This window comes from Globicephala melas, chromosome 2 (genome assembly GCF_963455315.2).
Source record: "Globicephala melas chromosome 2, mGloMel1.2, whole genome shotgun sequence".
Classification (NCBI taxonomy): Eukaryota; Metazoa; Chordata; class Mammalia; order Artiodactyla; family Delphinidae; genus Globicephala; species Globicephala melas.
The window spans coordinates 84003258-84235006 of NC_083315.2; the positions used below are offsets into that span (position 1 = coordinate 84003258).

Consider the following 231749-nt stretch of genomic DNA (forward strand, 5'->3'; position numbering starts at 1 on the left):
TTTGATTTCCTCTTTGATTTCTTCAGTGATCTCTTGTTTATTTAGTAATGTATTATTTAGCCTCCATGTGTTTGTGTTTTTTACAGTTTTTTCCCTGTAATTCATTTCTAATCATAGCGTTGTGGTCAGAAAAGATGCTTGATATGATTTCAGTTTTCTTAAATTTACTGAGGCTTGATTTGTGACCCAAGGTGTGGCCTATCCTGGAGAATGTTCTATGCACACTTGAGAAGGAAGTGTAATCTGCTGGTTTTGGATGGAATGTCTTATAAATATCAATTAAATCTATCTGGTCTGTTGTGTCATTTAAAGCTTCTGTTTCCTTATTTATTTTCATTTTGGATGATCTGGTCCATTGGTGTAAGTGAGGTGTTAAAGTCCCTCACTATTACTGTGTTACTGTAGATTTCCTCTTTTATAGCTGTTAGCAGTTGCCTTTTGTACTGAGGTGCTCCTATGTTGGGTGCATGTATGTTTATAATTGTTATATCTTCTTCTTGGATTGATCCCTTGATCATTATGTAGAGTCCTTCGTTGTATCTTGTAACGTTCTTTATTTTAATGTGTATTTTATCTGATATGAGTATAGCTACTCCAGCTTTCTTTTGATTCTCATTTGCATGGAATACCTTTTTCCATCCCCTCACTTTCAGTCTGTTTGTGTCCCTAGGTCTGAAGTGGGTCTCTTGTAGACAGCATATAGATGGGTCTTGTTTTTGTATCCATTCAGCAAGCCTGTGTCTTTTGGTTGGAGTATTTAATCCATTCATGTTTAAGGTAATTTTCGATATGTATGTTACTATGACCATTTTCTGAATTGTTTTGGGTTTGTTTTTGTAGGTCCTTTTCTTCTCTTGTGTTTCCCGCTTACAGAAGTTCCTTTAGCATTTGCTGTAGAGCTGGTTTGGTGGTGCTGAATTCTGTTAGCTTTTGCTTGTCTGTAAAGCTTTTGATTTCTCCATCGAATCTGAATGATATCCTTGCCGGGTAGAGTAATCTTGGTTGTACGTTCTTCCCTTTCATCACTTTAAGTATATCATGCCACTCCCTTGTGGCTTGTAGAGTTTCTGGTGAGACATCAGATGGTAACCTCATGGAGTTCCCTTGTATGTTATTTGTCGTTTTTCCCTTTCTGCTTTCAATAATTTTTCTTTGTCTTTAATTTTTGCCAATTTGATTATTATGTGTCTCGGCATGTTTCTTCTTGGGTTTATCCTGTATAGGACTGCGCTTCCTGGACTTGGGTGGCTGTTTCCTTTCCCATGTTAGGGAAGTTTTCGACTATAATCTCTTCAAAGATTTTCTCGGGTCCTTTCTTCTCCTTCTGGGACCCCTGTAATGCGAATGTTGTTGACTTTAATGTTGTTCCTGAGGTCTCTTAGGCTTTCTTCATTTCTTTTCTTTCTTTTTTCTTTATTCTGTTCTGCAGCAGTGAATTCCACCATTCTGTCTTCCAGGTCACTTATCCATTCTTCTGCCTCAGTTATTCTGGTATTGATTCCTTCTAGTATAGTTTTCATTTCAGTTATTGTATTGTTCATCTCTGTTTATTTGTTCTTTAATTCTTCTAGGTCTTTGTTAAACATTTCTTGCATCTTCTCGATCTTTGCCTCCATTCTTTTTCCGAGGTCCTGGATCATCTTCATTATCATTATTCTGAATTCTCTTTCTGGAAGGTTGCTGATCTCCACTTCATTTAGTTGTTTTTCTGGGGTTTTATCTTGTTCTTTCATCTGGTACATAGCCCTCTGCCTTTTCATCTTGTCTATCTTTATGTGAATGTGGTTTTTGTTCCACAGGCTGCAAGATTTTAGTTCTTCTTGCTTTTGCTCTCTCCCCTCTGGTGGATGAGCGGCAGATAGGCTTTTATCTATGCTTTTAAGCCCCGTGCCGTATTAACTTTCAAGCGTAATGACCAATGATGATTTCTGTACCAGTTCCTAGTCACTTTTCTGAAACAGATTTACTCCATTAACTTTTTTTGTTAATTGTAGAAAGTAACAGTTTACCTGAAAACCACATTTCTCATTCCAAAGAAGTGTTGTTTTTAGATTACTCAAGTTCATTATTACTCCATGGTCTGAAAGTGTCATTTACTTTAATCTCTTTAACATTTCTTGTCAGTCTCATCCTACTTAGAACAGAGCTCCACCTCTTTACCAAATATTACTTCATAAAATATCTTCTGCAGATGTTCTCTAATAATGTGCCTTCCTTGGTCTGGTGGTATATGTGAGCCACTATTATTTTAAAAGTAATGCACGTTGATTGTATTGGAACATATGGAAACAATTTTAAATGTAAAGAAAAATATAGAATTACCCTCCTTTTTGACCTTTAAGTTGAACTATGTTGCTTTCATAGTTACCATGTGTCTTTATACCCCATTAGACTGTACAATTCACAGAGGAAAGGACCCTTAAGATTTTTTGCTCCTGTAGCACCCACCACCTTGTATACCACATGGCCTTGTGACAGACATTTTGTAAAAATAATTGAGTTTTTAAGTGTTTTTCCACAATATCAAACTTTCTCTTGAAGATAGATCAAAATGATACCATCTTGTGTATTTATGTAGACAAGGCAGAAGCACCCAGTGCAGACCCAGCTGTTTATCACAAGAGAGATGAAATAATTATTTGCAGGAAGGGGCGCATCTATGGGCAGGGAGGGATTTTTGAGTACTCCTTGTTTACCACATCTGTTCTGATTGTTTCCTAGCTAGATTTCACACAAGGCATCTGTATTTGAGGAACCCAGTTCCTCAGATCTGTCACAGTTAAACACCTAGTTAAATACTCAGTAATTTTATATTGGAATAAAACTACTCACCCACTATGTGTGTCTCTCAAAACTAGATCGTCTGTGTTACCAACAAAGAGTTGTCTTATTTTTGTATTTCCCTTGGATCCTTGCTGGATTTTGTAGCATACAATATAGGTAATCAATAAGTACGTATTGAAGAAGTACCACAGAAGATTTCCAATATTAGATGATCTGTGAGCTTTTTCTTAGGAGAAATCCCAAGGTAAGGTTCTGATCCTCTCTGGAATATGTTTTCCTCTTTCTAGGCCTTTTGGAAATTCCTCAAAGCAGAGTTTCTTCCTGGGTTTCTTGATTCTACCTTAGTGGGCATGAGAGGGGTGGGAAAGGGTATGGTTATTCTTCAGAAAAGCGACATGCGCCAGTTTACAGTAAACAGTACTTTTCATCAGGGTACTTTCTTTCATGCACTGTCCCACCCCACATTTAGCTCTCACCCTTGTTTTTTCATTGGAATTTGTTTGGAGTCCTGCCTTATGGAACTACATGTTTTAGTATATGTTTCTAAAATACAGGAACTGTAGTTATCTTCACATCTAAAAAACTTAAGTTACTTAATATCAGATAATATAGTCATTCTCAAAAAATATTTTTTATAATTTGCTTGAATCAGGACCCAGATAAGATTCATGTTTTGCAGTTGCTTGATTTGTCTTTAAATTTTCTTTTAATATATAGGTTTCTCCTCCCACCTTTTTTCTTCCAGTTTATTTTTTGAAGAACCAGCTCATTCATTCTAAAAAGTTTCCCACATAAAAGGTTTTGCTGATTATTTCCTTAGTTGTCATTTTATGTTTATGTTTCCTGTATATGCCATAAACTAGTTGTTATGTTTAGCGGCTTGGTCAAATTCAAGATTGATGTTTTGAGAAGGATGCTTCGTTGGTGGTGGTGTGTACTTCCACTAGGAGACACAGGTCTTGTCTTTTTGGTGGTCATTGCTTAGATGTATTAATTAGGTCAGTGGTTCTCAAAGTGGACCATAGACCCTGAGAGTCCCCAGGACACTTTCACGGGGCGTACAAGGTCAAAACTCCTCATAACTCTAAGTTATTATTTACCTTTTTCAATGTGTTGAAAGTTTTATTGATGTAGCAAAATTATTGATGGGTAAAGCTGCTGGACCTTAGCATGAATCAAGACAGTAGCACCAAACTGTACTATTGTTCATTATAGTCTTCACTTTCATGCCACAGTTTTTCTTAAAAAGTTCATTTCAATTTTTAATTAATCTTGACCTTGAAAACATGTCTTTAATAGTCTGTGGAACAAAATGAAAAATATGCATAAAGCACTTTTGCTACATAATGAAGTGTGATGATTGTTTCAAAGGAAAGGCAATTATGCAATTGTGTGAGTTACAAACTGAACTAGTCACTTTTTTCATTGAACATGTCTGCTTGGAAGAATGGCTGGCAGACAAACCAGGGTTCTTCTGACTTGAGTATTTGGCAGAAAACTAACAGTACTTGTTACTGCTAAAATTTGAACTTTCAAGAGAAAGCTGGAATTTTAGAAAACTTGCCTCTTAACACTGTAGCATGACAGCTTCCCAATACTTTTCCAATATAATCAGTGCTGATTTAACAACAGTTGTTTCTGATAGTTTATATGAAATGTGTCAACATTCGGACGATCTGCAAAACAACCAATGTTCTCCAGATGCTCTGTGCATGGATTACAAAATGGTCCGTGAGTGAAGAGTGAAACTCTAGCAGGGTAGAAGAAGTTTACAGGGGTTTCAGATTCTACACTGCAGCTGACCTTTAAGAAACCTCCATTTGTCAAATTTTGGTATTGTCTCAAATAAGAATGTCCACAACTATCTAAAAAGCCTGCTAAAATACTCCTTCCCAAACAAAGCTAGACAAATCAAGACAGTGTGTTATGCCTTATAGATTAATAAAATAGAATTAAGAGTCCAGAAATTTGTGGTTAATTTTGCACCACAGCTAGAGAGAAAACCCACACGCCGCAACTAGAGAGGAGCCCAAGCAGACAGTGCACTGTAACGGAAAGATCCCGCATGCCTCAACAAAGATCCTGTGGGCCTCAACTAAGACCCAATGCAGCCAAAAAAAAAAAAAGATTGAAAACCTAAATGTCAGAGCCTAAATCATGAAACTCTTAGAAGAAAATGTAGGTGTAAATTTTTGTGACATTGGATTAGGTGATAGTTTCTTAGATACGGCACCAACAGCAAAGGCAACAAAAGAAAAAATAGACAAATTGAACTTTGTCAAAATTTTTAAGTTTTGTGCTTCAAAGTACACCATCAGCAGTGAAAAGACAACTCTCAGCATGGGAGAAAAATTTTGCAAGTAATATATCTGATAAAGGACTTGTGTAAAGAACTTACATCAATAAAAAGACAGCTCATGACAAAGCAGTTTTAATCTTTGGTGTATGTTTATACTCAAGAGAAATGAAAATGTCTACACAAAACCTTGTACACAGATGTTGATAGCAGCGTTATTGATAACAGCCAAAAAGTGGAAACAACACAAATGTCCTTTGGATGAATGGATTAATAAAATACGATTTATCCAAAAGTTGAATATTGTCTGGCTATAAAAGGAAGTATTGATATAGCCTACAACATCCCATGGGCCTTTCAATTCTGTAGTAACTGTGTATACACCACAGTGCAAAATGAAGCTGGATAGACTCGGATTCTTATTCTTGCTCTGCCACTTATTCCATGACTGACCAACTTATTGAGCAAGCCTATTTGACAATATTTGTCTCATATTGTGAAGGTGCAGTGAGTTAAGTACTCAGCAAATAAAAGTACTCAAATAATAGGTCTCTTCATGCTACCTTTTGTTCTCTTGGAAGTTCTAATAGGGAGAGGAGGGTATGATGAATAGAGAACATTCTGAGAGTGATTTTTCTCTTTATAAAGGAACTTATTATCTTGTAGCTTCTTTTGTTAGTATAGTTAAAATATCAGCACATGCTTAAGAGACATGTATATGTGTATAATGTGCTCAAAGTGTATGTCTTTTCCATCATCATCTCAACAATTGAAGGCACTTTTATGTTATCCTTTAAGACTTTAAGAGTGAGATTAGGAGAAAAAAAAAAGGATGCAAAACGTTGCCGTAAGTACAAAGGTAAAACTAAAACATCAAGAGAATTCAAGTCAAGTAACCATACAAGTGTAAGTGTACGAAATTCAAAATAATGGAGAATTTGTGGGAAGAGTTGAAAGCACAGAGAATAAATCTAAGTGGTCAATAGACTGTGAGTTATCTGAAGGTAGAGACTTGTATTTTATTCACTGCTAAACACCGAGCACAGAGACTGGTACAAAGTAGAGTCACAATAAATATCTTCTAGATTAATAAATGAAATATAATAACTAATAGGCATTCCAGATTAAAAGACCTAGAAGAGAGGAAATAAGTGAAAAGACCTACTTAATGCCACATTTTGGTCACTCTGCAAATGAGCAAAAAAGTAAGTATACAGGGCTTCCCTGATGGCACAGTGGTTGAGAATCCACCTGCCAAGGAAGGGGACACGGGTTCGATCCCTGGTCTGGGAAGATCCCACATGCCACGGAGCAACTAAGCCTGTGCGCCACAACTACCAAGCTTGTGCTCTAGAACCCGTGAGCCACAACTACTGAGCCCGTGTACTGCAACTACTGAATCCCACGTGCCTAGAGCCCATGCTCTGCAGCAAGAGAAGCCACCGCAATGAGAAGCCTATGCACCACAGCAAAGAGCAGCCCCAGCTCGCCACAACTAGAGAAAGCCCGTGTGCAGCAATGAAGACCCAACACAGCCAAAAATAATTTTTTTTAAAAAAGGTAAGTATACAAAGGAGAGAAAAATCATTGACATAAGAATTTTCACCTGTCCTATAGTATCTAGGAGACAAGAAAGCAATATTGTTAAGTGAAAAGGGGGAGCTTGAACCCAGCTATTTAATGGCTTTCTCAGAAAGTTCACAATTTTCTTGGAAAATATTAAGGATAAACTCAAGCAAAAAGAAAAAATCTAATTCTTGCTTCAGCAGCACATATACTAGAATTGGAATGATACAGAGATTAGCATGGCCCCTGCACAAGGATTACACACAAATTTGTGAAGTGTTCCATATTTTTCCCCTCAGACCCCGGCCATGCCCTCAACCATAGCAGAGATTGCCATTGCTCCTAGAAGAAGCCCAGCTCCCTCAGGGCTCCTGCTCCAGCCCCTTGGGCCCCGGACTCGCCCCCCTGATGGCAGCAACCACCACTGAACCAGGAGAAGCTCTAGCTTGCAACTGACTCTAGCCCTTCCAACCCCAGCCCTACTTCCCACCAAGGAGGCAGCTGCCGATGCACCCCAGGAGAAGACATGGCCCCTGTTCACTTCATGTCCTGCTCTCCCACTAAAGCCACTGGCCACACACAGACTGCATAGGGATGTTCCCATACACCATGAAGACTGGGATAGGTAACTTTCACCTAATTTCATAGAGGCAGAAAATCAAACAAAATGAGAAGACAGGAATATGTTCCAAACAAAAGAGCAAAATAAAACCTCAAGGGGGGAAGAACCCTAATAAAATGAAGGTAAGTAATTTACCTGATAAAGAGTATAAAGAAATGGTCATAAAGATGCTCATTGAACTCAGGAGAAAAATGGAGGAACTCAGAGCTTCAACAAAGAACATATAAGAAACATATAAGAAAGAACCAAACAATAACTGAAATGAAAACTATACACTGGAACGAATTAATAGCAAATTAGGTGATACAGAAAAACGTACAAGTGACCTGGAAGTTAGAATAATGGAAATCACCCAATCAGAACAGCCAAAAAAAAGAAAAAATTTTTTTTTAATGATAGTTAAAGCGACTTCTAGGACAACATAAAGTGTACTAAGGTTCACATTATAGGGATCCCATAAGGAGGAGTGAGAGCGAGAAAGGGGCAGAAAATGTATTTGTTGAAATTATGGCTAAAAACTTCCCTAACCCAAAGAGAGAAACAGATGCCCAGGTCCAGTAAGCACAGAAAGTCCCAAGCAAGATGAACCCAAAGAGAGACCAAGACATACCATAATTAAAACATCAGAAATTATAGAGAATTTTAAAGGCAGCAAGAGAAAACAAAGAGGTACATCCAGGGCATCCCCCATAAGGCTATCTGCTGATTTTTCAGCAGAAACTTTGCAGGCCAGAAGGGAGTGGCATGATATATTTAAAGTGGTGAAAGGAAATAACCTATAACCTCAGATACTCTACCCAGCAAGGTTATCATTCAGAATTGAAGAAGAGATAGTATGCCTGACAACAAAAACAAAGAGTTCATCACCACTAAACTGGCCTTAAAAGAAATGTTAAAGGGTCTTCTTTATAAAGTGAAAAGGAAAAAGCTATAACAAGAAATAAAATACATGAAATGGAAAATCTCAGTGGCAAATGCAAATAACAGTAAAGGCAGTGGATCAACCACTGAAATAAGCTAACATGAAGATTAAGAGACAAAATTGTAAAATCAGCTGTAACTACAATAAACAGTAAAGGGATAGACATAAAGATGTAAAATATGACATCAAAAACATAAAACATGGTGGAGGAGTGAAAAATGGAGATCTTTTTAAAATGTATTGAGCTGAAATGACTATCAGTTTAAAACAAGTTGATATAAGTCGATATATATGAACCTCATGGTAACCACAAATCAAAAACCAAAAATATATATGCAAAAATTAGAGAGGAACCCAAACATAACACTAAATAAAATCATTAAACAACAAAGAAGTGACTAAGAGAAGAGAACAGAAAAGAACTACAAAAACAACCAGAAAACAGGTAACAAAATGGCAATATGTACCTACCTATCAATAATCACTTTAAATGTAAGTGGACTAAATGCTCCAAAAGACATAGGGTGGCTGATTGGATTTAAAAAAACCAAACAAGACCCATCTGTATGCTGCCTACAAGAAGCTCACTTCAGAGCTGAAAACAGACTGAAAATGAAGGGATGGAAGATGTTCCATGCAAATGGAAACGAATAAAGCTGGGGTAGCAGTACTCATCAGATAAGGTGGACTTTAAAACAAAGTCTATAATAAAAGACAAAGAAGGGCATTATATAATGATAAAGTGGTCAATCCAAAAGAGGCTATAAATTCGTAAATGTGCGCCTATCTGAACTTAATATAGGAGCTTCTAAATACATAAAGCAAATATTAACTGACATAAAGAGAGAAATTGACAGTAATACAATAATAGTAGAGGACTTTACCACCTGACTTGCATCAGTGGATAGATCATCCAGAAAAAAAGTCAATAAGGAAACATTGGCCTTAAATGACATGTTAGAACAAAAAAGCAGAATACACATTCTTTTCAAGTACACATGGAACTTTCTCCAGAGTAGATCACATGCTAGGCCATAAAACAATTAACAAATTTAAGAAGACTGAAATTATGTTAAGCTTCTTTTTGACCACAACAGGATAAAACTAGAAATCAATTACAAGAAGAGGATTGGAAAAACAAACATATGGAGACCTAACAACTTGCTACTAAGAAAAACCCCAATGGGTCAATGAAGAAATTGAAGAGGAAAACAGAAAATATCTTGAGACAAATGAAAACAAAAACACAAATTTTGAAAATCTATGGGAAGCAGCAAAAGCAGTTCTAAGAGGGAAGTTTATAGCAATACAGGCCTAACTCAAGAAATAAGCAGAATCGATAAACCTTTAGTCAGACTCATTAAGAAAAATGAGAGAGGGCCCAAATAAACAAAATTAGAAATGAAAGAGAAGTTACAATCAATATCACAGATAAGATATACAATCATAAGAGAATACTTCAAATAGTTGTACGACAACAGACATTTGCAGGACAGACCCATGTTTTTTGGGTTCTTCCCATGACAAAGTATGAGTGGCCTCTGTAGGCATTACTGGCCTCTGTCGGAACACTTGCAATCTACCCACGTGTGTTAGAATTATTTTCCCACACGTCTTTGCAGCCTGTTCCCACTGAAAGTCCGCTAAGACTTGCCTACAATTGCTGACAGCCTCATCCCACCCCAACACTTGTACACTCACTCTCAGGCTAAAAAGCCATATTGCTTAGTTTCTGGTGCAGTTTTAGTGAACTTAAAGCCATCTGAGAAAAGAGACCAAAAAAAAAAAAAAAAAAAAGTAAACCATCAAAATCAGAAGCAGAAAATAACAGGGAGAGCCTGATTCCTTTCTTCCTCTCTTCCTTCGTTCTTTCACACTTTAGTCTAAAAGCCATAGTTGAGACCAGTCTAGTTAGGTCTCATATTGTTGCAGGGCAGCAGTGACTTGATGTGGGGTGTCAGAGAAGCAGGGTAAGGATGGTGTCTGTGTGTAGTGTAATAGGGTGGGGATCAGGGGTGGCAGCAACAGGAGATAATTTACATGCATAGGGGTTGATCAAATAAGGAAACATATTGAGAGTAATGGGGGGCTGTGACACTGTAATAGTGTGAGTATACCTAGCTCCCAGATCTTCTAAATACTGTTCTCCTCTAACAGGAACCAGGGCTCTTTGAGAAATGGCTGACTTCAGGACTGGGACAGGGACAAGACAAGGTAAGTCTGGAAGACCTTGCTGTACCAAAAAGTGCCCAAAGAATGATGGGGACATGTCAAATGGGTACAGAAAACATCTTGAAGGGCCTTCTGCTGGCTAATCTTGAGACGATTTATACATCAGAAATAAATGATAATAACAGATTCTAATCCAGTGAATAAAACAGAAATTCATGAGTCCACCATGATTAATTTTTTAAAAAAAACAAATGAGGAAAAGATAAAACTTCTCTTTATAGTAGAGGATCAGCTAATGAATGTAATTGGAATAACAGCATTAGGAAATCACCACTTGGCAACCACCATAGTGATAATTAATCCAGCTAAGCAACATTGATTAATGTGTGAAAGTTTGATGAAGAATGGACCATTTACACTGTCTCTAAGTCCTCCCCACAAAATACTGATTACAAAAAGGAAAAGTAACTACATTGGAGAAATCTGGAAGGCCCCACTTTATCTGAGTGATTGGAGTTAACATTGCCAGTGCTGGGACAGATCAAATTGTGTTGCACCTAATATGATGCAGTAAGAACACAGCATCACTTCTGTGATATTTGTATTACAAATGCATGAAGTGAATCTGATCATGAGGAAACATCAGACAAACCCAAATTAAGGAGTATTCTTCAAAATAACTGGCCAGTAATCTTCAAAAAAGGGCCAAGTTCTTGAAAGTCAAGGAGATATATAAGAACTTTCAGGTTGAAGGATCCCAGAGAGATGTGATAACAAAATGCAATATGTGATCTCAGCTAAGCCATGCCCGGACTCCGACCTACAGAAACTGAGATAATATTGTAAATGGGTGTTGTTTTAAACCACTAAGTTTTTGGTAATTTGTTACACAGCATGGAACACTAATCCATGGGTGATCTTAGTCATGCACATAGATACAAAAATCTTGAACAAAAGATTAGCAAATAGAATCCAGCAATTCATGAAAATGATGCTATATCACAAGTAAGATAGGTTTCTCCGAGAAATAGAATATGGGTTTAATATGTGACCATCATCAATAGTTAACCATGATAACAGAATAAAGAAGATAGAATCTCATGATTACCTCAAAAGATACAGAAAAACCTGATCACATTCACAATCTATTCATGGTTACAACTCTCAAAAAAAAAAAACAACTATGCCTTTAGTAAGCATCACACTTAATGGTGAATTATACAAAGCTTTTCCTCAGTTCAGGAATGAGCTATGGATACCTACTATCCCACTTGTATTCAATGTTTTACTAGAGGTGCTAGCTAGTTCAAAAGATAAAAAATAAAAAGCATAAGAAATTGGAAAGGAAATAATCCAAAGAACCTAAATAAAAATTAGACTTAAGTAAGTTTATAAAGGTTCCTGGATACAAGATCAACATATGAATATGAATTGTATTTTTACCTCCCAGCATCAAATTAAAATGAAATTTTAGCAAGACTATATTGATTAGGAGAAACTGAAGGTCTTGGGAGAACTTCACTGACAAAAGGAGCAGGATGATAGGATTCACATCCTCCAGAATCACCACTGTGGTGACTTCAAGAAACTCCTCTGTAAATAGGCTGCAAAGATCAAATAGCTGCAAGAGTTAGCACCTCTAGTTGCCAGGATCCCTTATCCTGGTGTCAAAAAGTGATTATTCTTAATGTCTTTGTGTAGCCTGAGTATAAATATATAAATTTAAATGTATATGTATAAGCATTTGGACACACTATAGGCAAACTCTTAAGCACCTTGCTTTTTGACTTACCAGTACTGTACCTTGGAGATAAATCCAAATTACAAATATGTCTACTACATTCTCATTTTTTAAACTTTTTAGTTTGAGATTATTTCAAACTTACAGAAGGATTTCAGGAAGAGGATAAAGAACTCCAATATACCCTCACTCGGATTTGCCAATTGCAGTCATTTGGGCTGCATCTGCTTCATATTTGCTTTATCACTCCTTCTTCCCTCCTTTCCTCATGTGTGTCTGTGTCTGTGTGTGTTTTCCTGATCCATTTGAAAGCAGGTTGCATAAATCATGCCCCTTTATCCCTAAATCCTTCAGTGTGTATTTCTTAAAAACGACATTATCTTTAATAAACAGAATACAGTTTTATAAAATTCAGATATAAAACTATTCTTATATAATCCATATTCAGATTTCATCAGTTGTCCCAATAATGTCCTTTTATACTATTTTTTTTCCTGACCAAGGATCCCACCCAGGACTGAGTATTTGTCTTGTTTCTCTAGTTTCTTTTTAATCTGAAATAATTCTCAGCCTTTTTTCTTTCCTGACATTGACAATTTTGAAGAGTTTTTTCCTTTTGTTACCTCATTCATTTTACTAGATGGAGAGCTGAGAAAAGATGAATTGGCCCTAATGGCTCTTTCTTTACCTACTCTCTACAGATTCTAAGTTAGCTCAGAGGAAGAACATGTTGGTATTAGCTCCGGAACTCCAGAGGCTCCCCCTTTCTAACAAGGCCACTTCCTCGACCAGGTTGCCATCACTGCTATTGGTCACATGTATTCTCTGACCCCTTTTCATCTAGACAGAGCATTGGGTAGGGGTTCTTTGCAGGGGTTGGGGGGTCCCTCTCTATTGAAGTGCTTTCTTTTTTTTTTAACATCTTTATTGGAGTATAATTGCTTTACAATGGTGTGTTAGTTTCTGCTGTATAACAAAGTGAATCAGCTATATGTATACATATATTTCCATATCTCTTCCCTCTTGCGCCTCCGTATCCCACCCCTCTAGGTGGTCACAAAGCACTGAGCTGATCTCCGTGTGCTATGTGGCTGAAGTGCTTGCTTGCTTTTTTTTTTTTTTTTTGAAGTGCTTTCTTAAGCACAGTTCTCTGTGAAGAAAATGAGAGCTCAGGAGCTCATGTGTGCTTTGCTATTTCTCAACTTATAACTTCTTCTTTGATGAATAATTTTATTTGCCCAGTGTGGCATTAGGGGTGTGTGTGTGTGTGTGTGTGTGTGTGTGTGTGTGTGTATACCTCTTTTGCACTATAATTGATTGACTGTGAAGGGAAATACTCCAGTCTATCCCAATGCTATGCATTTTGGGAAGCAGCAAAAGCCATCTGCCTCTTTCCCCGGTGTGAGACACAGTCCCTCAAAGTCCCTGGAGTGGTGTGGTCACTGGGAAGCTGGATGAGTGCCCTAAGGGGGCAGAGTTGCCATAGTGTCCACTGATGTGGAGGCAAATCTTCTGTGTATGTGTTTGTGTGTGTGTGTGTCTGTAATATATATATACAAGAGAAACTTGGAAAGATGAAGAGAGGTTGTATGTTCAGTTAATTCTCTGAAATCTAATCTTTTAAGTTTTAAAGCAACCAAGTAACAGTATCTCAGGCAGCATTCTAGAATTTTGAAGTGTAATGTAAAGGATTGTGATGTATGGGAAATCCAAGTTGGAAGGTACCTGAAGTACAGATGAAATCAGTTTGCAGCTACTGAAAGTAGGAAGGAACATGTAAGTTGTTTATTACAAACAAGAAGAACCAAAGTAACAGGCTTGGAGAAATGAAGTTAAAAGGATTAGATGTAGCTCCTGAATAGAAGTGAAAGACCAACGTCGTTTCACTAAAATGGCTTCACAACAGCCTTTCACTGCAGATGACTTCGGTATCTACTGTGTCCTGTGAGCCTCTGTCTACTACGGTTTTCTAGATAAGTTTAGCTGGGCTGGGGTGGGGTGCGGGGAAGCCATGCTTAAAGGGGTCATGAGGTACATGCCGAATTTTGAATGGATTCCTCAGGGTTGACCCATTGGAGATCTCCCAAAGGGAAGGGATGGGAAGATGTTATTTAATATCTAGCCAATAGTTATTCCTAAAGAGTGACAGCCCAGGGCCTCCTGTGACATTGGTAAATAAAAGGGGAAATGTCCCTCCGTGTAAAAGCGAGCACTTTTCAAACTGGCAGAATTGTAAGTAGAGGTACTGACATGAGGTAGCTGTCTCCTGGAGTCCCAATTTTAGATACTACGTGGAAAGAAAACCTAAAAGGATGAAGATATTGGGCTGCCTGGTGCAGTAGCCAAATTACAAAAGGAAGCTCTGTGTGGAAAGAAGAGGACCCTCTCCTCTGTGCAGGTCTGGTTGATCCACATGGACACACAAATTCCGTAGCTACTGTTAAGGACATCCTGGATCAGTCATTTCTTTAAAGAAATTTTTTTAGGTTACCATTAACTATGTAATCTGTGCCTCGTTCCTTGCATTGTTTAATCCTCACAATCCAACAATCCTATAAGGCAGGTAACACTATTCCTGTTTTATAGATGAGAAACAGACATGAGTCCCAGATCATGTAGCTGGTAAGTGACCATCAAAATTTAAACTAAATGCTCTTTCTCTCCCCCTCTCTATGTATGTGTGTGTGTTTATATATGTATGTATTATATATACATATATAACATACACACATATGTATGTGCTCTTAATATATGTATATATTCCCTTAATATGTGTATATATTATGCTCTCAAATGTATATATGGCATATATATGTATATACACACACATATATACTCCTAACATTTGATATATAAATCCAAATAACTCTTGACAGACAGATGATGGGTAGGTAGATACATAGATAGATATCCCTTCTCTCTGTGTGCCACTGCACATGCCTTAGTATATTACCGTGGGCAAATGACGAAACCATTTATTTACACATGATATCTCATCTGTAAAACAGGATTTAAAAATAACTGTACCTACCCCATAGAATTGTTGAAAGAATTAAATGGGAAAGTTCATGTTAAGTACTTAACATAGTGTCAGGTCAATACAAGATAGCTATTGTTATTAACTACTATCTATTATTATTATTACTGGTAATAATAATTAAATTACTTGCCCAGCAAAAAAGGAAATACTTTGGTATTTAGAGAGGAAGTCAGCATTTTAGCAAAGCAATTCTAGGTCTCTGAAAGGCCAATTTTTTCTGTCCTCTTGCTTTGGTTTAAGGAAGAAACTTTATCTCTGCTTATTTGGCCGCAGGCACTGTTCAAAGAGTCCCAAACAAAGTAATGCAATTTTAGACTCCAAGTCCGAATACTTCTGTCTTTAATAGGGAATGTATTTGGTGGAAGTCTTATGAAGGACTCTTCTTTGTGTCATTAGGTTGAGATGGCCTTATTTCATTTGTACGTATTTTGTTTCCTCAAAATGCTGTCCTTTCTTTCCATGTGGCACCAACACAGCACAGAGTGCACAGATCACTATGACCCCTTTCCAGTTAATGAGGCTGATGAGAACCAGCCCCATTTCCAGGGAGTGACTGGTCTGCAGAACCTGGGCAACACATGCTACATGAATGCCATCTTACAGTGTCTCTGCAGCATCTCACCGCTGGTGGAATACTTTCTCTCTGGAAAGTACATTACCGCTCTTCAAAAGTAAGACAATTTGCCATCCCTGCAGCCGGGCCCTCACCCCTGCTCTCCAAGGTGCGGTTAGGGAAGGGACCCTCTGGAGTCCCTATGAAGGGCTAAACCAGTTAGGAGAGGCTGCAGTGCCCCAGATCCCATTTCTAGGGTGAGTAAAATGGGAAGGTCAACCAAGAAATGAATGAAGCTTTGTTTGGGGTCTGATGCCACATAATTAGCCGGAATCATTTCCCTTCCTTCTTCCAAGGGATTGCAGTGAGGTTGCCACTGCTTTTGCCTACGTGATGACAGACATGTGGCTTGGAGACTCTGACTGTGTCTCACCAGAAATATTTTGGTCAGCTTTTGGCAAACTCTACCCAGCATTTATGAAAAAGACGCAGCAAGATGCTCAGGAATTCTTGATTTATGTCCTGAATGAACTTCATGAAACTCTGAAAAAGGTAAGTAGAATTAATGGCCTTGAAATAGACCTTTAGCTCTATCAGCAACTTTCACTTTTCATTCTTTTATTTGTTCAGTCAGTATTGCCTACTCTGTGCTGAGCCCAGGTGCTGGGGTCACTATGGGGAACATTCAAGTTAGTATTTGAATGGGCCTGTATTTCCCAAACTTAGCTGTTTATCGGAATCACCTGGGGAGATTTTATGGCACAGCTTCTTAGGCCCTTTGGTGTTATTGAATTAGAATGTCTGGGTTGTCTTCTGGGAAAACTCACTTGGGATTTCCAGTAATCAGCAGGTGTGGGGACCACTGGTCTAGTTCCCTTTGCAGTAACATCTGCATTGACTATTTTTTAGAGTGAAAATTACATTTTTTTATAAAAATATATTCCTCATGAGGTATAATATATAAAATTTACAACTTAAAACAAGTGTCCTTGGTAGCTACAAACTCGAGGAAATATTAAGCTTGGTGTAAGGTGAAAGGACAGATCTGTAAACTGCAGTTTCATCTTTATACTAAATGTGCCTAACCTGAGTTCTTCACTGGATTAGGACATACATTTAATAAAACATGAAATTGCCAGTTACTAAGGAGGTTGCCTTTATTTATAAGACTTAATACCTTCAGCCTTGATCTGAGACCCACACTCTCCAAAGATATGCCCTAGATTTTATGCAGTGTCTTTGTGCTGCTGTTAGCTTACCTCATAGCCAGGAGACACTTATCATGAAAGACCACAAACTATTACTGTTAATCCCTCTCATCTGCAATCCTCAGCTCCATTTTTAATTTTTACTGAGATATTCACAGCAGCACTTTTTTTAGCCAGAGGGGAGGGTGATGGTCAGTAAAAATCACTGAGGTCCTCATCTGCAGCCAGTCTGAAATAAATAGCGTTCTGGTTCTCAAGGTTAAACTTGGAGTTAGAGGCATCAAACTACTGTCAGGTGGAAGACACGGGCAGGTGGGTGTGATGAAAGAAGCAGCCAAAGCGGAGCCTTGTGCACAGTTCCAAAGCGTAGCTGACTGTGGAGCTAAAGCACCTTCAGAATGTATATTCTGCTGAGGCTGTAGAATCACCAGTCAGGGTATGCTCCCGGAAATACTGTTCCTGAGCATCAGCTAGATTCAAATCAGGCTACAAGGCTAGTGAAATTGGGCTGCCCTTGGAGTTTAAGATTTGCTCTTTAAAAAATTCTTTTCTAACAATAAAAGAAGAGACTAAGGAACGTAACCTGAAGGGACTGGAGGAGAGATCCAATTCCTTTATCTTACCTCTAGATCAGCTTGCATGACCAGAAGCTAGTTTGCAGCTTACCCTCTGCCCAGGAAAAACTACCTGCAGGACCCTATATCACATTATCATTTACTGTCAGTTTATGGCGCCATGGATATATGTTTTACCAGGGTTAGGGTGTCCTCGTTCCTCAGGTTCACTTAAAGAGGCAAATAACTGAATTATCAGAAATCACACATATTATATGCTCTTAAGAAGATCTTATTCTGTTTATTTTCTGAATCCAAAACTAAGTGGTTTTGGGTAGCATTCTGTTAGAAAAATCAGGTCATTCTATTAAAAATATTTTGAGAACCAGTAGGTGATTTGGGGTGAATTTGTTCCTTTATTCAGTACCACCGAAGAAGATCATATGAAAAAAGATCTATTCCGAGATCCTGCAGGAAGATGATTGCCAACGAGTCCTCCATCATCACCCGGCTGTTTGAAGGGCAGCTCAATTATAGCATCATATGTTTAAAGTGTGAGAACTGTACCTACAAGAATGAAGTCTTCACCGTCCTCTCCCTCCCCATTCCATCCAAATACGAGTGCTCTCTTCAGGTAGGGATTCTTACTCCATGAGACTTCTTTTGTCTTTCTCTACCCCAACCCTGGGTTTTCCCAAGGCTGTTTCCTACATTTTCTAGTATGAGGGGAGCTACTTTATAACTTAAAAAAATTGGAAACCCGTGATGAGAACGTTTTGTAGAAAAGTGACATACAGCCAAAAGTTACTATGAATTCAGATGTATCTCTAAATGTGCTCAGTGAAAGAGCCTCACTGTAAAACTGGAAAGATGGGTGGGCTTTATTCAGTCCATTGAGATGGCTTGGCGCATATAGGGAATTTATACTTATAAAAATTTTATGGCCCTTTCTCATCCCAGAGGTCTGTAGGTACATATTAGGAAATGACTTTGACTCTTATTCTTGAGCTCTTATGTTTTGGACAAAAGCTGAGGCATCTGGGGAGAAGATAGAATGGAATAGTGCCTTAGTTTACCTCTCGAGTTTTCTTTACCATAATACCAAAAGTTAATCTGTAAGCGGAGGAGTGGTGGGAGTCGGGGGCAGGGGTGGGTGGAAGGTGGCAGTAAAAGCCAGGGAACTGTGAGGAGGGAGGGAGCAATAAGTTTCCTTGCAGGAAAACACACATTTATATTTTTCTTCTTAAATTGCTAAAAGTCTTGAAATACCAGAGTTAGAGAAAATAATCCTACTACTTATTCAGAACTGGGCTTTGTTCTCAGATCAAACTGCTAAACACTACTGAAGATGAATTCCAAAGCCTCTAAGTGAGGTGCTGGCAATCTGTGCTCGTCTTCCTCTTTAGGTTAATGGTTTGCAGAGCGGGGAGCCTGGCTGGTTGAGGATGTCTCCTGTGGGCATGAGATCTAATTCTCTCTGTTCTGCTATCTTTATTATGGGCCACCCCCACATACAGGGATACGGTCATTTTTCAGTCCCCAGATCATTTTTCTGATGAGATGAATAACTTAAAGTAGCTGCCTGACTTGGTTAGTGGAAATTGCATAGTTGGTATTATTCTGAAACAAACCAGAAATGTTAAAATGCTGATTCAGAGATTAGAAATGAGATGGACATTTGGATCTATTTCAATAACTCAGTGAGAAGGCAGCACCTCCTTTGCCAGGTGGACTATATCCAAGCTGCAGCTTGCGGCGCTGGCATCTCTTGGACTTGGAGAAAAGCACAGAGAATTACATTTCCGCAGCTCTTTCAGAGTTCTAATATAGACAGGACCCCAGGTTGAAGTGGATTCAGTTTGGTCACCAAATGCTTCTTCCCTCAACAGGACTGTCTCCAGTGTTTTTTTCAACAAGACACACTGGCCTGGGACAACCAAATTTACTGTTCCTTTTGCGAAACCAAGCAAGAAACAGCTGTGAAGGCCAATATTTCTAAAGCACCAAAAATAATTGTCTTTCACTTAAAAAGGTATGGATTTTAACATTTTGTGAGAAGATTTTTTGAACAGCTTTATGATGATATAATTCACATACCATGCAATTCACCTATTTAAGTGTACAATTCAATGGTGTTGAGTATATTACATTAATTTTTTTAAAATCTGTGGTAAAATATATGTAACAAAACTTGCCACTTTAAGTATATAATTTCACTGGCATTAATTACATTCACAATATTGTGCATCGATTTTCCAAAACTTTTTCATCACCCTCAACAGAAACTCTGGAATCATTAAGCAATAACTCCCCATTCCTCTTCCCTCCCAGCCCCTGGTAACCTCCAGTCTACTTTCTGTGTCTATAAATTTGCCTGTTCTGATGCTTCATATAAGTGTAGTCACACACCATTTGTCTTTTTTGCTGGCCTATTTCACTTAGCATGTTTCCAAGATTCATCCTTGTTGTGACGTGTACCAGAAGTTCATTCCTTTTTATAGCTGAATAATACTCTATCGTATGTATGTACATCATATTTTGTTTGTCTATTCAACTGTCGATGGACATTTGGCACTCACTTTGAGTGCTTTTAAAAAATAAATTTCCTATAAAGATGTTATAAAATAAATAAATAAATTCCCTAGCTCCACCCTTGGGGATTCTGTTCGCACAGGTCTGAGGTGGAATCTAAGAATCACTATTTAAAATTTTAACACCCCCCCCCCACCGCGCTCAGTTATTATTTTTATTTTTTTTGTTTTTGTTTTTGTGGTCCGCAGGCCTCTCACTGTTGTGGCCTCTCCCGTTGCGGAGCACAGGCTCCAAACGCGCAGGCTCAGCGGCCATGGCTCACGGGCCCAGCCGCTCCGCGGCATGTGGGATCTTCCCGGACCGGGGCACGAACCCGTGTCCCCTGCATCGGCAGGCGGACTCTCAACCACTGCGCCACCAGGGAAGCCCTATTTTTTAATTTATTTTTGGCAGCATTGGGTCTTAGTTGCTGTGTGGGCTTTCTCTAGTTGTGGGGCGTGGGTTGCGGTGTGCAGGCTTATTGTGGTGGCTTCTCTTGCTGCCGAGCACGGGCTCTAGGGCACACGGGCTTCGGTAGTTGTGGCTCGCGGGCTCTAGAGCACAGGCTCAGTAGTTGTGGAGCGTGGGCTTACTTGGTCTGCGGCATATTCCCGGGCCAGGGCTCGAACCCGTGTCCCCTGCATTGGCGGGCAGATTCTTAACCACTGCGCCACCAGGGAAGTCCCAGTTTTTATTTTTAAAAGTTACAAATCTACAGAAAATTTGAAAAGGTATATAATGAATACCCATATACCCTAGAATCTTCATTAGTTGGGGCCACTTTGCCACATTTCCTTTTGTTCTTCCTGTCTGTCTGTTTCTCCCGCCAGCCCTCCCTTCCATTTTATTAGCTGAACTGTCTAAAGTAAGATGCAAACACCATGGCATTTCATGCTTAAATACTTCAGCAGGTATCACCTGAGAATAGGACATTCTTCTACATAATCACACCATTATCATATAGCCCAAGAAATTTAACAATAATTTTATATCACCCAAGATACTGTCCATATCTAAATTCCCCCATCCCCAAAATATCTTTCATAACTTTTCTTCCAATCTAGCATCCAGTCAAGGGTCATACATTGCATTTGGCTGTCTCTTTAGTCTCTTTTAATCTAGAAGACTCCTTCCCTCTTTTTTCATATTTAAACAATTTTTTCTCATTTTGAGTTTGTTTAGATTATGTCACCCATCCTGGATTTGTCTAATTGTTTCCTCATAGTTAGATTTAGGCTAAACTTTTTTTTTTTTTAGCAAGAATTTGCCATAGCTGATGTTATGGACTTGTCATTACATTACATCAGGAGGCAGATAATAAAAGTTTGTCCCACTACTGGTAATGTTAATTTGATCACTTAGTTAAGGTGGTGACTATACGATCTCACCATTTAAAGGTATAGTAGTTTTCCCCTCTGTAACTAGTATCACTCTGGACTCGTGGATATTTTTAAACTTAATTGGTTTAATATGCATTACTATTATCATTCTCCTCCATGCTCAAATTGTTCAAAGTTGGCCAGTGGGATCCCCTTCAAGCCAGCTCCTGTGACCCCATTAGTTAATTTAAGTTTACTTACATATATAAAATGTATCCTTCTTTTATATAGTTCTATGAATTTTGACAAATGTAATGTAACCATCACTGCCAACAGAGATTCTTTCCATCACCCCAAAAAGTTTTCTCATGTTCCTTTATAATCAATTCCTTCTCCCACCCTCAGCCCCTAGAAACTTCTGATCTGATTTCCATGTTTATTGCCTTTTCCTGAATGTCGTATGTTATACCAGATATGGCCTTTTGAGTTTGGCTTCTTTCACTTAGCACAATGAGATTAACCCATGTTGTGGAATGTAGTCATGGTTCCTTCCTTTTGATTGCTGTGTAGTATACTCTTTTATGAATGTACCAAAATTGTTGATCCATTCACTAGTTGATGAACATTTGAGTTGTTTCCAGCTTGGGGCAGATATGAATACAGCTGCTATAAATTTTACGTATAGGTTTCTGTGTGGATATAAGTCTTTGTTTCTTCTGAGATGATACCTAGGCATGGGATTGCTAGGTCATATGATATGATAGTCCCTTAGTTTTTGCAAACAAGGTTTCTTGCTTTCTGGCACAAGAATATCTCAGCCTCACCCAGTAATTTCCCTTCCCCTGACCTAAACCAGCTGTTTTTCCAAAATGAACATAATTTATTCTTTAAAAAGCTCTGGGGTGATTCTGATATGAACTCAGATTTGGGAATTGCTGATCTGTATAACACATAGAGAATGTGACAAGATTTTCACAAAATTTTATCTTATTAAAGATATATTAAAACCTCCAAGTTGGAAAACAGGACACTGCGAAGACAGTGTGTGCTGAAATCAACATACGGAAAAGCTGAGTCAGCTTGGTTAGAGTGAACAGCATCAGATGGAGGGAAGACTTCTGGAAGTTATCAATGTGATTTCTACTCCCCCCGATGCTGAGCTTGGCTTTATCCCTTTCTTTTTCTCCCGCTGGATTGACTCTACCCTGTCTCACTCCCTGACTCAGGCTCTTGGCCCACTTCAGCCTCAGTTTTGGCTGTGGAGATTCAAATATACATAGATAAGAAAAAAATAATTTATGTATAAGTCTACACCAAATAATCTTTCCAAGAAATTACTTTTAACTATACTTAGAACTTGTGAAGGTATGTGGACTTCATTCATGAGTGGTTCACAAACTTACTTTCTATTTTACACATTTATTATATCTCTGCAGGTTTGACATTCTGGGTACAATGAAAAGGAAACTGAGGACAGATATTCATTACCCGCTCACTAACTTGGACCTTACTCCTTACATTTGTCCAATTTTTCGGAAACATCCTAAATATAACCTCTGTGCAGTGGTGGTGAGTAAAATACTGAAACTATTTAAAGTAACACAGGTTTAAAGAAAACTGTAGAATTATCTGTTTGAATGACTACTACTTCTATCTCTCCCTGACTTCTCCTATACTGCCCTTTTTAAAACAAAATATAGAGCCTGAAAACTCCCTGCTTTGACCTTGAACAGTAGAGCAGTGAAAGAATACATCAAAGAATACAATGTCCTCTATGCTGCCTCCCCACTGTCCCTCTACTCTATAATACTACAGAGTATTTATTTATTAGTATTTATACTAATAAATAATACTATAACAATAGTAGAGACAGGCTATTTCAGATCTAGGGACATTTGTGAGCTGTGCTCTGGGGGCAGCAGAAGTCGGTTCCAGTAGCTTTATGTTGAATAATCATGAGCCCCTCTATGGTGAAAGCCCCAAACACTAGGTACACGGTAGTCATAGACTCACTACCTGTGTGCGTCAGTCCTAAGGAAACTCTGGGGGTTCCCTTTGGCTCTAAATCAACTGTCATCATTGAGGATTCCCTGAAGGAAAGAAAGCATGGAGTATAATTCAGACCAAATCATCTAGAACTTCCCACAACATCAACCACCCCAAGCAACAGGACATTTTCTGGGTTTCTGTTCTGGATCACAGTGTTAAAGATCTGCTTCAGAACATTCAGATTTCAGTTGAACCTGGAGGTCCAGTTGTGTCCAATGTCAGATGGGCGGGGCTCCCACTGGAGCCCAGTATGATTCACCAGAGCCCTCCAGTGTACTGAAGTCTAATTTCCCTTTTGGGCTTATCACTGAATTAATATAAAATGTTGATCCCACTAGTCTTTCTCTTTAACATCTCTCAGAACCATACTTCAAACTTAAAAAAAAAATCCTTCTTTACTTTTTCCTTTTTACTTCAAACCTTCACATTCTCCTTTCTAATTTATCCTGCCCTTAAATATGATTTTCCTTCTCTCACTCGCCAATTTGGAAATCTAGAGTGACATCCTCTTCCCTATCATAATAAACTCTAATGTGAATTCCAAAATGATATGCCCCCCCATATTTTACTGTTTTAACATCTCATTATAAGTGTTTCTGCTTCAAAAAAAAATCCAAAAGCAGAATTTATAAAAAAATTACGTGGTAATTATCTACAGTTACATAAAAAGAGTCACCCAAGCTTCCTATAAATTCTTAATCCTTTTAGTGTTTAAATTATTTGTTAACTGAAGGGTAAAAATTGGTTTTGAAAGAGAAATATATCTAGAATTTGCTGCAACTTGATGATTGATCAGAAACAAGAACTAAGCATCTTAGAAACTACGATGTATGGTCATAGGGAAAGGCCAGCCATAGCTCGGTTACTCAAGGTGTCGTCCCCAGGAGACACCTGTTAGAAATAAGGAATCTCAGGCTCCACCCCACATTTACTGACTAGAAACTTGCATTTTATCAAGATCCCCATGTGATTTGAATGCATATGGAAGTTTGAGAAGTACTCAGACCAGAAGAGAAGGATTACCTCCACACCACCCTTAACAGAGATTTATCCAGCTTTTGAATAAGCCCTTAAAGAGCTTCCTGCTTTATAAGGAAGGCTCTTTATCTGCCAGATTTGTTTGATTTATTTTACAAACATATAGTGCTTGCTATGTACCAAGCACTCTCCCAAGCACTTTATGAATAATCAATCATTTAATCCTTATGTAGCCCTGTGAAGTGTAGGCACTATTATTATCCCCATCTTACAGAATGGGAAACAGGAACAGAGGTTAAATAATCTGCTCCAATCTACTGCCTACAAAGGGCAGAGCCAGGACCTGAAGCCAGGCAGGCTGGCTCCAAACAGTCCTGCTCGCACTGCCATGTTATGCTGCCTCTGACTGTTAACTTGTCTCTCTGTATGGGGCACAAATCTACCTTCGTCCTTGTAACTCCTTCCATTTGTCCTAATTCTGTCCTCTGAGGTAGTAATAGTAATATGTGCGTGGCTTTTTGGTTAACAAATGCTTGTACATATGTGTTAGTTAAACAGAACACATTCTTCTTTCTTATACATGATGACCGTTCAAATATTTGAAAATAGTGATCATACACCAACAGTGTTTACCTCCTTCAACCCGTTTCAGATGATTGGTTTCTAGAAAAACTTTTTAAAATTATGAAATATTTCAGGCACAGAAAACAGAATACAGTAAGTGTGCACACAGATGTTAAGAATAGAATATTGTAGAAAAAATCAAGCCCCTGTGTATCTTTAACAACCTCACTCCCCCCCTTCTCTGTCCTGAATTTGGAGGGAATTATACCCATGCATTCTTTCGTATGTGTCTATACTATCATACTTTTATCACACATGTGTGATATAGTGTGTTTTGCGTGTTTTATAAATCTAGTATCATTAACTGTACATATCCTTCTGTAACTTTTTTCCTCAGCATTATTTTTATGATATTAATCCATACTGATATATTAGCTTTAGTGCATACATTTACCTGCATTTACTAATTCGTTGTGTCTATTTATTTATCATTTCTCCTGTTGCTGGACAGTTAGGTTGTTTCCAGCATTCTGCTCCTACAACTTTGTATAATGCATTGTCATGTGCTAACACATGAAACTATATATACGTGTGTGTGTGTGTTCTCCCAGATCACATTTTGAAGATAACTGACCTGAATCTCTCCTTTAATCTATTAACATAAAACACTTAATTTCTTTTTTCTTTGCTAAAAATGTTTTCACATTTTTTGTATCTATTTTCACAGTCGAGAAACTAACGTAACTTTCTCATACTGTTCTTTTCTGGTTTTGTCTTGAGGATCAGCCTGTTTCTAGCCTCATAAAATAAGCTGGCCATTCTTTTCTATTCTTTGGCACAGTCTGCAGAAGATAAAAATAACTTGTTTTCTGAAAGGCTGGTAGAATTAAACAAAAAACCTATCTGGTCCTGAAATTTTTATTCTTGGTGGGTGGATTTTAAAATATTTGCTCAGTTTGCTTTAGCCAGGATGAGACTATTTCAGGAGTTTCTGTTTCTTCATTTTTGAAAAAATAAACTTTTTATTGAGATAAAACATACATATAGAAGAATGCAAGCCATGAATGTAAAACTCAATAAATTTTCGTAAAGGTAACCTGCCCATGTAACCAGAAAACTGTTCAAGTAGAATATTACCAGCACCCTAACTGCCCTTGTGCCCCCTTCTAGTCCAGGAGACCACTGGCTGCTGACAGAATAGGTTTTGCCAGCTCTTGTGCTTTATAGAAATGGAATCATACTGTGTGTACCCTTTTGTGCCTGGTTTCTTTTACTCAAAATTATGCAACATTCATTCATATTGTTGCATGTATTGTAGTTTGTTCCTTCTCATTGCTGTATAGTATTACACTGTGTGAAAATACCACAAATTGCTCTACCCAAAGATCATGAAGACACTTACCTATTCTATCTTATAAAAGCTTTCTTTTACTTTAGCATGGTTTAAAAAATTATATTGAAAACTTCCAACTTTTTACATTTTCAAATTTATTGGCAGAAAATTGCTCACATTATACTCTTGACATTTTAATATCTCTATTGAATTCTCAGTTCTCCCTTTATTGTTAATATTATCTGTGTCTAATCTGTTTTTTCTTGGTCAGTCTTGCTAAAGTTTATCTATTTTGTTATCTGAAAGAACAAGCTTGTGGTTTTGTTGATTCTTTATTCCGTTGTGTTCTATTTCATTAATTTCTGGTCTTTATTTCCCTTCTTATACTTTCTTTGAGTTTCCATCAACATGTTATTTAGAGGTGCATTTGAAAAATTCCAAACATAATTTTAGTCATCTTTTTGTTACTAATTTCTAACTTAACTGCATTCTTATCAGAAAATATGGTCCAAATGTTATCTATTCTTGGTACGTGTTGATACTCACTTTGTGTCATAGTTTTGTGTGTGCTTGAAAAGAATTTTTAAATTAGGTTCAGGGTTCCATATGTCCATTAAATATAATGCATTAATTGTGTTGTTTGAATATATACTCTTAATAAGTTTTAGTTTGCTTTAACAAGATTAATAACTGAAAGATATATGATAAAAAAAGACTGTGATTTTGCCAAAATTTTCCAGTAATTGTCATAATTTGAAGCTATGTGTGCAATTTTATATCTTTGTAGTGAATTATTCCTTTTATCATGGTAGGGGAATCTTTTATACTTAGCCATACCTTTTCACTTAAAGTCTTGTCTAGTTTGATATTGAAAAAACTATTCCAGCTTTCTTTTGGATGATATTATTTGTTCTTTTTCTGTCCTTTTCTTTCTTTTCTTTTGTTTTCTTCCAGTTTTATTGAGATATAATTGACATACAGCATTGTATAAGATGTACAGCATAATTATTTAATCATGAAATTATCACAGTAAGTTTAATGAACATCCATCATCTCATTTAAATACAAAATTAAAGAAATAGAAGAAAAGTTTTCCTTGTGATGAGAACTCCTAGGATTTATTCATAACAACTTTCATATATGACATACAACAGTGTTAATTATATTTATGTTGTACATTTCATCCCTGGTACTTATTTATCTTATAACTGGAAGTTTGTACCTTTTGACCACCTTTCTCCAATTCCTCCTTCACCCACCCCCCCGCCTCTGGTAACTACAAATCTGGTTTCTTTTTCTATGAGTTTGTTTGTTTGTTTTTCAAGTATAATTGACTTAAAACAATATGTTAGTTCTTGTCACACAACAGAGTGATTTGATAGTTCTATACATTTCAAAATGATTACAGTAATTCTAGTTATGCTATATCACTACACAAAGATATTATATAGTTATTGACTGTATTCCCCTTGTGACTCATTTGTTTGCAACTGAACAAATTTCATCCTTGTGACTCATTTGTTTGCAACTGAAAGTTTGTACCTCTTAATTTCCCTCACGTCTATTTTTCCTTCGCCTATGCCTCTCTCTTCTGGAAACTACTTGTTTGCTCTCTGTAGCTATAACTCTGTTTCTGTTTTGTTTGTTCATTTGTTTTATTTTTCATATTCCACATATAAGTGAAATTGTGTAGTATTTGCCTTTCGCGGGCTGACTTATTTCACTTAGCATACTACCCGCTAGGTCCAACCATGTTGTCACAAATGGCAAGATTTCATTCTTTTTTTTTTTTATGGCTGACTAGTATTCGATTGTGTATATATGCCACACATCTTCTCTCCATTAATCTATTGATGGGCACTTGGGTTGCTTCCATATCTTGGCTATTATAAATAATGCTGCAATGAACATAAGGGTGTATGTATTTTTTCAAATTAGTGTTTTGGTTTTCTTTGGATATATGCCCAGGAGTGGAATTGCTGGATCATATGGTAGTTCTATTTTTAATTTTTGGAGGAATTTTCATAGTGTTTTCCATAGTGGCTGCACCAACTTACATTTCCACCAACAGTGTACTAGGGTTCCCTTTTCTTCACATTCTCACCAACACTTTATTTTTTTTTAATAATAGCCATTCTAACAGGTGTGAAGTGATGTCTCATTGTGGTTTTGATGTCCATTTCTCTGATGACTAGTGATATTGAGCATTTTTTCATGTACCTGTTGGCCATCTGTGTGTCTTCCTTGGAAAAAATTTGATTCAGCTCCTCTGCCCATTTTTTATTTTATTTTATTTTTATTTATTTATTTTTTGCGGTATGCGGGCCTCTCACTGTTGTGGCCTCTCCCGTTGTGGAGCACAGGCTCCAACACGCAGGCTCAGTGGCCATGGCTCACAGGCCCAGCCACTCTGCAGCATGTGGGATCTTCCTAGACCAGGGCACGAACCCGTGTCCCTTGCATCGGCAGGCGGACTCTCAACCACTGCGCCACCAGGGAAGCCCCTGCCCATTTTTTAATAGGGTTTTTGTTTTTTGGATGTTGAGTTGTATGGGTTACTTATTATTTTGGATATTAACCCCTTATCTGATATATCATTTGCAAATATCTTCTCTCATTTAGTAGGCAGCCTTTTTGTTTTGTTGATAGCTTGCTTCACTGTCCAAAAGCTTTTTAGTTTGATGTAGTCCCATTTGTTTATTTTTGCTTTTGTTTCCCTTGCCTGAGGAGATATATGCAAAAAAAATATTACTAAGACCAATGTCAAAGAGCATACTGCCTATGTTTTCTTCTAGAAGTTTTCTGGTTTCAGAAACTTAACATCTTTAATCCATTTGAATTCATTCTTGTGCATGTTGTGAGAGAGTAATCTAGTCTGATTTTTTTGCATGTAGCTATCCACTTTTCCAACACCATTTCTCTAAGAGGCTGTCTTTTCCCCATTGTGTATTCTTGTCTCCTTGTCATAGATTAATTGACCATGTAAATGTGGGTTCATTTCTGGGCTCTCTATTCTGTTCCACTGATCCATGTGTCTGTTTTTGTGTTAATTTCTCTTTCTGATAGTTTGTTGTTAGTGTACAGAAATGCAGTAGGTTCTGTATATTAATTTTGTATCCTGCAACTTTACCGAATTCATTGATGAGTTCTAGTAGTTCTTTGATGGGATCTTAGGATTTTCTTTTTTTAATGCTATTTATTTTATTTATTAAAAAATTTTTATTGGAGTAAGTTGATTGTTGTGTTAGTTTCTGCTGTACAGCAAAGTGAATCAGTTATACATATACATATATAGACCCTTTTTTTAAGCTTCTTTGCCCATATAGGTCATTACAGAGTATTGAGTAGAGTTCCCTGTGCTATACATACAGTAGGTCCTTATTAGTTATCTATTTTATATATAGTAGTGTGTATATGTCAATCCCAAACTCCCAATTTATGCCCCTCTCCTTACCCCCCGGTAACCATAAGTTTGTTTTCTACATCTGTAATTCTATTTTTTTTGTAGATAAGTTCATTTGTACCCTTTTTTTAGTTTCCACATATAAGCGATATCATATGATATTTGTCTTTCTGTCTGACTTTACTTATTATGACAATCTCTAGGTCCATCCATGCTGCTGCAAATGGCATTATTTTATTCTTTTTTATGACTGAGTAATATTCCATTGTATATGTGTACCACATCTTTATCCATTCCTCTGTTGATGGACATTTAAGTTGCTTCCACGTCCTGGTTATTGTAAATAGTGCTGCAATGAGCAATGGGGTGCATGTGTCTTTTCAAATTATGGCTTTCTCCAGATATATGCCCAGGAATGGGATTGCTGGATCATACAGTAGCTTTATTTTTAGTTTTTAAAGGAACCTCCATACTGTTCTCCATAGTGGCTGTACCAATTAACATTCCTACCAACAGTGTATGAGGGTTCCCTTTTCTCCACATCCTCTCCACCATTTATTGTTTGTAGATATTTTGATGATGGCCATCTGACCAGTGTGAGGTGATACCTCATTGTAGTTTTGATTTCTCTAATAGTGATTTTGAGCATCTTTCTCATGTGCTTTTAGGCCATATGTATGTCTTCTTTGGAGAAATGTGTATTTAGATCTTACACCCATTTATTGTTCAGTTGTTTCTTTTTTTGATATTGAGCTGCATGAGCTGTTAGTATATTTTGGAGATTAATTCCTTGTCAGTTGCTACGTTTGCAAATATTTTCTCCCATTCTGAGGGTTGTCTTTTTGTTTTGTTTATGGTTTCCTTTGCTGTTCAAAAGATTTTAATGTTATGTAGGTCCCATTTGTTTATTTTTGTTTTTATTTGTATTACTCTAGGAGGTGTATCAAAAAAGATCTTGCTGCAATTTATGTCAAAGAGTGTTCTTCCTATGTTTTGCTCTAAGAGTTTGATGGTGTCTGATCTTACATTTAGGTCTTTAATCCATTTTGAGTTTATTTTTGTGTGTGGTGTTAAGGAGCATTCTAATTTCATTCTTTTACATGTAGCTGTCCAATTTTCCCAGCACCACTTATTGAAGAGACTGTCTTTTCTCCAGTGTACTTTGTTGCCTCCTTTGTCATAGATTAGGTAACCATAGGTGCATGGGTTTATCTCTGGACTTTCTATCCTGTTCCACTGATCCATATTTCTGTTTTTGTGTCAGTACCAACTGTTTTGATGAATGTAGCTTTGTAGTATAGTCTGAAGTCAGGGAGCCAGATTCTTCCAGCTCCATTTTTCTTTCTCAAGATTGCTTTGGCTATTCATGGTCTTTTGTGTTTCCATACAAATTGTAAAATTATTGTTCTAATTATGTGAAAAATACCATTGGTAATTTGATAGGGATTGCATGGAATCTGTAGATTGCTTTGGCTAGTATAGTCATTTTCACAATATTGATTCTTCCAATCCAAGAGTATGGTATATCTCTCCATCTGGTTGTGTCATCTTTTATTTCTTTCATCAGTATCTTATAGTTTTCTGAGTACAGGTCGTTTGCCTCCTTAGGTAGGTTTATTCCTTGGTATTTTATTCTCTTTTTTTTGGTATTTTATTCTTTTTGATGCAATGGTAAATGAGATTGTTTCTGGAATTTCTCTTTCTAATCTTTTGGTTTGCTATTATTTTGTTGAGGATTTTTACGTCTCTGTTCATCAGTGATATTGTCCTTTAATTTTTTTGTGTGTGATATCTTTGTCTGTTTTTGGTATCAGGGTGATGGTGGCCTCATAGAATGAGCTTGGGAGTGTTTCTTTTAATGTGTTAAGAGATTTCTGTGTATTAATTTTGTATCCTGTAACTTTACCAAATTCATTTATGAGCTCTAGTAGTTTTCTGGCAGCATCTTTAAGATTTGCTATGCATAGTATCATGTCATCTGCAAATAGTGACAGTTTTACTTCTTCTTTTCCAATTTGGATTCCTTTTATTTCTTTTTCTTCTCTGCTTGCCATGGCTAGGACTTCCAAGAGTATGTTGAATAATAGTGGTGAGAGTGGACATCCTTGTCTTCTTCCTGATCTTAGAGGAAATGCTTTCAATTTTTCACCATTGAGAATGATGTTTGCTGTAGGTTTGTCATATATTGCCTTTATTATATTGAGGAAGTTTCCCTCTATGCCCACTTACTGGAGAGTTTTTTTTTTTTTATCATAAATGGGTGTTGAATTTTGTTGAGCGCTTTTTCTTCATCTGTTGAGATAATCATATGGTTTTTATTATTCAATTTATTAATATGTGTATCACATTGACTGATCTGCATAAATTGAAGAATCCTTGCATCTCTGGGATAAATCCCACTTGATCATGTTGTATGATCCTCTTAATGTGTTGTTGGATTCAGTTTGCTATTATTTTGTTGAGAATTTTTGTGTCTATGTTCATCAGTGATATTGGTCTTTAATTTTCTTTTTTTTGTGTTATCTTTGTGTGGTTTTGGTACCAGGGTGATGGTGGCCTCATAGAATGAGCTTGGGAGTGTTCCTTCTTCTGCAACTTTTTGGAAGAGTTTCAGAAGGGTAGATGTTAACTGTCCTCTAAATGTTTGATAGAATTCACCTGTGAAGCCATCTAGTCCTGGACTTTTGTTTGATGGAAGATTTTTAATCACAGTTTCAATTTCAGTACTTGTCATTGGTCTGTTCATATTTTCTATTTCTTGCTGGTTCAGTCTTGAAAGGTTGTCCTTTCTAAGAATTTGTCCATTTCTCCTAGGCTGTCCATTTTATTGGTGTATAGTTGCTTGTAGTAGTCTCTTATGATCCTTTGTACTTCTTTTTTTTTTTTTTTTGGCTGTGAAAAGTCTTAGTTGTGGCACTTGGGATCTTAGTTGCTGCACGTGGGATCTTTAGTTGTGGCATGCGGGATCTTTTAGTTGTGGCATGCAGGCTCATAGCTGCACCACGAGGGCTTCTTATTTGCGGCATTCAGACATCTTAGTTGCAGCACGCGGACTCTTAGTTGTGGCATGCATGCGGGATCTAATTCCCAGACCAGGGATCAAACCCAGGCCCCCTGCATTGGGAGCATGGAGTCTTACCCACTGAACCACCAGGTAAGTCCCATGATCCTTTGTATTTCTGTGGTGTCAGTTGTAACTTCTTTTTCATTTGTGATTTTACTGATTTGGGCCCTCTCTCTTTTTTTCCTTGATGACTCTCTCTAAAGGTTTCTCCATCCATACTGCATTAGGAGGCAAAACCCAACTTCAAAAACTTATAGTCTTTGGATCCAGCATGTTACGAAACATCTCATATATGGTTGTCCTCTCCTCAGCAGTGGGAGCCATTTTCAGTAATGACATGGAGCTGAAGGTGACCCTTCTCCCCTTGTTCAATTCTCCTTGTCTAAAGAGCTCTTCTTCCTCTGGGCTTTCAAGGGTGAGTGGATTTACAAATGCCCACCCTTTGTTTTCAGAATCACGGGCCACCATTACAAATGTCACATCCAAAACGGGAAAATTCACTGTGGTGTAACTGGAACATACGCATCCTCACTTCCATGGACGTCTTCCCAACCCAACTAACATGGCCACTGAACTTGATGTCCTGTTCTGGGCGTAATTAAGCTCTTCTTACACATATCAATCCTGTCCACCAGGGCTGTAACTATTGATAAAGGAGACATCTTAGCTGAATGATTTTTGTTGTGCATGTAGCAAATAAGTACTCCTAAGCTGTCAAGATCCTCAAGAATCCTGCCAAACCTTACAGTGTTTTGAACAGTCAAATATTTCTCTTGTAATTCAGGCTGACTGCCCAAAGGTAAGAGAACTTCAATGTAACTGTCTTTCATTCTCCTTAGGTGGCAGTCCTTTCTGTGACTTAGCCAAAAAAACTATTAAGTAATTTTCTTTCCTCCATTGCTTTCACGTGATCTCTCCAGTTTGTGGATGCTCCTACTATCTCCTGCAACTTATCTGGAATTTCATGAATGTGGAAGCCTCTCTGTTTCTTGGGATTCTGAGATCCTTGAGTCAGTTCTCTGATGGGAGCAAGGAGCCCTTTACTCAGCCTACAAAGCTGCAGCACTGCCCGCCTCATCACGCTTGCCTGCCGCCACGCACATGACCACAGACCTGGGCTCTGCGTGCCGGTCGGTGGAGGGAAGTTGAGGCAATGGATGGCAGGAGAGGGAGAAGGATAGCAGGCACCAGACTGGACCTTGCTCACCAGGACCGCACCCTTGCAGTGTGGCCACGGGAGGGGGCAGGGGCAGGCTAGATTTACCAGAATCTTTACCAACCTTCTTGCAAACTAATCTCTCTTATATATTACTTTTTCATTTGTATTCAATTTTATTTATTTGTGTAGGACATATTTCAGTAGACTTTTCAACAAGGGTCTCTTATCCTGAAGTCTCCCAAGTCTTTGACTGAAAAAGTCTTTAGTTTACTTTGATTCTTGAATAATTTAACTAGAGACCAAATTCTAGATGACTTTCTTTTATCATTCTGAAACAATTTTATTATTTCTGTTTATAAGGCTGCCATGGAGTTCTACCATCATTTTATTCTTTTGTAGGTAATCTTTTTTTCTTGTTGCTTTAAAAACTTTTCTCTTTGTATTTGTTGTCTTGCAGTATTATTTTTATTTATCCTTGGTTCACTGTATTTCCTAAATTTGAAGATTCATGCCTTTCATTAATCATTTCTAGTCATTATCACTTTCAATACTGTTTTGCTCCTATATTCTCTAGAACTTCTACAAGGCATATACTGAATGTTCTCATTCAACTTTATTTATTTATTTATGTATTTATTTATGGCTGCATTGGGTCTTTGTTGCTGTGCGCAGGCTTTCTCTAGTTGCGGCGAGTGGGGGATACTCTTTGTTGCGCTGTGTAGGCTTCTCATTGTGGTGGCTTCTCTTGTTGTGGAGCACAGGCTCTAGGCATGCAGGCTTCAGTAGTTGTGCCTTGTGGGCTCTGGAGTGCAGGCTTAGTAGCTGTGGCACACGGGCTTAGTTGCTCTGCAGCATGTGGGATCTTCCCGGACCAGGGCTTGAACCCATGTCACCTGCACTGCCAGGCGGATTCTTAACCACTGTGCCACCAGGGAAGTCTCTCATTCAGCGTCTCGTTGCTACTACACTCAGGGTAATTTCCTGTTTTGTTTCTATAGTTTATTGATTCTCTCTTCAATTCTATGTACTATTTACTCACTACATTAAATTTTTAATTTCAAGTATTTATCATTTCTGAAAGTTCTTTTTAGGTTTTCAGTTTGCTTCCTTTTCTTAAATGTCTATATACTCTCTGTATAGTCTCTATTACCTAAAGTCCTTGGAGTTTTTTTTGTTCTTATTTATTTATTTATTTATTACATCTTTATTGGAGTATAATTGCTTTACAATGGTGTGTTAGTTTCTGCTTTATAACAAAGTGAATCAGTTATGCATATACGTATGTTCCCATATCTCTTCCCTCTTGCATCTCCCTCCCTCCCACCCTCCCTATCCCACCCCTCTAGGTGGTCACAAAGCACCGAGCTGATCTCCCTGTGCTATGCAGCTACTTCCCACTAGCTATCTATTTTATGTTTGGTAGTGTATATATGTCCATGCCACTCTCTCGCTTTGTCACAGCTTACCCTTCCCCCTCCCCATATCTTCAAGTACATTCTCTAGTAGGTCTGTGTCTTTATTCCTGTCTTACCCCAAGGTTCTTCATGACAATTTTTTTCTTAAATTCCATATATATGTGTTAGCATACGGTATTTGTATTTCTCTTTCTGACTTACTTCACTCTGTATGACAGACTCTAGGTCCATCCACCTCATTACAAATAGCTCAATTTCGTTTCTTTTTATGGCTGAGTAATATTTCATTGTATATATGTGCCACATCTTCTTTATCCATTCATCCGATGATGGACATGTAGGTTGTTTCCATCTCTGGGCTATTGCAAATAAAGCTGCAATGAACATTTTGGTACATGACTCTTTTTGAATTATGGTTTTCTCAGGGTATATGCCCAGTAGTGGGATTTCTGGGTCATATGGTAGTTCTATTTGTAGTTTTTTAAGGAACCTCCATACTGTTCTCCATAGTGGCTTTACCAATTCACATTCCCGCCAGCAGTGCAGGAATGTTCCCTTTTCTCCACACCTTCTCCAGCATTTATTGTTTCTAGATTTTTTGATGATGGCCATTTTGACTGCTGTGAGATGATATCTCATTGTAGTTTTGATTTGGATTTCTCTAATGATTAATCATGTTGAGCATTCTTTCATGTGTTTGTTGGCAGTCTGTATATCTTTTTTGTAGAAATATCTATTTAGAAATGTCTATTTAGAAATATCTTCTGCCCATTTTTGGATTGGTTTTTTTTTAATTATTGAGCTGCATGAGCTGCTTATAAATTTTGGAGATTAATCCTTTGTCAGTTGCTTCATTTGCAAATATTTTTTCCCATTCTGAGGGTTGTCTTTTGGTCTTGTTTATGGTTTCCTTTGCTGTGCAAAAGCTTTGAAGTTTCATTAGGTCCCTTTTGTTTATTTTTGTTTTTATTTCCATTTCTCTAGGAGGTGGGTCAAAAAGGATCTTGCTGTGATTTATGTCAGTGTTCTGCCTATGTTTTCCTCTAAGAGTTTGATGGTTTCTGGCCTTACATTTTAGGTCTTTAATCCATTTTGAGCTTATTTTTGTGTATGGTGTGAGGGAGTGATCTAATCTCATACTTTTACATGTACCTGTCCAGCTTTCCCAGCACCACTTATTGAAGAGGCTGTCCTTTCTCCACTGTACATTCCTGCCTCCTTTATCAAAGATAAGGTGACCATATGTACGTGGGTTTATCTCTGGGCTTTCTTTCCTGTTCCATTGATCTATCTTTCCGTTTTTGTGGCAGTACCATACTGTCTTGATTACTGTAGCTTTGTAGTATAGTCTGAAGTAAGGGAGCCTGATTCCTCCAGCTCCGTTTTTCGTTCTTAATATTGCTTTGGCTATTCGGGGTCTTTTGTGTTTCCATACAAATTATGAAATTTTTTGTTCTAGTTCTGTGAAAAATGCCAGTGGTAGTTTGATTCGGATTGCATTGGATCTGTAGATTGCTTTGGGTACTAGAGTCGTTTTCACAATGTTGATTCTTCCAATCCAAGAACATGGTATATCTCTCCATCTATTTGTATCATCTTTAATTTCTTTCATCAGTGTCTTATAATTTTCTGCATACAGGTCTTTTGTCTCCTTAGGTAGGCTTATTCCTAGCTATTTTATTCTTTTTGTTGCAATGGTAAATGGGAGTGTTTTCTTGATTTCACTTTCAGATTTTTCATCCTTAGTGTATAGGAATGCCAGAGATTTCTGTGCATTAATTTTGTATCCTGCTACTTTACAAAATTCATTGATTAGCTCTAGTAGTTTTCTGGTAGCATCTTTAGGATTTCCTATGTATAGTATCATGTCATCTGCAAACAGTGACAGCTTTACTTCTTCTTTTGCAATTTGGATTCCTTTTATTTCTTTTTCTTCTCTGATTGCTGTGGCTAAAACTTCCAAAACTATGTTGAATAAGAGTGGTAAGAGTGGGCAACCTTGTCTTGTTCCTGATCTTAGTGGAAATGCTTTCAGTTTTTCACCATTGAGGATTATGTTGGCTGTGGGTTTGTTATATATGGCCTTTATTATGTTGAGGAAAGTTCCCTCTATGCCTACTTTCTGCAGGGTTTTTATCATAAATGGGTGTTGAATTTTGTTGAAAGCTTTCTCTGCATCTATTGAGATGATCATATGGATTTTCTCCTTCAGTTTGTTAATATGGTGTATCACGTTGATTATGATTTGTGTATACTGAAGAATCCTTGCATTCCTGGAATAAACCACACTTGATTATGGTGTGTGATTCTTTTAATGTGCTGTTGGATTCTGTTTGCTAGTATTTTGTTGAGAATTTTTGCATCTATGTTCATCAGTGATATTGGCCTGTAGTTTTCTTTCTTTGTGACATCCTTGTCTGGTTTTGGTATCAGGGTGATGGTGGCCTCGTACAATGAGTTTGCGAGTGTTCCTCCCTCTGATATACTTTGGAAGAGTTTGAGAAGGATAGGTGTTAGCTCTTCTCTAAATGTTTGATAGAATTCACCTTTGAAGCCATCTGGTCCTGGACTTTTGTTTGTTGGAAGATTTTTAGTCACAGTTTCAATTTCAGTGCTTGTGATTGGTCTGTTCATATTTTCTATTTCTTCCTGATTCGGTCGTGGCAGGTTGTGCATTTCTAAGAATTTGTCCATTTCTTCCAGGTTGTCCATTTTATTGGCATAGAGTTGCTTGTAGTAATCTCTCATGATCCTTTGTATTTCTGCAGTGTCAGTTGTTACTTCTTTTTCATTTCTAATTCTATTGATTTGAGTCTTCTCCCTTCTCGATCAGTCTGGCTAATGGTTTATCAATTTTGTTTATCTTCTCAAAGAACCAGCTTTTAGTTTTATTGATCTTTGCTATCATTTCCTTCATTTATTTTTCATTTATTTCGGATCTGATTTTTATGATTACTTTCCTTCTGCTAACTTTGGGGTTTTTTCATTCTTCTTTCTCTAATTGCTTTAGGTGCAAGGTTAGGATGTTTATTCGAGATGTTTCCTGTTAAGATCTTAAGGTAGGATTGTATTGCTATAAACTTCCCTCTTAGAACTGCTTTTGCTGCATCCCATAGGTTTTGGGTCGTCGTGTCTCCATTGTCATTTGTTTCTAGGTATTTTTTTATTTCCTCTTTGATTTCTTCAGTGATCACTTCGTTATTAAGTAGTGTATTGTTTAGCCTCCATGTGTTTGTATTTTTTACAGAATTTTTCCTGTAATTGATATCTAGTCTCATAGCGTTGTGTTCGGAAAAGATACTTGATACAATTTCAATGTCCTTAAATTTACCAAGGCATGATTTGTGACCCAAGATATGATCTATCCTGGAGAATGTTCCATGAGCACTTGAGAAAAATGTGTATTCTGTTGTTTTTGGATGGAATGTCCTATAAATATCAATTAAGCCCATCTTGTTTAATATATCATTTAAAGCTGTGTTTCCTTATTTATTTTCATTTCGGATGATCTGTCCATTGGTGACAGTGGGGTGTTAAAGTCCCCTACTATGATGTGTTACTGTCGATTTCCCCTTTTATGGCTGTTAGTATTTGCCTTATGTATTGAGGTGCTCCTATGTTGGGTGCATAAATATTTACAATTGTTATATCTTCTTCTTGGATCGATCCCTTGATCATTATGTAGTGTCCTTCTTTGTCTCTTCTAATAGTCTTTATTTTAAAGTCTATTTGGTGTGATATGGGAATTGCTAATCCAGTTTTCTTTTGGTTTCCATTTGCATGGAATATCTTTTTCCATCCCCTTACTTTCAGTCTGTATGTGTCACTATGTCTGAAGTGGGTCTCTTGTAGACAGCATATATATGGGTCTTGTTTTTGTATCCATTCAGCCAATGTGTGTCTTTTGTTGGGAGCATTTAGTCCGTTTACATTTAAGGTAATTATCAATATGTATGTTCCTATTCCCATTTTCTTAATTGTTTTGGGCTCGTTGTTGTAGGTCTTTCCTTCTCTTGTGTTTCTTGCCTGGAGAAGTTCCTTTAGCATTTGTTGTAAAGCTGGTTTGGTGGTGCTGAACTCTCTCAGCTTTTGCTTGTCTGTAAAGGTTTTAATTTCTCCATCTAATCTGAATGAGATCCTTGCTGGGTAGAGTAATCTTGGTTGTAGGTTTTTCTCCTTCATCACTTTAAATATGTCCTGCCACTCCCTTCTGGCTTGCAGTTTCTGCTGAAAGATCAGCTGTTAACCTTATGGGGATTCCCTTGTGTGTTATTTGTTGTTTTTCCCTTGCTGCTTTTAATATGTTCTCTTCATATTTAGTTTTTGAAAGTTTGATTAATATGTGTTTTGGCATATTTCTCGTTGGATTTATCCTGTATGGGACTCTCTATGCTTCCTGGACTTGATTAACTATTTCCTTTCCCACATTAGGGAAGTTTTCAACTATAATCTCTTCAAATATTTTCTCAGTCCCTTTCTTTTTCTCTTCTTCTTCTGGAACCCCTATAATTCGAATGTTGGTGTGTTTAATGTTGTCCCAGAGGTCTCTGAGACTGTCCTCAGTTCTTTTTGTTCCTTTTTCTTTATTCTGCTCCGCAGTAGTTATTTCCACTATTTTATCTTCTAGGTCACTTATCCATTCTTCTGCCTTAGTTATTCTGCTATTGATCCCATCTAGAGTATTTTAAATTTCATTTATTGTGTTGTTCATCGTTGCTTGTTTCATCTTTAGTTCTTCTAGGTCCTTGTTAAATGTTTTTTGCATTTTGCCTGTTCTATTTCCAAGATTTTGGATAATCTTTACTATCATTATTCTGAATTCTTTTTCAGGTAGACTGCGTATTTCCTCTTCATTTGTTAGGTCTGGTGCAATTTTATCTTGCTCCTTCATCTGCTGTGTGTTTTTCTGTCTTCTCCTTTTGCTTATCTTACTGTGTTTGGGGTCTCCTTTTTGTAGGCTGCAGGTTCATAGTTCCCGTTGTTTTTGGTGTCTGTCCCCAGTGCCTAAGGTTGGTTCAGTGGGTTGTGTAGGCTTCCTGGTGGAGGGGACTAGTGCCTGTGTTCTGGTGGATGAGGCTGGATCTTGTCTTTCTAGTGGGCAGGTCCATGTCTGGTGGTGTGTTTTGGGGTGTTTGTGGACTTATGATTTTAGGCAGCCTCTCTGCTAATGGGTGGGGTTGTGTTCCTGTCTTGCTAGTTGTTTGCCATAGGGTGTCCAGCACTGTGGCTTGCTGGTCGTTGAGTGAAGCTGGGTGCTGGCGTTGAGATGGAGATCTCTGGGAGATTTTCGCTGTTTGATATTATGTGGAGCTGGGAGGTCTCTTGTGGACCAGTGTCCTGAAATTGGCTCTCCCTCCTCAGAGGCACAGCACTGACTCCTGGCTGCAGCAGCAAGAGCTTTTCATCCACACGGCTCAGAATAAAAGGGAGAAAAAGAAGCAAGCAAGCAAGAAAGAAAGGAAGGAAGGAAGGAAGGAAGAGAGAGAGAGAAAGAACGAGAAAGAGAGAGAGAGAGGGAGGGAGGAAGGAAGGAGGAAAGGAAGGAAAGAATAAAGAAGATAAAATAAAGTAAGATAAAATAAAGTTATTAAAATAAAAAATAAGTATTAAGAAAAAAAATTTTTTTAAAAGAAGAAGAAAATAAAACGGACAGATAGAACCCTAGGACAAATGGTGGAAGCAAAGCTATACAGACAAAATCTCACACAGAAGCATACACATACACACTCACAAAAAGAGGAAAAGGGGAAAAAATCATAAATCTTGCTCTCAAAGTCCACCTCCTCAATTTGGGATGATTCATTGTCTATTCATGTATTCCACAGATGCAGCGTACATCAAGTTGATTGTGGAGCTTTAATCCACTGCTTCTGAGGCTGCTGGGAGAGATTTCCCTTTCTCTTCTTTGTTCGCACAGCTCCCTGGGCTCTGCTTTGGATTTGGCCCCACATCTGCGTGTAGGTTGCCGGAGGGCGTCTGTTCTTCGCTCAGACAGGACGGGGTTAAAGGAGCCGCTGATTCAGGGTCTCCGGCTCACTCAGGCCGCGGGGGAGGGAGGGGCACGGAGTGCGGAGCGAGCCTGCGGAGGCAGAGGCCAGCATGACGTTGCACCAGCCTGAGGCGTACAGTGCGTTCTCCCGGAGAAGTTGTTCCTGGATCACGGGACCCTGTCAGTGGTGAGCTGCACAGGCTCCCTGTAAGGGGGTTGTGGATAGTTACCTGTGCTCGCACACAGGCTTCTGGTGGCGGCAGCAGCAGCCTTAGCGTCTCCTGCCTGTCTCTGGGGTCCGCGCTTTTAGCCGCGGCTCGCGCCCGTCTCTGGAGCTCCTTTAAGCAGCGCTCTTAATCCCCTCTCCTTGCGCACCAGGAAACAGAGAGGGAAGGAAAAGTCTTTTGCATCTTCGGCAGGTCCAGACTTTTCCCTGGACTCCCTCCCCGCTAGCCGTGGTGCACTAACACCCTGCAGGCTGTGTTCACGCCGCCAACCCCAGGCCTCTCTCCCTGCGCTCCCCAGGACTCTTCCTGCGCTCCAACTGAAGCCTGAGCCTCAGCTCCCAGCCCCCGCCCGCCCCGGTGGGTGAGCAGATAAGCCTCTCGGGCTGGTGAGTGCTGGTCGGCACCGATCCCCCATGCGGGTATCTCTCCACTTTGCCCTCTGCACCCCTGTTGCTGTGCTCTCCTCCGCAGCTCCGAAGCTTTCCCCCTCCGCCCCCCCCAGTTTCCGCCTGCGAAGGGGCTTCCTAGTGTGTGGAAACCTTTCCTCCTTCACAGCTCCCTCCCACTGGTGCAGGTCCCGTCCCTATCCTTTTGTCTCTGTTTATTCTTTTTTCTTTTGCCCTACCCAGGTACGTGGGGAGTTTCTTGCCTTTTGGGAGGTCTGAGGTCTTCTGCCAGTGTTCAGTAGTGTTCTGTAGGAGTTGTTCCACGTGTAGATGTATTTCTGATGTATCTGTGGGGAGGAAGGTGATCTCTGCGTCTTACTCTTCCGCCATCCTTCCCACGTCCCCTTGGAGTTTTTAATCTTGCTATTTATTGCCCTCTAACTCTTACTCATGGTGAATTGTTTCCTTGTATGCTCTGTAATACTGAATTGTGAGTTCAGCATCATTGGGTTTTTATATGTGGGTATCCTGTGTAGCCTGAATTAAGGCGCATCAATCAGAAAGTAATTCTTTTTGCCAAGCAACCCCAAAACACTTTTCATTCTTACCTTAAATTCACAGGATTCTGAGACACAGTAGTGTAAATTTGAATCCCCAACCAAAGAGAAGCCAGGTCTGTGGTAACGACTTTCCAGGAATGACTTTTATTCTTTGTACCCAAAGCCTAAGCTAAGCTAAGCACTGGAGGGTGGATTTGTTCCTCCCCCCCCAGTTTATTCTTTTATTGAGGGTGCCTCTCTTTAAGAGGTTGTGGCTATGTGTGTGGATTTCAATCCAACTCCTCACCTTGCAGGGACTTAGGACTTTACCTCCAGCCCTTGTGTGACCTTTAAAACCCAAGCACTGTGGTTCCAGGGACCAGAAACTGTCTTTGCTCTCAGGCAGTCACAGCATTAACCACACATCATGCTCATCTTTTATTTACTCTGTTCTTGGACCCTGGAGATTACTCTCACTATACAATCTTTAAAGTTAGCCATATATTTCAAAGGGTATTTACCATGTTTTATCCAGCATTCTTTTTTTTTTGGCTGGTTGAGTCTTCGTTGCTGCGCATGGGCTTTCTCTAGTTATGGTGTGCAGGGGCTACCCTTCGTTGTGGTGCATGGGCTTCTCATTGCGGTGGCTTCTCTTGTTGCTGAGTATGGGCTCTAGGTGCGTGGACTCAGTAGCTGTGGCTTCTGAGATGTAGAGTGCAGGCTCAGTAGTTGTGGTGTATGGGCTTAGTTGCTCCACGGCATGTGGGATCTTCCTGGACCAGGGCTCGAACCTGTGTCCCCTGCATTGGCAGGCAGTTTCTTAACCACTCTGCCACCAGGGAAGTCCCTATCGAGCATTCTTTACAGTTTCATAACTAAGGCTTTCAGGCTAATTGCCAAAATTACTGAGAATGGAAGTCTAGAATGATGCTTCACCCTGCCCTATTCTACTATGTCAATTTTGTTTGTTTACATTGTCATCAGAACAGAACATATTCCAGCCATAATCTGTGTAGTCACTTTAGAACATTACTTCATCATCTGGATCCACCAGATGTTTTGTTTTTCTCAAATTACATCACACTATTATGGGCACCATTTTATAAATAAGGAATTTCAAGCATATCAGCTTAAGGTCACATGGCCAAGACCAGGACCAGAGTCTGAATCTTTAAAATGTCAGCTTTGGGATATTTCTCTAAGAGTTAACAGGAGATGTGGGGAAGATGAAGGTCTAAGGGAACACTTAATAAGTACTTCCTATGTGCTAGCACTATAAGAGAGACAGTAGTTGTATAAGACAAGGTCTTATTACCCATTTTAAAAGATAGGGGAATTAAAGCTCAGAAAGGTTAAATAATTTCCTTAAGGTCATTGTGCAGTATTAGAGCTGAATTCATAGAACTGACTAGAAAAATCCATTTTCTTCCCTCTACCCCAGGGGTCAACAAACTTAAAAAGCTAGATAGTAAATATTTTAGGATTTGCAGGCCATGTATTCTATAGTCTCTCTTGTAACTATTCAACTTTACAGTTGTAGTGTGAAAGCAGCCACTTAAAAACATAAACAAGTGAGCATGGCTGTGATCCCATAAAACTTTATTTAAGGACATTGAAAAATCTGAAGTTCATATAATTTTCACACATCACAAAATATTATTCTTCTGATTTTTTTCAACCATATAAAAATATAAAATGCATTCTCAGTTCACAGGCCATATAAAAACAGGCAGCAGGCTGGCTTTGACCCATGCGCAAATGGTTTGTCAACCCCTGCTCTATGCCATACCACCTTCTGAGAAGTGAGGTTCTCCAATGCCTTTGTTTCAAACATTGCTTTACTGGGTTAGGGAAGACATGGGAAAAAGAGAATAGAACAGGTTCTTTTTTGGGCCTTGGATGACCAAGGGAGCTGTTGCTGTACAACCTCCTCAAATTGTGTGGTAGCAGTATGCAGTTGTTTTAATGTCTTGTTCCAATGTTAAATATCTTTTTTCATGTCTATCTTAGACTGTCTTCAAAATTAAACTATAAGCTCATTTAGAAAACATGACTATTATTTTAAAATTTCCTTTGATGTTTAATACTCTATGTACAGTTGGTGCTCAGTAAGTATTAACTGATAAATATTAGAAGATGCCAAATACTATCCTATTTCATTCACAGTCTATTAAATAATCGATGGACACAATATATAACCATTTCAGTGACATGAAAAATATACCAGTCGTCAGGCTATATGTATGATTTAACATAATGTATGATTTAGCTTTTAATCCAGTATAAGGGACAATTATAAAAATATTTCTTGGCCCTATCATTTGGGTTCTAATATTTAAAGTATTCAGATGTAAATACTGTGTGACATTCCTTTCTCCCCTAGAACCACTCTGGTGATCTGGATGGTGGCCACTACACTGCTTTCTGCAAAAACTCAGTGACTCACGCCTGGTATAACTTTGATGACACACGAGTCAGTGAGATTCCAGATACTTCAGTTCAAACTGCTACAGCATATCTCCTGTTCTATAGCTGCCAGCCCTTTTCTATACCTATACAAAAACGCAAGAGTTAGGAAAATGGTGTTTCCTGAAAATTGCAAAACTAGCAATTAGAACCTGGTACTTAAGTTTTGCTTTGTCATTAAAACTCTTGCAACTTACTTGCGTCACTGACATTTTTAAGTCTTTCTGGAATGTTACGCAACCTTCACAAGGTAAGTCTATAAAAAGATGGGTCCTGGCCCACTGAAAAAGGCAGCATGAAAATGATGCAATGCTAACGAATGGGGACCTTCAAAGCAATCAGATTATAAGTATTATGTTCAGGTTTCAAAGTACAGTGTTTATTAGTGTGTATTATTTTTATCATAAACTATCTCATAATAATTATATATATCCAACAAATTATTTTCCAAAGATACTTCATGGAGCTAAACCAAAATAACTTTTGTTCAAGTGGCTCTGTGAGGTTAGGAATGTGATTTGAAAATATTTAATTGTTCAGATAATTTAGGCAAGAAACTATAATCTCTCAGACTAATTGTAGAACATGAAAAGTTGTCAGTTTCACAATTCAACACCTTCCTTTCATCTTCTTCCTGAGTGTCCACTAATGGTGACATCTTTCAGAAGCACCTTTAGAATCTTGTTTTTATATTTACATATTGACTTTACCTATAACAACCAAGTCCCTGAGGTAAATGATAAATTCTAAGCTCCTCTATCCCTTTTAATACATCACTTTGTAAAGATGTGGTTTATAATGCAGTTCACTTTGCAGTCATGTCTGACTCATCTCTTTTTATCTTAATCCTAAGAATTCTACTACTCTTGATAGAATGAGTCTGGGCATTAAGTTATTTGTATTTTACTCTGACTCCCAACTCTGAGCGCATCATAAGTGCTATGTGCAGTTCAGGGTCAAGGTAAAGGATGAGTGGAATCAAGTGATGCAAAGGAATAAGTGTACTAAATTTTAAGTCATTGTAGTGGTATAAAGAGTGTATGTATAAAATCTGTAATTCTACTGTTCTATGTTTAATAATATAAAATTAAAGACAGAACACTTACAGGGTTTTAAATTATTTTTCTCATTAAGATTTTAATGTAGGTGTAAATGAAAATTCTCATTTAAAAAATTAAAGAAAAGTTTCCATTTATTTTTTTAGAATAAAGATTTAGTGCACAAATACAGCCCAAAGCCAACAGAAAAATAGCTTTGCCCTGTCATTTGCCTAAGAAAGCACTGCAATTACTCAGAATAGGCCAAAAGGAAAGAAAAAAAAAAAGCAATCCTCTGAGTTCTAGGCTTCACAAAAGGACCACATCTTATACTATGTACATCGATTTGATGTGCAAGTGTGCAATAAATATATACACATACATTCCTATCTGTTTTACATCATTCTAGAGTATTCATAGATCAAGCTGGGATTCAGAAATGTGAAAAGGCCATAACAGTAAAAAGGAAAATAAAGGATACAATGGTTTTTAGACCAGTAGAATAATTATGCTTAGCTAATTATTTTAACTTTGGAGCAAACTAAAAAAGTTGTTTTGTTTTGAAATAAATGGTACCTGTAAGGAATGCTTACTGCAATACTCGTTAAATGTGCTTGGTCAGTTGTTTGATAATAGCACTGACCTGAAGTATATGGTATAGTAACACAACTCTCACTGTCCTAGAATTCCTTTAAATGGCCAGCTATAGCTATCCAGAATCTTTAAGCATTTCAAGAATTGTGTTGCTCAGCCTGTTAAAAGATAACTAGCTTATAACCTACTTCTCCTTATGTGGCTACATCAGTTACTCGTGGTCCCAATGACGTATAAAAGAGGATATAAGCTGCTGAAGATTTCACAGAAGAAACGGAAATATCAGAAACTTCATGATCATCAAATTTAAACCACCGCTGTCTTGCTGCATTTTTACAATAGGCAGTGTAGTGGCCTCCATCCAGCCCACCATAGTGATTCTGTGCCAAACAAGACAGAAAATCAAATCAAATTGAATTATTTAAAATATGTCAATAATTTCAAAGACTTATGTTGCTCTTACTTTCCTATGAGGTAAGGAACCACTTGAAACTGGGTTTTTTAGTTTCCTTCTAAAGAAACTGTATTTAGTTTAATGAGATACTTACCGAAACAGAAAACAAGTTATATTTCCTCAAATTGTTCTTTGGACCAATAACATACTGTGACAAGTCAAGATTTTCTAATGGGAAGTCCACAGATGTCTGTAATTTTTGCTTCCATCTGCCATCATAGGAAAAACTGTAGAGCATAACATTACAGCAATTACACTGACAGACCAAAGACATCAGAATGAACCCTAATTCATTCATTAACAGTCCAGATTTTTAGACAGGACCATAAAATCCATTTCAAACACACAATCAGAATTTTAATAGTGGAGGGACCTGTTAAAGACACCTGGTTTGGGACTTCCCTGGTGGTCCAGAGGTTAAGACTCAGCGCTTCCAATGTACGGGGCGTGGGATCGATCCCTGGTTGGGGAACTAAGATCCCACATGCTGCATGGTGCAGCCAAAAAAGAAAAAAAGAAGAGAAAAAAAGAAGAAGAAAAAGATAACGTAAGTCCCCTACATACGAATCTTCAAATTGTGAACTTCCAAAGACGTGAATGTGCCCGCGTATGCCAGCTGTTGTACTGTACTACTATACTTTTCAAGGTACTATACTGTAAGATTAAAAATATTTTATTTTATTTTTTTGTGGTACGCGGGCCTCTCACTGTTGTGGCCTCTCCCGTTGCAGAGCACAGGCTCCGGACGTGCAGGCTCCGCGGCATGTGGGATCTTCCCGGACCGGGGCACGAACCCGTGTCCCCTGCATCGGCAGGCAGACTCTCAACCACTGCACCCCCAGGGAAGCCCTGTTTTATTTTTTGTGTTTGTTTTTTATGTATTATTTGTGTGAAAAGTATTATAAACCTATTACAGTAACGCCTATTACTATATAGTGGAGTTAGTTGGGTACCTAGGCTAACTTTGTTGGACTTACAAATGAATTGGACTTACAGATGCACTCTCAGAACAGAACTCGTTCGTATATAGGGGACTTGCTGTACTTGGTTTCATTTGTTTTACAAATGAAGAAACTGCCATACGCAGATATTAACACATTATTGACCAGAGACGTATTAATACGTCTTTTGTTACCCGAACGTATTGACTGTAGGCATTTCAATATTCATTTACATAACAAATCGCCAGCCGCAGGCGTTAGTTTCTGCAAAAATCCCCCATCAATAATGAGTTAAATGTCTAACCGCAGGTCAAACAGCTAGAGTGGTAGAGGTAGGGCCATACCTTGGTCCCTTAATCCGTAGACCCAGCTAAAGCTATTAGATTAGTCTTCTACAAAGGTAAAAAGTTATGAAAACCCCCATTTATAATGCTAATCACCACAAAAGTACAGAGGAATGACAGAGGAGAGCTGCTCTAGATTTAAGCTTGTACTTTTGGGGACACTAGAGCTGGTAATTGCAAGCACATAAATTAGTGACTGAAATAATGGCATTCCATTATCCTGACATATTCTGCTTCTTTAAACACCAAAATACTGGTTATTTCAGAATTATTTTTTAAAAAATGAACTCTGAACCATTTATACTTTTAGATATTCTCCAAGAGTAATACACAGCATTAAAAATCTTAACAGAACAAATGTGTAATCATTTATAGAATGTTTATACCTCCACAATCTGCAAGAAGCAGAAAAGGACAACTGATATAAGCTTTTGTTAGAAAATTTACACAAGAGGAATTTGAATATATCAATGTGGAAATTAACATAAATAACTGCCTAAGAATCTCCAATAATATAAGAGGAAACAAAAAATTAAAAAGAAATGCTTTCTTTGAAACAAAAATTAGAGCTCTCAATAAACAGATGAAACTTCCTTTTAAAGTTTTTCCAAAAAATGACTTAAAGTTGTCACTCCACAGATGGATACCATAAAGACAAAGAATCAGAGCAAAAGACCTGGCACGTGTTTTACAACTCTCTCGCCATTATTCTTCTACTGCTATAGATCCAGATCTTTTTCATTGGCTGGAAAAATATGGGCAAAAATATGTCTGCACTCTACAATGGCATCCTTAATGTTTTATCTTTAAAAATTATACTTTAAAAAAACTCATATATTTCATTTTCAGCACAGTATTTTTTATGTTTACTATATTGTTTGAATGATAAATTTTATCTAATAGTGTGTTAGTTATATTGTATAACATTATTTTTATACATTTTCACTGAATGCTTTGTAATGATTTAAAATGTTCATATTTGAAATGCAATAATTTAGTTTCACTGATTTTATTTTTAAAATTTTATATTGGATTATCATTGATTAACAATGTGTGTTAGTTTTGGGTGTACAGCAAAGTGATTCAGTTACACATATACATGTATCTATCCTTTTTCAAATTCTTTTCCCATTTAGGTTATTATAGAATATTGAGCAGAGTTCCCTGTGCTCTACAGTCGGTCCTTACTCATTATCTATTTTTTATTTTTAATTTTTTTGGCTGTGCTGCGTGGCTTGTAGGATCTTAATTCCCCGACCAGGGACTGAACCCACACCCTCAGCAGTGAAAGTGCAGAGTCCTAACCACTGGGAAACCAGGGAATTCTCTTGGTTATCCATTTTAAATATAGCAGTGTGTACATGTCAATTTCAAACTCCCAATCTATCCCTCCCCACTAGTTTCACAGATTTTTAAAAACAGAATTATATGAAAGAGTGATGCTGTCACTTTGCCCTGTTATTACAAACACTAAGGTGAACTAGAATCTCATCATTTCTGCCTAGTTTCCCTAGAGATACCCTAACCAGATGATCTTCCTTTGTTATACATCCTAAGCAGGTAGTAAAACAAAGTGTTTAGAATAAAAGACTTAGAAGTCCTTCATCTAAAAAGTACTAAACACTAAGAAAAATGTGTCCCTTTTACCGTTTCAGATGCACTAAAAGTACAGGTGGCAACTTCCAGATTTCTATCTTTTTTAGCGAATCCCGTCGAGTTCTGCAATGACTGCAGTAAAACCTGTTGTTATCTGTGAGTTTTTCTTCTTTGGAAAATAATCTAAGGCAATCCTAGAGGCAAAAACAAGTAGTAGATACTTGTTAATATTTTCAACACAGTATTCCTGAGCATCTATTCAATAAGTTACTCTGCCAGGCATGAGGAATACAACAGTAAACTATTACAAAACAGTTCCTGCCCCCACAAAGTTTATGATCTAGTGAGGGATGCAGACCCAGATGGGAGCTGACAGTGACAAAGAGTGTGGCGAGTGGTGGTGCTGCCAATGGTGGAGGGAAGAAGTCCTGCATGCCCTGAGAGCACTGAGGAACTTCTACCTGGTGGCTCGGAAGTTCTAACAGGAAGCCAACACTAAAGGGTGTCAACAAGCTCTCTAAATCACACCGCTGTTGTCTGCAAAACATATTTATTTGACATACCCATGTAGAGCAAATTCCTATAAAACTGTACCTAAATTAAAGTCAACATACAATTTTCCAAATTAACTTTTAAAACTTCTTCAATAAATACAAACTTTAAAAAAAATTATTAACTCTAAAAGAATATTTTATAGGAAAATACCTTTTAAAAAGGAAAATTTCTTTTTAAAAATGCTGGTTTTTTCCTAATCTACAGAGGCCTAATTAAAACAAAATTTTTGTTTAAGTTTTAACCTGTAAAATGTTTATGGGGCAAACAAGAGAAATAAATTACTGAATAAAGTACACCTCTATGTGCATATGAACAGAATTTTTCTTCAACAAATCATTTTCTCTCAATCCTAAACTTACCTGTAATGTACATTTACTTGTAGATGCTAGTGGTAGAGACAGATACATGAACGCCTCAAATGTCCTAGACTTTCTGTGGCAGGTGAGGCACTGTACTGTGGATTTGAATTGACCCTGAAAAAGGGCAACAATGATAGATTCATTGAGCTGCTTGTGCTTCTGCCAAGCGTGTTCTGCAGCTTTAAAGTCATCGAGATGATCATTATTTTCTTCTTTATGTCTCTTCCGATTATCAGCCTGGAAATAAAATTTAGACTCTATATTAATATCTCAAAGTCAACATTTAAATATAAAATTGAAAGAGTATATTAAATACAAACACTCTGCAGATTCAGAAACACTTCTTGTTCTTTTCAGAAAGGAATTCTAATCTCATCAAGTGCTACAAAAAAATTCTAGCCAAGAAAACCTCCTAAAATACCAAAACCCACTTTATCAAAAGGATGTAACTTGTTGCAATTGCTCAACAAATTTTTATTTAAAGAGCTGAAAAGTCTGGTTTTGAAAAGACATTCCACATATAGCTGGGAGTTAGGACTACAACTAGACAGATGTTATTTTGCTGTCCTAGTCTCATGGATGGATACATTCTATCTATCTATCTACCTACCTTCACACACATATACACATATAGACACACACAACATACATATATTCACACACATATACATATATAAGTGTGTGTATCTATTTGTGTATGTCTGTGGTTGCTGGTAAGAAAGGTGACCCCAAAGGTTCTGAAAGAGGACAGCTTGGTGCTAAAAAGAAGCCACAGTACACAGACTAAGATGCCTCAGTAATAACTTTTCACATGAATCATTTGGTCATGTGGGTCACAAACACAGCATCTCTGACAACTATTTTTACAAATTTACAACGTTTACAAACTTCTTGCAGTAATACAACCTGTTAACATTTTCATAAGTAAATACAAATTGCATATACTTCCTTTCAAATATTAGACCTATCAGTTATATTTGTTTTAAACTTCCATGCCATAGTACAGAGTCACTAGGTTTCAATAAATTAGCACCGAACAATCACCAACTATAATTTTAAATTGCTATAAAAATGAGTACAATGTTAAGCAACCCTAAGGGGCCTCTGCAACTTAGAAAAATTTCTTACTTTATTAAGATCTTCATGGAGACCATCCATTAGGAACAGAAGCAGTTCTTGTGAATCTTGCTGGCTGTATCCTGCAAACTGGTCATTGATCTTCCCAATAGTGATTTTAAAGTCTTTTGGACTGATATACCTGTACTGTCCTGTCCACAGGGCTTTCATGATTATGCCAAATTCTTCCGCCACTTCACCTTTATGCCCCAACAAATTTGACCTTTGCAAATAAAATTAAAGTTACAAAAAAGCAATACAGGAATTATAAAAAGCCAAGGTACAGTGGGTTCTTGACATCAATACTGTAATATGTGACCCTACACTACACTAAAATACTTATTCACAGGTTTATTACCAAATACCTATCTGAATCTTACTTTGATTACACCCCTCCAACTTGCTTCTTTTTGGCTGCCAGCCCTGCACGGTCTCCTATTCCTTATCAACAGGCTCCAGTTTAAGACAGTGTGGTTCCACCTTCTTGTACTGTTCCTTTCCTGTTGTCCTTTACCAATCAGAGGAGGCTTTTCTCTACACTGTTCTTTTTTTTTTTTTAAACATCTTTATTGGAGTATAATTGCTTTACAATGGTGTGTTAGTTTCTGCTGTATAACAAAGTGAATCAGCTATACGTATGCATATATCCCCCTCTTGCGTCTCCCTCCCACCCTACCTATCTCACCCCTCTAGGTGGTCACAAAGCACCGAGCTGATCTCCCTGTGCTATGCTGCTGCTTTCCACTAGCTATCTATTTACATTTGGTAGTGTATATATGTCCATGCCGCTCTCTCACTTCGTCCCAGCTTACCCTTCCCCCTCCCTGTGTCCTCAAGTCCATTCTCTGCATCTGCGTCTTTATTCCCGTCTTACCCCTAGGTTCTTCAGAACCATTTTTTTTTTTTAGATTCCATATATATGTGTTAGCATACAGTATTTGTTTTTCTCTTTCTGACTTACTTCACTCTGTATGACAGTCTCTAGGTCTATCCACCTCACTACAAATAACTCAACTTCATTTCTTTTTATGGCTGAGTAATATTCCACTGTATATATGTGCCACATCTTCTTTATCCATTCATCTGTCGATGGACACTTAGGTTGCTTCCATGTCCTGGCAATTTCTACACTGTTCTTAAGAATATTTTCCTCTTTCCTAATTTGACATCTCTGGAACTGGCTGGTAAGGAAGCGTGGTTAGATCACCCTTTTAATACTGTACTGCAAAAAGTATGATATTTCTTTACCTATTAATATCATCCTGATAACAGTTGCGGTTGAAATAATCAGCCAGATGTGGAGTATTACATAGGCACTGCAGTATTGAGTTCATGTAACAAGTATTTCCTAAATTACGAAGTCCGGTGAGAGCTGGTCCAGATCCTCCAAAAACAGGATTGAGGTTCCGAATTTGAGAAGCAGAAAGCCTTGTGATCTCAGTTTTAGGGTAGCTTGTTGGCCTAAGGAAGAAAAGTGTACAAGATACTTTAAAATGCACAGCACCTGAAATGAAGGTTCACACTACAAAGGGCAGTAAACTCCAGCATCTGTACCAGTGTATTCAGTAATCTTGCAAATAGTTATTAAGTTAGCTCATAAGGTAATGGGTCTTACAGGACATTTAGTATCTAGGTTAACACTGGTTATATTCTGTGACCCTCCCATGAAACAAACACCTTTAACCTCTTATGTGAGTCCATGGTTTTTTACAGATACCCTGAGATAGATTCTCTGGCTTCTCATGAACAGGTAGAGTCTTCTAGTAGAGAAGGTTCTTTCAAACTTCTTTAAATGATCCCAGGAAATTTAGCATTACCATATGTTGTATTCAACCAGAATGCCAAACAAGGAATCAAAAAAAAAAAAAAAGTGTATGTGTGTATATATATATATGGTACTGTGGAGTATATTATCAAGCAGGCAGAGGTTATTTGGGTACTATAACCTAAAGTCTAGAGCTGTGCTGACAAATATGGTAGTAGCCACTAGCCACAGGTGGCTATATAAATTTAAGATAAAATTTAAAATTTAGCTTTTTAGTTACATTAGCCACAATTCAAAATAGCCACTACCATACTGGACAGCACAGATACAGAACATTTCTATCAACATGTCTATTGGACAGCACTAGACTAGAGAATGCCTCCAAGACTTTTGTTACTTAGTGTATTTGATGTATATGTGGAACTTCTAGAACTGCTACAGCATTAAGAAAACTCCTAATTGATAAGTCTTTCTTTTATTATTGATCCTAAGTATATTTCCACCTCTGAAAGGAATACTGAGAACAGATTATATTTCAACCACCTTTTCTTTACACATGGCTCAGGTGTATGCACTCATGTGCTATTTCTCTGTTCAACACAGATAAAAAAATACATGAACTGCATATGCTGTAGTTTTTAAAACTGTCAAATTAACAAACTTTCATAAGAATGATAATTCAAGAAGGAATTACACCTCACCAGCTTTAATAGTGAGCCCTAAAATCTATAACTAGATTTACCAATTTTACAAAATCTCCTCCAGGTAAGTCCTACCTGGCAGGGAAGGTTCTCATGAGGAAAATATATTAACTACTTTTTGCGGAGGTGATTCTGAAGAGGCCAAAAAGACAGCCTAGTTAGAATTCCTTAGCAATTAAGAGATTATATTTAATAAATAGAAAAATCCATTTATTTTCACTTCCATCTATCCTACATCCCCCAAAAGTAATGATCAGAAGTGGTAAATAGAAGCTGATACACACTATAATGCTCATTACTTTAATACTATGTAAGTTTACTCCCACATTACTGGCTGAGTTAAAAAAAAAAAAGTTTGGAATTTAAGAGCTGCAACAAGACATACTCAATAATTCCATAAATTATGGTCCTCAAAAGGAGATTTAGGGATCACAGGAAGTTTATACAACACATCTAAGCAGTCTATGGCACACTGCCTTAAAACTTAACAAGGTGTATACTTTTATATCTACATGATTACATATGATAATCCTCTGTGATATATTTAAGTTAGCCCTTGGGAGAAAAACCAAGGACATTTAATCCATTTCTTTCTTTTTTCCTCTTTAGTAAATAAAGGCTGGGACAGCCATCCACAGAATTTTCTGACGCCCTGATGTTAATAAACTGATATGCTTAGAGTAGAAGTTTTCAAATACAGCAGATGATTCGTTTCTAGGAGTCAGGATAAACTTACTTGGTTTCCCGATTAACTGTTGGAGTTACTGCTGGTCTCCTCTTCTCTTCCTCTTGAATGGCTTGGGTTATATCTGGGGAGGAGTAGGAGCGCTTCAGCTTGGACGGTTCTCTATCCCGCTCGGCAGGAATCTGTGGCTTGGCTTTATGAGTTGGAGGGGTGGAAGGAGGTGCTGATGAAGGAGCCATTTCCGGTGGATACATATGAACAGTGTTGGTGGGCGAATGATAGTAACGAAAAGTTCCAGTGATAGGGTCAAGAAACTTACATGGGGAAAAACAAAGGTCAGAAAATGATGAACATCGAGAGAACAACAACAAAAATATCACTCAAAAGTATTTCACTGATGAATTTACTTCTGGATTAAAATTATTTGAATAAAATGGTGATAATCACTTCTATAATTAAACTTTCAAACAACTTCAGGTTTTAAAGTGATACACTGTTTCTCAATGACAAATGCCAGGATGTTCATATACTGTAGCCATCATCCCAGATTGGATACTGAAAAATCTAACCCTGCTGTAATTAGGGAAATGAGTTATGTCCTTTATAATGAAGAAACAGAATCCACTCTGCATTAGAGAAGATGCAGAATAAACAAATACATGTTTTGTTTTTTAAAAAAACAGTGACCATGTAATTTATTTCTGTGCTAATTTTGAATTTTACCTTGGCCCAGCCTGAAGGCAGTCCTGGTACGATCCTCCCCATTTCTTCACTTCGTGCTCTTGTCAAAGGCTCTCGAGACTAAAGAAAAAAAAACAAAAAAGTAAAAGATTTTTAAATTACATTTTGCCATATACAAACTTAAGCTACTTGTACCAAAGAACCAAAAAGCCTTGTGTTGCTGCCCTTAATATTTTTTAAAACAAGTTCAAAGATGAAGAACTATACATGTTTTCTTTCTTTTTTTAAATAGATCTTTATTGGAGTATAATTGCTTCACAATACTGTGTTAGTTTCTGTTGCACAACAAAGCGAATCAGCCATATGTATACATGTCCCCATATCCCCCCTCCCATTCTCCCTATCCCACCCCTCTAGGTCATCCCAAAGCACCAAGCCAATCTCCCTGTGCTATATTGCTGCTTCCCACCACCCAACTATTTTACATATTTGGTAGTGTATATATGTCGATGCTACTTTCACTTCGCCCCAGCTTCCCCCTCCCACCCCAAGTCCTCAAGTCCATTCTCTATGTCTACCTCTTTATTCCTGCCCTGCAACTAGGTTCATCAGTACCATTTTTTCTTTTTTTAGATTCCATACATATGCATTAGATTACAGTATTTGCTTTTCTCTTTCTGACTTACTTCACTCCGTATGACAGACTCTAGGTCCATCCACCTCACTACAAATAACTCGATTTCATTTCTTTTTATGGCTGAGTAATATTCCATTTATATATGTTTTTTTAAAGTCCTAAAATTATCACAGCAAGGGGAAGGAGTGTGTGTGCACAAGCCTATAATAACAGTGACTTTTAAAAGTTTCTCTAAAAAAACAAACACAGGCTTCCCTGGTGGCACAGTGGTTAAGAATCCACCTGCCAATGCAGGGGACACAGATTCGAGCCCTGGTCCGGGAAGATCCCACATGTTGCAGAGCAACTAAGCTTGTGTGCCACAACTATTGAGTCTGAGCTCTAGAGCCCGTGAGCCACAACTACTGAGTCCTTGTGCCACAACTACTGAAGCCTGCGTGCCCTAGAGCCTGTGCTCTGCAACAAGAGAAGCCACTGCAATGAGAAGCCCGCCCACCACAATGAAGAGTAGCCCCTGCTCTCTGCAACTTGAGAAAGCCTGTGCACAGCAACGAAGACCCAATGCAGCCAAAGAGAAAAAAATAAATTTATAAAAGAAGAAAAGAAAAAATAATAAATTGGACTTCATCAAAATAAACTCCCAAAACAAAAAAAAAATAGAAACACAAAGACAATTTCACTTCTAGGTGTCAACACAAAAGAAATGAAAATACATTTCCATACAAAGACACTTAGATGCAAATGTTAATAGCAGCATTATTGATAACAGCCCCAAAGCAGAAGCAATCCAATGTCCATCAAATGTGGTATATCCATACAATGGAATACTACTCAGCAACAAAAGGAATAAACTACTGATACGTGGTACAATATAGATGAATGTCAAAAAATTACGGTAGGTGAAAGAAATATACAAAAGACTATACATATATTATTTGTATGAAATGCCTAGAAGAGGCAAATCTGTGGAGACAAAGATTAGATTCATGGTGCCTGGAATGGAGAGTGACTATAGCTGGGCACAGAGATCTTTTTGGTGTGATGGAAATGTCCTAAAATTGGATTGCATTAAAACTGTTTCACAACTCTGAACTGAAATCACTGAACTGTACATTAAAAATGGATTACTTTTATAGTATTCAAATTATACGTCAAGAAAACTCTTAAATAAAAACAAAGGCAAAGACATCTTATAAAAGGCCTAAATATTTTAAAAATTGTGATGAAATATAACATTTACCATCTTGAACATTTTTAAGTGTATAGGTAAGTGGCATTAAGTATATTCACACTGTTGTGCAACCACTCTCCAGAACTCTCTTCATCTTGCAAAACTAAAACTCTGTACCCATTTAAACAACTCCGAACTTCTCCCAACCCCTAGGTCCCTGGCAACCACCACACTACTTCCTGTCTCTATGAATTTAACCATTCTATGTACCCTATATAAATGGAATCAAAGAACATTTGTCCTCTTGTGACTGGTTTATTTCACTTAGCGTAATGTCATCAAGGTTCATCCATGTCAGAATTTCTTTTTTAAAAGCTGAATAATATTCCATTATATGTACATACCACATTTTTTATAGATTCATCTATCAGTGTATACTTGAGTTACTTCCATCCTTTGGCCATTATGAATAATACCCTATGAATATGGGTGTATAAATTTCTCTTTGAGGGTCTGCTTTCAATTCTTTTGGGTATATAACCAGAAGTAGAATTGCTAGATCATACAATAAGGCCTAAGTATCTTTTAATTTCATAAAATGAATAGAACATATCATCATACTTTAAATAGGAAGATAAGGATCTATTCCCTTTAGCATATGAGTGGACCCATCATGCAAAAACAAGCAAAAAATGCTACCAAAGATAGCAAAGATACCCTCAGAGAGAAGATCTTAAGATGGAGGAGGATGATATGGTAGAGATAACCACATGGTTATAATCCATATTTTCTTTTCCTATCCAATGAACTGTTGCTTACTTTATTTCTTTCAGTGCCTTCTGTATTCTCTCTAAAAGTTCCAGTCTTTAGAATTCCACTTTCTGGTTGTCCTTTAATCTTAACAGGCTATAAAATTATTAAAATCAGAAGTGAAACAAAACTTTAACTTTTCCCCAACAAAAACCTACCTATCACTAGCTAATACAAGCAAATCCATCAGACTGCAAATGTAAAAAGAGAGGAAAAAAAATGAGGCTCTGAAAAGTTTATTTGATTTTACTGTCAAATTAGACACTTAAAATTAAAGGTGGCGGGGCCCATGTGGGATTTCCTAACTCCAAAGGTAAAGAACTAAGAAACTTTGATGAATCAGTGGTGGGGAAGAGATGTCAATCACAGTGGATTATGACACACTGATTCATAATACATGGCCAAATATAAGATGTTAGGTCATTAGTGTACACACACCATGGCCTCTTGTGAACATTATCCTTTTATTTAAATCTCTTATGATTTTGGCTACCTTGAAAGTGGTAGTGATTTAAAATCATTAACGTATTAAACAGAATGAAGCGATTATAGAATTTCATACAGAGCAATATTCAGGAGTGCAAAATTCATTTTATATCCTCTTAGAACTTCTCATAGATGCTTTAAGAAATTCACTTTAATCTTATAGATTTTAAAAATAACTACAGTAAAGTAAAAACTTAAAAGTGTGATAAACAAAATTTATTCCAGAATAAATCACACATTTTGCCTACTTTTAAAAGGATCATACAATGAATGCAATCTTAACTTTTCCTTGTGTTACATTATAGGAAACATTAAAAAACTACATGTGATCATCTCAGGGCTATTTAGACTTGTATGCATATTTGGCACCTATACTAAGTGACCCCAGAAATACGAATGCTTTAAGTTCTTAAGACTACCTGCCTCTGGATAGAAGGTGGCTTTGGAATTTAACTGCATATGTGATTCACAGGCAACTTACTTAACCTCTAAGCTTCAATTTCATCTGTAAATTGAATTCCTCATAGAGTTATCATTAGGAGGAATAAGTAAGATTATGTATCAATAGTAGAAATACCTGGCATATACTAGCTACACAATGAATAATATTTAAATGGTAAAAGCTCCTAAGTTCTGATTCTTCTATGAATAAAGTTAGAGAATTTTAGAACATGAGCTTCATTTTCCTAACTTTGGATGTTTAGAAGGCTTTTGCATGGGACCTACATCTTTGATAATTAAAGTTACTAGGTTAAGTGTTCAGTGGATAAATGTGGCACTAATATGAATTGTTAATTTTGGTATATGCATAAACTGCTGCTTGAGAAGTATAGAAATTGATGTTCAATAAAGACAGTATTTCACCTCCAATTAGAATTCATTTTCACACTACCAAAAATATATTTCCATTTATATGAAATGTAAAAAGGGGTATAGCTGTTCTTACTATTATAAAAACTTATTTGTTAGAAGATGACATCATACTATACATAGAAAATCCTGAAGATGCCACCAAAAAACTACTAGAGCTCATCAATGAATTTGGTAAAGTTGCAGTATACAAAACTCATATACAGAAATCTGTTGCATTTGTATACACTAATAATGAACTACCTGAAAGAAATTAAGAAAACAATCCCATTTACAATTGCATCAAAAAGAATAAAATAGGGACTTCCCTGGTGGTCCAGTGATAAAGAATCCACCTTCCAATGCAGGGGATGTGGGTTCGATCCCTGGTCGGGGAACTAAGATCCCACGTGCCGCAGGGCAACTAAGCCTGCGTGTCACAACTACTGAGCTCACACACCTCAACGAGAGAGCCCGCATGGCACAAACTACAGAGCCCATGTGCTCTGGAGCCCACACACCACAACTACAGAGCCCTCATGCCCTGGAGCCCACATGCCATAACTAGAGAGAAGAAGCCCACACCACAACAAAAAGCCTGCGCTGCAACGAGAGATCCCACATGCTACAACTAATACCTGATGCAGCCAAAAAAAAATTTTTTTAAATAAAGAAAATAAATAAATATTAAAAAAGAATAAAATATATAGGAATAAATCTAACTAAGGAGGTAAAAGACCTGTACTTGGAAAACTGTAAGACACTGATGAAAGATAATTGAGGATGCCCCGAACAGATGAAAAGATAATACTGTGTTCATGGATTGGAAGAATTAATATTGTTAAAATGTCCATTCTACCCAAGGCAATCTACAGATTCAATGAAATCTCTATCAAAACACCAATGGTGCTCTCTATTGTCTTCTCTGCACTGGGAGCAGCTCTCCTGCCATGGCTCTTCAGCCCCTGAAAATGTACACGTGTGCCAAGTTCATTTCCATCCCCTCCTTGATCAGGAGAACCTCTCCACTAATGAGCCGATCACTGTCTGCAGTGGTGCTGAAACAACTGGAGATGCTGACAGATGAGAGCCACAGCAGCTTGGCAACCCCGAGTCCCCTGACCACCTCACTTATTCCTAGTCGCTGCTTCCAAACCAGTGCCATTTCGAGGGACACTGACACAGCAGCCAAGTTCACTGGAGCTGGGGCTGCCACAGTAGGGGTGGCTGGCTCTGGGGCTGGAATTGGGACTGTGTTTGGGAGCCTCATCATTGGTTATGCCAGGAACCCTTCTCTGAAGCAACAGCTCTTCTCCTACACCATTCTGGGCTTTGCCTCTTGGAAGCCATGGGACTCCTTTGCCTGATGGTGGCCTTTCTCATCCTCTTCACCATGTGAAGGGGCTGTTTCTACCTCCCATAGTTCTTTCTCCCGTGTCTTGTCTGCCCTGTATGTTCCTTTTCCTGTACCACCCCAGGCAGCCTGGGGAAAGGGGTTGGCTCACGGTTTGACAGAAGGAAGACAAATAAATACTGTATTAATAAGAAAAAAGATAAAAACAAAACAAAAAAGACACCAATGGCATTTTCCACAGAACTAGAACAAATAATCTAAAATGTTTACAGAAACACAGAAGACCCCAAATAGCCAAAGCAATCTTAGGAAAGAACAGAACTGGACGAATCATGCTCCCTGACTTCAACTACAAACCTACAGTCATCAAACCAGTATGGTACTGGCACAAAAACAGCCACACAGATCAATGGGACAGAACAGAGAGGCCAGAAATGAACCCACACTTACATGGTCAAATTAATCTATGACAAGGGAGGAAGAATATACAATGGGGAAAAGATAACCTCTTCAATAAATGGTGTTGTTGATGGATCAGGTCTTTGAGATACATAAGGAAGCAAGTAATTTTTTTCCACACTTCTTTTTATTGGACGAAATAATTCAAAGTATGTATGTATTATAAAGTTCAGCATTCAAAGACCACTGACATTTTATTAATATTAAAAATAAGCCAGGAGTTCCCTGGTGGTCCAATGGTCAGGACTCCACGCTTTCACTGCAGTGGCCCTGGGTGCAATCCCTGGTCGGGGAACTAAGATCCCGAAAGCTGTGTGAAGCAGCCCCCCAAAAAACAAAACCAAAACCAAACAAACAAACAAAAAAACCAAGAGAGAAGATGTAAAACAAACAAAAGAAACCCAAAAAACAAAACAAAAATGGTGTTGGAAAAACTGGACAGCTACATGCAGAAGAATCAAACTAGACTATTCTCCTACAACATGCACAAAAATAAATTCAAGATGGATTAAAGACTTAAATGTAAGACCTGAAACCATAAAACTTCTAGAAGAAAACACAGGCAGAACACTCTTTGACATTGGTCTTAGTAATATTTTTTTGCATATGTCTCCTCAGGCAAAGGAAACAAAAGCAAAAATAAACAAATTTTGACTAGATCAAATTAAAAAGCTTTTGCACAGAGAAGGAAACTAACAACAAAATGAAAAGGCCACCTACTGAATGGGAGAAGATACTTGCAAATGATAATATCTGATAAGGGGTTAATATCCAAATTATACAAAGAACTCAGACAGCTCAACATCAAAGAAACAAAAAACCTGATTTAAAAATGGGCAGAGGATCTGAATAGACATTTTTCTGAAGAACACATACAGATGGCCAACAGGCACATGAAAAGATGCTCAACATCACCAGTCATCAGGGAAATGCAAATCAAAACCACAATGAGATATTACCTCACACCTGTCAAAATGGCTATTATCAAAAAGACCACAAATAACAAGTATTGGCGAGAACGTGGAGAAAAAGGAGCCTTACTACAACACTGTTGGTGGGAATGTAAATTGGTACAGTCGCTATGAAAAACAGTATGAAGAGTCCTTAAAATCTGAAAAATAGAACTACCATATGATCCAGCAATTCCACTCCTGGTTATTTATCCAAAGAAACCAAAACCAGTAATTAGAAAAGATATATGTACCCCTATATTCATTGCAGCATTATTTATAATAGCCAAGATATGGAAGCAACCCAGGTGCCCATTAGTCAGCCATTAAAAAAAAAAAAAGAATGAAATCTTGCCACTTGTGACAACATGGATGGACCTAGAGGGTAGTATGCTAAGTGAAATAAGTCAGCCCCAAAAAGATAAAATATTGTATGATTTCGCTTACATGTAGAAGCTAAAAAACAAATGAACAAACATAAAACAGAAACAGTTATAGATACAGAGAACAAACAGGTGGTTGCCATAGGGGAGGACAGTGTGGGGAGGAAAGAAATAGGTGAGGGAGATTAAGAGGTATAAACTTTCAGTTGCAAAATAAATTTCACAGGGATGAAATATATACAGTGTGGGGAATATAGTCAATAGCTATGTATCCTTGTATGGTGACATATCGTAACTAGACTTATTACGGTGATCATTTTGAAACGTATAGAAATACCAAATTGCTATGTTGTGTAACAGGAACTAACAGCGTTATAAATCATTTATACTTCAAAAACAAACAAACACATAGGAAAAAAGATCAGATTTGTGTTTATCGGAGGTGGGAGTAGGGGGAACTGGATGAAGGTAATTGTAAGGTACAAACTTCCAGTTATAAGGTAAGTAAGTACTGGGGATGTAATGTACGACATGACAAATATACTCAACACTGCTGTACATTACATATGAAAGATGTTAAGTAAGTAAATCCTAAGAGTTCTTATCACACAATTTTTTTTTTACTGTTTCTTTAATTTTGTATCTCTATGAGATGATGGGTATTCATTAAATTTACTGTGATAATTATTTCATGATGTATGTAAGTCAAATCATTATGCTGTACATCTTAAACTTATACAGTGCTGTATGTCATTAATATCTCAATATAACTAGAAGGAAAAAAATAAAGTAGGATTAAAAAAACCCAAAACACTTATTTAGTTTAGTGTTCAAAAGGGAAAGGCATTGTTAATTGCCACAACTACCGAGCCCATGCGCCACAACTACTGAAGCCCTTGCACCTAGAGCCCATGCTTCGCAACAAGAGAAGCCACCACAATGAGAAGCCCGAGCACTGCAACAAAGAGTAGCCCCTGCTCGCTGCAACTAGAGAAAAGCCCATGCGCAGCAACGCAGACCCAATGCAGCCAAAAATAAATAAATAAATTTAGTAAAATAAAATGAAGAACGTAGCTATTTATCTCAATTATCGAAAATATGTTGCATTTCATAGACACAAAAAGCAATTCCATTCCCAACCAATCAAATAACAGTAGGTAAGCAAATGTAGGTGGATCAGTACAAATCTATCATCTCCTAAGAAAATTACTTAAAATGCCTGCCCTGTTTATGGAATGCTACTGGTGTCATCTTTTTATATACATTTTATTATTTATTTATATACATTTTATTACACTTAGTTGGCAACTTGTACTGTTTGTTTCTGCTTACCTTGCCTGAACTGGAATCTCCTGCCACAGAGGCATGGGGCACATCTCCTGTTGACTTTTTCTGCACTTCTGGGGTTGGACACCTTTTCCCCCTATCTTCCACAGATTTCTTGGCATCAGTAGTTTCATGTTCACTTTTACTTTGTCTTTTTACTCCTGTTATTTCTCTGCCCTTCTTTGCTGAGGTTTCTTTATCTTCTTTCTTGGCCTGTTCACTTTCTTTCTTTTCCATTTGTTCTTTTGCTTTTTGTTCCTTCTCTGTGATTTCATTTTCTTCAGCTTCTTGTTTCTTCCTGTCTTTTTGTTCTTCTTCTTCTTTCCTCAGTTTCTCTTTCTGTTCCTCTTGCTGCCTTTCTCTAAGTTCTTTTTCTTGTTTGTTTTTCTCCATTAGAAGAGCAGTTTCTGCATGAATACGAGCTTTTTCTTCATCTGTTAACATGGCAGTTGGAAGGGGAAATACCGGTTTTGTGGACCGATCAGGAACAACTTTTCCATTCTGAGGAGACTGTTGCTCATGATCTGTAATTTCAGATTTTATTCTATGATCTTCAGGCAATTTGACTGCCGGTTTTTTAGTACGATCAATCTATATCAACAAAAACAGAGAAAAACATACTTTTGTCAAAATCCAGGAACATGGTAACCTCAGTTCTTGATATCAAGTTGTGATAAAAGAACCATCACTGTGTGGAGACAACATCTACCAAAACATCTACTTGTAAATTATCCAATGTCAAGATTTCTCAGAAGGCACTTGGCACTTACGTCCTCTTGATTCCACACTTTCAATACACTGATATGTTCTGTACATGAAGAGTTCACTCTAAAACATAAAACCCAGACCTGGGCATACCTAATGTTCCATTTCTACATAACCAACTGCCTACTCAATATCTTCATGTGAGTGTCTCACATATACCACAAACCTAAAACGGACAAAACAGAATTCATGATTTCGCCCCACAAACACATGGGTGTGACCACTATGCAAATAGTTGCTCAAACCAGAAAATTTATTTCTCCACACTGTTACCAGAGTAATCATTTTAAAGCACAAATCCAACCACCTACTTAAAACCTTATTTTAAATAGCCACTCACTGTACTTAGATTACATCTAAAATCCTTGCCATGCCTGTGTGGTCTCACTTCTGCCTATCTCCCCAGTCTTATCTCATACTACTTGTTACACCAGCCATACTTACCTCCCTCCACTTAATTCCTCAAAGATGCCATGCTCCTTCCCAACTCAGGTCTTTATACCAGCTATTCATCTAGATAATCCCCACCACAACATTAGATCTTGGCTTAAATATCTCTTCCTTAAACACTTCCCTGATCCCTAAGACTAGCCAAGTTCCCTGATATATGCCCTCATAATACCCTATTCTTTTCCCTCATAGTACTTACTGGGATTCTGATTAAATAACTATAATTGTCTGTTTAAAATCTTTCCTCCCTCTGAGCACATAAGCTCCAGGAGGGTAGAGATTGTGCCTGACACTTAGTAAATAAATGTTGCAGGGCAAATGAATAAAATATTCCATAACAACTTTCATAAGAGATAAGATACTAAAGACAAACTGAGTAATTATCTCAATTTAACAACATACTAACCATACAAAATTGTTAAAAGTGACCCTAACATCATTTCTTGAGAATGAAGTTTACTGAAACAAAAATGAGAATATCTGCCAGTAACAACCTGTGTAGTGTTCTTACAAAATGAACTATGTTTTTCCATTAGAAACACTACCATAGGAAGAAGGAATCATTCCTTTGCTCCTTACTTCTCTTTTTGCCTCTTCAGTAAAAATGAAACTATTCCCCGCCCCCTTTTCTAAATTTATTTGAGAATGAAGTGGAAGGACCACTATGAGAATGAGGTTAATAAAAGGTGAACAAGAACCAAAATAAATGTTTTCATCCATATTTTGGCAACAATCCATTTTCCACTCATATTAAAGGCATAGCTATGATCTTGTTACTTTCAAGTTTAAAATTCTTTTAAATGCTTTCCTTTCGCCTACAGGATAAAATTCCAAGAGATCCAAGTCTCTCCTGATGACTTCTGTCCACTTTTCCAATCTTATCTACTATCACACTCACCTGTCTCCAACTGAGAGCTGTGCCCAAGCATGTCAAAACTACTCACTGACCCCAGAACATGCTTTGTGCCTTCAGTCATACAATTTTCCACTTGTTTCTCAAATCCTATTCAATCCTTAAAACTCAGATAAAAATACTACCTCCTCCATGAAGACCCCCTGATGATACCCACTCTCAGTCAGAATTTCTCTCTTTGCTGTGTGCTCTAGTGACTATTAAAAACAGTTAGGATATTCTGCATTATGCTATGGTTGATTTTGTCCATGTCTCTCCTAAACATCAGACAGAATCCATGGATGACCCATATTTGTAAACCTTCATATTTTGTTTCATATAGGAAATCCTCAAAATGTGTTTGATAAATTGTACATATCTCGGAAAGTCACGAAGGGATTAGGGTGCAAATAACATGTTGATTAAGTTGAAAGGAAGTGCAATATCATAAGCTCTTTTTAAAATTTTTTTTTTTTTTTTGGGGCGTTACGTGGGCCTCTCACTGTTGTGGCCTCTCCCGTTGCAGAGCACAGGTTTCCGATGCGCAGGCTCAGCGGCCATGGCTCACGGGCCCAGCCGCTCCGCGGCATGTGGGATCTTCCCAGACCGGGGCACGAACCCATGTCCCCTGCATCGGCAGGCGGACTCTCAACCACTGCGCCACCAGGGAAGCCCTTTTTAAAATTTCTTAAATTTCCATTTTAAGAATAATTTATTCAAATACTATTTAGTCTTAAGATTTAATCAGAAATATTAAAAGCAGGCCATAAAAAATGAAGAAATGAACCACTTCATTTTACAACAAAAAAATGACTAATTTTCTGCTCCACAAACCAGATGTCATCCACTTCAAATGTGAAATACTATTTAAATATACCTGAGGAAAAAAAATTAAAAGTAAATGCTAAAAAATCTTGTTGGAAAACACACAGGAAAGAATCAGTTAACCTTCCTTTAAGTAAAATCTAATGAAGAGAAAGATGCTACAAGTTTTTTATTGTAACATCTTTTTTTAAAAAATAAATTTATTTATTTTATTTTTGGCTGCGTTGGGTCTTCGTTGCTGCGTGCGCGCTTTCTCTAGTTGCGGTGAGTGGGGACTACTCTTCGTTGCGGTGCGCGGGCTTCTCATTGTGATGGCTTCTCTTGTTGGGAGCACAGGCTCTCGGCACGCGGGCTTCAGTAGTTGTGGCATGCGGGCTGAGTAGTTGTGGCTCGCGGGCTCTAGAGCACAGGCTCAGCAGTTGTGGTGCACGGGCTTAGTTGCTCCGTGACATGTGGGATCTTCCTGGACCAGGGCTCGAACCCGTGTCCCCTGCACTGGCAGGCAGATTCTTAATCACTGTGCCACCAGGAAAGCCCCCTATTGTAACATCTTTTATTTAAACTCTTTTAAATAATTATTGATAAAAAATGCCTGTTATTTATGTGTCAAATTCTAAGGAAATGGAACTAAAATACTATTTCAAAACCAAAATATTGACATCACATACCTATCATCTATAAGCCAAATTATTTGGGAAAATACTATGAATTAAATTATAATAAAAAACACCTGAAAGTGTTGTTCAACTTCACTGTGCTAATACTGTCTTTCATTAGTACTGCCTGTACTAAATGGACCCAGCTGGGTTTAAAATCCTTCCAATTAGTTATTCTAATATTGCTGTGGCAGTAAGACAATTACAATGAAAATTTTTTATAGCAGAAAAGGTACCAAAACATATAGATATTTCTCAATATTTTTCTTTCTAAAATACTGAAGGCATATATATGCTAGATACATATTTCTATACTATATATTTAATATAATATTAAAATAAAGAGACAAAAGTTAAAAGAAAATCAAGAACATACCTGTGGAACATTCTTTATAATAGGCACTGGCTGAATTATGGGTGAAACATCAGATTTAGAAGCAGCAATTGGTTCAACTGGAGTTGATATATTCAGTGGTCCCACTCTCTCATCTTGATTGTTTATCAATTCTGTGTTTTCATTGACTTCTGTAGGAGGTGTCATCTGGGCAGTAGGTTTAGAAGGAACTGATTCTTCCAGTGAGGGGTAAGTAAAATCCACTAAAATCCCCAAAAGAATAAAAATATTTTTAAAAGAAAAGCAAACCCCATAAACAGTACTTCATATCTCATGCATGTTATATGTGATAGTTAAATGTAAACTAAGAGGTGACAGCCACAACAGCCTTAAAGAATTAATAAACATTAACTTCCAGGATGGGGACATCTTGTATTTTTATGCCTAAAAGCAAACTGCTATCTGACAGGACAAATGCACACACAACCAAAAACATTACCCTGAGAACATAAATAAAGTTTATTTTACCGAAGCAATTTTAAACAAAAATTTTCACATACATACATGAGACAGACACCTCTTCATTCTTGCCTCGTGGGGGTGGAGTGACTTTAGCATTTGTTGTATACTGTGGATAACAAAGGAGCCAATTTTCATAGCCTCCTTCTAAAACCAAAGGCTCATTGTGCAGGACAGTTTTACTTTCCCACTATAAAATAAGGAAATAGTATGTTTAACATGGAGGCAGCCTCTTGACAGCTAAAAACACAACAAAACTGAATATTAAAATTGCTCTTAAAAGATTCATCTTCTAAATGATTAAAAAAAAGAGAGCTGAATTCAAAATTCAGCATTAAGTGAAACAACTGGATAGATCAGGTTTTTAAAACCACACGAGTAATCCATGATCTTAGAAGAAAAATAGGAAAACAACTTAAAATACAATAAAAATCTTCTATAACCTCATCACCCAGAGATACCACTTTAACATTTTAGAGTTTATTTTTAGTTTTCTACATAGACATACTTCTTTTTAAATTTTATTTTTATAAAACAATGAAACTTATGCTGCTTTTCTCTTATATGAGCATCTGTTATTAATAAAGAACTGTCTCATCATCTGTAATGAACAAATATTGTATCTTATACAGACATACACACACACACGCCAAAACTGAATCAATCATTTGAACAATTATTATTTTTCCTATTTAATTATAAACAATGGTGAGATAAAAACTAAAGATCCTCATACATGTACATACCCAATCAACTCCATTAGGGAAAATCCGCACAAGTGGAGCTGCTAAGCCAAGGGTCATGAACATTTTAAGGCTTTTAATGTATATTGCTAATCTCTGAAATGATCTTTTAAAAATATGTTTGTGTATTCTGTACAATAATTTCCTAGGAGAACTGTTGGCTTACAAGTTTGGTAGATGCCACCAAACTGCCCTTCAAAAAGACAATACCGATTTACACATTTACCAACAGTGTATGAGAATGCCCATTATAAGTCTTTATAATTTTTATCAAACTGGTGGACATAAAGTGGGTTGTTTTATTTTATTTTATTAATTAATTTATTTATTTTGGCTGTGTTGGATCTTCATTGCTGTGTGCCGGCTCTTCTCTAGTTGCAGCGAGCGGGGGCTACTCTTCGTTGCGGTGCGCGGGCTTCTCATTGCGGTGGCTTCTCTTGTTGTGGAGCACAGGCTCTAGGTGCGTGGGATTCAGTAGTTGTGGCACGTGGGCTCAGTAGTTGTGGCTCGTGGGCTGTAGAGCACAGGCTCAGTAGTTGTGGCGCACAGGCTTAGTGGCTCCGCGGCATGTGTGATCTTCCCAGACCAGGGCTTGAACCTGTGTCCCCTACGTTGGCAGGCAGATTCTTAACCACTGTGCCTCCAGGGAAGCCCAGGTTGTTTTCATTAGTACTTATTTGTGAAGCTGAACATATTTTCATGTTTATTAACCCTTTATAGTCTATGGCTTAACTAATCTCATCTTTTGCTCATTTTTCTATAGAATTTGCTATTTTCTTGGTAAACAGTGAATGTACTCTGAATATTAAAGAAAATAGGTCTTTGTCATATTTGTTACAAATATTTTCCCTTAATTGACTTTTTACTTTATTTGTGGTGTTTTTAACACCGTCAAAAATATTAGCCTCTTGGTTCAGGATCAAGGTAATAAAAACACTTATCAGGGGCTTCCCTGGTGGTGCAGTGGTTGAGAATCTGCCTGCTAATGCAGGGGACACGGGTTCGAGCTCTGGTCTGGGAAGATCCCACATGCCGCGGAGCAACTAGGCCCACGAGCCACAAGTACTGAGCCTGCGCGTCTGGAGCCTGTGCTCCACAGCGAGAGAGGCTGCGATAGTGAGAGGCCCGCGCACCGCGATGAAGAGTGGCCCCCCACTTGCCACAACTAGAGAAAACCCTTGCACAGAAATGAAGACCCAACACAGCCAAAAATAAATAAATAAATAAATAAATTTAAAAATAAAACAAAAAAAACTTATCAATGCTTTTTCCTAGTAGTTCATTGTTTGAATCAACATATTTATACCTTTTACCCATTTGGAATCTAGTGTGGTCTAAGAAATAAGGTAGGGATCCCCTTTCTTTTACTTGCTGATTAGCCAGCTGTCCTCAAACCAGTTATTTCAATCCATCTTTTCCTCACTGATCTGTTATGTCATCTTTATCATACACTAAACTTTCAGGTAACTTTATGAAGCTGCCACTTTTTTAGGTCAAATCCCCTACACACGAACCTTCAAGTTGCGAACTTTCAAAGATATAAATGTGCATTCCATCAAAGTCAGGAATGAGTGAACTTGCATCTTGCCCTCCGTCTCCTATTGCTGACGATTCTTCTGCTCTCCCATCTCCCACCTCCTCTCCCTGCTCCAGTCAGTAACTCTTCTTGCCTGTTCACTCGATGCCAGCCCCTGTATGCCAGCTGTTGTGTTATACTACTGTACTTTTCAAGGTACTGTACTGTAAGATTAAAAATGTTTTATTTTTTTGTGTTTGTTTTTTATGTAATACTTGTGTGAAAAGTATTATAAACCTAATACAGTACAGTACTATATAGCCAATTGTATTAGTTGGGTACCTAGGCCAACTTTGTTGGACTTACAAACAAATTGGACTTACGAACACGCTCTTGGAACGGAACTCGTTCGTATGTAGGGGACTTAACTGTAGTTGAATATTGGCAATCTCACATGTTGACCTGTATCTGGGTATATTTCTAGATTCCTTACTTTGAAGCATGATTTGTTTCAAGGCTTTTAAGATTACTCTCCTGGAGGGCAATGTTCCATCAACTGACCCTCCTACCAGAAGACTGAGTTTTATACTTACCCATGCTCACCAGCATTCAGTGCTATTATTGTTTAATAATTTAACGAATTAAACCGAGTATTATTTTTTATCTTTGTTAATTTGATCATGAAAGTGGCATTTACTGTTTCAATCTGCATTTCTCTGATTACTAGTCAAGTTGACATTTTTATGTTTTTGTCACTTGCATATCTTCTTCTGTTCACGTCTATCTGTGTCCACTGCTTATTTCAACATTTTATCTTAAGTAATTTTCTTATTTATACGCAAAAGCTCTTCAGATTTCAGGTGTTCTAAATCACTGCCATATTTGTTGCAAATATTTTTTTTTGTCTTCTGCCTTCAAATCTGGTATTTTTTTGCACACCTAAGTTTTTATTTTATTAAGTCAAATCTATCAATCTCTTTTTCCTTAGTGGCTTTTTCTTTGCCTTTATGTTTCATAACAAAAAATAACACTTTTTTCCAGACAATTTATGTTTCGGAAAATTCGAATATCCTACTTTATAAAGATCAGTTTATTGTTATTGGGTGAGTCAAAACTGGTCTTTTAAATGTGAATTTTTTAAAAGTCTACAACCAAAGCATGTCGGATCTTCATGTCCTTAAGATAATCAACTAGTCGACATACCTTTCTAACAACCAGAGAAGGCTTGCAATTACAGTAAACTAACAAGGAAACTTGCTAACCTTGAAAAGTGCATCTTTCAGACTCCGCAGAGTTGTTCCAAGTTGTAAATCTTTTGCAGTACTAAACCAGTCAAGAAGTACCACATAATCCACATTCCCTCTCTTCTTCCACGTGTCTTTAGAATCATCTGGGAGGTTTGCTTCAATCCAACTAGCAGTGACTCTGAAATGTATTAACATTTGTATTGGGGCAAAAGTAGATGAGAGGTCCTAACATACTAATATAAGACACTGAGTTTTGTTCTTCAGTCTTTATCATACCATAGCAAACGTTTTTTTTGTTTGTTGTTTTTGTTTTTGGCCATGCTGCGGGGCTTATGGGATTTTAGTTCCCCGAACAGGGATCGAACCAGGGCCCTCATCAGTGACAGCTTGAAGTCCTAACCACTGGACTGCCAGGAAATTTCCCCATACCACAGCAAACATTAAGACAGCTTCCTTTCTAAGGTCAGACTGTATGTTAAGATAGTATATAGCCTAAAGTGTTTAACACCTTTACCACTGCATAATATTGGAATATATTTTAGTAATTATTAAAGACTGAAATAAATAGACTCAGTTGACCCTTTATGTAAAAAAAAAAAAGGGCCAAAAATGAAAACACAGGAAGTCATCTGAGTATGTCTCAGCCAAATATAAATAAATGGTGGTGGTGGGAGCACGTGGGTAACACTGTTTATATTTCAGTTCTCTTATACCTATAGAGATAATTAATCGTTAACCAAATAACAAAATGCTTATTAACAAACACATACAGCATTTACTATGTGCCAGGTGCTATTCTAAATGTTTTATTCTCATTGACTCTCACTAGATCCTCACTACACTCCTATAAAACAGGCATTATTATCCTCATTTTACAGATGAGGAAACAGGCCCAAAGAGGTTAAGTAACCTACCCAAGGTTACAGTTGCCAAGTGGAGCCAGAATTCAAATTCAGGCAACCTGGCTCACGTCTATGCTCTCAGCTGTTGTGCTGTGCTGCCTTCTACATCATCACCTGTGAACAATACCAACTCTACACTAAAGCATGCTGTTCACGTTCTCCTTCACTCACACAAAAGCTTAAGTTCTTACCTAAAGGCCTTCCCATGGCCCGATGCATGGCCCCTCTCTCCAGTCCTATTACTTCAACTTCCTCATCACTAGTTACTAACTTACTCCCCCTTTCTCCACTCCACCCTTGGCTCCCTTGTAATTCCTGGTTTATGCAGGTATGCACCTGCCTAATTACCTCTGCTCCTACTGTCCCCTCTGTCAGGAACCCTCTTCCCTCAGATAACTGCATCACTCATTTCCCTTATCTCAAGATTAGCCCAGGAATAACTTCTCCATGAAGCCTTCATGGATTAAAAATTTCAATGCTCACCCCAACATACACACTTGACATAACCATCTCCATAGCACTTATCAACAGCAGATACACATTTTAAGATTTATTGCCGGGGCTTCCCTGGTGGCACAGTGGCTCAGAGTCCGCCTGCCGATGCAGGGGACACGAGTTCGTGCCCCAGTCCGGGAAGATCCCACATGCCGTGGAGCGGCTGGGCCCGTGAGCCATGGCCGCTGAGCCTGTGCGTCCGGAGCCTGTGCTCCGCAACAGGAGAGGCCACAACAGTGAGAGGCCCGCGTACCGTAAAAAATAAAAAAAATACTGTTTCGTAATAAGTCTCACTTGATATGTAGAGATTAGAAGGATGCTTGGTCAACAAAGAATGAGAAAAATTGAAACATGATATTCTTAAGGACAATTTCTGACACTATGGATATACTTGCCTAAATCACTCTGTCTAAAAACTCAACATTAGTATTCTGCAGAATACTAGTTTGGGAAACAATAATATCAGTCAGTACTCCCCAAACTTCAGTCTTTCATGTAACCCCTTCACAAGCTGCTGCAACTCTGCTCTACCTTGTCTACTGTGTAACGTTTTAATTTAATTATTTAACTGAAAGTGATCCTTTACTTAAATTTGTTTTAACAGGAAAATTTATATTCCTATATACATGGAAAATAGCATCATATCCAATAAATAAAGGATAATCCTAAAAGTAAATAAAACAGATCAGTAAATTATGCTATGTTCACATAATAGATCACCATATAGCAATGAGAATCAATAAATTACAACTACACACAATAATATACATGACTCTCATAACATAAGGTTGTGTACAAGAAGCCAGACATAAAAGACTTTAGACTGTATGGTTCCGTTTATATAAACTACAAAAACAAATCTATTCTGTTGGTGGTTCCCTTGGGTGGGTGGGGATAAGTGTAGCCACTGACAGGTGGCATAAGAGAGGCTTCTGCAATGATGGTAATGTTCTGTTTCTTGGTCCAGATGCTAGGTAAATGGATGCATTCAGTTTTTGAAAACTGACTGGGCTAAATACTGAGGATACGAGTGATTTTGTGTGTATATTATGCTGTATTAAAATTTTAAAACAGACAATGAAAAACTAGTAATATAGTATTCACCATCAGCTAGCTGAAGATACTGTTGCCTACAGTGAGCTCTGAGGCCTGCTCTCTGGTAAGAAAGGGATATTATCAAATACTAAAAAGGAATGCTAGCACCAAATTGAAATTTCTTTTAACTAATTCAGAAGGACTGAAACAGAAATTAAAAGGTAATAATTTTCTTGGTATTTCATCTTTTCATATTTCTTGGCAATTCATCTTCAATCTTCAACCTAAACTCATCTTGAGTTTCACATTAGTCAAATTCTCACATTTTGGGAAACAGTTAATAAAAGTCACCAGCTTTCTGTCAGTAAAGATTAGATCATCAAAGATTAATCATAACTTTCTCTTTTCAAATCCCAGAAATATATTCATACCTACTTGATTAGACTATGCACCCTCATCGCATTTTTTTACCTTTTAAAATTTTTATTTTATTTAAAAAAAATTTCTTGTCTTTCTTTTTTTAATTTTTTGTTTTCCTTTCTAATCTCATTTTTAAATAGCATACTTACAAAGCACTTTATTCTTCAGGTCGAACATTCATAAGCCTCGGCAATATGCTAAAAACTATGCAAATTTTATTACTTAACTTTAAAAATGTATCTTTTTAACGTTGCGTAAGTTAGTACTGGAATAGACCATAGATTTTAACTAATCCAGTTCCATAAACTAAGACCTAGAGAGGTTATATAATTTTTATAACACTCATAATAGTTGAAAATAGCCCTGGGCTGGAGTTTTAGCCCTATCGCTATTATGATAGTTTTTAATATACCATATATTCATGCAAGTAACTTTAAATTATTTAATAGGTTAAAGGCCTTCTTATCAAAAAAGAAAGAAAAAGGTATTTTTTTAGTAAGTCTTACTAATGCCAGGCACTGTGTTATCTGTGTGCATAAATAAAATTTGTCATTTAAACTTCTCAAAACTTCTGAGATAGGTACTATCATTATTCCCATTTCACAGATGGAAACATGGGCTTAGAGAAGTTAGACCACTAGCTAGAAGTAATGTAGCTAATGAGAGACGGAGTTATATAGTCTAAATATAGTCTGATTTTAGAGCCTGTATTTTTTCTTAATCACTTAGCTATCCTGCTTCTTCTTCGAAAAAGTATTTGTGTAATCTTTTACCACAGATAATAGTATGGGGAATTTCAAAATAGGAAGCAATTCAAATAAAAAATAGCAGGAGAAATTAGTCAACAAACACCTGGGGAAAGAGGACACACAAGGGAGTTTCATTTCTCTTCTAGTAAGACTCCAAATGCCACAGATAAGAAAAAACAGCCAAACTGGAATGTCCTTTACAGTACCCTTCAGAAAGGGTAAGGTGTGCCACTAAGGAGTAAAGAATGAAAAGGTCCACAGGAAAAGAAAAGACTACTTTTATCACATTTAGCTTGGATGCTAAGTAGTAATATTTACTACTGTCCACAGTTTACCATTTTATCTAAATATACAGCGACCCACCCTGGACTGATGGCTTCTTCAGGAACGCTGAGAGAATTTGAAATATGGGAATCCAGATAATCCTGCATTCTTCGAGCATCCATTATAATCAAGCTGATGTTTTTATCCATCCTCATTGTGTAAAGCTCCTTTGCTGTGATTGCTCCTTGGAATCGAGAGAGACAATATAAGTGACAAGAAACACCTAGTTCCGTGTGCTATTATATCACTAAATACAGGACAAGCATAGCTTTTCCTAGAAGTGTCATATACTTGTTATTCTGTCATATTATTTATTATCTTTTAAACTAATTTTAAGTACAATTTATGTTTTTGACATTTATCAAAAAACTAGTTCAATGCTTTGTTTATAAAGACTTAAATACCAAAACTTGCTGGTGATGTTACAACTACATCTGGTGTGGGCTCTGCTGCTGTATAAAATAAATTAGTATGGGTGTCTCATGAAAATATTCTATTTTTAAAAATCAAGCTATTTGAGAAATGTCAACCAGAAGAAATACCTGTGGTTCAAAAGTTCTTGAAAGGCTCTAAATTCTTTTTTTAAAGTCTCCATGGGGTCTTATGGGGGCTATCTGAAAAACTTATAGGTTTCCTAGAATAATAAGCCAAAAGTTTGTTATCTGTGTTCCACATCTGGGGTTGGTAAACTATGGCCAGTTATTTTCACTGGAACACAGCTACACTCATTTGTTTACATATGGTCTATGGCTGCTTCCATGAAAGGACAACAGGGCCCCCCAAGCCTAAAATGTTTAATATCTAGCCCTTTAATATTTAGCCAAAATAAATATTCCCTATGTTGCTATTTTCCTCTTCCAGGTTCTACCACCTGAAGTGAAAGATTAAAAAGCACTAAAAGGAAGCTTAAATATGGAAAGAACTATTTCAGCAGTAAGCTGTACGAAGAACACAGTCACACCATCTCCTAAGCTAAAATACCCAGTTGCTAATAACCATCTTACTTCCCTTTCTAACCATCAAGATCATTCTGATAACAAAACAATCTAAAGCGGAGAACAAACCACCAAGACATGCAACACCTAAGCAGGGTGAGATACAAAGGAACATGTGGATAAAAACTAATCTTAGGGCTTCCCTGGTGGCACAGTGGTTAAGAATCCGCCTGTCAATGCAGGGGACACGGGTTCGAACCCTGGCCCGGGAAGATCCCACATACCGCGAAGCAACTAAGCCCGTGCGCCATAACTACTGAGCCTGCGCTCTAAAGCCTGCAAGCCACAACTACTGAGCCCACGTGCCACATCTACTGAAGCCCGTGTGCCTAAAGACCCTGCTCCGCAACAACAGAAGCCACCACAATGGGAAGCCCGCACGCTGCAACAAAGAGCAGCCCCTGCTCACCGCAACTAGAGAAAGCCGCACACAGCAACAAAGAACCAAAGCAGCCAAAAATAAATAAATAAAATAAATAAATGTATATATAAAAAAAAACAACTAAGAATGAATTGATAACAGCTTTTAGGAAGGTACCTTACTACACTCACAGTTTTATTTTTTAAATTGTTGTATGGAAACATTTTAAATAGATAATTTTAGTGTTACATACAATTAATGTTTAAATTAAACCTTTTCTGAGAGAGGAAAACTTAGACAATTGCCTAATAAGTCTTGTTGTTTAGGTCACGTACTTGTTACTGGAGCATCAACACCACCTACGGATAACATCCAAATTACTGGTTTAGATTTTTTTTGAGGGGAGTGAAAAAGCCTTTAAATATTTTAAGTTTTCCACTTAAAGTCATAAGTACTAACAGCTACTTATATGCAGTTTACTGTGTTGTAAGAGTGTCACATATATTAACTCAGTCAATTCTCACAATAACACTATGAAATAGATGCGATTATTATTCCCACCTTACAGATGGCGAAACTAAAGTAGAAAGGTGAAGTAATAAGCTCAAGATGACATGCAAACTCAGAGGAGCCTGTATTCAAACCTAGGAAGTCTGACTTCTGAGAGTCCATGCTCTTAACCACTATGCTAAACTATATCTTGAAAAAAAGCAATGACAAGTACCAACTGTGGTTTTCATGTTTTCAAATGCACATTACCATAAATATTCCCCATGACATGTAAATACAGAATATAATATATTTTCATATTATTGTACAGGTTAGGAAAAATGATAAAGCTCATAAACTAAACACAATGCTAAGAATCTCACTGTGTAAAATCTGAAGCTTATTCTGATTAAGAGATCTCAAAAATAGCCTAAAAGAACTCCCTCTTTCTGTGCACACTTACCTTTCTCTGTAGTCTCATTTTTTTCACTCTTTTCACCATTTATCTATTTCATAAGAAAAAAAAGTTTCAACTTTAATAGAAACACACATTTTTATAGAAAGAAAAAGTTCAACTTTAATACTTCTTTGAAACTGAAAGCCTTCTAGGAAATGAAATGTGCAGAGTACTGGCATTTTATAAAAATACAGATGAACAGTAATGGCATTAACAGATTACTCTGATAACTAAAATTAACTAGTAGCATATCACAATCATATGTCATTTTCTCCAGTGAAAGACCAAATATGATTTCAAAGCACAGATTATTAGAGAAATTTAGTATTTAACTTAACAAGAGAGCACTTCTTATAATGAAATTAAAATTCTGGTCAATCCCTTCAGTGTCCTCCATTACAGAATTAAAGGAAAATGAAGTGATACAAAGTTTTATAAATTTGCATTTCCTAACCAAGATAACATGCGATAATTCTCTAAGGTAGTAACTCATTTCATAGATGGGAAAACTAAGGACCCCACTAGAACCTACTGATCAATTTCTACATCACTAAAAGTAAAAAAGAAAAGAAGTGTATATTATGTGCCTCCTAATATGATACAGTATGCAGTACACAGTATCACCTATGAAGCATTCTGGCCAAAAAACAAAAACTGAACCTCAATCTAATTAAGCTTTTAGATTGAACTTCCAGCCTACAGGAAATATAGGAGACAGAAGAACAAGTTAAGTGACATAAGGAGGAAGTAATCAGACAAACCTACAATGTGGCTGATTTTACAGAACTGATCCAGTAATAAAAAGCCAAATGCAGGAAATGAAAAATGAGAAGGAAACTCAATCAGAGAATGCTAGAGAGACTTAAGAGAAATTGCAACCAAAAGACAATGAGTGGACCCTGTTTGGATCCTGATTCAAACATACTGACTCTGAAAAATCATTATGAGCAAGTGGGTAAAATATCTGAATAGACTGGGCTTTAGATTATATCAGGGAATTATTGTTAATTTTGTGAGGTGGGAAAATAGCACTGCGGTTATTAATAAAATGTTCCTTTTGGACTTCCCTGGTGGCACAGTGGTTAAGAATCTGCCTGCCAATGCAGGGGACACAGGTTCGAGCCCTTGTCCGGGAAGATCCCACATGCTGCGGAGCAACTAAGCCCGCGTGCCATACCTACTAAGCCTGCGCTCTAGAGCCCGCAAGCCGCAACTACTGAAGCCCGTGCACCTAGAGCCCATGCTCCGCAACAAGAGAAGCCACTGCAATGAGAAGCACGCACACCACAACGAAGAGTAGCAACTAGAGCTGCAACTAGAGAAAGCCCACACACAGCAACAAAGACCCAATGCAGCCAAAAATAAAATTTTTTAAAAAAAAAGCTTAAAAAAATGCTCCTTTCTTTGAGATGCATACTGAAATATTTAGGGGTAAAATGATATGTTGTCTGGAATTTGACTGAAGACGTGAGAGGTGCAGATAAAAAAACATGGCAAATGTTAGTTGATTACTGAAGCTGGGTGACAGGATTTAACTGTATTCTCTTTTCAACATAAAAAAGCTAAACAAGGGCTTCCCTGGTGGCGCAGTGGTTGGGAGTTCGCCTGCCGATGCAGGGGGCACGGGTTCGTGCCCCAGTCTAGGAAGATCCCACATGCCGCGGAGCAGCTAGGCCCGTGAGCCATGGCCGCTGAGCCTGCGCGTCCGGAGCCTGTGCTCCGCAACGGGAGAGGCCACAACAGTGAGAGGCCCGTGTACCGCAAAAACAAAACAAAACAAAAAAACGCGAAACAAAAAAAAAGGTAATGAAAGGTAGTTGGCCCTGCTGTTGGAAAAGCAACAAAATGAAGAATTTGCAAAGTCCCTTTCATACAGTTCTTTGGAATCTTGGTATTTTTTTATATCAGCCATTTGACCTATAAATGAACATGTCTCTAAGGCAGTACTATTAATCTTACATTATGAGCTCCTAAAATCAAAAGACCGATTTCTTCACTTCCTTCTACATAGTGCCTAGCCCAATGTCACAAGCAATTCAACTACTACTTAATGAAATCAGTGATAACCCACATACAAGTGATAGTTGAAAGCTACAAAATGCTTAAGAAAAATTAAATTGGAAAACTTTCCATGAATTTCAACAGTGCACAAGAAATTATATTTTAGAAAGAATAGTTTCTGAGGAGGTGAAGGGAAGGAGATACAGTGACAGCTAGCAGGTACAGGTTGAGTCATTAACAGTTTCTGGCAAACAAATTATGTAGCTGAAAAGACTACAAGTAGTCGCTGAACACATGGAACAAGAGGGAGAGAAAGAGGAAGGGGAAACAGGCAGAGAAAGGAGTAAAAAGCAAAGGGGAGAGAATGAGACGCCAGAAATAGAAAAAAAGTTTCACACCAAATAAATAGTGTACCAAATCTTTCCCTAATGTAAATTACATTTATTAGAAAGGAGAGACCTTAAAGATCATCTATTTCAAGATCTTAATTGGCCAAACTGAGTCCCAAAACAGTTAAGCAAGACTTGATATGGGACCAGAACTCAGATATACTGAATCACAGCCCAAATGCTCTTTCCACTGCTCCAGTCTATAGTGACTGCTAAAAACTAACAAATACACACAACATATTTCTTTAGAAGTTTCAAGAAAAACCTGGAATCAACTAAAGCTAGAATAATTAATTCAATTTCTAATAAAAACACATTAAATTTTATCCTTTTTGCCCAAAAGAATGATATAGTGGCATCTCAACTCTTCTTAAGCAAATCATCTGACAAAAAGAACCAGTCTTTTTACCTAGCAGAATAAATCTGAAATACCTTGTGGGCTTTGTCTTTGGCATCCAATACATTTTCCAAAGAACTTTTAGCTGATGTGCCACCATCCTCTCTTCCTGTTTCCTGCCTTTTCTGTTTCTGCAGCTGCTCTTTCTCCTGTCTGTCCTTTTCTTCAAGTTTTTTCCGAACTTCAGCTTCTTCATATCTAGTTGAAAAAAGAAGTCAGCATGTCTTTTATTGGCATGATGGTGGAAAGTAAAGGATTTCCAGTTGTATAAAGTTAATATCCTGCCACGAGGTATTTTATGGCTGCATTCTTTCTCCCTCCAGTTGAAATTCAACTCTGCCAGTGTTCCATTATAAATCACAACTCACAAATTTGTCCTCTGTAGATTTATTTCAAATTGCTCAAAAATCTTGAAAAGAAACTCTATGCTCTCAAGTTGAAGTTGTTCAATATTCTTTTTTGCTCTTTCTCTCCCACTAATTTCAACAATCCTAAAATCCTAAAATTAACTATAAAGCCCGATTTACTTATAAAATAGCTCAAAATACAAAAAAGTACAGACAATAAATAAGTGAAAGACCCTAAAGCCCCAAAGATAGAGGAGTAAAGAACATGATTATTGCTAGCAGTAGAATGATTAGGGAAAAATTAGGCAATCTAAGAGAGAACAGTTAATAATGGGTAACCCAAAGATTAGGAGAAATTCTATTCTACTTAGTTGATTAACTGGCTAAAGGAAAAAGAGAATAGTAATTCTAAATGACTTCATCCACCTTAACATATTCCAGCCCCAAGATTAGTAATTGTGGAAAGGACCAAGGAACACACTAGTTGAAAAAGATAATTTCTAAGTAAAGGCTATGATACATACAGGTATCTCTGCTTTTCAGACGTTTTCTTTATGCCACTTCGCTTTTACAAAAGACCTACATTAGTACTTGTTTTTACTAACCGAAAGAAATCTGAAGAGGATATTCACTTATGGAAAAAAGGTGAAAAATGAAAATAGCGTTTAGCAGTTGTTTTGCAGCCAGCTGTTAGAGAAGTAGCCACACCCTGATCAGAGAGTAGCACCGCCAAGCTCCTTCCCCAGGAATTACACAAGCATCTCAGCATCAAGCTGCCATAGCTTTGAACTGTGTCTGTGAGCATCTGTGCTTTATCTTGATTTATTTTGTGCATCTTGTAGCAAGACGTGTCCTGAGGTAGTTGCTTCTTTGCCTTACGCCATTTTGGCTTAGGTAAAGTTTCATAGGAACACTTTACTTTCAGATAGCAGGGGAAAACCTGTGTAACTATAGCAGTTAACTGATCCAAGTTTAAAAAAACTAGTGGAGTAAAAATAGTTCCCTTTTAATTTTGTTATTTAAAGAGTGACTAATGACTAAAAATTGAAACATACTGTTTTTAATTTCTAATTATTTTATAAGCCTGGTAAGTCAGTCATGACAAATACTAGAGTTAGATTTTTTTTAAAAATATGTTACTTCTGCAACCAGGCAAGTCAAAACTAACATTAAATACTTCATTCCCACAAGTCCAGTGTCCAGTAGCACATTATGACATGAAGCATATGAGAATATTACGTTTTTCTGAAGAATCCTGTCAGAAACTTAGAAAAAACTGGACCTGAGCTATAATCTAATAGACCAATGCTTATCTTAACAATGTATTAGTCTAAACATTTAAAAATTTTCAGTAAAGAACATTAATGGTAACACATGAATATAAGACTTCTTCTTAGGAATTGGGATTTATATGCATGGTCATATACAAATGGACAAATTCTAAACATAATTTTAATCTTCTAAATTTACATTCTTTTAAAGATTTCATAATAGTGTCTGTACCTGAGTTTAAGGCTTTCAGAGAGTCTCTCAGCTTCTTCAATAGCTTTTTTGATGTTTGCAGGTCCAAGTATTGAATGAAAGTAGTCCTAAAATTATAGGAAAACCATCTTACACTGTTAGTACTAGCCACTGTACATAGCACTAATGCTAAAAACACAAAATTATGGTGTTCATATAAACAAAAGTTTAGATAAAAATATTATGACTGAATGAAATATTTCTTAAAACTTTAAACCTACAAAAGTGTACAACTTATTCTCCAATTGTTTCAAAAATATTTTTTCATACTATTAGTACGTTAAAAAAAAAAAAGCCGGTAGGTAATAATTTTCTTATTTGTAAGGCACCTTTACGAAGTGTAAATACTATTCTTATTGTTTTTTAATAAGTGCCAAAAAGCAAACCATATATGTTAGAAGCAAAATATATTTTCCTACTGTAAATATGTTACTTAGTTTTTTCTTTTAGTCTCAGAAGCAGTAAAGCAAATTCTGTATTGATCCACAGCATAGAATTTGTTTTGTTTTACTTGTTTTAAACTGAGATGTTTCCTTCCACCTGTATTTTATAATACCTACCTACCTCCCAACTGGAGTCAAATCACTTTAGACATAAAACAAGTTTTACACTTGAGGAAACCCTGAGTAACTAAAAATCAAATGGTAGAAAATAAATCAATAGTATGATCTACGTTAAAACACACACATACATACACAAAAGATTTAGCACATAATTTATTAACAAGCATAATGAATTGAAAAAAATAAATCACGTCCCTAAGGGGTCACTCATTAGATCCTGCAATCAGAGATAATTCCAAATCAAGTCTGGTTTAACATGACAGTAGTGCAGTGAGACTCAGCTAACTGACTAGTGGATCTAACTTGCCGCAACTTATCACTATGACTTTGCAAATAGAGCCTACTAACACAGTTTATCACAAATGATACTGTAATCAGAAGTTATAAAAAGAAAGGCCAGGAGGCCAGAAATATCCATCTCTGGCTGTTTGAGAGGCAGTTACGAAGAGCTGATAAGATAGATCTGTTGATAACAGTTATCCTATGTCTGTCTATCTAGCCTAAAAGTAGATCATGTTTTATTTGATTTTATTCTTCTAGATTAGAGATAAAATATATAAAAGGGCCATTCATTATGTAATTTTTAATAAAAGTATATAGTTTGTTCAATATTATATCAACTAAAAATTACAGTGGAAACTGTAATCACTTCCATTATCACAATGTCCTGACTTCTGATGCAATACTTTTTTAAGAGAAAACAAAATTAGCCATTACTGTAATATTTCTCTAATAAAAACAAAATACAAAGTAAAACCAAAAAACACTATGACTTTTTTTAAAATTAATTTTTATTGGAGTATGGTTGCTTTATATAACTTGTTTTATTAATTTTTTGACATGAACTCATTTAAAAGCCTACCTTAACACTGCTGAAATGCTGAAAAAATCATGTTTGGGCATGTCTGATACAAACTCCCAGAAGACACTCCCCTAATATTAATGAGGTTTCTTGTCAATAATTACCTCTCTCGGGGCTTCCCTGGTGGCGCAGTGGTTGAGAGTCTGCCTGCTAATGCAGGGGACACGGGTTCGAGCCCTGGTCTGGGGGGATCCCGCGTGCCACGGAGCAACTGGGCCCGTGAGCCACAACTACTGAGCCTGCGCATCTGGAGCCTGTGCTCCGCAACAGGAGAGGCCACAACGGTGAGAGGCCCGCGCACCGCGATGAAGCGTGGCCCCCACTTGCCACAACTGGAGACAGCCCTCGCACAGAGACGAAGACGCAACGCAGCAAAAATAAATAAATTAAAAAAAAAAAAATTACCTCTCTCTGTGCTCTTAAAGGAACACAGTTGGAGTAAGTATAATTTTTTTCCAATTTTCAATAGTATTGACAACTGGCAGAAAAAAAAAAAGTCCAATTCTTATACAACTAAAAACATTTGCTTCTTAGGTTTACTTAGTAGAACTTTCCTACTCCTGAACACACAAATTCAAGCAATTCTCATGATTTCCCAAACAAAATGGTTCACTACTAATAATATTTAGCATTAATTATCATGATTGCCATGGATATTTAAAAATATTCTAACTGTATCTAGACTTTGCTATACTAATATTTTCAATATATTTGCCTTCTCCCCCTTTTCAAATAACCCTGAAAAAATTGTTCATAAACTAATTTTTTCAATGAGTAAACAATAATGTAATGTGTTTTCTACTAGTGAGCTTGCTAAATTATCAAGTTTTATCTAAATCTTAGTGTAAAACAAGTGAAAAATGTAAGTTTCTGAAGAAGGCTGGTCACATTACATCCTGTCACTTCCTGATTTAAAGGGTAAAACCCAGAAAATATATAGTTACTAAATTTAACACTTCACATACTTAAAATGCACTGGAGACGTTAAGCTAAATAAAATAAAACAAAAAACAGTTCTAAGACAGAAGCAGATGTGGTACCCTGGACAGAGCAAATGGAAACAGTCCCTTTACTAATATCAGGAACTGAACATCTACAGCGTATGAAGTAACAGGCTGGGTTACTTGAGCCTTTGCAGGGAGCTTCCTAACCCGAACAACTCCTGCCACTTTCAACTAGATACTCTCTTTGGAAATGCAATAGATACTCTGTGGAAATGGAAAAATTTCTTACTGATTAAAATTTACTCCCAACCTTCTCAAGTTAAAAAAAAAAAGGTAGCTACAAAACCACTCCCAATCTTGCCAAAGAAAAAAAAGTAACCAGTAAGTTAGAAAAATAAAGCAAAAATTAAATAAGTACATAAAAAATTGGCCCTACCACAACAGACAAAAAAGGAAACACCAAAACTTCCGAAGTTCTCCAAATTCGCAAATCTTTCAAAAATATTTATTTCAGTAAATACTTTTACACTTCTTTTTAAGCAGTATCTTTTTTTTTTTAATTTCTGACAGGGTTCAGATTTATGTTTTTTTTCAGATTTATGTTTTAATAAATAAAATATACATTTACAATAGTAATAAGCAGAATAATTGCCACCATTCATTCATTCACCCATTCAATATTTATAGAATACTTATAGTATGACAGGAATGATAATACAAGACTTATCTTCGATTCTTATAGCAACCCACCAAGGAGGTTCCCTTTAGAGATGAACGTACTGGGGGGCTCAGGAAAGATGAAGTAAGAGCCCAAAGTAAGAGAGCACATTCCCAACCCAGGTCTACTCTACCCCAGTCTGTGATGTTTTTGTCATGCCACCAGGGTCTTCCGGCACTGGGTTTCTCTTTATTATCTCATAAATAAGCCAAACTTTTATTTTTTTATTTTACTTTATTTTGTGGTACCTCTCCCGTTGCGGAGCACAGGCTCCAGACGCGCAGGCTCAGTAGCCATGGCTCACAGGCCCAGCCTCTCCACAGCATGTGGGATCTTCCCGGACCAGGGCACGAACCCGTGTCCCCTGCATCGGCAGGCAGACTCTCAACCACTATGCCACCAGGGAAGCCCTAAGCCAAACTTTTAGTTGTGGGTAGTCCTTCATATCCCATAGATCATGTATATAGCAGAGTAGCTTTTATTCAATTTTATGTTGGGCAGAAACAACATGACTCAAAGACTCTCTGAGTAAAATGACCACTACATCATTGTTGTTTTCTGAAACCTTCCAGTGGGTTTAGGAAAAATATCAGTGATGACAGAAAGTATTAAACACATGAACCGTATCCTGGCTCTAAGCAGTATCTTTTTAACAGATACTGTAAAAACCATCAAAGAGTGAGCAAGACAAGCCTCTGTCTCTATCTGCAGATAAGTATGTCCAAGAATGTTCCAAGGGCAGGACCAACCCAGCCATTTGTAGACAGGAAGATGAATCTCCAAATGCAAGGAGCTACCTTTCCAAAGCTAGATCTAAAACCCCATAAAGATTATCAGCATAATTTTGCTGGTGAGAAGAAACTCCAGCCATCATTTGTCACCATTAAATAAAACATTAAAGTTATCCCATAACCAACAACCGAAAGAAATTTTATTAGTCCCACTACTGTGGACAAAAAAAGGTTATTTCAAGAATAAGATAACTTTTTTTTTTTCACTTCTATAAGTCAATTTAAATGAGGCAGGAAGATCCCACATGCCGCCGAGCAACTAAACCTGTGCACCACAACTACTGAGCCTGCGCTCTAGAGCCCGTGATCCACAACTACTGAGCCCACACGCCACAACTCCTGAGCCTGCACTCTAGAGTGCATGCTCCGCAACGAGAAGCCACCACAATGAGAAGCCTGCACACTGCAATGAAGAGTAGCTCGTGCTCACCGCAACTAGAGAAAGCCCATGCACAGCAACGAAGACCCAACGCAGCCAAAAATAAATAAATAAAACAAATTAAAAAAAAATTTTAATGAGGCAAGACAATTCTGCCAAAAGTGAACTAAATAAAAATCTCAATATTAACTCAAGAATGGCTTGTCTTGGACTTCCCTGGCAGTCCAGTGGTTAAGACTCCATACACACTTCCAACGCAGTGGGCATGGGTTTGATCCCTGGTCAGGGAACTAAGATCCCACATGCCACATGCTGTGGCCAAAAAAATAAAATGACTTGTCTACCAGGAAAGAAATCTATAAGCAGTATTTTGCTATTATTCTCTAGTAGCAAGATCATTCCTAGGTAAAGGTGGAAACACCAACACAATATTCTTCCCATTTCTTTAACCCACTCTCTATTTTCTTCTTTTGTCTGTTTCTGGTGTAATAAAAATGCAACCTCTTCTCTAGCAACACTTGTCCTAGTCATCAGTTCTCTCTACCCATTTATACCTCTCCCATACTCCCTCCCTCCTCACACTTCAGCAAATTGGAAGAAAGGCACCTGGCTCAAAAGACTAAAAGCAAAAAATAATAAATAAATAGATAAAAATGAATATCTAAATTAAATAAATTAATCAACATTAATTTTGCAAACTGAGATCTTTAATATGGCTATAGTGTCAATTAAATATAAAAAGCTGTCACATAAAAACAAGTGACTAAACCTTGACCCTTGAAAAAGTACAACTATAGTCATATTTTTCTTATTGAATGCATGAGTAAACTGAATCCTTCTATTTGACCTGGCAGTGATTTATTACAACAGAAGATTAATCATGAGTCTGTATGTTGCTATAAACCTGTACCAATCCACAGCAAATTAAGTATGTGTATATAGTGTGAGTGTAACCATACATATACACATATATTGCAAATAATGAAACAAAATCTTTAGTTTGCTTTTTCTATCTGCAGAAGTTTGAACTTGCTGCTACACAATATCTAAATTTCAGTATTAGTTAAAAATTTTAGAGATCAATAGCTCCACTGTGTAAAAATAACTTAGCAAATAAAAACATAGAAGTAAAAGGTACCTGCTGTTGCTTGAAATCAGGCCTTTTTTTGATAAGATTATAAACAGTCACATATTTCATATACAGCACATAGGCCCTTTCCTCATCACGATCTAATCTGCTTTCTTCTGCGGTCTTGAAGATCTTCAGGGCACTCTGTACATAACTTAAAATTAGAGAAAAAGTAATTAAAACACTTGACATCTGGGGGAAAAAAGTCATGTATAAAGTCCACAGAGACTCAATAAAATACATTTCATAATTTAGGTTGCAGTACTTCAGAATTATACAAAGTTAGATATAAGTTTGGATGCAACATGAAAATTTCCCTTATACTACAATTAAATACTTATGTTTCATTAATAGTTGTCTGTATATCACCAAACTGTACAAAATGCATTCTAAATCCAGTTTTAAAAGATTTGCTACAATAGATAATCCTGAGGCAAATGGTCCTCCGGCACCCATATAATAGTCATACTCTATAAAGAACATAGCTGCATACTACTTGTACTGAAGTAGGGGAGCTAAAATATTTATTATTTTAATGTTAAAACAAATACTTTTCAATTCTCCTTACTCCTTTCTAACCATGATATAAAATTCTCCTCACCTAAAAACTCAAGAAACTAGGGACAGGAAAGGGGACATGAGTTCAATCTTTTAGAGTTTTCTACACAATGGCTGAACTGCACTCTGATTCACTGGCCCTGAAAAGAGAAGAGATTTAAAGTCTAAAAACATGTCATCTTAAAATTCCACTTCAGTAAAATAATTTGAGGGGTCTACGGCATTCATTTATTTTTTCTTTAAATAAATTTATTTATTTATGGCTGCAATGGGTCTTCATTGCTGCGCGTGGGCTTTTCTCTAGTTGCAGAGAGCGTGGGCTACTCTTTGTTGCAGTGTGCTGGATTCTCATTGTGGTGACTTCTCTTGTTGTGGAGCGTGGGCTCTAGGTGCGTGGACTTCAGAAGTTGTGGCATGTGGGCTCAGTAGTTGTGGCTCGCAGGCTCTAGAGCGCAGGCTCAGTAGTTGTGGTGCATGGGCTTACTTGCCCCACGGCATGTGGAATCTTTCTGGACCAGGGCTCGAACCCATGTCCTCTGCATTGGCAGGCGGATTCTTAACCACTGCGCCACTAGGGAAGTCCACTACGGCATTCATTCTAAGGACATTTTCCTGGTTTAACAGTCTTCAGAAAGCAAATTAATAAAACAGACATTTCTGCAAGAGGAATTCATTTACTTAGGACTAAAGTTTTGGCAACTAAGCTGTAGTGCCAATGCTAATACACCATATGCTTTATCAATAACTTATTTCTACAAATCAGTGCATCTTGTTTTCTATATTTTTCAAACTGTGCTCTACGATTGAGACATGGATTAGTGATGAAGTTGGTCAGGCCAAGGAACTAGATAGAACACCACACAAAGGAACAGGGCCAAACTGGTCTTTAAGACCAAAGATGGTCCTACACAAGGACAATTTCAGTCAGTGTGCATGCCCTGTTAAGCATGGCATCAAAGTTCCAGGATAGAGGTAAATCAAACCAAAGCTAGTAAGGAGATTCTCTAAGAGTTTAGGAGTGGGTACAACAGTCCTTAGGTTTTTCCAAATTTCTTTCATCATGATGCATGTATATCTCATGGGCCCATATGTAGCAGCAGGCCCAGCTGAGATGGCTGCAATGTCACTGTGGGTCCAGTGAAACAGCCAAATATCCTAAAAGGATTCTAGCATTCTCTAGAATAGTGCTACATGTTGTGGTGGTACATTTAGGCCAACATACCACTTCCTGTGGGATCAGGGTAGTCCTAGAGCTAAACCAGACATTGCTAAAACAGATTTATCTGTTTTAAGATTAGATGAAGCTCTCTGAGAAAGCTTCAAGGTGGTTTTACCCTTCTCACTATTTTCTATTTGAAAATCATTCAATGTGAGTTAAACAGCGCTACTTTCTCTATCACCCCATCAACATTACCAACTAAGCTCAAGAAGTAGGCCAATCCCTCTCTTACTCTTCCTATCCCTTCCCCACCCAAAGATCTTTTCAAAAGCCCATTTTATACTTAGTAATGTTTACGAATATTAGTTCATTCTGGGATTTTCTTTCCTGACCTTCTTTAAAGTTCTTACTACTCTCCTGTCTTCATCCTTAATGTTTTATTTCCTTCCCATCTTGTTTATTTCCTCTAGAAAATGACTCATAAAGATGTTCCTGTGCAAACACAGGTTTAAGATGCCTCTTCACAGGTTCATTTGGGATCATACATATCATTTGTTAGAGCCTCACGTTTATCTCCAGCCACAGAACACCTGTTTTCCCCGATTTCTAAAATCTGCTTACCTCAAGTGTAGGGTGTAAGGCTGGCTAGACCCACCTTTCTTTCTGAAACTCTTACTCCCAGCTCTATAATAATATAGTTATATATCTCTAAATCTTCTCCTTTGTTGGTCAAAATAAATTCAGAGGAAAAGTTCCCCTATTGTCTCCTGTCCCTCCTTAACAGAAATAAAACTATCAACAAGTTAACAATTTTAGTGATATCCCATTTTTATAGCAAAATAACTTCCAGTAAATATCAAAATAGCTGGACCTTTCCATCTCTATTGTATTTTATCTCAGGACAAATTCTGCAACTGTTATCAGGAAAGTATCATCTCTAGCCTCTACCTCAACATGTAGTCTACCCCAACATAGATAGACTACATGCCCTGAAAAATAAAAATACATAAAATAAATCATTAGGGGACTTTCCTGGTGGTGCAGCGACTCCACACTCCCAATGCAGAGGGCCTGGGTTTGATCCCTGGTTAGGGAACTAGATTCCACATGCATGCCACAACAAAGATCCCACGTACCGTGACTATGACCCAGCACAGCCAAATAAATAAATAATAAAACAAACAAACAAGACTTAAAAAAAAAAAAAAGAGGATATATAAGAATCTGCCTGCCATTGCAGGGGACATGGGTTTGATCCCTGGTCCGGGAACATGTCACAAGCCGTGGAGCAACTAAGCCCATGCGCCACAACTACTGAGCCTGCACTCTAGAGCCCGTGCGCCACAACTACTGAGCCCGCGTGCCGCAACTACTGAAGCCCGCGTGCCTAGAGCCTGTGCTCCACAACAAGTGCACCACAATGAAGGGCAGCCCCCATTCACTGCAACTAGAGAAAGCCTGTGTGCAGCAATGAAGACCCAATGCAGCCATAAACAAGTAAAATAAATTTTAAAAAATCATTAGGTTAAAACTTCATGTCAAATTGGTATAAATACTTTGCTGAATACTGCATAAAAAATACGTATCTCTTCTTTTTTAATCAAAGACTATGCTAGAACCAGATCTTATATGTGAAATACACAAGGATAAAAATGATCTTTAATTAAGAAGTACTTTTACACTGTTTTAGGAAAAGACATTAACTGTGGCTGAATGAGTTTTGTAGAATCCTTGCAGTCTTCACCTCTTAAACTTATGATGTAACATACTGTCCAGAAAACAGATAATATGCTTATTAGCAGAATATATATGTATTCTGCCAAGATAAAATTAAGAACTTCTCTAACTCATTTAATAAAATGGAAATGAACTAAAAGTTAACAGTTATCCCCCACTTTTCAAAAGTTCACTTTACACCACTTTGCTTTTACAGAACACCTAAGTACCTTTTTTACTAATCGAAAGAAATACAGAGGCGATTTTTGCTTTCATGAAAAAAGTTGTTTCCTCACTTTATGCCATTTTGGCTTACAAAAGGCTTCATAGGAACACTCTAGTTTTGAATAGTGGGGGATACCTGTATATGACTCAAATTAGCAAAGTATACACACTTCCTAGTGCTTATTTTCTCTGGTTTAACTTCTGTCTTCTTATTGAGGTCTTTTAGTGAAGAACTGAGGTAGAGTTCTTTAGGAACTGAAGCCACAGCAGGCATGATGAATAATCTTTACTTCTCCACTTTCACAATGGATGGTGTACTTCATTAAAAGTAGTTCTTTTCTGAAACAAAATGAACACAAATAATCCCATTAGTTTTCCTCATTAACAATAAAACAAGTGAGCAGTTTAAAAAACAAACAAACAAACCTCCTAAACTGTGTCCTTTGCTAACAGAGTTAATTTTCAATTATCTTGAATATTTATTTTCGGAGTTCAATATACAGGGTATCAATAAACAATCTACTTTCCCCTCCAAATTTTCATTAACGAAATGAATTAGTTTGTATCATTTTGCATTAAGTATTAGGAATCTTTCCTGTCAAAGGAACAGAATAATAAAAGCTTTTATATTTTTCTTCTGTTAAATCTGCATTAACGTATAGTTTACAAACAGAAGGAAGTTTCATTTAAAAATATTTCTTTCTCACCAGTTTACAAAAGGAAACAAGTTGGGGGGAGGGATAGCCAGGGCACATTATATGAAGCTGGGGATGTATGAACATGTTTCTGGTAGAATACACCCAAATACTTTGGTTTACTTTGAAAAGGTCTTTGATGTTTCATGACATTCTTTGTTTTCTCATCTGCTCTGGTAAATTCTGACTGGGAAGATTGAGGTAGTAAAAAAAAAAAAATGAAGAAGAAAGGCTAGGTATGTAACAATTAAGGTGTGTGTGTGTGTGTGTGTGTGTGTGTGTGTGTGTGTGTGTGTGTGTGTGTGTGTGTGTGTGTGTGTGTGTGTGTGTGTACCTATGCAGGGATGCATATAGATGGGGCAGATCAGCGGAGGACACTAAATGGGAATCTTGACAAGATCGTAAGTGTCACCAAATGAAAACTTCAGGAACCCAAGTAAATTTATACAAGGTCTTCAGTTGTAAAGAACTAATTACAATTTGAATAAAGAGCTGCATTAATACATTTAAGAGATTACAACATTTTTTGATACAGCCACTATGGAAAACAGTATGGCGGTTCCTCAGAAAACTAAAAATAGAATTACCGTATGATCCAGCAATCCCACTCCTGGGAATATACCCGGTCAAAACTATAATACAAAAAGAAACATACACCCCTATGTTCATAGTAGCACTATTCACAAGAGCCAAAACATGGAAACAACCTAAATGTCCATTGACAGATGAATGGATAAAGATGTGGTAACATATATACAACGGAATACTCAGCCATAAAAAAGAACAAAGTGATGCCATTTGCAGCAACATGAATGCAACTACAGATTATCATACTAAGTGAACTAAGTCAGAAAGAGAAAGACAAATACCATATGATATCACTTATATGTGGAATCTAAAATATGGCACAAAGGAACCTATCAACAAAACAGAAACAGACTCACAGACATAGAGAACAGACTTGTGGTTGCCAAGGGGGAGTGGGGGAGAGAGAGGGATGGACTAGGAATTTGGGGCTGGTAGATGCAAACTATTATATTTTAAATGGATAACAACAAGGTCCTAATGTATAGCACAGGGAACTATATTCAATATCCTGTGATAAACCATAATGGAAAAGAATATAAAAAAAGAATGTATGTATGCGTAAAACTGAGTCACTCTGCTGTACAGCAGAGACTGGCACAACACTGTAAATCATCTATACTTCCAATTTAAAGAAAAGAGAGATTACAACTTTTTTTCTGTCACTTATTTCCACTACCTTAATGCTCTTCATTCTATCAGTTCACTATTATTAGACGAATGGACATCAATGAACATTGAATCCTAAAATGCTGAGTAAGGTACAACTTTAGGGGCGAAAAGGCTTCTGTTCACCTATGTGAAACTCCAAAAGCACCCCAATTTGCTTTGATTCTTGTCACATTTTATATTAAATATTAATACTTTCTCATTTCTTGATTAGGTATATAATTCATCAACAATGCACCACCAAAACAGCTAAGAGCATCCATTACAGAATATGATAGGGATCCCCTGGATTTCCTCATACTTATACAGACAACAGTATTGAGTGTCTTACCTTGTAAAAAACCATTGTTACATGTTAAAGACACGAAGGATACATAAGAAGTGGTCCCTGACCTTCCAGAATAAACAGTTTAACAAGAGAACATTCCCTACTCCCCCATGCTCACCACCTCCTCAACCCCTGCTTATCCCCCTAAAGCTGAGTGAAAAAGTTGACACGTGACACCATTTGTAAGAAGTTTTAAAACAAACTAAACTGAGCAATATATTGCTTAAGGATACAAATCAGATAAATTTATAAAGGTAGGAAATGGTAAATATAAAATTCTATTTCTGGAGAGGTAGAAGATACAATAAGGGAGGCACACACAAAGAGCTTCAGCGATATGTAAGGTTTTATTTCTCAAGTTGGGTGGTATGTTCACATATGCTCAGAGATGACTGTTTTGTTTTATGTATTTATTGAAATATAACTGATGTACAACATTATATGTTGCAGGTGTACAATATAGTGATTCACAATTCACAAGTGATTCACAATTTTTAAAGGTTATATTCCATTTATTACAAAATATTGGCTATATTCCCTGTTGTACAATATATCCTTGTAGCTTATTTTACATATAATAGTTTGTACAGATGATCATTTTATTATCAGGCTTTTATAACATAAAATAATATGTAATATACTTAATGTATTTCATCAAAAAGTTTTAAAGAAAGCAATTATATAACAATGCAAATATGAATAAATTGTCTACAAATATGAAAAGAATACCCAGAGAGATGTAAAAGTTAGGAAGTTATGGTTGAAACAAGCAAACATAAAATATATATGTTTTTAAATACTCATTCAGAAAAAAACAGATCTGGAATATTTTAAGAGCCTAGTATATATAACCTCGTTGAGCACATCTTCCATACAGTGGTGTGAGTGGAAGCAAGAGTACAAGCATTAAGGAATAAAGAAATGGAAGCAGACTATAGATAACTTAAAAAAAAAATTGGCAATGAAAAAGAAAATGATGGGATAGAGTGGTGCTTCAGGAACATGATTTCTACTGAAACATAAGCAACAGTTGAGAAATAATACTTTTGACTAAGGGAAAGCACAGTAAGGCCAAGAAACTAACTTTTCAGGAAGGTGCTTAAGGAAACTTGAGTCCTTACTGATGCCACAACAGACACCATGGTGGCAGAGGGCAGGGGATGTTGGAGCTTGGACTATTAAGGAGGGCTAAAGGACAGTAAGATAATAGTAACAAGAGTTATTCCTGACTTTTCTGCCCCCACCTAGCTCAGCTAGGATCTTAAGCTTACTCAACCACAATAAGCCAACATATGCTCCCCTGATATAGGCTAGCTCCTGAAATGTAATTTCCAAAAAGCCCAATGATTTTTTACTGGCAACACTAAATGTACTAAGATAAGGATTAATGCCAGAGTTAGGCAGAGTGACCTTGTACCAGTCTGACAGTATCTGTTTTTCCTACTCTATCCTTTACCTGCATCTTAAGTATTAGTGGTCTAACCACAGGACACATATTCAAAAAGTCAGGTAGAGTCTATTTTGTTGATTCATGACAATTAGGTTTCTTGGTTGGGAAAAGAAAGCTATTTATTTGAACCCTCTAAAATGAAGGTCTAGAATATGTCTCAGTCAAATCTTTTTCTCATCATTACCTTTAAAGCTTGGATCTTTACAAGACAAAAGAATATAAAAACTATATATGCTACCTAGGCAACTTAAAATAATAAATCATTAGCTATTTCAAAGTTAAATTCCATTCAAACATTCACAGGCATCCTACTGTACAGAAGACATTGTGCTCCCAGGAACTCAAAAATTAGATGTGATCCATTTCCTCATAAAGTTTAAAAAACTAATGTGAAAGAGAAAGTTGTAAGCAGTGTTAATACAACATGTATTATATCAAACTATAAAGAGTTACAAATAATGCACAATAAGAAAAATTAACAAGATCAAGTATGACTAGAGGGATCTTGTGAGGCATCATGGAAGAGATAGCATTTCTGTGAGTCTTGGTGAGAGAAGGCTTTTGATAGAGATGAGAAAGAGTTTGAGGAAAATGTCAAAAAAGTAAAGAACATCTTTAGGAACTAGCTAGTATACAGAATCAACAAGGATTTGCTAGGCAGTAAGGCCTGAAAAATAGTCTAGGAACAGATAAATGGAAGGCTGTGAATGTCACATTAAAGCATTTACTTTGTTTTCTAAAGGTAACAGAGAACCAGAGCAGGATTCTAAGAACAGAGTTATATGATCTAAACTAACAGTACAAGGTTAGGCTTTAAAAGACTGGAGATAAGGAAGACATTAGTTACCCATAATAATGATCCTAAGGAAAGATGATGAAGGTCAGAACTAGGGCAGTAGAGATGGAATGGAGGAGGCAGACAGATACTAGAGACACTGCAAAGGTAGAATGACAGGACTCCGATTGAGTGACAACCGATCAGACACACCAATGGAAACTACAGGGATAAGATTATGATACAACAAAGTTTTAATGAGGGTTTCCAGGAAAAAGATTGTGCTTTTTTAAAGTTACTTTTTCTGTCCTTATTTGATTTTTGAGAACAGCTGAAATAAAGAACTTGCTCTGATAATGTCATGAAAGGACCACAGTTGTTTCCATTTTCCTTCATTAAATTATACGTTATGCTGTCAAATAAGATGCCTGGTGTTAAAAATACTTCCAGCATTGCCTTAATTGCTATTTTAGCCTCTACAATCACATATACTTCTGCAGAAATCAAAGCACAAGGTAAAGGGTATTTTTCCCTAATCATATGAGAAAGCAAAGAATACATATCCAACTTAAATGTATGTAAACTTTAATGTATTAAATTTTTGATAAGTCATTCTGCTGCATTTTGCCATTAAAGAAATTTCAAAAGAGACTGGCATAAAATAACTTAAGGCCAGAATGACTGAATGGATTTACAATTTCCTTATTTTGGCTGCAACAGTAAAAACAAACCCACTGATACTTATACAGGAATGTTCAATAACTACAGAACTCAAATAATTTTAAAATCTATTTGTTTAGCTCTAGAACTAAATACAACATATAACCCACTAAAACTATGTTATACTTCAAAAAGGATTGTAAGTACAAAAAATAAAATAACTAAGTAATGTAAGAAAAAGTTCTCCTAAAAAAAAAAATTTAAGATGTGTAAACCTGATAAAGATTTAAGAACAACAGCTTAATCAAACAGCAATGCTCCAAAAATGAAATACAGGCAGTGCTGAAAACGAGCTGACAATAGGGAGAAAATGGAAGGCATATATACCCCTCTCTCTCTCTCTGACATTTTTCTGATCCTTCCAAAGAAAGGAGTAGAGATTGGATGACCTGAACCACAGAGTGATGACTAAAAAGCAAAAAAGTAAAGATTGAAGTTTGTTGTCATTCAAACTGGTCCTGATATCTTAACTAGGGCCTCACACCAACCACTGCCAAGGTTGCTGGCAACACTGAAAGGAAAGCAGTTTGTCCTTGTTGGCCATCCATCATCTCATCTCACCCCATCTCTGGCCTTCAGATAGCAACAGTATTCACTACATCATCTGACTATCTTAAATTTCATATAGTCCATTCTATACTCATTCTAGTTAAAATGCCACAGACAAGTAAGTACTGATGAAATAATCTGCTTTAAAGCAATCCTAAAGTTAAGGCTCAACCCTTTTAAGAATTCATCACTGCTAAAAAAAACCTCTAGTATTTTCTGAGTATCTACTATGAGTCTAGTGACAATAGCAGTGTTTTTTTAAAATCCCTTTAGAAGGTCACAATCACCATTAAAAAAACAAAAAAAACCTGAAGAGAAAATATCAGAGCATGGCACACATAGTAAGGTTAAAACTGTTTCATGAAACTTTAGTTTTGGCTGTGTACCTGTGTAAGCACATATAGAACACTGGGTATAAATGTGAAATGTCTATAGGTTACAATTCAAAGTGTAAAACTCCTGCAGAGCAACGCTACTCAAGTGTGGTCCACAGACCAGTGCTGGTTGAGGAACTGTTGGTTACCAGCCTGTGATAAAATAAGCTTATAACAGAATGTAAACCTATTAAGCACACTAAATTTTTCATAGCAGCAAGACTTTCTTTACAAAGAAAGCAATGTACTGATTTATATTCTAGCACAAGCTGCAAGACTATAAGAGACTGGCTACTTTGAGTAACACTGCTCTAGGGAGATAGAGTATCACAGGGCTTCTGATCACAAATACCTTAGTTTATCAAGACCAAATTAATACTCATTAAATAATAAGCCAACAATTAATTCCTACACTGTACATTAATACGTGACTCCAGTCACTGGGAAGTCAAAAGGAGGGAAAAATTCACGGTAACTTGAGGCGAGGGGAGAGCTTCTTCCAGCCCAGAGTGTACTCTTTTGTACTGATCCCTCGTCCTGCAAAAACCAACTTAAGTTCCACCTCTTCCATCCTTGATGGTCCCAGTTCTTGGAGTTTCTTTCTTTTTTTAAAATATATAAATTTATTTATTTTATTTTTGGCTGCATTGGGTCTTCGTTGCTGCGCGCGGGCTTTCTCTAGTTGCGGCAAGCGGGGGCTACTCTTGGTTGCGGTACAAGGGCTTCTTATTGCGGTGGCTACTCTTGTTGCGGAGCACGGGCTCTAGGCGTGCAGGCTTCAGTAGTTGTGGCTCGCGGGCTCTAGAACACAGGCTCAGTAGTTCTGGCGCACAGGCTTAGTTGCTCCACGGCATGTGGGATCTTCCCGGACCAGGGCTCAAACCCGTGTCCCCTGCGTTGGCAGGCAGGTTCTTAACCACTGAGCCACCAGGGAAGCCGTGGAGTTTATTTCTTGATCTAAATCCTATACTATCAATATTTGTTATCTATAGCATTCCTTTAGTACAGAATTTGGATCAAATGACAATTATGACTAGGCTTTAAGATACTCATACCTCATAAGCATGCAGTTTCATGATGCTGTGATAGAGACAGAAACCGGCCCTAAGGATAGGAGTTAGCTATGAATAGAGTGAGAAAGGAGGGCATGCCAGAAGAGGAAATCAACACGAACAAAGACACAAAATGAGAAATCAGTATGGGAAGGTAATAAGAAAAATAAAGAATGCTATAGGGATTATTAGGAAATAATCAAATAAGATCAAGGGATTATACTAACATGTCTTTATAAGTCATAACTCTAACATGCTAGATCTCTAACATCTACCTTAGTAGTCCTTATAGTCAACCCTTAATAACTGTTGCCTAACAATAATAAATTCTATTAGGTAAGGAAATGGAATTACATGATGGAGGACTTTTGAAGCCACCCAAAAATGTTTATATTTAATTCAGCAGGCAATAAGAAGCCAGATCTTGAAGGGAAAATGGTATCTCTGGGCAGGTCAAAGTGGGGATATGCAAGACAGATTTGAAGGAAACAGGAACAAGGGAATGATACTTTAGAAAAGAATAACTAGCAGGCCATGGCAAAAAAGAACACAGAAAGGTAGAAATGTGCTTTGACTGAAACAGTATTTTCTCTCTTGAGTATACACACACACACATACACACACACACTTTCAACCCTGAGAAATGTGAAGAATGGTAGTGCTGTTAACAAAAATAAAAAGTTTAAAAAACTGATCAGTTTACAGCAGCATTTCTCAAATTGGGCACTACTCACATGCTGGACTGAATAATTCTTTGTTGTGGGGTTGCCCTACACATTGTAGGATGTGTAGCAGCATCCCTGGCCTCTACCCACTAGATGCCAGTAGTATCCACCCTTCTCCAGTTGTGACAACCAAAACTGTTTCCAGACATTGCCAAATGTCCCCTGGGCGGGGGGGTCAAAATTACCCCCAAATAAGAACCACTGATTTACAAAAAAATTTGAACATGTTGAGTGTATGCAAAAGGAATAACATCTAAAGAAGGATGCCTTGATAGAGATGTAAATACGTAATCAGACATCAGGTTTACAGAAAGACCAGATATTAAATCAACTATTAAGGCGTTAATGTTACTTCGATAATCCTCAGTGTTTTGGGAGACAACAAAGTATTGACATTGAAATAATATGCTATCTAGGATATAGTTTAAATAATTCTATTCTCTTCACTTTTATGTATATTTTTAAACTTTTGTAATAGTTTTAAAAACATAAACATCATTTACACTAGTAACTAAAATCAGGAGAATGAATCACTAAGGAAATGAGATCTTGTTTCTCTACAGCTGACAAGATACCTGAAGGGCTCAGAACTTGGGGGGTGGGGGTGGTTCCTAAAGGAGGAAAGAAACACAGAATGAAGGAAAACCAGGAAAGTGCAATATCATGGAAACCAAAGAAAAAGAGAAGTCCAAAGTTACAAAGTTCTTACAATGCTAAAAAGAAAAACAGAGTAAAATAACTAGCCCTAGTTCTGAAGAGTGATTAAAAACCAGCTTCAATGTGGTAAACATTTAGAATACCTACATCTGTTCAAAGTGTAGCACTGGGGGCTGTAGGGGATACAAAGAATATACCTCCTAACGGAGTTTCTACCTCTTAGGATGAAAGATGAGTACACAGTGGTAATACAAAGCAAAGTACCATATTACAGGCACTAACGTACCATGCCCAAATATTTTGGTTTTATTAAGGACCATTCCCAGAAAAAACACGAGGATAACTGTTTTACACAATAGGTGTCTATCTACCTATATAACCTTGATCCATTTCTTATCTCCTCTTCCTCTTTATCTCTTTAATTTTTTTTTTTAGCAGATGCAAAATTGATGAGCTGGGAACCCAACTGTACTTAGTAAGTACCAAAAAAAAAGCTATGGTTCTCAACCCTAGCTGTATATTAGAATCACCTACAGAACTTTAAAAAAATATTGATGCCCAGGACCCATTCCTAAATGGTTCAATCAGAATCTCTGAGTGTGAGACTTGCACATAGGTATTGCTGTAAAGCTCCTCAGGTGAATTCTAGCGTGCAATCAAGACAGGGAACCATAGGCATAAAGAATGGATATAAGCATGTTACTAGAAGCAATAAAACACTATGAAGATGACAGTTAATTTTCAGCTGAAATCAACATTTTTTTAAGGTAGAATTTTATTTTTTTAAATTTATTTATTTATTTTTAACATCTTTATTGGATTATAATTACCTTGCAATGCTAGCTAGTGCTAGTTTCTGCTGTATAACAAAGTGAATCAGTTATATGTATACATATATCCCCATATCCCCTCCCTCTTGCCCCTCCCTCTCACCCTCCCTATCCCACTCCTGTAGGTGGTCACAAAGCACTGAGCTGATCTCCCAGTGCTATGCAGCTGCTTCCCACTAGTTATCTATTTTACATGAAATCAACATCTTAAGTTATATAACGCCCAACCTACCAAAATTATGAGAAATCATTTAAATTTTTAATATTTTGTAATTAAGAAATTAAAAACCCCAGGATTCCTACACCCACAGCTTTTCAATTTGTTTTGAAATTGGTATTATAATGCATAATAATTTCATTTTACTACATTACAAAGACATCAGGTCAAATGTTATATGATATTACACGTATAATCTAAAATGATACAAATGAACTTATTTACAAAACAGAAATAGACTCACAGACACAGAAAACAAATTTATGGTTACCAAAAGGAAAGGGGGTACGGAGGGATAAATTTGGAATCTGGGGTTAACAGATACACCCTACTACATATAAAATGGATAAACAATGAGGACAACAAGGACCTATGGTATAGCACAGGGAACTATATTCTACATCTTGTAATATCCTATAATGCCAAAGAATCTGAAAAAGTATATATATATATATATGACTGAATCACTTTACTGTACTCCTGAAACATTGTAAATCAACTATACTTCAATTTAAAAAACAAGAAAGACATGCAGGTTCACATCACTGTTGGTACATTTCAGAGAATTTAGTATTATGAAAGACTAAACTGTAATGTGTTAGAAGAGGCAACGTTTAGCTATCTCAACACTAACTTTATTCACTGTACATGAGTACTGTGTTACTTGAATTAGTATGGTTATAAATGTTATTACAAATAAGTTTAACATAACAGTTCATCATTTACTAATAAATTTTATATTATAAAAGTATTATAAAAGTCTTAGTCTCATTTTCCACTTATTATCATACAACTCTGGGCAAATTCCTTAAATCCTCCACCACAACCACTGCCACTGCTCAGTTTATTATCATCTGCAAAATGGGAATAATTCATCTGCTTCTATAGAGTTTTCAAAGGTGTCAATGAAAAAATATATACAAAAAGTGCTCCGAAAATTATAACATGCCATGAAATGGCTAAAGAAATCAGAAGCGTAACTTATTCTGCATTTACTATTATATCCAAACATCAGTCAACAAAATTATGGTAGGCTAAAGATGGCCACAAGTTCTTTGGCATTCTCCTCTTCAAAAAGTCTATCATTTGGTTGGGGGAGGGCTCTGACTGCCCTAACCAATACAGAATGTTGGAAGTAACGCTGTGCCAACTTCTGGGTCCAGGCTTTTGAAAGACTTTAAGAGAAAGCTTCCACTTCCTGACCCTTCAAACACTTGTCTTGGAACTCAGCCTCCATGCTACAATCTGTCCAAGACACATGAAGAGGCTATGTTGTAGGCACTCCAGTTGAACTCCCAGCCAACATCAATTGCCATCCATGGGAATGAGCCGTCTCGGGTGTCCTGCCCAGCTGAGCTTTCAGATGACTCCAACGCTAGCTGGATATCTGACTACAAATACATGAAACCCTCACCGAGAACCAACGAGTTGAGTCCAGTCAGCCCACAGAAACATGAGATAATGAATTGTAGTTTTAAGCCACTTTGTTTTAGAGTGATCTGTTATATAGCAATAGGCAACTGGGACAATGACCAAGATTAAAACAAAAAAGACTCAATAATATCTAATTTTATAAACACTTCATATTTAATAGACACTTTTTTCCCTTTCATCTCTACAAAATAAGTACATTTTTATGTAGAAAATGTTCATAATAAAATATAATGCTAGACATTTTATGGGAAAAAAATCTGATGTACTGACTCTCTTACTTTACAAAAGCCATTTTGGTTCTTTCCCATTATGTTCATGCTAATAAACAAATGACCATAATGACTGACAAAGTTCAAGTAAATATATTAAAAATTAAATTCTAGAAAGACATCTTTAAAATATTTTTGTTTTTTCTCACGCATTGTTTTCTCAAAAACAATGCATACCTATGTGCAACTAATATAAATTTATATCATTAATGACAAGTTGTTGTTATTATAGAGTCCTTACCATCTAATTTAAAAGATGCACCTAATGTGTCACAAGAAAAGGAATACACATTTCAACATGTTAAAGACATAGCACAACCTATGGAACCTTTCTGACAGACTGGTCCAGTACTCTGGAATCACGAGAAACTATCTAAATCCATCATGAAAGACATTCAACAATGAATCTTAAACAGAATCTGCTGAAATGCAAAATCTGCTTACATAGCAAAGCCGCAGAGCAAGCCTAGAAGAGGAACACTTCCCCAACAAAAATCACCTGACATTTTTCATGGCTGCAGTAGAAAGTACATAGGATGCTTGCTGACGTAGAGAGAGTAAAATCCTTAGTTCGGCATCCCCTACAGCTGAAACCCTCAGGGCTCTTAACAAATATTAAATTCCTTAGACTCTGCAACACCTCTGTCTTCAGGTAAATATTTTGTTAGTGATTAGGGACTTGCTCCAAGGTCACAAAATGAACTGGAGGCAAGAAATAAACCGAGAAGTGTGGTCTGCAGCTTTAAGTACAAATTCAGGGTTCTGATAATTTCCGAGGTGAAATTAACCTGTCCCACAACTCTAGGAGAAAGGCCACGTTTTAGGAAAGACAAGCTTTTATTTGGGGAAGTCACAGTTTTAACTCTGATGCGCTCGCAGGTTCTTTAAACTCATACCTGGACTTCACTACAAGCAAGTTTGACTGGATCAGAGGAGGGATTGGAAAACACTCTGAGAGGTTGTATTAAGGTCTGGGAATGTAGGTCGACGGGCAGAAAATCTGAAAACGGAGGCAAGAGGAAAGACGTCAAAGTCGGTCTGAGTGTCCAAGAAGGTGGAAGAATGGTCAAGGCCACCTTCTAAGACCGGAAAAACCGGAGCCCACACGGAATTCGCTGGGCAACCCTAGGTGGGTAGCGGGAAAGACTCGCGGTAGGTCCCTTCCTCCAAAAGCCGATTCTATGTTCGGGGTGGTCCCACCCCCTCCGAGGACACGGCTTGTCTCCCGGGTGACCAGCAGCTGGTGGAAGGAAAGGGGTTCACTGAGGACGGATTCCCGACGAACAAAGGCCAGGACCCAGTCCCGCACTCACCTTGGCGCTGGGCGCGCTAAAGCCGGCCTCCTCGCCAAAGGCCCATCTCCCACCAACCCGAAGAAAAATCTCTATCCCGACGGAAGTCAGCTCAGCTCATCCCTCTTTCCCAATTTGCACTGCGTTGCGACGCGTCGCGTCTCTGACGTCACGCAGGGGCGGGGCTGCGCGGCGCGCGCGCGCGTGCCCTTGACTATTTGCTATTTCCCAGCCTCATCCTAGCCTGTGAGGGCTGCGCGGGAGGGCGAAGGAGGGCCGAGGAGGACGTTTTGGATGGACGGTCTGGGCAGTGTCCAGGCTACACTGAGCTGGGGCGAGCTTGTCCGCTTGTCCCCTGCACCCTGCATTTCTCGGGCTTAGTTCTGTCACCCTGGTGTTACTCGCATCCTGGGTCTTGCTGTGAAGGAAGCAGGGCTGCTCTTAACGCCTTAGCTAAGCCTCTTCCTCTTCAGGTTGGAGATTTAAAGGCAGACTAGAAAACGGATTTGAATCTCAAATTCTGATTAAAAGTTTAACGTTCTCCGAAGCCACGCCTCTGGTAAGAGAAGAATAGACACAGTTCTAAAGCACATTATATATACACATACACAGTTAAAAGCCCAATCTTACAGAAACAAAACGAGAGGTCTGAACTTTCTCGCGAGGTGATTCTTTGTAGGTGATTGAATGCTCCGATTATCTGTAAACATAAAGTTGCTTGGATGGAGTTGTGGGCCATGGTCACTAAGTCCCCAGGGACAGTCCAAGTGTCTCAGGGACGGAAAAGCTGGAAGGCGAGGTCTAGCAAATGCGTTAAGTGAAAGTGTGTGTCACATAGGTGTTCAGTAAACGTGTAATGAATAAATGAAAGGACCTAACCCAATAGTGTTTCACATACAGTGGTCTTTCCATTAATGGTAATTTCCTTTCCATCACAATGAAATACCTGCAAAAATACGGTAGCTCTTTATACCTATGCTATACACTATTTTCCCAAAGGATTTAAGACATATAATATGAAATATACTATACTACCTGAGACTACTAACTAGGAAGCCTTAGCAAATTTTTCATAACTAAGGGGAAAAATTGCATCCATCTTTCGAGGGTGGATCTTAAGAAAGTAAATTGGTTATTGGTTGTTTGCTTTTTTTTGTTTGTTTTTGGTCTGCTGAGCATCTTGATGAATTTGAGTATGCAAAGAAAAATCCAGAGTTTAGTTTGGGAGTAGGAACCAAACAAAGACAGAGGAAGAAAAGTTCTCTGAAGACAATCTTGGAGAGGGAGGATCCTAGGAATGTGAGGTGATAAAGAAAGATCGAAGCCCATAAGAATGAATCAACCAGTGAAAAGTCTCCTATGGTGGGATGGCAGAAAGGTTTTAATAAATAGGACTCTTTAACATTCACCTAAAGTTATTTTTGTTGCTCTAATGTAATTGCCCCAATCCCAATCCCATCCTCCCAGTAAGTGGAATTCCCCAACTTCCCTAAAGCACCAGTCAAGTTTGCTAAAACATAAGTCATTTGCGTGCATTTTTTGAAAACTAAGAAGTTCCCACATGTGGGTCGACAGGTGTGGGAGAGAAACCAGGCACAAGATGACAAGATGATTCCAAAACTGAACTGAGTTAGTGAAAGCAGGAAAAAACAAAACATTCCTGGGAAATTCACAGAAATCTGGGGACAGGCTCTGGACTTTTCAAAATTAGTGAAATAAGAGTTCTTAAGGAGCAGGGTTACCTAGATGAAACTATGCTTATTGAATGGAATTATAAACCCTAACACTTGTTCAAATTTGTACTGTAACAAACCAGGTGGCAGTATCTATGGTACCCAGGCCATCCAGCATAAGCAGTAGTCCAAAATGTATTGAACCTGATTCATCCTCCTTCCATTCAACAAGTATATGATGAATATGTATACTATGCCAGGGATTATTTTGGACTTGGGTTATACAGTCCCTCCTCAACAGAGAGCTGACTTACATTCAGATGAGCGAGAAATATGATAAGCAAATACATACACACATGAGTTTGAACAACATGAGTTTGAACTGCCCAGGTCCACTTAAATGTGAATTTTTTTCGATAGTAAATACTACAGTACTACACAATCTGACATTGATTGAATCTGTGGTTGCGGAACTGAACTGGCGGATCCGGAGGAACCTGGGATATGGATGGCCGACTCTAAGTTATACTGGAATCTTCAACTCTGCAGAGGCTTGGTGCCCCTGGTCCCTGTGTTGTTCAAAGATCAACTGTATACTATGTTAGGTGTTGTTAAGTGCTAAAAAGAAAAATAAAACAGGGTAAACGGCCAGCAAAGACAGTGGTATTTTTGGTGAAATAGGGAAGAGCTCTCTGACGAAGTGACATTTCCATAGAGCATTTAGTGAAAAGAGGGAGAGAGCCATGGATACCTGTGGGGGAAAAGCATCCAGGCAATGGGAGTAGCACAGGTGAAGGCAGTGAGGGAGGAAAAGGAGAGTGTGCTGGAGGGACAGCAAGGAGGACAGTATAGCTAGCATAAGGTGAATAAGTGGCATTGTGATAGAAGATGATCTCAAAGGGGTGGGGAGAGAATAGAGCACAGATTATATAGGCCTTGTAAGCCAATAAAACATGTTTATCCCAAAATAACACAAGAAGTGAATCACAAGTTAATATTTTATGAGAAAATTTAGCTTTCATATATATAATAAAATTTACAACATTATGTACAAATGTTCATCCCAATTATCTTTTAGCCAAAGCACAAGTGTCTTGTGGGGTTTTTTTATTAATCACTTATTCTTTTCTATTCATCTGGGTTTTATTTCCTAAAATCATAATGATCATCGCATTGGGCCAGTTGCATGGCCCATCAAACATTTTATCTCTAGGGAATGCATCACCAGAAAAGGGGTGGTAAGTCTTGGCTATTCTCCTGGATATCAACTTCAGAGTTTAGGCAGTCACCACTCTTTGCACTTCACTAAGACTCTACCAGATTGGTTTATCTTAAGTTGTAAAAAATTTGCTATATCACCACTTAAGGTGATTTGAGTTCTTTTTTTTTTTTAATGTGAAGTTATACTTCTATCTTTTTTTAAAAAAATTTATTTGGCTGCATCGGGTCTTAGTTGTGGCATGCGGGATCTTCCGTTGCAGCGCGTGGGCCCTTAGTTATGGCACTCAAGCTCTCAAGAGTGCGGGCTCAGTAGTTGCAGTGCGTGGGCTTAGTTGCCCTGCAGCATGTGGGATGTTAGTCCCCTGACCAGGGATTGAACCTGCGTCCCTTGCATTGGAAGGCAGATTCTTAAGCACTGGACCACCAGGGAAGTCCCTATACTTCTATCTAATTGGCCTAAACTTAATAAAGTTTTAGAGATATATCCTCATTCTATGATTTCAGGGTTTAATGAACAACTATACTTACTTTTTTCAACCCTTAATGATTTTACAGATTTAGGTCTTCTTTCCTTTCTCCCTTTGATTTTCTATCTAAACTGAAAAGTTTTAATCTGGTTATTATGTTCTTCAGTGGTTCCCCATTGTAATGTTATCTTCTGGATCTTCCTGCTTCCATTAGATTTTCCTTGCAGAAAGATATTTCCTTGTAATACTCAGAATACAATATTACAAATGGTGATGCACATGGTTTTATCCCAAAAAGATAAAGTTTTCAGTTTGTTGATCCTATCACAGAATTTTCACCTACTTGACTGAGGTCATCAAAGAGTTACTTAAACTTCTTAAGAATTGTCTGCAGTTTTGTCATGCTAACTCTAACTGGAAGAAAGAGAATCCCATTCAATAACCATAGGAACTGTTGAGCTATCAGTGTATTGAATTGAGATCATAGAATCAACACACATGCTTAAGCCTTTTCTACATATTTACAAAAAAAAACTTATTAAGCTTTCGATATAACGACATTTTAATGAAGCACCTAATTTAAAGAAGATACTTTTTAAGTCAAAATTCCAAAAAAGTCTTTCTGTAATTTATTCCCATTTATACAACTCTTAACTATCTAAAGTGATGTAATGTCTATGGGAACAGGAGTACGATTTTTGATGTGGTATTTACGTCTTCCAAATTATAGGTAAATATATTAAATAATACATGCCCAGTGGTTCAAACTTCAGTATTATCAAGCAATATGTGGCTTGAATAAACACAACAACAATGCAGACCCAAAACAAAAATTTACAGACTCTGGGCTAGCCCAATGCTTGGGATGCCCCAGCTGCTAGCCAACACATGGAGAGTTGTGCCTGGGCGTGGCACAACTGGAATGCACTTTGGGAAATGTTCTGGGTGAGGGATCCCAACCCCCTGCCTCATCACATACTTCTAGAGGAGTGGAGAGGGAGCAGGGATCACCCAGCCAATTTGGAAAACTAAGCTTTTCTATTGAGGTTACAATTTTATCGGTTTAAAAAACAAGGTTTTTGAGACCAATCGCCTGTGAAGTTTTCCTTATCAATTCTAGTTTCTGCCTGAGCCTTTAGAGCCACCCTGCTGAGGTAGCTTGTTGCTAGGCTGCAGAAAGAGAATGAGAGCACCCAGGTTATCCAGCAGACAGACTAGTGTATCTTTACTCAAGTGTGCATAAGAACCAACCTCTGGTTTACATTTAGTAGAAAAGGAAAAGGAACAACAAATTTGCGTTTAAAAATATCTGTGGTGATACTGATGCTGGCGGTCATGAATTCCCCCTGAAGAAATGACAAAACATTCTCTTTAATCTGAATTTACTTTTGTAATAGCTGTCTGTGAGAAATCGTATGGAAGATTTTTGAGATTTTAACTAGAGGATGAGATTCTTTATACATTACTGGGGAGTATATAAATAATCTTGTCTCTGCAATATTTTAAAATTCTAAATCCATCAGTATGTCATTCTATAATCTGCTAAGTGCAGAGGTACAATGCACAAGCCTTTTTTTTTTGCGGTATGCAGGCCTCCCACTGCTGTGGCCTCTCCTGCTGCGGAGCACAGGCTCCGGACGGACGCGCAGGCCCAGCGGCCATGGCTCACGGGCCCAGCCGCTCCGCGGTATGCGGGATCCTCCCAGACCGGGGCACGAACCCATGTCCCCTGCATCGGCAGGCGGACTCTCAACCACTGCGCCACCAGGGAAGCCCTGCCCAAGACATTTTTAATGGTCCTTTTTGTGGCTGAGATGTGTAAAAATAGGGTGCCATTCTGGTTGATGTTTCCTCCATGTCAGTTATTCTGCTAGAGTTTTATTACAAAGGTGTGAGTATATTGCATATATAGATATGTAGAAAGAGTAAGAACATGCATCCTCTCAGTGGGTCATATTAGTCTGTGAACTGGGTAAATATCTCAGTGATTATGCAGTACCTCTATAGAGAGGTGAGCATATTTCAGAATGTAATAGAGTGAGTGTCTCTGCCTGTCTTTGTATAATATATTCACAGGTAAAAATGGGATGACTGGATGAGCCTATTTACCAGTCTGTGTCTAGGAGTGTGATGATTTGGGATAAGGGAAAAATGCATAAGTAGATTTTTTTCCCCACTGCTTCATGATTGGACTGTATGGAAAAGATCAAATGATTTATACTTTTATGGATTTAAAAGTATAATTAAAGGATTATAACTAATGCCTGGTACATAATTGGCCCTCAATGAATATGCTACCTGACTGTAAAGGTGGCTGGCACCTAAGAGGAAAAATTGAGGAATGGTTCAATACCCTTTAATAGACTCCATCAGCAACCACCCCCCTTTGTTCTTTAATGGGATCAGTTAACATTTTTATCAGTATTTTGGTAAAGTGACATGTAAAAGCAACTTTAAGCCTGTCCTTCCAACAGTTCCAGTGCTCCCTCCTGTACACAAACTGTGGAACCACCAATGGCTCTCTGACTCACTGACATGTGTTGCCTTTGAAATAATCTTGCTTTCTTTCTGCAATTTGTTTTCCACAATTAATTTAGTTCTTCTATCTAGTAGTAGCAAGACAGACAGACAAGGTCATTTTTAATCCCTCCTCTGATTTATCATGGTATTTGAAATGCTACCATTAAAGATTCATTTCTTCATATGAAAATGGAGCATCTCTGAAAAAACCTTCCTTCCTAGTGTTAAACTAGTTTCCCATATCAGGCAGCCTTCTATTAAAGAGAGAATTAAACAGAGGACAGGTAAATTTTGATAGGATTTGGAAAGTGAAGATAAGAAGATGGGAGTATTGTGAGAACCAAGGTTTCATAGAAGGCTTTGGGCAGCTGAGAGGCAGCACAAAGAGATTTGAACATATGAACTCCTCCCTACCAAAGGAGAACACATGGGTGCACAACGGAAGTTACATGGGCTAAAGCTCCCCGCTTTTTTTGTTTATAAACAATTTATTCAGTTTATTGTACTTAAGTTCACAGCTAAATGCACAGAAACAAGCAAGGTATTCCTGGGTTAATACAGGATCCAGTGGGGTTACACGGCACTGAGGGTCAAGTCCAAGGAGAGAGCACTAAGGTTTCAGAGTCAGGCCAGGCCAGAGACCCTGAGCCAAGGGTGGGCGAATGTCCCGCTACGGACAGTTGCTTTCTTCTAACATCTGGGCATACTGCAAGGCATGTCTTCAACACTACATCATTTCATTGATTTCAGGGGAACAGATATTAAAGAAATGGAATGCATGTCCTCGTGCATCTCAGCTGTTGTTGCTTTGTAAGTCACATACTAGCATGTGAGCAACAATTTTATAATATTCCAGTAACAGTGGGCCACAGAGTGATAAAACCTGTATGTTTCTCCCTCAGTGCTTCCTTGCCAGTTTTTATTCCTACCTGAATTCCCACCCTCAAGCCATCTGCCTTGATATTCAATATCTCACATATATAACAGAGTTTTCTCAGGTGACAACAGCTATTTCCAAAGCAGCATCTTGAGCAGAAAAGTTTATGACATCAATAAAGTGTCTCTGGGACTTCCCTGGTGGCACAGTGGTTAAGAATCCGCCAGCCAATGCGGGGGACACGGGTTTGAGCCCTGGTCTGGGAAGATTCCACATGCTGCGGAGCAACTAAGACTGTGCGCCACCACTACTGAGCCTGCTCTCTAGAGCCAGCGAGCCACAACTACTGAGCCTGTGTGCCACAACTACTGAAGCCCGTGCGCCTAGAGCCTGTGCTCCGTAACAAGAGAAGCCACTGCAATGAGAAGACCCCGCACCGCAACGAAGAGTAGCCCCTGCTCGATGCAACTAGACAGAAGCCCGCGCGCAGCAACGAAGACCCAATTCAGCCAAAAATAAATAAATAAATTAAAAAAAAAAAGAAAGTGTCTCTAGTTAGCTATCCTCTGGGAAAAGAGTCATCCACCGCTGGCTAATGTCTAATTGAACGTATAATTTAGAAGGCAGATTTAGGAAGTGGAATATGGTTAAAAATAGGAAACAAACTCCAAAAAGCTATGTCTATGAGGGCCAGATAACAATGAATTCACGAATGGTCTCACTTGAACACTACAAAATTGTTGCTTACACAATTATTAGAAACATTAGACTCCACAGCTGATAACATGCAAACTGTAGGTTAAAAATCTTTGTCTATAGGATGAGATGGTTGGAGTCTAGCTCAAACCTTCTCTAACCCCCATGAAAAATGCTGAGTTGGAAGGGAAGTCACACCACCTACAGCATTTCAAAGGCAAGAAAGACCTGTTAGGATATAAAAGGTGCACACACAATATTACACTTTTAATTTTAAAGGGCATCTTGAGTTCTATTTATCACTTTTCTAAGTTTATGTGTCAGGAACCGACTTAAGGACATTTTACTGGGATTTAACTTTTTGGCAAAATAGAAACTTTGTTTATAGCCATGTTTCTATAAAAATGTTTAAAAGGAGTTATTTCTAATTAAAATAATATTTTTCACAAGTGATACATAACAATAACAAGAAAGTAAACATCTTCATAACTAACATAAGAGTAGAATCTCTCTTCTTTTCTTGTAGTCAAGCCACATGGCTTGCAGGATCTTTGTTCCTGGTCATTGAACCCACGCCTTCAGCTGTTAAAGCGCGGAGTCCTAACCACTGGACCGCCACGGAATTCCCAGAACCTCTTTACTAGCATCTTATTTTAAATACAGCAAAAGAGTCAGTAGAGCTTATGAACAGAAGTGGGTTCTCTTACAGGGAATCAGAAAAATAGTGAAATAAGGCAGAGCCTGTTTTTGTCACAGATCTGTTAGGCAGTAATGTTCTTTCTGGAAGGCACAAGTGGGCAATCTTTTTTTTTCCTTTTTTAAAAAATAAATAAATTTATTTATTTATTTTTGGCTGTTGGGTCTTTCTTGCTGCGTGCAGGCTTTCTCTAGTTGCAGTGAGAGGGGGGTTACTCTTCATTGCGGTGCACGGGCTTCTCATTGCAGTGGCTTCTCTTGTTGCGGAGCATGGGCTCTAGGCACGGAAGCTTCACTAGTTGTGGCACGTGGGCTCAGTGGTTGTGGCTTGCAGGCTCTAGAGCGCAGGCTCAGTAGTTGCGGCACACGGGCTTAGTTGCTCCGCGGCATGTGGGAATTTCCCAGACCAGGGCTCGAACCTGCGTCCCCTGCATTGGCAGGCGGATTCTTAACCACTGTGCCACTCAGGGAAGCCCCACAAATTGGCAGTCTTATTACCCAAAGGTTTAAAAAGTGGTTCTGAAGATAATGTCATATGAATAGGTAAACTATGAACTTCTCCAGGCCACAGCCCTCTTATTTATAAAGTGGAGACATTAATGCACTACCTGACTGAAGCTAAAAATATTTTGAAGTCCATTCCAACTCTAGGTTTTATTATTCTCCAACACTCATAGAGCCATGTCTTCCTCTGAGAGTTGTTATCTATCACCACCCATCTCTCTTTTAGTCCTAGGCTACTAGTGTTCTATATCCCATCCCCTCATGCCTCCTCAGGAACTCTGCTTTGTCAATTACCCTTTTTTTCTTATAACTTCTATCTCTGTCTCTCTCTTATTGCCCTTTCCTCTCTGAACATGAACATGTTCTTCTATCTTAAACACATACCTCCCCCCAACTTTTTCCATCTCATATCCTCCTTTACCATCACTCTCTTACCCTTTTTCCTTTCACATGCAAGATTCCTTCACGTTCTTAATAGAATGCTTAAATTCAGGGTCTCTCTTTCCTCACCTCTCTCTCAGGAGTAACTCTTCTTGCTGAGGTCACCAGGGATTTCCTAAATGCAAGATCCAGTGAAGATATTTCAGTCCTTATCTCCCTTGGCCTTTCTCTAGCATCCATTCTAACTCTCTCCTCCCTTGATTTCTGTGACTTTATGCTCTCTTGGTACCTCTCCAACTTCGTGGATAGCTCCTTCTCAGTCACCTTCAAAGATATCACTTTCTTCATCCACCCCCTCCCTAAGATGTTGATGTCTCCCATGGTCCACCCTCAGTGCTCTCCCCATCTCACACTGTTACTCTCTGCAGGAAATTTCATTCATTCATAATTTCAACTATTCCTTGGCTCTAAGTTATTCAGCCCAATACTCCTTCCAGATCTCCAGATACATAAATAAATATATAAACAGCTCACTAGTCACCTATGACTGTATGTTTCCCCATTGTGACATTTAATTTTATCTGTTAACTTGGCTAGATTACAGGTGTTTTTGTAGATGTGATTAACATTTTTTAAACCACTTTATTGAGGTATGAATGGCATACAAAACAGCACGTATTTAATGTATACAACTTGATGAATTTGGAGATAAGTATATGCCTGTGAAACTAGCACCACAATCTATGCTATAAACATACATTACCTCTAAGATGTTCTCCTTGCCTTCTTTATGATTATTAACTTTTTGCTAGTGTATGATACAGACAATTATAAGATCTACCCTCTGAGTCAAATTTTAGGTATACAACACAATATTGTTAACTACAGGCTCTATGCTGTATAATAGATCTCTAGGACTTATTCATCTTATGTAACTGAAACCTTATATCCTTTGATCAAAGGAGTACATGGTACCCTTGTGCCTTCTTGCTTCCTCCCCTAACCAGCCCCTGGCAATCACCATGAGTTTGACTATTTTAGATTCTTCATATAAGTGGTGTCATGGTTTGTCCAGATGTGACTAACATTTACACAATCAGTTGACTTAAAGTAAAGCAGATTACAATCCATAATATGGGTGGGCCTCATCCTCATCCAATCAGCTGAAGGCCTTAGATGCAAAAGACTGAGGTTTCCCAAAGAAACTAAAAGGAATTCTGCCTCTAGATTGCAACATAGAAATTCTGCCTGAGTTTCCAGCCTTCAAACTCAAAACTGCAACACCAACTCACCTGAATCTCTAGCCTGCCAGCTTGTCCTATGAATTTTGGACTTGCTAGCCTCCACAAATACATGATCCAATTCCTTAAAATCCTTTCTTCCTTCCCCCTCCCTCCCACCTTTCTTTCTTTCTTCCTTCCCCCCTCCCTCCCTCTCTCTCTCTCTCTCTCTTTCTCTATCTCCTATTGGTTCTATTTCTCTGGAGAACAGTGACTAATACACCCATCATCTATACATCATGTCTGAATCCCTTAGCACACCCACTTGAATCTTCATGATCTGACTGTCTTCAACTTATTCAGCCTCACCTGCCATTTTTATACATCCATCTTCTCCTCCTTTCATACTGACTCTTTGGTCATTCCCAGAGCTTGCCACACTTCTATACCTCTGTACCTTTGCATTCTGTTCATCTAGAAAACTTTTCACCCTTCAGAACACAGCTCAATCTTCACCTAGGCTGTGAAGGAGGCAGGCAGAACAAGCAACTATGTTCCTATTGCACCTTGTACATAATAGTTCCTTTAAGCACAGGTCACATTATTTATGGAATAATTCCTTATAAATCTTTTATTCCCTTCTTTTAAAAATCTTGTTTGAATTTCTAGCATCTAGTGTAGGGTCTGGAACATGGTAGGCAAATGGTGATCAAAAAATATTTGATTAATTGATAAGTAAAACTTCTCTACTTAAGATATTAAATGGCTGCCCATCACTTTCAAGATAAAGCCCCCTCAGTGCAGCAGCAAAGAGGCTTTGTTTGTTTGTTTTGGCCACACCTGTGGCATCCTAACCACTGGGCCACAAGGGAACTCCTCCCTCTCCAATCTTATTCCCCATCAGGTCTCCACAGCACTTGAATTTCTAGTCATGCTGTACTAGCTGCAGTTCTCTTAATAAGCTTAGCTTTCTTGCATGTACTTCTGTACCCTTTGTTCACCTGGAATATTCTCCCTCCCCTGAAACCATTTGGCAATTCCCACTGTCCTTTTAATCTTCATATCAAGTTTTCTCTCTCCTCTGGACACTACTCTCACCCCCTCCTTGCTTTTGCCTCTGAGTTCCCTTAGCATCGCATACTTATCCTACTTAGTGTGATTGTCTGCTTCTTAGTCTACCAACTGCAGCCTATAAATCACAGTCTACTCCTCCTCCTATTCTGCAGCTCCTTCCTCTCACCAGGCACTTTCTGCTTTCATGCTGCCACCCTGTCATTCCCAGCTGACCCAGCCTACCTTCCTACTCTCCACCCCCAAGGCCATTCCTCTTCATGGACCTTTTGGAATCCATACTTCCCATCAAAATGAATCTTGCTATCTCAGTCTATCAGCCAGATGATCTGATGGTCTTTGCAAAATATAATGGATGATCTTCTGAAAATCTTCAAAAACATTGCCTTTGAACCCGGATCGTTCTGTTAATAATGTCTATGTCTTACCCCAAGGTGCACATTCCCCTTATTGGGACACAGAAGTGCTCTAGATTGTCTACAGAAGTTTCATAACATTTACTAAAAATGTCTTTAAATTTCATGTGTCTCTGCCAATTCCTTCTTGTTACATAATAGTATATTGTACACTCAATGTTTCTTCTTATGCCTTTTTCTTAGGCTTTCCAGGAAATATTTTTCCTACGCAAATGGTATCAAACTGAAGAAACTAAATCTTTGGCCAATTGTAACAGAAAACCTCCAACCAAAGAAGATTGAAATCAACTAGAGTGTGCAACTTGACGTGCATAAACTGAGAATCCTTTTTCACTTTTCTTTCCTTCTTTTTTTCCTCTTTCCTCCCTTCTTTCTTCCTCCCATTTACTCAGCAAGTATAATTCGAGGTCTAGAGCAAAGATTTCCTGGATGAAATGGCAGAGCAGCATAAGGTAATATTTAAGAGAGGATAGGCTCTGGAACCAGATGGCTGTTTTTGAATCCGGGCTCTGCCAGTTAATAATTATGTGACCTTGGCCAAGTTATTTCACTGCTCTGCAACCTCAGTTATGTCATTTGTAAAATGGAGATGATAACACACCTCACAGGGTGGCTCTGGGGATTAAATTATTTAGTACCTAAGAAGTGCTCCCTCTAAATATTAGCCAACTATTAACTGTTGCTAATTCTAGATGGCTAATGGGAATTAATTAGAAGTGCAGCTGGGAGTGGGGAAAAAGAGCTTTCTAGATAGAGGAAACATTATATTTAAAGTCCCAAGGCAGGAAGGAGGTGCAGGGTGTTTGGGAGAACTGATAGGAACTGAGAGTGGCTAGAGTGGGCAGGGACCAGATCATCTGGGGCCTTGTAGACCATACATAGGATTTAGGATTTTGTTTTTATCCTAAAAGCCATGAAAAACCTCTCAAGGGTTTTTAAACAAAGGGATGGCATGATCCGATCTGCTTTTTTACAGATAACTCCTGCTATTGTGGGAGAGAATAGCTTGAAGTAGGTGAGAGGAAATGTGGGGAGATCGGGGGAGGGGAAAAACATGATGATGCCGAGGACTCTAACTTGAGCCACTGGGTGGATGATAGAGCCATTCATTAAGATGGGGAACACTAGAAGAGGATCAGGTTTAGGGAGAAAAGGGAAGGACTCACTGTTGAACAGGTGTTAGCTTGTAATAACACTTAACAGAGTATAATCTGTAAAAATACTGAATCACTGTACTGTACACCTGAAACTAATATAATATTATAAAACAACTATACTTAAAAAAATAAAAATAAAAAATTTTAATTTAGTCAGCCACGGTCCCCCATCTCCCCCCGGCCATGAACATGTGGATTTGAAGTGGCTAGGAGACCTCCAAATGGAGTTAGATATTTAGAGAAATTGGATACATGGGTCCAGAGCTTAGAGATAAAATTTGACTTGATCTCTCTTGAATTCACAGAGTCAAGGTGAAAAAGGAAATTCTCATTCAAGTTAAAGTAGACAACTTCAGTTAAGGATGGAATAGTGATCAGCAAATAAGTACATTTGGTAAGAGAGAAAAAACTTTCCTATGACTTTTGATTGAAGCACAAGGGACAACTAGACAGCTTAAAAGACCAAATTTCAAGCAAGCATTTCAGAAAGTGACAATTTAGCTTTTGATAATTGTCAAGTAAACAGCTCATCAAGTTAAGAATTATTTTATTTACTCAAAGAAAGGGGAAAAAAGGACAGAGAGTTTCTGTGTCTAGTTTTGAATACTTTTCTGCTACAGGTCAGAACTATCAACCAAGACCTATGAACCTTTTTCAAATTGAAAACTCCCACAGGCTTAGATTTTAAGTGGATATGTGAGGTAAGTATAGTGCTTTCTGGAGTCTAAAAGCTCACTATTAATCTTGCTGAAACATTCCAGGTTAAATTAGCAGAGACTTGTATTTGCTGCATAGCTTTAAAGTTAATCTTTTAGAGACTCTTCAGGTGTTAGATCAAGTCTTTCAGAGATTTTGAGACCAAAGCTCCAGTTATGACAAGATACGGGTTCATATTTTAACAAAGAGCAGGTTATATAAAGTATTATGTCCATAAGCATGTCAAAAAAGATATTTTTACTATAGGAAATATCACATGAAAAAAAAGAACAGTATAATGAATACCCAGGTGCCCATCCCCCAGCTTCAACTACTATCACTTGTCTGTTTGTAAAAAGATAAATAGTTGGGGACTTCCCTGGTGGCGCAGTCGTTGAGAATCCGCCTGCTAATGCAGGGGATGTGGGTTTGATCCCTGGCCCGGGAGAATCCCACATGCCACAAAGCAACTGAGCCCGTGTGCCACAACTACTGAGCCTGCGCTCTAGGGCCTGTGAGACACAACTATTGAGCCCACATGCCACAACTACTGAAGTCCGTGCACCTAGAGCCCATGCTCCGCAACAAGAGCAGCCACCGCACCACAAAAAAGAGTAGCCCCGGCTTGCTGCAACTAGAGAAAGCCCGTGTGCAGCAACAAAGAACCAAAGCAGCCAAAAATAAAAAAATAAAAATTAAATAAATTTTAAAAATAATTGTATTTTTTCTTTCACAGAAGTAATACTTATTCATTGATGAAAATATAGAAAATACAGATTACCCAGGAGAAGAAAATATATACTGGTCACAATCCCAGGGCTATCAATAGTCCAGTTGATGCTTCTGAACAATTCAGAAAAAGATATCCCCTTCCCTTGGCTGTAGACAGCCCCTGTGCACAAGGTGCAGGGCTAGGCGAATGGAGTAGAACCTGACCTCTGCTCTAACTCTCCTGTTAAGCTCCCTCTGGAGAGCTCAACATGCAACATGGACATGGCACACCTGCCTTCTAACCTCCTTTCTCTACAAAGGCACACATACATTTACACAATTGTGTTGTGCTATACATACTGATTTGTCATACTCCTTTTCACTTAATATTTCATGAACACTTTTCCTTGTCATTATTGAATTATTCTAATATCATTTTTAATAACTGCACAGTATTATTCAATAATCTCTTAATTATTTAACTCTACCATTGGGCACTTAGATTATTCCTATTTAACAATATTATAAAAAGCTTTATAACATTAAATGTTATTGATTTACATTGATAACATTAAATGTGATGATGATAGATATGGATTCATATTTTTACAATAAAACCCCCGAGAGTTTGTCAGTTTGACTATTGAAGGATAGTACCTAGTGTTGCTTTATTTGGGTTTCTTTGACTAGCGGTAGTGAAAAAATGTTTTTATATGTATATTAGTCTTTCTTTTTCCTGAACTTCCCACATGTATCATTTATCCTTTAGCACTTTTCTACTGGTATATTTTCTGATTTCATAAATCTATGTGGGTAAAAGTTGGATACATGTGTCACACTACCCACACATTACTATAAAAGGCAAGTATTAAGAAGCAGTGAATACCATGTTTAAAAAGATGTAAGTATTTATTTGACTTATTGGCACTGAATATTTTGAAGAAAGATGTATATGAGGTTGAACCATGTGAAATTGCCAACCCTATGTGGTAGTGGCTCTCAAACTGTGGTCTGGGGATCCCAGGAAGTTACCAATTCCATTTGGGGGGTCCACAAGGTCAAAACTATTTTCCTAAGAACACTATGACATCATTTGCACTTTCACTTTCATTCTCTTACAAATGTACAATGGAATTTTCTAAAGGCTGTATGATGTGTAATATTCTAACAAATTGAGTGTGGAAGCAGATGAGAATCCCTCTGTCTTCTATTAAGCCAGACATTGAAGAGATCTGCAAAAATGTAAAACAATGTCACTCTTCTCACTAAATTGTTTTGGTTGGAGAAAATACAGTTATTTTTCATAAAATATATTATTTATGTTAACATAATGGGTTTATTATTATTTCTAAGTGATTTAATAATTTTTTTCAGTTTTAATTTAGATTATAGTGAATGTCAATAGACATACATAAACAGAAGCTCTTTAGGGCCGTCAGTTTTTAAGAATGTAAAGGGGTCTTGAGTTAAAACGCTTGAGAACCCTGCTCTGTGGCATTTGAACATAGTTGCCTTTTATTTCAAAGACAGAGAAAGAGATGTGAAGTGCTTCCTTGACAAGTAAATGAAAATAATCATGGGAGTGATTGTTAAGGGTTTCATCCCATCCTGAGTGTCAGAGACACTTCTGTGTTCTTTAATAATTTATTTTTTCCTGGGCCTAATGGCAGTACTGTAGAAGGGCAATAATAATGAGAAAATTAGCTGATTAGAGGTAACATATTGGGACTTCCCTGGTGGCACGGTTGTTAAGAATCTGCCTGCCAATGCAGGGGACACTGGTTCAAGCCCTGATCTGGGAAGATCCCACATGCCGCGGAGCGACTAAGCCCATGCACCACAACTACTGAAGCCTGCGCTCTAGAGCCCGTGCTCTGCAACAAGAGAAGCCACAGCAATGAGAAGCTCCGTGCACTGCAGCGAAGAGTAGCCCCCGCTCACCACGACTAGAGAAAGTCCGCATGGAGCAACGAAGACCCAACGCAGCCAAAAATAAATAAATAAATAAATAAATAAATAAATAATAATAATAATGAATGATTAGCCTTTCTTCACAGTGTCGTGAGGATGAAAGCTGTGAACCAATAATTTATAAATTAAAAAAAAAGAGAGATAACATTAATATTTCCACCCCAACAACAGAATGGTAAAACACGACCATGTGTTTCTCTTCTTTCCTTTGTCCCAGCCAAAATAAAAAGACAGATTTATCTGAGGCTACATGAGTAGGAAATCTTTCTTTCCTGAATTATACTAGGAGAGAAACAATTTAAAGAGTTAAAAGGATTCACTTTGTGCTCATTTGGGCTCCCTTGGGAGCCCTGAGTCCTCAGGAATTTCAAAGTCATCACTCGTGTTTACTTAGAAATTAATTAACACAATAAGAAATGGGCAGGGCCTAAATGAGAAATCTTTAAAACTTTACATATTAGAACAAGAAAATAAATGGAAAGACACATCATGTTCCTGGATTAGAAAATGGAACATTATTAAAAATGTCACTTCTTGCAAATCACATTTTCAGTGAAATGCAATACCAATCAAAATGTTCATGCCCTCTGAACCAGTAATGCATTATTTAAAAAATCCCAGGAATCCATGATATTAAGCTTATTTTTATTCTTTAAAACTTAGTTCATGTTTCATTTTTTTTCCTCTAGTACCCAGATGTTCATATTGAAGGTATTTTTGCATAGTTAGTTGTCTCTCCGGAATGGTGAATAACTAATAAACTAGGAAGCTGCCCCAAACAAGGAACTCCTGACCTTAATATCCCTCCATTATCATTATTTTCCCTTGAACTTGGTGTTAACATCCAAAATGTTCTCCAGGAGACCAGAAGACTAGCAGGTGGCAACAAGAAACATCAAAAGCACTGAGCAAACTGAGGATGTCCATAGTTGTAGTAGTGCTGAGAGGACTTTATGGTTGTGAACTCCAAACTAAATGGATGTTATTATCCATTTGGTTATTTGATCAATTTCATTAGAGTTGTGTATTTTAAGGGAGATACTCTGTGCTCTATAACACAAAAGCACAGACCACAAAGCACAGAACTTGGGGTAATATTCTCTTGTGTGGAAACCGTTAAAGGGTTTCAAGATGTGGAGAACTGGACAGTTAAAGATTTGGAAGGTAGAAACTGAGAAACATGAATAATTTTAATAAATATTCATAGATTAAATCAGAAGGAAAATGATAAATTACAATTTTGATCTTGTCTTGATTTAAGCCTATTATGAGAACAAGGTTGACAGACTTGAGAACTCCGACTAAAAAAAAAAATCCTGAAGTATAGCAAGCACACAGAAAAGTGCACAAATTATGAATGTACATCTCAATGAATTTCACAAATTGAATGCACCTGTGTACCTATTGTCAGATCAAGAAAGATAACGTTACCCATCCCCATTAATTTCTCTTGTTCCCCCTTTCAGTTGCTCCATTGCCCCCCCGCCACATCATACACAAACACCACGGGCAACCACTATCCTCTTTTCTAACTGAATAGATTATCTTTGCTTGTTTTTGCACTCTATACAAATGGAATCATACAGCATGAACTCTTTTGCCTCTGGCTTCTTTTGCTCATCATGATGTAGTATAATTCATCCATGTTGTTGTGTGTAGTTGTGGTTCATTCATTCTCATTGTAGAGTAGTATTACACTGCATGAATACACCATATTTATTCATTCATTCTACTAGGACATTTGCATAGAATCCAGTTGTTTCTGCTGAGTAGACACCTAGGATTGGAATTGCTAGGTCACAGCGTATGCATTTGTTCAGCTTTATGAGATAAGAGCAAACTATTTTCCAAGGTGGTTGTACCAATTTACACTCTCACCAGCTGTGTATCAGTGTTCTAGTTGCTCCAAATCCTTATCCAACACTTGATATTTTGTGTTTTCATTTTAGTATTTCTGATGGCTAAAATATTTTATTGTGGTTTTAACGTATATTTCTTTGATGACTAAAGAAGTTGAGTACCTTGTAAAATGTTTATTGGTCTTTCAAATAATCTCTTTTATGAGATGCCTGTTCAATTATTTGCCTATTTTGCGATTGAACTTTTTCTTACTGATTTATAGACATTCTTTATGTATTCTGAGTGTGTGTCTATTTTATTTACATATTGAGAACATCTTTCACTGTGTCTTGGTCTTTTCTATTGTCTTATTGATGTCTTTTGATGAACAAGACTTTACAGTTGTTTAATAGTCCCAATTTATCACGTTTTTCCCCCTTTATAATTAGCGAGTTTTTGTCCTATTTAAGAAATCTTTGCCTATTCTAAGGTCATGAGCTATTCTATTATGTTTTCTTCTAGAAGCTTTATTCTTTTACTCCTGACTTTTAAAATGTCTGAGTTGGGAAAGTTGTGAAAATCAACATCTATCCAAATTGAAGAGCTTTTTTTGAGGAGCCAGTCACAGAGTATTATGATATCAAATCTGAAGTGATTGAACAAGCAGCTCTCTGCAGCAGGAATACTAGGGAAAACAATTACACAACTCCCACTCTACTACAGCGAAGTGTCTCTTACTAAGTAGGCCATGTCCAGTCAGAAATTGGTTTAATTGACAAGGGCCTGGAAAAACAAAACAGGGTGAGATTTTCCATACTGGAAAAAAATTATCTGCAAATCATCTGACATCATCTTAAGTAGAAACTGAAATTCTTCACCTCTATGCCTACAAATTAATTGTCACAGCAACAGTTCACATCCTTTCCTCCACTAATACCTCTGAAACTATGACCTTGCTCCATCATTTACCCCCTTCTCTTTCATTTTCAATTTTTGGTCTGCTCTTCATTTTCCCTTTCCACCTACAAATTAGCTCAATCTCTCCAGTTCATCATACAGTGAAAACCCTCAAGATTTGCCTCATAAACTCTTTTCCTTCACTGCCAAAGTTCACAAAAAGTTGTCACATTTGTTGTCTCTTTCTCACTTCCCATTTCTCCTTAACCACTTGTCCCATCTTGTCTATTGTTTCTACCAGTCTATTGCAGATTCTCAAAATTAGTGCATCTACTTTTCGCTTCTCCCGAGCCTTAACTCTTATGTTTCTTACTGTTAATGGTACAGCATCCTCTCAAGCACTCAGGTTGCCAATAACCATACCCCATGTCTGCAACACTTCTGCCATTTGGCCTCTCCTTTCCATTCCTCCTGCCACTTTCTACATGATTTTGTTACCTCTTACCTAGTTATTTTAATAGTCTCTTACTTGCCCTCCTTGCTCCTAGTGTGGCCTTATCCAAACTTTCCTGTACAAAACTATAAGCTCAATCTTCTTAATCCAAAGTTCTAACCTTATCCTGTCCCAGTTTGAAGACCTTTAATAGTTTTCTCCATTGTCTTTAATCCCACCACAAACTGGATCAAATTCATGCATTTCTACTCACCCATGAGAACTATTTCACTTCATGCTTTCTTCTGATTTTCCAATCTTTGTTGATGCAATTCTGGATTCTCCCCACTTCTGAATGTCTAAATTCTTCCCATTTTTCAAGATAAAAAGGCAACTTCTTAATAAATACCCTTTCCAATCTTCTCTATCTGGGAAACTCCTCTTTATCTTTCAAGACCCAGCTCAAACATCATTTCTTCCCCAGTCTCTGTACACTGAGTTAATCACTCTTGATCTCTACTTCCAAAGCACATTGAACATCCCACTTATAAAGCAGTCCCTACCACATAGTACCGCAATTATTCTTTCTGTGACTTTCTCCCTTACTAAGCTCTTAGCTCTCCCAGAACAAGTGTGATATAATTTAAATCTCGCATCCCTAGTGTCTAGCCTAATACCTTGCAGAGACACATCTATGATAAATATCTATTGAATGATTGAGTGAATCCTTTTTTTTTTTTTTTTTTTGTGGTACGCGGGCCTCTCACTGTTGTGGCCTCTCCCGTTGCGGAGCAGAGGCTCCGGACGCGCAGGCTCAGCGGCCATGGCTACGGGCCTAGCTGCTCCGCGGCATGTGGGATCTTCCTGGACCGGGGCACGAACCCGTGTCCCCTGCATCGGCAGGCGGACTCTCAACCACTGCGCCACCAGGGAAGCCCGAGTGAACCCATTTTTAAAAATTAATTAATTTTTTTGGCTGTGTTGGGTCTTCATTGTTGCGTGGGCTTTCTTCTCTAGTTGTGGAGAGCGGGAGCTACTCTTCATTGCAGTGCAGGGGTTTCTCACTGTGGTGGCTTCTCTTGTTGTGGAGCACAGGCTCTAGGCGCTCAGGCTTCAGTAGTTGTGGCTCGTGGGCTCTAGAGCGAAGCCTCAGTAGTTGTGGCGCACTGGCTTAGTTGCTCTGCGGCATGTGGCATCTTCCTGGACCAGGGATTGAACCCGTGTACCCTGCATTGGCAGGCGGATTCTTAACCACTGCGCCACCATGGAAGTCCCAGAGTGAACCCATTTTTGATCTTCTCCAGCTGTAAGTAATTTTTCCTTATTAAATCGCGATAGCATTTTTATCTGTATATCTCTTATATACTTAAAACATACATTACTTTGTAACTGTTATTTATGTAAATACCTTATATTCTCTAATAGATGGTTATCACCTAAGGGGCAGAGACTCTGCCTTGTCATATCTGAGGACCTCATGGAACCTAGTAAAAGGGATCCTTACATACCAATATCATTGACAAAACTAGGCTTGTCCTTTGATCAGGACATACTATGACACACCTCAAGAGCACAATGTTCCAAAACTAAACTGCTAGAGACAGGCCAAGGCAAGCTACTAAGAGACCTGGTTTCTGAAGACCTGGTTTCTTCAGGAACTGGTAGCACAGGTTTCTATAAATAAGGTAAATATTACTGCTTGGGAAAGCTGCTCATTTGTTTCTTCATTAATTTGTAAACTACTTTGTGGATAAGAAGTGGGATGTGTTTAGAGCAGTTGCTATATGCCAGGGATTTTCACATGCCTTATCTCTACATCACCATAACATTATGAGATGAGCATTATTATTTCTAAATTTACAAATAAGGAGATTTGAAGGCTGGTAGTATATGGGACTGTCAAGCACAAGCTCTTTCTCACTTTATCATGTAATATACTCAGAAGGTTTTTGGAGAAACCACTAGAGAAACACTTGAATCTAGGGTAGCATAACCTGCCAGGACCAAGGATCAGGCTTTTATGAAATTTTTATTGAGGAAATCCTTGAGGAACAAAAAATAAACTTGCCAAGTTTTATCTTTTTTTAAATTGTGGTATAATTGACATACAATATTATATTAGCTTCAGGTGTGCAACATGATTTGGTATTTGTATGTACTGCAAAATGATCACTAAAATAAATCTAGTTAACATCCATCACCATACATAGTTAAAGCCTATTTTTTTCTTGTGGTAAGAACTTTTAAGATTTACTCTCTTGGCAACTTTCAAAATGCAATACAGTATTAACTATAGTTGCCACCCTGTGCATTACATCCCCATTACCTATTTATAACTGCAAGTTGTTTGACTCCCCTCATCCATTTTGCTCACCCTTTACTCCTTGCCTCTGACAACCACCAATCTGTTCTCTGTATCTGAGTTTTCTTTTTAAGACTCCACATATAGGAGAGATCACATGATATTTGTCTTTCTCTAAAAAGTTTTGTTTTTGTTGAAGTGTAGTTGATTTATAGTATTAGTTACAGATCTATCAGCATAGTGATTCAATATCTTTACAGATTATATTCCATTTAAAATTATTACAAGATATTGAATATAATTCCCTGTGCTATACAATATATCCTTGTTGCCTATCTAATTTATACATAGTAGTTTGTATCTCTTTATTCCATACCCCTAATTTCCCCCTTTCTCCTCCCCTTTCCCCTTTGGCAACCATTGGTTGGTTTTCTATATTTGTGAGTCTGTTTCTGTTTTGCATATACATTCACTTGTATTATTTTTTCCAAATATAAGTGGCATAATACATTATTTGTCTTTATCTGTCTGACATTTCACTAAGTGTAATACTCTCTAGGTCCATCCACATTGCTGCAAATGTCAGAATTTCATTCTTATTTTATGGCTGAGTAATGCTCCATTGTATATATATACACCACTTTTTCTTTATCCATTCATCTGTTGAGGGACACCTAGATGTTTCCATGTCTTGGCTATTGTAAATAATGCCACAATGAACATGAGGTTACATATATCTTTTCGAGTAGGTGTTTTCACTTTCTTTGGATAAATGCCCAGAAGTGGAATTGCTGGATCATATGGTAATTCTATTTTTAATTTTTTGAGGAACTTCCATACTGTTTTCAGTAGTGGCTGCACCAATTTACATTCCCACTAATAGCGCACAATAGTTACTTTTCTCTACATCCTTGTGAACACTTATTTGTTGTCTTTTGATAGTAGCCATTTTAACAGGTGTGAGGTGATATCTCGTGGTTTTGATTTGCATATCCCTGATGATGAATGATGTTGAGCATCTTTTCATGTGCCTGCTGGCCATCTGTATGTCTTCTTTAGAAGGATGTCTATTCAGATTCTCTGCCCATTAAAAAAAATTTTTTTTTGCTATTGTGTAAGTTCTTTGTACATTTTAGATATTAACCCTTTACCAGATGATTTTCAAATATTTTCTCCCATTCAGTAGGCTGCCTTTTCCTTTTGTTGAGTTTCCTTTGCTGTACAAAAGCTTTTCAGTTTGGTGTAGTCCCATTTGCTTATTTTTGCTTTTGTTTCCCTCGTCTGAGGAGACATATCCAAAAAAATATTACTGAGAATGTTGTCGAAGAGTGTACTGCCTGTGTTTTCTTCTAGGAGTTTTATGGTTTCAGGTCTTACATTTAAGTCTTTAACCTATTTTGATTTTATTTTTGTATATGGTGTGGGAAAGTGGTCCAGTTTTCCCAAGTCCATTTATTGAAGAGGAATCTTTTCCCCATTGTATATTCTTGCTTCCTTTGACATATATTAACAAAATATGTCAATAAGTGTGGATTCATTTGGGGCTTTCTATTCTGTCCCATTAATCTATGTGTCTTGTTTTTGTGCCTGTACCATACTGTTTTGATTACTGTAGCTTTGTAGTATAGTTTGAAATCACAGCGTGTGAAACCTCCAGTTTCATTCTTCTTTCTCGAGATTACGTTGGCTATTTGCCAAGTTTTATCTTGAGCACCAGGGAATCACCTGCTTCCCAGTAGTCTTAGGGCACTTACGGTTAGCGCACTTTCCAGAAGGGACAGAGGAAAGATGGCAGTTATGGTTATGGGAAAAGGGAATGGAGGCTACAGGTTTTATAGCTGGGAATCAGAAACATTAAAATAGATTGGAAATGAAATGAAATTCAGTCTTGTGGAAACACATTGGAGGAGACACATTTGTATTTTAAGTATAGGTGTGTACGGCCCTAGAGGTTTGGTTCAGTTCAACTAACAATGATTGTGCTGGGCACTTTAACGGGCACTAGGAATACAAAGAAAGAGTTCCTGCTTTCAAGACACTGAAAGTCTGGCATAGGCAGTCTGTTGACAGAAATAGGAGACTGGGTACCAGGGGAGAGAGTCTTTTCTAAAACGTTTCTGAAAACCCAGAGTGATCCAGTCCCCAGAAGTAGGATGGAAGGGGAATCTGACTAACACAAGCAGGCTAAAGGTTTTCTCTGTTTACTTAACTCTGGGCTTGATGAGCAGTAATCTTATTCCTCTAACACCTACATATGAGCAGCAGGATGTATATCACCCGCTGCTTAGGCCCTACCCAAAAGAATTATTAAGAAAGTAAACATAAATATGGCTTCACATAAGTAGGTGAATGAATTACAGGCTTTATTGACTTTATGTTCAATGCTTAGAACAAGGATGAAAACTTCTACCTCTACTTCCAGTATCCCAATTGACAGCTATCCATAAAACCAAGCAGTGTGTCTGGAATTTTCAGTGAACACTCAATAAAATATTGAATAAATGAACAAAGTAGTTATGGGCCAAACACCATGTGCAGTGCTATAGAAAATACAGGGGAATACCTTCAAAGATGTAAACATTTATGAGAAAAAATTAAGACCCATGAAATCAGCAAATAAGGTATCAGTGAGTCAGTAAAAAGGGAGATCAGCATGGGCTAGAGTAGATAGCATTTATGAAGAAACCTAAGAGAAAAGCACTCAAGAGATCTGTATTCTAGTTCTGTAACAAATTAGCTATGCTATCTCATGAACATTTCCCTCTTATATTCTTTTTTTTCCTCACTTTTAAGATGAAGAAACTTGTAGGTGATCTCTGACGGCCTTCCCAACTGTTAATTTTTAAATTTCTATTTATAGTTGGGAAAGCATCTTTTTTTTTTTCTCTTTTAAAGGTAATACATTTAACTCACATGGTTCAAAAACAAAACAGTATCAAAAGGGGTACACTAAAAGGCCCTGCTCCCACTACTACTATATGCCCTGTCCCCATGGGCATATATCTATATCTTCTCTTTTTATTAAAAGGTAGCACACTATATATACTTTATGCACCTTACTTTTTAACTTAGTGATATATATATTTTTAGAAAATGTGCGTGCACTTTTTTTTTTAATAACGTATTTATTTTGGCTGCATTGGGTCTTCATTGCTGCCCGCGGGCTTTCTCTAGTTGCAGCGAGTGGGGGCTACTCTTTATTGCAGTGTGCAGGCTTCTAATTGCAGTGGCTTCTCTTGTTGTGGAGCACGGGCTCTAGGTGCATGGGTTTCAGTAGTTATGGCTCGCGGGCTCTAGAGCACAGGCTCAGTAATTGTGGCGCAAGGGCTTAGTTGCTCCGTGGCATGTGGGATCTTCCCAGCCCAGGGCTCGAATCCGTGTCCCCTGTATTGGCAGGTGGATTCTTAACCACTGCACCACCAGGGAAGCCCTTAATGATATATTGTTTATATTACACTTTGTGCTTTTTTTTTTTCCTCTAGCTCCCTATCGATGGACATTTGATGCTACAGACTGAATGTGTCCTCCCAAAATTCTGTTGAAACCTAATCCCCAATGTATTGGTATTTGGAGGTGGCATGTTTGGGAGGTGTTTAGGTCATAAGGGTAGATTAGTGCCCTTACTTAGGCTTTATAATCTGACTAATATCTAACAGATACTCATCTCCCTTTATCGCTCTTCTTTGCCAAAATTTTCTGCCCATTTTTGCTTTATTTTTCCCATATGAGCTTTAGAATCAGCTTGGCTAGCTCCCCTCCTCCCATTTCCTTTGTTCCCCCCAGAACCTTATTAGTATTTTTGACATGTTAAATAACATTGTTTTTATGATGTTAAATTTCTTAGCCAAGAACAAGGTAGTATGGTTTTCCATTTGTTTCTACTTCTGTGACCTTCAAGCTTGTTTTAAAGTTTTAATATAGAATTTGTATTTGTTCATGCTTGATAGATTTGGAGAGGCAAAAGATTGGAGTGAATATATTTCTTGGAGGGAGAATACAGGCATATTTCATTTTATCAAAAAGCTTGAGCTTCACTTCATTGCACTTCACAAATACTGTGTTTTTTTTTACAAATTGAAGGTTTGTGGCATCAAACAAATGCACTGGCGCTATCTCTGCAAGAGCATTTGCTCATTTCATGTTTCTGTGTCACATTCTGGTAATACTGGTAATATTTCAAACTTTCATTTTATTTGTTATGGTGATCTGTGATGTTACTACAACTCACTGCAGACACATGATGGTTAGCATTTTTTTAGCAATAAAGTATTTTTTAATACAGTGTTTTTTAATTAAGATCTTTTTTTAGACATAATACTTTGCACACTTAACAGACTACAGAACAGTGTAAACATAACTCAAAGGCACTGAGAAACCAAAAAATTCACGTGACTCACTTTATTGTGATATTCGCTTTATGGTGGTGGTCTGGAACCAAATCTGCAATATCTCCAAGGTATGCCTGTAATCTATGAGGCTGGTACAACCATTGGTAGTCTTTGGGACAGTAAAGAAACTAACTTGTAAGAAGAGAAAAAAGAAGTCAACAGTGCCTGCCATGTGCCAGGAACGATGCTAGGTGTTTTCACATCCTATCATCTTTGACTGCAGGTCTGCTCATACCCAGGGCTGGATAGGGCCTAGATACTCTGTAGGCTAATGCTCAGAGGAGTCTCAAGATGAAAGCAATATGTGAAGAAAATCACAATGGTAGTCAGGCAGGGTAGTCTGGGGGCAGGAAGGAAAGGTTAAATTCAAAGAGGGCAACAAGACTCAGTCACCTTAAGGAAAAGTGATAAAGACTCATTTAGGGTGAAGTCCTTACTTGTGGAGATACAGGTAAAAACACAAGAGATTTCTTCCCAGGAGGACAAGCAATTTGGACTAAAGAATGAAGAAAGTTTGGCTTTGCAGACATCACCATCACCCAGCCACAGTCAACCCTGCTGTGTTCTTCAACATCACTGTCCACGGTGAGCCCTTGGACCACATCTCTTTCAAGCTGTTTGCTGACAAAGTTGCAAAGACAGCAGAAAACTTTCATGCCCTGAACACTGGGGATAATGGACTTCGTTGTAAAGGTTCCTGCTTTCACAGAATTATTGTGGGTTTTATGTGCCAGGGTGGTGACTTCACAGGCTATGATGGCACTAGTGGCAAGTCCATGTGCGGGGTGAAATCTGATGATGAGAGTTTCATCCTGAAGCATATGGGTCCTAGTATCTTGTCCATGGGAAATGCTGGGGCCGACACAAACTGTTCCCAGTTTTTCACCTGCACTGCCAAGACGGAATGGTCGGATGGCAGACCTGTGGTCTTTGGCAAGGTAGAAGAGGGCATGAATATTGTGGAAGCTATGGAGTGCTTCAGTCCAGGAATGGGAGAACCACCAAGTAGCTCTTTAATGCTGACTACAGACAACTCCAATAAATTTGACTTGTGTTTTAACTTCCATACCATTCCTTCTATAGCTCAGGAGTGTACCCCACCACCTTCATCTGCTCACTCTATCCTATAATCTTTGTGCTGTCTGAAAATACTCAACATCTATTCATGTGCTGCAGCTCTTTGGGTTCTATATTTTCCTTATTCCCCTCCAAGTCTAGTTGGATTGCATAGTTAAGTTTATGATTATGAAATAAAAACTAAATGAGAAAAATGAAAAAGTTTTGAGTCTGGCCTATTTAGAAAGGTGGCACCTTGGTTAAGATAAAAAAGATGGGAAGGCGAAAAGCAAAACAAGTTTCATTTGAAGAGTTTAAGGGGAAGAGCGAAACCTAAGTACCTTCTTCTAGATCCTGTACACATGTGTGCAGATGGCAGAAAGGCAGACAAATCAGTTTTTAGTACATGTGAAAAACTAAACGTCTAAATTTAAATCAAGCTATGGGTTTCAGTGCTGTACTAAATAATACATTACTCCACCTATTGATTGCCTGCGGCCAGCGAAAGGTGGGTTAGCCAGGGGGAAAGGCGGCTCTCAGCTTTCCATCCTACTGAAAGCCTTCTCAGGAGGCTGGGCAGGGGCAGTTTTGAATTTATGCCCTTAAATAACCTGTAGATATTCTCTTACTCTAACTTGAAACTCTCAATCTCTCATTTCTTCTTAGTTTTCTAACTCTTTGGGCTCAAGCATCAAATCTTTTTTTTTTTTTTTTTAAAGAATCAAACATGCTATAGCTTCTCCAGTAATTCAGCATTCTTGCTTGGTCAACGGACAGCTCTGTGGATAAAACTGGAGTTTGTGCTCTTATTAACTCTGTCATGTTAGGTTTCTCTGGCCTAGAGATGTGGAAATTCAGGGGCAGGGAAAGTACACCATGGAGGTGAAAGTCTATCCCACATGACCCACTCTGTAGGCTAGTCAGCATGGTGTTATTTTAAGCACAGGTAAGTCTAGATTTGCCTAAGTATGGTGATTTTTATTTGGGGATGGGTGGGTGATGGAGAATAAAGGGAGTGTAAATATCTAGATTGCACATAAAGCCTTTCTTGGATTCAAGTCTTGCTTTAACCACAAGTGCTTATAAAATCTGGTATTTTCTCTCCACACACTTCAGGATGGGACTTTTGTTAAGCTGTGCCACACTATATATTAAGTATTCTTAAAGCTCCATTGTTACAACTGGCATGGAAGTAGTGGGTTGTCCCAAGTTCCCTTATATTGCAAACTTGGCATGTTCTTGGGAAGAGAAAGGAGAAAGCAATGAGTGCCTGGACAGGCTGCTCAGCGTTTCTACCTTGCACTTAGTCCATTTCCTGAGCTGTGTTGCCGTTGCTTCTGAGGGTGGAGTAGGGATATAGGCGGGAGGAGGAGAGAGGTAAGTGTGTTAGGACTGAGCACCACCATCCCCCACCAGCTTTACTGAGATATAATTGATGCATAACATTAAGTTTAAGGCTCATAACATGATGATTTGATACAGGTTTATATTGCAAAATGTCTACTGCAATAAGTTTAGTTAACACACCTATCACCTCACACTCACCATTTTTTCTTGTATTTTTTTTTTGTGGTGAGAACTTTTAAGATCTATTCTCTTAGTAAGTTTCAACTATGCAATACAGTATTAACTATAATCACTATTCTGTACATTAGATCGCCAGAACTTATCTAGCTTATAACTGAAGGCTGTACCCTTAGACCACCTTCACCCATTCCTCCTTCTTTCATCACATCCCCTCCCCTTACTCTACGCCTGGCAACCACAAATCTACTGTTTCTAAGAGTTTGGTTTTTTTAGATTTCAAATATAAGTGAGATCATACAGAATTTGTCTTTCTCTGACTTACTTCACTTAGCATAATGCCCTCAAGGTTAGTATAAAGTCCTCAAGGTTGACCTCTTAATTTATGTTCTGAAAGTGAGATGAGAGTATCAGTTCAGTATCTTGAACAGTAACTGACACAAATATATGTAATAATGGTCAAATGAATTCTTGCAGAACCATAGGTTGGTGAGTTAGGTCTAGAATTTTATCAATTCATTGCTTCATGGTTTCCTTTAGGTGCAACACACCTTTAACTCCTGCTTTGGGACCCCAGCGGAAAGGAGAGGACAAAGACCCCAGAGGACTCCAGCAGAAAGGAGAGGACAAAGACCCCAGAGGACAAAGACCCCCTAAGAGGAAAGGAGAGGACAAAGACCCCAGAAATCTTCCACATTTTCATATATGTTTGTCCATCTGCTGTGCCAAGCTTTCACTACTAAAAGGAAAACAGCATGGAGGAAAAGGTGGTCAGGTAGGTCTGAGAAGCAGCATGGTATGGTAGAAATAAAACATGAATTTTGGGAGACAGACCAAATGGGGGGAAGATTCCAATTATGCTATTTTCTACCTGTGTACTAGTTATCTAGAGTTTACATTTCCCTCATTTGTAAAATGGGGATGACACCTACCTTTGCAGAGATTAAATGAGAAAAATCTACAGGAAAGCATTTAGTAGCTGCTAAATAAATGCATGGTAAGTGAAGTCCAATTCATGTTCATGGCCAGCATTTAAATTTCCATGCTTAAGAAGACATTTAAGTTGAAGATTCTTTATATGTTAATTTCAGCAGGTAAAATTATGAGTCACTAGTTATACACAATGATAAATTACTTTAACAATTTTTTAGTACAGAAAATGTCAACATATACAGAAGTACAGAACAACACAAAGAACCCCCAAGTATCCATCATTTAGCTTCTCCAATGATCATACCCTAGACCACTATTACTTCCTTGATACTGCCAACAGTTTACACCCTGTTGCAACACCACATTCTTTTGAAACAAACCCCAGATGTCATGTCTAAAAGACTCTGGATTAAAAAACTTAATCATAATACTATTATCATAACAAAACACTAAAGTTCAATAAAAGTAATATGTTTTCTTGGTATCATCGAATATCCAATCAATCACCAGTGTGTACCACTACTTACAGCCCATCAAGTGAATGAGTTTAGGCCTGCATTTATATGCCTCTTATTCAAACTCAAGAGACAGAAGGATTCCAAATTCTAAGCCACTCCTGAGATGCAAGTTAACATTTGGGTATATTAAATAAATGGAAGGATTCCCCAATAGTCACCTGCCATGCCTAAAGAGGTAACAGTTTCCAAATTTTGCAGGAACTACACAGACAATATGTTGGTTGTAGTTAATTTGACGAAAGACGTGACACTATTAATAGTCATCACAATTTTTTTTGGATGGATCTTTATGAATCTGTGGAAAACTAAAAATACACTTAGTCAACTTCGGCTGCCATAACAAACTACCATAGAGTAGGTGGTTTAAACAACAGAAATTTATTCCTCACAGTTCTAGAGGCTGGGAAGTCCAAAACTAAGGTGCTGGCCATTTCAGTTCCTGGTAGGAAGCTCTATTCCAGGCTTGCAGATGGCCTCCTCACTGGGTCCTCACATGGCCTTTCCTCTGTGCTTCTGAGCTCCAGCTGGAAAAGATCTCTCTCATCCTCTTCTTATAAGGCCACAATCCCATTATAAGGGCCCCACTATCATGATCTAATTTAACCTCAATTACCTTACAAAGGCACCATCTCCAAATACTATCACATTAAGGGTTAGGAGTTATGAATATTTTGGGGGGAGAGGGGGAGACACAAACATTCAGTCCATAACAAGCCTACAAATTTGTAAAATGATTTAGAAGTGCCAACAAGGACCTAATGTATAGAACAGGGAACTATATTCAATATCTTATAATAACCTATAATGGAAAAGAATCTGAAAAAGAATATATATATATATATATAACTGAATCACTTTGCTGTATACCTGACACATTGTAAATCAACTATACTTCAATTTAGAAAAATGTTACAAAAACAAAAAAAGTCTGAAAAGCCAGTAAGCTAGCATACCACATTGAACTCTGTTTTTTCCTCTGTAAATTACCTTGGCTCCAAGTAACTGAGATTATCATTCCTGGAAATCTTTCTTCACACTCTAACATAAACCCCAGTGCAGGTGGACCCCACAGCCTAACAGCTCTATTTTCTCCCTCCCTGTGTCACTTCAGCACTGAAGCAAAATTAAATAAAAATCATTTTCAGCTCCTATAATATCAGGGGAATTTTCCATGAAATGAGTAACTCCCTCCCTCTTACCAGGTTGATTCTCTGTAATTCAAACAAAGGCTGAAGGATCTTTTTAGATACTGCTAAGCTTGCAAATTTGCCACACACACACAAAAAGAGTAGGTGGAGCTGTTTGTAGTCATTCTTGGCACTTTTCCAGGTTTTTGCTGGCTGCTTCCACTGCATAAGCAGCCATGTTTTTACTAGTCGTGGGTGTGTAGCTGCAGGATCTGCAGCAAATAATTTGTGTCCTGAACAAACTGTGTAAACCAAATCTCATTTCCCCCAGTTTAACCAAATGATTCTGTTACTGGTCCTGAAAATATTAGGTAGGACTTGAAATAATCTACCCTTCAAAAGTTCACAGGGAAATATCCAAAAATTTGGTAATACTCTAGTCTATCAGCAATGCTGTGGAGAAACATTTGGTACATGGAGGGCAATATGGCAGTACCTATTAAAATTAAAAATACACATACGCCCTTTTGCAGAGTAATTCCAGTCTGGGAACTGAGATGAGACATGCTTAAATATACAAGAAAAGATTTGTGTACAACGATACCCATCCAAGCACTAACTAGAATATAAAAGATTAGAAACTCACGTTCTGGACTTCCCTGGTTGCGCAGTGGTTAAGAATCCACCTGCCAATGCAGGGACATGGCTTTGATCCCTGGTCCGGGAAGATGCCACATGCCATGGAGCAACTAAGCCCATGCGCCACAACTACTGAGCCTGCGGGCCACAACTACTGAAGCCTGTGCTCCTAGAGCCCGTGCTCCACAGTAAGAGAAGTCACTGCAATGAGAAGCCCACGTAATGCAACTAGAGAAAGCCTGTATGCAGCAATGAAGACCTAACACAGCCAAAAAAAAAAAGAAAAAAGAAACTCATGTTCTTCAATTGGACAATGACTGGTTAAATAATCTGCAGGGGTAAGAAAAAAGGATGCATTTATACGGAAAAGCCCAAGATGTCTTAAGTGCAAAGTGCAGAATATTGTATACGGTATCCTCCCTTTTATATAAAAATGGGGAAAAATAACATGTAAAGGCATGAAAATAATTACACGTATAAGCATGAAGAAAAACTCTTGAAAAATACACAAGAAAGTAAGAGTAGAGGTTACCTTGGGGGTGGGAAATGTATAGATGGAAGACAGTGATGATGTTTAAAAAGTTTTTTGCACCTGTGGGTGGATTATCTATTTTAACAAATCTGGCTGGAGGCTGTAACCAACCAACAATTATTAACTGCCCACCGCCTTAAAACAGAAAGAAAGAAAATCAGGTTGCCCAAATGCAACCTTTACTCTGGGGTGTAAAATACAAGGTTGAGTGAAGTGGCTGTGCCTAACCAATTCCTGGAAATCAAAGTTCTCGGTGCTCCTAAGCGATTCTGAGATCAGTGACTATGCCAAAGAGTTTCACTTGCTTACTGGAGGTCTTCTCTAGAACTTGGAAAGAGGGAGTAGATAAAGACAGAAGACATCATGCTCCTGCAATCAAGTTAAAATTCCTCAACAGTCTGTTTTCCAAAAACGCACACATTATTCATCTGTAAATCTAAAAACACACAGTAAGAAACCGGTAATTGTATTGTGGCGGAACATTCTTCTTTTACTTTTTTTTAATGTTAAGATGCTATTCTAAGAGTAAATAGTTTTAGTAAACCTAGTAGGGAAAAGTCGTCCTCGTAGGTACAGTGGATTACTCTAAATTTTGAGGAGATATTGCTGCTTTCCAAAAGGCAAGTGTTTATCACCAGCAAAATTATCTTTCATTCTAAGTTATAATGTCCTTGGCTGGCAAAGCCATCTTGATCTTTTCCCTTAAAATTTCAGGTGACTGAAAATGCCCTGTGAACAGTGAACACTATTATATAACATTTCAGCGTTTTCCAATGTGAAGGACCCATACCATTGATGATATGCGAGATGGTTCTTGGCAGTATGCGAACAAAGCAGCAAACAACAATGAATCACGTATGAGTTATTCCCGTTTCTTTCATGCTTTGGCATGATTTAATGCACTTGGCAAAAAAGTATCTAGCTAGGCTTTAATAACTGACTTTGTTTTCATTATACTGGTTTTCACAGTTACCACCTTGACTTTTTTCTCATTGCCAGAGGTCTAGAACACGAATGTTTGTCTGGATTAACCATGCTCACAGAAGCACAACAAATATGACAGTACAGGCACTGCTTTATGCTCCAGAAACCCTTGGTCGCAAATCACAAAAATCCAATGGTCTTTTCTCAGGGCATATCTTTCCTTGACTCAAATTCTCCCCATGGACTTAGATACTTGGCTCTACAGGCATGGTGTATTGCACCATACAAGCTGGAGTCAAGCTGGTTTTAAATGCTGGTTCTTTACCTTACTGTGAGTCTACAAAGTCAGATTACCAAATGAAGCTCAACTGGCTACCCTGGAATTTGAGGGGAATAAACGAGATAACAAATAGAGAACAGCTGGCACACAGTTCAACAGGTGCTCAGTAAGTGCGGATTTCCTCTTTTTCCTTTACCTCTCTCCTTCTTTGTCCTCAGTACTGTTTTTCTATATTCTCTTCCAATGATCGTATTCACGCCCATGGCTTTAATTATTACCCTTATGTGGGTAATTTCTAATTTCTATCACCAATTCTGACACTTTTTTCAGAGTACCAAAACTTAGGTTCTAAATCTGTTTGAAAATTCCACCTTGATGTTCTGGCATGATCTTAAACTCAACATGTATAAAATAGAGTTTAAATAAAATCTTTCTCCAAATCATTTAGTTCACGCTATCACCGTAACCTCCATCACTCTGACTCAAAATATCAATCATCCTAACTCCTTCCCCCTTTCCCATCACATCTAATTGAACATCAGTAAAAATTTTATATGACATTTTAATAGCTTACGAAGTGTTATAAACAAAACAAAAATGTACGTTTTATCAAACTCCCCTGAGCCCCAGGTGGGAAAAATGATATTAAGGCAAGTTAGGAGATACGCCCAGGTCATTAGCTAGAGAGTGGTTAGTCTAGATGAAAAACCAGTTAAGTCCTGAACTTGGGACTCCTCACTCCAATTGCTGTGCTCTTTCACCATCTCATACTGCCTCAAGTTTTGCAGCATTTTTTTGCATCTGTCTCTCCTCTCCTTCACCACTGCCAACCTCAGAATTCAAGCCTGCCTTATCTTTCACATCCGTAACGCTTGGCTCAGTAGGTAATAGTTGGTAGTCTGTATCCAGCATGGGATATTTTTTCTAACTTGTTAACTTCAGCAAAAATTTTAAAACCATGAAATATATAATACATATACTGAAAAGTCATCCACCTCAAAACTGACAGCTCAATGAATCACAAAGTGAACATCTATGCAACCCCCACTCACGTCAAGAAACAGAACGCTGCTAGCACTGCAGAAGCACCCCTACATACCCTCCCAAGCATTACTCCCCCACCCAAAGCTAATCATTTCCTTTCTTTTCTTCATAGATTTTACTACCTAAACCTGTATCCCTAAATCTAGTTTGGTTTCATGTGTTTTCTTGAACTGTGAATTTTCCAAAATGGCTATACCAATATACATTCCCACCAACAGTGTACAGTTTCATTTGTTCCAATACTTGACATTTTGTTTTCCATTTTAGCCATTATTGTGGGTGTGCCACAGTATCTCATTGTGATGTCAATTTGCATTTCCCTAATGATTACAGAAGTCGAGCACCTTTACATGTTTATTGGCCATTTAGATATCCTCTTTTGTGAAGTGACTTTAAATCTTACCAATTTTTCTGTTGGGTTGTCTCTATTTTTTACTGATTTGTGGGAGTCTATAAATTCTGAATGGCAGCAAAACAGACATATTTCTATTGTAGAAATGAATGCATTTGTTGGATGCTATTAGAATACCACTAACTCCTCTTACTCTGCAGAACCCCAAATTCACTAATGACCCTCTGGGAGGTAATGCAGTCAACTTTGCGCATTCTCTCTAAACCAATGTAGAGTTATTGTGCCATGGAATCTGCTAGATACTTGGAATATAATGTCAAAAAAAGTGATTAGGGACAACAGCTTTGAAAAGAGACCTGTATTGGAATCCTGTCTCTAACATTTACCAGCTTGGTGACTTTACGCAAGTTATTTAAACTGTTTTAGCCTCAGTATCCTCTTTGGAAAAATGGGGCTAATAATACCTATTTTAAGAGTTGTTATGAGGGTTAAATGAGACAATAATATGTAACAGGTTTTGCATAGTGGCTGGCAAATAGGAACATTTAATAAGTGGTAACCATTATAAATTTGGTTATTTCCATGTAGCCTGCCATTTCGGTATAGTGGGAGAAACTGAGTAGATGTCCATTCCCCTCTTAGCCATTATAGTTCTCACTATAAAGTTAAAAAAAAAAAAAGGCACTGGGTTTAGATTAGTCTTCTGGGAACTTGGTCCTTCTGACTCCCTTCATCAGAGTGTCTCTAGAGCAGTGCTTCAAAAATAATCTGTGGTGGGCTTCCCTGGTGGCGCAGTGGTTGAGAGTCCGCCTGCCGATGCAGGGGACATGGGTTCGTGCCCCGGTCTGGGAAGATCCCACATGCCGCGGAGCGGCTGGGCCCGTGAGCCATGGCCGCTGAGCCTGCGCTCCGCAACGGGAGAGGCCATAACAGTGGGAGGCCCGTGTACCGCAAAAACAAAAACAAAAGCAAAAATAATATGTGGTGAAAGATCATAGACACTTCTATAAAATATAAAAATAAATTAACTAGAGAAGGGAAATAAAACAAAGGCATATACAAGATACAACAATACAAGCCCCCAATTTTTATTAGAACCATAAACATAAAATTAGTGTAACACTAATTGCTATAAAAGTTTCTAAATTCTTACTCTCGATTTCTGTAAATGCCTTGGACCAATAACAAAGGGTTTACAGATCGGCGGTGGCCCGTGGCCCATACTTTCGGTAGCACTGCTCTAGCGCACTGACAAAAATCAGACTTCTGAATTTGAAGGGCTGAGGTAGGTCCTAGAATGTGGAGACTCTACTGAAGGGTTAGTCTTGGACCTGAGTCATCAGTTGGTCGCCTACTGGACTTTTTCTAGCCTTAAGCACAACGCTGTGTCACTCCTTAGCTTAAAAACGACCCACTGTTCCCTCCGTCTTAAAGGGTAAGATCCCAATCCTTTAACATGGCATCAAAGGCCTTCCAGGCTGGTTCCACACAACTTTTTTGGTCTGATTTTCCACTATTCTTTATTCTAGTAGACCTGCACTGTCCAATATAGTAGCAACTAGCCACAAGTGGCCATGGAGCAGTTGAAATGTGGCTAATTTAGTAAGTAAAATTTTAATCTTAACTTTAATTTAAAATAAAAAATCTTATACATAATTCAATTACTGCAAAACTTTTGAAATATGTTTGGAATGATTCGAGTATGTGAATCTACTTTTTCAGCTGTAAATTTTATGAAATCAATTATTGTGATATGCTATAAATGTAAAAAACCACCAGATTTTGAACACTTACTTGGTAATGAGAAAAAGAATGCAAAATATTTAATACTTTTAAATACTGATCACATATGAAATGATACTATTTTGGATATATCGGGTCAAATAAGATTTTTTAAATTTCTTTTTGTTTTCTTTCACTTTTTTAATGTGGCTACTGTAAAATTACATATGTGGCTTGTGTTATATTGGAGTGTTGGCCTAGACAATCATGCCCCAAACCTAGGAATCACTCTTGATTTTTCCCTTTCCCTGTTTGATTCATTAGCAATATAGGTCGGGTCTAATCACAAAATATATCTTCAATGCACCACTTTATCTCTACTGTTACTATCCATGTTACTCCATACCTTAAAACCCTTCAGTGGCTTCTAGAGCTCTGAAACTTACCAAGGCTGCAGACTTCATCTTCTGCCATTCCTTTCTTTGCTCTCTAGACTTTAGCCACATTGCCTTTCTTGCTTTCTCACCAAAGATTTTGCCTTACTATTCCCTTTGGTCTTGAACACTGCCCTCAACTTATTCCCATTCAGGTCTTAGCTCAAAGAATACCTTCTCAGAGAGGCCACTTTTTTTTCTGGCTGTGCCACACGGCTTGCCAGATCTCAGTTCCCCAACCAGGGACTGAACCTGGGTCACAGCAGTGAAAGCCCAGAATCCTAACCATTAGGCAACCAGGAAACTCCCAGAGAGGCCATTTCTGAACAATCTTCAAAATTATGCCTGCTCTCTCTTCCCAGAGAAATGCTTCATCCAAATACCCTTTTATTCTCTTCATAAAGGATATTATGTGGTATTACCTTTCCTCTTCTTTTATAAAACTTGTTTATAGTCTGTTCCCTCCACGGAAACAGGAGCAGGAACCTTGTTGGTCTTGTTCCTGCTTAATCTGTTCTAATGTGTAGAACAGTGCCAGTGACAGTTGCTCTCGAGACAACTCACATGAAAGAATACCTAAGTGCCTACTAGACATACAATCTCAGTGAAGACATCCTCCTAAATGCTCCCTCAACACACTTGGGAGTCATCTTTGACATCTTTTCAGTCATTTCGTATCCAGTCAACCAAATCACCAAGCTCTCAACATCTTCGGTCATATTCTTCACTCCTGTTTGCCACTATCTCAGTCCAAGTCATTACTCTCTCATAGATTGCTGTTTTCTCCAAACTGTTTTCTTTGCCTCTGACTTTTGCATGACAGTGATCTGTCTAAAATACAAATCCAATCTGATTATGCTTCTACTTAAAATCTTTCAATGCCATCCTCTTAGCTCTCAAAAGCTAATTTCTGCAAATGGCATTCAAGGCCTTTATGACTAGACCTCTTCAGACACATCTTTAGGCATTCCTGAAAAAGCATTATCTTCTTTGCCCAACAATTTCTCCAGAGTTTTCCTTTTAACCTTTGCATTTGTTGCTTCACCTGTCTGGAAGGTTCTTCCCCGACTCCCTTATTAAAGCTGATTGCTTCTCCAGTCCCATTCCATGCCTCCCTGACAGGTAAGTAAGGGATTCCTCCTATAAAAAATTTCACAGCATTCAGCAGTTTACCCTCATTATACTACTGATGATGCCTACTTGTCTGCATTCTACAGCATAAGATTAATGAGGGCAAGGATTCTACAACAACCATTAGCTGAATGTTTACTCAGATAAACTCAATGTTAAAGAGAAGCATGTGACTATGGAAAGAAGCACTGAAAATATTAAATTGAAAGAAAAATAGAATACAGGCTCCTATGCCATTCACTTTGTTTCTATTTTAGGCACAACGCTTTAATAAGTTACACAAAGACTTTACAAATCTCTACATCAATAACACAAAAGGGTAAGTAGAGAAAGACTGTTTATCTGAGGCCACCCAAAATCTGTAGACAACATGTTATTTCATTTGTTTGTAAACTCTTCTAGATTAAAATCTTGGCGCTCTCTCACATATTCCCAATTCCTAAATATAGGAAGCCAAAAATTGTACGGTTAGAAGGTTGGAAAAGTCATTCCCAGGCTCATCTGTTAAAAACATTACCAGTGTGGTGGGTATTTTAGCAAAATCATCACAAGTAATTTAAACTCCTAAGACTCTTACTTTGTAAATCACCATCCACAAATAAACTTTTGCTGCTTTCTTAATAAAATACAACACAACAAAAATCTTGACATTCCAGCCACGAAAAAACAAGACTTCTACCTCTGAGGTGACAGTAATCCAAGGGAATTCGGCGAGCAGTTACGAAAGGTCTACGAAGTATAAGGCATCAAAAGAATGTTTAAGAAAAAAAAAAAAGGCGGGGGTGGCTACAGGAATATGTACGTTTTCGTCACGAACTTGACTTGCTCAGTTTAGGTGAAGTGGAGAAATAACATCCGTAGTTCCTCCCCTTGTACCTCAACAGCGACTCCTGTCCCAGTCAGCCTAGTGGAATCTAGGGCGGCTTCAAGTTAAATCCTAGCTTTTTCACTGCCCTTCCGTCTCCCAGGACTCTGCTAGATGTCTCAGCTTAACCTGAAAGGAGTCAGGATTCCCCATCTCTCAGCTTTCATGCCGAAGACATAACGTTAGCACACGCACTTCAGCCTCCCACTACTAGCCCCGCAGAAAGCGGCGGGAAGGCTAGGTGGCCGGCCTGCAGCCCCGCCGCGCACATGGCCGGCTGCAGCTCCTACCCCCGTGCCGCGCAGGCGCCGGGCGAGCCGGGACTTGCGGTCGCCGACAACGGATCATTCCGCCGCTTTCTTTGTGTGGCTCAAGTTCTAGAGATGGCATATTTTCCTCCCCTTTGTTAAAAAGAAAAACCAGGCCGTCTCGCCCCCTTCCTCCCGCCGGAATGGGATCGGGGAGTGGGTGGGAGAGGGATCTGCTGACCAGGGCAGGGGCGGAAAGGCTCAGAAGAGGGGCTGACGAGGGCCGGGTACCGGAGGGATGCTGGGAGCTTTGACTCACTCGCACACCATGTGTCCCTCCGCGCGCAGCACGGGGGACTTTTCGGTGGGGATTTTGGGCGCCGACCAGACGCGGCATTTTCGGAAAATAGCGCCTTGTGCAGCTGAAGCGCTTTGTGTTTAGCTGGGCCGCGTCAGCCCGGCCGGGTACGAGGCGCCTCGGGTCCCCGAACCACCTCCTGCTGCTCCCCGGCCGCCGCTCCCGAAGCTTTTCCAGGTCAGTGCGGGTCTGTGTAGGGCCCTGTTACCACCGGATGTGGAAGTTGATCTCTTCGCTGGTAAAAAATAATTCCACTTCCCCCGGAACCCAGATCATCCCCGCGATTTCCTGTTTATTGCATTAAGGCGCCGGGTTTCCGGGGCTCTTGGCCCCGCTTATTCCGCGGGGGTCGGCGGGGTCGGCCTGGGACCCCGCTCCGCCCGCGCCGACGGCGCGCTTTGTCCGCTCGCACCCCGCTTCTGGGAGGGGCGGGCAGACATGGTGGCGGCCGCCGCCCCCTCCTCGGCCCTGGCGAGCTGCGGCCTCCCCGCGGCTCATAGCCCGGCCGGTCCCGAGCGGCCGCCCCGGGGCGGAATGGGGTCGGGCCGGGGCTTTGGGGGCTCTGCGGGAGGCGGGCGAGGGAGGGAGGGAGACAGGCAGGCAGGCGCGGCACGGCCTTGGCGCCCGCCGCCCCGGGAGCCGCCGCTCTCTTTGTCTGGGCGGCCTGATCGCACCGCCTGGCTCGCCGGAGCGGGGAAGGGACGGCGGGGGCGGCCGGCTTCGGGTGAGCTGTGCTGCTGGGCCCGCGGGGCCGGGTGGCGCACGGGCCGCGGCGGGAGCGGCCGGCCCGGACAGGGTTAACGGGAGCGCCCGGCCGGTCCTGCGCTGGGCCGCGCCGTCGACTGCCTCAGCCTTGGGGACTCGAGTCTCTGAGGGGACGAAGCCAGCCGCTCAGGATGCTGGGGCACTTCTGTTCCTGGGACTTAGCCGCCGGGATCTGCGGGTGCAGGGCCTCGGGGAAGAAGTTGGGAATTTTGCCAGGTCATTTCTGCCTGGGCACAGTTAATCAGTGTGTATTTAGTGTGTTTCGTTGAAACTCTCCTACCGTGTTGAACCAGCGTGCCTAGCCTCGAGTGCATCGTGAAAACTGAAACCAAAGGAACGATATAGGCCTGCTTTGTGTGTGTTTTCCCACTTGAAGCCTGTTTTCAGTACACAGACTGTTGCTTTAAAGCTGATTGGACTCTGGCGAACAGACATCTGTTCAAAGGAGGGGCAGAGACCACAGTACTTCTGAAGGGGGCTTGGTAATATGGAAATATTTTAAGTGCTGTTTCTGGACACTGATTTGCTGTCTCGATTCAGGCAAGTTACTTTCTGAAGTAGTTTTTATTTGGAAAATGGTTTGATGTAGTGAGTAAATGATCCTTGTACAGTAGTTTGCCATCCCAGAATTAAAGAAGCACCATAGTTTATTATGCAGAAGTTCGTGGTCAAAAGTTCTTTTTGCAGATATTTATCTCACACATAGACCCAGCCAGCTTACTTTAAATTTCTTCTCATTGACTTGTAACCATCGACCTTGACACTTCCACTTTCAGGCTCAGATTTTGAATTTAAGGAAACTAAAGACGGCTTTATCTTTTTTCTTTTCTCTCTTTTGAAGTATTTATTTTTCCAAAAATAACAAAAGAAAAATCCATTGCATGTTCACATCAGTGACCTTTTAGGCAAGAGTGACATTGTTTTGCATTTCTGCAAGTCTTTAATGTCAGGTTTAACAGAAGATAGCTAGATTCTTAAACCTACTTCTGCGTTCAGTCTGATGTGGTGTCACACCATGTAACCACTGGAAAACACTGTATGCTCATGCCTTTTTTAAAAAACTAAAAAATGTGTCGTTTCTATCGTCTCACAAGTCAAATCAGGATGTTATTATACAAGACACACTTAAAAAATATGGATAAGAAGGTTGATTCCTGTGCTTTTTTCTTGGACTCCAACTTTTTTTCAGTTTGGGATTTAGAACATTTGAAAAAATTTTAAGTGATTAAACTTAATTTTTAATTCCACAACTTATTTTTAATGATGTACACAAGTAAACCATGAATTCCGTGTTAGATTTGCTTGTGAAAACTTGTATGTAAATGTAATTTTTGAAGATAGGACACTTTCAAAGCAATATAGGAGTGCCAGATTTAAAAGGAATCCTGCAGTGAAACCTTTGGTGAAACAGTGCTTTTGTATTGTAGTGTGTATACAAACTTAGAGTTAACTGTCTGTAACTTAGAGTTCGAATTGTCTATCTCTTTGAATCAATCTGGGTTTTCTAGGTTGAGGGGCAATTAAATTGTAGATGTGTGAAAATTTAAGGCCATACTTACTTTGGTTTAATGGTTTTGAAATGAAGCTAAATTCACTTCTAGTTGTTTTGTGAACTTTAGTCTGATTCTGTCAGTCTGTAGTTCTGTTCCATCAACAGGAAGCATCTGGTCATTCTTCATGTAATTGTTAGAAAATGCCAGGTATATTTTTGATGTTTGCTATTCAAATGAAAATAAATAGATTGGATCTTGGTTTGTCCCCCCTACCCTCAACTCTAAGATATATTTATAATGGGCCTCATTGTCCATAGAATGGACTTTTTTCTTTGGCCCTTGAGTACCTCAAGTTAGAAATAGTAACAAGTAAAGCAAACAAATCGTTAGGGATTCAGAAGTCATTGCAAGAAATTTTGACTCATGAATTAATTTTGAGGGTGCAGTGCCCTTTTGCAAGTAGCTTGAGTGTGGATGGGCTCCATCTCTTCTCTGCAATTGCTAAAAAACAAACTGAAACAAAACCTTAGCGTTCAGGGCAACTTAGTTTTCTAATGAATCATTTCTTTGGTTCCAGAGCTTTCCAACTAGTAATCATATGTTTCTACAGCGCTAACGTGTCTACCTTGGGACAACGATAATTAGTATTATACTTAACTTTTTCTGAAGATGTTTGTTCCATCATGCTCTCTAGAAGGTCAATTTATTAGTATTAGTGCCTATGTGTTACCTCATAATGTTGACAACAGTGCTCTGCACAGAGGAGATGCTTTGGTGCAGTCAACTGTCATTTCAGTCGTTGGTGGGCTAGTGCACTTTTATTTGGGCTGAGTATGTCCATAATGTAAGTGTAGAGGCTTAAGCATGAAGTGATTTCTCCACTGAAGGTAAATCCACATGCAGGGCCATTGATCTAGATTTCTAGAAATAGAAATCTAAACTCTTAGCCCGAGTTCTCTTACCTTTTAATGGGAATGATTATAAAGGTTGGCAGTTAGGGCCCAAGATGCTAATGCACAAATAGTGTGGAAAAGACTTGATCATTTTAACTGTACATTTAATAAGAATCAACACTTATAATTTTTTTAAAAGTAAATGTCATTTTGAAGTTGGTAGAACAGCATATAGAAAGAGCAAGGTGTTAGCCCCACTTTACTTTTTACTAGTTGTGTTATACCTGGGGTATTATGTCAGATTTTCAGGTAGCATATGATATATCATATTGTAAGTGGGACCTTGCATCAATCAGTTCTCAAACTTTGTATCAGAATCACCTGGAGAGCTAATTAAAAAAAACCATGAGGCCCAAGCTTAAGTAAGATAGGAACTGGGCCACTCTGTTTTTCTCACATTCCTTAGGTGACAGACAATCAGGTTTAAAAACCACTGAACTATAGAGCATAGCCAGAGAATTCTGATCATGGGGGAAATGGAAAGGAGGAAAAGTTGAAAAACTGTGATGTTTGGCCCCCAAAAAAGGAGCTCATCTAAGAAATGATAGTAGTATTTAAATATTTGGAGGTCTGTCACACAGAAAAATCAGGTTTGATTTGACTAGAAAGAAGTAGGATCAAGGGGTAGAAGTTAGAAGGAGGCAGATTTCAGCATTCTTCCAAGAAAAATTTCCTCAAAACAGTAAAAATATAATGTGTTGTTTTGGGTGGCAGGCTGTCCCCTCCCACTGACAGTGTTAAAGTTAGGGATTCAAGGGTAGAGGAAATGATGTGCTGAATGAGGATTTGGGCCAGGTTTCGTTAAGTTCCCTACAAACTGAGATTTTATGAAATCCGTCTAGGTTTGCATGTACAAAAGTGGAAGAGCAAAAGCTAATTGAAACAAGCTGGTTAGCTTAACTGGATCATAGTTTTCATTTTCTTGGATAAAGAGAAATGAGTATTAAGTGAGAGAGCTATTTGATGAAGGTTTTAAACCCAGCTGTGATTTGGCAGATTCAAAGCCTGAAAAATAGGCATACCTTCTGATGTGGAAATTCCTATTTAAATGAATTTATTTTGGGGTAGTAAAGATATGCCAATAAATTGGTAGCTGTTTACATACCAATTGCAGCATTGTTGATAATAAAAGCTGTATATTGACACATTTGACCCTCCTCCCCACATTAATAATGTAGTAGGTTATATTATCCCCCATTTTTCAGAAGAGAAAACTGAGGCATAGAGAAATTAGGTAGCTTGCCCAAGGTAGCAGAGTTAGTAATGTAGAGCATGGACTTGATTCCAAACAGTTTGACTCCCAGAGCCGGTGACTCAATGCTGTGGAATTATAAACAACTTAAATATTTCACAGTGATTGTTAGGGTACATCCCTAAAGTGGGGTACTGCCTAGCCATTAAAATGATGGTTAGAAGAATAAAAACTTGTAATTATGTCTTGGTGTATGTTAAGTGAAAAAAGTAAATTTAAAAACATGATTTTATTTTGATTAAATAACATACATTGACATCTGGAAGGAAATGTGCCAAACTGTTAAGTGGTTATTTTTGAGTGTAAATTTATAGGTGATTATTTTCTTTTTACTTATACAAATTTTCTTACTTCTACAATGAATATGTATTATTGTGTATTGCTTGTGATTAAAAAGATATTAAGGTGTTATATTTCAATAAAAAATTAAAAATATTAGCATAAGCTGAGGAGTTTGGATTTTATACTGTGCAGTTTATGCAAGTTGACTAAGAAATTGCACATAAATGAGAATTTGTAAGTGTGAAGTGTTCTGTATTTAATGAACACATGAAGTGTTTGAATCTTTACCATTCTAAAAGTAATACATTAATTGAATAGAGAAAAATACCACTGACTCCTACTACCCTACTATAATCAGTTCTATATTTTGTTAATGTTTTCTTCACCTTAAGTGTAATATTTTAAATGTTGTATTCATCCCAGCTTAGTCACTCTCTGGCTCTGTGACTTGCTTAATCTCTCTGTGCCGCACTTTCCTCCTTTGTAAAATTTGAATAATTATAATAACTACCTCATGGTGCTTGGAAGGATTAAATGAGTTACTGCATATAAAGTGATCAGAACAGTGTCTGACACGTGGTTAATAGCTCAGTAAATGTTAGCAATTATTGTAGGATCATAGTCAACTAAAACTCTGTGGTCTAATAGGTTTTGGAATTAAGAATTTTTTGGATATAGCTAAGGTAGTGTTATGTAACCTTTCAACAGTCCAGTGCAGTAGCCTTCTTCAAACAAGTTACTATTTCTGCAGCAAAATGTATGAATGTTTACACTAAATGGGGTAAATAAAGACTATAAATAGCTTCATGTCAGTTTCGGTAAGGTTTCACTGCCAAATGCATTATTTTGGGTTTCAGAGCTGTTTTTTGGTTTTGGAATTGCAGTTAAGGAACCTGTGGAATTTACTCAATTTTGAGTCCTATTTTATTTTAATATTAAAACATTTTTAATATTAAAGCATGTCTAGGAGGTCTAAGATCAAGGTACTGGCATCATTGGGCTCTGGTGAGGACCCTCTTCCGGGTTGCAGACTTTTCTCTTGTATCCTCACATGGTAGAAGGGGCAAAGGGACTTCTCTCAGGTCTTTTTATGAGAACATTAATCTCATTCGTGATCTGCCCTCAAGACTTAATCACCTTACAAAGGCCTCACTTCCAATACCATCACTTTGGGCATTAGGAGTTCAACATAAAATTGAGGGGTGGGGAGACACAAATATTCAGACCATAGCATACAGTATGGTGTGTAAGTGAATGATCTAAAAAATTTCTTACATCCTAACTGGCTCGTGTGAACTCTGATCTTTGCGATTACTCCACCTATGTTCCTTTATCTATTTTTTTTCCATAGGGACCCTCAATTTCTCTCCCTTAGCTTATTCCTGTGTGCATTATATATAGCCTGAACTTGTATCAGTCACTTTTTCATATTTTACTGGGCTCCTGTTGTCAAATTTTCCTACCCATCTATTTCCTCTGTTCTTCCTCATAGGTCACAGTGTATTTGTGGAGGAAGGTGGGTAATTATGAAAATTTTTGGCCACTATAAATTTATGCTGGACAGATCCAATGGATGCTTGCTACTTGGCAATCATTTTATTAATCTAATATTTTGCTTTTGTCTCATATATCTTCCTCTCTTTCAGAAGGTGCCATTGACTTCTACTTAATTGAAAAAGAAAATAGAATACAAGCTTGCATTTTTTTTGTTTTGTTTTCACCATGACAAATCTCTATTCTTTCACCTTATTTTGTAAACTGAATGGAAGAGGAATCTTGCTGCTATACTTAACTTTTCCTCTGATCACTTCGATGGTTATCTCCAGGGGTTTTTCCTCCTTACCTTCAAGTATATACAGACTTCCATATTTTGGGAGGAAAAAATAAACTTTGATTAACTATTGCTACTGTTCTTTCTAGCTATCTTCCTCATTTCTCTTTTTTATTTCAAAAATTTTAAGATCTTAGTTAAAATTTCTGCCCTCAGCCCTTTTACTACTTCTTCCCTAACTTACTGCAGTTTTGTAATGACATTACATGTGAATGTGACGTATTCAGACTGCTGCTTCAAAGGACATCCTTTTTTCCAATGGTATTGGCTTCATCCTGATTTTATTCAGTTAGTGTATATGTGTTACTGTTGACTTCCACCTAGGCTTCTTAACTTTCTTTCCTTGCTTTTCATGTTAGTGTGCATCCTGATTTTCTGGCTACTACGTTTATTTTTTTTCTTTTGGTTGTTGTTTCATGATCCTCTTAACCACAGTCGTTATTCTTCTCAGTACTTAGCCCTCTGCTCACCTCTCTTTGTCTCTTCTCCATGGATGTTTTATATGTTTATATGTTCATCAGTGTGTACTCTCCAGGTTTGTATCTCCAGTGGTTTACTGAATACTTCCATTGAGAGGCTCAAGGAATTTCCTTCACTTTTTGATTTATTATTACCCACTTTCCACCTACTCTGTTTTTCTTTGTTTTATCATCATACTTAAATCTTTTTTTTGCTTAATTAATTTATTTTATTTATTTTTGGCGGCATTGGGTCTTCGTTGCTGCGCATGGGCTTTCTCTAGTTGCAGCAAGCAGGGGCTACTCTTTGTTGTGGTGCACGGGCTTCTCATTGTGCTGGCTTCTCTTGTTGCGGAGCATGGGCTCCTGAGCGCAGGCTCAGTAGTTGTGATGCGCAGCCTTAGTTGCTCTGCGACATGTGGGATCTTTCCGGACCAGGGATCGAACCTGTGTCCCCTGCGTTGGCAGACGGATTCTTAACCACTGCGCCACCAGGGAAGTCCCCATGCTTAAATCTTAAAGTTGTCTGTGATACATGTTTCTCCTTTATTTTGTATATCCATCAGTCAGCATGATTCTTTAGATTTCTCTCCTGGATCTCTGTTTTTGGGATTCTGCATTGCCTGTTATTTGCCCTTTCTAACTTTAGAGTCACCTTCCTCCAATCCATCCTTCATATGGCTGCCAGAATAATTTTCCTAAAAATTTTTTTGAACCCATTGCTGCTAAACCTAAGCAGTCTGAAGAGAGAACATGTACTGTTGACCTTTGCACTCTGCATTGTGCCAAGCAAAGTGAATTGAACTTGTGCTGAATAAATGTTTGAATGGATCACCGTTTGCTCAAAACATAGAACGACTCCCAATTGTCTGCAGGATAAAGTCCAAACTCTACTTTCTGGCTTTCAGATCTTTTCATATTACAGTCTGCTTCTTCAGCCTTATTCTTTACTCCTTAACATTACCAAGGTAGTATTTCCTCTCTGTACCACACCATGCTTAGGCATAACTCTATGTGCTCTTCCTTTTCCTTTTCCTTGCTTGTCAAAACCTATTCAGCTTAACAGTGCTCTGTGCCAGGCACTGTTCTAATCTCTAGTGTTGCAGTAATGAACAACACAGAAGACAAAGTCTGTTTTCTTGAAGCTGTCATTCAGGGTGGGGGGAGAGGGCACAGTAAACACATGTCAGGTGGTAATGAGTGCAATGAAGAGTAAAACTGGATAAGGGGATAGAATGGTGGGAAGTGACTCCTATTTTAGATGGTCAGAGAAAGCTTCTCTCTTTGGGTGTCCTGAAATGAGGGAGTAAATCATGCAGTTATCCAAGTAAAGTGCTTTCTAGTCAGAGGAAACAACGTCTCCAAGATCCTAAGCTGGGAACATGTTTGGCTTGTTTGAATAGTTACTAAGACCTGTGTGGCTAGAGCAGAATAAATAAGGGGAAGTGATAGATGAGATTAGAGAGGTAGTAGGGAGCCAGATGATGCTTCAGATGGTTAAGTCTTTCACTGAAGAAGCCTTCCTGACTATATACTTTTGTTTGTTAATTTAAAGCTTCTCCAAACCCATTTAGCAACTATGGAAGTAGCTTCCAAATTATTTTTTATTGTGACCCATGGTAAGAAGTGTATTTAACATTGTTAGCATACAAATGTATTGTTGTTTGTGTATTGTGTGTATGTGTGCACATGCGTATGGCTGGAAGAAATTCATGAAACATGACTTTACTATATTTGATATGCTGATATTTTTTAAAGTGTTAGTTTTAACCCATTAAAGTTATTTCATAGTCTGCTAATGGGTTATGACCACAGTTTGAAAAACACTGATGTGTGGTACATACCCACTTAAAAAAAAAAAAAAACCAGGGCTTCCCTGGTGGCGCAGTGGTTGAGAGTCCGCCTGCCAATGCAGGGAACACGGGTTCGTGCCCCGGTCCGGGAAGATCCCACATGCCGCGGAGCGGCTGGGCCCGTGAGCCATGGCCGCTGAGCCTGCATGTCTAGAGCCTGTGCTCCGCAACGGGAGAGGCCACAACAGTGAGAGGCCCGCGTACCGCAAAAAAAAAAATGACATGAGGGCAGTTTGGTATCTATCAGAATTACAGTTGTATTTACCTTTGTCTCAGCAACCCTACTTAAGAGAATTTATCCTACAGTTATATGAAGTGAAATGATGCATCTACAAACTTATTAATTGCAGTGTTGTTTATAATAGCAATAATGTCCACCTGTAATAAACAGGCATATCCACACAATAGCATACTAAGCAGCTATACAGAAAATGAGGAAGCTCTCTATGAACTAATAGGAAAAGATCTTCAGGATGTGTTAAGTAAGAAAAGCAAGTGCAGAACAGTGTATATAGTAATGCAATCTTTTGGTAACTATAGAAATACTGGAAGGATACCCAAGAAACTAGTAAAGGTGAATAATTGTGGCTGAGAAGAAGATGGGAATAGCATAAATACTTTCATTGAGACTTTTCAATGTATACATTTCTGTGTTTTGGATTTTTGAACTGTTGAAAAAACAGAAAAGGAGAAGTGAAGTAGCCTGTGTAGGACTTGATCAACTGTATGTAGAGACATGAGAGAGAGGAAGGAGTTGAGGATAGCTCCTGGATTTCTAATTTGGGAGGTAAACGTGGTGGTAGTGTCATCAGGGATACAAGAGGAAGACTAGGTTTTGACATGTGCGTGAGAAGTTCTGGTCGTGCCAATTGACGAATGCTTACTCCTTTTCTGTTGTGTGTATGTGTGTGTGTATAATTTATGTGCTTTAGATATGGTACTAGAGGTTAAACATGAATAGTAAACAGTCATAAATAAACATTTTTTATGCTTAGATTACAGACATATTCTTTTTTTTTTGAGAACAGCTTTGTAATGATGTCATAATTTTACAGTCAAATAGGGACATTGGTGTGCACAGATACTGATAGAATGTAGATAGAAGGATGTATGTCTGACAAATACATAGCTTATATGGGAAGTAGGAATTTATTAGCATGGGTCCAAATTAATTACATCTTTTGATGCCTGAAATTCAAAGAAATAAAAATGGCTTTTGAATAACAAAGTGATCTTTAAGGTATTTGAGATTATATTATAATATTTAAAACAATATTAAAGCTGAGTTAAGGAACTTTATAGGAGATCATAAAAGTATTTTTTTTTTATATGGTACATTGGGAAGTAACTGTGTAAGACAAAGAGGTTTTAACCTTATGAAGGAAAGGAATCATGAAATGCATGGATGTTGCCTAAAACAAGCTCTTGCTGTATAATTTTGGGTTTAAACTTTATTTGAATGAGTTATAGTTCAGAATCTGATTTTAGAGGCCCTAATTTATCCATATGAGTTTTGATTTCTATCTGGCTAGAGTGAAAAAAATAAAAGGGGAGGGCTTCCCTGGTGGCGCAGTGGTTGGGAGTCCGCCTGCCGATGCAGGGGACACGGGTTTGTGCCCCGGTCCGGGAGGATCCCGCGTGCCGCGGAGCGGCTGGGCCCGTGGGCCATGGCCGCTGGGCCTGCGCGTCCGGAGCCTGTGCTCCGCAACGGGAGAGGCCACAACAGTGAGAGGCCCGCGTACCACAAAAAATAAATAAATAAAAAAAATAAAAGGGGAGCACAGATAAAGTACATACATGCCAGGACTTGCAAATGAATTAGTAGTTCTTTTCTGGGTTTATGTTAACAGGGATTTGGGTGTGGAGTAGCAACAAAAAAGAGCTGTTAAATAATTCCTGCTTGAGATTTAAAATTTTAACCATTTTATATCTGATGAAAAGATGTTGAACTGGCAATAGTTTTCTTTTAAAAATGCTTTAAAATTTACAAATAATGTTACATAGGATCATGTAACAATTGGAGATGGCCTTGTTCTTTTGTTTTTGTTTAAAAAAAAATTTTTTTTTTGGCTGCGCTGCGTGGCATGTGGGATCTTAGTTCCTCGACCAGGGATCGAACCCATGCCCCCTGTAGTGGAAGCGTGGAGTCTTAACCACTGGACAGCCAGGAAAGTCCCTGGAGATGTTCTTATTTGAGTGAGGGTGAAACTGTTTTGTAGCCTCCAACCTGTACTTACTCCTTCACCCTATGTTTTTCTCAGTACTGCAGTCCTCTGGAGCTTTTGGGAAACGCTGAATTGGGCTTGGCTACAGTTTTGGCTTGGATCAACTCATATATATCTTATATATCTTTGATATGTCCAGTTGAGTGGACGGTGATGGAAAGGATGGTGATAGCACAGTGTATAGAAATTAACTTTAATTCAAGAAGGATTTAGTTAGTGGTTCTCAGTTGGAGTGATTTCGCAATATCAAGAAACATTTTTTTGATGTCATAAAATGGGGAGGGGGTTGCTACTGGTATCTAAGGGTAGAGACCAGAGATGCTGCTAAATGTGGAGAATGCCTTGCTAGTTGAATACCCACTATGTATGTAGCACTGCTCTAAAGTAGTTATGGGTGCAAATGACACTAAAAGAAAGTTTTGTCTCTCCCCATAAGAACTTAAACCTAGCTAAAGCATCTCAAACTTAACAAGTCTGTGGCCAAACTCTTAACACATGACCCACCCTATCCCACTTTGCCATCTTTATTTCAGTAAATAATCCCACTTTTCATCAAGTTGTTCAGACTAAAAACTTAGTTATTATCTTTGACTCCTCTTTTTTGTGTGTGCATTGACATCTGATACATCAGGAAGACCTGTTAACTCTACTTTGAAATATACCTTGAATCTGGGTAATGGTGGGATAGATTACTTAAACCAGTTCTCTTTTTGGAAACAACTGAAAAGGCTGGATAAGATATATAAAGCACTACCTTAAGAGCTTTGAAGAACTGGGGAGATAGTGGAATCTGGTAAGTCAAATTCTGGAAGAAAGCCTAAACCAAGAGAGGTTAGCAGAATACCTAGAGAACTAAAGCCACTTTTGCCTTGAGTATGTTTGCTGATACCAGGAAATTTAGGTTTCTCTTTATCAGCCTTGTGGGATGAGATGGACAGAAATCAAGACTCAGAGCCTACCCACATGCGGACAGGTAAAGTCTTTTAAGAGATCCTTCCTTGTTAGGCTTGAACTCCATATGTCTACACCTGAGAGGGAAGGATGAACCAGAACTAACTCCTGATCCCCTTTCATTGCCTACCTCCCAGTCAAATATGAAGGGACTTCAGGGCAGGTTGTCTTGGTACTGAGCAGAACAGGAGAAAAAAAAGGAAACAAAACTCTCTACAAAACTGTGATCACAGCCTAGCTATGTAAGGGAAACTTAAATCACGACTTAATTTAGATTGGTCCCTGACTGGTATTATCCCTCAGGTGTTTGGCAGAAGCAAATGCAAATGTTCCTTTAAGGAATGCTCCTTCATCTTATGCCTCCCCACAATTAATTTTTGAAGGACAATGACCAGCACATAGTCAAAGATAACCAAGCATACAAGGAGACAAGGAAACATGGGCAAGAACCAGTGGAAGCAATAGCAGAAAAAGATTGTCATAGGCATCATATATTAGTATTAGAATTAGAAGATACATGACAAAGCAACCGTGATTACTGTGTTTATAGAAATAAATAACAAACTTGAAGACAGGAAACAGGAAAAAAAGGTTGCGTTGTGGATTTGAAAAAACCAAATACAACTGCTGGAAATAAAAAATAGAGTAACTGAATTAAAACTTAATGATATAATTTGCAGCAGATTACACACATCAGGAAAATTACTGAACTGGAATATAGATCAGACAGCATTATCCAGGATGTAGGTTAAAGACAAAAAGATGGAAAATATAGATGACAGGGTAAGAGATATGGAGGATAGAGTAAGAAAACCTTAATTGGAATTCCAAAAGAAGAGGAGAGAGAAAATAGGACATTTAAAGAGGTGATTGCTGATGTTTTCCAGAAACAATGAAAGATTCCAAACCAGGGTTCAAGAATCCCAATGAATCCTAATTAGGATGGAAATAATTCCACACCTAGACACAGCATAATGAAATTGCAGAAAACCAGTCCCATAAAAATCTAAAAGTAGCTGGAGGAAAAGAAGATAACCATCAAAGTAGCAAGAATTAGGCTAACAGATGACTTCTCAACAACAAAGAAATCAAAAGATAGTGAAATGATGTCTGCAATATGAAATGAAAAAAAACTCTGCCAACCTAGAATTTTATACCCAGTGAAAATATCATTGAAGAATGACAGTGAAATAAAGATATTTTAAACTAAAACAGATTGTTACCAACATTTATTAAAGATAATTTAAGGGCTTCCCTGGTGGTGCAGTGGTTGAGAGTCCGCCTGCCGATGCAGGGGACATGGGTTCGTGCCCTGGTCCAGGAGGATCCCACATGCCGCGGAGCGGCTGGGCCCGTGAGCCATGGCCACTGGGGCTGTGCGTCCGGAGCCTGTGCTCCGCACCGGGAGGGAGAGGCCACAACAGTGAGAGGCCTGCCTACTGCAAAATAAATAAATAAATAATTTAAACCAGCACCATTCAATAGAAGTTTCTGTGATGATAGGAATATTCTTTGTGCTGTTCAATATTGTAGTTATAAGTTACATAGGACTATTGAGCACTTGAAATGTGGTTATTGTGATTGAGGAACTGAATTTTTTGTTTTGTTTTGTTTTGTTTTTTGCGGTACGCGGGCCTCTCACTGTTGTGGCCTCTCCTGTTGCGGAGCACAGGCTCCGGACGCGCAGGCTCAGTGGCCATGGCCCACGGGCCCAGCTGCTCCGCGGCATGTGGGATCTTCCCAGACTGGGGCGCGAACCCGTGTCCCCTGCATTGGCAGGCGGACTCTCAACCACTGCGTCACCAGGGAAGCCCGGAACTGAATGTTTTATTAATTTAAATTTAAATGGTCACGTGCACCATATTAGTGCAGTTCTAAAGGATATACATCAGGCAGAATGAACCTCATATGGGAGGAATAAAATGTATGAAGGGCTGAAAAGTAAAGAAAGTGATGTATATTTAGAAAATGAAAATGAATATGGACTGCATAAAACAGTAAAAAATATCTAATGGATTAAAAAACAAGGCAATAGGAGAAGGGGGATAAGTGGGGTTTTAGGGTCCTTATCTAGTAGGAGGGTAAATTTAAAAAAAAAACTGTGTGGAAAACTTTAAATATATAAAAGGAAAGGAAAGAGTATAATGAACCCCACATTCATTACCTAGCTTCAACAGTGATCAGCTCATGACTAATCTGGTTTCATATATTGATATATCCCCCAATTATTCTAAAACAAATTCCAAGTATCACATCATTTAATCTGTAAATATATTGTTTTTAATCTCTAAAAAGATATAAACTTAAACTGCAGTATCATTATCAGATCCAGAAAAACAGTCAACATAATTTCTTAATATCAGTACATATTTAAGCAGTGATCACATTTCCCCAGTAATCTCCAAAATGATTTCTTTAACTTATTTTTTTAGGGCGGTTTTAGGTTCACAGCAAAATTGAGGGGAAAGTACAGAGATTTCCCATATACCATCTTTCCCCATATATGCATAACCTCCCCCATTGTCAGTATCCCCTACCAGAGTGGTACATTTGTTACAATTGGTGAACCTACATTGACACATCATGATCACCCAAAGTCCATAGTTTACATTATGATTCATTCTTGGTGTTGTACATTCTATGGGTTTGAACAAATGTATAATGAGAAGTATCCATCATTATGGTCTCATATAAGTATTTTTTCACTGCCCTAAAAAAATGACTTTTAAAAATGTACACTTAGTTTCTTCAAATTGAATCCAGAGTCCACACATGTCATTTGGTTGATGTGTTGCTTGGGTTTTCTAAACTCTATAGGCTCTTTGGGGAAGCGGGAACTAAAGATTTTGATTAACTTTAGACTTTAATGCATGGTATAATATCTAGGAAACCACTGAAAGAAGAGAGGGTATAACTTCCAAATCACTAGAGGAAATAGATAGAATGTTAAAAAAAAAATGAATCAATCCAAAAGAAGGCAAGAAAGAGAGAAAAAAAACCCAACAGGGAACAATGGAAAGCACAAAATAAGATGCTAGATTTAAACCTAGATAGATAGTACTTAAAGGTAAAATGTCTAAATGATCACACAGGTATCATCCTAGCACAAGGCACCATCAGCCCAAAATATTTTCCTAACTAGTATTACTGCCTCAATTCTTGCCACCTTCTATGTATTACCCACATAATAACAAGAGTAGTTTTTAAAAACTAGATCAACCACATCACAACACGTTTAAAATATTCCAACAGCTTCCTAGTAAACTCAATAAAATCCAGACGCTTTAGTAGTGCCTATAAGGCCCTACGTGAAGTGGCCCATTCATATCTCTGTGATTGCATATCCTGCTCTTCTTCTTCACTCTAGCTCAGGGCCCTTATACTTGCTATTGCATCTCCCTGGTTCACCAGGAACAGTCAGAACTCTTAGTTCTAAGCACCAGAAACTGCCTCTGGTTAATTTCGCAGAAAAGGAATTTATCAGAGGAAGAAACTGCTACCGCTACTGTCGTTGGAATCTGCTGCCACTCTTGCCATAATGGATTCTGTGTACTTTCTGCTTTTTTTATGCATTATCATCTAAGTTAAATTCCAGTATAGTTACTTCTCTGTTTGAGAGGAGATCATATGACTGTGCCCTAGCTGCATGGAAAGCTGGGAAAGTATATATCTAGCTTTAGTAATAGGTGGCCATTTCTGCCTTTCAAGACTCAAGAGGAGAATTCCCTAGATATATGAAGGTGTTCTGATGTTGAGCAGCTAAAAGAGTGACATATCCATCATGCTTTTCTCTGGAATCCTTCCTTGCTTTGCTTCTTCCCTTCATTTGTGTTTCTACTCAAATGTCACCTCCTCAAAGAGGCCTGTCCTTAGACTTTGTCTAAAATGGCAGTTCTCTGTCCCTAATCCAGTACTCTCCATTTTCTTACCCTGCCTTATATTTTCTTACCCTCTCTTAGATTTTATTCATAGCATTTATCACTACTACTACTACTACTTTTACTGATTGATTGGTTGATTTCCAGGCTCTCCTTGCAGACCACAAGCTCCATGAGGGTAGGGATTTGTCTGTCATTGTTCACCTTTCTGTTGGCAGATAGTGTATGCTTAGTAAACATTTGTGTAATGAATGAAAGGGAAATACATGAACTATGGCATAAATTGCTCAGAAAAAATGGAAAGGAAGGATTAGCTCATTTAAGGAAAGCTTATTGGGGAAGAGGAATTTTTGAAATGGGTTTTGGTTGGAGTCTAGGATTTGGAGAAAAGGGATGAAGCCATTCCAAACTGGGAAAATAGCATGAGGGGAGGCACTGGGTCTGGAATAAGGTGGGCATGTATGGGATGAGGAAAAACTGTTTAGATTCTGATGACTGTTGGGGGTTATTATGTGGGAGGTGGGAAAACTGGATGAGGTGAATATGTGAGGTTGAAGCAGTTGATACAGGACCTTGAATTGTAAGTTGAAGTCTTGACTTGATTGCTGGAGAGTAAACGATTGCTAGGGTTTTTTTTTTTTTTTTAATTAAAAATAAACTGGTATTTTCACATAGCTGAGTACTATGCTACTGTAAAACAGAATGACGAAAATCTCTAAGGAGATTTTCAAGGTTATATATTAAGTAGAAAAAGGCAAAGTGCAGAACAATGTATGTACTATGCTCTTTTGGTGTTAAGAGGTGTGTGGGGGGGAGGAATAAGAATATATATACTAATTTCCTTATGTCGCAAAAAGAAAAACCGAAAAGACAAACTAGAATAGAATTGTTGCCCTGTGGTGGGGTGGGTGGGAATGACATGAAGGAAACAGGGATGGAAGTGAGATTTCTGGGTTTACCTTTTTATTTAGTTTTGACTTTTGAAATGTGGAAATATTTTACATATTCAAAAATTACACTAAGTCAAAGTAGATGAAAAACAATTCCTAAAATTGAGAACTTGAACAAATGAACCAATGTATATATCAAAATAGTTATTTAAATACATGAAGAAAAACAGTATCTCAAGTGACTTTTGAGCTCAACACTAAATGGCATATATGCTAAAGACAAAAAGAACTGCAAAGAAATCTTATTCATTCATTTTATTGCTAGTTGTAATATTGGTATTTAAAATTTTTTTTTTTTTTTTTGCGGTACGCGGGCCTCTCACTGTTGTGGCCTCTCCCACTGCGGAGCACAGGCTCCGGACGCGCAGGCTCAGCGGCCATGGCTCTTCCCGGACCGGGACACGAACCCGTGTCCCCTGCATCGGCAGGCGGACTCTCAACAACTGCGCCACTAGGGAAGCCCTAAAAAAAATTTTTTTATTGGAGTATAGTTGATTTACAGTGTTGTGTTAGTTTCTGCTATACAGCAAAGTGAATCAATATATGTATACATATATCCACTCTTTTTTAGATTCTTTTCCCATATAGGTCATTACAGAGTCTTGAGAAGAGTTCCCTGTGCTATACAGTAGGTCCTTATTAGTTGTCTATTTTATATATAATAGTTTGTATGTCAGTCCCCGTCTTCCAGTTTATCCCTCCCCTGCCCCCTGCTTCCCCCCGGTAACTATAAGTTTGTTTTCTACATCTGTGACTCTATTTTTGTTTTGTAAATAAGTTCATTTGTACCCTTTTTTTAGATTCCACATATAAGCGATATCATATGATATTTGTCTTTCCCTGTCTGACTTATTTCACTTAGTATGACAATCTCTAGGTCTATCCATGTTGCTGCAAATGGCATTATTTCATTCTTTTTTAATGGCTGAGTAATATTCCACTGTGTATATGTACCACATCTTCTTTATCCATTACTCCGTTGATGGACATTTAGGTTGCTTCCATGTCCTGGCTATTATAAATAGTGCTGCAGTGAACAGTGGGGTGTATGTATCATTTCAAATTATGGTTTTCTCTGGATATATGCTCAGGAATTATTGGTATTTTTATTTTGACAGCATTTTTTATGTATTGTTAGGATAAAGCCCATAAGTTTTTATGTTTATATATTAGGAGGCAGTAGAGATACTTGTGTACAATCAAAGAAGTTAAGCAAAAAACCTAACAATGTTGAACTTGAATTATAAATATCAATATGAATTCATGATTTAAAATATTTATTTCTTAATTCTATCCAAATACATATTTCTTTCTTATCTCTGTCCATTGAAAGGACCTAGAAACAGTGTGTCCCTTTGGTAGATATGAGTACTGCTCTCACTCTAATTTTGGTCTTTAAATACTTCTACTTAGAATCCAGCACTCCTCAAAGAAATGACTGATTCCAGGACTGGGGCAGGGAGCATACATAGTGAAACTGGAACATGTTTTGCCAGAAGCAAGAAAGCTTTCAAAGATAACAAAAAGCCAACCCAGAGAAGCTCTTGTTGGCCAAAATTGGGACAGGTTGAATATCAAAAAGAATAAGGAGGGCTTCCCTGGTGGCACAGTGGTTGAGAGTCTGCCTGCCGATGCAGGGGACACGGGTTCGTGCCCCGGTCCGGGAAGATCCCACATGCCGCGGAGCGGCTAGGCCCGTGAGCCATGGCCACTGAGCCTGCGCGTCCGGAGCCTGTGCTCTGCAACGGGAGAGGCCACAACAGTGAGAGGCCTGCAAAACAAACAAAAAAACAAAAAAGAATAAGGAGAGTATTTATTGAAACAAAAACCAAAACAAAACAAATGGAAATGGCCTTTATACCTGTTCTTTACTCTGAAAATTGGTAATTAAACATTCGAACTGCCCTTTTAGTAGAAACTATATTACAAATAATGAGGAATGCCAGGTAATAAATATAGATTTAGAAATCACAATTTATTACAAGCTGTTATGCAATAATTGACTTGGACCAGGATCATTAATGGATGCTAAAACCATTAGGCAAAAGGTTCATTGGGAATTGGATATTCACATGGAACCAAAGCAACTCCACAGAGTACTGGTTGGTCTCAAAGTAAGACGATAAAACTTTGGATCAGTGGAAAGATCAGGCTAATTATTAATTGTAGCATCACTAAAAATGAACCAAAAAATGTATGCTTCCTGATGTGATTTAATATCAAGTATATAGCATCATCTGAAATATTTTTGTCTAAAATTTAAAATCTGAGTTTAGTCAAACTTTTAAGACTTTCAGTTTATAAAGAAATATGGAAGATGAAAGAAATTAAGTACTACCTTGAGGAAGCAGTTAGAAAAATCCAGAATGTGAGATACAGATGAACTAGTCATTTAATGTCACGGGGGAGAAAAACATTGGGGTAGATGGAGGAAAGGGAAATTTACCTAGAATAAAACTAATTTAGAGATGTAACAACCAACTGCAGTGTGTGTCAGCTGTAAAGTACTTTTTTTAGAAAGGAGTAGGATGAAGCAAGATGGCCAACTTTTAATTTAGAATGTGGGTGATAGGCATATGGGTATGTGTGTTTGTGTACATACACACATATATACACATATATGCATATACATATACTTTTCTATATTTGAAAATTTTTAGAATAAAAACTTTAAAAATGTTTTTCTGTTGATGGACACTTAAGTTGCTTGTAGTTTCTTTTTTTCTATTACAAATAATGTTTCTATAGACGTTCTTACACATGTTCCTCTCCTATGTATGCATATTGTAGAGTACACAAGGAAATAGGCTAGCTTCCTAGCAGTGGAATCCCTGGATCAAAGGGTAGATGCTTCTTCAACGTTACTAGATATCAATGAATTGTTCTTCAAAATGATTATACTGTTAAGAATTTTAGACAAAGGGATCATGAAACGTATGTCTTCTCTACTAGATGGTGAATTCTTTGAGGGTAGGTACTGTGTAGAGACCCATATAGAAATGTTTAAATTGAATGAAATTGTATTTTAGGGGGATTGCCTGGCAGCAGGATGGAGAAACTAGAGTTAGGTCAGCTAAGAGGCTACTGTGTTGTTTAAAGTATGAGGCAGTGAGTGTGTAAGACTAGAGGTAGTGGAGAGGAAGGGATGACTATGAGAGAAATCTTGGAGAGAAAAGATCAAAGTGTATGCATTCTTATCGTTGGGCAGGATATTGATGGTTCACTCTTGTGACTTACAACATCTATCAGTTTGTTGGTTTCACTTTATAGTAAACAGGTAAGGTATGCTTTCCTGATTAACTCAAAACCATCTAATGGTCCAGGTCTAATAGAATTCTAGCCTTATCTTCATTCTCTGCTCATAATCCTTTCAAGCCTCAGTCTCTTCCTTGGGTGAATACATGTGATTTAAAAGAGACTAGTAGTTGAATGGGGTAAAGGGACAGTGGGTTGCAAAGATGAAGAGAATTTAGTAGAATCTATGGATGCCTTCATCCCCAAATCAGTTTGTGAAGTCTTACAAGGGCAAAGGCTATATCCTCCTATAGTTTTTAGAGGGAAAGTCTATCCAGGAACATAACAGGGAAAATTCATCAGATGCAGTTTTTCTAAAAGAATGCCATATATATATTTCTTCTGGTTTTACTGAGATATAATTGCATACAGCATTGTAGAAATTTAAGGTATACAGCATAATGATTTGACTTATATACATCATGAAATGATTACCACAGTAAATTTAGTGAACATCCATCATCTTATATAGTTATAAAATCTTGTGATGAGAACTTTTAGGATTTATTCCTTTAAAAACTTAAAAACAGATTCAATGCAGTCCCTATCAAATTACCAATGGCATTTTTTACAGAACTACAACAAAAAATCTTAAAATTTATATGGAGACACAAAAGACCCCGAATAGCCAAAGCAGTCTTGAAGGAAAAAAACGGAGCTGGAGGAATCAGGCTCCCCAACTTCAGACAATACTACAAAGCAACAGTAATCAAGACAATATGGTACTGGCACAAAAACAGAAATATAGATCAATGGAACATGATAGAAAGCCCAGAGATAAACCCATGCATCTATGGTCAACTAGTCTATGACAAAGGAGGCAAGGATATACAATGGAGAAAAGACAGTTTCTTCAATAAGCGATGCTGGGAAAACTGGACAGCTACACATAAAAGAATGAAATTAGAACACTCCCTAACACCATACACAAAAATAAACTCAAAATGTATTAGAGGCCTAAATGTAAGACTGGACACTATAAAATTCTTAGAGGAAAACATAGGAAGAACACTCTTTGACATAAATCACAGCAAGATCTTTTTTGATCCACCGCCTAGAGTAATGGAAATAACAACAAAAATAAATGGGACCTAATGAAACTTGAAAGCTTTTGCAAAGCAAAGGAAACTACAAACAAGACGAAAAGACAACACTCAGAATGGGAAAAAATATTTGCAAATGAAGCAACAGACAAAGAATTAATTTCCAAAATATATAAACAGCTCATGCATCTCAATATTAAAAAAACAAACAACCCAATCCAAAAATGGGCAGAAGACCTAAGTAGACATTTCTCCAAAGAAGACGTACAGATGGCCAAGAAGCACATGAAAAGCTCCTCAACATCACTAACTATTAGAGAAATGCAAATCAAAACTATAGTGAGAGGCTTCCCTGGTGGCACAGTGGTTGAGAGTCTGCCTGCCGATGCAGGGGACACGGGTTCGTGCCCCAGTCCAGGAAGATCCCACATGCCGCGGAGCAGCTATGTCCGTGAGCCATGGCCACTGGGCCTGCGCGTCCGGAGCCTGTGCCCTGCAACGGGAGAGGCCACAACAGTGAGAGGCCCGCATACCACAAACAAACAAACAAAAAAAACTATAGTGAGGTATCACCTCACACCAGTTAGAATGGCCATCATCAGAAAATCTGCAAACAACAAATGCTGGAGAGGGTGTGGAGAAAAGGGAACCTTCTTGCACTGTTGGTGGCAATGTAAATTGGTATAGCCACTATGGAGAACAGTATGGAGGTTCCTTAAAAAACTAAAAATAGAATTACCATATGACCCAGCAATCCCACTAGTGGGCATATACCCAGAGAAAACTGTAATTCAAAAAGACACATGCACCCCAATGTTCATTGTAGTGCTATTTACAATAGCCAGGTCATGGAAGCAGCCTAAATGCCCATCGGTAGACGAATGGATAAAGAAGAAGTGGTACATATATACAGTGGAATATTACTCAGCCATAAAAAGGAATGAAATTGGGTCATTTGTTGAGATGTGGATGGATCTAGAGTCAGTCATACAGAGTGAAGTAAGTCAGAAAGAGAAAAACAAATATCGTATATTAACGCATATATGTGGAACCTAGAAAAATGGTACAGATGAACCAGTTTGCAGGGCAAAAATAGAGACACAGTTGTAGAGAACAAACATATGGACACCAAAGGGGGAAAGAAGGGGGGTGGGTGGTGGTGGTGTAATGAATTGGGAGATTGGGATTGACATGTATACACTGATCTGTATAAAATGGATAACTAATAAGAACCTGCTGTACGAAAAAATAAAATAAGATTAAAAAATTCAAAAAAACCTTTTATATTGATATATAGCAGTGTTAATTATATTAACCCATGTTAATATAGTGTTGTACATTACATTAATATTGTACAACATTAATGTCATGTTGTACATTACATCCCTAGTACTTATTTACCTTTTAACTGGAAGTGTGTACCTTCTGACTGCCTTCATCCAATTCCCCCTCCCCCCACCCCCTGCCTCTGGTAACCACAGATCTGATCTCTTTTTCTATGAGTTTTGTTTTTGAAGTATAATTGACCTACAACACTGTGGTAGTTTCTTGGTACACAACATCATGATTTGATATTTCTGTACATTAAAAATTAGCACTACAATAAGTCAAGTTATCATCTACCACCATACAAAGATATTATGTTATTATTGACTATATTCCCCACTGTCTATTTCATACCCATAACTCACTTATTTTGTAGCTAGAAGTTTGTGCATCTTAATGTCCCTTACTTATTTCTCTCATTCCCCACAGCATACCCCTGCCCCATATCTTACTTTAAAATGTTGCAACTTTTTGCAAATTCTAAGGTAGGTGCCTGTAAGAATTTTTGACTAGTGGTTCTAAAACAGCTCTGTCCAATAGAAATATAATGTGAGCCACATGTTTAATTTAAAACTTTTTATAGCCACAAAAATTTATTTAAAATAAATTTTAATAAAGTAAAATTTATTTAAAAATAAAAACAGGTGAAATTAATTTTAAAATATTTTATTTAACCCTATATATCCAAAATATTTCAACATGTAATCAGTATAAAAATTATTGAGATATTTTACGTTTGGACTAACCACATTTCAGTGCTCAGTAGCCTCATATGGCTAGTGGCTGCTGTATTGGACGGTTCAGTTCTAGGACATACTGAGTTGAAACCTTTGAACTCAGTTTGGTACGGATTTGATCCACTGTCATTGAGAGTGGCCCTGAGCTGATCTTGCTTCACTCTCCTGTTGCTGGTTATTAGATAAGTTCTGGCTTGCTGTCCAGATTACTAACTTGGCAGGTCCAAGAGTGATTCTGAGGGTCCCAGACGAAGCCATTATCCATACTTACTGATTATGTTCACAATTTTCTCCTTTGACTCAGCAAACATAGAATTGACCTCAGATTATTTTGGATCAAATCTGTCAATTTGAGTTGCTGCCAGTAAAAGGAGAATATCCAGGCAAGTCCCAGCCTCATTCAGTTATGAGGAACTTAGTTACAAGGTTGATAGGAATTCATTGAGCATTCTACTGATTCTGCTATTTTCTAGAATTTGTGAAGCTCTCAGCCTAATTTACACTTAAAAAGTCAAATGTTGTGACTTCATTGGTTATCCCAAGTATTTCTGCAGTTTCTACAGTGCCCAAACATTGTTTGTTTATTCAGTGAAAGAATACTTATTGAGCATTTACCAGGCACCATAGCCCAGGCTCAGTGACAAGTTGTAGCCAAGTAAATGGGCACATTTAATGTGGTTTGATAAATGCCATGATAGAGATAAATTTAGGATGCTAGAAGAACACACAGGAAAGATAACTGAGTTAATTTGGGGGCCATCAGGAAAGACTTCTCCAAGGAGATAAACTGAACTCTGAAAAACAAGTAGGAATAAATATGGCAAAGTGGGTATGGAGAGAAGAACACTGTTTTTGGCAGAGGGAATGTTGTGTATAGATGCCCAAAGATGAGAAAAAGAGCCTAGTGCAACATATTGTCTGGAGTATAGAATTCAGTGTGAGTGGGGGGCAACAGCAGCAGATGCCAAATGTGAAAGGCCTTGAATCTCATGGCAAAGAGTTTGACTTTATCTGAGTTAACTGAGGAGGGACATGATTTCTCTTTAAGAATGATTAAGAAGTTTGGTAACAGAGTGGAGAATAAATTAGAGGAAGGCAAGACTGAGGCATAGACACTAGTTTAGATGTGCTCTAAGAGAGAAAGGTTGGAAGCATGGGCAAGGGTTGTGGCAGAGGAGAAAATCCAGTCAACAAATATTTATTGAAGGCCCACTATGTATCAGTGGAAAGAGGTAGAGTATTTGAGATTTAGGGAGTAAAAGTGGCAGGTCTTGATGATTGTTTGGAATTGAGGGGGTTGTGGAAGGAGTCGGAGTCAAAAACAACTCCAAAGTTTCTGACCCTAGGGAACAAGCCAGTACTTGGACAATTTGAATTTTGAAGTGCCTTGGGATGTACAGGTGGAGGTGTCTATGCAGGTGAATACTTGGGTCTAGTGCTCTGGAGAGAGGCTTGGACTGAAGATAGAGTTGGAAGTCATCAGGTAACCATGGCTAAGAAAGATAAAATCTGCTAGAGGAGAGAATGTAGAGAAAGGAAAAAAGGGCTAAAAAATGAAACACTGAGGAACTGCCAGTATTTAAGGGGAAAAGAAAAGGAATCCTGTGGAAAGACACATTAGCTACCATCCTAGCCTCCAGGCATTTTGTAATTTAGATAAGACACATAAACATGAACTATTTGGTGACCAATGCAAATCAGAGTATAATTTGGTGGCGAGTTTTATTGTTTTACCTCTATGTTCAATGTGAAATAAAATTAGGTGGATAGAGATAGTGGTTAGTGTTTAGGCCAGGGAGTAGCACTGGTAGTGCCTGCATTCAGTGGGGACGTCTGGCCTATGGTTACTAGGAGGCTCAGACCAGGGGTAGAGCATAGTGACTATGAGTCTGCACTCTGGAGCCAGATTGCCTTGGTTCAGATCCCCACTAGCAGACTGACCTTGGGCAGTGTAATCTACTGTGCCTTGCTTTCCTCATCTGTAAAATCATGATGATAATAATTCCTACTATTATATTATGTGAGATTGAATGAGTTAATATGTGTAAAATGTCAGGAATTATTGTCATTTAATAATTGGTGAGTTGGTGGGTCAAATGAGAACACACAGGGTTTTGAGCAGGCTTTCACTGGTAAAGTGGGTGAAAAATGTCATGGGAGAATCCAAGAAGGGTATTTTCTCCTTGACTCCCAGCTGGGGGCAAAGAATGTCCTTTTAATAGAGGCTTTAAAGATGGTAAAGAGTTGTGTCTTGTACTTAAGTCTTGCTCTCCTGGTGTAGTAGTGAGATTTCTTCAGGTCATGATTCCTGAAGAAAGTTATTATGGAAGGAAGTTTTTTCATCAGCTTTGTGAATATGATTTCACTGGATCCTTGGCCTTAACTTGAGGAGATCTTGACCTATGATCAAGTTCTTAGGGGAGTGGGGAACCTTATGGAGAAACAGTCACTCTTGTACACTGATAGTGGGAGTGTAAATTGGTATAATCTTCTGGTAGATAATTTGACAGTGTCTGTTACAATTAAAATGTGATTTAAAAAAATCTAGCAACTAAACTTTTCATAATAATTTCTATAAAAATGCAAACACAAGTGAATGTTTTATGTATGTAGTGTTGCAGCACTATTTGTAAAAATGAAAATTTAAAATAGGATAGAATAATTAATGGACTCATACTCCGTGTATTTGTCTCCTCTGTCTATAGTGTAATAGTTTCCTATTTGCTGTAACAAATCACCACAGACTTAGTGCCTTAAAACAATGCAAATGTATTACTTTACAGTTCTGGAGGTCAGGAGACCTAAAATTAAGATTTCAGCAGTGCTGTGTTCCTTCTGGGGGCTCTAGGGGAGTATCCATTTTCTTTCTTTTTCTAGTTTGTAAACTGCCTACATTTCTTGGCTGGTGACCCCTCTCTCTGTCTTCAAGGTTAGCATCTGTAGCATCTTCAGATCTCCCTTTCTTTCATCTGTGCTTCCTTCTCTCAGGCTCTGACTTTCCTGCTTCCCTCTTAGGAAGACCGTTGTGATTACATTAGGATCACCTGGACAATCCAGGATAATCTTCCTATCTCAAGATCCTTAAGTTAATCACATCTGCAGAGTCCCTTTTGCCAAGTAAACTAACATATTCACAGATTCTGGGAATTAGGATCTAGATGTCTGGGGGTGGGGAGGCATTATTCAGCCTACCTACCACACTCCGTAATATTGTGCAGCCAGTAAAAAGGATGTTTAGGTCTGTGTATACTGACAGAGAAAGATGTCACTGATAAAAAAGGGAATCCCTGGTAAGTGAAAAAAAGCAAGCTGCGAAACAATGTAATATGTTCCCTTTTTGTGTGTGTTTTTTTGGTTTGTTTATTTAAAAAGAAATAGGCATTGTGTGTATGTGTGTTTCAACATGCCTAGAAGAGATCAGGAAGGATACACACTAAACATTTAAATAGTGGTTACTTCTCAGGAGTAAAAACACAAGGAGGTGTGGGGATGACTTTGATTTTGAACTATACATTTCTTGTATACAGTGAACACATATTATTGTAATTTTATTTTTATGAAAGTGTACATGTCCATAGTTGAAAAAGTAAAAAATACAAGGCTTATGGTAAAAAACCTGCAGTCCCTTGTGTCATCCCTTTCCATTCCAGAATGCTCTTTCCCAGAGGCATCTATCTTATGTTTTAGTTTTTTTTTTTCCTTCCCTTCATATTTCTAAATCACAAGGGTATGCTATTTCTTGAGTTTTCTATTTTAGATATCTTTGACTTCCTACTTATGAAGATGAAGTTTTAGTTCTTTTAAACCAAACAATCTCTATGCATATTTTCCTTGCCCTTTATCCTCTCAATAGAATTACACCAAAAATTTTGCTTGGATTAGTTTTCACTGTTTACTACAGCCCTAGAACTATTATTCTTTGCTAACCCCTGTCATATATGTATATATTGGGATTACAATTCCTTTCTTGTATAGTTATTTTTCCCTCTGAAAAAGAAATTGTCTAGTCTTTTTCTTTTGCTGAGATTTCTTAGACCCATGATTAACCCACCTCAAAAAAGAGAAAAGCTTCACTCTTAGGAGATTTACCAGCATGTCTTTTCCTTGGGAACCTCCTTCCTTGGAAACTCTGTCCTCTGGCTCCAGCCTGGATTTGCTTTCCAAGTCTGCAGGATGTTGGGGTCTCCCTTTACCATCATCTGTGGGGTCTTCCTCCACTCTGTTTATATTCGATCCCTTGTTTCCTGAAGCCCTTAATTCTTCTTTCTTGTTTACTCCTGGCTTTGGTGAAACATATCTTCTAGTGGTTTTCTGAAAAAAAAGTAAATGGGAGATCATTTTTTTAAGGTATATTTGAAAACGTCTTTTTATTTTTAAGGTTAAAAAGCGGGAAAAATTCCACTAGACAAAATGGGAATGGGAGAAAAATCCAAATATATTGGAGTTCATATGATGATTTTTCCCTTCAAAGGAATTACACAGGGAGAGACTAAGCTTAAGTCCGTGGAGGACATGCTATTTTACATCCCAGCAGATTCCCAATGTTTTCTACATTGAAAGGAGGTCATAATATGCATCTTATCTTTTGACCAAAACCAGTGTTCTTTGGTTTTTACTTTTCGCTTGCCTCTTTTGCAAAATGGAGTCGATAACTGTCTAGGTTAGATGCAGATTAAGACTTAACAAGATGCCAGGCACTACTTTTATTATTACTGAAGTTGTTTGCTTATGAGAATGTAAAATCTGATGCCCAAGAATATCTTCATACATATAGTTATACACATGGTTAATAATATGCTTAATTTTACTTGGAGTCCCATTTTATATCTTTTTACCATTAATGTTCTTTCAACATCTAATTTTCTACATTAAAGGCTTATATTTAATCTAATTTTGATGAAAAACTTTTTAATAAAAGTTTATTTGATAGGTAAAAGTGGATTTATTTATTTATTTAGAAAATTAATTAATTAATTTTGGGGCTGCATTGGGTCTTCATTGCTGTGCGCAGGCTTTCTCTAGTTGTGGCGAGCAGGGGCTACTCTTCAGGAAGTCCTGAGGGGGATTTATTTAGAGAGAAACACGCTCTACAGACAGAGTGTGGGCCATCTCAGAAAGCGAGAGCGGCTTTGGGAGAAACACGCTCCACAGACAGGGTGTGGGCCATCTCAGAAGGTGAGAAGGGCCTAAAAGTTTATTTTTAATTACATGAGCAATATCTGCACGTTATGGAAAACTTAAGAAATAGGGAAGACTAGAAAGAAGGAGAAAAAATCCGTAATTTTCATTATCATGGTATATTGTTTCTAGGTATTTTTCTATGGATTTTTTACGTAGTTAAGATCATGATGTATTCAAATTAGAGTCCTGATTCTTATACTGTTACATATTCTTTGTAAATAATATTTGTAGATAACTACATTATTTTGTTTAAAAGATACCTTTATCATTTGGACAGACATACTGAAATATTTACAGATAAAACGGTATGGGGACTTCCCTGGTGGCGCAGTGGTTAAGAATCCACCTGCCAGTGCAGGGATATGGGTTCAAGCCCTGGTCCGGGAAGATCCCACTTGCTGCGGAGCAACTGAGCCCATGCGCCACAACTACTAAACTTGCGCTCTAGAGCCCGCGAGCCACAACTACTGAAACCCGCACGCCTAGAGCCCGTGCTCCGCAACAAGAGAAGCCACCACAATGAGAAGCCTGTGCACCACAATGAAGAGTAGCCCCCGCTCACTGCAACTGGACAAAGCCCACGCAGGAACAAAGACCCAACAGAGCCAAAAATTTAAAAAAAAAAAAGATACGATGTTGTTACTGAGTCCAAGCTTGTACTGCTCACTGCACAACAGGGCAGTAAATTGAGAGACTAGTTGTTGGGGCAAGGAACAGTGACTTTATTCAGAAAGCCAGAAGACTGAGAAGATGGTGGACTAGTGACCCAAAGAACCATCTTACCCTAGTTAGAATTCAGGCTTCTTTTATACTAAAAGGGGAGGGGGCGTGGTTGGTTGTTGCAAACTTCTTTGTGTCGGAATCCTTTGTTCTTGCATCTGTCCACGTAGGTCAGGTCATTGATGCTCCTGTAAACCTCCAATAAGACAAATGCTATTATCTGTTCTGCAATTTTATATCTCTGTGTGAATGGAAAAGTGTTATACCTTTAAAGGTCAGAGCCTTGAGAATGGGCTATCCTGTACATTTCAGTCTATAGACAACATTCTTAACGTGTAGCAAAAGCAATAGAATACAAAGGTTAAAGTAAAAGAAACAGATCCAATATGGAGTCAGATTTGTTCTCCTCTATTACAAGGTTGTGAGTGTGGATGGGAAATGGGCTGGGCATAATCTATATTTGAGCTAGGTGGTGGCGATGTGGAGTTTCATTATACTGCTGTGTCTATTTTTATATATGCTCAAAATTGTCCATAATAAAAAGTAAAAAATATAAATAAAAGACTACAACATTCCATTATGATCTATCTTAATTTAACTATTGTTTGTAGTAGGGCATTTCAGTTTTTTCCCTATTTTAAATAACATTGCTGTTAATATATTTATATTTTAAATAGTTTTCTTATGATTTATATGAGTGGAATTACTAGGTGAAAGAGTATGAACATTTAAAAAAACTTTAGATGCAGGGCTTCCCTGGTGGCTAGGTGGTTAAGAACCCGCCAGCCAATGCAGGGGACACGGGTTCGAGCCCTGGTCCGGGAAGATCCCATGTGCTGCGGAGCAACTAAGCCTGTGTGCCACAACTACTGAGCCTGCACTCTAGAGCCCACAAGCCACAACTACTGAGCCCACGTGCCACAATTACTGAAGCCCGTGTGCCTAGAGCCTGTACTCCGCAACAAGAGAAGCCACCACAATGAGAAGCCGGCGCACCACAACGAAGACTAGCCCCCCACTTGCTGCAGCTAGAGAAAGCCCGCGTGCAGCAACGAAGACCCAATGCATTCAAACATAAATAAATAAAATAAATAAATTTTAAAAAATTATACAAAAAATAAATAAAAACTTTAGATGCATACACAGTGCTAAATTTCTTGATGCAAAACTTTAGAAGAATTTTATTGGATTTATAATTGTACTCATTGAGCATAGGGGTGATATTGCAAATTTTATTCTAACTTTTTCTTTTTTGGGGCTGCGTTGGGTCTTTGTTGCTACGCATGGGCTTTCTCTAGTTGCAGCGAGCGGGGTCTACTCTTTGTTGTGGTATGTGGGCTTCTCATTGCAGTGGCTTCTCTTGTTGCGGTGTGTGAGCTCTAGGGTGTGAGGGCTTCAGTTGTTGCAGCACGTGGGTTCAGTAGTTGTGGCACCCGGGGCCCTAGAGCATGCGAGCTTCAGTAGCTGCGGTGCATGGGCTCAGTAGTTGTGGCACGCAGGCATGGTAGTAGTGGCTCGTGGGGTCTAGAGCGCAGGCTCAGTAGTCGTGGCACATGTGCTTAGTTGCTCTGCGGCATGTCGGATCTTCCCGGACCAGGGACTGAACCCCTGTCTCCTGCGTTGGCAGGCAGATTCTTTTTTTTCTTTTTTTGTCACTCTGCCACCATTCTACATTTTGCCTCTATGGGTTTTTTTGGGTTTTTTTAACATCTTCATTGGAGTATAATTGCTTTACAGTGGTGTGTCAGTTTCTGCTTTAAAACAAAGTGAATCAGTTATACATATACATATGTTCCCATATCTCTTCCCTCTTGCGTCTCTCTCCCTGCCACCCTCCCTATCCCACCCTTCCAGGCGGCCACAAAGCACCGAGCTGATCTCCCTGTGCTATGCGGCTGCTTCCCACTAGCTATCTACCTTACGTTTGGTAGTGTATATATGTCCATGCCTCTCTCTCGCTTTGTCACAGCTCACCCTTCCCCCTCTCCATATCCTCAAGTGCGTTCTCTCGTAGGTCTGTGTCTTTATTCCTGTCTTACCCCTAGGTTCTTCATGACATTTTTTTTTCTTAAATTCCATATATATGTGTTAGCATACGGTATTTGTCTTTCTCTTTCTGACTTACTTCACTCTGTATGACAGTCTCTAGGTCTATCCACCTCATTACAAATAGCTCAATTTCGTTTCTTTTTATTCTATTTATGAGTAATATTCCATTGTATATATGTGCCACATCTTCTCTTTCCATTCATCCGATGATGCGCACTTAGGTTGTTTCCATCTCTGGGCTATTGTAAATAGAGCTGCAATGAACATTTTGGTACATGATTCTTTGTGAATTATGGTTTTCTCAGGGTATATGCCCAGTGGTGGGATTGCTAGGTCATATGGTAGTTCTAATTTTAGTTTTTTAAGGAACCTCCATGCTGTTCTCCATAGTGGCTGTACCAATTCACATTCCCACCAGCAGTGCAAGAGTGTTTCCTTTTCTCCACACCCTCTCCAGCATTTATTGTTTTTAGATTTTTTCATGATGGCCATTCTGACTGGTGTGAGATGATATTTCATTGTAGTTTTGATTTGCATTTCTCTAATGATTAGTGATGTTGAGCATTCTTTCATGTGTTTGTTGGCAGTCTGTATATCTTCTTTGGAGAAATGTCTATGTAGGTCTTCTGCCCATTTTTGGATTGGGTTGTTTGTTTTTTTGTTATTGAGCTGCATGAGCTGCTTGTAAATTTTGGAAATTAATCCTTTGTCAGTTGCTTCATTTCCAAATATTTTCTCCCATTCTGAGGGTTGTCCTTTGGTCTTGTTTATGGTTTCCTTTGCTATGCAAGAGCTTTGAAGTTTCATTAGGCCCCGTTTGTTTATTTTTGTTTTTATTTCCATTTCTCTAGGAGGTGGGTCAAAAAGGATCTTGCTGTGATTTATGTCATAAAGTGTTCTGCCTATGTTTTCCTCTAAGAGTTTGATAGTTTCTGGCCTTACATTTAGGTCTTTAATCCATTTTGAGCTTATTTTTGTGTATGGTGTTAGGGAGTGATCTAATCTCATACTTTTACATGTACCTGTCCAGTTTTCCCAGCACCACTTATTGAAGAGGCTCTCCTTTCTCCACTGTACATTCCTGCCACCTTTATCAAAGATAAGGTGACCATATGTGGGTGGGTTTATCTCTGGGCTTTCTATCCTGTTCCATTGATCTATCTTTCTGTTTTTGTGCCAGTACCATACTGTCTTGATTACTGTAGCTTTGTAGTTTAGTCTGAAGTCAGGGAGCCTGATGCCTCCAGCTCCGTTTTTCATTCTCAAGATTGCTTTGGTTATTCGGGGTCTTTTGTGTTTCCATACGAATTGTGAAATTTTTTGTTCTAGTTCTGTGAAAAATGCCAGTGGTAGTTTGATAGGGATTGCATTGAATCTGTAGATTGCTTTGGGTAGTAGAGTCATTTTCACAATGTTGATTCTTCCAATCCAAGAGCATGGTATATATCTCCATCTATATGTATCATCTTTAATTTCTTTTATCAATGTCTTATAATTTTATGCATACAGGTCTTTTGTCTCCTTAGGTAGGTTTATTCCTAGATATTTTATTCTTTCTGTTGCAATGGTAAATGGGAGTGTTTTCTTGATTTCACTTTCAGATTTTTCATCAGTAGTGTATAGGCACGCCAGAGATTTCTGTGCATTAATTTTGTATCCTGCTACTTTACCAGATTCATTGATTAGCTCCAGTAGTTTTCTGGTAGCATCTTTAGGATTCTCTATGTATAGTATCATGTCATCTGCAAACAGTGACAGCTTTACTTCTTCCTTTCCGATTTGGATTCCTTTTATTTCCTTTTCTTCTCTGACTGCTGTGGCTAAAACTTCCAAAACTATGTTGAATAAGATGGTGAGAGTGGGCAACCTTGTCTTGTTCCTGATCTTAGTGGAAATGCTTTCAGTTTTTCACCATTGAGGATTATGTTGGCTGTGTGTTTGTCATATGGCCTTTATTATGTTGAGGAAAGTTCCCTCTATGCCTACTTTCTGCAGGGTTTTTATCATAAATGGGTGTTGAATTTTGTCAAAAGCTTTCTCTGCATCTATTGAGATGATCATATGGTTTTTCTCCTTCAGTTTTTTAATATGGTTTATCACATTGATTGATTTGTGTATATTGAAGAATCTTTGCATTCCTGGAATAAACCCCACTTGATCATGGTGTTTGATCCTTTTAATGTGCTGTTGGATTCTGTTTGCTAGTATTTTCTTGAGGATTTTTGCATCTGTGTTCATCACTGATATTGGCCTGTAGTTTTCTTTCTTTGTGACATCCTTGTCTGGTTTTGGTATCAAGGTGATGGTGGCCTCGTAGAATGAATTTGGGAGTGTTCCTCCCTCTGCTAAATTTTGGAAGAGTTTGAGAAGGATAGATGTTAGCTCTTCTCTAAAAGTTTGATAGAATTCGCCTGTGAAGCCATCTGGTCCTGGTCTTTTGTTTGTTGGAAGACTTTTAATCACAGTTTCAATTTCAGTGCTTGTGATTGGTCTGCTCATATTTTCTATTTCTTCCTGATTCAGTCTTGGCATGTTGTGCATTTCTAAGAATTTGTCCATTTCTTCCAGGTTGTCCATTTTATTGGCATAGAGTTGCTTGTAGTAATCTCTCATGATCTTTTGTATTTCTGCAGTGTCAGTTGTTACTTCTCCTTTTTCATTTCTAATTCTATTGATTTGAGTCTTCTCCCTTTTTTTCTTGATGAGTCTGGCTAATGGTTTATCAATTTTGTTTATCCTCTCAAAGAACCAGCTTTTAGTTTTATTGATCTTTGGTATAGTTTCCTTCATTTCATTTTCATTTATTTCTGATCTGATTTTTATGATTTCTTTCCTTCTGCTAACTTAGGGTTTTTTTTCGTTCTTCTTTCTCTAATTGCTTTAGGTGCAAGGTTAGGTTGTTTATTCAAGATGTTTCCTGTTTCTTAAGGTGGGCTTGTATTGCTATAAACTTCCCTCTTAGAACTGCTTTTGCTGCGTCCCATAGGTTTTGGGTCGTCGTGTCTCCATTGTCACTTGTTTCTAGGTATTTTTTTATTCCCTCTTTGATTTCTTCAGTGATCACTTCGTTATTAAGTAGTGTATTGTTTAGCCTCCATGTGTTTGTATTTTTTTACAGATCTTTTCCTGTAATTGATATCTAGTCTCATGTTGTTGTGGTCAGAAAAGATACTTGATACAATTTCAATTTTCTTAAATTTACTAAGGCTTGATTTGTGACCCAAGATATGATCTATCCTGGAGAATGTTCCATGAGCACTTGAGAAACATGTGTATTCTGTTGTTTTTGGATGGGTCCTATAAATATCAAGTAAGTCCATCTTGTTTAATGTATCATTTAAAGCTTGTGTTTCCTTATTTATTTTCATTTTGGATTATCTGTCCATTGGTGAAAGTGGGGTGTTAAAGTCCCCTACTATGAATGAGTTACTGTCGATTTCCTCTTTTATGGCTGTTAGTGTTAGCCTTATGTATTGAGGTGCTCCTATGTTGGGTGCATGAATATTTACAATTGTTATATCTTCTTCTTGGATCGATCCCTTGATCATTATGTAGTGTCCTTCTTTGTCTCTTCTAATAGTCTTTATTTTAAAGTCTATTTGGTCTGATATGAGAATTGCTACTCCAGCTTTCTTTTGGTTTCCATTTGCATGGAATATCTTTTTCCATCCTCTTACTTTCAGTCTGTATGTGTCTCTAGGTCTGAAGTGGGTCTCTTGTAGACAGCATGTATATGGGTCTTGTATTTGTATCCATTCAGCCAATGTGTGTCTTTTGGTGGGAGCATTTAGTCCATTTACATTTAAGGTAATTATCGATATGTATGTTCCTATTCCCATTTTCTTAATTGTTTTGGGTTCGTTATTGTAGGTCTTTTCCTTCTCTTGTGTTTCTTGCCTAGAGAAGTTCCTTTAGCATTTGTTGTAAAGCTGGTTTGGTGGTGCTGAACTCTCTCAGCTTTTGCTTGTCTGTAAAGGTTTTAATTTCTCCATTCAATCTGAATGAGATCCTTGCTGGGTAGATTAATCCTGGTTGCAGGTTTTTCTTTTTCATCACTTTAAATATGTCCTGCCACTGCCTTCTTGCTTGCAGGGTTTCTGCTGAAAGATCAGCTGTTAAGCTTATGGGGATTCCCTTGTGTGTTATTTGTTGTTTTTCCCTTGCTGCTTTTAATATGCTTTCTTTGTATTTAATTTTTGACAGGTTTTTTTTTTTTTTTTTTGTGGTACGCGGGCCTCCCACTGTTGTGGCCTCTCTCGTTGCGGAGCACAGGCTCCGGACGCACAAGCTCAGTGGCCGTGGCCCAGGGGCCCAGCCGCTCCGCGGCACGTGGGATTCTCCCAGCCTGGGGCACGAACCCGCGTCCCCTGCATCAGCAGGTGGACTCCCAAGCACTGCGCCACCAGGGAAGCCCTAATTTTTGACAGTTTGATTAATATGTGTCTTGGTGTATTTCTCCTTGGATTTATCCTGTATGGGACTCTCTGTGCTTCTTGGATTTGATTAACTATTTCCTTTCCCATATTAGGGAAGTTTTCAACTATAATCTCTTCAAATATTTTCTCAGTCCCTTTCTTTTTCTCTTCTTCTTCTGGAACCCCTATAATTCGAATGTTGGTGCGTTTAATGTTGTCTCAGAGGTCTCTGAGACTGTCCTCAGTTCTTTTCATTCTTTTTTTCTTTATTCTGCTCTGCAGTAGTTATGTCCACTATTTTATCTTCCAGGTCACTTATCCATTCTTCTGCCTCAGTTATTCTGCTATTGATCCCATCTAGAGTATTTTTCATTTCATTTATTGTGTTGTTCATCGCTGCTTCTTTTATCTTTAGTTCTTCTAAGTCCTTGTTAAATGTTTCTTGCATTTTGTCTATTCTATTTCCAAGATTTTGGATCATCTTTATTATCGTTATTCTGAATGCTTTTTCAGGTAGACTGCCTATTTCCTCTTCATTTGTTAGGTCTGGTGCATTTTTATCTTGCTCCTTCATCTGCGGTGTGTTTTTCTGTCTTCTCATTTTGCTTATCTTAATGTGTTTGGGGTCTCCTTTTTGCAGGCTGCAGGTTCGTAGTTCCCGTTGTTTTTGGTGTCTGTCCCCAGTGGCTAAAGTTGGTTCAGTGGGTTGTGTAGGCTTCCTGGTGGAGGGGACTAGTGCCTGTGTTCTGGTGGATGAGGGTGGATCTTGTCTCTCTGATGGGCAGGTCCACGTCTGGTGGTGTGTTTTGGGGTGTCTGTGGACTTATTATGATTTTAGGCAGCCTCTCTGCTAATGGGTGGGGTTGTGTTCCTGTCTTGCTAGTTTTTTGGCATAGGATGTCCAGCACTGTAGCTTGCTGGTCGTTGAGTGAAGCTGGGTGCTGGTTTTGAGATGGAGATCTCTGGGAGATTTTCGCCGTTTGATATTATGTGGAGCTGGGAGGTCTCTTGTGGACCAGTGTCCTGAAGTTGGCTCTCCCACCTCAGAGGCACAGCACTGACTCCTGGCTGCAGCAGCAAGAGCCTTTCATCCACACGGCTCAGAATAAAAGGGAGAAAAAGTAGAGATAAAGAATTAGTAGAAGTAGGAAGAAAGAAAGAAAGAAAGAAAGAAAGAGAAAGAAAAGGAAGGAAGGAAGAAGGAAAGAAGGAAAGAAGGGTGGGAGGAAGGAAGGAAGGAAGGAGGGAAGTAAGGAATAAAAGAAAGAAGGAAGATAAAGTAAAATAAAATAAAGTTTTTAAATTAAAAAATAATTATTAAGAAAAAAATTTAAAAAAACAAAAAACGGATTGATAGAACCTTAGGACAAATGCTGGAAGCAAAGCTATACAGACAAAATCTCATACAGAAGCATACACATACACACTCACAAAAAGGGGAAAAGGGGAAAAAATCATAAATCTTGCTCTCAAAGTCCACCTCCTCAGTTTGGGATGATTCATTGTCTAAAGGAAGGAAGGGAGGGAGGGAGGGAGGAAGGGAGGAAGGAAGGAATAGTAAAATAAAATAAAGTTATTAAAATTAATTAGTAAGAAAAATTTTTTTTAAAAAAACGGACGGATAGAACCCTTGGACAAATGGTGGAAGCAAAGCTATACAGACAAAATCTCACACAGAAGCATACACATTCTCACAAAAAGAGGAAAAGGGGAAAAAATCATAAATCTTGCTCTCAAAGTCCACCTCCTCAGTTTGGGATGATTCATTGTCTAAAGGAGGGAAGGGAGGGAGGGAGGGAGGGAGGAAGGGAGGAAGAAAGGAAGGAAGGAAGGAAGGAAAAGTAAAATAAAAGTTATTAAAATTAATTAGTAAGAAAAAAATTTAAAAAAAAACGGACGGATAGAACCCTTGGACAAATGGTGGAAGCAAAGCTATACAGACAAAATCTCACACAGAAGCATACACATTCTCACAAAAAGAGGAAAAGGGGAAAAAAAATCATAAATCTTGCTCTCAAAGTCCACCTCCTCAATTTGGGATGATTCGTTGTCTGTTCATGTATTCCACAGATGCAGGGTACATCAAGTTGATTGTGGAGCTTTAATCCACTGCTTCTGAGGCTGCTGGGAGAGATTTCCGTTTTTCTTCTTTGTTCTCACAGCTCCCAGGGGCTCAGCTTTGGATTTGGCCCCGCCTCTGCGTGTAGGTCGCCGGAGGGCGTCTGTTTCTCGCTCAGACAGGACGGGGTTAAAGGAGCCGCTGATTTGGGGGCTCTGGCTCACTCAGGCGGGGGGGAGGGAGGGGCACTGCGTGCGGGGCGGGCCTGCGGCGGCAGAGGCCGGCGTGACTTTGCACCAGCCTGAGGCGCGCCGTGCGTTCTCCCGGGGAAGTTGTCCCTGGATCCCAGGACCCTGGCAGCGGCGGGCTGCACAGGCTCCCCGGAAGGTAGGTGTGGATAGTGACCTGTGCTCGCACACAGGCTTCTTGGTGGCGGCAGCAGAAGCAGCCTTAGCGTCTCCTGCCCGTCTCTGGGGTCCGCGCTTTTAGCCGCGGCTCGCGCCTGTCTCTGGAGCTCCTTTAAGCAGCGCTCTTAATCCCCGCTCCTCGCGCACCAGGAAACAGAGGGAAGAAAAAGTCTCTTGCCTCTTCGGCAGGTCCAGACTTTTCCCCGGACTCCGTCCCGGCTAGCTGTGGTGCACTGACCCCCTGCAGGCTGTGTTCATGCCGCCAACCCCAGTCCTCTCCCTGCGCTCTGACTGAAGCCCGAGCCTCAGCTCGCAGCCCCGCCCGCCCCGGCGGGTGAGCAGACAAGCCTCTCGGGCTGGTGAGTGCTGGTCGGCACCGATCCTCTGTACGGGCCTCTCCCCGCTTTGTACCCCGCACCCCTGTTGCTGTGCTCTCTTCCGCGGCTCCGAAGCTCCCCCCTCTGCCACTCGCAGTCTCCGCCCGCGAAGGGGCTTCCTGGTGTGTGGAAACCTTGCCTCCTTCACAGCTCCCTCCCACTGGTGCAGGTCCCTATTCTTTTTTCTCTGTTTTTTCTTTTTTCTTTTGCCCTACCCAGGTACGTGGGGAGTTTCTTGCCTTTTGGGAGGTCTGAGGTCTTCTGCCAGCATTCAGTAGGTGTTCTGTAGGAGTTGTTCCATGTGTAGATGTACTTCTGATGTATCTGTGGGGAGGAAGGTGATCTCTGCGTCTTACTCTTCCGCCATCTTCCCCTCGTCCGCCTCTATGGTTTTGCGGCAGGCCGATTCTTAACCACTGCGCCACCAGGGAAGTCCTATTCTAAAATTTTTAGTGAGACAAAGTTTGTCATTAAGAATGTTATAGTAGGCTTAAATTTTCTAAGTGTTTTTATTCATATTATTTTTTTGAGTGCTAATAACAATTTGCATAGAACTAGTACTTTGTAGTCTTAGAGAGATTTTTCATGTCCAATAGATGCTATAATTCTCACAATAGCTCTTCGAACTATGAATTATAGAAAATCACAACAAAATAGACTTTAAACTTTGCAAATGTAATGATTGGTAATAATTCCTGTTACCACTAGATGGCCCTCTCAGCATGTACTTTTGAGCAAAAGTAGCAAGTTTATAGACAGTTTGAATTTCCTCTATAGATCTTATTAAAAGACATTTTAATTGGAGTTAAAAATGGTTTATATCAGGTTATATGATAAGCTTTTTTAGAAGTAGTAAAGAAATTCAAGGTGGAATTTATTAGTGGGAGTTCTTTGGTTTTCTTCTCAAGAAGAACGGAGTGTTAAACTAAATGGCATTCAGTACCATACACATAATATATTTTCAGTAAGTATTTTAAACATTAATTAAAATTTATTGAATTTAATTAGACTTCTCCATATGCTTGTGGAAAACTTATTTGCCACACCAAAAAAGCAACCTTTTCTGCTAAGCCTTTAACTGATCTTATGTAAATCCAACACTTTATCTCTGAAGATTTAATATAGAGGTAATGAACTAAGTAAACTGAGGGCTCGACATGGAACTATGGTCCCCTTGGTCAATTTTGTTGTCCTAACTCAATTGAGTTCCTCTAAGGGTCCGAAATATTCTACTATGATGTGCATGTTCCTGTCCAGTGAGAATCAGGAGTGAAATTGCTACAGTTTGGTATTTTTGTCATCTTAACTTTCACTAAATTTCTTGACAAGAAAATTAGAACATCTTTGATTTTGGTCTTACTTGATCTCACATGTATTTTCTTCCATTGATTTTCAATATTATTACCTCTATTGCTCTTTTATAATAAATATTTTGTATTGCCCATTTTACTAACTTGAAATGAAAATCATAGTTAATATTATCTATCTGCACAATTTCAACAAATCATTATGATGCCCTAATTTTAATGTAAAGGAGAAGTAGAAGGAAAGCAATTTATAATAAAATGTGTATTTCAATATGTAAGTACTGGAGCAGACTACACTAGATGAAACAAGAGGTAGTCAAATGCTTGCGCCTGTACATAGAATGACTATGAATCACTGTGAATGGGATAGCTGTGAAAGCTGATTATAATACCTATTGGTGATTCAGATACCCAAGTGGCATTGGCATTGGTGACATGATTTTCCAAAATGGTGAAAAACTCTTAGTAAAGTTCTGAATAAAACAAAGAGATGCATTGTTGCAGTCTAGAAAATTTGGGATGCATTAATATGTGGGAAAATTCATTTTGTTTACATATTAGTTAAGTTCTAGTCTTAGATATATTCAGTGGGACTTTTGAAAGTCAACAAGACATATGACAATTCTTTGCCATACCGGATTGTTTCCTGCATTGTTGGACCTCTAGTATCTCTGGCACTTGCCTTTTAATTGCTGGTAAAGTATTCATCCCATCCCTCTTCCCAGTAATCCCTAAAATGCCTCTATATAAATCCAGAGGATCCTCTAGGGGGCAGTGCTGCTAACATTGAGAACCACCAATTTAAAAGTATCTAGCTACATTAATCTACACACCTGTATTTCTCATGGAATTTCAAAACCAAAGTAACTTAAGCATCCTAGGTCCTTAAATATGATGTTTTAAATAGTTAAGAAAATTGCAGAATTATGTAAGAAGTTGATTTGTTCAAATGCATCATTGTTTTGTTGCAGTTCTTATAAGCAGATCAATATGTTTGCTATTTTAGGTCCCTAGTAGCCTCCATAGTCTTTATTTTTTCCACTCTTTCTGTTTAGTAAGTCAGTAGTATATAACTTTCTTTAATGTCACTGTTTACTTATTTAACAGTCACACAATTTGTCCCTTAAAAAAACCCCATTGTTTAAATTTGGAAGATATTACAGAAACTTTGTGAAATGGAGGCAAATTTTCCCATAATCATACCACCCTAACAACTGTTAATATTTTCAGTATTTTTTCTGTATATGCATATTTTGACATTCAAAAATTAGTTTTGTGTCTTTTCACTCAACATGGCATAACTTTTTAATATTATTATATAACTTCAAAAATATTATTTTAAATTACTGCATCCTATTCTGTTAGGTTCCACAATTTAACTATTTTCCTACCTTTAGTTTGTTCACATTATAAAAACATATATATTTTTTATCTGTTTCAGTATATTTTCATTTTTCCTTTAGGATAGGTCTTCAGAACTGGGGTCATTTATTAGGTCATTAGGATTAGGCTAATATTTAACAAAAGTTACATTTTTTTATAACTTCTCTTAAAATTGCAAATTGACTTTAAAAGTTATTTACTTCACATTTTTTGAGCATCAGTGATACTGAACATGTTTAGTGAATTATTTCTATTTTCTCTTTTAGAAAGTGTGTGGTCTGCCCTTTGACTATTGATCTGTTGGGTGCTTGGTGGTTTTTTTTGTTTTTTTGTTTTCTCTTTTCGAATCAGACCTTTTAAATAATATTTCAATGTTTCTTACATTCATTTTTATGCTATCTTTGATTTTAGTTTGATTATTTTATTTGTATTTTTATGAGACGACAGTTATCTACTTGTACAAGATAGTATGTGATATCAAGGAAAGAACATGGGATGTGGAGTCAAGAAATCAGGGTTCTGGAAGGAGATATTTATAATACATATTATATCTGACAAAGCACTCATATCCAGAATGTATATAAGAATGCTTACAAATCATTAAGAAAAAGGCAGACAATCCAATTTCTAAAGAATGAGGAAAAGCCCTAAACCACCACTTCATAAAAGATATCCAGATATTTAAACCATCTGGCAGTATGTATGCTGAATGAATGCAGATTGATTTTATATTACTGTGTAAGACATATTTAAAAATGTGTATTTGGGGGAAATACTTACTTCATTGTAAAACCAGGTTAATATTAAATTTTGGTCATCCAGACTATAGAACACTGTCTTCGTTAGTATGGCCAGTTTAGATTTTACTGTATTTCTGTAGAAGAGAGATCAGTTTTTTTTTACCTTATTCTGCCTTTAGTAGGACATTATTATTTCTGATTCTTTGCCTATTGAACATGCTATTAATTTATATCCAGCTGGTACATATTCCCTAGGAAAAATCCTTCGTTAAATAACAGTAATCTCTTGATTTTAGTGCTTTTAGTGGGATTAAGGAATATTTTGGGTTCCAGTGACTCCACCAATGTATGAATGAGAGAATGGGAGGAAAAAGGAAAGGAAATCAGACATTCAAGGGTGAAAACGTTGTGAATGTCACAAAAAGGCATAAAAGACCCCCCACATAAAACCCACAAGTGCATGTGGTTATTTTTCTTATTCTTCACCATAGGATATATTATGAATTATTTCTATTCTTACAAAGAGAACAACTATAAAAAATTCTTTCCTGTTTGGTGACAAATGCCTGTTTTGGACGTGTACATCTCACCTAATCATTGTGTGAGCCTCCCAGTATTAACATCTGCTCCTGGTCACTCTTTTTATGTTTGGTTATTTCTATGTTATGAAATCTACTAAAAAATACAATAATTTAAGCACAAACTTGTGTTATTTTGGGGACATTTTTTAATCAACCTTTAATCAACCCTTTTAGATTTCCTAACACCTCTAATTATGTGATGCATTTTGTTCCTTTCTGGTATAAATAACCTCTCCAAGCTCTGTCAACATTCTTCTCACACACATACTCCTTTCCCCTCTTTTCTTGAGTAATTCCTGTTCATACCAGATTGGGATATACTAATCAACCTGACATTCCTCTCTGATAATTTATTTCCCCTCAACTCAAAGAGTATTCACTTTTTGAGACAAATTCATACCTGAGGCACATTTTTTCTTGTGTAAATTTCAGGGGTTCCATATCTTCCCATCCCCACAACCTTCAAATTCTACCTGTTTGCCTTTCTTCCAGATACATATAACATCATTGAATAGTCTTTCTGGATTTGGGAACTTTCTTCTTCTAGAAGTGTCATCTTTTGAATTTGAGCATTTCTGATACTTTCAAATCTTTCTTCTCCTATGTACTCCTGACATGATCTTTCCTTAACACATATTTCAATATTTCTTATTCAAGATGACACAAACACATACACACACATGCACACACACACACACCCATCCTAGGCTGTGACATTTTCAGATATCTTGTATTCAGGATGTGGGGCATACTTACTTTATAGGTTCTTAGTGAGACACATACTCTATTGATAATACTGTTAGACTCTCTTTTCATTATTTTCATTGAATGTGAATTGTGCCTTTTTTAAAATAAATTAATTTTATTTATTTATTTGGCTGCATTGGGTCTTTTTTTCTTTATATTTATTTATTTTATTTATTACTTATTTTTGGCTGCATTGGGTCTTCATTGCTGCATGCAACCTTTCTCTAGTTGCGGTGAGCAGGGGCTACTCTTTGTTGCGGTGCGTGGGCTTCAGTAGTTGTGGCTCACAGGCTCCAGAGCGCAGGCTCAGTAGTTGTGGCACACGGGCTTAGTTGCTCCGCGGCATGTGGGATCTTCCCGGGCCAGGGCTTGAACCTGTGTTCCCTGCATTGGCAACGGATTCTTAACCACTGCACCGCCAGGGAAGTCCCATGCATTGGGTCTTCATTGCGGTGCATGGGCTTCTCATTGCAGTGGCTTCTCTTGTTGTGGAGGCTTCAGTAGTTGTAGTACGCAGGCTCAGTAGTTGTGGCTTGCGGGCTCTAGAGCGCAGGCTCAGTACTTGTGGTGCATGGGCTTAGTTGCTCTGTAGCACGTGGGGTCTTCCTGGACCAGGGCTCGAACCCATGTCCCCTGCATTGGCAGGTGGATTCTTAACCACTGCACCACCAGGGAAGCCCTGAATTGTGCCTTTTTCTGAAAGAACTTACATGCACATTGCCTGTATGAGGGTTGAAAATACTTATTTTCAAATTCTGAGCACATTCACTGTTGCTAAAAAAAGTTATGGTAGATTTATTTTAAATTTTGTACCACTTAAAGAGGATAATATATTTACCTTATTTCTATTTACATTTGTGAGAAAACTTTATTGCTGCAACTCCTGCAGTGAAAACAGTTTGTTGCTAGTTTTAAATTTTAGACAAGCTTTCTTTGCCACTTACCTCTTCTATTTTTTACCAGCTGTGTTCGGAGAATTCAAATTAATTTTATTATCCTAGTTAATAATTTGATAAGAAAGAAAAATCTGTTCCCAAAATTCAAATAAAAATTGCTTTTATATGATCTGTAGTTTCAGAGGAACTATATCACAACCTTTTGAAGGTCTAATTGAGAACTGACTTATTAGTGAAGATAGAAGGGAAAAAAATTATGTCATAATGTATAAATGGAGATGTTAAATTCATCTATGTTTTGTTTAGATGTCCCTGGTAGATTTGGGAAAGAAGCTTTTAGAAGCGGCTCGAGCAGGTCAAGATGATGAAGTTCGTATTTTGATGGCTAATGGAGCTCCTTTTACTACAGACTGGGTAAAGAATGGTTTTAATGTTGTGGGGTTTTTTTGTTTTTTGTTTTCTCCTCCTCCTCCTCCCCCTCCTCTTCCTCCTCCTCCTTCTTCTCCTTCTTCTTCTTCCTCTCATTTTTGAGTTTTTCCAGTTAAAAGTTTAGTCAGTATTGTGTTTATAAGTGGTGAAAATTTAATTTTTTTGCAAATTTGTTTGCAATTTTAGAATTATAGCTTGCTTTTAAAGAGAATGGTTCATATACTTTTTTTTATAATAGACCACCTTATCCAAATATTCTGTCCACACATGGGTTTTTCTTTAAATTACGGAGTTCAGTAATGTAGGATGAATGTAAAATGTAGCTGCTGGCGATTTAATTTAAAGGCCTTATAAATAGCACAGGTAGAATTTACAATTCAGAAAAAGCAAATTTGGTGTTAATGTTATAATTGATTCTAAAAAAGGAAAAATGTGTGCATTTCAATTGATACTTGTAAAACTATTGCAAACATCACTCAGAAGGAAGAAAGGAATGAGAAGGAGTTCTTAGTAATTACAGAAGGCAATTGTGAAGAAGACAGAAACCGTAACTCTGTTTAATTCTGCAGGTAAATCAAAAGGGATATTCTTGGGAATGTGGAGGGTTAGGAATATGGATTAACTCTCCCACTGGTAACAACTAAAAACTCCAGAGTTTTGATTTTGTTGTTTTTAGCTTACTTGTTCCATGTTCTTTTTAACTTTTCATTCAAAACAATTTTTTTTATTATGGAAAATTTCAAACATAAATCAACCCCTGTATACCCTTCAAAAATTATCAAATCAAATGAATCTTATTTCCTCTATAACCCCATTTACTTTCTTTGTTTAGTATTATTTTAAAGTAAATTTCAGGAACCATTTTGTTTCATCCATAGCTTTCAGCATCTGTCTTTAAAAGATAAAGATTTTTTGACTGAGTATATTAAAAAAAAATCTTAAGGGCACTGATGAGTTAGAAAGAAAGTAAGGGATTATCAAGCTGAAAAACTAAGCAAAGACCATAACCCAGAGAAATTTCACCCTTAGAACATTTGCTAACTCAGTAAATTTGCCAGTTGGTGTTCTACCTCCCCGGCATAGGTTACTTAAGATAAAGACCTGAGACTGCTCATAGAGGGAAGTCTCCTAGAGATCCTTTCCCCATAATACTGGAATCCTAAAGAGATGTACCTTCGTTGTAAGGGTAAACCAGAAATACCCCCTCCATCCTCCTACCTGATCCTGCCCCTGCCCCTGCCCCTGCAAATGAACTGGCTTGAACTAAGGTACCAAATGGAGAGAGGAAAAATGTTGTTGATGAGAATTTGGAGTCAAAAGCCATCCTTTGCACAATTTGTGGCCTTAACTCATAAATACTTATGTATTCTGCAAAACTCTGAACTGAAGAATGAATTTAAAATTATCTTTGGACTAGAGGTTACCCTTGGTTCTTGACACAAGCAAATGAATATCCTTTTTGGAGGAAGCTGCCTTCCTCCCAGGCTTCATATCTACAAATGAAATTCCAAGGAAAATGAACAGTCAGAAATAACTGAACCCTGGGACTTCCCTGGCAGTCCAGTGGTTAAGACTCCGTGCTTCCACTGAAGGGGGTGCGGGTTTGATCTGTGGTCGGGTAATTAAGATCTCGCATGCCACATGGTGTGGCCAAACGAAAAAAAAAAACCAACAAAAACTGAACACACAAGGACACAAGGCAGCTTGGACAATAACCCACTGGAACAACTGACAACATAAGCAGACCTATAAGGACTTTAGATAAGATTTTAATAGCAGATTAGGAATAGCTGAAGAGAAAATTAGTAAACTGAAAAACAAAAAAAAAATCATTCAGAATGCGGTGCAGAGAAAAACAAAAAAATATAAAAGATGTCAGGAGTCATGAAGGCTAGTGTATGAGAAAGTCTAACATAAATCTAATCATAAATCCACAAGGAGAGTGAAAATAGGGATGAAATAATTTTAAAAGATAATGGTTTAGCTTTTCCAAGACTGATGAAAGATGGCAGCTCACAGATTCAAGTAGCCCAGAAAATCTCCAGCAGAATCAATAAAAATAATCTATATCTAGACACATCATAGTGATCCCGTAGTACATCAAGACAAAAAGAGCCTTCAAGATACCAATGAGATATCACGTCACACCTGTCAGAATGGCTATCATCAAAAGGTCTACAAATAAATGTTGGCAAGGATATGGAGAAAAGGGAATCCTCGTGCACTGTTGGTGGGAATGTAAATTGGTGCAGCCCCTATGGAAAACAGTGTGGAGGTTCCACAAAGAGCTAAAAATAGAACTACCATATGATCTAGCAATTCCACTCCAGGGTATATATCTGGAAAAAATGAAAACTCTAATTCGAAGAGATACGTGCACCCCAATGTTCATAGAAGTACTGTTTACAATAGTCAAGATATGAAAGCAACCCAAGTGTCCATCAACAGGCAAATGGATAAAGATGATGTGGTATGTACATGTACAGTGGACTATTACTCAACCATAAAAAAGAAAGAAATTCTGCCATTTGCAGCAATGTGGATGGATCTGGAGAGTATTATGCCTAATGAAATAAGTCAGAGAAAGACAAATACTGTATGATACCATTTATTTGTGGAATCTAAAAAATTAACAAATGTGTATAGCAAAACAGAAACTGGACTCACAGATACAGAAAACAAACTAGTGGTTACTGGTGGGGAGAGTAAAGTGGGGAAGGACGAAATAGGGTATAGGATTAAGACATATAAACTACTATGTATAAAATATATATGCAATAAGGATATATTGTATAGCACAGGGAATTGTAGCCATTATCTTGTAATGACTGTTTTTTTTTTTTTGCGGTACGCGGGCCTCTCAATGTTGTAACCTTTCCCGTTGTGGAGCACAGGCTCCGGACGCGCAGGCTCAGCGGCCATGGCTCACGGGCCCAGCCGCTCCGCGGCATGTGGGATCTTCCCGGACCGGGGCACGAAGCCGTGTCCCCTGCATCAGCAGGCTGACTCTCAACCACTGCGCCACCAGGGAAGCCCCTGTAATGACTTTTAATGGAGTATAATCTATAAAAATACTGAATCACTATGCTGTACACCTGAAACTAATATAATATTGTAAATCAGTTATACTTCAATTAAAAAAATATCTATAAACCCTGAAAAAAAAAGACAAAAATCTTAAGAAGGATTAGTGTCCATAATACATAGGGATTCCCATGACAGTGATGAAAAACAAGACAAAGAAGATAGGGCAAATGACTTGATATGGTACTTGACTAAAGAGAATGTTTGAATAACCAATAAACGTGAAAAGATGCTCAGCTACATTAATGATTGGGCAAATGCAAAGTAAAATCATGAAATACTATTGCTTATCCATCAGATAAGCAAAAACTAAACAAAAAAGTCTTTCAGCACCAACCATTGGTGAGGAGATCCATAAATTGATAGAAACATTTTGGAGAACAGTTTGGCAGTACCTAGTAGATTTAAATGTGTACATACCCTCTGGCATAACTATTGAACTTCTAAGAATATTTCCAAGGGAAGTTCTTGTTCATGTATAAGACTGTTTTTAGTAGCAGCATTATTCATAATAAAAAACTGGAAACCTTAATGCTCAACAGTGGATTGGTTAAATTGATTATGGCTTATTCATTTGGTAGAAAATCATAGAGCAGAGAAAATTAGTGAACTATACTTATATTCATCAATGTGGGTGAATCTTATGATATTAAGCCAAAGAAAGCAAGTCTCAGAGAAATACATGCAATGTGATTCTATTTAAATAAAGTTCAGAGCAGGCAAAACCAAAGTATATTATTTAGGGATACATAGTAATTTTTAAAAAAGCAAAGTAAAGCAATCTTTATTACAAAATTCAGACTAGTAATTACCTCAGGGGTTGGGGGAGGGGCTTATTAGGGAGTGGCACGTGGGAAGATTCTAAATTGCTGCTAATGTTTTATTTATAGACTGTGATGGTATTTACCTTATTTTCCTCCTTCAAACTACATATATGTACGTATATATATATTTTGTATCATCAACCAAAAAGGTAAGATCTCGAGAAGAAAAAATTACAAAAGAAACCATTTTATCACACTGAGCAGAACTCATGGTTGCTAAATAGGCTATGGAGATATTTCATTAAATATTAGAATTTAAGAGTATAGAAAGGGCCAGTTTTAGAAAAGTATGATAGAGCATGGAGGAAGAAAGTATTGTTTAAAAATCTTCTTTAATCTGCAGGAATGACCTTCCCTTAAAAATACAAGGCTTTTAATAGTAATAAAATAATTATTCCCAGGGTAAATGATTTCCATTTTTACCATATATTGAGAGCACATACCTAGCTTTGTATTATGACTCTTACTTGTGTGACTTCAGGCAAATTAGTAACCTCTTTGTGCCTTACTTATTTTCTTAAAATTTTTAAAACTTTTTATTATAGTTGATTTACATTGCTGTATTAGTTTCAGGTGAACAGCAAAGTTAATCAGTTATACATATATCCACTCTTTTTTTTTTTTTTTAAGATTCTCTTCCCATATAGGCCATTACAGATTATTGAATAGAGTTCCCTATGCTATAAAGCAGGTTCTTATTAGTTATCTGTCTTATATATGGTAGTGTGTATATGTCAATCCCAATCTCCCAGTTTATCCCCCGCTTATCCCCTGGTCATGCCTTAGTTTCTTTTAGTGCCAAATGAGGATAGTAATAGTACCTGTGTTTTGAGGAGATTAAATGATACAATAGGTGTAAAGGTCTTAGAATAGTGCTTGCTATGGAAAGTGCTTAAATAAAAACCTTAGTTGCTATTATTACAGCAGTGGTCTTAGCAAATTGCATGTTCTAGTGAACTATCTTGGTTCTTTAGAACATGAGTGCCTTGGTAATCTGAGAGTTGTAGGGACTTCTTGTGCTTCTAAGTGCATGTGATATAATGTAATTCTAGTTTTCACCTATTAAAAATTATACCTCTGGGCTTCCCTGGTGGTGCAGTGGTTGGGAGTCCGCCTGCCGATGCAGGGGACACGGGTTCATGCCCCGGTCCGGGAGGATCCCACATGCCTCAGAGCGGCTGGGCCCGTGAGCCATTGCCGCTGGGCCTGAGTGTCCGGAGCCTGTGCTCCGCAACAGGAGAGGCCACAATAGTGAGAGGCCCGCGTACCACACACACACAAAAAAATTATACCCCTGATAAGGCTCTTCTTCACATTTTAGTATGTACTTCTGTATATTTTGAATGTAGCATGACTAGGCCACGTGGAACCAATTTTAGGAGAACTGGGCTCTCTTTTGATTCTTTTTTTAAAATTTTTATTGGAGAATAGTTGATTTACAATGTTGTGTTAGTTTCTGCTGCATGTTTTGGTTCCGTCTTAACTCACCTTTGGCAAGTGCACCTCACATCAGATTTTTTCCTTGAAAAATGACTATATGAACTCCTCTAAAAAGATCACTGAGGTGCTTTAATTAATTTATTTTTAAGTCCTAGAAACAGTTTAATGTAAAAATGTACACTGTTACAATTATTTGATGTGAATTTCATAGATGAAAAGTTTTGTGTGAATGGTGTGAGGAAAACTTTCTAATGCTCAAAAATTTCTGACCCTAATTATATCTAATTCCTGATGAAATTAATTTTGTTTAGACTATCTGATAACAAAATAAAGCAAGTTTGAATTAAATGAAATATTGTCATTTCTTCCTCACTGAGAAATGAATGGGAATTCTTGAAGGCCCCTATGAAGAGACTGTGATCAGCAAAAATTATTCCTTTTCAGTTTTGAGTTACTGTGTAAACATTTGATATAAAGAGAATCTGTTTGCTCTGTAAACAGAATATATAAAGTAGAAGATAGAAGTATATTTTAAAATGACTATAGATGTGGATTTTTTTTCTTGTGGTATAGCTTGGAACTTCTCCACTTCATCTGGCAGCACAGTACGGACATTATTCCACCACAGAAGTACTACTCCGAGCCGGTGTAAGTAGGGATGCCAGAACCAAAGTGGACCGAACACCACTGCATATGGCAGCTTCTGAGGGCCATGCCAGCATAGTGGAGGTTTTGCTTAAGGTATGTGTTCTCTTTTTGCACTTTGCTTTTGAAAGTAAGACCCCAAAGGCTATAAAACCATAGTGGTTTTATAAGAGGGAGAAGGGAACTAGTTTTGTTACTGGCAGGGTTCTTGGACTCCTTAAGGCCAGACAAGTAATTCAGGCAAGGCTTTATTAGGACTTGTGCTGTAGCACTAGGGAGCGAAAACAAGTATCAGGTTCCCTTGCTCGCTCCCTGACAGGGGAGGAGCTGGTCCCTTAAATGCAGTGAGGGTAGGGGCCAGTCCAGGGGTCACATGGCAGGGGTGGCTTGGGTGGTCTGCCCACCCCCTTAGTGGTGCTGTATGCAGTACCCTGCTTTTGCTCCCAACACCTCAGAAGTGGCAGTTGGGTTTTTGGTCTTTTGTATCTTATTGTTCATAATTTGCCCCAACTGCACATGCACGCAGTTATTTTTAGTCCCTTATATTAGTTTCTTTGTATTCTGTCGCTGGAGGAGATGTTTGTCCAGGTGCAAGCACTGCAGCAAAGGGTCCCAGGTCCGAGCCTGTCTCTGTTTTATTGAATGTCTACTTTTTTCCCCCATGTTATCTCATTTTTTGTGGTTAAGCATTCATTTGAGTGAAAATTATTTTAAAGTGTTATTTTGTGGGGGGAAAAGCTTCCTCATTGTATGTTTTTAGTTAAGTCAGACAATTGACTTCTTAGATCTTGGTCTTTGCTGTGGTGAGGGACTACAGCTTTGTCTTACTCAACATATTTAAAACGCACATGGAAGGGAATGTTAGGCTTGAATAATTAACAAACAAATAATACAGGCAGGGCTTTTTCTTTAATCATCTAAATGCCAAAGAGAAAATTCTGAAACAGAGAGTGATAGATTTAGATATTCTTAATTCTTTTTATTCTGGCCTCTAGATCAACTTATCCAAAAAACATACAATATAAGCCACGAGTACAAGTCATGTGTAATTCTAGATTTTGTATAGCTACATTAAAAAAGTAAAAACAAAATAATTTTAATATTATATTTTATTTAACTCGGTATATATAAAATATTATAATTTCAACATGAAATCAATTTAAAAATTATTGAGATGTTTTACATCCTTTTTTTGGTGTGAGGTCTTTGAATTCCAGTGTGTATTTACATACACAGCATAACTGTATTCGGCTACACGTGTCTAGTGACAACCGTAATGGATAGTGTATCTCTTGATAGCTCCCTATTAATTCATTATATTGCACTGGTTTTGAAAGCAAGGGATATTTTTGTGTAAATAAGGAGCTGGAGGGTTTTGGAGGAATGTTCATAGTTTTCCTTCACACCTTATGCCATTCTAGCCCTTCATACTCATGGCTGGATGACTGAAAAAATAATTGCTGTACGCCTAAGAAATTAGAAGGAATGCAATTAGGAAAGCCAACATGATAGGAAACTGATTACGTGACAGATGTGTGGTGATTCCTGGAACATGTAGATCATTCAACACACAAAAATAAAGAGTTGGTCATATTAGTAGCAAAGTCTTGGTTTAAAGCACAGTGGCTAGTATTTTCATATCAGGACTTCTTTATATTTCGTATTTTAGAAATTTCTTATTTTGAAATATTTGTATAGCATGGTGCTGATGTCAATGCAAAGGACATGTTGAAGATGACAGCTCTACACTGGGCCACAGAACACAATCATCAAGAGGTGGTGGAACTCTTAATCAAATATGGTGCTGATGTACACACGCAAAGTAAATTTTGTAAAACTGCGTTTGATATTTCAATAGACAATGGGAATGAAGATTTAGCAGAGATACTACAGGTAACTTTTGGCTTTTAATTTAAGAAAATAAAAGGATCTCTGTCATATGGATGATTTGAACTATTTAGCTTGTAGTTTTTCATTTTGGACTTATTTTGGACAGTTCTATTCCTTTTTCACTTCCTCTTTGTTCATTGCTGTTCATTTTCCTAATTGTAAGACCACAGTCTTTGCATGTAACATTAGAAGATTAGATAAAGTGATTACTTTCAGTGTTTGTAAGGTTCTGAATTCCCTTCTATACATTTTAGTCTATTAATTATTTTGATGCATGTTTGGATACCTTATGGTTTTTCAAGTCTGTTATACTTCCACTAACATTTTTTTTTAGGAATCATAATCATGTCCCCTCAGTGAGTGATGCAGTCTTCATCATTCTGATTGGTTTCTTTTATTTTTTCACCATCCTCAAAAAAATCTGTTTGTGAACATAGTTATTTATGGTTTTTGGACAAGTTTTCCTACTAACCAACATTACTTCTGTTTTCTTTAGCTAGACAACATTGATGTAAATTTTCTTCTTTACTTACTGCGTCTTCTTGCCTATCTTCTTGTTCTCCTTCCCAGTAGAACTCTTCTCTAAGACTATCTGAGTCTGTTGAACTTCATCTAGTTACTTAAAAGATGTTATGTGTTCAGGAAAATAAATTTTGCTGTGCTTCTTCCAATTCTTTTACTCCCAAGAGTGCAGTTTGGAGCCTAGGGTTGAGGATGGAGGACAATTAACTGAGAAGGATGTGCTTTATATAGGTAGTGTTATATATTGCTGAATATAGTAGAGAACATAATTTGATTTAAGTAATTTAATTTCTGTAGCTGCAGGGCAGCAGAATATCTTTCAACTGTGTTCTATTTATATATAGAACACAGATTTTTTTTTTTGGCCCCACCGCGTGGCTCGCGGGATCTTAGTTGCCTGACCAGGGATTGAACCTATGCCCTTGGCAGTGAAAGCGCAGAGTCCTAACCGCTGGACCACCAGGGAATTCACTCAACTGAGTTCTATACAATCCTTTCAGATACCTACTTCGCCTCACATGGGATTTTGCTGCTTTACCTAATAGGGGAACTCAGGATATAAATACATATCTATGATTTACCACTATACTTTCAGTAGACCAGAAACAAAGATTTCCATTTGTATTATATGATTCTTAGATTACAGGATGTTACATTAAAAGTCTGTCCTATATGTTCTGGTTATAATTCTGAAAACACTGTGGTAATTTGTCCTCTAGATTGCTATGCAGAACCAAATCAACACAAACCCAGAGAGTCCCGACACTGTGACGATACACGCTGCAACACCACAGTTTATCATTGGACCTGGAGGGGTGGTGAACCTAACAGGTCTGGTATCTTCAGAAAATTCATCCAAGGCAACAGGTATTGAGATGCATATAGGATAGCTGTTGGGATTTTATGCTTTAGTAGGTATTCATCCTTTTAAGAAAGGACTGTTGGAGAATGAGGGTAAGATTATATCAGCCACCTTGGTTTTCTTTGTTATAATTGGCAAAAAAATTTTTATGAGGCAAAATAATCTAAAGAAAGGTGATATTGCAAAATGTACTGCAGTATTACCTTTCAAAAGTTAATGCTATCCAAGCTCGTTTTTCACAAAACTAATATTATCTAAGCTTCATTTAAGAGTTGAATAAAGTAAAACAGATGATCAGAAAAATTCACTAGATTAAATTCCTTAAAAATTCAAACATGTTTTCTCCTTTATCGTAGATGAAACGGGTGTATCTGCTGTTCAATTTGGAAACTCCTCTACATCAGTATTAGCTACATTAGCTGCCTTAGCTGAAGCATCTGCTCCATTGTCCAATTCTTCAGAAACTCCAGGTTAGAAAAACGAGTCAAATGTGTACATCGAAAGTTGGAGATTCAAATATTTGCACAGGCCAGGAAGGAAATTTAAAAGACTAAAGGGGGCAGGGTTGAGGTTATGGCCATCTGAGGAGAGTGGGGCGGGGCAAGGGTGCATCTCCTACTCAGCTCTAACTGATTATAGTAAAATGCTCAGTTAGTGTTGCCAGACTCTGTTTTTTTCAAGGGAAGCTGAAAATCTGGATTTTAAAAGAACATTAAATCTTGGCAATTATTTAAAATTAAATTAAGATTAAAATTAATTAAAATTAAAAACAAACTTGTGTGGTTCACAGAAAACATGTCTGTGTACCCCATTTGGCTTTGTTTTACTACTCTGACTTTTTGTATAAATAAATTAGCTAAGTATATATGAACCTGCTGTCTTTTTCATAACTTTTAATTTTTGGCAGCTCTATTAGAATGACATAAAATCTTAGTGACTGACAAAACTAGGAAATAGCACACCAACAACCACCATTAAAGTATAACTTGGGGTTAAATGATTACAAACAGTATTAATAGCTGGTTTGATAAGGTTTACCTTTATACTTAACCAAAATAATTCTTGCTATAATTATGTAAGTAAAATATTTTTTTAATTAGGGAATTTAAAAGACTCCACAAAATTATTTTTCTTACTGTAGTTTAAGCCATTTTATTTGGACCAATGCTTAAGAAAGTAAAGAATAATTTGTTGTCATTATTTAATTTTTTTTCAAAATGTGACTAATAATAATAATAACAGCAACAGTTCGCTGCATGTTTACTGTGTGTGCTATGCACTATGGCTGATGTTTTACACGTCTCATTTAATCCTCACCAAAAAGATCGAAGGTAGATATTACTGGATTTGACTCTTCAAGGTGATGATTGGATGATGTATTTTTTGGTGGTGGGGGGGTGGTTACTTATCTCTCGCCTTTCTCCCCCCTCTCTCTCCCTCTCTCCCTCCGTCTCCCCCCTCCCCCCTCCCTCCCCCCCTCTCCCCCTATGCTCCTCAACTAGTAATAGTAAACATTTATTCATTCTCCAGCTTCTTTAGCATTGTAATCAATGTTTGAATCTAAACCTTTATATTTGGGAGTCTTAAGATTTTTCTGAATCACTTTTGGCCATTAACAGCTACGTGTATCATCCTATTGACATGCTGCTTTTATGACCTATGCCTGGATCTCTTCAGCACCTTTGTAATTGCATAAGTATATCAAAGAAAATTAATTTCATTGGTGGATTTCTATTTGATTAAACTTGTAAAAATTTTGCCTTTATTAAAGTACGTATCTCTGAAAATTAATCTTTTCTTCAAAGTCAGCTCGAAGTTTTTACATTTAGATGTTTGACTCCACAAATTGGTCATACCAACTTCTCTAACTTCTACCTTTGAAAATGTTATGTGTGGTCTAGTGTGAGAGAATTGACAATTTTAGTTGATTTTTATTGCATGTGACTTACAGTCTTCTGTGAGCACAACAATTTTTTTATTTCAATACTACATCATAGTGAAATCTTTCTGAAGGTATTTTAAGAGCTTGAATTAAGTTAAAATTCAGGTGAGTACATTGCCACCAGTATAAACAACTCAGCTGAGGTGTGTAATCACATAAAGAAATATCTTCTCGCAGGTCAGTTTGCACATGCTCAGTCAAGTTATTTCTCTGCCTCTTGGCCGTCCAGTTTCTTTTAACATTATTTGTCAGACTCATCCTGATTTAGAAATGTTTATATGTTTTTTCAAGGACGTCTCAGGATCTGGGAAATGAAGTAGTACTCCCATTTTATATATGATGAAATTGAGGTTTGCGGAGGTTAAATAGTTTTGCCTAATGTAGCATGGCTATTAAGTGGTGAAAGGAAGTTTGTGCTCAAGGTCTGACTGATTCCCAAGTTGTGTGTCTGTGACCACTAAATATACTGTTTCCTCTACGCAGTTTCTTCAGGTGATCAGTGGCCGAGTCTCTTCTAGAATGTTTATAATTTGGTTTGTGATAGGAATAAATATTTGTGTAATCATCACTTTGTCTTGTATGAAACAAAAGCATCGCTATTCCTAGTTTTACTTCTGAGGTGTATCTTTTGGAGCAGTCTTTTGAAATAAATGTTCTCCTGTTTGCCCTTTTTAAATGATTGAAAAAAATATATAAGAACCATCAGTACACTAACTGGTACTGCTCTTATTCTTTTCTTTTACAGGCTAAGTAGTACAGTAAATACATCTTCTGATAATAAATAGCCAGTGTAGCAGCAAATGGACTGCATTTGAAATGGAAGCTAGCTGGCTGACATGGTCCTATATATAGAGGGGAGGTACTCATGATAGTCTAGAATACCATGCTGTTTCATTTGAACTATGGCTTTAAATAGTTCTTTCATGTTTACATTAGGACTATCTTTGACATATAAAACAAATCTTAATGTTAGTCCAATGGGAACATCATAAAGGAAATCAGTCTAGTATAATGCTTTCATTGTGAAACGAAATGTCTTCTTGATGTTACAAGCAAATATAACTTCAGATTGTCACTGTTTGATGATTGAATTGCTTCCTTACTAGCATTTTTTATGTAAATATTTCCAGTTTTATTCTTTTCTCATAAACCTTTATTTTTCCGAGCATTTAACTTGTTAAATTTTTAATCTCCATGCATAATTTTCATGATTCTTTGTCTGTTTGATAGAAGTACAAAAAAAAAATTTGATAAATCTCAGTATACCCTGAAGAGTTTGTTGCTAATGTTCATTTTTATTAAATTGGTTTTTTGGGAGTTTTTATTTCAGTTCCTGAGCCCACAGGCCTATGCTAATGTGCATAATTATATTAAATAATCATTAGGTCTATCTAGGTCCAGGCCAGGCCAGAAAAACATGATGAAACACTTGATGTAAGTCATAAATTTAACTTGGCATGATGAATTATAGAAAAATAATGATTAATATGTATAGGGTTCTTGCTATAAGCTTGTTATTATGCTAAGTGCTTTACGTGTATTATCTCATCTCGCAATAGTCATCTGAATTAAGATTTTATCACTAATCATTGACTGAGGTTTAGTTTTCAGCTCTGAGGTTTCAGAAATATTTTATTAATATATCCTGGGTTAATATAAAGGACTACTCACACTCAGCAAACTCATAAGAAAGTGATACATAAATCAAAATACTAAGTTATTTATTTTTAATTTCTTTTAAAGGGAGAATACAACTGTCTTTTGATATATGAAATTACCTTACTCATTTTGAAACAAATCAGTGAAAAAATTTACAGCCTTTAAAAGTATGCAGACACAGTTTTCAAGATACTTGTTTAAAACATCCTTCATAATTTTGGAGTGGAATAATTCAGAAGTATCAGGCATCTCTAACATTAATATAATAATTGTCCTCTTTTACATTATTATTATTTTTTAACATCTTTATTGGAATATAATTGCTTTACAGTGGTGTGTTAGTTTCTGCTTTATAACAAAGTGAATCAATTATACATATACATATGTTCCCATATCTCTTCCCTCTTGCGTTTCCCTCCCTCCCACCCTCCCTATCCTACCCTCCCTATCCCACCCCTGTAGGTGGTCACAAAGCACGGAGCTGATCTCCCTGTGCTATGTAACTGCTTCCCACTAGCTAGCTATTTTACATTTGGTAGTGTATATAAGTCCATGCCACTCTCTCACTTCGTCCCAGTTTACCCTCCCCATGTCCTCAAGTCCATTCTCTATGTCTGCATCTTTATTCCTGTCCTGCCCCTAGGTTCTTCAAACAAACTAGTAGAATTTTTGCTTGGAAATAGTTGGAAATTATCTTGTTAATTTATGTACCCAATGATTAGAAGGCTGTGTTACTTTAAATATTCTGTGATTCAAGTTTTCTACTAATTTGAACTCCTCTCAGTTAGTTTGAATTAATATGATAATATCAACAGAGCAGCATTCTTAAATTTTGTGTGAATCAGAATCACCTTCTCAACAATCATTTGCCCCAATTCTACCCCAGTGGATTCTGATTCAGTAACTTTAGGGTGGGACCGTGACATCCATATTTTTAACATGCTCTCAAAAGTGATCCTATGGCACACCAAAATTTAAGAATTTGACCCAAATTTTAAAAGTTCTATTTCTTACTACTAATAGACTGTATAGTAAATATCTAAAGATTGTGAGTGTACTACAGCAAAGATTTGCTTGAATAATATATATTTCTTATTTATTTCATTTTTATGTGTAATTTTATATTTATTCAACTGTTTATGGGGTGCATAGGTGAATCTCTACTAAGGAAAAGATGTGGGAGAGAGGAATGGCTTTCTTTTTTTAATTTTATTTAATTAATTAATTTATTTTTACATCTTTATTGGAGTATAATTGCTTTACAATGATGTGTTAGTTTCTGCTTTATAACAAAGTGAATCAGTTATACATATACATATGTTCCCATATCTCTTCCCTCTTCCGTCTCCCTCCCTCCCACCCTCCCTATCCCACCCCTCCAGGCAGTCACAAAGCACCGAGCTGATATCCCTGTGCTGTGCGGCTGCTTCCCACTAGCTATCTACCTTACGTTTGGTAATGTATATATGTCCACGCCTCTCTCTTGCTTTGTCACAGCTCACCCTTCCCCCTCCCCATATCCTCAAGTCCGTTCTCCAGTAGGTCTGTGTCTTTATTCCTGTCTTACCCCTAGGTTCTTCATGACATTTTTTTTTCTTAAATTCCATATATATGTGTTAGCATACGGTATTTGTCTTTCTCTTTCTGACTTACTTCACTCTGTATGACAGACTCTAGGTCTATCCACCTCATTTCAAATAGCTCAATTTTGTTTCTTATTATGGCAGAGTAATATTCCATTGTATATATGTGCCACATCTTCTTTATCCATTCATCCGATGATGGACACTTAGGTTGCTTCCATCTCCAGGCTATTGTAAATAGAGCTGCAATGAACATTTTGGTACATGACTCTTTGAATTATGGTTTTCTCAGGGTATATGCCCAGTAGTGGGATTGCTGGGTCGTATGGTAGTTCTATTTGTAGTTTTATAAGGAACCTCCATACTGTTCTCCACAGTGGTTGTATCAATTTACATTCCCACCAACAGTGCAAGAGTGTTCCCTTTTCTCCACACCTTCTCCAGCATTTATTGTTTCTAGATTTTTTCATGATGGCCATTCTGACCAGTGTGAGATGATATCTCATTGTAGTTTTGATTTGCATTTCTCTAATGATTAGTGATGTTGAGCATTCTTTCATGTGTTTGTTGGCCATCTGTATATCTTCTTTGGAGAAATGTCTATTTAGGTCTTCTGCCCATTTTTGGATTAGGTTGTTTGTTTTTTTGTTATTGAGCTGCATGAGCTGCTTATAAATTTTGGAGATTAATCCTTTGTCAATTGCTTCATTTGCACATGTTTTCTCCCATTCTGAGGGCTGTCTTTTGGTCTTGTTTATGGTTTCCTTTGCTGTGCAAAAGCTTTGCAGTTTTATTAGGTCCCATTTGTTTATTTTTGTTTTTATTTCCATTTCTCTAGGATGTGGGTCAAAAAGGATCTTGCTGTGATTTATGTCAAAGAGTGTTCTGCCTATGTTTTCCTCTAAGAGTTTGATAGTTTCTGGCCTTACATTTAGGTCTTTAATCCATTTTGAGCTTATTTTTGTGTATGGTGTTAGGGAGTGCTCTAATCTCATACTTTTACATGTACCTATCCAGTTTTCCCAGCCCCACTTATTGAAGAGGCTCTCCTTTCTCCACTGTACATTCCTGCCTCCTTTATGAAAGATAAGGTGACCATATGTGCGTGGGTTTATCTCTGCGCTTTCTATCCTGTTCCATTGATCTATATTTCTGTTTTTGTGCCAGTACCATAGTGTCTTGATTACTGTAGCTTTGTAGTATAGTCTGAAGTCAGGGAGCCTGATGCCTCCAGCTCCGTTTTTCGTTCTCAAGATTGCTTTGGCTATTCGGGGTCTTTTGTGTTTCCATACGAGTTGTGAAATTTTTTGTTCCAGTTCTGTGAAAAATGCCAGTGGTAGTTTGATAGGGATTGCATTGAATCTGTAGATTGCTTTGGGTAGTAGAGTCATTTTCACAATGTTGATTCTTCCAATCCAAGAACATGGTATATATCTCCATCTATATGTATCATCTTTAGTTTCTTTTATGAGTGTCTTATAATTTTCTGCATACAGGTCTTTTGTCTCCTTAGGTAGGTTTATTCCTAGATATTTTATTCTTTTTGTTGCAGTGGTAAATGGGAGTGTTTTCTTGATTTCACTTTCAGAATTTTCATCAGTAGTGTATAGGCATGCCAGAGATTTCTGTGCATTAATTTTGTATCCTGCTACTTTACCAAATTCATTGATTGGCTCTAGTAGTTTTCTAGTGGCATCTTTAGGATTCTCTATGTATAGTATCATGTCATCTGCAAACAGTGACAGCTTTACTTCTTCCTTTCCGATTTGGATTCCTTTTATTTCCTTTTCTTCTCTGATTGCTGTGGCTAAAACTTCCAAAACTATGTTGAGTAAGAGTGGTGAGAGAGGGCAACCTTGTCTTGTTCCTGATCTTAGTGGAAATGGTTTCAGTTTTTCACCATTGGCTGTGTGTTTGTCATATGGCCTTTATTATGTTGAGGAAAGTTCCCTCTATGCCTACTTTCTGCAGGGTTTTCATTATAAATGGATGTTGAATTTTGTCAAAAGCTTTCTCTGCATCTATTGAGAAAATCATACGGTTTTTCTCCTTCAATTTGTTAATATGCTGTGTCACGTTCATTGATTTGCATATATTGAAGAATCCTTGCATTCCTGGAATAAACCCCACTTGATCATGGTGTATGATCCTTTTAATGTGCTTTTGGATTCTGTTTGCTAGTATTTTCTTGAGGATTTTTGCATCTATGTTCATCAGTGATATTGGCCTGTAGTTTTCTTTCTTTGTGACATCCTTGTTTGGTTTTGGTATCAGGGTGATGGTGGCCTCGTTGAATGAGTTTGGAAGTGTTCCTCCCTCTGCTGTGTTTTGGAAGAGTTTGAGAAGGATAGATGTTAGCTCTTCTCTAAATGTTTGATAGAATTCGCCTGTGAGGCCATCTGGTCCTGGGCTTTTGTTTGTTGGAAGATTTTTAATCACAGTTTCAATTTCAGTGCTTGTGATTGGTCTGCTCATATTTTCTATTTCTTCCTGATTCAGTCTTGGCAGGTGGTGCATTTCTAAGAATTTGTCCATTTCTTCCAGACTGTCCATTTTATTGGCATAGAGTTGCTTGTAATAATCTCTCATGATCTTTTGTATTTCTGCAGTGTCAGTTGTTACTTCTCCTTTTTTCATTTCTAATTCTATTGATTTGAGTCTTCTCCCTTTTTCTCTTGATGAGTCTGGCTAATGGTTTATCAATTTTGTTTATCTTCTCAAAGAACCGGCTTCTAGTTTTATTGATCTTTGCTATCATTTCCTTCCTTTCTTTTTCATTTATATCTGATCTGATCTTTATGACTTCTTTGCTTCTGCTAACTTTGGGTTTTTTTCTTCTTCCTTCTCTGATTGCTTTAGGTGCAAGGTTAGGTTGTTTATTCGAGATGTTTCCTGTTTCTTAAGGTGGGCTTGTATTGCTATAAACTTCCCTCTTAGAACTGCTTTTGCTGCATCCCATAGATTTTGGGTCGTCGTATCTCCATTGTCATTTGTTTCTAGGTATTTTTTACTTTCCTCTTTGATTTCTTCAGTGATCACTTCGTTATTAAACAGTATATTGTTTAGCTTCCATGTGTTTGTATTTTTTACAGATCTTTTCCTGTAATTGATATCTAGTCTCATAGCATTGTGCTCGGAAAAGATACTTGATACAATTTTCTTAAATTTACCAAGGCTTGATTTGTGACCCAAGATATGATCTATCCTGGAGAATGTTCCATGAGCACTTGAGAAACATGTGTATTCTGTTGTTTTTGGATGGAATGCCATATAAATATCAATTAAGCCCATCTTTTTTAATGTATCATTTAAAGCTTGTGTTTCCTTATTAATTTTTATTTTGGATGATCTGTCCATTGGTGAAAGTGGGGTGTTAAAGTCCCCTACTATGAATGTGTTACTGTCGATTTCCCCTTTTATGGCTGTTAGTATTTGCCTTATGTATTGAGGTGCTCCTATGTTGGGTGCATAAATATTTACAATTGCTATATCTTCTTCTTGGATTGATCCCTTGATCATTATGTAGTGTCCTTCTTTGTCTCTTCTAATAGTCTTTATTTTAAAGTCTATTTTGTCTGATATGAGAATTGCTACTCCAGCTTTCTTTTGGTTTCCATTTGCATGGAATATCTTTTTCCATCCCCTTACTTTCAGTCTGTATGTGTCTCTAGGTCTGAAGTGGGTCTCTTGTAGACAGCATATATATGGGTCTTGTTTTTGTATCCATTCAGCCAATGTGTGTCTTTTGGTGGGAGCATTTAGTCCATTTACATTTAAGGTAATTATCGATATGTATGTTCCTATTCCCATTTTCTAAATTGTTTTGGGTTCATTATTGTAGGTCTTTTCCTTCGCTTGTGTTTCTTGCCTAGAGAAGTTCCTTTAGCAGTTGTTGTAAAGCTGGTTTGGTGTTGCTGAACTCTCTCAGCTTTTGCTTGTCTGTAAAGGTTTTAATTTCTCCATCAAATCTGAATGAGATCCTTGCTGGGTAGAGTAATCTTGGTTGCAGGTTTTTCTCCTTCATCACTTTAAATATGTCCTGCCACTGCCTTCTTGCTTGCAGGGTTTCTGCTGAAAGATCAGCTGTTAACCTTATGGGCATTCCCTTGTGTGTTATTTGTTGTTTTTCCCTTGCTGCTTTTAATATGCTTTCTTTGTACTTAATATTTGACAGTTTGATTAATATGTGTCTTGGCGTATTTCTCCTTGGATTTATCCTGTATGGGACTCTCTGTGCTTCTTGGACTTGATTAACTATTTCCTTTCCCATGTTTGGGAAGTTTTCAACTATAATCTCTTCAAATATTTTCTCAGTCCCTTTCTTTTTCTCTTCTTCTTCTGGAACCCCTATAATTCGAATGTTGGTGCATTTAATGCTGTCCCAGAGGTCTCTGAGACTGTCCTCAGTTCTTCTCATTCATTTTCTTTATTCTGCTCTGCAGTAGTTATTTCCACTATTTTATCTTCCAGGTCACTTATCCGTTCTTCTGCTATTGATCCCATCTAGAGTATTTTTCATTTCATTTATTGTGTTGTTCATTGCTGTTTGTTTCATCTTTAGTTCTTCTAGGTCCTTGTTAAATGTTTCTTGCATTTTGTCTATTCTATTTCCAAGATTTTGGATCATCTTTACTATCATTATTCTGAATTCTTTTTCAGGTAGACTGCCTATTTCCTCTTCATTTGTTAGGTCTGGTGCATTTTTATCTTGCTCCTTCATCTGCGGTGTGTTTTTCTGTCTTCTCATTTTGCTTATATTAGTGAGTTTGGGGTCTCCTTTTTGCAGGCTGCAGGTTTGTAGTTCCCGTTGTTTTTGGTGTCTGTCCCCAGTGGCTAAAGTTGGTTCAGTGGGTTTTGTAGGCTTCCTGGTGGAGGGGACCAGTGCCTGTGTTCTGGTGGATGAGGCTGGATCTTGTCTTTCTGGTGGGCAGTTCCACATCTGGTGGTGTGTTTTGGGGTGTCTGTGGACTTATTATGATTTTAGGCAGCCTCTCTGCTAATGGGTGGGGTTGTGTTCCTGTCTTGCTAGTTTTTTGGCATAGGATGTCCAGCACTGTAGCTTGCTGGTCGTTGAGTGAAGCTGGGTGCTGGTTTTGAGATGGAGATCTCTGGGAGATTTTCGCCGTTTGATATTATGTGGAGCTGGGAGGTCTCTTGTGGACCAGTGTCCTGAAGTTGGCTCTCCCACCTCAGAGGCACAGCACTGACTCCTGGCTGCAGCAGCAAGAGCCTTTCAACCACACGGCTCAGAATAAAAGGGAGAAAAAGTAGAAAGAAAGAATTAGTAGAAGTAGAAAGAAAGGAGGGAGCGACAGAGGGAGGGAGGGAGGGAGGAAGGAGGGAAGGAAGAAAAAAAGGAAGACGATAAAGTACAATAAAATAAAGTAAGGTAAAATATAAAGTTATTAAAATAAAAAATAATAAGAGAAAAAGAAAAAAATTAAAAACAAAAAAAGGGACTTATAGAACCCCAGGACAAATGGTGGAAGCAAAGCTATACAGACAAAATCTCACACAGAAGCATACACATACACACTCACAAAAAGAGGAAAAGGGGAACAAATCATAAATCTTGCTCTCAAAGTCCACCTCCTCAATTTGGGATGATTCGTTGTCTATTCATGTATTCCACAGATGCAGGGTACATCAAGTTGATTGGCGAGCTTTAATCCACTGGTTCTGAGGCTGCTGGGAGAGATTTCCCTTTCTCTTCTTTGTTCTCACAGCTCCCAGGGGCTCAGCTTTGGATTTGGCCCCACCTCTGCGTGTAGGTCGCTGGAGGGCCTCTGTTCTTCTCTCAGCCAGGACAGGGTTAAAGGAGCCGCTGATTCAGGGGCTCTGGCTCACTCAGGCCAGGGGGAGGGAGGGGCACGGAGTGCAGGGCGAGCCTGCGGCGGCAGAGGCCGGCATGAAGTTGCACCAGCCTGAGGCGCGCCGTGCGTTCTCCCGGGGGAGTTGTCCCTGGTTCCCGGGACCCCGGCAGTGGCGGGCTTCACAGGCTCCCCGGAAGGGGGTTGTGGATAGTGACTTGTGCTCGCACACAGGCTTCTTGGTGGCGGCAGCAGCAGCAGCAGCCTTACTGTCTCCTGCCCCTCTCTGGGGTCCGCGCTTTTAGCCGCGGCTCGCGCCCGTCTCTGGAGCGCCTTTAAGCAGCGCTCTTTTTTTTTTTTTTTTTTTGCGGTACGCGGGCCTCTCACTGTTGTGGCCTCTCCCGTCGCGGAGCACAGGCTCCGGATGCGCAGGCTCAGCGGCCATGGCTCACGGGCCCAGCCTCTCCGCGGCATGTGGGATCTTCCCGGACCGGGACACGAACCCGTATCCCCTGCATCGGCAGGCGGACTCTCAACCACTGCGCCACCAGGGAAGCCCAAGCAGCGCTCTTAATCCTCTCTCCTGGCGCACCAGGAAACAAAGAGGGAAGAAAATGTCTTTTGCCTCTTCGGCAGGTCCAGACTTTTCCCCGGACTCCCTCCTGGCTATACGTGGCGCACTAAACCCCTGCAGGCTGTGTTCATGCCGCCAACCCCAGTCCTCTCCCTGCGCTCCGACCGAAGCCGGAGGCTCAACTCCCAGTCCCGCCCGCCCCGGCGTGTGAGCAAACAAGCCTCTCGGGCTGGTGAGTGCCGGTCGGCACTATAGTTCTTCAGAGGACAGAGATTACTTTTAGCTGGAGTTGGGGCATGGGGCTAGGGGAGTGGGGTGAGGTTGAGTTGTACCCTAAAGAATGAATGGGATTTAAGGATTTAGATAAGAACTCATTTCAAGTTATTCCATTTTGGAATGTATTCCAAAATGAAGATACAAAAAAGTAAATATTTTCTTTTGGGGATTGCGGCTGCCTTTTTCCTCATAAGAAAACCACCCCTTGGTGGTACACTATTAATAAACAGAGGCAATCATGTTGTCCTATTTTTCTACCAAAGCTTACACACCAGTCTGTTACAGGTGTTTCCTATTTGGAAAATCAAAATTCCAGGAAGCTCTCACCCTTACTCTCACTTCTTGCTTTAGAACAAAATTAAAATGTACAAATAATAAAAATTCATGGAGGGATATATCATGCTTATGTTAAAGGAATAACTCAAAACTGTTCTTGAGCTAAGTTTTCCATATATTGGTTTACAAATAGCTGTTCATTTACAATTAGAAAAATATTTATTCATTCATTGAACAGATTTTTGTTGAATATCTCTTATGTTCTGGTAAACAATCATATACAGTCCCAACCTTTGTGGAACATGTAGTCTTTCAGTAGAATGAGATATTAAAGTTATTCACTCAGATAAATACTTGTGATTCGTGGTATATATAAAGAATACAGGATTTTGACCAAGTTGGTGAGTCTTTCTAGAGGAAGAGACATTTAAACTAAAGACTAAGTAGGAATTAGTGGAGCAAAACTTGGGGGAAGAACATTTTAGGAAGGAGGACACATGTGAAGCTTTTGAGGCAGGAAAGCTTGTCCTTTCAGAGGACTCAGAGACCAGCGTGGCTGAGCTCAGCAAGTGGGAGAGTAACTCACGGTAATTGAAGGTAAGATTATATAGGACTTTTAAAATGATTTCTTTGGTGGACTCTGGAAGGGAGTTTAGTTAGGAGTCTAATGCAGTCACCTGGGGAAGAAATAATGGTAGCGTGGATTAGGATTTGGCAAAGGGATAATAAGAAGTGAATAGATTTGAGAGTTATTTAGTTGTAGAATCAGAAGTTAAAATTGGTTGGATGTAGGCCTTACATCTGCAGTGTAGTTTAGTCCTTATGAAACTCTCATAAAACAATATTTTATGGCTCTAACCTACAGTTTTACATTGATTTTGCATTGCTTAGCCTTATTCTTTCTTGCGGCCCAGCTATATAATCCCATTAAATGGACATCTGTGACTACCCTTCTTTTTGTCTTTAGAGCAACTTCAGCTAATTGTTAATAAGGTGGTTTTTTCCAAAGGTATAATGCATCTGGTGGCTGTTTCCCTCCTTTCTCCTAATAGTGAAATTTGAGTCAGGTCCCCTTTGCATGTTGTTGTTTTTTTTTGTCTGTTCCTAAAGTAGATCAATAAAAGTGAATTGGCTTTCAGGTATATGTTACTGGGCTTCATAAGATTGTCTTGTTTTTGCCTTTTTAAAAAAAATGTCAGGTTCTATTGCAGGCAATCCTACTTTTGAAATGTTATTTTTTTCTTCAGTAAGCCTAGTTTCTATTTTATTGAAATATTTATACGCATATAGAATTTTCAATCTTCTAGTAACATCTGAAAGACAGTTTTTTCCTTGTCTTAGTTGACTTTTATGGCATTAAAATTCAAAAGTCATGTTGAACAAGAGGTCTCAAACATTTTCAGAGATGCTGTAGATTATCTAGGCTCTCTTTGTATATTATAACTTGACTTTTAAATTAGACCAATGAATATTTATTAGTTATTTTTTTATCCGGGGGTTTTATATTTGGATATATCTGTCTATGTATATTTTTTTAAATAACATTCTTTTTAAAGTTTTTAGGCTTTCTGTTTTATTCTTACATGTTTCAACATTTCACTGCTGGGTTGTTTTTAGGATTACTGAGGGGGTTCTTTGTTTTCTTACATAATTGGTTTCCTTATAATTTTTTCTTAAATACCTTACCATAGCACAACTTAAAAAGAAAGCTTTTTAGATGAAAGGCAAGAACTCTCTTATCTTAATGACAGTCATTGCAAATAGTGCAAAGATGAAAGTTCTTGAGTTGTGCCTTGATCATATGTGGTCTCAGAAATTTCTTACATATGATTATGTTTTTAAAAATACTTGCTACTTATAGTTAACATTCAACCATAGTGAACATTTGGTTTTCATATGGATATTTTTTACAAGATCAAAGCAATAGTTAATGTCTTTGAAAACCTCAGTAGTTGTTCTGTTGAATACATTACTGTTTTATGCCCTACATTTCATTTTAATAATTATCTTCCTGAAATTTTCTTAAGTGCTTGGTGATAAAGCCTAATTATGGTTTAAGACAAACAAAAATGAGAGAACTCAAAACATAAAGGTTTTTGCATTTTGAATATCATCTGTGATTTGCATTGTGACCCTTGATTACCCAAATAACACAGTAACAGGGTTGCAGCCAGGCCTGTTACCATGAGTTCATCCTTGAAAACTAGGGTCCTAGTACTTATCTTGCCTTTTATTAAAAAAGGAGTTTGTTTAATTAGAGCATCTCTGTATTTAGTAAATCCCTTGGTCGTTAATATCCATGACATTCTGCTGGAATTTGGTAGCAACTTGGCGTGTTTCAGAGTAACTGTGTATCTGAAGGGTAGCGTGACTTCAGGAGAGAATGATTTTATTTCATTACACTTTTGGTAAAGTGTTGCCTCAAATAACACATTTCAAAAAACCATATCATTTAGAAATAGTTTTTTTTGTCATTTCTTTTTTCAGAATTAGTTATATTAAAATGTTTTTTTAATGTTGATAGTTATTAAAACCCATAGAAAAATTGGAGAATGAACTTTATACCTTGCACCTGTATTCACCACCTGTTAACATCTTGCCACACCTGCATGTTCACATACAAACACAGACACATGCTTTTATTTTGCCATATTATCTGAAAGTAGGCTAAAGACATCATGACACTTCATCCTTAAATTCTTCAGCATGTATCTACCAAGAACAAGGACAGCTTCCTATGTAGTCACGGTTCTATTATGTTTCTTAAAAACAATATTAATTTAGTAATATTATCTGGCATATGGTCCATATTCAAGTTTCCTCAATTATCCCCAAAATGTCCTTTATAACTATTTGTTTTCACCCAGGATCCAATCAAAGTTCACACACTATATTCGATTATTATGTCTCTTTAGTCTCCCCCAATCTAGGACAGTCTTACTGCCTCACTTGTTCTTTATGACACTGAAATCTTTGTAGAGTTTAAGCCAGTTGTCTGCAGGATCACTCACATTCTAGATTCATTTGTTTCTTAATAATTAGATTCAGGTCAAACATTTCCAGTAAGAACACAGGGATATTTTGTAATCTCCTGTTGCATCACATCAGGAGTCACTTTAATTGCTGTGTAGTATTCCAGTGCATGAATCTACCAGTTTATTCATTCTACTTTTGACAGATATCTGATTTGTTTCAAGTTTTTGACTATTATGAGTAAAGCTGCTATGTGTAGTCTTTTGGGATCAGTAGTTGGGCATAGCTTGTGGGAAAGGATTTTGGCAATTTCTTTACCTAGGCAAGACCTGGAGTGCTGTGTTCAGCTGCCAGAATCCTCTCTGAACCTTTCATAAAACATTGAGAACATAATTTTGAATTTTATTTATGTAAATGTTAATATATTTTTTCATAGCCTACAGTACCAGATCTATTTGCCACTTATTATGAAGGCAACCCTTGCTCACACAATCCAAAAAGGGAATACTGTTTATTCTCTCTGCTTGAAGAATACAAATTTCCATGTTTTGTTGGATAGGAAATGTATATCAACTCATATATGTACATTTGAATGGAGTATAACCACATACAATATCTTATTTTTTGGATTGTGGAATCTTATTAAGCTGGCATAACCTTTGTCATATCTGTGACCTTAGGAGAGCTTCTAAATTTCGTACCTCATAGAACTAAATGAAGATAGTTTATTTAAACATGTGCATGCATAGATAGTTGGAACTCACTTATTGTAAATTGTGGGACTTGTAGTCAACTGTTTACATAGGTATCTACAACACCAATGGAGACTGAATTTAAAAATCATGTAAAAGCTTTTCTGTGTAAGAAAGAAGGACGGACAGCAAAGGTAGCAGAGCAAAAATAAACTTCTGTTCATACTTTTATATATGTTCACTGATTTTTACATATATATTTTTTTTTCCAGTAGTGGCTACGGAGGAAGTAGTTACTGCAGAATCTGTGGATGGTGCAATTCAGCAAGTAGTTAGTTCAGGGGGTCAGCAAGTCATCACAATAGTTACAGATGGAATTCAGCTTGGAAATTTGCACTCCATTCCAACCAGTGGAATAGGTCAGCCCATCATTGTGACCATGCCAGATGGACAACAAGGTTGGTAGAAGGCATTTACATAAAGTTTGCATTTATTCTTAATCCTCAGGAAATTGTGACATGTTTTTCAAAGCATTTATTTTTGCCTTAAATTTTGTTTTTGTAACCTTTTGCAGCAGACTTAATTGCCTAGTTTTATTTGCTTAGGCTACTGTTAAAATTAGCTTGCTTTCTCTGGTTGTATATTAGGTACAAAGAGGAATTGGCCCCAAAGTATTCTGGTTGGAAAATGAGCTTAAATAAATAATTCAAAATCAGTATTGGACAATACTTTCCTAGGCCATTTAATGCAATTCAGATATCATACGGGCTTTTAAAAACACCATGTGAAAAAAAGCTACTTAAAAAGAAGTTGGACTTAGGAGTTATGGTAGGAACATAGTGACAACTTTTAGCAGCTTTGTTGATAATTGTCCCAATTTTTTCCTTTTGAGTAATAAGAGAGTAGTAATAAGATAGATGAAACATAAGCCCCAGTTTCATGTTTAGTGAACCTAAAAGACTGAGAAAACCACAAAATTCCATATTTTAAGTGCTTGCCAAAAACATCTTAAGATCTAAGCCAGGGCAGTATCAGGGAAACCCCCAGTCGTGCATCAAGAAAAGGGGTTGAGCTCAGAAATCAGCAATAAATATACACTTCCAGTAAGACAGGGCCCAATCTGAGTAGGAAGTGCTGCAAGTAGGATTAAGATAGACTAGAGCATGAAAGCTGGAGGAAGCAGAAAGAGAAGGTGCAGAAAATTCCTATCTGAACAAGCATCCCAGTACCCAGTACTCTGTACTCCCCCACCCCCCACCAAAAAAAGTATGTGCACACATAACCTTTTAGAAAACGACTAGGATTGCAGAGACCAAGCCTCTTCATGGCCTGTGAAGGAATTAGGGAACGGAAGGGCTGGAGGTAGAAGTTCTCCTAAACCAGATTTGGTTTAGAGTGATAGTGGAGGTATGGCCCTGCAGAGAGGCCAGGTCTCAAGCAATGATTTTGTTGCCATAGCAGTGGAGGAGGAAACCCTTGACCTGTGGAGCCTGGGAGGCTTTTCTTACCGCTATGCAGAAATCTCCTGCTGGTGGTCCAAGATTTGGATCAAGCCCAGGTATTTTCACAAAGCTTTAAAGAACTAATTCTAATTATATAGAAAAGAAGAAACTTTCAAAGTATTTGTTTTAAGCAGATATAACATTATTTCCAAAACCTGACATTATACACACAGTCTAATCTCATTGATGAACAAATGGAAAGAAACTCATGTTTTTGGATAGGATGACTCACTATTATAAAGCTCTCAATTCTTCCTGAGTTAATTGATAAATGTAATGTGATAGGAAAAAAAAGACTGTATTAGTTTGCTAGGGCTGCCATAACAAACTACCACAGACTGGGTGACTTAACAGAAGTTTATCTTCTCACAGTGCTGGAAGGTGGAAGTCCAAGATCAAGGTGTTGGCAGGTTTGGTTTCTTCTGAGGCCTTTCTCCTTGGCTTGCAAATGGCTGCCTTCTTGCTGTGTCCTGATATAGTCAGCCCTCAGTCTGTGTGTGTTGTCTGCGACCTAACCTCTTATAAGGACACCAGTCATATTGGATTAGGACCCACTTAAATGACTTCATTTTGGACTTCTCTGGTGGCGCGGTGGTTAAGAATCTGCTTGCCAATGCAGGGGACATAGATTCAAGCCCTGGTCGGGGAAGATCCCACATGCCACGGAGCAACTAAGCCAGTGCACCAAAGCTACCGAGCCTGTGCTCTAGAGCCCGCGAGCCACAACGACCAAAGCCTGCGTGCCTAGAGCCCATGCTCCACAGCAGGAGAAGCCACCACAATGAGAAGCCTGTGCACTGCAACAAACAGTTGCCCCCGCTCGCCACAGCTAGAGAAAGTCTGTGCACAGCAACGAAGACCCAACGCAGCCAAAAATAAAACCAAAATCTCATTTTACCTTTTTAACCTTTTTAAAGGCCCTATCTCCAAATACATTTTGAGGTACTGGGGGTTAGGACTTAAAACATTTGAATTTTGAGGGGGACACAATTCAAGCCATAACAAAGACCAATAGGTCTTTTTCTGGAATTAGTCAAACAGATTCTGAAGTTTATTTTGATAGAGGAGGAGGGAAGAAGAATAAGGATAACTAGAAAAGAAGAGCAATGAGAGGACCCTACTGAATATTAAAATAAACTTTTAAAGCTTTCATAATTTAAAAATTATAACTGGAAAATGAATATATAGACTATGTAGGTAGTCCAGTGAAACAGATATAATTCTCAGTTCTTCTTGAGTGAATTTATAAGTGTAATGTAATATGGTATGAGTTAAAAGAAATACTTTAATTCTCAATATTTCTAATGTTTTTAATTACATTGTACTAAATAAATAATAGTTTTACTATTTTTTCATTTATTTACATTTATAAATGACAGTAGGAGAGTTTTTAATGTTTTGACAACCTTAAAGGCTGTAGGACAGTTGTAATTTTTCCCATTGATGATTAAGATTGTTTTGCATAGTTTTAGCTTGCACAGTCATGTTTATGTTCCCGCACTGGTTATGCAAAGCAAGGACAGCCTCTTGCTCTCTGTATATTTACATTTATGTAAAGAGATACTAAAAATTGGGACAGTCTAACAACCCAGTGGAAAAACAAGCAGAGTTTATAAACAGATATTGTTCATAATGGTGTATCCTCACAGTGGAATATAATGCAGCTAAATGAAAGAAAGCTCTCTGTGTGTTGGTGAAAGATAACCCTAGATATATGGAGTGAAAAAAGCAGACACAGAACGATATATCTATCTTATGTATGTTTGAATGTATGTTTTGTATGTATGCTACCTTTTGTGTAAGAGAGAGAAAAAGGAGAATGTATATTCATGTTTGGTTTTACATAAATGAACACAAGAACAATGTATAAGCAACCAGTAAAAGTATCTGTTTTAGCAAGGGTGAAGTCAGACCTCTCAAAATATGCTTGTTAAGTATTATTTTGATTTTGAGCCAATGAATGTATTATCTATAAAATTAAAAAACATAAGTAGGTACCTTAAACAATAAGTAGTTTTCAGTAAATAGACAAGAAGTTGAAGACAAATATGGACATTTCTCATAAACAGCAAATCAGTGTTTTGAAATTATTGTTTTTGGAATATATTTATTTTAGATGAGTTGCATCAACAATCTCAAGACTAGTTTTAATTCTTCTAAACCTATCTGTAAATGAAGTAATGTGTACATTTTTTCATTTTAGTATTAACAGTACCAGCAACAGACATTGCTGAAGAAACTGTTATAAGTGAAGAACCACCAGCCAAGAGACAATGTATTGAAATAATTGAAAACCGGGTGGAGTCTGCAGAAATAGAAGTAAGGAGTCTTTTACCCGGTGTGTTTTGCTGCAGTCATCCAAAATAAATTCCATTTGCTTTTCTTTCTTTCTTTTTTTTTTTTTTTTGTCTTTTATATTTATTACTGACAGTATTGTTTTGATATAGCATGAGTACTTTTTTGTCTAATTTTTTGGCCTTATCCATATAGCAAGCCTTCAATAAATAAATATTGAATGAATGAATGAATGAGTAAAGAATTTGTTTGTAACAAAGTCTGTCATCATGGTAACAGTGGAATGTCTTTTGTTCTTGTACTGCATCCTTTATTTTCTATTAAATTTACGTACATCATTCTCCCAAGTCACTAAAGGGAATGTCACTATATATTGACTAAAAAAATTTTTTTCTTTCAAAAGTGAAAGGCGAATGCCTAGTTGGGCTGGAAGGTGCTCTTAAAGAATGTTGAAGTTTGTCAGCTGAGTTATTTTGTAAAAAGCCATAGGTAACTGTTTATTTCACGATTAAGTCCCTTAAGGAAATTAAATTTAGACTGTTGATAGGATTCACCTTCTTTTCCCTCTGCCAAACTAGTTTGTAATTGTAAACTAGTTTGTAAGTGTAACCAAACCATAGTTATTACCTCACAGATTTTTTTCTCACATGACTGTAAATAAAGTTATGTTTTCCAAAGTTGATATTAACTTATATCAAATGAAAATAAGATCATTCTTGAATAACTTTGAAAGAGCAGCTGCAGTGTAAAGAAAAGAATATTGGACTTGAAATTACATGAGCTGGATTTGAATCCCACCTCTTGCCCCTCCCTATTAGCTTTGAGGCAAGTTATCTTACCTTTCTGAGTTCCTGTTTATTTTCTCCCAAATTGGAATTTAAGATAACAATATCTGTATTTTGGGGTTTTTATGAGAGTTGAAAAAGTCAGCATACTCATTATATACACATTCATAATATCTAATATGTGTGAATAATAAATGTTGGTGAATATTTAGGAATTCTTTGTTATCATAGAAAAGAGAGGATTTAAAAAAATGCCATCTAAAGGCAATATAATTCTGACTGAGGACAATTAGAAAATATCCTTGCCCAAATTCGTTTACACGTAAGACTGGTACATCTTTGGCCACAATCTCAAAGGACATATTATTGAGTTACGAAGAATTTGACTCATGGTTTAACCAGAATGTTTGATAGACTTGTGACTTTAATTATTGAGGGTGAGTTGTTTCATTTCTTCAAAATTTAAAGTGATATTCAGTACACTGAAGTTTTTATAAACTAACCATTTATTTCATTGAATGGTATCAGTATACTTATTATTTTAAAATCTTTAATGTCTTTTACTGATAAATCAGTTGATCTTGTTTTCTGGCATATAAGGTGAGAAAGATTTTGTGATGTACTTTGCTTTAACTATTTAATAAAACATTTTTAAATTACTTGAATTTTCATTGAACATAAACTGACTCAATTCAGCATTTCTTTTAATATGTCAATTCAACATTTTCAAAATAATGAATGTGCAGGCTGTACTTTTATTTACCTAACAACCAGTGAGAATTTCTGTTTTCATCAAAGATCAACCTAATTCCACTCTTACAGTCTTTCAGAGACCAAGGAGAATAATCACAAATAACAAGAAAGTATGAATTGAGGTATATAAATTAACTAGAACCAAGGAGATTAGAACTTCAGGGAGATGGAATTTTAGCTTGATATAAAGAACTTCACGAGTTAGTTTTAGCTTAATTTTAGTAATTAGAGCTTTCTGGTAATGGAAGTCTTATTCTCCATCACTGGAAATGTTCAAGCCAAAGTTGCAGGATGTTAGAGCTATTACAGAGAGACTTTGAAGCATGCAGTGAGAAGAGATGGTAGAGGTGGGCAGGGGATACAGAATGAAGAGAGACCTCCAATGTTTTCTAAAACCAGGTAATCATTTCCTTATAGTACATAAGAGTTCTTTTGATTTTATTTTCTGAGGTGACCAATAGAGTTATCTTGGGGGTATACTTTTATATTCCTTTCTAAGTGATTGCTTAGCCATTAACCCAAAAAGTTTCTCTAAAGCAGTGCTTCTCACCTGGAGCAGTTTTGACCCCAGGGGACATTTGGCAATGTCTGGATACATTTCGGGTTGTCACAATGAGAGACATGCCACTGACATTTAGTGGATAGAGGCTGGGGATGCTGCTAAACACTATACACATCCTACAATGTGTGTTTTGCCGCTCAGTTCTGCAGTTGTGGTAGGAAAGCAGCCACGGGCAATTTGGAAATGAGTGGGTATGGCTGTATTTCAGTAAAACTTTATAAAAACAGGATCATATTTGACCCATGGCAGTTAGAAAATGGACAGCTCAATGGACAAGGAGAGAGCTCATACACCCTGCCTAGTTTCTCTCTTTTTTAAAAAAAACATTTAATGGTTAAGAATATGAGTCTGGAAGCAGATTTAGGTTTGAATGATAATTTTCTGAGTGTGATTGGTCAAGTTATTTAGCCTTTCAAGGCTTGGCTTCCCCATCAGTAAAAAGGGGAAAATAATAGCACCTACATTATCAGAGTGTTGTAAGGTTTAAATGAGAATGCATGTGAAGGACTAGTACAGTGGTGAGCATATAGTAAATGCTCAGTAACTGTTAGTTGTATTATTATTATCTTCTAAAATTTATATTGTGGTATGGTAGAAGATAAATCACTTTAATGATTTTTTTTTGCTTTATAATAGCTAAAGTAAAATAAATTTGAATATTAGAAAATTACATATAAAACTATTGAAAGATAATTGTTAATAGCTGAAGCAGAATTCAAGAATCTTGTTTGGAATTTAAAAAGCAAACTCGAAGTCTTTCTTTGTTCTATTATTCTGTTGCCTAATGTAATCATAATATATTGCTTGGGCTTGGAGTTGAAGTGTAAGGTATCTTCCTTACTGCTTTCATCTCCTGAAATAATTGTGAATCTCTTGCTGTTTCTAAGTGTGAATAAATAGGTAATACTAGAAGATGCCTTAGAGTTAATCTTTTCTAATATTTCCAACCAAATCAAGGCAAGTTTTTATCCATATTCAAAACTTTGGCTGCCAAAGGATCTTATTTCTTAGTACATGTAAAAGTATAAAACACTTATGCATGGCTCTACTCACAGGCTGTACTCCTGCCAGAGGTAGGAGTCTAGCTCCCACCCTTCCACTGGTGCCCAAATTCCTGCATGGTTCACTGCCAGGGACTGGTGTCAGTTTCTTACGTGAGGCTGGCATCTTGCCTGAAGTAAGGAGAAAAGGATAGCAGGGTAGGGCGTAGGCATTTCTTCTACTTGTACATTTTGTGTAATTGGAAGATTTGGAGACTACTTGTATAATCAATCACTCTTACATTTGGTGGACTCATGGGAAAAATAAATGTTAGATCTAGCTTCATTCTCAGTGTGGAGAAGGCAGTGGGATCACAGGAAGGCAGGAGTATTTTACATGTTCCTCCTTGTGGACCATGTGAATAGTGGAGGGTAGGGAATCTTTCGGTGTTCACAATGGACAAGGGTCTAGGAGGCAGTGGAAGAGACCACAGTGCCCTCTTTCCCAGCAAGCTTCTTACCCCTCGCCTTTACCTTCAGTTCTCTCTTTTAAGTGTCTTGTCCAGTGTGAACCTGGCCTCTTTTTGCCATTAGTAGTCCTACCCTCAGCCCCCACCCCAAGCAGAAGGCCTGGGCTTCTGTAATGAGGTTGAGCTTGGACCTGGGCAAGTTGAGTTTTTGTCCATGTGCTTACTAGAGGTATGGGAAAGGAATCTTTGAAGTGTTTTCCCTTAGACAACTGTATAGGGACAGAGTGAGGAGAGGAGAAAGAATACTACTTACATTGGACCAGATTTGTGTTTTTCCTCTCAATTTGTTCAGGAATTTGATACATATATTTTACAGCATATAATATAATGAATCACAGTAGAGAAATGAGTATTTTATTGGTTTGTAAAATGGTATAATTTAGGAAACACTAATCTAGACCAGCACTGTTCATTTTAAAGATGAGGAATCTTGCTTGCTGTCATAGGGAAAGATAGTTTTATTTATTTACTTTTTTATAAAAATTTATTTATTTATTTATGGCTGCGTTGGCTGCTTTCTCTAGTTGCGACGAGTGGGGGCTACTCGTTGCGGTGTGCGGGCGTCCCATTGCGGTGGCTTCTCTTGTTGTGGAGCACAGGCTCTAGGCACGCGGGCTTCAGTAGTTGTGGCACAAGGGCTCAGTAGTTGTGGGTCGTGGGCTCTAGAGCGCAGTCTCGGTAGTTGTGGTGCACGGGCTTTGTTGCTCCGCGGCACGTGGGATCTTCCTGGACCAGGGCTCGAACCCGTGTCCTCTGCATTGGCAGGCGGATTCTTAACCACTGTGCCACCACGGAAGTCCCGGGAAAGATAGTTTTAAAAGCAGTAATATTAGAACCTCATAACCCTGACTCCTTATTGTGTTACCATGAGAAAGCTACATTGTCTCTGAGCATCATTTTTCTCATCTGTAAAATGGGCATAATGTCTGTCTTAGAGACTTGTTATTGGAAATTACCTTGTTTATATATATAATGGGTGCTCAATAAATACTAAGTTTTTTATAATTAGTAGCTTTTTAACATCACAGATAAAGATGTGAAGAGGTATGGTGGTATATTTCCCTGTTAAAGTTCTTCACTAGTTTTTGTAGTATGTATAAAAGTACAGGTACCCAATTTGGGTTCATTATGTTAGTCTTATTTCTAATTAGAAAATAATTTCCTTGAGGTCAGAAACTAATCTGTATCTCGTAGTGTGGAGCTCAAAACTAGGGCTTTAATTATAAGGGAATTGGCGAAAAAGGCAAGATGTCTCTGAAATACCAATACATGGCTACTTCTAGCAACTACAAATTTTTTTATTTGAAAGATGCATGCTTGTATGTGTTATTGTATTTGTGCAACAATTGAAAAAAAACTTTTTTTTTAAATTAGGAGAGAGAAGCTCTTCAGAAACAGCTGGATGAAGCTAATCGAGAAGCACAAAAATATCGACAGCAACTTCTAAAGAAAGAACAGGAAGCAGAGGCCTACAGACAGAAATTAGAAGCTATGACTCGTCTTCAGACTAATAAAGAAGCTGTTTAATTGAAATGAACATATAGTTTGAGTTTACTTTTGGTCAAGAAAGAATACAGTCTTGAACTGTACACAGTAAGGTGCAGTCATGGGAAGACAGGATAATAAAAGAGACTGCAGCTTGATAATTGGACTTAAGCCATGAGCTCTGGATTCTTGTAACATAAAACTTTACTTTAGAAGTTGTGAAATGTATTTAAAACTGAATTCTGTAAATAGTTTTTTTTTTTTTACAGTTCCAAATGCGTTGATAAAGATTGTTGAAGAGATCCCAAAACACAATAAGCCACTGTTTTTTGTGAATTCTTTTTGATTTTAGTACAAACCTTAATTTCTCAGAAACAGAACAGTTTTAAGGGTGATCGTTGTTGATTAGACCAAATGTTGTGTAATAATTATGTGGTGGACTGATGCTGGAATTACTCCTGTAGGTATAAACTTCTATATGAAGAGAAGATTTCTCCCAGGAAATCTTGTACAGCTTTAAGTTGTCTCAGATTCTCTGAAAACATTTTTTAGAAAGCAAATTTTTATATTTGTTCAATTTCAGCTATACCCACGTAGATTTACATGTATATGAAGCAGATATTTTTAAAACTTTCTGTTTGTACATATTCTGCATGTTTTATAATTTCAAAATGCATCACTTGCATAGGTATTTTTCCCACAAAGATAATGAAAGTTACTAGGAAAGAAAGAAACCCTTTTATTCTATAGGTCATTGAAACTAAGTAAGCTAGCAGCTGGTTTTATTGGAATGACAATGTTCTTGGAAGGAGCAGCTTACAAGATACCTTGAATTTGCAAACTGCAACATCTATGCTTTTTTGAAAATTTCATAGTGGGGATGTGAAACAATTCTGTGCCTTCCATCATGATTTCCACATGAAAGCACTTTAAGGCACTGGATTTTAATATAATGTTTTCAGAAAACTCAAAGCATATGGCTTTCTGAAATATTTCGTGGACTCATTTCCTCCCCAGGAAATTATTCTTATGAAAAAAAATTGCTTTTGTATGGTAGAACAGGAACTTTTTGTACTACGGTGATGCTATAGATATGTCTGACATAACTTTTACTTTCCCTGTGAAAGCTGTATGTCTGTGCTGTGACTGGCTCTCATCACAATATTGTTCAATTCCACAATGTATGGACATTAAACTCTGACATAGTGTTCTTTCTTTTTTGTAAACATAACTTCAAGTTCTTTTTCTTGTTTCATTTTTAAATGTTTTATTGCTTTATGAAAATGTTTAACCCTAAGACCCTTCTAGATTACCTATACTGTATAAAGAAGCAATTACCCTTAAAACTGTACTCTGCCCTACTTTTCTATTTTACAATTAAATATCTTTTCCACATATGTTCAGTGTAGACTTATATTTTGACCACATTTTATTCACACATTAAAAAGTTTGTTCTGTGTATTACGGCCATATTCCACGTATGAAAATATTATAAATTCTTCACACTGTGTCTTAAAAGTATCTAAAACTGGGTTTTGCAAATGCCAAGTCATATTTTCAGTTGCGTGAAGCTGCTTTTCTGTGTCTGTTTTTTAGTACGTTAGTGCATTTATGAATTTGTTATGTTAGGAAGGGTACCCTAACGTGTGCAGTGTCAGAGTAGAGCAGGGGCAGCGTGTTCACCCCACTGTATAGTTTTGCTTCCAAGACCAGATTGGCCCTGAAGATCCTTGAGAAAGTGTTGGAAACTAGCTTCTGAAAGTGAATTTAATGCCTTCTTTGATTTCTAGTCTTTTGTTCTGCTAGAAACTTTACCTGGTGCACGAAAGAATTTTGATCTATAATAACATTTGCCATAAATGGGAGAAAATAATTGATACTTAAGAGGAATAAGTGTATGATAGTATCAGGTAGACATTGAAATGTCTTGGGGGGAAGTCCATGTTTTTCAGAGTCTGTATGTTGGACTTGTGTAATTACTTAATCATCTACACCTGATTCACTGTACTATGAAATCAGAACTTAAACAAGAACTTATAACTAAAAAAAGCATTTGCTTTTTCTTTTTAGCCCGTTTTGAGGTGGGCTGGGAAAGCTTTGCATTCTACTTATTCTCAATGGTGTTATGAGCAGAAGATTAAGAGAACTGACAGAATAAAATAATGAAGTTTTCAGAAATCCACACTTAATGTGTTTCCAGTACATAATGATGGATTCATAGTTAAAGGTCATCAGGTTGCCACATTGATGGCTAATTATTTCCACTTATGTGTGAACAAACACCTTCTTTATTTTATTTTTTTTAGAAAACAGTCCACACTTTCCTTTATTTCAATATTTGTGTGGTAAACAAAAATACATGGGGATATTTTCGTATGGGTTGAGGATGTTTCTCTTTGTATATTCATGAAGGGAGTGAGATATTGATTTTAAATGAACAAACACCTTCTTGAGCAGCCCTTCTCAACCAGGGTTCTGCGAGAGAATCAAGCTCTGATGCCCTAAATGTTAGGGCCTAATGAATTAATTCCTTGTAATGAGTTAGTTTCTGTTCTGTGCATCTGGAATAGTACTGGTTATGTACTTTCTAGACACTGAGTTCACTAGATGTCTTGATTGCCTAATTACTCGTTTACGATTTTAAAACTTCCCTGTGTACAGTCGCTAGAACTCTGGGGTTACAAATTCTAGGTTGGGTCTGTGATGATTTCAGAAAGCCTCATCTGACAACTGGTATCTGCAGAGACTGTGCTTCTTAACTAATTTTCATTTATTGTTACTTTATTTATGTCTCAGTTACTTCCCCAAAGGGCTTGTGTTGTCATTTATTTTTACTGGCTTTTAGAAGTTATATTTTTTATTTTTTTTGTTTTGTTTTGTTTTTGTTTTTTTGGCGGTACGCGGGCCTCTCACTGCTGTGGCCTCTCCCGTTGCGGAGCACAGGCTCCGGACGCGCAGGCTCAGCGGCCATGGCTCACGGGCCCAGCCACTCCGCGGCACGTGGGATCCTCCCGGACTGGGGCACGAACCCGTGTCCCCTGCATCGGCAGGCGGACTCCCAACCGCTGCGCCACCAGGGAAGCCCTAGAAGTTACTTTTTTATGTCAATCTTTCCTGATATCAACAGCAGGTAGTTTTTCTTTCACTCTACCACTGGATTGCTTTATTTGTTTATGATGGTGGAGGGTTGGGAGTTCGAGAGCTTTCTTCTGTGACGTTCAAAATAACAGCTAAGGAGAGAAGGAAATAAATGTGAATATATAATTTGGACTATACTTGTTTTTAACAAAAAGGTCTGTGTACAAAATGTTTGTCCAAAACATATTGCTAATGAAAATCTATGCCAGTATGTTTCTTCAACATGGTCATTTATGATACTATTTACTGAAAATCAGAAGAAACCCTTGCCCATAACAGGAACTGATGAGTTGATAGATATTCATGGATACTTTATGCTGATATGACTAATTTTTTGTCTTACTCTGTACAAAGTTTCTTCCAGATGAAATCTATAAAGTTTCTTTGTGTCTTAATACCTGGAAGATCTTGAGAACTGACAAAATGTATCAAGAAGAAGACCCTTTTCAGATAAAATCACAAAACAATTGTAGGAACCTTTATATCCATATGGATGGGTTCCCAAGGCCTTAGGACTCAGGCTTATATAGCAAATAGAAAAAAAAAAAATTCTATTCACCTAGCTTCTATTGAGTAAATATCTCCTTCCATCATGTCAGATCAACTTAGGAATGAACTAACTAATATATTTGTTATTTTATTAAGTCATATTTACTGTACTTGGATTTCATTATAGATAACTAGTCTCTTGTAGTTTTGAATGATGTTTGCTATTTGCTTTCTCTATGTTAGGTGAGAACATCTCAATGCACATGGACTCAGTTTGACGTAAGCTCTTTGAATTCATTCTCAGATTACTTTGTGTAATTTGTGATGGAAAATACGCTTCTGGTTCCAAGTCAAAATTTTGATATCATTATTTTTGTGACTTATTAAAAGTATTTTCCAAATATATAGATAGTCTTATAGTTTTTTACATCATTTTGAAACCCTGAGATCCTTTAAAAATATTTCACATTAATGATAATCAAGTAGTGAATATAATTTAGATATAGTTCTTGGGGCTCTTCATTTTTAGATAAGTATTGTAATTCCCCCCAAAACTACTGTTTTCTTCCTGGAAAAATTTTGACCTGATCTCTGTGATTCTATCCACTGTACTTTATTAATTGCTTACTCAAATTTTCATTTGAACAGTTTAGATCTCATGTGCATGGCTGATACGTAATATTTTCTACATATATAAATATATGCAATTACTCTTACTACTAATTACATGGATTATAATTTTGAATTTTATGAATTATTTTAATGTCTCCTTGGTTTTTCTGTAAGAAAATATTTTTTTTTTAAAGGGCTTCAAATGCTTGGCTTTTTTATTTATTTATTTATGGCTGTGTTGGGTCTTCATTTCTAGGCAATGGCTTTCTCTAGTTGTGGCAAGCAGGGGCCACTCTTCATCGCGGTGCGCGGGCCTCTCACTATCGTGGCCTCTCTTGTTGTGGAGCACAGGCTCCAGACGCGCAGGCTCAGTAGTTGTGGCTCACGGGCCTAGTTGATCCGCGGCATGTGGTATCTTCCCAGACCAGGGCTCGAACCCGTGTCCCCTGCATTAACAGGCAGATTCTCAACCACTGTGCCACGAGAGAAGCCCGAAAATATTTTTCTTGCATGCCAGATAAAAGTCAGTAAAGCATTCATTTTTTGTATTACTATTTTTCATAATTATCCTTTGCCTGCCATCCTTATAACTCTCAAGAATTATTTAAAGTTTAAATTGCATTTGCATGTTTTGCTATACAAAAATAACATACATTAAGAAAGCTTACACTTAAATGAATCTGTAGTCTCTTCTTATAAAAAACTATCGGTCTGCCAGAGAACTGACTCTACTTCCAAACATTTCTGCGAAGAGTAATAGACTCTCAGCATCAAACACTGAAGCATATTAAGAATGTTTACTACTTTTGTTAGATACAATTTAATACTCAGTTGTTTTAATGAAAACTTCAAAACATATAGAAGGGCATAGAGAATAATTTAACAAACATCCATGTACCTACCACCCAATTTTAGTAAATTTTTTAACATCTTTATTGGAGTATAATTGCTGTACAATGGTGTGTTAGTTTCTGCTTTATAACAAAGTGAAGCTATACATATACACATATCCCCGTAACCCCTCCCTCTTGTGTCTCCCTCCCACCCTCCCTATCCCACACCTCTAGGTGGTCACAAAGCACCGAGCTGATCTCCCTGTGCTATGCGGCTGCTTCCCACTAGCTAGCTATTTTACATTTGGTAGCGTATATATGTCCATATATACACTACCACTCTGTCACTTTGTCCCAGCTTACCCTTCCCCCTCCTCGTGTCCTCAAGTCCATTCTCTAGTAAGTCTGTGTCTTTATTCCCGTCTTGCCCCTAGGTTCTTCATGACCTTTTTTTTTTTTTTTTTTAGATTCCATATATATGTGTTAGCATACGGTATTTGTTTTTCTCTTTCTGACATACTTCACTCTGTATGACAGACCCTAGGTCCATCCACCTCACTACAAATAACTCAATTTCATTTCTTTTTATGGCTGAGTAATATTACATTGTATATATGTGCCACATCTTCTTTATCCATTCATCTGTCGATGGACACTTAGGTTGCTTCCATGTCCTGGCTGTTGTAGATAGAGCTGCAGTGAACATTGTGGTACATGACTCTTTTTGAATTATGGTTTTCTCAGGGTATATGCCCAGTAGTGGGATTGCTGGGTCGTATGGTAGTTCTATTTTTAGTTTTTTAGTATCAATTTACATTCCCACCAACAGTGCAAGAGGGTTCCCTTTTCTCCACACCCTCTCCAGCATTTATTGTTTCTAGATTTTTTGATGATGGCCATTCTGACTGGTGTGAGGTGATCCTTTATTGTAGTTTTGATTTGCATTTCTCTAATGATTAGTGATGTTGAGCATCCTTTCATGTGTTTGTTGGCAGTCTGTTTATCTTCTTTGGAGAAATGTCTATTTAGGTCTTCTGCCCATTTTTGGATTGGGTTGTTTGTTTTTTTGTTATTGAGCTGCATGAGCTGCTTGTAAATTTTGGAGATTAATCCTTTGTCAGTTGCTTCATTTGCAAATATTTTCTCCCATTCTGAGGGTTGTCTTTTCATCTTGTTTATGTTTTCCTTTGCTTTGCAAAAGCTTTTAAGTTTCATTAGGTCCCATTTGTTTATTTTCATTTTTATTTCCATTTCTCTAGGAGGTGGGTCAAAAAGAATCTTGCTGTGATTGATGTCATAGAGTGTTCTGCCTGTGTTTTCTCTAAGAGTTTTATAGTGTCTGGCCTTACATTTAGGTCTTTTATCCATTTTGAGTTTATTTTTGTGTATGGTGTTAGGGAGTGTTCTACAAATTTAATAAATCTTAAAATTACCTTCTTTGCCTCAAATCTTTTCTATTAAGAAATTGAATGTTACAGATGTAGTTGAAGTCCCTTTTTTCTCCTTTCTCATCTCATTCCTCTCTCCTAAAAACAGCCACTATCCTGAGGTTGAAATGTATTGTTCTGTCTACATTTTCATGCTTTTTCTGCATACCAAATTTCATAAATATAGGGTAAGGTTTCTGTGGTTCTTAAACTTTGTTAAAGTTATCATTTTATACATATGTCATTCTGCATATTGAGTTTTTCAGTTCATCAATATTTTAGACATTCATATCTGAGTATCTAATCATTCATTTTGACTTATAAAATTAAATAAATATACCATATGTATTTATCCTTTGTTCTGTGTATAGATGTGTCACTTCCTATTTTTGGCTATTGTAAATAGTGATGTAATGAACATCCTCGTATGTTTATCTTCTTATGTGCAGGGATGTGCTAGGTTTCCCCAGAAAATGGAATTGTTAGATTGAGGCTAGGTAATTTTACTAGATAGACATTGTCAAATTGCTTTCCAGAGTGGCTCTGAATAGTGATGAGAATTCTCATTTCCCCACATCTCACCAACACATGATATTGTCACACTGTTTTTGCCAGCCTCCATTGATATGAAATTGTTCCCATTATTTGCAATTCCCTATTATTAGTGAGGCTGAACATTTTTTTTCCTGTTGTTTCTGGTCCATTAGCATTTATTCTTCTGTGAATTGCTAGTTCATGACCTGTTTTTTATTGGGTAGTTTTTCTTATTGATTTGTTGAAGTTTAATATTTTTCTGGAAGCTAATCTTTTGCTGGTTGCATGAGTTGTAAATATCTTCTCCCACTATCTGACTTAAAATTTTTTTTAATTGTCTTAGTTAGTACATGTTTACTGAGTATCTATTATGTGCAACTCTCAATACCAGGCTGAGTTAGAATTTCAAGTGTTATATCGGTCTAATACTCAAGGAGCCTATTAAAGGTGGAATGGAATTTTAATTTACAGCTTGAATCTTTTTCTCTTTTAGCTGAATAATGTCTCCTTTTTATAATATATGCTTTTCCAGATAATTAGTGAGGGAAAGATGTAATTTTCACACTTTAACCATTTTTAGAAGATGTAATATACTACTTAATGTAATTTTTTTCCATTTTTACACTGTTTTTCTTTTGATAGTTATAGTTGTGTGTTTTAAATTATATTTGAAAGGACAATGAGTGTTTGGATTATTGCACATGATGTGTACTAAAGTGTTCTGAAACATGTAGCAGAGCCTCCAAAAATTAAAATTCCACTAGCCCCTTATCCTAGAAGTCTGTAGATACCAAAGTTGAGAGAAGCAGCCTGGTGTGATGTAAAGAACATGGGTATTGGATCAGATAATCCTGGGTTCAAATCCTGGCCCCTTCAATTATTATTTTGTGTAATTTTAGCCAATTGTTTCAATTTCCTTGAGACTAAGTTTCTCAAGAATGAGATAGAAGATGGCTTTCACTAGGTTGTGAAGATTGAATCTAATCATATGTATTAAAAGTGCAAGGTACAGTGGTCAGTACATAGTAAACATTTGCTAAGTATATTTTGAAGAAATATGTAGAAGAGATAGAACCTATTGAAGGTATATAAAGGACTGTCAATCATCCCAGCCCCACCCTCTCCCTCTGGACAAAAAGGTGTGATTTTCTGCTGTCCTAAGGCAGTATTTGTCAACTCCATCCTTATGCTACCTTCCTAAGTGAGCAGCTCAGCCTGATTGCTCTTTGTACAGCTGGTTGCTCCCTGGAGGAAGTTGGACTTCCTTTTCCTTCCTATCATGTAGCCTCTTGTAGACTAACCCTAGCCTACATCTGTATCACGTCTGTACCCAGTGCTTTTTCAGAGGGCAAAATACCATTACGATGGGCACAAAAATCCCCTTTCAATACATGGTTGAAAATGAAACCAATTCCTCAGTTCTAAGCAGTTCCTTGGAGAGCACAGCTCCCTGTCTTAAGTCCTAGTAATCCCTCTGTTTCCAGTAATAGTGACAGTTGCACCACTTCATTTAAGTTCACACTCCCCCCGTTAATCAGACAAGCATAATACTTCTTTGTGGAGTTTCTCAGTGAAGTTGGAGTTCCAGGCTTTTATTTCTGTTGTTGCCTGGCTTTAAGGCACACACCATTAACTTCTTTTTTTCGCTAAATTCAGCTATAAGCAGGAAGGATGGACCAAATGTGGAAGACTTCACATCT

General features: G+C 37.8%; 3 protein-coding genes and 4 pseudogenes across 9 annotated transcripts; 5 read left to right on the forward strand and 2 right to left on the reverse strand.

Annotated features, from left to right (window-relative positions):
* Nucleotides 1–6837: 6837 nt before the first annotated feature.
* On the forward strand, nucleotides 6838–6937 carry LOC115845203 (U6 spliceosomal RNA; annotated as a pseudogene).
* A 7057-nt stretch (nucleotides 6938–13994) lies between these two features.
* On the forward strand, nucleotides 13995–47645 carry USP50 (ubiquitin specific peptidase 50). The gene is made up of 7 exons (XM_030842770.2): nucleotides 13995–14047; nucleotides 15620–15814; nucleotides 16053–16248; nucleotides 17883–18092; nucleotides 19348–19490; nucleotides 22785–22917; nucleotides 44838–47645. The coding sequence occupies exons 1-7, from the start codon at nucleotides 13995–13997 to the stop codon at nucleotides 45027–45029; spliced, it is 1122 nt and encodes a 373-aa protein (XP_030698630.2). The 3' UTR covers nucleotides 45030–47645.
* LOC115845126 (acyl-coenzyme A thioesterase 9, mitochondrial pseudogene) lies at nucleotides 32893–33817 on the reverse strand (annotated as a pseudogene).
* USP8 (ubiquitin specific peptidase 8) lies at nucleotides 46095–144179 on the reverse strand. 5 transcript variants are annotated; one of them, XM_030842764.3, is made up of 20 exons: nucleotides 104689–104799; nucleotides 104272–104375; nucleotides 92217–92385; nucleotides 88398–88542; nucleotides 82985–83070; nucleotides 81170–81332; nucleotides 78354–78396; nucleotides 76085–76229; nucleotides 72136–72298; nucleotides 68660–68804; nucleotides 68138–68358; nucleotides 64180–64764; nucleotides 55791–55868; nucleotides 55119–55381; nucleotides 53165–53377; nucleotides 51929–52139; nucleotides 50801–51037; nucleotides 49938–50080; nucleotides 47100–47232; nucleotides 46095–46931 (listed from the first exon to the last, which is right to left on the reverse strand). In XM_030842764.3, the coding sequence occupies exons 3-20, from the start codon at nucleotides 92318–92320 to the stop codon at nucleotides 46746–46748; spliced, it is 3264 nt and encodes a 1087-aa protein (XP_030698624.1). In that variant the 5' UTR covers nucleotides 92321–92385; nucleotides 104272–104375; nucleotides 104689–104799; the 3' UTR covers nucleotides 46095–46745. The 5 variants fall into 5 exon arrangements, with proteins under 5 accessions (XP_030698624.1, XP_060150253.1, XP_060150252.1 ...); XM_060294270.2 differs by lacking the exons at nucleotides 104272–104375; nucleotides 104689–104799 and adding an exon at nucleotides 143896–144179; XM_060294269.2 differs by lacking the exons at nucleotides 104272–104375; nucleotides 104689–104799 and adding an exon at nucleotides 143699–143845.
* LOC115845127 (ATP synthase F(0) complex subunit C2, mitochondrial pseudogene) lies at nucleotides 60640–61224 on the forward strand (annotated as a pseudogene).
* Nucleotides 131307–131812, forward strand: LOC115845116 (peptidyl-prolyl cis-trans isomerase A pseudogene; annotated as a pseudogene).
* Nucleotides 144180–144244: 65 nt separating the features above from the next.
* GABPB1 (GA binding protein transcription factor subunit beta 1) lies at nucleotides 144245–224413 on the forward strand. 3 transcript variants are annotated; one of them, XM_030842765.3, is made up of 9 exons: nucleotides 144245–144667; nucleotides 188950–189057; nucleotides 194994–195161; nucleotides 196764–196958; nucleotides 198197–198344; nucleotides 198696–198809; nucleotides 214397–214582; nucleotides 217830–217945; nucleotides 222906–224413. In XM_030842765.3, the coding sequence occupies exons 2-9, from the start codon at nucleotides 188950–188952 to the stop codon at nucleotides 223056–223058; spliced, it is 1188 nt and encodes a 395-aa protein (XP_030698625.1). In that variant the 5' UTR covers nucleotides 144245–144667; the 3' UTR covers nucleotides 223059–224413. The 3 variants fall into 3 exon arrangements, with proteins under 3 accessions (XP_030698625.1, XP_060150255.1, XP_060150256.1); XM_060294272.1 differs by lacking the exon at nucleotides 144245–144667 and adding an exon at nucleotides 144705–144728; XM_060294273.1 differs by lacking the exon at nucleotides 144245–144667 and adding an exon at nucleotides 144705–144728 and having other exon boundaries at nucleotides 198197–198308.
* Nucleotides 224414–231749: the final 7336 nt, after the last annotated feature.

Bases quoted from the DNA above. Each gene is read 5' to 3' on its own strand.
- USP8 (XM_060294270.2), bottom strand. From the start codon at position 92,320: ATGCCTGCTGTGGCTTCAGTTCCTAAAGAACTCTACCTCAGTTCTTCA. The intron at 83,071-88,397 runs GTACCTTTTACT...CTATAATTTTAG, and splicing joins CTGATTTCAAGCAACAGCAG to GACTACTTTCATTCAATACT. The intron at 51,038-51,928 runs GTAAGAAATTTT...TTTTATTTCCAG, and splicing joins TCCATGAAGATCTTAATAAA to GCTGATAATCGGAAGAGACA.
- GABPB1 (XM_060294272.1), top strand. From the start codon at position 144,705: ATGTGGAAGTTGATCTCTTCGCTG. The intron at 195,162-196,763 runs GTATGTGTTCTC...ATATTTGTATAG, and splicing joins TAGTGGAGGTTTTGCTTAAG to CATGGTGCTGATGTCAATGC. The intron at 196,959-198,196 runs GTAACTTTTGGC...TTTGTCCTCTAG, and splicing joins ATTTAGCAGAGATACTACAG to ATTGCTATGCAGAACCAAAT.
- USP50 (XM_030842770.2), top strand. From the start codon at position 13,995: ATGGCTTCACAACAGCCTTTCACTGCAGATGACTTCGGTATCTACTGT. The intron at 16,249-17,882 runs GTAAGTAGAATT...TCCTTTATTCAG, and splicing joins TTCATGAAACTCTGAAAAAG to TACCACCGAAGAAGATCATA. The intron at 18,093-19,347 runs GTAGGGATTCTT...TTCCCTCAACAG, and splicing joins AATACGAGTGCTCTCTTCAG to GACTGTCTCCAGTGTTTTTT.